General features: G+C 41.1%; 1 protein-coding gene and 2 pseudogenes across 9 annotated transcripts; 1 reads left to right on the top strand and 2 right to left on the bottom strand.

Annotated features, from left to right (window-relative positions):
- Positions 1 to 10,919: 10,919 nt before the first annotated feature.
- On the bottom strand, positions 10,920 to 234,463 carry BAZ2B (bromodomain adjacent to zinc finger domain 2B). 7 transcript variants are annotated; one of them, XM_084799793.1, is made up of 39 exons: positions 234,324 to 234,463; positions 185,142 to 185,183; positions 118,285 to 118,431; positions 114,362 to 114,412; positions 95,591 to 95,779; positions 90,123 to 90,290; positions 89,120 to 89,313; positions 81,677 to 81,877; positions 81,110 to 81,505; positions 74,426 to 75,026; positions 72,320 to 72,595; positions 70,923 to 70,983; positions 70,228 to 70,336; positions 68,882 to 68,941; positions 58,216 to 58,426; positions 55,231 to 55,323; positions 55,060 to 55,121; positions 49,282 to 49,347; positions 47,631 to 47,696; positions 45,909 to 45,953; positions 45,645 to 45,671; positions 44,306 to 44,371; positions 38,943 to 39,083; positions 36,933 to 37,187; positions 35,865 to 36,079; positions 34,442 to 34,516; positions 32,851 to 33,094; positions 30,679 to 30,741; positions 29,527 to 29,671; positions 25,333 to 25,994; positions 24,537 to 24,813; positions 24,205 to 24,360; positions 23,554 to 23,714; positions 19,502 to 19,800; positions 18,959 to 19,094; positions 15,292 to 15,438; positions 13,035 to 13,300; positions 12,799 to 12,942; positions 10,920 to 12,364 (listed from the first exon to the last, which is right to left on the bottom strand). In XM_084799793.1, exons 3-39 carry the CDS (start codon positions 118,427 to 118,429, stop codon positions 12,211 to 12,213), a joined length of 6,627 nt encoding a protein of 2,208 aa, XP_084655919.1. In that variant the 5' UTR covers positions 118,430 to 118,431; positions 185,142 to 185,183; positions 234,324 to 234,463; the 3' UTR covers positions 10,920 to 12,210. The 7 variants fall into 7 exon arrangements, with proteins under 7 accessions (XP_084655919.1, XP_084655915.1, XP_084655913.1 ...); XM_084799789.1 differs by lacking the exon at positions 72,320 to 72,595 and having other exon boundaries at positions 19,607 to 19,800; XM_084799787.1 differs by lacking the exon at positions 72,320 to 72,595.
- On the top strand, positions 125,024 to 127,824 carry LOC311607320 (large ribosomal subunit protein uL11-like; annotated as a pseudogene). Its single transcript has one exon. The product of its transcript is annotated as a large ribosomal subunit protein uL11-like (transcript).
- Positions 234,464 to 281,708: 47,245 nt separating the features above from the next.
- LOC311607321 (large ribosomal subunit protein eL15-like) lies at positions 281,709 to 282,880 on the bottom strand (annotated as a pseudogene). Its single transcript has 3 exons — positions 282,857 to 282,880; positions 282,256 to 282,622; positions 281,709 to 282,080 (listed from the first exon to the last, which is right to left on the bottom strand). The product of its transcript is annotated as a large ribosomal subunit protein eL15-like (transcript).
- Positions 282,881 to 288,358: the final 5,478 nt, after the last annotated feature.

The raw sequence follows: 288,358 nt of genomic DNA on the forward strand, positions 1-288,358 counted from the left end.
TCTCCCGTCAGCAAGGCCACACCTCCTAATACTCCCCCAAATAGCCATCAACTGAAGACTAAGTATCCAGGTGTATGGGGGTCATTCCCATCTCAGGCACCCACATATGCTAACATAGTTTCTCTTTGCTTAGAATGGGATACTTGTAACTCAACCTCCCGGTTATTAAAAATCTGAAAACTATTCTTAGAGCCTTACCATATAGTTATAGTGGGTACCCAACCATAGGAAGATGTTAAAGACTCAATGCATCAATCTAAGAATCCAAAGGAATGCATTCAGCCCGACTCTCCTGTCCATAGAAGGCCATGAGGATGTTTGTTTTCCTGACACGTGTAGGGTTGTGGAGTCTTGCCTGTGATGGCTGTGAAGCTGACATTCCGAGGACTGATGAACAGATACATTGCTTAAGTGTCTCTTGTGCAAGTGTTCTGTCTCTCGCCCACTCATATAGATGTTCATACCATGTAAGATAGGGGCAGGTGATTTCCCTGTTTGTTTGGGTCATCTCTGATATGTCTTTCCTATTACTTTGTAATTTTTATTTGTTATCTTAATTAGGTATTTTGAGACAGGGCTTCTCTGTGTAGCCCTAGCTGGCCTAGAACCTAGACCAGGCTAGCCTCAAACTCAGAGATCTGCCTGTCTCTGCCTTCCCTGAGTGCTGGGATTAAAGGCGTGTGCCACCCCCGCCGCCCAGCTGACTTCCTAATGTTTTTTAACTTATCATAAATTTAAACACCATGCAATTCACTCACACATTTAAAAGTATAAAATTTAATTGTCTTTAATATATTCACAGTGGTGCAACTGCCATTACAATCTACTTTCCTACAAGTTAATAAGTAATCCCTCAGCTCTGTCTACTCTCTGCGTCAAATGCACTCACCCACTTGCTATTCTTGTAGCCTCGTCTGTTCTGGTCACTATGTGTAAGGAGAATCATATAATGTGGCTTTTATGCCTGGCTTTTTCACCTACAATATTTTCAGTGTTCTTACATATTATAGTATGTATGTATCCCTTATTACCAAGTAATATTACACAGTCTATGTACACAGCCTTCTGATCCCTGTATCAGCTAGCAGCATTTGAGTTGCTTCACATTTTTAACTATTATGCTGCTATGAGCACAAGCTTCTGAGTGGACGTATTTTTAAGTCCCTTGAGTATGCATCTAGGAGCGGCACTTCTGGGTCATCCAATAAGTGTTCAAACTGCTTTCCAAAATGGCTGTGCTATTGTACAAAGCCACCGGCAGCACATGAGAATCCATGACAGTTGCTGCTGCCTGTCTCGGCTGTGGCCATCCTTAGTTCTGAAGTATGACCTCAGAAAGCCAGCTGTCCGTTTTTTACCCATCAAGTGGTCTTGATTCCATTTTCAAAATCCCATCTCAAACTATCGTGTAACCCTTCATCTGTCAGGAGAGGACTCTCTTGTCTGGATTTGGCTCTTCTTCCTCTCTTATACTTCACTGTGAAGTATAAGAACAGTTTATCAATATCTACAAAAGCGCTGTCTGATGTTTTGATGGGGATTGTGTTAAATATATAGACAAACTTCAGGATTTATTGTCATAACATCAAATCTTTCAATCTGTGAAAATGATATTTTTCCCCCCATCAATTAAGATTTTCTTTTCACAATGCCACACAGTCTTCTGTTGTTATTTGGTTTGGAGACTTTGTTGCTCTGGCTGTCCTGGAACTCTCTTTGTAGGCCAGGCTGGCCTTGAACTCACAGAGACTCACCTGCCTCTGCCTCCCAAGTGCTGGGATTAAAGGCGTGCGCCACCCACCCAGCAATGCTTGATACAGCATAAACCATACTCTCTTGTTCCCATCCTCTTCCTCCTTTCTGTCCTCCTCTCTCCTTTATTCCTCCATTGTCCTGTGTCTCCTGGGAATTAAACTCAGGGACTCCCCCATGAATGCCAGGCAAGGGCTCTAAGTTCATCCTCCTTTCTACTTCTGATTTTGAGACAAGGTCTCACTAAGTTGCCAAGACTGACACGGAACTTGCAATCCTCCTGCCTCAGCCTCCCAAGCAATAGAGATTATAGGCCCGTTGCTACCAGGCCTGGCTGTTGTTACATTTATTTTGAATATTTTATTCTTTTTGATGCTATTACCAATGGGATTATTATAATTTTACTCAGATTGTATTGTTGTTAGAACAGAGAGGGTGGCGGTGATGGCTCGGCGGGGGCGTGCCTGCTGTGTAAGCATAAGGACTTGCTTTGGCTCCTCAAAGCCTACCTGCTGGATGTGCTGCTATGCACCCAGAACCCTAACACTCCTGTGGCAAGAAGGGAAATGGGGACAGGAGAACCCCAAAACTTGAGAGCCAGAGAACTTGCCACACACAGTAACAAGGGACCATGTGTCAATCAAAGCAAGGGGAGGCCCGACAGCGAAGGCTGTCCTCTGGCTCCTAAATGTGTGCCACAGCTCACACACATCCAACACCCACACATGCATGTGTGCGCCCACACACAAGAACACAGAAATATAACTGAAATTTCATCTTGACTATTTTTTTTCTTAGTTTCTTCTGCAGATTCCTTAGTATTGTATTATGTCTGTATTATAAGGTCTTCATCTGAAACAGAGTTTTTTACTTCTCTCTTCCTAGTCTTGATGCCTTTCCTTTGCTAGTCCTACTAGTGTCTCTATCCACTGGGGATCGGGCATCTGTCTTTCTTGACGATGTTCTGGGAACAGCAGAATCTCCCACAGTTTAGTTTGATGATAATGTGGGTGTTTTACTAGATAAATTCACACAAATTTACAAAGGGCTAAAGGTTCCTTGGGTCAAAAGCTAGTCCCCTGCACCTTTTCTTGGTGTCTCTGTGTCTTTTAACCATTACATTTCTCTCCTGAGACTAGGGCAAAAAACATTTTAGTTTTTGCTTTCATGAGCAATGTCTGCACCATCACCTACTTGCTTCTCCAAAAGCCCAGTTTTCTACTCAAGAGTCTCTGTTGTAAATTCTACCTCTCTTTAGGGGCTATTCTTCAATGAGAGGTTTATGGGGTTTTGTTTGTTTCTTTCTTTGAAGACAGACTCTTGTTATGGATCCCTGTCTGTCCTCAAACTCAAGGTGGTCCTCCTGCCTCAGCCTCTAGAGTGCTGATGTCATAGGTGTGAGCTACAACCTCAAGCTAAGTGGTGGAACCTAGAGAAAGAAGACGTGAGACCCTACCAGAGCTTTTATTTCCTTCTAATCCAGTGCCTGCTAGCCAGCACGCTAGGGTACCCTAAGCTAGGGCGCAGGCATGTCAAACAGCACAAGCGTCTTTTCTGCTCATGCTGGACGTCCATCATGAGCTAGTAGGAACTGCGTTGATTGTAGCTGATCAGAATAAAAGAGAAGTCACATGAAGAGCAATGGTTGCTGTGCTAGAGGGAACAATTAGACCCCCTCCCCCAGCAGTGCAAATAAAACAAAAATAAAAAATAAAATACCTACCACAAATACCAATGCATGGTGACTGCATTCAAAACTCTTAGACCAGAGCTAATCTATCCATGGCTGTGTTCATCCAATGAGACGTAGGAAATACAAGCCCACCACAAACACAGGGTGATGAAAAACTGGGCTTGTTGCTTCATGGCATTAATGACTATACCAGATGGAACCTCTCTCCCCCTTTAAGAGGAATATGGCCAATGTTAGAGAGCAGAGACAAGCGATCTGGAGAGCTTTCTTAAAGTCCCACTTTGCATTAACCTATTCATTTTCAACTACAGAATTTGGTTGCTGGGAGCCTCTTATTAGAGCCCTTTACTATAGGCATGGCCCTCTTCTGCCTGTCCCTGGAAGCAGATGTATCTAATCAAACATTGCTAAGCTCTAAAATATGATTACAAAGCACAACTACTGCAGAATTCATGAAACAGAGTCCAACCTATCTATGCAAAGAAAAGCTAAACTTTTTAGCCAGGTATGGGGGCTCACACCTACAATCCCAGCACTTGGGACGCTCAGTCAGGAGGATGGCCAGGAGATCTAGCAGGCCACCTTAAGGTACCTGAGTGAGACCCTGTCTCCAATAATAATGGTGATGCCAGACTTTTCTAAGCAAATCATTTGAAAAACCAAATATTTTTCTCAATGAAGCTGAATCGAAATGAATGTAGAAGCCCAGTTTTAACACTGTTCCCAGGATGTATTCAAAGGCTGAGCACCTCCTTATAAGAAGGCCTGGCAGGCAAAGTTTCATTGGCATCTTTAATCCATCAAATGCTATATTAATAATAGGTCTAAAAAAAATATATATATATATATATGACACACTGTCTTGAGGACCACTGTATGGTAAGAGGTAGCTAGCACTCTTTCTAGTTGTGGGGAATGTGCATATTCACTTCGCTGCCCACAGAAACTTTGAAAAGACAAGCAAGCCACGCAAACTAGCATGCCTGCGTGCACACCAAAAGCATGTCAGTGAGCACGTGACTGGGGGGAGCTCTAGAATGATCCATAATGGCCTGACAGGATCTTAAAGAGGCAGCATTAGAAAATGCACTCATCAGGAAAGCTGAGGTATTTCAGCTCCTCAGTCACCTCCGGGAACCAAACAGTTTGAGGAGCAGGATGAGCTGTGAAATACGACCCATGCAAGATGGACAGGTTTCACTGCGGCTGTCTCTGGGCGGGTGGAGGGCTGGCTCACCTGCCCGTGCCAGCATCTGGATAAAAGCCTTCACCGTTTCATCACAGCCTCTTTATGTGACTTGGGAGCACAGATCATCTTTCGGGTGACTCACCCTCTTCCCAGGTATCATGACACTGAAAACCTGGGCACAGTTCCCCAGCCACTGGAAAAGAATCCTTTCCATTATGTTCGCGTTGTCAGACTCGTTTACGGTTCTGTTAGTGAAGTAGCAACCATGAGACTCGCAGACTTTTAAGCCCTGATAAAAATAATTTCCACAAGCATAATCACCTGGAAGAAAGCGCGTGAGTCTGCAGAGCCTATGCAGTTCCGCCAAGCCGCCATCTGTCCTTCACGTGGGCTTCCCTGCTCAGCAGTGGTTGTATTCAGTTGGAGCTAGCTGACTGTATGACTAAGCAAACATAAAATGCTCAGCCCAATGCTGTATACATAACAACCCTTTGCCCGTATAATTTCAACAGATGTGGGTCTGAACAAAGACACAAAGAAAATATGCTGTGCCATGTTTTTAGTATGTAGTCATTTGGTCTCAAGCTTTTAATCTTCCTGACGACCATGTCCCCTGCACTCTTACAATTTTGATGCTGGTCTGCTCGGGCCAACACTGCCATTATTGTCCTCTCTTCAGAATATGCTCACTTAGGTGCACAAAGTGCCTTCTGGTAGAAGCCTGGGTAAACAGAGGGCCAGCTTTGCTCACTGATCTTCAGAAATCGGTCTATGCTGCTTGTAGCCTGAGGAAACATTTCTTTTGGTTCACCTGCACCGTTTATAGCCCAAGGCTATAGTCTCAGCTCTTTCTTCAGGTATAAGGAGGAAAGTTGGCTTTCGTTCTTTTTTAGACTTTTCATTCTAATGTGTTTTTCTCTTACAAAGTCACCACCTTGATGCCATCCCATAATGCTATCAAGGCTCCCATAGTTTTTACAATATTTTCATGGGAAGAGGCTTTGAGATATTTGAAATAATCAGGAAAATTAATGTGAACATGTCTGAGAGATGCTATTTGCAGGCACATGGCTACAGCTGTGCATGTATGGAGGCCAGACGTCAGCACACCTGGTGGATTCCTTACTCACTCTGTATGCTTTTCTTTAGGCATCCAATGAGGAGACCATCCTACATGACTGTCAAAAGAGCAGCAGCTATCAACTCTGTCAGTGGCTCCCCAGGTTTAAATACTAAAGATAAATACTAAATACTAAAATATTTACAGGACTCCCAGAGGTCCTATAACCTGATTTAGACATCCGTCACTTAACCACACCGGATGCTACTTTTATTATTGTAACTTAGAACTCTTACACCTGTCACCTCTCAGTGCTCACCAGGAGCCTGTGCAGCCTTGCGCATGTTCTTAGCAATGGCAGCCTCATCACCTCACCAGAACTCAACCTTTACCCGAACAACACAGAACACGCTTCTGAGTGTGACGGGCCAAAAAACAGACATCAGAGGCAGCTTTCATAGTTCTAAAACCAGCTAAATTAGATGTGCTTTACAATATGGGACAGAGCCTGTGAGCGAACAAGCCGATATTGGAGTCGCTCAAATGATTAGAGAGACAGCCGTGTTTCAATATTCAAAATGTGATAGTTTATTAGTGAAAATTATCCAGATAGTAAGCATCACTTCGAAGGCAGGACTAACATTTTCTTTCACGGCTGGAAGGAGTGCACACTGGTGTTCGTGTGGCAAGGCTGTGGGACGCATACACACACCCAGCAACTTGGGGATTCTCTGAAAGGAATCAGTCTTAAAGAAACTTTTAACCAGTACTAATTATTTATTGCAAAGTAACAAACTACTTAAAGGTGAATGGTTTAGTAACAAACATGAGGGCCTTACCCAGTTGTTCATATAGCCATCCTTGAGGTCCAGCCTAGACTGGACAGCCTGTCTGTGCTCTGGCCCAGCGTGAGTGTAGGCCCAGCCTAGAGGGGACAGCCTGTGCTCTGGCCCAGCATGAATGTAGGCCCAGCCTAGAGGGGACAGCCTGTGCTCTGGCCCAGCATGAGTGTAGGCCCAGCCTAGAGGGGACAGCCTGTGCTCTGGCCCAGCATGAGTGTAGGATCAGCCTAGAGGGGACAGCCTGTGCTCTGGCCCAGCATGAGTGTAGGATCAGCCTAGAAGGGACAGCCTGTGCTCTGGCCCAGCGTGAGTGCAGGCCCAGCCTAGATGTAGACACTTTTTTCCAGCAACAGGAGACCATTACAGAGAGCCCACTGGGGAGCCCAGCCCAAATTGATAAAGGTAAAACACACTCTGGCACTCAAGGCCTAAGGACATCATGTAAGAAGGGACAGAAAGATTTCAAGACCCAGAGGACCAAGAAGTCTGCGGTGAGAATGTGCCTTCTAGCTCTAACAGGAAGCTGAGCCCACGAAATCTCAACAAGACCTAGACAGCTTCAACAGTTGACATCCCAGCGTAGATGGCGAAATGCCATGGGGCCCTCGATGAAGAGCAATTAGCGTCTGCAGAGAGAAAATCATTCTTTCCCAGGGATAAGCCACCTCATTGGTCAGCCATAAAGACATATGCATATAAGCAACACTATCTTTAATCATTTATACACACACACACACACACACACACACACACAAACACACACGTATGTAAAACTGGATAAAGAGGAGGCTAGCAACTGGAGAGGGGGTAGTTAGACATGGGAGAGGAAGAAGGGAGGAGAGAGATGCTGGGAATTGAACCCGGGTCCTTTGGAAGAGTAGTCAGTGCTCTTAACCGCTGAGCCATCTCTCCAGCCCAATACAATCATATTTTTAAAAATAAAAATAGGTACGTATACATTTTAAAAAATTCATAATAATTTATTCAGATTATATCCCGATTGTTATCCCCTCACTTGTATCTTTCTGTTCCCACCCTCCCTCCCTCTTCCGCCTTATTCCCCTCCCCTAGCCCTCTGACAGAAGAGGACCTCTTCCCCCAACCTATGACCACAGTCAATGATCAGGTCTCATCTGGATAGGCTGCTTCCCCTCCCTTTGTGTGCTGCTGGGCCTCCCCACCAAGGAGAAGTGATCAAATTAGGGGCACCAGAGTTTTTGTCAGAGGCAGTCCCCACTCCCCCCGCCAACCGTGGAGGATGAGCTGTCCATTGGCTAGATCTGGGAACCATGTAAGTCCTAATTAATACAGAACTCCATGAAGGTGTTAAGGGGGCCCAAGGTTTAAGAACCTTCACAACACTTGGACGTACCCTTAAAGAACAAGTGTGTAGGGTTGGTAGAGATCAGCTTCATCTGACAACCTGATGGTGCTCCAAATAGTTAACCAAAAAGTATTCTGAGTGTTTTTCTAAGCGTTCTTGATGTGATGAACATTTAGGTCACTGGACAAAAGTAGACAGACTCTCAAAATGTGTGTGGATGCCATTTAATCAACCCTTGCCAATCAGGCAAGATGCTTGAACAGAACAATAGGATGACCTGATCGCAATTAAGACAGAATCTCCTGCCTCAGAGCCTCCCTACAGGGACAACAGCTCCTAACTGCTTCAGTGACAAACTGCCAACCTTAGGCTATAAGCTAGGCAGAACTTGTCATCTTCCTTATACAGGAGCCAGTACCAATTAGTTGTATATGGATCCCTTCTGCTTTGCTATACACCCCAACAGAATACAGCGAGTGACTTAAAGAAAAACAAGTAAAACATTCCGTCAGTTTGTGTGTGTGATGGGTTCAAGAGTAGCTTAGTAAGAAGACCTGGCTCAGGGTCTCTCAGGATATTGGCTGGAACTTAACTTGGGCTGTGGGATAGACATCTACAGTGTCTCATAGGGCTGCCCCAGAGCAAACGATCCAGGAAGGTGGTGCTCTATATAACGCTACCTCACAGGAAGGGATTCTATATGAGCACTAAGCCAGAAGGGAAGGAATGCTTGGACTTATCTTGGAAACCAGCTTCTGTATTAGGGTCCTGTATTACAAATCACAGCTGCCTTATTTGCAAAGACAGACTTGCAGACAGTGTAGGTTTTTAACCTTAGAGGAATTTATTAGTAAAACTTGGATTACCAGTCATGGAATACCTTGCAGTGATCAAAACTAACTTTCAAGTCAGAAGTAACAGAAACAATGAAAAAGAAAGTACTCTGAGTTACAGAATGTAACTTATGGTAGAGGTTTTAAAGTATATGTAAATATATACCCATATATGGTTTCCATGATAAAATTTTCAAAATACACATAATGTTAAGTGCATAAAAAGGGCTCAAAAGACATTAAAAGTGGTTCTACGTGACAGGGGAGTCAGAGAAGAAATAAGCAGCTAAGAAAAACAAAGGGGTTTGTCAGAGCAATGTGAAAAGTAGGCCATGAAATGAGAACGAATCACCTCAGTTGAGGCTTAACACCTCCTTTTTATTGGTAGCGCTTTAATGTGTCCAAAGCATATCTAAGAGGCTGTAGGTCGGACACTTTTAGCAGGTCAAGGCCCTACTCATTTCCCTCTGCTGAGTGTTAGAGAGAAAGCCCATTGCTCAGTTTCCTTATCTCACCTCGCAAATCTCTTACCTTTCTCAAGTGGAGGTCTTTAAAACATAAATAGCTCTGAGAAAAGTAGCCTGGACACGAAGTGTACAATAATGAGCAAATGATTCACCTCAGGGTCCTGGCTGGGAGAAGCCTAAAGGGTAGCACTGTGAATTTCCTGCAAGGACGTGGGTGTGGAAAAGATGGGAAAAGAATAAAGCAGAGAGGGGCACATTAACAAAAGGAGGCTAGGTGTAGTGGTACACACTTGTGATCCCAAAACTGGGGAGGGAGGTTGAGGCAAGAGGACATGGACATCAAAATCAGGACAAAGCTTAATGTTCAATAAAATGACTGTTTGTAACTAAAATATATTGGAGTCAAAAGAAAAGGATCACAGTTTAAGGTGACCTATAAAATTCACCCACTTCGTTTTAACTGTTAGCAACTCAATGACTATTAACTTACTGTCCACATATTGTTTCACACGGAAGACATTATCTGGGTCTAATAACTGTGGATTGTCTGGTTATTCTTGGCTAGCCGCTATCTGGGTGGTCATCTGAATCTGAACTTGAAGGCAGGCTAGTTACTTAAAATGTATGGGACACTTGTACCAAGTCAGGAAAGGTTAGCAGTAGAGCCTGGTGCATCTTACTGGGATATGCCGGGAGTAGGTGTCAGCACTGAGTTAGAGTAAGAACACTGCAGATGGTTTTATAGAGAACAAGCAGTCCGCCCCCTATCTGCCCCTCCCCCCACACCAGTCCACGGTAACCTCCCTTCCCTCTCTCTCTTCTCCCTTTCCCCTTCACAGCCTCTCTCTCTGCCTCAGTACATAGATCAGGTTGGCCTCAAACTCACAGGCATCCACCTTGCTTCTGTTGAGTGTTGGGATTAAAGGTGTGTAACACCATGTCCAGCCTTTTATTACTTACTGCCTGTGTGTGTGTTTGTGTGTGTGTAACGCATGTGTCTTCTCGGGTGTACCTGCTCATCCCACCCTGTAGGAGAATCTGTGTGTGTGTGTGTGTGTGTGTGTGTGTATGTGTGTGTGTATGTGTATTGTGAATATGTCTTCTCAGGTGTGCCTGCTCATCCCTGTAGGAGGAAGGTGTCAGAGGTTGATGTTAAGTCTCTTCTCACCAAGCCTGGAGCTTGCCACATGCTGGCTGTTTGGCACGCCCCAGGACCTTTCCATCATCAACTTGCAGTTGGCGCTGTAGAAGTGTCACTGTGCTTGTGGCCTGCACCCGGGCACTGGGGGGTGAGGGGTGGATCTGAACTCACATCCTCATGCTTAAGCAGCCCACACTTTACCTCTGAGCCCCTCCCAGCCCTGCCTGTCTTGTTTACGCGTGGCTTTCCAACATTTGGCTTTGGCCCACCAAAACGTTCAACTGTGAGTCTCATGGATTAATTTCCACGATTAACTTTCTTTATGACAACTGGGTTTTGGATCTATGCAGATAGGTCTCACATGCCAAGGGAAACAAAATGAGGGCCAGAGGGACCTGCACCCCACGACACTCAAGAGACTTGACTTTCAAGAGGTGAACGCTAGTTAAATGCCTTTTAACAGAACGCATGTTCAAGTTCACTAAGAAAAACTAAACTGAACAAACCACCACCACTACCAAAACCCCAACCCATCCTTCTCAATTTGTAAGCTCTTTTATCGTATCCGTGCTTAGTGTATTAGTAGTGAAGGATAACACCCCTTAAAAATAAGAATGCTACCTTTTCCACAACATTTTATTTTAAATAAAGCTTCAAGTACTTTTACATAGGTACAAAAAAACTCTGATCTATTTGCCTCCAACAGGCCACAACACACAGTAGATAAAACACAGTGGTTACAAATGTCTTTTAAATTTATTTCTGAGGCAAGGCAGATGGGAGGGACGTGTCTCTATGAAAAAATACTGTGTGTGTAGGAAATCGTCACGATTTTATTCCACATGGATACAAATGATTATTATTTAATTTAGGCCCTGGTGGCTTAAAATTATATAACAAAATAGAAAAATGGAAAACTACTATCCCCTACACCCTGTTTCAAAGGCAGGCACTACCAAGCTTAGGGAGACGCCACAGTGTCGGTAGAGGATAAGTTCTGTACAAGCTGTAGAGCTGTAATCACCTTCAGACGCAGATTAAATGCTACAGTCCTTCTAAGGCATAAACAATAATGTCTTCAAACAATATATACACATAATACATATTAAAACAAGACTCAATATAAACAATAATGAACAATATATACATGTCAATTTTCCACTGGCTTGAAATACAATTTAACTACACAAGTGATGCGCAACATATATATATATATGTATATATATAAATGTACTTGTAACTCTACAGTAAAGTTTATTTTTGGTGCTTTCAGAGCACATCAGTGTAAACAGTTTAACTTGGCTTTGTTTTATATTTTAAAACATTCCTTGTTGTATTTTCAAGATTTAAAGCAATTTTTCTAGTTCTTCCTTTTCACAGAAAACGAAGATTCTGGATGTGGTTTAATCATAAATAATTCATAAAATTAAATACATTCACTAAAAAATAAACTACAAAGTAAAAAAATGAAAAATAGATATTTATTGAGAGGAAAGGAAAACCAATCCCCATGTTAGAGCTCTGGTGTTGGCGATTCAGTGCGGTTTGATAGAGTTTAATTGCTATTGCACTATGACACCCTTTCCTTTAAAAATTCTTTGGGTGTGCTTCCCTGTTCTACCTAAATTAGCTGATAAATCACACAAACCCGTGACCAACAGTCTTGGTTGTAGGAGTGAAGCCTCTAAAAATGATATCATTCTTCTCATCCTTTTTATTTAAATTTGTGTGTGTGTGTATATACATATATATGTGCACATACATATATGTATACACACACACACACACACGCATTTTCAGGAAAAAATTAGTATGTATGTGCCTTGCACATCTGTGTAAATGCAGTTCACATTGCTGGTCATGTTTGTCCTTGTTTAAAAGGAAAAAGAGAAAAAAAGAGATTACAACTTCAGCTCACTTTGAAGGTATCTGTCCACTTTTTTTCAAAGTATTTTCGCATACTGTGGCCAGCTCTGCCTATGTCCGAGTCATCTTCATTAAATGTTTCACAGTTGTCAAAAACAAGCCTGACATCTAGGGCAAAGGTCTCAAAGCTGGGATACCTGAAAGGAAACACATCGTTACAGACTGCTTTCAGTGCTGTGGACTTGTCAGCAGAGAGAAAGGAAGTTAAAAAGTAAAGTAAAAAGTAAAGTAAAGTAAAGTAAAAGGGTCAGAGTAATTGCACTTAGAACATGCATACGTCCTCTTACAGAAGCAACATTTGAAAACACCCAGTATGGTCTGAGCCATGCTAGATTAAAGATGTTCAGCAGAAAACGAAGTGTTCTCTCGGTCATGAAATTAGGATCTCTTCTGGCCAATCGCATCCCTTATGCACCCTAGTATTCTCAGCAGAAGGGTTAGGCTTTGGTCTAGGCAGTGGAAACATGCCTTAGGCACCATCAGACGATGCTTTCATGGTCTCTACAATACTCCACCATGTGCCACCGTGTTAGACCTTCATCACCGATACTCACAAACATCATTTACTTACTGTCCGTTATTTAGTTTTTCTCTAATGGTAGAAAAATCCATAGGCTTCTTAATAACTTTCTTATAGCCGGGTACAAGCTTTAGGTTTACAGGAAGTAGAAAAGGCCAGGCATCCTCGTGTGTTTCCATTTCAGCCAGGATCATACTAAAGAAAACAATGTTTGAAATCGGTACCTATGCCTCAGAACTGCACAAATTAAACATAGAGCATATGAAAACCGAAGGAAAGAGAAATACCTGCAAAGACTCAGGTCCTTGGAGTCGTCTCTTTTGGGTTTCTTAACTGAAGTAGCACTTTCTACTTTTAACAAGTTGATAGAAATGTTTTCGTCCATTTTCCTTTTTTTGAGATCTTTGCTTCCTCTTTTCAGTGAGCTGCTTGTGGAAGCAGAGTCTTCATCTTCAGTGTCCCCAGTGACATTTCCTTTCTTGCTTTTCTTGGGATCATTTGTCTTTTTCCCTTTGACATGAATTTTTTTTATTTTTATAGTCTGACCACTGGCCTTTAATAAAAAAAAAAAAAAAAAAAAAAAAGGAAAAAAGAAATGGGGTGTAAGAGAACGTGTGTTTCTAGATGTCTATTATTGTAAAGCATAGATGACGACAGGATCAACAAGACATATTAACTCTGCTTAGAAGATTGGTAATTCTATTCTTTTACAGAGATCTGAGGATTTCCTCTCCTATAGTGTAAGAGTTACAGCTAATAAAACATGAAAAAAAGCTATCTTCCAAGCCTGGAGGTCAGATCCACCTCTTGCAGTTAGAGCTTATCATTAGCGCTGTTGCAGTCTAGGCTGCTAACCAGTGAGCACAGGGCTCTTTTTCAGAGCTCTGTCCAACTAGGAAGTAGCGTGTCTGTAAACAAAACATGGCAGTTATTAGCAGGAACGCAGAAGAGGAAATAAAACACTTAGACCAAGCGGGAGAATGAATGCAAGAGGCACCGAGTAGAAAATTCGATTTTTAAAGTGATCAAATGTACTAAAAACTAATTATTTTCTACACAAAGAATGTAACACGTCTGCGGTGGGAAGTGTTTCACAAGTTGTGGTTCAAAGTGCTCACAAAGATGGGAAGAAAAATGTCTCCTTTTAAGGAAAAAGATGAAGTAGAAAAAAATACCATGTATCTTATATGGAAGCTGTTGTTCTCTATTTAGTAATTAAGGAGTGTCAAGTTAAAAGGTCTAAGTGGTTCTGTTTTCTCTTCTGTAACATAAGAGGAGCCCCGTATCCACTAGGTCATCCCAGGGCGACAGCTGCTCAACAAGACCTGCACATCAACCACAGGCTGCGAGCAGCACTGAGAAGAGCCGCACCTTACCTTCAGAAAGAGGGAACCGGTTCTTTTGAGAACCAAGTTATCCTACACATCATAAAAGAGATATGTAATGTTACTAGTAATATAGTTCCAAATGGTACACCCCAATGCCTTTCAGAACACTACTTCCTCGACCAGAAATCCTACACTGTAGAACCACATGACCACTCTGGCAATAACTTAGCTGGCTGCAAACATTACTTTTGGAGTGTTTTATAGCAATTTCATTGATGACATAATGATACAGTGACGGGCATGCAGCCAGTCATATCATTAAAATGTTCTAAGGAGTTAAGATTATGGCTCCCCATTGAAAGGTTGTGAGAAAAGTTAAGATATTTTAATTCAAGTCACTAAAATAAAAAAAAAAAACTGTAAAAGCAACACTTTCGCACACTTAGTGAAGAAACTAACTTTGTTGTTTCCTATTTGATTTTATTGTGCTAAGGACTGAAATCAGGGCCTTGAAAATGACACAAAAGCATTATATAGTTTGACTAAATCCTTAACCCTTCTTTTATTGAGACAGGTCCTAGTGGTGTAACTCAGTCTGGCCCTGAGTTCACCATCTTCCTGCCAATGGCTCCAGAGTGATGAGATTATAGGTGTGTGTCACCACACCCAAGTCATGTCCTCCTAGCTTATTATACTTATTATACTTAAATTACTCTTAGTTTGCTTTACAAGTTTCTACTGTTCATGTGATTGAAAAATGACAGAAAGTATAGGTGTGTATTGTCATTTGTCCTCTGGACCATGTATCAAAGAGACAGTTCTCATAAAAAACTGGTACATGAAGAGTAAGAGAGAATCATCAGGAAGAAACAGCTCAGATGCCCATCAGCTGACGGCTGACTAAACAACGTGTAGTAGGTCTACGTGAAGGAGAGCCCCTGACTACAACAAGAGGTGCTCCACTATACTACAACACGAACTTTCAAAGTATTTGGGGTAAGAAGACACATTGTACATCTGTAAAAAGGCTTTCAGTGTTATTGAGAATGTTCTGGAATTGAACAGTGGTGACGTTGCACAACTTTGCTAATGCGTTAAAAATTAACGAGACTGTTTAAAAATAAAAGGTTAATGTTATAAAATGTGATTTATATCTTTAAACAAAATGAGCCACAAAAGTCTGGTAATTTAAAAAGTGTAGTTCCCTCATTCTTACCTTAGCAATGCAAGCTGGACAAAACCAGTCCCCATCGGGAATGGTTGTAATCTTGGGCCTATGGCAGTAGGTGTGGCAGCCTTTGTCACAGCCATCACAGAGTAGAAGCAGTTCTTCGTTGTCTCCCTTCCGACAGATCTGGCAGTACTACAATACACAAAAACCACTGGAGATCAGTCCTCTGCTGTGAGTACTGGCTGCTGGGGTGTGAAACAGCCTTAACTCCTCATTTATGTTAGTCGGGAGCATTCCGCTTGCTAACAAGTATAGAACAGCCACACACATCTATGTATCTCTCGTTACACAGATATGGACCACATGACGGGGCGAGCAATCCTTTTGGGATAAATGCACATTTCAGATACACTGCATAGAACAAAGCTAGAGGTTGGATGCCTTCACACAGTTCAGAAGCATGTACACATCAGCATATGAAATCATCAACATGACATCAGAGCACACAAAGCAATGAGGAGCTTTAATACATGGGGCTTTTAACGTTTCATCTTTGCTTATCTTATCATCCTTAGGATATTCTGAGAAAGAAATAAGAGTTAGAATCGTTTTAAATAGCAAAATTCAGAAACTTGTATTAGTGTAATTACTAATAAGACGATATTCTTAGATTGTATATTATTCAACTACGCTCTATGACTGACTAAAAAATAAGTCTAAAAGAGGAAACTCTGAAAACCAACCCGAGTCAATTTGCTGCCAGAAATATAGAAAATGCATCTCATAAATTTATCTCCAAGAAAAAAAAAACTAAATAAAGGAATTTAGGTCGTGATTTGTTTTTTATAACTAAAAATGATTAATACTGTTAATTATTTTAAAGCATGAAGAGAGAAAGAGAAAGGAAAAGTTGCAGAGCATCCAAGGAGGCGGTGAGAGTGGTGTGCACTAACACCGTCTGGATTCATGCCACAGTCATAAAATATATATACTGGGGAAGGGGTTGAAACAGGGTTTCTCTGTGTAGCCCTGGCTTTCCTAGAACTTATTCTAGAAACTAAGCTAGCTTGGAACTCACAGAGATCCATCTGCCTCTGCCTCCTAAATGCTGGGATTAAAGGTTTGCACCATCATAGTCCAACAAAAATGAAAATACTTAGACTGGAATTCATTTATTCTAAAGTTAGGTATTTATAATCAAGAAAAGAATGGTTCAACAATTCAATATTTCTTCATTTAACTTCCAACACATTATATGGTAGCCTAGAAAACTCTAAATCACTCTTACATAACTCAGTATGTATATAAAGATAGTTTAAAAACATAATCAAAATGGGAGGCACATACTATTCAAGAGAACAAATATGAAAAGTACCTATTAACTACATCAGATATTTGGAATAATAAAACTGTCATGTCTGTGAGCGCAGAAGCCATAGAGTCCAATATCCTCAAGGGAGGTTTCCACTGGACGACTTTCTGAATCCCAGCCATGGACTAACTTAAGATGGCATCTTACCAAATCTACACTTATGCAGAATTAACATGTGCAAGGTTGTATTTAAGACTCTATACCAGCATTTAAAAATCAGAGTCATAAACATAATTTTTTGTTTATTAGAAAAACACTGGAAACAAAGTCTGCTTGATGTTGCATGTCCAATTTAAAAAGAAATATTTTCTTATAAGAAATATTTTCTTGTCTTTTCAGAGAAAAGGTGATAAATATATTTTTAAAAATCTACAGTAAAAGCTCACAATTATTATGTGACAGCATGTAAATTGATATTTTGGTTTTAACTCCTTTGCTACAAAAGCAAAAAAAACATGTAGGCAGCGATACCTGAAAGCAAACTGGCGGTTTCCTCTTTCCTGGTAAGCTTGCTATCTGGCTAAGCCAGTACTTTTAAGGGTACTGAGCACTTTAACATTTTGTATTTATTGAGAGGACAATTGTGACATCTATCTAGTCAAATGATACAACAGTGCATCTTAATCTATCAACAGCAAACCATACCATATATCACAACATCTCATATCATCATCCTCACTGCCTCCGCCTCCGCCGCCGCCGCCACCACCACCACCACCACCAGCAGCAGCAGCAGCAGCAGCAGCAGCAGCACAGCCCCCACCACCACCATCATTTGCAGCACTGAAGATGGAGCCCAAGACACTGTGCATGCTAGGCAAGCGCTCCACTATTGAGCTACACCCTCAGCTGCAAACAATGTTAATGAATATTTTAAAATGACTGTTATGATAAGATAATATTAAATGATGCTACATGCACATTAGTAACATGGGAAAGGTTAATGAATTTCAAAACTGAAAGGCTGTGAGGTTGCAGAAGGTGTTAGGTGTGGTGGTGCCTGGTTCTCGTTTCAGTTCTTGGGAGACAGAAGCAGAACTGTGGAGTTCAAGGATAGCCTGGGCTACACAGCGAGCCTGCCTCAACAACAGAACAATAAAAAGGAAGCAAGCACACAAACAAAAATGTTTAGTGTTTCTTTGATTAGTTTTTAATGTGACCATTATCATGACTTCAGAGGAGGGTAAAAATATTTCATTTTAATGGAAAACTCAAATGTTTTAAATCATTTTAGTCTATATTTCAAAAAATATATTTGACCATAGGATTTATTCAACTTGCACTAATACTTTTAGGAGAATTATATTTTTAATAATTTTGGGAGAAATGTATTTTTCCTGCTAAAAAACACCTTAAACTTGAACATACTGCAAAAAACTGCATATTTAGGTCCTATAGACATCTTAGGGGAAAAAAAATAAAAACAGAAGACACAAAATTTATGTGCATGAACTGCATATACAGCCTTGAGTGGTCTATGCACCAAGACAAAACTGAAGAGAGGAATGCAGGAGGGTGACTGGGGATCTGTCTTTTCTTGCGAATGACTACTTCAATAAAGGAACTTTCAACTTCAGCTCTTCATGAAAACAAATCTCAAATAATTTAATTTTAAAGCTGGTCTTTAATTAAAAAATATTAAACTAATTCATAAAACTTTATATGTAATAGGTGCAAAAATAGGTAACAGAGCACTTTGTACATGATTTAGAACAACCGTCTTTTTGAAAGTATGTGAACTGTATAGATTTTATTTTAAATATGTGACATTATGGTGACTGGCAAAAAATGAATGCTTACTATTGTAATCAACTGAGGTATAAAAAGATGAAAAATCAGCCTTAATTATCAGGAGAAAAACTGACAGTCCTGCTCTTTATAATGCGAACACGTAAGTCTGAGCTTTCCGTTTGTATTTAGTATTATGATTAGTACAGAAAAGTTAAACAATTAAGGCATAATGGAGCAGATAAAGCCAGGAAGTAGGGTGCTTAGAGGGGTGAACAGCCTTTAAAGTATTTAGATTAACAACTATTATGCTGATATAGTACATAGGAGGCATATGATTATAGGAGGCTTATGATTATAAACAAGATTCAAAAGAGACAGAAACAAAATTTGAGCAAAGAGAAGACAACATTTTGCGGATTGCTACAAAAAGCTCAAGATAAGGGAAAAGTATAGATTATATGATACTTAAGAATTAGACATTCTCCAAAGTACAGTATACATCATTGTAACAATATGGTAATATATAGTTACGAAAGATCTGGAGGTTGGGGAAAAAAAAAACAAGACATTGGAAATCAGTCATAGTATTTCTTAAATAAGAACACTTACAACTTTCATAATTGATTTTTCCCATGCTATTGACCTCTGTAACTGCTGGATGCACAGGGCTACCTGTGCGGCACTGCGAGCTTCTGCTAACGCCCTTCTCCAGACCCTGAGCCCTGCAGCAATATCCTCTTCAACTCTGCATTGAGATATAGAGAAATTGAGTAGGTCATGGCCACGCTTTATGGTCACTGAATGTGAAACAATCATCACACTGAAAGCCAAGCAATGACAAAAACATGTAACAGCCAGTAAGTATAAAGTTTAAGCAACTAAATCTGATGTAGTGCACAGACTGTGGCTACGTGCCTTGAAGCCGGGTCACAACCAGATAAATGTAAGATCACTTTGCAGGATTATCAATGCACATAACAACAACAACAAACAACAACAACAACAAAAAAGTTTTTACAAAGCACCATGCAAATAGCATGATCCACATGGATCACAGACATACAAGAAGATACATAGATAACAGGCAATAGAAAATAGGCTCCAATTAGCAAAGAAGCACAATAATTTGTCAAGTTAATCTCAATAACCTACCCGTCACCATCACCACTAATGGATGGTGCAGGAGCAGGGACAGTAACTGTGCCCACATTATCCAGTTTGATCTGAATGGTGGTACTTAAGGGGCTCTTCAGATACCTTCTCTCAATGTTCCGCTCCAAATCAGCCAGCCTGGTTACAGCTATATCTAGGGGGTTGTCACTCTTCCGGGCCAGTGCATGTGCACTGTTTTCTTCTTCTCCATCATGCTCCTTGTACAACTTAGTAAATGACTTATGTTCAAAATATACCAAGTCCTCCCTTTCTGACGCAGGCTCTGGACACATCCAACCCTATACATCAAGAAAACGATGTCATTATGGTTTCTACTGACAGCATTAGACAGGGGAGTTACCTTTACTTAAAATTCAGCAGCGAACACCAGCACATCCCAGGGATCTTTACTACAACATTTTACCTTGTGTTTCTTAATGCTATGGTAAAACAAGAGCAAAAAAGGAAAAGCAGTTGGTAAGCAAAGTGAGTGAAAAATAACATTGATTATATTAGTTGTAAAAGTCAGCAAAGGATTGTTAAGGTTTAGATAACGCATTCACTAGTGCTATGCACATACCGAAAAGGAACGTCTTGGTGGCCTGTGAAACTTTCTTTTGATTTCTGTCCTCACGTTTCCCACTGGTCCCCCAAGTAGGCACACATACCCCCACTTTCCATTTGTCTACAAGACTTGGCATATACAGTTACCCTTGCCCATAAAATGTTTCCCTGTCTTCACCAACCAAGTCCATTCACCTCGCAGCACGCATGTCATGAAAGCATTCCCTAAATTCCTGCACGGTTACGTCCTCCTGCTATCGGCTTTCCTAGGATTCTAAAGCACTCCACAGCCTTGCCATGGTTGTACCTTTACAATGGCATGGCTAACATCCTTCCCCCTAAATCTCAGGATGGCGGGAGCCACCTTAGTCTTTACTCATTTACTTCTAGCACTGAGAAGGTAAAATGATGGGTACTCAGTATATACATATTTATTGAGTAAATGAATAATCTTTCTTATAACCGAACTTGTTCACACTAATCCTTCGTCCTCAAATCAAAGGTTGCCCAGCTTTAACAATTGTTGACACTCAAGTCCTGACTCTGCTGTTCTTCTCGCATGCCATCCTGACATCCACGCTGTAGTCACATTCCGTGACTTGCTCCTCTCTAAACATGGTAAGTTTTCGGTCCCTGGCCCTCTCTGCATGCTCCCGCCTCTTAGCACACTATCTGCTTGGTTTCTGCCTGTCAAAAGCTCACTCATCACTCATCAACTCTACATGGCTTGGACTGATCTTTTCCAAATACCGAGCAGAAGCCACTCTTCAAGATTCACTCCCGACCCTGACTTGTTTATGGTTAGTGACTGAACTCTGTACCCATGTGGCCACATCTTACCTTCCTACTACATGGCAAGTTTTCTGGAAACTAGAAAGAAGCTCACTGTTTCCAATTATGTAGTGTCTGCTGTATAATACAGAATAGCTACTGAGCAAAAGTATGTTAAATAAAAAGCAATGAATTCTTTGCAAATTAACTCTCTTTGGAAATTCAGATCCTTTCCACATGTTAAAAGGGACACAAAACTGATAAATAATAGAAACCTTTAATTACGGTATATTTTGACTTTTGCAAGGTACCTGTCAACAAAAGAACTATATTAGAACTAGGAAATTAAAATTTGATGGCAGTGACCAAAGGATCTTCATTTGACTTGTTCTGTTAACACATATATGAATGATTTAGTTGATTGCTATCATCTGTAAGATTTCAAACTAGAAAGAAAATTAAATCTTTGGTTAACAGAATATGATAAAACCAGCTCTGTATGCTGAAAAGTACACTCAAATGAAGCTAACAATGATATAACAAAGATAAATGAAAAGTTTAGCTTTGAGGCTTCAGAGATGAATCAGAAACTATAATATGTGAAAGAGGTTCGGGGATTTCTGCTGTAGCTTATACTTAGTAACGTCAAGGTGTTAGCAAAGTGTGCGTGGGTGTACGTGAGTGCCACCAGTCAGTTAGGGCGCATGGAGACATAAAGTCAGATTAAGGACAGAAAAACCCCATGCGAACTGTGGTCATCTCCACATACAGTTATGGATTCAGTGTTGGAAACAGGTTGTGGCCCCTCCTGCTTTCCAGGAAACATCAGGAGCTTGGAAACCATTTCATAGACTCATGGTTGAAAGGTTAGTGGCGCTCACAAAGGAGACAGCAAGTAAGAGCCGTGAGCGCTGTCCCTAGGGGAGGGGGAGTAACAGGACTTTAGTGTACTCAACAACCAAGACTGGGTCAGATTTTCCTACAATATACAAAGAAAACATCAACATTATTAGCATTATTAAAAATGCAAACAAATACATGTAATAGGCCAACAGCATGGTTTAATGTGCCTTCATAATGGCAAGCAACTCAAACTTTAAGTTTTTTAAGTTCTTTTTAAAAAAAAAAAAATATATATATATAATTAAGTCTTCTATAGATGGGAAAACATTAGTTATTATTTTTACCATTTTTCATCACTTAAAGACAATTCAAGACTAATAAAATTATGATTCAGTTCTCAAGAATACAGCACAATCCATGACTTGCTTAATAACAGGATGCTGAGACACTCCATGTAAAGAGCAAATTCCACTCATTTCAGCTGCCAAGAACATAAGAAGAGCACAGAGCCTGCGAGGTGCCAAGACTGAGACAGTTGACAGTGTGACAGTGTGACAGTGTGACAGTTCCAGGCCATACGCTATAAACGCATGGCACGCTTTCCCAACTGGTGGCCAGCTAACACTTGCAAATCAGAATAAGCTGGAGGAAAATTAAAACCACATGAACAAACAAGTAGTGATGAGTGACCACGAGAAAGGGCAGTATCAGAGTGCCGGAAGCAGACGCAGGGTTAGAATGCGAGGGGACTCTGTTCAGCATGCAGGCAAAAGCCTTCACATTTCTAGGGAGCCACAGTCTGATAATTGGTCTTCATGCTAATAATATTGTGTCACCAAGACTATTTAAATTACACTCATTATTCTCAATTTAAGGAGGCTGTGAAATGCATAAACTAAGAGATTCAACAAACATGTTTAAAAAATTGATGGCACTAAATGGAATAATTTTCATTTCTCCAGAAAATTAACTTGTGTGGAAGGGCTCCTTTGTTGAAGATGCCACCAAGTAAATGAGGCATGTGGACAGTGCAGACTAGGAGGAGGGTATATAGAGTGTCATAGCACAATAGTTTTAGGAAGTGATAAATATTGCTTTCCAATGTTAGTAATTATATTTGTGGCAAAAACCGGGATATTATATTAGCTCTGGAAAACGGCAGTTTGGGGAGATAGATCTTCATGACTAATTATGAAGCAAAATTTAAACTACTGGGCAGGATAGGACTGTGGCATACATTTTCCTTCTGAATAGATACCAAGTGAAGTGACGAAAGAGGCCCCAGTTTTCTGCCCCCCTGTGGGTTTCTATGCTTAGTCAACACACACATATCTACTTATTAGAACAACCTTAGCACTCGCCCTCTTTCCAAACCTAAGTACTGTGGTGAGGGGGTGGTGGGGCGGGGGTCAGCTCTGACCATGCCCTGTGGCACGTCACACCCCTCAGGTAAAGATCTGTGTGCTTCTCATACATGTGCAGGGAGTGAGCGTCTGCTTATCGTTAGAACGTGAGTGCTAGTATGTCTGTATTATCTTCAAATTTAAACTGTACAAAGTAAAAGTGTGAATATAACACAGTTTTAAGGAAGCAGCAAGATGTAAAATAATAATAGTAATCACATAGACTACACGGTCAGACAAAGCTCAGTTTGCACACATTCTTTGCCACTTAAGTGATAACTGGCAGGTTATTTATATTGGGCTTGTTTCCTTAGCTATAAGACGAGAGAAATTAACTCAGGACTGTTTTGAGAATTAAATGAAATAATGTGAAAACACCTAGTCCAATAACTAGTTTATACTAGGCATATAATAAAAAATTAATTACCTTCCATTATCCTAAACCCAGACTTTATGCCGAGCCAGCTTTACCTTCACTTGCAAGCTCGCAGAGGCCACCCTGCGTTCCAGGTCCTCTACTTGCTGGAGGATGTTCAGATCCAGCTCCATCGCTTGCTCTTCTACTGACCAGTTTTCCACGATATCTCGAGTTACCTGATTGTCGTCATTTTCATTTACTTCAATGATAGCAACTGCATTTGAAAAGAAATTAGTTTTAGATTTGATTCCGTTTGTAACCCTCCCACACAATGATTTCTTCCCCCAAGGGAGCAAAATGCCAGGGATACTGCACACGTCAAACTTTGTAAGGTATCCAAATGTACCTGTGCACACGCAGGCAGTTCGTTGCTGACTAAGACACACAAAACACTATGTGTATACGTGCTAAAAGCGATGAAGTGATACAGGTGTGTGTGTGTGCTGGAGAGGTGGCTCAGTGGCAGAAAACAGGAACTGCTCATCCCAGCAAGCACACAGGTTGGCTCACACCTCCTGTAACTGCAGCTCCAGGCAGATCCGATCCCTCTGGCCTATGCATACACAGACCCACACCCAGCCACTTAATTAAAAATAATAACTTGAAAAGTAAATAAAAGTAACAAATAATCAGCACATATTAAAATGTTTTGGGGTAAAAATGACTTTTTGTCATGAGAGCGCAGCAATCTCTTGGGCACATACCATCCTTATTCCTGATGCAGGCTTGAGTGATGTAATCCAGATGTTTCTGTATTTGTTTCTGTAACGCCTTTTCCCTTATGCCTCTGAGATGCAGCACTTTGAGCAATGTCTTCAGGTCTTCCGGGTCAATAATTCTCCACCAACCAAACTGCATTTCTAGATAATAGAAATTGTCACGACAACAGGTTTACAGGGTTTGAACAGCAAACAATGGCATCAAGCAAATCTCAATACCTGTTATCTACACAGAAATCCAACAAAGACACGTCTGCAGAAGAGAAATTTGTCCCCACGAGGCACAGTAAGTGACTGCGAGCCACCAGTGTACCCACCTTCTGGAATAGGTTTTGGACTAGGAAAATCTACTGCTTTTGCTACTTCAAGAGCTGCTGGCTGAGCTGTGGAGGCCTTGTCAGGTGGAGGGACAGGAGAGTCACTTTTACTTGACGCAATACTGGAAGTCAGGAACGAACTGCCACTTCCTTCTGGCAGTCCCAGCCCTGAGCCAAGCCCTGGCAGAGGGGACGACGTGAATGGGACATTGGAAGTGAGCACACCAGCAGGCCACCCACAGAACTGAAGGCCCATCACAGACACGCCACTTTTCACCTGAAACACAAAACGTTTCAAACTCAGACTAGGGCTTAGAGGGTAACGGCTCCTGCTACAAGGTCTCATGGCCTGACTTCATCCAGTCCCTGGCAACCACAGATGGAAAGAAAGAACCTGCAAATTATCCTCTGATCACCGTATACTTAATATAATAAAAAACATAGAACAAAATACCAACTAATCTGCGGGGTTGGAGAAATGTTTAGAAGCGGAAATTATCTTTTAAATTCTAAAACAATATTCATTTGCCAGAGAAAAACTAAATACATTAGCAATAGTGCTAACTTTGATGTTATTTGTTCCCCAAGAGTAATTATATGGTAGTTACACTACAATTGTAGCAAAATGAAAAGTAAGGTCACAGTGGCAATGGAGCTTGGTGACAGAATTCTGACTGCTTCCGTTTTCAGGCCAGTGTTAGGATATTTTAACTTTGATGTGAAGATCTCCGTGAAGGTCCCCAAAGGTTCAATAAAGCACTGTCATGGGCTGTTTTGTCAGGTCAGCACTACTAACCTGAAGAGGCGATGGCGACAGAGCAAACGGATTCAGTCCCGTGGGGCTCTGAACAGAAGACGACCCAAGAAGTGGAGCTGGAGCTGGTGACGGCGACTTAGAAGGTGGCGGAGCCTGAGGAGTCACTGAAGCAGTGGACACGTCAGCATGGGTCAGGGAAGTGTCGTCACAGGGTGCTTTCGGCAAAAGACTAAACCACTGCCTGTTCTTCTCAGTCAGTGTTTTTAACAACTGGTCGTTGGGGAGAGGGCTGTAGAACTTCCCGCACGCACCGGGGCCAGAGCTAAACAGGCCGGCGGCATCAGTCTTCCCCACGCTGCTTTGTGTGGCAGCTGAGGGGACGCTCCCCAGCGAATGCTTCCCGCTGCTCTGATGAGACAGTGTGCACCCGTTGGTACTAATGTTTGCCTTTGGGGGGGTCGTAACATCTGACTCAGGAGGCATTTTGGCTACTTCCAAAAGCTTGCTTAACTTGGAGAAAGAGCCAGGTTTCTGAAGAAACAGATTTGTGTTATCTTTTTCTTTAAGGTCGTCCCTCTGCTCACAGTGGTCTGTAGTGGAACAGTTTAAACTGTCCGCAGGAGTCTGGAATACTTCCTCCTTGATCTGGAGACTTTCTGCTTTTTTAAGCTTTTCTTTTTCTTTTGCAATTTCTTCCAGGCCTATAAAAGTAAAAGATGCTATCAAAGCAAGTTATTACACATCAAACCATTACCAGAGTTAAACCTTATTATTCACCAACTCATGTGTATATGTAAACAAACTTCTCCATCATCTTATACTCCCGATATTTTCTTATTTATGGTTTTTTTCCACTCATAAGAAGCATAGTATAGAGTCACTATAAAGAATTAGAACATAGGAGCTGTGGAGATGGCTCGGTGAGCAAGAATGCTTGTTGCACAAGTATGAGGACCCGAGATCGAATCCCCAGCACCCTCCTAAGAGAGCAGCCATACATGGTCATGCACACCCGGGCGTCAAGTGATGGAGGACACAGTAGGTAGCTGCTAAGAGCCTGCAGGACAAAGAGGCTACCAGAAACAGTGAGTTCCCGGTCCAGTCCGAGCCTCTGACTCAAGGCAGCAAAACAGAGTGGAAAAGAAAGATATCCAATGTCCTCCTCATGAAAGGAAGGCACGGACACACAAACAACACACAAGCCTGCCTGCCAATCACAGACACACAAAATTCAACCAAGTTTTAAAATGTGCCATTATTAAAAACAACCTACAGAGTAAAAAAACAAAAACAAAAAAACCCTACTAGATCTACATAACATGTCAAGGAGTTCTCGAAGTACCTCTCAGCCTATATAATCTGAAAGGGGGAACTGGCTCTAGTCTACCTGTTTGAATAGAGACCATGTGAAATTTGAAATATCAGTAAACATATCACTACATTGTAGCTTCTTAACGTCTAGTGATTTTGAATGGATGACATCATGACTAACCTGCTGAGAGACACCAGTAGAGCCTAATTATCCACTGTTAACAATAAGTGATACTTATTTTCATTTTTGATACATATCTTCATTTGAGGAATTTTTTCCTCATGTATTTCCTTGGGCAAATTGCTTTAAACAAGCAACTTAAGATATATCCTTTTAAGAGTTCTTGAAGTCTACTGTCAAACTGTGCTCCAGAAAGTTTGGAGCAAATACTCTCGCATCAGAAGCACATTAGCTATTTTCCTACATTCTCAAGAAAATTGGATGCTATCAGTATTTTTTATCTTTGTCATGGCCTAGGACATAAAAGGCTAAATTAGATGACGTCCGTTCACAAGCGGACTAACCCACATCTGTTTGTGGTTCATTATTTCTATTAATGCCAAATGATTCAAAGATGGTTTTTAAGAATTCTTAAAATGATAAAGCAGCCAGGTGTGGTAGTGCACACCTGTAATCTCAGCACTGGGAGAAGCAGAGGCAGGCAGATATCTGTGGGTTCGAGGCCAGCCTTGCCTTCAAATGGAGTCCAGGACAGCCAAGGCTACACAGAGAAACCCTGTCTTAAAAAACCAAAAAAAGGACAACCCTATTACTTTATCTGAAACTATTCAGTCATGAAGAGTGCATTCTGCCCACTCCTCCCTCCCCTTCCTTCTTCTAATGCTAGTCAGGTGTGATCAGTTCTGTATCTGTGTAACTTCCTCCTAGAAACACTCCCCCACCACACACACTTCTTAGCATCTAGCTTTTGGAATTCACCATTTTTTTTTTCATATTTCCCACTTGAACAGCCTTTTTGGAGACATACCTCTTCGCGCCCTTTGTTCATAGTTTATAGTGTATGCATATGTATGTGTGTGTGTATGTTGATGCATATGTGTGTATGTTTATGCATGTATGTGTGTGTGCATGAATGTGCTACATACGGGTTGTAGAACTGCACAAAGAGAATCCTGTAAGGTCTTCTGCAACGTAGGATAAAATCCCAATTCCTTCTAAGGCCTCAGTATTCGTCAAGATCTAACAGAAGAGCCCCACAACCTCCACACCGGTGGTCTCTGGCTTTCTGCTTCTCGGTGTGTGAGGCCTTCTCTTCTGGGCCTTTGTGTTTACTGGCCTCTTGCAGGATGGTGCTCAATCTCCTGGTTCTTGGCCTTCATGTCTCAGGATAAATATCATTTTCTCAAATAGTTGTCTCTCACTCTGTGTACAACAGGTTTCTCCCATTTGTTCTGGAATCCCATTTTGTATTACTTCCTTTACAGACTTCACCACTAAACACGGTCATCTATTTTTAATCCTCTCCCTTATGTATACAATGGAAGTCAAATCAATAAGCTCCCCTTAACGTGGTGGCTGATTTAAAATGAAGGCTTAATAAATATCCCAATGATGACACTGAAGGGTGGAGTCAGAGCTCCAGTGACAGCGCCCCAGTGTGGCACACACAAGGTCCCTAAGGTCAGTCCCTAAACTGTAAGGGCATGCTTAATTTTCCCTGAAGCTCTGCCGTGAGAGCCTCCCATGGCAAAGCGCACGACTGAGCTTCCTTTGACCATATGCCTGATACATCATTTCTAGCCAGTCTCTATTAACATTTGAAAGCTCTCACTCCCTTATCTTGAATTAGCTTCTAATTGGAATTAATTCTATAGATCATACTAATTCTTCTGAGCAGCTTAGACAGTTAGGGGCTAATTAGTGAAGTAACCACAAGCAGCTTATTCGCCCAAGTCTCTGCTGGCTATGAGTCGATCTTTGAAATCGCAGGGTCTCACAGTCACAGGACCCTCAAGCCACGTCTGGGTTGGAAAGAAAATGCATAGAGAAAAGAACTCTCCTCTCTCTCTCTCTCTCTCTCTCTCTGGGTGGCTCATAAAGACAAGTACTTTGTTTATAATAATTTCTACTGTCTTCTATATGATTAATCAACTCTCTCCCCACTACAGAGGTAAATTTTTCTATAGAAAAACAGATCTCCTTCCTTCCTAAAGTTCTCGCTCCGATATAACCCAAGGCGGTCTCAAACTCTCAGCCTCTCGTGTGCTCGAATGATAGAAATGAGATATGAATTATTCTTTATATAGTTCTGTGCCTCCTGAAGTACCAATACAGCAGGAAGCCATGGGTGAAGGAAGCTTTAGTCTTAGCAGCACTACGTTGAGGAGCTATGAATAGCTGAGCTCACTCAACGAGCTTTGTTAAACAAAGAAGATTAAGATGTACCACATGGTCAATGCGATAGGATGCCTTAAAGATGGAATTTCAAAAATTAGTGGTGACACAAAATGCAGGAAAGGAAAAAGTGAAAAGAAGAAACCAAGTGTTCACAAATCTCAAATATGAACAAGTTTTAAACCGAAATGAAGATTTGGGGAAGGATCTTACAGCTAATCGGCTGTGGTTCTGTCAGGGTGATGCCTGCTGTGAAAGGCAGTGCAGGAGTCGCGGGTCTGAAAGTCTGACAGTCTGACAGTGAGAGGAAGAGAAATCTGCAGCAGATCCATGAGGGTAACACTGTGGCGATCTCTGCCCACAGTGTAAGACTCACACTGCTTGGAGGCTGAAGAAAAGCCATGGGCATGAATGAAGCACGGATCAGTGGAGGGGGCTTCAACGGAACGGGAAGCAAGCAGTCACTGCACTCCGTATAAAAGCCCTCTCCATTACGAAGGGCACAGGAAGTAGTAACAAGCTTTTACAAACCACAACATCCCCTTTAGGAGATCAGTAGTTCCTACCTTCCCCACTTTCCATGCCTTCTACAAAAATCCCTCCACACTGAGGAAGAATCCAGTATCTGCGCCGGTAACGATCCTGACCGAACATCATGGACCGTAGTGAGTGAGAAGCATCAAAGAGCTTTCGTCTGTACTGGCTCTGTTGCTGTAAAAAAAGCCATTCATAAGATTGCATCACAAACACCAGGTGCCTTAAAAGCTGACAAAGATACTTTACATTACCACACTAGCATGGTGCACAGCAAAGGGCTGAGTTACATGCCCAACACAGTTCCACTCACACCGATGACAGAAATTATTTAAGGATGATTTCTAAACAAATGAGGATAAGAAAGAACTTGGATTCAAGTAGGGTTTTAAAAGTTAAGTTTTATTTTATCAGGATCTTCATAAACATAAAAAAAAAACCCTTGATTGTATATGATGACATTGTATACATTACTAAGCCAAAGCAAATTGGCTGGTTACAGTTTATTGTCAATAATACTTCTGCATTAGCCAACCATGCCTACATGTGCTTAGCTTTCTACACATGCTTTGTCAACACATGACTAATTGCTGACAAACAGCTATGAAGTAAATACTGGTCTGATGATATACAGGCATCTCACAGTACTTAAAAACACATTTTTTTCTGCCATGAATCTGAAGGAGAGCGGAGAGGGTTCTAAGGGAGGGCTTGGAGGGAGGAAAGGGAAGAAAGAATGAGGTTATCGTATTATACTCAAGTGCCCCCAACTTTTCTTACAAAAGGTGCATTTTAAGTATATATACATAAGTATATATTGCATGCATGCATATGTAAATATAATACATAAATAGGCAGATATAAAAATGAAATGCAAGCACTCAGATTATTACTATGAAACACATAGAAATTTGAGTAATAACTTCTAAGAGATTATATCTTTACTGATACTTAAAAGTACTAAAGTCTTTTCTTCCTAGATTTGGTGAAACATGATGACCTCACAGGCTTCTAACACTAGCATTAGTTAAGCCTGTGAGCTTTATAGGAGAATGACTCCAGCCTTCTTCTGTTCAAGCACGTATAGTAAGCTGGCTTTTACTTAGCAGTCAGAAAACCCAATCACACACAACATGGATTTTAGAAACTATACATGGAAGTGAACATGATAAGGAAATGCTTACCTTGCTCAGTTTTTCTATCTGTTTTTCTAGCTCCTCAACACTTGCTGTTTGGTCACCTTCATCCTAAACATAACAAACATAACAGGATTATTTACCTGCTTGAAGTCTGATTACTTAATATCATGATGCATCACACACACGCACACACACCAAAGTAGTAAGAGAGGCACAAGGTCTCCAAGGGTCTCTTTTTTTTTTTCTTTTTCTTTCTTTCTTTTCTTTTTTTTTGATGGGGAGGGCTCTTCTTAGGATATTCTTCTTTGGTTTTCTGTTTGCCATGCTGAGGGTTGAATCCAGGGCTTTACACATGCTACGTAAGCGTTTTAACATTGAGCCAAACCCTCAGGCCCAGCCCTTTCTTAAGGATCCAGTTGAGGGCCTTGTGCAGGACACATGAGCATTCAGCCATTCACTTCCACCCTTAGCCCATCAATTAAGTTTTGATATTCCCTCTGGTAAGGTTTCTGATATTACCTTCAATAAGAAGCATTTCCCCCACCCCCAAAAGTCACACCCACTCATTCGTATACATCAGAAAAGAGACTATACCTTTATCATCGTCTATTGTTTATGCACTTCTTATCAAAGTCCGAGGACAGAGTTATTCTGGTCGTTATGTATACCATTTGAGCTAAAAGTAACATGAATTCTAACTGTGCCCAGAGAAAAGACAAGAGGCTCCAGACCCTTAAATCCTGACTCTCAAATAGACACTTAAATATTGATGTAAGGTGATCTTTTGACAAGCAGGACAAACATTTGAGAATTTACAAAAGCAAACAATCCAATCCAATCAATTGATAACCGGAACAAGGTAACTAAGTAGTAATGTGTCAGCCAAATGTAACCCCTCCACTTGTTTTGTGGTGTTGGATTGTCCCCGGGCCTGGAGAAAGCAAGAAAAGCGTCCTACAATCGCAGTACATCCTCAGCTACAGACTGTAATTTTTAAGACTTCTCTCAGGATAAGAGAGGAATGACAGTATACAAAGTCTAAGTTATGGGGGTTTTGGTCAATCACAAGACAGAAAGGTGGCAAGAGAAAGAGCATGCGTCATTATTACATCGTTATCAGAACGGGAGACAGAGGCTGCCCGTGCCATGGTTCTCCACTGTGTGTGTGTGCGCCCTCACCTGTGCTTAGTGCAACACAGCCTCAGCTACAGCAGCACCCGGGGAGGGAGGGCACAGCTCAGCTACGCCTCATCCAAGAAGGGTCATGCAGGAGTAAGAATGGGGACAAAGGAGAACGGACAAAGGGTATGAGGGCAGCATCTTCTAATTGAAGGAATCACATGATCCGTAATGAAAAAACTCCCTGTAAGTAACCCTTCTGTATAATTATTGTTCTGAAATACTAACCGGAACTTAAGCAAGAAGCCACGCTTAGTCTTAGATATCATCACTGCTGTATTACCTAGTCACCATTTAACGCATGCCTCGGGTCTTTAAGACTCCCTCAATCATTTCAAGGGGGGATAAAAGCTGTTTCTTGAAAAGATTGTTTAATATGCATATATGCATATAACAACAATCAATAAAAAAAGAGGCCAAAATGTGAGGGGGGTATATGGGAGGATTATGAAGGAGGAAAGGGGATAAAAGATGATATGATATCAAAATATAATAATAGTTAAAATGGCAAATTTAGCAAAAAAAAAAAAAAAAAAAGCAAACTGTTTGAGACAAGGCTTTAAACTGTAGGGACACATTAGGAGCAACATTCTGTTAGTGATGTCATCATTTGAGTATCACAGAGAACACTGACACAAAACAAGATGCCAGCAAAGCCATTGGGAGCTACAAGCCCAGGGAACAACTGCTGGTGGAGTAAAAGGTCTGCACCCACAAGGGAACCCAACTTTCCACGTCAGCCATGCCACTGACGGCCTCCTTAATTACCACAAATCACTTTAAAAGACAAATACAACATTACTTCAGGCTGGGAGCACAGCACGGACAAGCCGTGTGGCTGGGTGGGTGGGTGGCTGGGTGGGTGGGTTGGAAGAAAAGGAAGGAGGAGCAAGCAATTTTCTTCAGATGAAGAAATCGGACAAGTAAATGTCACAAACTGAATTCAAATTATAGCCCCATGGCCTTCAATTTCGTCCTGATTGTTGGCCGGTTACACAGCTCTTGGTAAATCTTACACGTGAACCTGAGCTCGATTACCTCATCTTCACAGATATCGGTCTTCTTTCCTTTTTTGTCATCTTTATCTTCTTCATCTTCATCATCCTCATCAGCTTGGTCATCACTGTCGTCGTCGTCGTCGTCATCATAATCGCTGTCTCCTCCCTTCCTTCTCCGCTTGCGTCCTGGAGTGGGGGTGCCCAAGGGATGCTGCTCTTCTCCGAGATCGATGCCCCCGGAAGCGTCTCTCTTGCCTGTTTTCTTAGCATGAATTATCCTAAGCCTTTAAACATTGCAAAAAAGACATAGAATAAAGGCCCCCGTCATCATTAAGATCGTACTTTCTATGAGCACTGTGCCAGGCTTTGTTTCCCCTTAGGTATCGACCACCACTAAGCAACATGGCCCCATCCATCCATTTGGCGTCTGAAGCTCACTGAGTCTTTTTTAGTAACTTGTGATCCTCCAGCTCTGCCTCCTAGCTGCTGGGATTACAGGTGTGCACCACCGCATCCACATCATAATGAGAGTCTTAAAGAGGAAAATCATGTATGTGGGTGCTAAGCAATGTTTCAATGTCAATCAAAATATCAACTAAGAAAATTTAAGACATGTTTTCACAACTTACAGAAAATATAACATTCTATGAATTATCTTTTGGTAATTAGAACATATCAGACAAAAAGGAAAAGAAAACTATGAAAGCTGAGCTAAATAATTCCAACAATGATCAAATGATAGTTCCTGATGAATATTCTGAGTGCCTGACAGAATTTCAATTAAGCTACTCCAAAGAAACTAATCTTACATTTTTTGAAAATTAAATTTATTCATTTTTACTTCATGGGTTTTACTTTCATCTATGTATGTATACCACATGAATGTTGTGTGTTCACAGAGGTGAGAAGAGGACATCAGGTCCCCTGAAACGGGACTTACAAATGGTTGTAAAACACTAAGTAGGTGCTGGGTGGGAACTGAACGCAGGTCCTCGGCAAGAGCAATGAGCATTCCCAACCACTGTACCAGCGCTCCAGGCCGGAAACTGTTGTTCTATTAGTTTGTTTTACTATGTAACTACGTTGGTCTTAAACTCTAGGTCACCCGGCCTCAACTTCCCAAATGCTGGAATTCCATGTGTCCTCATATGCTTGGAGAACTATACCTTTTTACAGAGCAGCTAACAATATGTTATTTACTTCTTGGGTGGAAGATAATTAAATTTTAATTTAAGTAATTTTTGTTAGATGTTGTAGAAGCAGATTTTAGTTTTTAAAAAGTCATTAAGAGAAAGAATAGTCTCAAATAGATATTAGTTAAGACAAAAGCAATCTGGTCGCAACAATATCAGAAACATGGTCACTTGACTTCAGAGAGAGAAAAAAAAAAGAGGAAATGCCTCTTTTATGTTTGAAGCATGAAATCAAGGAATCTAATTCTTTGGCAGGGGGGGATGCTCTGCTATAGACTCTGACCCAAAATTTTATTAATTTTAGATTCCATCATTAATTTCAGAGTCAGAAGTGATCTTTCCTGTAGAAAAAGCAAAGTTTAAATTGCATCTTCCCAGCCACATGGAGACTCGCACTGAAAGGAAGACAGCAGTTAGCTATAATACAACAAGACTTACTTGCGGAGTTTGCCTTCCACTACCCATTTATCTCTCCTCAAGTTTGACATGTACTCAATGTTCTTGTCAATCTCACTGCAAATACAAAGACATGTGAAGATAGAATCCATCTGTACATCGTCATACATTTTAGTAAAACAAAATGATACAAACAACCTCATTTCACGTCTACATGGCTTCACACACACATGGACATTTACTATAAGAAGCAAGCATTTCTTCACTGACACAAGATTACTATTAGGAAGTTTGCTTTGGTTCCTACTTTAAATCATGAAAGCTTTAATACTCTTTCACAATTGCTTATAAAAATAGCATTCTGATGTGGTTGGCATATTTAGGAGGGATCATATCCAAATTTAACTGGGAAATCAGGACACAGATAGGTATTTACGTATGTGTAAGTATGTACTCATGTACAGTGCTTGTGCTGTGCTGTGCTGTGCATGTGCATGTGTAGATGTCCAAATGGAAACTAAAAAGATGGTTTTTGCTGGTGGTAACAGAACAGTGGTGCTGTTATTCTTCTGAAACAGAAAGCATTCGTGTTCTTTGTATATTGAGTTTACATGTGTATACATATATTTTAAAGAGCCACTCAGCATTAGTATTTGTTATCATTTTATGCATAATGAAATAATTCCCTCAAAGTTTAAGTATTATTTCATTCTTGGAGATATTCCTAAAAGATACAGAAATAAACAGTAACAATCATACCCATACATAGCTAAGATATACACAGAATTTACAGAAGATTTAATATGTTTGCACAAGGTAGAAATAAATGGCACAGAATAGTCACAAATCCTTTTTCTCTAAAAAGACAAAACAGTAAAAGTAACATAGTGAAGGTTTTTAGATGATAAGAACAGGTCCAGGTGAACAGGTGACCTTGAAATGCCAGAACTCTGGCTAACTCTGTGTCAGAGCGCCAGAAGGACGGGGGATCTTAAGTGAGATTAAATACTTTTGGGGAAAAAAAGTATAAACTGATTCACTGACAAACTAGTTATCTCAGGCTGTAGCAGCATACAACCAAGTTAAGTGGCTAGATCATTCTCCAAGTTTACAACGAAAATCGGGTCCTTGAAGACAGGTTCTGGATTGCTATAATTGTTCTGAATTCCAGAACTGCAGCAAACAATAAAAATAAATAAACAAAAGGTTTCTGCTATATGAAGAATTAGCAAAATTATTAAACAACACAGGTAACAAAGATTGCAGATTGTACATATGCAGAATGAAAGTTATTTTCAATAGAATGTATAGAAATAAACTGAAATAGTATTGGTGGCCATCTCTCTAATAGACTTTTTAATTTTTATTTTCTTCTTGGTGCTAGTCTGTTACTTCCGATTTTTCTAATAAGCAATTTGCACTTGCCTGTGATTGGACACACTCAGAACAGGGAGACCTGACCTACCTCACCACACTCTTGCTGCACGCCAGCTCGTTGATGAGGAAGGCCAGCACGGAGGCTTTCTGTGCTGGGGTGTGGGCCTGAAAGGCTTTCGTCTTCAGGCTCTCGGTCAGCTCAGTGTGTCCACAGTGGGCTTCCATGAAAATCTGCAAAACCTCGGACACATTGTCTCGATTCACACCAACATTCAGCAAATGTTCTCCGAGAGCTGTTTTGGCCTATAAAATTTGGCATTTTTATCAGTGTTTATCATACTGTTAGTAATAATGATAAAATATTAGTTATATGCTCTAGATATTACTAATAAGGACTTCACTTATCACAGATTTGGAGTGGAGATAAATCAAACAAAATGATAGACAAATATTCAAGTTTTCATCCTATTCTATCTCCTTGTTAAATCCTCACTGAGTTAGGGTATGGAGAAGACCCTGAAAACTGGCAGAAAACAGAAGATTTAAGCAGTCACTCAAGTATTCTCTGTCTCCAAAGACATTTTGTAACGAGTGGCAGAGTAAGGACGATCAAAGACTGTGACTATTTTCTCCCTTTACATTTTACAGGTGAGGTCAGCAAGTAGAGAAAAAAAACACAGCATCTGGAAGCCTATCTCTCTATAGCCACCGCGACTGTTCATCTGAGTAGGAGGACAGACAATGCGAATGACCAGAGCACCCAGTGACCAACACAGAGTCAGCAGTGACCTACACGCGAGTCATCAGCAACTGACAAAAGAGACCTTCAGAATCACCATGCAAGGCCCAAGTCCTTTAAGAATTAAGAACTGTTTTGACAATGGAGTATTTCCTTGAGTAGACTTGGACTTTAGCTGCAGCTAGAGCAATAGAGAGTAACTCAGACTGGTACATACTTTTCAGGTCTACCAAGACTCTTCTACATTTATCAATAATAACAATAGTAACCTAGTATAAGTCTAAATTAACTCTAACTAACAGACATATAGAAACATAAAGACACATCTACAGAGTCTTCTGCTATCATAAAGGTTAATTAGAAATGCACGGAGAGTAGACACTTAAAACAATCGGTTATAATTTTGGTTGTTTTTACCTTGTATCCTGTTATTAGACCTGGATCACATACAGCAGCTGAGAGGAGCCTCACAAGCAAGTCTTGCACTTCACCCATGCTGTCCCCTATATTTAGCAATCCCTCTTGAAGAACACTGAGGTTTGGAACATCAATATTCACATCAAAGCCCAAAACTTTACCAAAGTTTCGTAAGAACTGCACCACCATGAGACAGTCTGAAAATGTGGTTCCAGAGAGGACAAGTCCCGGGATGCGAGGCCACTCTGGCAAGGGCTGCAAGCAAAATTAAAGCAGGATTTTACTTATGTATACAGTGATATGTATGTATTCGTGTGTATGTACACAGGCTGACCTGAGTGCCTCCCTCAGTTACTCTCTACCTTATTAAGTATTTGTTTACTGTTCTATGTGTTTGTGTTGTATGTGTGCGGGTATGGACACGCAACAGACTGTGGAGGGCAGGGAGCAACTTGCAGGAGTAGGTTCTCCTCTTCCATCATACGTGTTCTAGAGGATCAAATAGAATCTGTCAGGCTTGAAAGCACTTTACCCGTTGAGCAATCCCACCAGCCGTTCTTCTCCATGTATGTAAGTACTTCACTTTTTAAAATGGAGTCTTTACTGAAGCCAGGGCTCATCAATTTGGCCTAACTGCTTGACCAGGTAATTTCTTCCCCTTTTGTTCTGGGTTTAACTAAAAATACCTTTGATAATTCACATGACTTAAGTGAAAATAAAAGATGCAGGAAAATAGAGCCCATATAGAATTTAAAAAGCCTGCTCACTGTAAGCTTATTAAATGTGTTAACTGACTTACAGGGAAAACCCCCATGCTGCTCTAGAAACTGTAAACATTCAAACAAATGAAACGTAAGTTTACATTAATTTTTATTTTTAAAGCAGTTATGCTAAGTAAACTGAATGTTAATATAATGGAACAGCTATGGAGGCACTAAATGTTTGCATTAAGCATGTTACCAAAAGGGACTGGACAAATGAGGATGATAAAATGTAAGAGAGATGGGTATGGCAGAACCATACATACAGCTGTCATAGACCAGGCACAGTGATGTGTTATGGGCAGCTGGAGAAACTATATGCATTATTGATAGAATCTGTGACAAGCATTATGTTCTTAGCTATATGTAAAATTAAGCTTATTTCTCCAAAACAGAACATGCCATGCTGGCTCCAAGGTTATTCAGATCTTTCTGCTCTAATGCACTGTGGCAGGACAGTTTCCTAAATTTCAAGATGATAAGGAACAAGGCCTCTAACGACACACAAACTGGCCTTCATACACAGCTGCATGTCAGCTCTGTGATCAAGGCCAAGCTTCTTCCATCTCAGCTTTTCATCAATAACTGGAGACAAATAAGAGCAAGCTCCATGGGACTCTACTGAGGGCTAGATAGAAAATGGAAGTCAAGGGGCGGGCATGGTGGCACACGCCTTTAATCCCAGCACTCGGGAGGCAGAGGCATACAGAGCAAGTCCAGGACAGCCAAGGCTACATAGAGAAACCCTGTCTCGAAAAAGAAAGAAAGAAAGAAAGAAAGAAAGAAAGAAAGAAAGAAAGAAAGAGAAAGGGAAAGGAAAGGAAAGGAAAGGAAAGGAAAGGAAAGGAAAAGACATAGGTGCTCAACACGATGTCAGGAATGTAGGAAAGGCGTCCAGTGGACGTTGGCCAGCAGCTGACTTAGGAGAACTTACTGGAGACCTCACAGACAAACCACTTTACTTGTGGGAAGAGCTGTCAAGCCTTTCTGTGCCTCAGTGACTGGCCAGGCCAGTCGAAGACAGCCAAGGAAATCCATCTGTTTCTCTGACTTTTCCATATAGGCTGCCCAAGTGTATCTACAAAAACTGAAAGGGTCACAGTGACACAATGGCCACCAAGGGGATAGCTGACAGCCCAGGCAAAAGTAACCAAGGCTTGGACACTCATGGTAATTCTGGAAAAGGAATCTGGTAAGAGAACCGGAGCAGTTAATTTGTTGGTGAGATGGCTCGCGCGGCACGCATCACCTTTTGATCTGCTAAGCACATGTCTTCCTTAGGTTTCTTTAGTTCCTTCGCCATTTCTAGCTCCAGCCGCCGCTGCTCTAGTTTGCGCTCCTTGTTCAATCTTTTCTCATCCCGTTTCTCTTGTTTCAACCGTTCTTTTTCCTTAAAGAGAAAAATCATGCACATGAAGACTTAAGTCCTTACACTCTAGAGGATGTATTTATTACAAAAGTGATCAAATTAATATTATTTCAATGAACAAAATCACCTTAAGAAGCCTAGGAGTAAGTTTAGAATTACACAGAAACACGACTTACTTTGTTTTTAAGCATTTCAACTTTGGAATTTCGAACGTGTGTGTGTGTGTGTGTGTGTGTGTGTGTGAGTGTGTGTGTGTGTATGTGTGCACACGTGTGTGCACGCACGCGTGCGCACATGCAGTGCTCATTGTGGCCATAAGCTTCAAAGCCCCCAGAGCTGAGTTATGGGCTTTTATGAGCTGCCTTGATGTGGGTGCTGGGAATTGAACCTGGGTCTTCAGCAAGAGCTCTACACATTCTAAACCACTAAGCCATTTCTTCATTACTGTCAGCTACTGGATTTTAAATTAATCTTATGGCTGGTAATCATGTTATATATCTTTAATATACAATCAAACACTTTTAAATGAGGACCATATACACTTAATAGTAGATTAGATGAAGACTCCTATTATTTAAAACTTGTTTGATCCTTTGTCTTTGTACAAAAATATATGTTAATTAAGGCACATGGTCAACGAGGTATCTATAAAGATTAGATAACTGGTATCAACACAGTCATGTGTGGAGCTGTAGGATGTGACAAGGAGTTTACATTAAAAAGTGGACCTGAGGTGTGAACTTGAAGAAGTACCTCTCTCAATTACCTAGTCTCAGAGCACCTGTGATGTAAGAAATACTAGTCATATTTTCCTAATTAAAAACAAAGGACTAAGCCGGGCGTGGTGGTGCACATCTTTAATTCCAGCACTTGGGAGGCAAAGGCAGGGCGATCCCTGTGAGTTCGAGGCTAGCCAGGTCTACAAAGTGAGTCTAGAACAGCCAAGGCTACACAGAGAAACCCTGTCTTGAAAACAAAAAACAAAACAAAACAAAACGAAAAGTCTATAATATAGACCAGATTATGAAATTCACACTAATATTTTTTTTAAATGGAGATACCCAGGAAGTCAGAAAATTTTGTGAGCCCTTTTTCTTTTTTTCTTTTTTTAAATATTTATTTATTATGTATACAGTGTTTTGCCTGCATGTACACCTGCAGACCAGAAGATCTCATTTAGGTGGTTGTGATCCACCATGTGGTTGCTGGGAATTGAACTCAGGACCTTTGGAAGAGCAGCCAGTGCTCTTAACTTCACAGCCATCATTCCAGCCCAAAGATGTTTTCCTGTGTTTCTTTTTTAAAATTTTATTTATTATGTATACAATATCCTGCCTGCGTGTATGCTTGCCCACCAGAAGAAGGCACCAGATCTCATCATTATAAATGGTTATGAGCCACCATGTGGTTTGGGAACTGGACTCAGGATCTCTTGAAGAGCAGCCAGTGCTCTTAACCTCTGAGCCATCTCTCCAGCCTCTATGAGACCTTTTTCACTGAGAACAAGAATCTATTCTTACTTATAATGAAAACATGGAGCCTTAGTATGAGTTGTGTTGTGTATGACATGCAAAGTCTGTGGTTTGGTTGTAACGCCCAGATCATCAGTTTCCAGAGTCCCCTCGGCCATCAAAAATGGTTAGAATCCAAATCATAATCTAGGTTCCAGCCTCCTATTCTTGTGACATCCCAGTTACACCATGTAATATATCTGTGAGAAGACAGTACTGTCAGCTACAAGTTACTGCCTGGGTCGATGATGGTGTTGAGGGAAGGGCAGTGTTGAAGACAATAATGATGAAATTACAAACTCAGTCATTGCCTGTCTGCCCCCTAGTCCTGTAGGATCCAACACTACTGTTGTGTATGTCATGTCTGTGTCTGAAATGGTCAGCTCTTCCTCTGCTACGCAGACTTCCCACTACTTCAGATGGGTCACCACAGACCTTCCCAAGGGTCCCGCTATCTTACAGTACATGCCCCAAGGGGCAAAGAGCAAACTTCTAGAGGACCTGTCCCTTAATTACCTCTCCATTTTCAGGAGGATAAGGCACCTAATAGATCAAGAAAGTGTTTCTGATTCTTCTATCTGACTCTCAATCACTATTGTCCAATTTTCCTTTTTACTATTTCGTTGGCCTAAAGACTGTTATTAGTTCCTACTTTAAGGTATCACGTGATTCTAATGCGCAAGGTGTGACATAACACCTAGGATTACTTATAAGCACATGATTGATTTGCTACATGGTTAACTCTTCAAAAGCTTCTGTTTCTTTCTCCTGTTGCTAATACTCCCTTGTTTATAGGGATAGGTAACGAAAGCAGAAGTGTTTCATACTGTATTCCTTACACTGAGATAGAAATACTTATAAATTCTATAATATATTAATGGCTGATTAAAAAATAGTGAACAAAATAATGTGTATTAATCAGTTTTTTTAATTAACCACTTATTTATATAAAGATGAAAACATAGAAAGGAGATTTCTAAACCAATAGTATAGTAAGTTGGGTTTTGTTTTTGTAAGACCAGTATACTGTACTCAAAGAACCACAAACACTCTGTGTACAGCTCCATTAGACAGAAGGCCCTACATCCTGTCTGAGCATCATGCTTAATGCTAGATATCAACAACAGAAACAGCAGGAATTAGAGAAACTCAAGAAAACTGAACAACTCATTTGAGTTAAAAATGAGTCAAGACAGAGATCAAGAAGGAAATTAAAAACTTATTAGAATGTAATGAAAATAGAAACACATTTCCAACGTATGAGATATAGTGAAGGCAGTTCTGAAAGGTAAAAATGGAGAGCTCTCATATTAATAACTTTTGGGGTTTTTGTTTTCGAGACAGGGTTTCTCTGTGTAACAGTTATATTAGTAACTTAATGACACACCTGAATGTTCTAGAGAAACAGAAGCAATATTCCAAAAGAGTAAATGGTAAGAAATAATCAAACTTAGGGATGAAATCAATGAAACAGAAACAAACAAAAACAACACAAAGATACAATAAAATGAAAGTTTGTTCTTTGTGAAAAAAGATCAACAATGTTGGCAAATCATTATCTAATAAAAAGATAGAAGATTCAAATTAATAACATTAGAGATGAAAAGGGCAGCATAATAACAGACACTGAGAGAATTCAGAGAATCATAAGAACAATCTGCATCTCACCAAACTGGAAAACCTAAAATGAATAGATGAAGTTCTTGATACATACAACCTACCAAAATTAAACCAAGATTAAATAAGTAATCTAAATATACCATGATTCCTAGTAAAACAGAAGCAGTAATTAAAACTCTCCCAACAATTAAAAGCACAGAGCAAGTACAGAATTCTACCAGACATTCAAAGAAGAACTAAAGTCAATACTCCTGATATTATTCTACAAAGTAGAAATTGAAGAAACATATACTAATATCTGTTTATAAAGTCACTAATACCTTGATACCAAAAGCACACAAAGACCCTACAAAAAGAGAAAATTGTAGGACAATACCTCTTATGAACATATGTATAAAAAATGTCAGCAAAATACTTCAAGCTGAATTCAAGAACACATCAAAACTATTATCCAGCATGATCAAATTGGCCTCATGCCAGAGATGCAGGGAATGGTTCACTATCTACCACATAAACAGACTCAAAGACAAATACTACATAACTATCTCATTAGATTCAGACAGTGTCCTATTACTGAAGACAGTATTAGCTTGTGGTGGGCCCAACTAGAAGCTCACTCCCAGTAACCAGCATTCATCTTGCTAGATAGAAGGTACCTGCACACCGCAGCTACCAAAGGAAAAAATCATCATCAATACCACCCAGCTACAAATGCTGAGACCTTCAGTAGCAACTTGCCTGCAAGACAGACCGGTGCAAAAATGGCACAAATGTTAGGGGAATAACCAATACTTTCTTGAGTGGCTTTAAAGCCCATGATCAGGAATCCATACCTGACACTGCTAAACTGGCGCAAAAATCCTGGGTGTAGGGGAAAAGCTACTACTATTCCTCTAGTAAAGTATCATAGCAAAAAAAAAAAAAAAAAAAGAGACCACAGGATAGGCACGCCTTTAATCCCAGTACTTGGGAGGCAGAGGCAGGTGAATTGCTGTGAGTTCAAGGCCAGCTTGGTCTACAAAGCAAGTCTAGGACAGACAAGGCTACACAGAGAAAACCCTGTCTCAAAAAAAAAAAAAAAAAAAAAAAAGAAAGAAAAAGAAAAAGAAAAAAAACAGTAGAAAGAAAGAAAAAAGAAAAACAAAGAGACCACAACTTAACAATGTTCAGAGGGTAAGAGACTTTAGAGAAGTCAATCCCTAATAGAAGGTTTTCACCAAACCTCTCCCCTTCACGGTCATGGACCTTAAAATATGAAAGAAGCAGCAGAAAGATTATAAAAGCCAGAGGTGATGGATGACTCCAAGGAAATGGGGTCTTCCAGACATGAGCAGGACTGGTGTACATATGAACTCACAGAGATGATGGCAGCAGGCACTGGAAGGCGGAAGTGGACAGAAGTCCCACCCCTAACCAAGAAGCTATTTGCAAATGATACCTATTGGGAAAAGGAAAATTCACCTTCTTCAGTGGAATGTCACTGGGCGAATACTCAAGAGTAGTTGACCAGTACAAAATGAACGCTCTGCTTGGAGAGCTTTTCATCTCAATTTCTGGCAGTTTCTTTTTGTCTTACTGGCATTTTGTTTGTTTAATTTGGGGGCAGGGAAGGAGAGAGCACATGCACAGGTAAGTGATGTTAAGTTGGGTGGGTAAGAAGGATCAGGGATGAGTTTAAGGAGGGAAAAACATGATCAAATGCATTCCATGAAAAAATTAAAACAAAACTGGGTAGGGCTGGAGAGATGGTTCAGAGATGGCGAGATGGCTGACCTTCCAGAGGACCTGGGTTCAATCCCTAGCACACACGTGGCTTACATGGGAAGAGTTCTGATGGCTGGAGCTTGGGGTTGGTACGATTAGTGGTGGGTCCTGCCTATACATGCTACAACACTAGTTTTGTGACACAATGGTTACAGTAATAAGTGGCTACCGTTATCTAGAGCAACACCATCTAACACACTAAAAAGGATTATTAAAATCCCAGTCAGGTGTGGTTATGAAGCCAGAAATCAAGTCATGACAAACCTGAAGAAAATACAACAGCTACTGCTTCAGGAAAACAACCTTTAATTTCTAAGGTAATATTATTCCAAAAAACCACATACTTACTTCTGCTTTTTTACGAGCTTCCATAGCTTTCATAAGCATCATATGCTGTCGCCTTCGCTCCCGTTCCTGTTGGGCCAGAGAAAGTTAGGAGAACAACTCAATCATAGTTAACAGCTTGTCTTTCAAATGGAAAACAAAACAAAACAAAACAAAAAAAACAACAACAACAAGAACAACAACAACAACAGAAACAAAAACTCAATATAGAGCATGTTTAGCATTTATAGACAAGTCACAGGAAATACTAAATAAGACAAGAATGGCCATTCTGTGCATGTTTTAGTTCAAGTTTAGAAAGCGAATACGAGAGCAATCAACAAATCAGCAAAAAGGTGAAGCAATGAGCATGGACACAGTGTGGACAGAGCATACAGGGTTTACTTATGGTCAGCTGTGATGCTCCTTCCGAAGCTGCCACAACAAAAAGCGTAACGGTTGGCTGGGACAGGTCAGATACCTTACATCTATCTGCTATTAGAAAAGCCACAAGTACCACAGCCAATGTCACTACAGGCTACATTGTTCTTACAATGTAAGGTCAGGTAGAAAGTAATCCATAGTCAGTCGCTTTTACATTGTGGTTTTAGAATTGGTTACATTCATTTCAAGTATAATATCATTTTAAATCCATCCATAAATTAGAAAGATTTTTTTGTAAAAAAAAAAGTGTTTGTACTAATTGAAAGTTAAATTAGTCATGGTTCATACACATAAACCAATGAAATGTGATATTCCTATTTACTGATGCCTGATGCTTGATGCATTGTTTGAAGCACAAAAGCTGAACCATGGGCGAATAAGAGTAATCCAAAATGCCCAGTATGGAAATAAGGTAAGCACTTCCTTAATTTGGTAACTAATTCTAATGTAAATTTTTCATATTATTAATATTTAATCAACATTTTGGATTTACTTTATTTGGTCCCTCAAAGGGATATTTCTAAAAATTGGGCATAAAAATCAGAATATATTTCATATTCTCTTATCCAGAAAATTCAAAATTCCCATTGCGCTTAATGGCAGTTTTGCATTTACAAGGATGGGAGAATATGGGCCATAATCATATCTAAATTTATAACGAATCAACGTTACTTGTGACATCAGTAATGTACATTTTTAGACAGGAATTTTATGCGGTTCAATGAGAAGAATCTTAAAGACGTATCACACTTCTGTATAGACAGACAAGCAGATGTATGCAATGCACTGTGCTGTAAAGCCATGCAGCAGTATGTAATATGACAGCAGCCAGTGCTACACTTTATGCATTGCTATGACAACCATATCACAACCAAATCACAATGCGGTGTTAGATGGACAAAAATAAACATACCCATACCATATCTAGTCTATGCCTCTCCAACTCCTGGCAGAAAGAGTTGGCACAACATTACGAAACAGAAATCACAGAGTCATCAAACCAATTCAACCCCCCAAGGACACCAATACCAAAGCAAGGCAATAAACTGTAAGACCAAGGGGGAATTTAAGCAGGGATTACATCAGTAACTTTAAAGAACGTATTCTGAAGAGTTCCCTCCCCGCCAAATAGCTAAGCAAAATCACAAAGGACTTTCCACAGTGATGTGCTGCACATACAGACCTGGTGCTTCAGAAGAACTGCCTGCTGTCTTCTCAGCTCCTTTTCCTTAAAAATAAGAGACTTTTGAAATATGGTTGTTAGGAGAGATCTAAAATACACTAAGTGATAAAAGTTTCATTTTTTCTGGCAAACTTTTAGCCTTCTAATAGCTTTAACCACAGAAAAAGCTTCCCAGGCTTTTTTAACTTGATGTGGCCTTACCAATTAGGTAGCTAACACAAGCTGTGTAGTAGGATCAGTAGCAAGACGTTCCCTCAACTTAAAATTCAATGATTTATTCAACAATAAACTTCAATGGCAAATTCACTAAACTGAATGACATCGCAATATAAAAACCATATATATTATAACAATTATTCAATAAAGTATGATTCATGTCTTAAAATTAGCATATTAAAGTCATTTCTCATGCTCAATATAAAGTCCCAAATATACTCATATACTCTATGTATACATGGATATACGTGTGCATGCATCTCTCTCTCTCTCTCTCTCTCTCTCTCTCTCTCTCTCTCTCTCTCTCTGTGTGTGTGTGTGTGTGTGTATGTGTGTGTGTGTGTGTATGTGTATTCACCAGCAATTCACAATACCATCCCAAGGGGAGGGGGTGTATGAGGGATACAATGCAAAACAATTATATAAGATTGTTACCTATGGACTATTGTTTAGCAAAGCAATATCTAGATAAAATTCATTTTAAGGGTAAATATAAAGGAGGATAGAAGAATTAAGAATATTCTTTAGCCAGGCACGATGGCGCACTCCTATAATTCCAGGACTTGGGGGAGGCAGAAGCAGGAGGATCTCTGTGAGTCTGGTCTACAAAGTGAGTCCAGGACAGCCAAGGCTACCCAGAGAAACCGTGTCTCAACAAAACAAAACAAAGTAAACAAAAATCTAGAAAAACTTTCTTGCGGAGAAGAAAGACTGCAAACTGTAGTTAGGGTAGAGCTTAGAAGGAGAGCTTTACTTAGCTGCTTAAGCTCTGTTTCATCCTGAGCACCATACTGTGGTTTCCCGAAACAAAAACTGAACAAGTGAACAGCTAGGGCCTGCCCTGGCTCTTGTGTGGGCGAGCTGTGCTGGCACCTGGCAGCACCAGCGGGTTCATTCAACTCAGTGGGAGGGAAGAAAGAGCTACACTTCATACCTGCAGATCATAGCCAAAACACCTCCAGAATTTTGTTACAATAATATAATGGGCCTATTTTATTATTATGTAATGACAGCGGACAGTTTTATTTGGTAGGGCCTTTCTCTGGCCCTGTCCTTAACTTCTCAGCCTCCTGAGCCTTCTGGCTGACAGCAGGACAGTCTGCATCACAATGCCTAGAGGATGCTTTCTATTTTTAACAAAACACTGGACATCAACGGGAAGTTATGAAGGAACAGTCAGATTTGGGGCACAGTCAGAAGCATAAACATAAATGACACACAAACTAATCTGGGAGATCACTCTCATCAAGCAGAACTTAAATCCAGATGCCATGCAGCAGTTCGCATTTCTGAGTATGTCTTCCATTTACAAATATCAAAACGTCACATAAAACCTACATTAAGAAATAAAAACATACGAAAATATGCATACAAATGAAAGCACACATTTACACACATTTTTCAATATGAGTTTTGAGAAAAACCTGTTTTTTTCCATGATTGCTGTTATGCAAATGAAGTTTTTATTTCTGGAAATAAAAACTCTTGGTTCTCAGCTAAACTAACCTTTGTTCGTTTCTCGGCCTCCAATAATTTGGCATTTGCCGCTTCTTCCTTCTTTTTCTTTTTAGCCTGTGCATGCAAAACAGGTCTCGAGTCATGCAACAGCACTGCTAAGACTTACAGATAACCTCAGACTTGCAGCTACATGCCTCACAAGGTACAAAACAGTCATGTAACACATATGCAGACAATTACAAATATCCCAGCCACACATCACATTGTCTCCAATCTACAGATTAACACTAAAATATATAAGCACCCTTTAAAAAAAAATCACAAGATGACTATTTTTATTCTATAAACTGTAAACACCTGAAACAACAATCTATTATCTTGACATTTAAGAACAGTGATTGTCATTTACTGCATTGTGGAGGCTGCAAAATTATTTTTGGGAAAAAAATTTATAAAGAATTGATATTAATCGGTAAACAGAACTTCAAATATAAATCTGTAACACACTTAAAACACACATCTAGTTTTTTAAATTTCCTTTAACTCCTGATAGTTTGGATAAGGAAATGCACTACTTGGCTGTAAACATTGAGATGCTGTAGATGTGATGTCACTCCCGCTGTCCGCAGGGCCTTCACTCAGCATCTGCTGTCCATGAGGACACAGCCTGCACTTTGACATCAGCATCTGCCATCAGCACCTGAGGCAGCCGACAGTCTAGGAGCCCCTATCTATCTGCTAGTTAGTGTTTATTTGTCTTAAAAAAGAAATGTTTTTAATTTGAGAGTTGGAAAATTAACTTAAACTAACAGAAAGAAGCTAGGGCTCCGCAGACCTCGGGCAATACAGGATTCCATAAAGCAGCAGTGCGTGAACAGCTGAGGGTAAGGGAATTTCAAATATTAAAACATTGAAAGTTGGGGGCTGGAGGTTAAGAGCACTGACCCGAGTTCAAGTCCCAGCAACCACATGGTGGCTCACAACCATCTATAATGTGATCTGGTGCCCTCTTCTGGCCCGCAGGTGTACATGCAGGCAGACAACTATATACATAATAATAACTAAATAAATCTTTTAAAAAAATATTAAGTTTATTTTCACTACATTTGAAGGAAATAATTTTGGATTTAGGACACAAAACATAATTTGCCTTTTTCTTGATAAAGGGGTAACCGCTTTGATGATGAGGTAACTGTTTCTAGGCACTGGTTGTTATCTCACGATTTGACAGAGCGACACTTTAGGCAACAGGGTGTTGAAAACTGCTATATTCCAGTAAACAGTTTCAGACTCTTGCTGGACCCCCGTGTCCACATTTCCTCTGTCTCCTCTCGCTGATTTCTAGTTTTTATGCATTTATGCAGAGGAGGAAGGTGCCCTAGGAATCCTGATACTGTTATAATTTCTTGCACTTAAAAGTTTGCTTTATAAACATTTGTTTCTACATGGAAAGCAAATGCCCTAAGGGCTTTGCAGAGGCTGAAGTCTGCTCAAGTCGTCTTCTTTCCTGTTCGGCTGTTTTACTTCCTAGCACTTAAACCACTACTTGCTAAAAAGGCCCAGAGACTGTCTCAATCTACAACTTTCTGAAGAGCCTTTCTAGTGGATGTATTCCTTTGAATAGGGAAAGCCTGGGCATTTGAAACATTCTAGGACTTTATGAGCATGTATCTTAACTATGTTAAATTAAGAATTCTACCTCAAGAATTTGCTGAGCTCGGAGTTCTTTTTCCATTCTGATTTGCTGTATTCTCTTAATTTTTTCCTGTAGGAAAAATTATGAAAATTTGAAATAAAATAAATATCAAAGTAACAATATTTTTACTATTTTAACTGGAGTCAGATAACTTAAGACATGACTAGTAAATTATTAAATGCTACCCCTACTGGCTCCAAAATTCAGTAATTTGTAAGGTGATTGTATTTGCATGTCTTAAACTCACACATATAAGCTTAGAAATTTTCTCATAATTGTAAACTATTAGTGTTAGATGACTATACCGAAGAGAAAACAAAGCTGATTAAACTTATATATCCAGACAGTATGTACAAGTAATTGCAATTACAAATAAAACAGAAATATACAGAAAATAATACAAAAATACATAAAGAAATACACAGAGGTGCTGATTACTACTACTTCCTAAGTGAACTTGAACAAATAAAATAATTTACATGCGTACCTTTGTCAGCTTGTCATAAATTTAAGGAATGCTTTAAAATCATTACTGTGTGGCTATTACACAACTATACAGTCATTAATAAAAATAATTGTCAATTCTAAAATTCCTTTTACACGTTGACAGCATGATACGAGCAATGTTTTCAACCCATCTATAAATGATATAACATGATTTTATAATGAATTCATCGACATTTATAATCCAGGAATTTACTTACACGAGATAGCTGGTATATAAATATATAAAATTGTTACAGTTTATAATTTAATGTTCATTTAAATTTTAGTAAGAATTCACATTTTGATTTTTAAAAAACACCCTCATGTCTGGGCAATGGTATGCACACCTTTAATCACAGTACTCTGGAGGCAGAGGCAGGCGATCTCTTTGAGTTCGAGGCCAGCCTGGTCTACAGAGTGAGTCCCGGATACAGAGAAACTGTCTTGAAAAACCAAAAAGGGGGAGGGGGGAACCTTCATATGTTATAATCACATTTAGAAATTTTATTTTATAATGCTCTTTATGAATGTTTCAAGTTGGCATGGACAGAAATAAATACCTAACAACAACCAAAACCCTGACATTTCCTACTTCAAATTAGATTTGCGCGAGAATTTCTCTATCAGACACACTTTATCCGTGTCAAGCACTGCTGTGTTGCTCTCAGTCCCCAGATGTGCTGCTTGAAGCTGTACTTCACTGTAAATTTCCCTTCATTCTGTAGGTGTATAATATGATCCTGGGATCTGAGGAATCAAAGATCTAACTCAGAGGACTAATCCACTCCATGATTATGTTACTGGTGATCCTTTCTTGGTACAGAACACTAGCTACAGCTTAGCAGAAAAGAAATTCCCAAGCATGTATTTTTGTGTTATTTCTAAGTAATATTCTGCAGGATCATTATTTAAATTATCTACTTGTGTTAGAAGTTGACATCTGAGGAAACATTCTTTGGAGACAGGGTTTCTCTATGTAGCCCTGGCTGTCCTAGAACTCACTGTGTAGACCAGGCTGGCCTCGAACTTGAGATTTCCCTGCCTCTGCCTCAAGTGCTGGGATTAAATGCATGTGCCACTATCCCCAGGCATGGAGGAAATGTATTCTTGGGGAAGTTTTTATGTTCTAGTCAATCATAGATTCTTACAGAAGTATGCCCTTAAATCAGAAAAGCATTGCACCATTCTTTCATGTGCCGATATAAGTAGAGACTCTTAGAATAATCTGGGCTAAGAATATTCAGTTTAAAACGTTATCATATATATATATATGATATTTGGAGACAGATGTAGACTAACACCATCTATAAGTCTTATAAGCCTCTTATGACAGCATGCACCCATGTATTGAGATGGCTACTCCATATACAATATCTTGTTTATCAAAGAGTCTTAGCAATTGAAGCTAGAATCTTTTTAAAGTGAGAATTCTGAGAGCTACATAGCAACTGTTTCGCTATAATGCTAACGATTAGTCCACATAGTCAGATTCTACCCACGTCCCAGTGATTGGGCTCACCCTCCTTCATCGTGATGCTCCCACAATCTTGGAAAGAAGGCTTTAAGGACTCTTTGATGGGGGACACATACTCCCAAAGTGGTCAAGTGCTTATGCAGCGTGCACAAAGCCCTGGCTTCAATATCCAACACTGGCAGGGACAGAGTGGGGGTGGGGGTTTGCAAAAGGCAGTCTTCCATACTTAGCACAGTCAGGGCGGTGATGACCTCACCGGAGCTGTGGCTCCATGTCCTGTGCCTACACAAGACCGCACTGGTCAGCAGTGAGTCAGGGCAGGGAGCACAGGGCCCTTCCTGTCCCTGCTGGACTACTGGCTACTGGTGGATTATAGGAACGAGAAAGTCATTGTCATCAGCTGGGTAACCACCGAGGAATCCGATAGTTTTCAATAGATAGTTCCAAACCCATAGTCACACAGATGGCCCTGGTTAAGCTCAGGGAATGCAAGACAAAAAACACAAATAAAAACAAAAGGCAAGAATGTGGGAAATGACCTGTAGGGAAGAAACGTGGGGACACAGGGGAGGGGGGGGTTAGAGAGGGTGAGGGGTTACTATAGGAAAAACGCATGTATGAAATGGCCAAGAAAAAAATTTTCAATGAGAATTACATATTTTAAAAAACAGTAAGAGAAAATGTCCTGGTGATGTTTTTGTTTTTGTCAGTCCTTGTGTCAAAAATATCCAAAGAATGAGAAGAACAAGATTCTATTTTATTTTAGATTAGTACTTCAGGGCCACATGGCACACATCCATAAGCTCAGCTACTCTGGTGACGTGCAGGAGACCCTCGAGGCCGAGGCCTCCCTACGCAACCTAGAAACACCCAGACTCCCAAATACATTAAGATAAGAGAAAATGGCATGGTCATTATTTAACAACAACAAAAAAATCTGAGTAGGTTAGTCGCATATACGCCTGAATGAATGCTGCTGAAAGCTTAGGGGCCTAATGCTGCTTCATCAGCAATAAAGAATGTGAAGATTCAGGTCGCAGGCACTAGACTTTAAGACCACTAAGCTGGGGCTGGAGGGATGGCTCAGCGGTTGGGAGCACTGAATGTTCTTCCAGAGGACTCGGGTTCAATTCCCAGCATCCACATGGCAGCTCACAACTGTCTGTAACTCCAAAATCTGACACCCGTAGACATACAATGCACATAAAATAAAAATAAATAAATTTTAAAAAAAGAACACAAAGCTGAGTATAAAGTAGGAAGATAATATGATATGTCATTGGGCAACAGAAAAATCAAAGAAGCTACAAAAAGTGTAACAGAATGGCAGTATTGCGCCTTAAGATGGAGGATAAGCACACACTGTTCTACAAGGATGTACAGTACTTTAAAATAACTAGTGCTTTACTTAGCCTACTACAATGTTTGGTAGTCACAATAAATAAAGGAAGACATTAAGTTTACAAATTATGATTTTAAATTATGGTAAAAAGGGTATTTTATATACATGTCAAAATCAGCATTTATTTGGTGTAAAGGACTGTGGAAGGCACTGTATATTAAATCATGTTATTTAACCCTTATCTTACTTTATAAAGGAACTGGAGACATACGAGGTGGAGAAACTCCCTTAGTCACAAAATGATTAAGCGGGAGAGCCCACACTTAACTCTAGGCTGCCTGCCAACAAACTCTCCATTCTAAACTCCAACTCGACAAGAATGTGTTCTGCTCACATTTGGTTAGTTAATTCTGGAAGAAACATCAGAGATGATGTCACCAGCTCCAAGCCACGCACTGCAGTCAGCCGCTTCTCACGTAGTAACGCAGTGATCTCATTGAGAGCTAACAAGAACTGCTTCCTCTTTCCCATTCTGTAAGGATTTCTCCCTGTTTCTTTTGTTTCAGTTTTGGATGAACATGTGGAGATGGAAAATAGCTCATACACCTCATCACTTAATATTTTGCCCATTTTTAAATTACTTAGTTTTGCCAAAATTAGTTTTGAAGAAAGGAAAGCGGCAGAACGGACACAAAAGGGGACTCCAGATACGGCAAGTAGTGCTCTTAAAACCCTCCGAGGAAGTAAAGGCAAACTGCCTTCTGGAACACCTAGATTCAGTCTTCTACTAATAGGGAGGTGTATGATTAATTTAATTTTAATTAATTAATTAAATGTATTGTGTGTGCTTTACTCTAGGTGCGGGGTGCACATGTACCCTGGTGCACCGTGGTGGTCAGATGACAATTGGGGAAATTGGTTCTTTGCTTCCGCTCTGTGGCTTCCAGGGATTGAAGTGAGCAAAGGCCTGCGCAGCAAGCGCTTTTACCTGCTGAGCCATCTTGTTGCCTCTAATAGTGCACATGTTTTAAACAGACAAATTCTCTTAATGAAGCTTGGGTGTTCAAGCAATACCTTCCACCCACCTACAGAAATTCTGAAAATCATTCAGGGTACCGACTTGAATTCAAAGTCTATTAACTGCTTATAAGTGTTATTTACATAATGCCTTAGATAAAATTTCACTGCTTAAAAGCTTTAAGAAAAAGGACCTCAGGGAGGTTCTCGTAGGTCTCCTAGCCATCCCATCAACAGGCTCTTGCCTAGGCTGACAGGACTGGGCCTGAGCTCTCACTTCCTGAGTGGGTCTCCAGTGCAGTCAGAGAGCTGTTAGTTGTTAGTACTGCACCACAGGGCACCTCTCACCAGGCTGGTTGTTCCGTTACCATTTGCTAACTTGATATAGGATGCAAGTGTCTTCTACTCATCCTTAAACAAGGAAACACAGCTTTCACCCTCAAAAACGAGTTTCTATTTGCATTAGATGGAGGCTGGTACAGGGCAGCACAGCTGGTCAAACTGCAGGAAAGGGGGACTGTAGTGTGCCCAGCCCCATCGCTTAGACAATGACGTCACTCAAGGCTAGGACACATCGTGGAAGAGGGGGCCAGAGCACCAGGCGACTGCTGTGAAATAGTTTCTTTTGGAAGTCAAAGGAATATTGCAAAGGTGAACTCAACAAGATGGATGACATCCCAGCATGAGTGAGGAAAGAGCGCACAACACCTTGTCTCTAGTTAAGAGCTACAGGCAGCTAATGGCTTCGGAAAAAGGAAGAGTCCGTTTTCTTCAGGAACAAGCCCCAGGATATGTTGAGCATGCCCCACGGGTCAGTTCTACACCCATGTACATATGGACTCAGTAGGATGGAGATCATGTACATGCATGCATGCATACATACATACATGTGTGTGTGTGTGTGTGTATATATATATGTATGTATATGAATATGAATAAAAAATTTGGAGGGAAGGAAAGAGGGGTGAATTTAATGAAAATACATTTCACTCATGTATGAAATTCTAAAAAATTAAAATAAAAAAATAATAACAAGGAGTTAAGGTGGTTCAGGTAGCAGTGCTTACCTTGTAGGCATGAGAACTTATATTCCCATCCTACACATTAAAAAAAGAAAAACACGCCAGGGTGGAGCAAACACGGGCTGCTCCTGCAGAAGAAGTGGGTTCAGTTCCCAGTACCCACACAGTGGTACACCAGTTCTAAAGCATCCAACGCCCTCTTCTGGCCTCCATGGGTCCCGAGCACACACGTGGTAGAAATATATACATGCAGGCAAGCACCCAACCAATCACATCAAATAAAAATAAATCCTTTTTTTTTTTTTAAAAGGAGACAATTTAAGTCACAGAAGCTGAACAGACAGAGACAACCATGGCCATCGGCAGCTACAAATCTGGGTGGGCCCCAGCGCGTGTGTACACGGATGCCCACGGAAGGCCAGCCCAGCGCGCAAGCGTACCTGCTGCTTCATAATCTTCATCTGCTCTTTCTGCCTCCGCTTCTCTTCAGCAGCCATTATTGCTGTGGAGAGGAACCAAAGCGCGCACTGTCATCATGGACACACGGGGAGGCGAGCCTCTTCTGAGTCCCCAGCTCCCGCCCCTCGAGTCCAAGCACTTAAGTCACCCACCTTGCTGTTTTTTAGCTTCTTTGGCAACCCGAGCCTGTTCCTGCTTTTGAAGTTTTCTCAGAAGCTTTATTTGAGCTGCTTGTCTGGCTATTTCTGAAAAACAAAAGCAAATTTCAAAGGGTATTATTGACAACTTTACATTTCTACGAAATCTCAAAGAATGTGAAACTGGTGCTGTGTCACCATGAACGACCCAATGCTTAGGAAGACTGGGCAGGAGAGCAGTTTGGGAGAAAATGGCATGCCTGTTCCCCAGCATAGAACAGCCGCCAGCCGAGGGAAGTGGATACGGAAGAGTCTAATTTTATGTAGCAAACTGTAGGTGTTACTGGAGGATAAAACGAAAGCTGATACTAAGATACATTTCCACCTTATGATAACGCTCAGTATTTGGAAATCACAGGCATCACTAAAATGTTCTGAGTTACACAACAGACCCCGCATACTGTAAATACCTTAGAAGTAAAACACCTCTAAACTGGGACCCAGAAAAAGCAGCCTCTGATAACAATATGCTAGGGGCCTAGCATACTAATGAAAGATGAACACATTTCAATATTTAAATAATCACATTTTAATATTTAAGAGTTGAATGGCTTTTTTCCCCTGAACTGTGGCTTAAGGACCCAACTTGGTCATAAGTTGAAAAGTACTTGTGATTAGAAAACAGTTTCCTGGAGCCGGAGAGATGGCTCAGTGGTTTAAAAGCACTGGTTGCTCTTCCGGAGGATGTGGGTTCAATTCTCAGCACCCACATGGCAGCTCACAACTGTCTGCAACTCCAGTTCCAAGGAATCAGACACACTCACACAGACATACTTGCACCATGTATGTCTGCACACAAAACACCATGCACATAAAATAAAAATAATTTCTTTAAAAAGTCTTGAAGTTTGCTACAAACAAAAACAAAAACAAAAAACTTTGTAAAAGTTGACTTTTCACTCTAAATTAAATTCTTTCATAGAAACATGAGTTTCATAAATTCTAAAAATATTATAAGGAGGCAGATACAATAAATAAATTCTGTACAATAAACTTTATAAATTACATGTCTGAAGCCAGACATGGTGATGCATGCCTTTAATCCTAGCACTTGGGAGGCAGAGGCAGGCTGATCTTTGAGTTCGAGGCCAGCCTGGTCTACAAACAGAGTTCCAGGACAGCCAAGGCTATACAGAGAAACGTCTCAAAAACAAAACAAAACAAAACAAAAATTACACATCTGCCTTAATTTCAAAGGTAAGTACTTAGTTGTAAAATAAGCTAATTCAACATAGAATTAATGATCTCTCAGATATAAGCATTTCTTCGGCCATAATACTCTAAAGCGTTCTAGCATGACTGAATCTGAGCATGTCACACAGCACTCTTTCTTCTTAGGATTCAGGGGGGAAAGCTGTCTCCACATCCCCAGTTCTGTGACATCAGGGGAAGGTGCTATTTCCTACTGTATACAATGTAAGGTGCTAGTGTTCGCTGGTGAAAAAGGAGGCTTTATTTATATGCATTGAAAGTCATTATCATATCCAAACTCTGTAAGATCATAATCTTTATTCTCTGATGGCTTAGAGTTCTGTCAGTTTTACAATGTTTAGAACTATATTCAAAACTTGCATTTAGCATCTTAACTACTCTGTGAACTTAATCCAAAATTTAAGAACAGTTTAATCCTAGTAGGTTAATAATATAATAATATATAACAGACGCTTTTAGAATCCCCTCAAATAACTCCTTTAAACTGTTTGAAATGGTGTTAAATGATTCGTTGTTCCTTAATCTCTAAAAAAGAAAAGAAAAGAAAAGAAAAACAACAACCAAACAACTATTACAACAACAACAAAACCTCAGGCACACAAGAATTCAAATATTTGCAAATATAAACAATCTTGTTTAAATTACTTATTATTGTGTGCAGGTGTATGATGTAAGCGTGTGGGTGGGTGCCTGGGGCAGGCATGGAGAGGTCAGAGGACAGCTCTGTGGAACTATTTCACTCCTACCCTGCATGGGGATCCTAGGGACAGATGCCAGATCCCAGGCCTGTGCAGGAAGAAACATTACCTACAGAGTTTTATCTTGCCAGCCCAAATACAGTGACTATTTCATTGTTCAATATTGAATGCTCGAGGCAGGAAAAAATGCTCGGCGGATGAGGACTGTCACTAGCAAGCCTAATGACCTAAATTTGATCCTGAGAACCCACACGGTAAAAGGAAAGAACTGCTTCTGGCAAGTTGTCCTGTAACCTTCACAACGTGTGGTGACACATGTACCCTCTCCCGCCCCCCCCACCGCACACCCCTTACTACATTAAAAAATGTAAAAAAGGAAAAGAAATCAGTGAGGGTTTGTTTTCATTTAGAGAAAGAACATATGTGAACATTAAGGTCTAAGTTTCATCTTTATACAAAATAGCTCAGGCTCTGTTTTTTTAAGGCTTCCCCCTGTATCATAGGACTGAGCAGCCCCCACGGTGATAATTTAAGTACAATTCTGATCACTATGAGTAATTTGAGCTTAATAAATACACTCTCAGGTGCCCTTATGACACCTTCTAAAACACACGACCATTTGAACATTCTGACAACCCAGAGGTCAGGAGAATCCAAATTAAACCGCTGGGTAACTGGAGAGCTCTCTGACCGAAAATTTACCTCACAGATCCACATATTTTGGAATCATTTTCCAGTAACTTGATGGAATTGGGAGATGTTAAAAGAATTCCGGAAGTTAGGCTACACAATGTGAGGGCGTGCGCCAAGCAAGCGCAAGTATTAACAGGGTAAAAGCGCCCTTGTGACGGCAGCTCACAGGAGAGGACAGAGCTGAAGGTGCCCCTCCGGGTACAGCTACGCCCTCAAAGAACTCCCTACTTCCTCAATTTAAGAGAAGCCTCAATCACTCCCAAGTCAAAAATACCAGAAGGAAGGCTACTGACTTTTGTATGATCGTTAGTAACCGACAGCAGCGGGTGCTCCCTACCTTGCGCCTGGAGCTTCCGCAGTAACTTGGCATCTGTGTTATCGAGGAATTCCGCACTGCCGACATTGGGCGGGCGACCCTTCCGGCGTTTCATCCTGGATTCCTCTCTTGCTCTTGGTCTATCTGGATTGGGCGGTCTTCCTCTTCGGCCGTCCATTGCCCTGATGCGAGGAAGGACATCCTCTTCTTTCAGAAGACACCACTGCATTCCCTTTTGACGGATAAATTACAAAAATAAATATTACAAACAAAATAAAAATGAGGGATCAGCAGAATATAGAATTCTAGTTAAAATCAGTTATTTTTTTAATCGGCTATTTTTTAATTTATACAGCTGGTATAAAATTTAACTTTTTAAAAACTCAATTTAGAACAGTAATTTTTCATGTTCAATGATCTTTAATATTTTTACTCAAATTATTTACACCTTAAATACAGAGAGGCTTCTATCTATATTTATGGGCATACAGATACATAATATAATCATCATTTCTGAATATAATTACCACAGTTGGTAGATATTTAAAGTATCAGTTGTATGAAGACTTCCCTAAAGACTGTTTTTAGGGGCACTAACTCACCAAAAACATTAGTTACCCAGGTAACAGACAACCTTTCTCTTATATGTAATATATATGTGTGTGTGTGTATTATAGCTAACACATGAAAGAGAAAGTTAAAACATTAGTCTTTTGTAATCATTAATGAAGTAACAGCTGCCCTTGAGTGGGTTGGGTCGCCTTTCATCCAAAAGGAAGCAAGCAGCTAGCACCAGGCTCCTGGGGAGCAATCTGGAAAAGCAATCTTGTTTCCACCCCCAGGCAAACCTGCATTTGATCAAGAGTCTGGATTTAATCACCATAACTTTAAAGGTAAGACTGGATGAGCAGTACCTTTTTCAAATTCATGCAAAACCCAATTTGTAGGAAATCAACAGATGATTTGGCCTCTTCAACAAATAAATTACGACAAGTTTAACAAACAGTACAGGAAAGTAAGTAGATTTTAAAAGGGGTAAATTTATCAGCCTTACCTGGCAATTGATTCAAAAAGACAAACTATTGAGAAAAATTTAACAACTGAAAATTATAATAAATACCGACATTTGAAAGCATCGGAAAAAACAAACAAACAAACAAAACCCACGCATTTAAATACAATGGCTGGACCTGTTAATTACAATTATTCTTGCTAAAAAAAAAAAAAACCCAAACTAACAAAAAAGAAAATAGCTACAAATTCACATTACAAACCCAGTTTTGTTGCAGGCACTCTGAAGTCATTATACACTCTGATCTTCACAATATTTCTAAATAGCTGTGTTTACTGTTCTTATACTGTAGCTCACAAGGTGCTAGCCCAGTGACGTTAAACGTACAAAGAAAGCAAGGGAAAAAAGGTGATTCAATCTGAAAACAACCACACCTTTACAAGACATGCTCTTGACTTTGTATCTGATTTACAAAGATGTTCTTATATCTTTTGATAGCTATGTAAATATAGATTAAATAAGTTGATGAGAGACTGATTACAACGTTTAGGACTGTATCAAGGCAAACATGTGACTAAAAAATTATTGTATATATTCCACATCTATTTGCTAAAAACAGTGTATAACACTAGCTCTTCAGTGATTTGTATGTTAAAATAAATTTTATATCCATTTTGAAAAAAAAAGTCTTTAAAGATTAAAAAAGTTAGCAGAATCAATTGTGTTGACTGCATTTCAGGCTCATGGGACTTCAGCGGAAAGCCATCAGTCAGGAAGCTTGGTATTACTCTACGTTTTCACTTCCTGGTTAGGATTTTAGGCATTAAAGCAGCATGTATCATAGAGATCCAGATAAATAACTAAAGTGACATTTGTGACCAGTGACAAGAAAGCACAATGAGTCTGTAAACAATATGCATTCTCTTTTAAGAGCATCTTATGAACATGAAAACCTGTTTTAAGGCAATATTTAAGGGTCTTATATGACTATATTTTCTTTTTCAAATATAATTTTTATGTAATTACTTTTACATCCGCTCAGAAAAACCTGCTTGAGTCAAAAAAGAGAGTATGTTGGTGTATGGAATGTACCAGACAGCCGTGACTTATGGTTTACATCCGTGCCCTTGGGACTGAGGAAGCATAATGCCATTGAACTCTTGGATTTCAGAAAACAAGAATCCTTAGGAGATCTCAGGCTTATATTACCACTTTAGCTCATTAACAGTCAAGTAGCTGTGGGTCAGGACATATGGCCTGGCTCTCCAAAACCCACCTCTTTAGGAAAAGTAAATTTAATTCATAATACCTGGTTCATGTACACTGGCTCTTTCTTGTGAGTCAGAAATTATAGCTAAAATGTTAGCTTACCTGAGGTTGGCTTTGTTTACCCAGAATTAGTAGAAAACATTCATTTCTTCCCTTAATTTTTGAGGGTTAAGACAAAAAATGTTTCCTAGAAATAACCTTTCTTTATTAAGACTTAAAAGATAGAGCCGGGTATGGTGGTGCACCCCTTTCTCTGTGAGTTCAAGGCCAGCCTGGTCTACAAAGAGAGTTCCAGAACATCCAGGGCTACTATACAGAGAAGCCCTGTTTCAGTGGAAAAAAAAAATTTTTTTTAAAGATAAATATAAAAAAGACATCATGGAGATTATGTTTATTATTTTATAATCCCTCTTTTAAGAGCTATGAATTTATATTCTTTTACACTTTACTTAAGACTGACAGCATGGAAAACATAAAAAAGGAAGCGTGGTAAGCACAACTCTATCGTAAGACTGCAACAACGCGTTCTTTTGTAAAGTCAGACTCTCTAAGAATGCGCTGTGTGGCACATTACCAAAGGTGAGCTACAACTCCTGCCCTGAAAGGACAGGTACAGCGTTTCTCAGTTCTAAAATTGTCACTACTATTTCTGTGATTGGGTGTGCTCTTCAGAGACAACTTCATGGAGCCTGTTCTCTCTGTCCACCATGACATGCGTTCCTGAGTCCCTTTCCCCACTGAGTCATCTTTACAGTCCAGAAAACAGCATTTTTTTTTTTACATGCACGTATGGGTGTTTTGTCTGATGTATGTGGACGTATGTGCTCAACATATGGCGCCTGCAGAGTCCAGAAGAGGGCACTGGATGCCTTGGGGCTGGAACCACAAATGGTTGTAGCCACGCTGTGGCTGCTGAGAATCAGACACGGACTCTGGAAGAGCAGCCAGTGCTCCTACTGTTGAGCCTTCTCTCTAGCCCCAGAGCAGCAGCTTTTTATTTGGGGAGGGAGAGATTTCATGACAGGGTTTCTCTGGGTAGCCCTGGCTGTCCTGGACTCACTCTGTAGACCAGGTTGGCCTCGAACTCACAGAGCTCCGCCTGCCTCTCCTGTGCCACCGTGCCTGACTGAGCAGCAGCATGTGTAGGTCTCTCAGGCTCAGGCTCCCCTAGTGTGGATGACTCGGGACCACACCATGAGCAGCAGTGAACTGACAAGTTAGGGCTGGAAATGTCTCAACAGAGCAGGCGCACATCACCCAAGTCTCTATCTGGGAAGGCAAAGGCTTGCATCCTACAGGAGAAAGCACAAAAGCTCAAGACCCCCTGGGTATGAAAATGGAAAGCCGGACGCCAAGCAGAAAACTTAGGCAGTCGGGGGGGGGGGGGGTGCTCTCACGTCTCAGTCCTGCACCGACATGGTGTCCTGATGTCTTCTTCACTTCTTGCTCCATATTGTTTGATTTTAAATATTTGGAAACTGATTTATATCCAAGGGAAAACTGTATATAAGTCAATAGTTAATGAGTACATGAGGGTTGAATAACCTAAGTGGTCCATCTGCCCAATTTCTCAGCACTAACACGCAGACTTCAGTGTGGAGCTGTAACTCCACTCATGCCTCTAAGGGATGGTTTCCCAAGTTAACACTTGAGATGCTGTATTTTTGATGTGAATAAGAGGTTCTGATTTTTGTTGTTGTTGTTGTTGAGACAAAGTCTCACTATAGTCTTGCTTGGTCTGGTAATTGTTTTGTAGATCATGTTGGCTTCTAAAACATCCAATTGTCTCCGCTGGAGTTCAAAGTATATAGCACTGCACCTGGCACAGAGGAGCTTTACCATCTTACATCTTGGAAGTAAAATAGCTGTGGTTTTTGGTTGAAATCTAGACTAAGACATTTGTTATGACAACTTTAGAATTCTTACTCATTTAGTGAACAGATTTATCTCTAAATACTTCTTAGTAAATTTAAAAACAGCTTAAAAATAAACTTTAAAAAAAAAAAACTTCTACCCAACAGTGTACTTTTAAAATCTATTCCTAATAGCGTACATGAAATAGTGTTCAAAGTGTGGCTAAAATACAAATGAGATATATATTTTTAAAGTTTTGCTTATTTTTGTTTGATGTTTATGAATGTTTTCCTGCGTACTGCAGTATTACTGCAGGTTTGCCTGGTGCTCGCAGAGACCAGAAGATGGTGCAGGGCCCCTAAAACTGGGGTTATCTGAACCCCGGTCTTCTGCAAGAGCAGCAAGTGCTCTGAGCTGCTGAGCCATCTCTCCGATTTAGAAGAGGAGAGATGGGAAACACCTGACATCTGCAAGTGCACTTCAGGGGAGGGAGGGAAATACGGCTCGGTGCTTCCGTGTGACATGGGACACTGAACTGCATGGGCTACAAGCCTAAGAAAGCCACAGGACACGAGCGAAGCACATGTATCAAATACCATTCAAAGATTCTGACAATTTACAATTTAATAAAAGTGCTAAAACTAACATGGAGAAAGTGGGGCTGTACCGGTTGTTCCGGGGCCTGGTGTGTTGCCATTGCTTCCCACATCCCAGAGCAGTGCTGAGAGCTTGGTGTAGCTCACACCAAGGGCACCAGGCAGCCTTGGTCTCTCCCCGTGACACAGTTCATTAGTGCCACACACTATTTTGAGTAGCATTTAAGAGCTATAAAGACCAAGAATAGCTTTCTCTGGGAGACGAGGGATGTCACCCATTACACACAGTGGGGAAAGGAGTAGTTTGATACAATTATCTCCATACTGTTGATTATGCTGTCCCATGGAGCAAATAGGTGACCCCCGAGTTCACAGCTGCGGAGGACTGAGTGACTTCTGGGCTCAGTTCAGCAAACAAAGGATGTGAAAAGAAGAAATGGCTTCAAAATGACCTTCAATAACTCTACACTTGGCCTTGCTGACTTTTAGACAATAACATCCTACCTGGTAAAGCAGTGACATAACTCCCCAGACGCCTCCCCTGACCGGGCGGGTCATTCATGTTCCCAGGGCCCATATGCGGCCAGGCTAGGGTGCACAGGGGTGGCAGTTAACAGCAGAGCTGGATTAGAACTCTGGTTGTTGACTCCCAATCTTTTGTTCTTTACTTAATTTCAAATAATCACCATTACTATAATTGTGCCCAAGGCCACGTGTTGCCCGAATTATTACAAGGGCTGCTTTGACTTTTCACTAGAAAAGCACTTTCTCTATAGCTGGACGTGGCAGGAAGGGATGAAGTCTGCCCGGTAACAACTTCTTCCTAATCTGCATTTTAATTGACTATTTGGTTTCTCCATTAACATTAGTTTTTCTTCAGATTTAGGCTTTCAGCTTCATTTCTACAGTAACAGGGGTGTTTCACAATTTCCTCTTGGAACAAAAAATGTCTTTGGGGAAAATCTGGGGACGTTATTTATCATAAATATCTGTGAAGTGATTGAAAATGGTTATTTCCTGAAAGAAACATATTATGCCATTAAATAGAGTCCTTCAAAAACATTCTCAGAAAGTTTCTGAACCATGAGGACTCATTTGCTGTACATCTTTCCGTGCTGTGTCCTCCCTGTAGGAGGAACTCTGTACTGTCTTCTGTTTTGTTTCTTTCTTAGACTGAGTTAGACACTTAATGTCCTAAATGCTTCTGAACATACTTGGTGAAAATTGTGGAATCCTTTAAAAAGTGACTCTTAAATATCTCATTTATGACAATTTGCACAAATGCTTATCAGAGTGCATCACCAGACACCTCTAAACAGTCTTTGCCACCAGCTATGGCGCCTCACTGTGACTGCACCCTGTATTCTTAGGAGGCAAATGCAGGTGAGAGAAATAACTCTTCCAAACTTATCCAGCCGGCACAAACATTTTCTATTACTTTGGTAACCAAAATCAAAAAATAAAATAAAAATAATGACAAACATAAGGATCGACAAGTATTTTATGATGCAATGGAACAGAATTCTGTAAAGACAAATCTCTTGGCATCTTTCCCACAGAGAGCAGCAAGGAGGCAGGATTGCCGGAGACTGAGCTGGAGGCAGCTGGCTGGCAGAGCAGGCCTTCAGAGCTACCCTTGTTTTATGAAGTCAATTGCCCCTTAAGTCAGGGTTTTTATGGAAACTGGTAAAAGCATTTGATCTTTTTCCTGGACTCACTTTGTAGACCAGACTAGCCTCGAACTCACAGTGATCTGCCTGCCTCTGCCTCCCAAGTGCTGGGATTAAAGGCATGCCCCACCACGCCTGGCCTGGTAAATGCATTTGAAATCTAGCTAGCACAGTGTTAACCAGCCTCTGATCTTACAGAGCTCTCACCGTATGCGTGAACTCAAACAAGACTCTTATTGAATAACAGTTTGGTCTCCTTCCTTTTAAAGCCTACTTCTCTTGAATTTCGGGCATCTCTTTCAGTTGTTTGAAAGATAGCCATTATATTGTTGTTTTTCACTTAAGATTTCACATAGTTAAAATGGTTCTTACTGTTTATCTTACTGTAATATACGCAATCATTATTTTCAACAAATGTTTGCTATTGCCAAATACATCTATAATAACTAGCTTAAGCTCCTGAATACTGAACAAAACCAGTTAACTGGCAGAAATCACCTCCTAAGTTTTATCTATATGATAGAGTTTTGGAATGCTTTTAATTATTGAAATGCTGTAAATAAAATTAGAAATAACAATTGGTGTTTCCTGGGCATGCCATAAAAGAAAGAATAAAAATGTGATATAAAAAAATAGTCCCAAGGAAAGCTGCCAATTTGACAGTAGATAAATTTGTTCATAAAGCATTTATTTGTTCTTAAACACCATATATATATATATATATATATATATATATATATATATATATACATATATATATATATATGTATGTATGTATTTATCATACATGTAGCACCTAAAATCTTTATGTTCAATCTTCCTGCATTTGAAAAATAACATATTCTTAGCTTCATTGCACTATAAAGTAAGAGGTATTATTATTTGGGGAAAAATATTTTCCACATTCTATACTTAATTCAAGTAAAATTTAGGACACAGAAAACAACAAAAAAGAAAACTAAAATATCTACTCTGCCATGAGCAATTAAAGCTACTATCAATTTTGATGTGTTTGTAATTTTTCATGTTTTGGATTTTTGTTGTTGTTGCTGTGTTCTAAGACACAGACCCAATATGGCGGCCAGGAAGGCGTCACATTTGGAGTCCTCCCTCCTTCTTCACCCACTGCTGTGGCTGCAGGCACACAGGGCCACACTAGGCTCCTTTGGGTATAATGCACTTTTGATTTTAATATATGGTTAGTCATTAGGCTTTTATACACTTTGTATAAAGTTAGAAATATTACACACAAAACAACTACTACTGTGTGACAAGAGTGCATGCGAAACAGTATTTTATATCCTCCAAAGAGTTAGCTAATCAAATTTCACTCCTGCTTTGTACTTGCTGGCTGCTGGTGAACTGCAGAAGTTCTGGAAATCTGGAAATGTGGTGTTGGTCCTCCAGTGTAAAAGCTTCATCACAAAGCACACTGGTGATCACACCTCAGACCATCCCTATTGCTGTGACATGGAGGCTGGAACTGACCACAAGTTCAAAAGGTAACCTCCATGGCCAAGAAGAAAATCACCAACAAGTCAAAGAACAAGTCCTCTGTGAATGTTTCTAACCATAGGAAACCCCTGCCTGCAAGGTACTCAGTGGGAAGTCACTGGGCCAAAACTGTGGTCAACAGGAAAGTCTAGAGATCCAGGTCTGAAATGCAAGGTCAGGTGGGCAGCCTGGGTCAGGTGGGCATCCTAGGACAGGTGGCAGCCTAGGTCAGGTGAGCAGCCTAGGACAGGTGGGCAGCCTGGGTCAGGTGGGCAGCCTGGGACAGGTGGGCAGCCTAGGTCAGGTGGGCAGCCTGGGACAGGTGGGCAGCCTAGGTCAGGTGGGCAGCCTAGGTCAGGTGGGCAGCCTAGGTCAGGTGGGGAGCCTGGGTCAGGTGGCAGCCTAGATCATATCTGAGAAATGGTGTAAGAAGCTTCTAGTTTAGATAATCATTTGTTTTCATCACTACAAGAAAAATATTCTTCCACATCAGTTAGTCTGACAAAATGATAACCTGTTAATCTTCACAGAAAACTCTTACAGAATTATATAAATTTCCAATTAATCCTACACCTTAATCACATAAATACAACATATAGAAATATACAAGGCTTTGCACCTATAAAAATTCTGAAAGCAGGAACCTTTCTGACTCATTAAGGAAAACATTTCCTTGGATACCTTTAGTCCTAGCTCTCTGAAAGTACCTTAAAATGAATTTAACTTAATAAATTTTTTCTGAACTAAAAAGTGATCTGAGAATTTGCGTTATCTTCCTGTGCACTCTCTGACGTGTTGTTAGCTGAGCATGCACAGCTTCAGCAGCTTCTCTAACTCCTAACTGGGATTGATTTCAACAAGACATTGTGCATTTGGATCAACACTGATTGTGTTTGAATATCAAAGAACATCCTGCTCTATGGACTGACGCCTTATAGATTAAGTCTAATTACTATTGATAGAATACCAAAAACCCTTCATGTATTGAATATCAATTAGCATTCCTCTCAGCAAAAATCTATTCAATTAAAAAAATAAAGATGATTCTGTTATAAATAAAACAAAGACCTGATACATAAACCAAAGATTAAAAATAAACACTTCTAAAAGTTACTTTCCAAAATATTGTGGCTAAAAAAAACAAAGCTAGTGTGTAACAAGTATATTTAAAACACTGGGACTTACTAAGATTAAAAAAGAAAAAAATCTGATGACTAACTGAGTTGAAATGAATTTTAATTTTAAAAAATAAATCAAGAGCTGAGCATGGTGGCACATGCCTTTAATCCCAGTACTTGGGAGGCTGAGGCTGGTGGATGGATCTCTGTGAGTTTGAGGCCAGCCTAAACTACAAAGTGAGTTTCAGGACAGCCAGGGATACACAGAGAAACCCTGTCTTAAAAAAACAAAAAACAAGCAAATGACAACAAAAATGAAAATAAGAAACCCTGTATCTTTATGCAGAAGTTTCTAAAACTCAAGATTTGTATCGTAAAGCCAGCAGTATGAAGACAGAGCAGAAGACAGCACAGTGCTCTCAGGGACAGTGAGAGATGGGTTCTGTTGATATGTGTACAGAACATACTTCCAGCATACTTTTAGCTCCAGCATGCTTGCTCACACGAGCACTCACAGCTCTGCCTTACTGAGGCAATGTGACCTGGGATTTGCTTCATCTTCTGAGAACTCTAACTTCCTACACTGAAGTCTACATCAAGATGGAAATGCCCACCTTTTCTTGTGCGGCGCGCGCACACACACACACACACACACACACACGCACACACACACAAAATGTTAGTTCCAGAGAGAGAGAGAGAGAGAGAGAGAGAGAGAGAGAGAGAAAGGATATTGAGGACTACATAGAGAAACTCTGTCTCAAAAATCCAATACCAGCCAGGCTGAAGATTCTGGCACAGGGGAAGCAGAGTCAAGCAGCTCTGTAAGTTCAAAGTCAGCCTGGTCTACAAAGTGAGTCTAGGACAGCCAGGGCTACACAGAGGAGAAGCCCTGTCTTAAAAAACCAAAAAGAAAACAAAAACAAAAACATTTCTGTGCCTTACAATTGGCCCAAAGAAGAAGAGCTTCAATCAAGAAAACAACTATGAGCAGGGCTCGGTGCACACACCTGTAATCCCAGTACTCAGGGAAGCAGAGGCAGGCAGATCTCTGTGAGTTCGAGGTCAGCCTGGTCTACAAAGTGAGTCCAGGCACCCAAGGCTACACAGAGAAACCTTGTCAAAACAAAACAAAACAAAACAAAACAAGTGTCGAATTAGCATTTGAAACATTTTATAGCATATTATCTCATTTTAACTTTGCCGTAATTTCATAAGGCAAATAAGATATATTATTGTTATAATTGTCTATATGATAAATAAAGGAAATGATGAAAATGGTCATTATTTTGTTTGGCATGACAAGACTATGCATGTGTAGCAACAATCTAGGCTTCATCATTCCTTGAATTATAGATTTTTTCAATGGTGCTGGTAAAGGTAACAAGATTTTAATAAGCATTACAGGTAAATATAAGAAAGGAGCAACAACCCAGCACTCGGGAGGCAGATGCAGAGGCAGGTGGATCGCTGTGAGTTCGAGGCCAGCCTGGTCTACAAAGTGAGTCTAGAACAGCCAAGGCTACACAGAGAGACCCTGCCTTGAAAAAGAAAAAAGAAAAAAGAAAAAAAAAAGAGAAAGGAGCAACAGGATAATCGCCAAGGAGACATCACAGAGATGAGGCCTCTGGGAAGCTGTTTTTGGAGAGTCAGTGTAAGGTATATTTAACTTACAAGTTCAGCGGGACCTGTGGTGGTATGTTCAGAAGGTGTAGTTAATTTAAAGTCACATTCCTGTAAAACATTAGAAATTCCACTCACCTAATACCAAGGATCTCTTTGTGCCAAGTTAATAAAAAAATAGCAACAGCGGATCACAGACGGACCAGATCCTGCCCCGAAACCATGAGGTTTTTGAAGCCCTCTTTGTAGTGTCCTATGAATTGTCTATCCAGACTGGCTTCTTAAAACTGTTTTACCTATCTGGGGTAAAACTTTACGCTAATAATGCAGATTTTTGTTATACTTTATAAAGTACAAAATTGTTGATTCAACTAATAAGCAAGAAAGAACTTACTTAAATATGAAAAACACGTACTACATCAAAGCTCTCTGTTGCTAAAACTGCACTGGCTGAAGCCTCAGTGAGGTCATCAGAACGATGTGTTAAGAAATGCAGTGAGAGCCTGGTCTACAAAGGGAGTCCAGGATAGCCAAGGCTACACAGAAAAATCTTGCCTTGAAAAACCAAAACAAACAAACAAAAATAAAAAACAAACAAAGAAATGCAGTGAGAGGGGCTGGAGAGATGGCTCAGAGGTTAAGAGCACTGACTGTTCTCCCAGAGGTCCTGAGTTCAATTCCCAGCAACCAAACCGTGGCTCACAACCATCTATAGTGTGATCTGATGCCCTGTGCTGGCCTTAAGGTGTACATGCAGGCAGAGCGCTGTTAACTTTTTGGTTCAAAGACTTCTTTAAAAGGCAGATCCTGTCCCTTTCTCCTCACTGGGCTGCCTTGTCAGGCCTCAGTGGAAGAGGATGCACTTGGCCCTGCTGCAACCTGAGGGGCCAGGGTGGACTGGCTGGCTTCCCTTGGAGGCCTCCCCTTCTCTGAGAAGAACAGGGGGGTGGAGGGTGAGCAGAGGGGATGTAAGGGTAAGACACATGTACATGTGTGTGTGTGTGTGCTTGTGTGTGAGTGTGTGTGTGAGAGAGAAAAAGAGAGAGAGAGAGAGAGAGAGAGAGAGAGAGAGAGAGGAGAGAGATCAGGCAGATTCTGTGTCCATCTCTGGCTTCATATAAGTCACCCACTCTTATCTTTATGCTGAAGCTGAAATGGCCCTTTGTGACATACACTATTCTATTTCTGCTGAGATACTGAAAAAAGAAATCGCATTTTTTTTTAACCTTACGTCTTTATAAGCCAGCTTTGATGTGCAGCTAGCTTTCAAGACATCAATGTTTGCATATGCTACGAAGAGGCAATTTAGGTTAAGTACATTAGACCCAGACAAGAGACTGCATTTCCCCTTGGCTTAATCAGAAGTCAATGTAGGGAGCATGGAGAAGCGTACTTACCTTTATCACTTCAGGATACTGCCTAAGCTTCTTTCCACACGGAGCGTAGTAGGCCAGCTCTCCTTGAAGGCGCCCACCGAGGTTTCTCACCCTTGGCTCTCTCTGCCAGCTACAGACAACAAAAATGAGCATCATAAGAAACTTGAATTTCATTACGCTTTTAGAAAGTACATGTGCTTTTCAGAAAACACTAAAAAAATGAAAACCAAAAATAAACATACAGTCATGTGACTCAAGTACATTCATTTTAAAATGATTTAGAGTTTTAGCTAATTCGTCTATAAAATTAAAGACTTGAAAACAAGAAACTGTTAAATTTTATAGAAATCTGGAAATTACTTCAAGCTCTTCGACACTTGTGTAAGATGTCAGTGCACATGAATTGTGCAACAGCAGAGAGCTCCAAGTGTGAAGAGCACACACTGGCTTTTATTTCTGTCTTGGTAGCCTTCTGACACATCCCTCCTATCCTTTTGACATGTGACCAGCTGCTGGTCCCTTCCGGTCACACGAGCCCTTCCTAACCCTGCAATACCCGCATAGGACACGGGGTGTGCTTCCAGCTTTCTGGTAAACTAGTTTCTCGCCCTGTTATGGCTCTTCTTCTCTCTAATCACTAATGTCGAGGCCAGCACAGGAAACCAAGCATACACACGACATGCGCACACGACGGGAGCCAAGCCCTTGTCGCATACCCGTACTCCACGGGGACCCGCAGCTCCTGCTCCTCCGTCACTCTCCGTCTTTTGCTTGTACCTTTAAGAAAAGTCAACCAGGGCATGAAATACTCAAACGGACAGAGGATAGAGTTCTGATAGTTCAGAAATTGCTCTTCTTACATGTTTTAATAACAGATTATTTGTACATTTATGAAAAGTGTATTACTTCTAGATGGTTTTCAACAAAGCATACTACGTAAGACAGAAGTTACTTCCCCTTCAGGCCTGATGACAGACACTGGGCTTTCTCCACGACAGTAAAACTGGGTAGCTCCTCTCTTACTTATCAAGGGTAGAGAAGACAATATGGAGGGAAACCGCTGGCAGAGGTTTCATTGTCCTCTTTGGAAGTCTATAAACTGCTACAAATTTTAAAAGTTGGCTCAAATATTTCTATGTGCATATATATCGATGGCCCAAAACAGTACCGGGACTTTAATTAATCAAAACCACACAGGAAGAGGATTGTGGCTAGATGTATATCTTTAAAGGAAAATCGGGGCTGGAGAGATGGCTCAGTGGTTAAGAGCACTGTCTGTTCTTTCAGAGGTCCCGAGTTCAATTCCCAGCAACCACATGGTGGCTCACAACCATCTATAATGTGATCTGATGCCCTCTTCTAGTCTGCAGGTGTACATACAGGTGGAGTGCTGTATATATAATAAATAAATAAATAAATAAATAAATAAATAAATAAAAATTTAAAAAAGGAAAAATGTATGTTTTACAAATACAAATAAGTATTAAATGAGTAGGACATCATGACTGATTGTTGAAAATAAAAGCAAAAATTCAAAAGTGCTGAGAGTAAAATAAGTATAAAACAGTACAAAAATACTTTACTATACGAACCCATATTTTTTTAGTCATTGAGTAAGAATATAGATTGGATTGTTAAATGTAGGAACTTTTAATGAAAATTCCTAGAAGTTTATAATAAACCAAATATGTAAAAATATAGTATGTTATAGACTTAGAATATTACTCACTAAAAACAGAAAAGAAAAGAAAAAAAGACTTAGGTTATATAGTGAGTGGGAAGGCATTTAGTTGCCCAAGTGATCATTTCATATAAAACACAAAAAAATCCAAGTCTGAATTGAATTCTGCACTAAACGAAAGGATGAACATAAAACAAGAAAGTATTCAAAAGTCAAGAGGGATCATCAATTATATTCTTAAAATAGAAACCACAGGGAAAAATTAAAATATCAGGCAATGGATTAAATCTTTTCAAAATATGTTGTTTAAGTCAATTTAAAATCCAGATTCAATATATGATTACAACGAGATCATCTCCAGAAAACTGCAGACAGCAATTGGTGCTGCAGTCTGACTTTCACTTTACATTCATAAAAATAAAGTGTAGGTACCAGAGTGTGGGCTTGCAGTGAGTGTGGAAGAAGAGGTGCCAAGGAAAGCAGGCGCCTGAGGCTCAGAGCACAGGGCAGCGGGAGCCGAGCCTGGGGGGCCTCCTATGTGGAGGCTGTGAGGTGTCGAGGGAGCTGTGAGGCTTTTGGCAGCCGAGGTTGTCTGATTCAGGCTTGCAGCAGCTTTCTCTCCTTCAGTGTCACTATCTGATTCCTCCTGGTCTTTCTCATCGTCGTCTTCTGAGCCCTCTGAATCTGATTCTGAATTACTATCTGATTCTGGGAAGTAGAGAAGCACTTGTATATTACAACTGGGTCATAACCAACAACCTAAGGGAGCATTTCAGAGCCAGTATTTGCAATGGAAGCTTTAAGCAAGCCATTTCCCAAGAGAAAGTGCAAATATTAAAATTACTTTTTTTTTTTTTGAGACAGGGTCTCTCTGTGTAGCCTTGGCTGTCCTGGACTCGCTTTGTAGACCAGGTTAGCCTCGAACTCACAGAGATCTGTCTGCCTCTGCCTCCCGAGTGCTGGGATTAAAGGCATGTGCCACCATGCCCGGCCTTTAAAATTACTATCTTATAAGCAAGCTATTTGAGTAAAGTTTATGTTGACTACAGTTCTTCAAATCTCTCTTAAAACAGTTTTATCTAACATTTGAATCATAAAACAGTTCCCACATGATATTATTCACACTTCAGTTCTGCTTAATGCTTTCAAAATTAATTTCAATTTAACAGAGAAAACATAGGTAAGTTAAGGAAAGCTGGCGAGTCCTGGGTATGCTGCGTCTCCTGAGCTCAGCCCCATGTCCTGGAGCCCCGTCAGCCTTCTATCTGCATTAACAAAACAATTCTCTAGGGAGTGCTTTTGGCTCCAGGTTTTGTTGGTTTAGCTGTAGTTTTACTATTTGGGTGAAAACTCCACCATGCTTCTTGAGAGTCACAAACTGTGCTCAGAAATAACTCACAAGCAGAGATAACTCGTAGGAAAAAAGACAGCTAAAGGAGGTAGGTCTCCTGGCTGTGAAGTCTGCTATGTTTACACATATGTTAGCACATACTCCTGTAGACAAGTGACATACAAGACCAGATTAAGCTCTAGATAAACACAGGACTGTACCAAAAAGGTGCCCAGAACAGCGTCCAGGTGGTACTGTTTGCTCTGGTGTTGTTGCCTGCACCGGAGTTAATAAAAACTAGCTTTCAAAAGCTATGGATACTGATGGTGCCTTTCAGGATTTTACATTATTAGGACATAAAATTGCATAATGACTATTTTCCTATTCATAGTAGTTACTAAAAATATTTATGGCTGACTAGTAACAAATCCACACACAAACATAAATACATACATAGTTATATAATTACTATATATAAATTGTAAGTTGTCTTCCATTTTGTGCGTTAAAAGCAAGTTCTATATTTAAAAAAACTAAAGAGTAAATGAAATCAAGGCATAAGTTCATGACTCTCTGTTACTAATAAATTCTGATATCAAAAAGGACTTAAAGTTTTGGGCTTTTTTAAAATGACCATGGTGAAAATTTTTCCATGTTAAAGATATCCAGTAATGTTTTAATGAGTAGCAAAAGAGGGTAAAATTTATCTAATATGAGGGGAGAGAAAGGGACAGGGTGACTTGTCCAAAAATATTGAATGAAATTCTAAAAGAACTAATAACCCTCCTACACCTGGCTGTCCCAGAACTCGCTCTGTAGACTAGGCTGGCCTCAAACTCAGAGATCCACCTGCTTCTGCCTCCCAAGAGCTGGGATTAAAGGCATGCACCACGACCACATGGCTCAAAATTATTTTTGAGAAGAATAACAATTGTACCATGGATAAGTGGTCCTGAATAAAATTATGATTCAGGAAAGAGATAAAACTGATTCCTGCATCACCATACCCAATTTACAGTTAGTCATTTCATGCCAGGTGACTGACCATCTAAGATTTAACTTAGAATTGCGGTATCAGTTACTTTCCTGTTTTATCAGCTACAAGAAACAGGCAATGATTTCAAGTCAAGTAAATTAAGATTTTTTGTTTTGACATCTTGATTCATACACTTAAAAGTAAGCTTCAAATTTGAAAAACAGAAAACAACCTGATTGACTGTCATCAGACTCATCCTCTTCATCATCTTCTTCATCTTCCTCCTCATCATCTTCATCTTCCTCCTCATTTGAATCTTCTGAGTCTTTACTACTGGGAATGTCTGAATCCGTTCCTCTAAACTGCTCCACCAAAGACTTTGCAGGATGGGAGTGATGCTGCGCTTTGCCTGGGGCTGCGGTACTGCTGGCCACCTTCTCCTTGCCCTGACTGTGCAGGATGGGAGAGGCAGAGGGCAGCACCGGGGTCTGCGGGCCAGGAGTTCTTCTCCCACTTGTGCTCAGATTGACAGGTGAGGAAAAGGGGGTGCTGCTTGCCACGTTTTCGTTGATCTTACTCTGGATTTTAGTTTTGGTGGTGAGCGCTAAAGGAGCTTCTTGAATGACGCTTTGAATAACTCCGTTTGGTTGGTGGTTACCTAAAAGTGCGTTGGTCAGGAATGGGTTGGGGTGGTTGTTTTCTAGCGGTTGTTTTGGATGTGCTGGTGAAGTAGAGGTTGCTTTTGTGGTTGACAAAGCTGCAATAACCTTCTTCAGGCTCTTCGCCGACTCCTGTTTCTTTACTTGTGATGGGAATGCCTGCTTGTATTGTTCCTGGTGAAACAGACATTAAAAACAACATGAGACAGGCCAGGAAACAATCGCACTAGAGCTGCACAGAGAAACAGGGACAGGGCAGGGCAAGGAGTGGCAGCCATGACAGCTCACACTAGAGCTGCTCAGGGAAACAGGGACGGGCACGGAGTGTCAGCCATGACAGCTGGCTGGCTGTCGAGCCTCGGCTAGACTCAGTAGAATCACACTTGTGTTTATTTTGACCACTCAAAAGGCATGGACTTCTTGACTGTCCACTCTCTTGACTGCTGCTCCATTTTCATAATAATCCAATGCTGAAATCCTAAAAATTGCCTTCCAACCCAACTGTCTATTACCCTGTCTTTAGATTCTTTCATTAAATATTGCTCAAATTTAGGCCATGCTGTTAATTCTTCCTGCTCAACTTCCAATAAATACTATATAAGAATGCAAATTTATATTACATTGGTTTTCTTTGATTAGCTTCTGGGAGCACTGCCAGCCTTCCAAAGTCAGTAATGTGCAAATTATTTCATAAGCAGTCCTAGCTGACCTTTCCACCTGGTCTGGGCTGCTGCTAAGGCCAGCAGCATGTCGCACTTTTCCTGCTCCACATCTCACTAAAGTCGTTTGCAATGATGAAGTATTTCAGACAGATGAATAAGGTCCACACTTCAAGCCCTAACGTGGCAGTCTCCTGAATTCATCTTAGTCAGAAACATTCTGTACCTGACCCCTATGGTGCTCCCAAGTGTCATTCACATAGCTAGGCTGACCTTGAACTCCTGAATTTCCCTGCCTCTAAATCCCAAATTTTAGGAGTAAAGCAAGTGCCCTGAAAGACTTCCTTCTTTAATTTTTCTTAGTTTAGATAGGTCTTTAGGTATAATGCTTTAAGGAGTTATTTCCATTTTTTGATACATTTCTGAAGCAGATGCTGGCATTTACGGTCTTCCTGAAACATTATTTACAGCCCGGAACCGGAAACTCGCTTGAAACTAACACTAGACTACCAAATGACTTCTGGAGCTAGGAACTCTTCTGTTTATTATTGCCTGGGCTCATCGCTACCCAAAGTGCCCTCCAACCCACTGTAACTCTCTTGCGTCAGCCTCCGCTGGCATTACAGACACAGGCCATCATAGTCAGCTACACAATATTTTCAATGCAAAATTTTACGATACTGGGAGGCCAATGAGGAACTAGGTGCTAGGCTTAGTAGCTGGGTACTTGCCCAGCATATGCAAGGCCCTGGGTTCAATACCCTGCATGAGAGCAGAATAAGTAAACTTTCAAAAGAATGACAATTATCAAGAAAATTTTGTAGACAGTCAAATCATAAAATTTACTTCTCTAAATAAAATAAAAGTTATATATGAAAAGCCTGAAGTAATTACTTTGGGAGAGAGTGCTGGCTGCACTTCCAGAGGCCCTGCGTTCAATTGCCAGCACCCACATGGCCGCTCACACTGTCTGCCAGCACCCACATGGGAGCTCACACTGTATGCCAGCACCCACATGGCAGCTCACACTGTCTGCAGATCAAGGACAGGGGTTTTCCCATAACCTCTTCTAGCCTGCCTGGGTACCAGGCACACATGTAGCACACAGACATATATGTAAACAAAACACCCATACATATAAATAAGAGAATAATTCAATCTTTATAAAGGAACTACCCCCCAAAACATTTTAATGTAAAATTTACTGTTATGATTAAGATAATGTAGAATGATTTAGAATTATTAAAATATAATTTTAATTCATTTTGTTTTGTTTTTCTTTTCAGGGGCCAGGGTTTCTGTCTTCCCCTGGCAGTCCTGTAAGACTGTGTAGACCAGGCTAGCCTTAAAGTCACAGAGGTCCAACTGCCTCTGCCTCCCGAGTGCGGGGATTGAAGGTGTGCACCACCACTGCCGGGTTTATTTTGTTAATTTCTAAAATTAGGGGCTGGAGAGATAGCTCAGTGGTTAGAGCACTTGTTGCTCCTGCAGGGGACAAGAGTGCATGGTGGCTCATGACCACCTATCACTTGAGTTCGAGGATCTGCCCCTCTCTTCTGATGCCTCGGGGACCAAGCACCCATGTGCTACACAAGCCGTATCAACACAGGCAAACAGTCACACAGAAGAAAATGACAGCAGTCAAGTAACGCATTGTAAACAAATGCTACTAAATATAACTAAATACTAAATATAAATCCTCACAAAGCTTTTAATTAGTAGTTATTTATCCAGTATGTCCCTTTCCTGTTTGTACTATGATTTTCAGATAAAATACTTTTATAAATCTAAGATATAATTTTCTGGCAGAAAAAAAATCCCATGTGTTTCATTTCTTAGAATGTAGTTGTCATATAACAAACCATTTACTAATATATGTTTTCTTGTAACACGGGGCCAAATGGTTCTAGGAAAGGAAAGTTTACACTATTCATTCATATTTTCATTTTCAGCAACTGCTCCTTCCTATAATTCTAAAGGCTTTCATACCATTAGTTTATACCAACAGGGTTTCAGGAATAAACAAAGATTGTTGCATTATATTTCAAGGCTACTGTCAGTTAATCTTAAGAGTACATATTTTAACCCCTTTGATATTAGAAAAAGTATCTTAAAAATAGTGACGACAATTGCTGTCTTAAAGCATCAACTACCCACGTGCAGTGTATGGAAGAGACAGGCTTGGAGGGTTTTTCTACATCTAAGGTCTTACTTTATTATCCCTTATCTTATTTCCAGCAAATGCAAAATAAATCCTTATTATATGTAATAATCACACTTATTAATATGAATCACGTGTTCACCATGTAGATACTGAAGGAATCAATGATAAGAAATAAGCCAACATCAAGACTAATGATAAGGGCAATGAATTAATAGCAAATTGGATAATAGGATGGAACAAGAGACTGTCATTAAAAATAAACAAAATTAAGTATGTTATAGTGTTCTATAAAGAAATTATTTCCAAAAAAAAATTGATAAAATATTCTGCAACACAGACAAGCATGCTGGCACATGCCTTTCACCCCAGTGCTCAGGGAGGCAGAGGCAGGTGGATCGCTATGAGTGCAAGGCCAGCCTGGTCTACAAAGTGAGTTAAGGACAGCCAAGGCTAACACAGAGAAAACCTGTCTCAAAACAAAACAAAACAAAACAAGATGCTCAGTGGTTACGAGCACCTGCAGTTCTTGCAGAGGATGCAGATTTGGTTCCGAGCATGCACATGCAACTCCAGCTCCAGGAGCCTGGAGCCCCCTGAGAGCATGAGGTATGCACACACATATGTGCAGCATACACACACACACACACACACACACACACACACACACACACACACACACGCGTGTGCACCCACACACGGCATCCATACACATTAAAGAAAAAAGATGTCTGGTCACATAAAATATTTACAATTAATCATCATCTCAGTAGCTTGTGTAACTTCTAGAATGACCTCTAGAGAGTAAGGACGTGGATTTTAATGAGACCGCTTGCCTGAAGTCCTTTTACCCTCAAGTTTCATTAGTTATAGCAATAGAAAAAGACTAACTTAAGCCATACAGAGTTTCTTTACATAATTTAGTATAGAAACAGGGCTGCATGTGTACAGGTACCATCTTTACTGCCTTTAGTAAGTAAATATGCAACCCATTTAATAAATAGCTATTCAGTAACTGCGTTGTTATTTGTATGTGTGATGTGCATGTGTGCATGTGCACATTAGTGTGCTGTTGCATGTACGAGGGCCGAGGAGGATACTGTGTGGCTTCCTCTGTTGTTGTATGCTTTGAGCCAGGATCTCTTGTTGAATCTGGAGGTCGGCTAGCAGCTGGCAAGCCCAAGCAATCCTCCCGTCTCCAGTCCCCACAGTGGGAGGAGGGCCACAGCCACACATGGACCAGGTCTGGCCTCTTAGGCAGGTGCCAAGAATCCAGACCCTCACACCTGCACACCAAACGGTTCCTATCCAGACAACCATCTCCCCAGATGGGAATTCTTTCATAGAATTATTTAAAGCAACATTTAGGAAACCACAAACATGTAATTATTTGGAATAAAAGTAACTCTTAATATAGCTCTGTGGATACATTAATGAAAAGTTTAAAGTTGAAAGCCAAACAGCCTGATTTTCTCATTGAGTTTGCGACTAGAAAGTAAACCGTGGGCTGCTGATAACACTTTCTTGTGTTTGAGGGGCATGGTACAAATGATGCTCTGGTACCATTGGTCATTCTACTTAGATTGGCGGTTATGAATCTGGCTACACATATTTCAATTACCTAGGAGGCCCTTTAAAAGTCACACACATTAGTTAAACCACAACGCAGTCTGATTTAATGACTTTGAAAAATAATTTCCTTAAACTTTCCCAGATGATCTGATTCATAATTTGGCTTCAGACCTGAAAATTTAATCGAAGTCATTTGCTTCTTTGACCCAGTTCAGAACAGCATCAGAAGGGCTGATGAAAGGCACATGGTGAATTTTTCTTCTCTGTTTTTAAACAGAGGCAGCTCGCTATATGGTTAAGTGGTGATCTAGGGCTGGTTAGACGGCTCAGCCTTTAGCAGGGCCGCCCAGTAAGCCTGACGGCCTGACTCAACATGACAGAAGGAAGGAACTCATTTCCACCTGTTGTGGGGCTTGTGAACACACACACACACACACACATGTACCTACACACAAAATCAATAAAAATGTCAACAAGCAAATGAACAAAGGGGACTAGGGATTCTATCACCAAATAACCTATATTCAGAGTCTAACTATACCACTAATGAGCAGCGTGGTCCTAGGAGGGTTGTTATACAAAACTGAATTACTAAAGTAATTGAGTTGTATAAGATTAGTTCTATAAATCTCAAGTTTATCACTTGAAAGTGGAGCTAAGAGCATTAGTAACAGTTATAGATGATATTAGCTAACGAGTAAACACGGACTGGCACTAAAAGATCAATAGCCAGTACTGGGGAGATGGCTCGGTGGTAAGGTCGCTTGCTGTGCAAGCATGAGGACCCGAGTTCAAATCTCTAGAAGCCACATAAAGTTGGCTGTGTTCACCTATCCCTGTGATGTCAAAATGATACCTCTAGTAGGACGAGGGAAAAGGCTGGGGATCACTGAGCTAACTGGCTGTCAACCTAGTTCTTGGTTCTAAGTGAGACCCTACCTAAAATGAAAGAAGTGGAGGTTGATGGAGGAGCCGCATATCTTAACATCCTCTCTGGCCTCCACACGCCTGCACAGACATCTGCAACCTGCACAGCAAACACGCGCACCACAGACGTACAAAATTTTTAAAAATCAAACCAAGCCAGGTGTGGTGGTGCACACCTATGATCCCAGCACTTGGAGATGCAGAGGCAGGCGGATCTCTATGAGTTCGAGGCCAGCCTGGTCAAAAAGCCAGTCCAGGACAGTCAAGGCTACATAAGAAACCCTGTCTGGAAAAACAAAACAAAACAAAAACAAAAAACCAAGGGTGTTTAAAAAAAAAAAAAATCAAACCAACCAAGCAATGGCTGCCTCAGGCTTTAGAGCAGGCAGAGATACAGGCACACAGCGCTGTAGCACCACTGGGAAAGGGTCTTTAAAAGAGACTCTTAAAAACCTGTCAATTCTAGGAGTAAAGGTCAATTATATAAGAGTTTATTTCTTCAACACAGAACATATTAATACTAAAATAAAGAGGCATAATTTTAAACAAAATAACTATAAAAACACACCTCATTCAACTATCATGTACTCTACCTGGCAGGGGATGGAGGGTGATGGGATGGCACAAGAGTGTTTTCAGAAGTATGTGGGCAGATATCTATATGTAAATATATAGATATAGGTATCTGCCTCACATATATAATCAGAAAAGACATTTTTGGGATATGTAGGGGCCTTTCTCTACCACTGAGAAAGATTCCCGGGTCTTTCTCTACCACTGAGCTACATCCACAACATAAAATCTTTTTTTCCTCTCCCAGAGTTGAGATTCAAGCCCAGTGCTGGGCTCCACGTTTGAGCGTGACTACATTGAGCTATAACCTAGCCCCCACTTGTTTTCTAGCGATAAAACTCTGGTACATGGAATAGTTAGCTTACCCGTTTGGATCGCAATTCACTGGTCAAAGAACTAGATTCTTCAGAGGTATTTTTATTCCCTGCTGTGAGGACATCGGGAGAAGGGCCTGGGGGTTTCCTGTAAGTTTCCTTTTTGGCTTGATTTACCAAGGACAAAGGCTTCACATTGGACACCAGTCCCGTCGACTGTATCACACTGGTGTGTTTGTTCACAGATCCCTCCTTTGCCTGAGAGCTTTGGAAAACGAATGGAAGCTGCTGTGACAAAACCTGAGGCTGCTTCTGCTGGGGCTGGAATGGTGACTGGGTCTGGGATTCAGACACAAGAGGTAATGGCTGGTGTATTCTTTTTTCCTGGGCTTTTTCAGTTGCTTTCTGTCCATCTGCTTTCGGGTCTGAGATACCGTGTAATAGCACCTGGAAATAAAATTTAAAACAGTTGACGAAGTTTCACTAATCATGCGTGGCAAAGACATGGCAAATACCCGTAAACGCAGCGTTCTGTCTGAGAAGCTGACCAGGCTGTGAGCTGACACGAAGCCTCTAAGCCCTCACTGGGGATGAGCCCTGCGCACCGTAGTACAATACCTGGTTGCTACTTTTGTGTTGTGCTTCAGTCTCGGAGTCAGAATCGTCCTCTTCACTCTCCTCAAGGCTTTGATCTTCTTCCTCTTCCTCTTCCAGGTCGTCTGAGTCACTACTGCTAATGCCTTCACTTGAGGTGTCTGACGATGTGCCTGAATCACTATCACTGTTGCTAGAACTTTCCATAGCCTTCTTCCTTGGTTTCTGGAGAAAGAGCCGTTATTTGGCAAGACTATCCTTTTTTAAAAATTCAGGTTTCAGGAAAAGGCATTATATTTTACTTTTCAAATGATATCTTCAATATTAAAACACCATCTTAAGAAAGAGAAATCATTTGTCATAAGGGTTATTATCAGCTAACTTATCTGACAGGACATCATCAGTAGAAAGTGGAAGGAAGTCCTGAAATGGCTAGTTACTGAATGTTTTTGTCCCATTAATATGGTTAGGAAAAAAATAAATAATTTTTTAAAAATTGTTATGGGATGGGGAGGGGTTTTGTAACCTGAAAATGTATATTTTTTTATTTAAGACTATATCAAATAATTCTATTGTGATACTTAATGTACTAACTTTATTCCTATGCATAAAGCATAAAGTATGGCTTTAACAGTAGATATTGTCACATATAGAAAAATTAAATATAAATATTGTACATAGATAGATTTACCTACATAGCAGCTATGATTCAAATACTGCAACTTTCAAAAACACAGTCCACAAAATAATTACCTTGATTTAGTGTCAGCCGCCTTCATCTATACAGTTATGCAGACAAGCCTTGACCTTTTAAAGTACCTACTATAATATAACTGTGTGCATGCAGTACACTAAGTCTAATGGTGGACAGAGGGAAGGAGAGTCTTAATATAGACGCAAGCACGTGCACCCAGGACTGAGGGACACATGGAAGACAAGGTGGACAGAAAAAGACTTATGAAGCTGTACCAAGGAATATAATCTTTTATAAGAATATGTCAATCAACTTAGAACTCAGGAGGCAGAGGCAGAGGCAGAGGCAGAGACAGGAATATCTCTATTAATTTCAGACTATCCTGATCTACATAGGGAATCCAGGCCAGCCAGGGCTACATAGTGAAACCTTCTTAGGAAGGAAGAATTCATATGGTTTATGTGTGTGTGTGGGGGGGAGATAATTTCTAGGATATTTAGAGGAAAATTATTAAAAGCCAACAGAAAGGAATAATATAATTCATATTTTTTTTTAAAAAAATCTTAGCCAGGTGGTGGTGGTGCACGCCTTTAATCCCAGCACTCCGGAGACAGAGGCAGGCAGATCTCTATGAGTTCAGGCCAGCCTAGTCTACAAAGCGTGTCTAGGAAGGCCAGAGCTATTATACAGAGAAACCCTGTCTCGAAAAACAAACAAACCAATGAACGAGTCTTGTGTTTAAGAAACAGTCAGAAGGGGTAGATACCTGTAATGAAACTGTATTTTGAGGACATGTGACTGTTCGTATAGGACCTGCAGAAGAGCAAGCCGGCCACAGTCCCAGGAAGGATGGGGAAATGACTGTAGTTTCACCTATACCTGAGAACCTCCTGGCAACTGATGGCCACTGGGTAAGGCCAACACACTTTTCTTAGCGATGCGGTCAGTGAGGGGTGGTTCAGGCTCCAGTACACGATCCTACGCTGGTGTACACACAGGCAGCACTAAATGGATTCTGTGGGTAACGTGGAGGACAGGGAGAGAGAGGGGAGGAAAAGGGAGACGAGGGAAGAGCACATACAAGCAAGAGCAAGGTAAGCAAGCACCTGAAGTTGGGAGGGGGATATGGAAGAAATTGGATCCAAACAGGAATTTACGAATACTAAATATTTAATAAAAAGGAATGAGTACTGGATAAAAAGATAAATCACGAGAAGAGCTATAAAAGTATATAGTATGTAACAATAATAAAAGCTGATTGCTACAATGGGACACCAAAGCGAAGCTGTAGTTTCAGCTTCCACAGACACAGCCTCCAACAGGGGTCTGGCCACTTCATCACTCCCTGTGGGCGGCAACCTCCTTCCCTCAGACGCTATGGAAACTATGGAAACTGGATCTGGGTGGTGTGGGAACAGCACAGTGAGAAAGACCACAGCATGAAGGCCAAAGGGAAAGAACAGTGTTAATGTTAGATCTACCATTTGGCAGAGGATCAGCTCCTTTGCAGTCAGTGTCTACAGTCATGGTTTCTAAGCACACACAGCAAGTTGTGCGTCTAAGCTGAAATGACCACTTCTGGCTTAATACAGGCTAGAAAGCTAGGGAGTATGGAGTCAGCAATAATTGGCGGAGAAAAAAACATGTCAATGCTTTCATTACATGCATGCGTGTCTGTGTGTGTGTGTGTGTATGTATGTATGTATGTATGTGTGTGTGTGTGAGAGAGAGAGAAAGAGAGAGAGAGAGAGAGAGAGAGAGACAGAGACAGAGACAGAGACAGAGACAGAGACAGAGACAGAGAGACAGAGACAGAGTGTGTGTGTTTTTGTTTCTCTGTGTAACTCTGGCTGAGCTGGAGACCAGGCTGGCCTCAAACTCAAGGATCCACCTGTGTCTACCTCCTAACTGCTGGGATTAAAGGTATGGGCTACCACATACACACGCCTCCAAGTATACACCTGCTGGTGAAGGGTAGATAAGAGTCCATTCAAGAACAAGGACACAAGAGCATCATTCACAAACAGTCTGTGAGTCTGACGGAGGCGGCCACTGCAGAGCAAGTATTGACAATGTAGGGCGGATCACAAAGCCCTGGGGACGCTGGGAGACAAGTATCACAGCTATGGCGGCGCTCAAGGAAGTGGGCAGAAGTAGGTTTGAATAGCAACAATTTCACTTCCAACGTTCCTGGGAATGTGGTGTGTGTTATATTTGCAAATTAGTTAGGTAAAGTCTCTTTACTTTCCCAAAAACTTCTTTAAAACTCATATTAAGTTCATGAAATGATCAAAGGGCAGATGACTAATTTTATTCCATCTGATCTCAGAGAATTTCTTAGAACTCTCTTGAACTTTCATTTCGCTGTATATACCTTTTTTTCAGTAACAAAACAAGACATGTTCAAGGCTATTATCTGCTTAAATCTTGCGGGGATTCGGGATATGAGAAAATTTGCTAATGAGAACAGGAGACATGAATCAACATATGACATATACATTTGTTGTGAGTGGTAAATAACATCTATAAAAGAGAAGCATGTGGCGACAACACGTGCTGGAGGGTGTCAGCGGGACTTTGCCGCTGTCATCAGGCACCTTTGCACTGAGGCCCAAGGGAGGACAAGCACCCTTATGCAGACGTAAGATAGGAACCCTGCAGGACAGGAGGGACAGCCATAGAGAGAGGCATTAGCTGGAAACACACTGGGCGTATCCAAAAGAGGAAGTCAGTGGGCTGGTTAGAGCATAGTGAAGGAAGAAAGCGTGGCAGGAGACAAGGAAGGGTGGGCCAGCAGAGCGCTCCGAATAAGAGCAAAGGGCAAATGCGTTTCATCCCCTGTGGAGCAGACACAGCACAAAGGAGTGATAATACAGGGCGGCCTCCTTAAAGTCCACAGAAAACCTGCACTTTTAATTTTAAAATTTAAGCATGTTTAAGGTGTACAGCTCAGTACTATTAAGTCTATTCGTACTGGCACATAATTATCAGATTATATCTTCAGACACAGAAACACTAATCCAATTAAATACCCAATCCTGACAATACACATGGTGGAAAGAGAGAAGCAACTCTCTGAATTGTGCTGACCTCCACACATGCTATGAAATGGGTGCGAGCACACGTGCACATACACAAGAGTCTATTTTAGAAGGAAGCATCCATTTTTAGGTACCAGGAGTAATTAACCTAGACATTCATACATTTGAGACTCTTTGTTCAAATCTTTGGGGCACACAGCTACAAATAAATTGGCTGGGTCATATTATAAGTCTATAATTTATGCTCAAATTTTGGGGTTCACTGCATACTTTGTTCACAGAAAGCATCATTTCATATTCCCTATAATTTCCTTCAAGATTTTTAAAAAATCTTATTATTCTAAAGATTGCATTAGCTATAGAGGACAGAAATTCATATAGTGGCAAGAGTAGAAGAAGGTATTCCACTTTAGTTTTCTCTTCAGGCAGGCTGTCTTAGATACTCTAGTCTGAGCAAATGTGTTCTAAAGATCTAGGCAAATTTCATAAGGGGTCAGCTTATCAGCGACCCTAGTGAGGAGGCCTTCAAGGAATGACATACAAATCAGCTGAAGAAACTTTCATACTACACATGAAAGGGCTAATGAGGCCATTTTAATACAGCTTTTAATCTTGACAAACAATGAGTAAAATTACAGTACTTTATTTATTTATTTTTATTTACTTATTATATTTACAGTGTTCTGCCTGCATGTACACCTGCAGACCCAGAAGAGGGAACCAGATCTCATTCTAAATGGTTGTGAGCTACCATGTGGTTGCTAGGATTTGAACTCGGGACCTTTGGAAGAGCAGCCAGTGCTCTTAACTTCTGAGCCATCTCTCCAGCCCAAAAATACAATATTTTATGTTCAGCTTATGTAAACAACGTTATAACACATGCTGGCATGTGTATTACTCGAAAGTGCCTAAGAATATCAGAAATCATAAATTTTACATTATGATTAAATTCTAACAATAATTCAAACTTTGCTTAACCACCAATCTCTGTATACTGTAGAGTTTATGGAGCTGTTTACATGTGCCAATATGGCACATGGGATCTGTATGTACAGTTGGAGAAAAGGGAGTGTGTATAGGTCAGTCTCAGTATGTGTTCCTGATGAGAGGTTTTAGTGAGAAGTTCTAATTCTGTTTAAGACTATCACTGCAGATTCCTCAATAAGTTAGGAAAGTTAGGGCTGTTTCACACTCATGCCTTCCAAGTTTTTCTGCAATGCCTCGAGCCTGTGAGACACTTTAGGTTTCACATTTCACTAGATTTTAAAACTTCTTCCATGAGGTTGGATGATGCAAAGTTTAAAAGTATGGACAGTTGGCCTTTAGAAATATTTAGACATATATCCGATGGCACAAGGTATGAGATTTGCTTCATAAAGTATAGGAGGAAGGAGCAGGCGGTGTGTCCCTCAGTGTGTCACATGCACAGAAGCCAGCAGAGGCTCAGAAACAGGACCGTGTTGCTTATGGTGACAGGACTGCCATTGGAAACACATCCTAGGGGAGGCCTACGAGCACCGGAAGAGCAGCAGGTGGGAGGCAGGGAGAGAGGATCTTTCATCAGGCTGGCCCAAGGGCTCAGTGCTATTTGAAGCAGAGAGAAACTATTTGTTTGGGACCCTGTAAAGGACTACTGAGATCCATCCAATAAGCTTTCCCCAAGCTCTTGTCTGGGTGGGTTATCTGTTTTCTACCTGGAAAGCAGAGATCAGGAAAAGAGGGGTGGTAAACCGCAGCTGAAGGTGTCTTGGACAAACAAAATCTGAACTTAACGATGGGCCACAGTTTATGAAGCTGGGATGTCAGTTTCCCTTGCATTGTGTGAAAAACAGAAGCCATAGGCTTAGAGTGATTAGACTCTGGAATGCCAGATGTGCAAATTATACACTAGTGCTACATCTGGAACCAACTCTATGGCAAAAAATGATGTAGTCAGAAGGCAGGACCTACATCAGCAATCTGAACAGGAACGGGTAACAAAGAGTTCCTAGTGGCCAGGCTGGACTGACACACACCAGAGACCTCAGCAATAGGCAGCAAGGCAGGAGGAGTTGAAGCCCTAGGCTGACCTGGCCTACAGAGAAAGACCTTGCCTCAAAACAAAACCAAACAAACCAGAAAACCGAGCTCTAAGACTTACTGCCTTTTACAAGAAAGTAATAGACGCCCCCCCCCTAACTAATACAGAAATCATAGATATAGACATTTTTCTGTAGGACTAAGGAGGACTTCTTTCTCATGACCCCCTATTCACCTAAGGCTAAGCTTCAGATTTGTTGAAAAGAGTGGCTCTTTCCCAAATGGGCCAAGGCGCCGGCACACAGAAAGCACTGCCTACTCTAGTGCCAGGGAAATGAGTTTGTAATACTCTCAGCTTGGGTACCAGAAAAATTACCTAGAAAGGCATCCATTAACTTCTCAGCAAAGCGTGCTTATAGACTGTTTCCAGTGACGCCAATGCAGTTCACTAGACGGTGTGCACCATTTGGGCTCCCTGTACAATACTGCGTGTGTCTGGATACCACCAGCCAAGAGGCCATCAGTTGCCAAGGAAGTAACCCACTGAAAAAATAGCCTAAAAGAAACACTAAATGTGAGGCTGATGGCTCAGTAGTTAGGAGCATAGGTTGCTCTTCAAAAATTCAGGTTGAATCCCCAGCACTCAACAAGGCAACTCACAGCTGTGTACAGCTCCGGTCCCGGGGAACACAACTCTCTCCTACTGGCCTCCATGGGTATTGGATATATGAAGACAAAATCAGAAGCACAAACGACTGATATACATAGAACTTAAAGAGAGACAGACACAGAGAGAAAGAGAGAGAAATACTAAGCGAGCAGCACAAACTCCCTCCTCTCATAGGACACTCCCCAGGGTCTTGGGTTTTGGCTATTGCTCTGTTTTTTGACAAGGTCTTTCTAGTAGCCTGGAGTTTGCTATGTAGATCAGGCTGGCCTAGACCATAGCCTGGCTGTGCTACCACACCAAACCCAGGACCCTCTCTTAAGAAGGCCTAATCTTGTGACAAAAAGCAAAGGGGGGTTGGGGATGGGAGGAGAATGTAGTTAGGGCTCAGAGACAGTAAACTGACAGCCTGCATACAGAGACAGAACTGGATCGAAGTGGAAACAGTTCAATCTGCATGATGGGTGTACAGGAACAATATTGGTCTACTGAGATCATCTGAAATTTCCCATAATAAAAGATTCCTTAATGTTGCTTCTCCTAAACTACAGAGTTAACATGTTTGGCTTCATTTCTGACTGAGTCACTCACTGGATAATTATTTTGGTGTTATCTTCCAATTTGTACTAACAGCCACAAATGTAGGGCAAAGGGAAAAAATTGAAATTGATGTGTAAAGCAATTACAGTTGAGCTGGCATTCAGTATGTCCCCACCGAGCTCTCTCGGAGCTGGGAGCCTCGCTCATCCCTCACAAGTGTCACATGTGGGAAGCCCTAGCTTCAGCTCGCACCACTGAAAAACTAAAAGAAACAAAAAGCTGAGCCAGTAACTATTACTACCAAAAATATTGTTTGTACAGGCAATCTGGGTTTTAATTGTCCACGCTATCTAATCTAATGCCTGCATGATACTATAAAAGTATATCTCTACAAAAACAGGAGTTGGTAATAAGAAATTAATCCACACATTCTGATGGGTTGACTTTTAAAATATTTACCTTATATGCTGATCCTCTCTGTACATGTTCTTGAAGAAACAGCTTACCTTATCTTTGATTTTGTCGGCTCTGGCATCCAAAGGCTGGCTTTTGTTTTGTTCCGGATGGCATTTGAGGGTACCTCCGCCTGGGCCTGAGGTTTGACTCTGTCCCATGCAACTTGCAGCAGGAGTGGAGAGCACAGACGTGTTGACACCAAGGACAGAAGATGCACTGTTTCCATTGACAGACCCGTTTATACCTTGAAAATAAACATGTGGGGAATAGAGTTATTTGTGGATATATAATGTAATGAAGCTCACAAACACTGTAAATGAAAAATCCAGACCCCGGAAGTCACGAGATTCCTTTCCATGACAGATTCATAGCGATACTGTAGAGACAAGGTGCAAACTAGTAGTTATAAGCACAGGCCAGGGAGGATGAGTACTTAGAGGCGGTAGAATTTTTAGAGATAAAATTTTAGAGTGTGTTAGAGGATGGCCTCTGTGAGGCCTATGAACATCTCAAATTCAACTTACTCACTAGCATTAAACTGAGTGAATATCACTTAAGTTAAACAAACATGTTTAGAAAATAAAGCACATGTAAGCACTGTCCTTTCAGAAATACTCAATGTGAGAGACCAATGGGCTAGCTACAACACTGTAAAATTCTAAATACTATCATAACAATATTAGAAACTATAGAAACACTGATCATTAAGAAGAAAAGCACAGCAGGAAGGTACTAGTTTGGATGAACTAATACGTAACTTGGGGAGAACCGGACTTCTAGCCTGAGTTCTGTACAAGGACATAACGCACACAGACCAAAGGGCAGTAGAGCTGGCTTCAGATCCTGACTAAGCCACATCAGTATATGAGCACTATTTCCTAACACAAGTATTTAATCTTGGCTGCAAGATCGGGAAGATTTGTAATATGAAAGGATTGTTACGAAGATCACGCAATATGATACAGAAGCATCTAGCACAGGCGGTAAAAATGTTCTTAAACCCAAACTGCCGCCCAGAGGTGTCAGGCCAGTTCTTCACACAGACGCGAGTACCTTTTTCAGGACCGTTTCGGTTATTACTCTTCCCAGAAGTCCTTGAATGAAATGATGACTCGTGATTCTGGGCTGGAGGCGCAAACAGTGGTGGGATTCCCAGGAGTGGTGGAAAGAAGGGAGCTCCTGCGCGAGTATGAACATCTGTGGCTCGCCACCATTCTGCACCTCAAAACCAAACAGGCCAACAGAAAGAAACTGAATGAACTTTCTAATTCATGCTGTGACTATGTTCTTCCAGAAACAAGGTTTCAAGCTTCTCCTTAGCTAGGCCTGCTCAAATCACATGGCTCTCACCACCTCTTCACTACACCAGTAGCTTGAATTTGTTGAAGCCTCTCTATCAGGAGGCCATTACATTTTCCCGTAACAGTTTTCTAGATTCACACTAAAAATCAACACATTTTTCACAACGTGAAAACCAAGAATATAAAAAGAACAATTTGACTTGGTAACCTACACCATCTATTTACTAAATTAATAAGGGAAAGAATTGTCTGTATTAATCTACGACCTCAGGTCTGATGCTCACATCTGCGGCCTCCAGGCACAGACAGGTATGAATCTGGCTTTGACAAATGAGGAAGGTAAGTAATACTATCGGATGAGCCTAGCGCATCTCAAACGCATTTATGGATGAAGTAATTCTGTGGTGAAATAAAACCAAAATATAGAAAATTTGATAAGAAATGAGTTCTCAAAGAAAATTTCCAAAACACATAATTTTTATTTCAAAGTTTAGGCTTATAAAGCTCCTAGCTTTAAAATGTATAAAGATAGCTTGCATTTACCTTACACATCTCATGAAGTACAGATGACAGTGATTTTTGTTTAGACTTACAAAATAATTAAATTGGAAAAATCATGGAATGCAATGTAAATATTCAGACAGTAGTTCTTAATTAAAACTTAAGAGGGGGAAAAAAAACCCCAATTTTTATAAAATACATTTTTCAAGGAAGAGTGGAGATTTAAAAAAAAGATCTGGACTTGTCGATGGTGGCACATGATTTTAATCCCAGAGGAAGTAGATCTCTGTGAGTTCGAGGCCAGCCTGGTCTACAAAGCAAGTCCAGGACAGCTAGGGCTACACAGAGAAACCTTATATCAAAAAACAAACGGGGGGGGGGGAAGAGGGAGGAAGGGAGGGAGAGAGAAAGAGAGAAGGGGGAGAAAGGAGGAGGGGAAGGGGGGAGAGAAGAGGAGAGAGATTTGGAAATTGACCAAAAAATAGTTTATGTATGTATGTATGTATGTATGCATACATGCATGTATGTGTACATATATGTATATTGCCTCATATCACATCATAGAAACAACCTTTAACTGGCTACTCCACTAAATTTCAAAGTGAGTTCTCTTTCATACCAGTATTCTAAACAATGTGACATTATTTCTTTGACTGGAATAGACATAAGAACATTAGAGGAAAACACCCACATAGTATCAAGAGACTGTACTACAAGAGCTTTAAAAAGTTCCAGGAACATGCCTTTATCATGTAATGGTGAAACCCCTTATTTTAAAAGTGAAAGGGTCAAGGTCACTGCCATTCTTAGAGGTGTCATCAACAGTGCAGGCAAATCACTGCAAAGGCCACTGTTGCAAGTGCAAGACGGGGCAGCTGGTGAAGGGGAGTAGCTGGTGAAGGGGAGTAGCTGGTGAAGGGGAGTAGCTGGTGAAGGGGAGTAGCTGGTGAGTGGTGCCCTTAATGCTGGGACTTGAACCAAAAGAACTGTGTGAAAACTCTTAGTCACTCAACCTCTGTCTAGATGCATGCAGATGAGCAAAGGAAGGTGTGTCTTGGGAGGGTAGTATCTGCATAGTCCATTCCTACCCACAGGCAACTTGTTTGCAATTAGTAGATTAAAACTGATATATGGCTTACACCTCTGATCCAAGTCTTAAAGCTGTAAATAAAGCTGTGGGAATCGCTAGTGTAGACAAAGCAAAAGAGTCTAAACGCAACAGGTATAATGAAACTCAGAAAAACACATGCAGAATGTTAAAAGTAAGTATACAGCAGGCATTAGAGAAAAATAATAGGTAAAATGTATGCAAATGTAAGGACAGCCCAGAGACAAACGTAAGATCAGTTACAGAAAAAAAAAAAAAAAAAAGGAAAGAAAGAAAGAAAAAATGGCGATTTCTGAAGATAAATGTTTGGTATTATTTCACAGAAAATTACAACTTTTCAGTGAAAGGTTAACACAGCTTTCAAATTGAGGAAAATCAGAAACAAATGTAGTTATAAATTAATTTACTTATCAAATGGAAGCTATTACAAAAAAAACCATAAATAGGTGGAAAATGAACTTCTAAGCAAATTCAAAATCCCTAAGAAACACTATAGCAGCCACAGCAAAGATTTCCAGTGAGCAATGCTAACATTTTAGAGTATACACTGACTCTCACCTCGACCATACAGGACAAGTCTCTGTAAGTTTTTGTTTGTTTGCTTGTTTGTTTGTTCATTTTGTTTTGTTTTTTGGCACCAGAGTTTCACTATTTAGCCCAGGCTGGCACAAACCTTGTTACCTTCTGCCTTCCAAGGTCGAGATTTACAATCACCTGCCTGCATACCTGGCTCTGATATGGCAGAATTTTAAATCACTGGTGTATAAAGAATCCTGACACATGCCAAAACTTCACCAAATTATAGCACTGAAACGTAAACACCAAGAATTTTAAATATTGTGGCTGGAGAGATGGCTCAGACGTTATAGGTACTGATTGTTCTAGAAGTCCTCCTGAGTTCAATCCCCAGCAACCACACTGTGGCTCACAACCATCTACAGTGTGATCTGATACCCTCTTCTGGCTGCAGGTGTACATGCAGGCAGAGCACTGTATACATAATAATAAAGAAAGAAATCTTTAAAAAATGTTTAAATATTTTAAAATGAATTTCAAAAGATTATTTCAATATAAAATGAAAATTTGATTATATTAATATCTATTATGCAAGTTTACATTTGTTGTTTAAAATAAATAGTTTAGATGTATATAAACTTCATAAAAAACTCTACCATACTTAAAATTGCTAATAGTATCTTTTTATGACTGCTTTGTATTTACTGTGAGACATTTTTTTAAAAGCAGCCATTTGGTTACCTTTCTGAATATAATTTATAGATTTAAGTTATTGTACTAAAGTGTAATTTAAAGAAAGTGAGTTCTCAAAAATCAGCCATAATCTGTGCTCATTTTGCAAAGAAGTGCACACATGTGCAATATTTTATCACTGACACATCTGCATTAGTTATCTCTCCTTTAGTCACAAAGCACAGTGTTATCGCATTTCTCCATAATCACACTCAGGCACAGAACACAGCTGGTGATAGGTGAGTACCCAATGTAGGCTCAAGAAGTATGCTACTTGCTTATGTGGGGTATTCTTACGTATTTTTCATTTATTTGGTGGGTGGGTGGGGCGCATGCAGGTCAGAGAGCAACCACAGGGAATAGATTCTCTTCCTGTATCATGTGGGTCTTAGGAATTGAACTCAGGTCGTACGGCTTGGCTCCAAGTGCCTTTCCCACTGAATTGTCTTGTTGGCCCTACCTAGGCTAGTTTTTATATATTAGAAGTACCATCCTATATAAGCTATTTTTTAAAACTCATAGGCCATCTTTTCAGTATTTGATTTTTAATATAGCATTTATAATATAGTTTTAAAATGTTCAAAAGCAGTACAATAATGAACTACCACAAAATAATAAAAGTACGGTAACTTTTATCAGTAGCTACATAATTATTATTAGCTATTTAGATATCTTCCATTTTAATACATGTTGATATTTGATACTAAATAACCCTGTTCAAAACAGAATGTGCCGGGCATGGTGGTGCTTAAGAGGCAGAGGCAAGTCTCTGTAAGTTTGAGACCAACGTGGTCTACACAGAAGAGTTCCAAGAGAGCCAGGGCTACATAGTGAGACTCTGTCTAAAAATTTTAGTTCCTGTTAATATATTAAAGGAAATATTGAGACTTGGTCAGGACTGTCTACTCACAAAAAATTTCCACCATCCCCTCTCCAAGACAATGAGATTAAAGAAATAATGTGACTGAAGAGAGTACTTCAAATATACATGTAACCACGTCTGTACTCCCTGTGTAATTTCAAAAGATACTTGGATTCTTCTTAAAGAAGTAGAAGATACACTGTCAGCCGTTAAAACAGGCAGGAAAAAAATTCGGATAGTTAGGTATTCTGGACTAACTGTGTGCCAGACACGGCAGAGAGTACTAGACATGCCTGTTCCTCGGATCTTCACTCAGCCTAGAAAGCAGCAAATGTTCCTGTTGTCAGCTTACAGGTTTGAAAACCCAAGGCTGAGAAGTCAGTAATGTGTCCAGGGCCAGATTTAAATACACGTTAATTTCTAGCTAGAACTAAGCTCTACTGCTTTAAACAGTGCCCCAGTGAAACACGCTTCCTTACTGAATCATAACATTAATCACTGAATCTGGGTGTTTGAGAAAATGTGTGAGTTCAGCTACCTGTGTGTCCATAGTCTACAGAATCCCATCTCACACTGGCAGTGGCCACGTACATGAGCCAAGTGCATAACTGTTGTGGAAATGGATTTGAAATATGATTTGGAACAACTTTTTAAATGGGGGAAAAGTATAGAAATTTAAGAGTCAGTCTCAACTTCATAACATAGTAAAATAAATAAATAAATAAAAACCTAAAATAGATGTCTAAATATTTGTATGAAGAGTTAGCCTCTAGGTTCAGACTATGGGGCAAGCACGCTACTGCACACTGCAAAGCCATGTGAAATGCCTGACTTAAATACCAGGGGACGGGGGAGACAGTGGAGTTGGCAAAGTGCTTGCCACAAGAGCACAAGGACCAGAGGTGAAGCCCATGAAGAAAGTGTAAAAAGTCATGCACACACCCGGGGACAGTCTAGCAAACCAGGGAGCTCCAGATTAGGGGAAAACCCTATGCAAAAACAAACAAATAAATAAACAAACAAACAAATAAATAAGGAGTAGAGTGACTGAGGAAGGCACCCGACTTCTATTTCTGGCCTTCCACAAGTACGTTCCCACATGTGTACCTATGAGCACATAGCACATACATACATATGAGAGACACATGAACATGTATACATGAACATACAATGTAAGCATACACACACACGCATCCCCAAAGAAAATCAAAGCTAAGAAAAATGAAAACTGTACACTTAGGATACACTGTCTACATCCAATACTTCGGCAAAACGAACCAGCTATACTCGCCTTAATTATTCCTTTCTGACACCTGAACACCTGATTAACTGCTGCCTCCCCTAGCACACATAGTGAGCTTTATTTTGCTGCATGTGATAAAACTGAGCCAATTCTCGCCCCGAATTTAACCCACTCCGCTTTGCCGGTCAATTTAATAAACAAACGACCTTTTTTTTTCAGGCTCTCCTCCTTTCCTTGAGCACTGTAGGAGATGTTTACCTGGAAAAGGTGTTAGTTGGGGATGTGCGGCTAAGGCTGTGGGTGTACCAAGTGTCCCCAAACCACCAAATTCTGAATGCCCTGAGCTGGCTGAGTGTAGACCAAAGACTGGGTGGCTGAGCATTGGGAAGGCACTCGACACTGTGGACAGGGTAAACGGCTGATCCCCGGCTGCTCTGAATAAATGTCCTGGGAGGGAAAAAAACACACTTCAAGTTGTTTAGGTAAAACAGATGAGAGTTACCTGATTTCAGCATTCATGAAGTCGACAACAATATCTTAGCTACTAAATTCTTATTTTATATTTTCTTCTTTAATTATTATTCTTCAAACCCTACGAAATGTTTGTAGAAACACAAAAGCACTGTAGGCTTAATAAAAATGGCTAGACGACCCTTAGTAGCTTGAATTTCGGACTTTAGAACAGATGCTAAGTAAACAATTTTTGCATCAGTTCTCTGTCAATAATGCACACTGATGTGTCATCATCTTTGTCTGTTCTTGGGAACAATAAAAGCATCCTACACACCAAACCGTGAAAACCCAATTCTGTTACCACATCATCAAATGATCAGGCTCGATGCAGAGAGATGTTATTTTCATGTGCAAAATCAAAGCTCTGTTCCTGCTCTAACATTTTGTTGAGAAGAGCATCCTGATTCCCAAAAGGCAGCATATAGCAGTGTAACCAAAATAGTGGCCAAGACAGCAGAATTAATACACTTACAAGGCATTTCTAAATGGATTCGTAAATCCATCTGTAGTCAGCTGCAGAACAAGAAAAAAAAATCGTTCCTTTACTTACAAGAAATAATCAGGACACTTTGGCTTCTTACTATGAAAGTAGAATATTAAACCCAGCGTTCTAGGCTCTTTCAAGACTTTACTTTGAATAGTGAGGTGTGCTACCACGCCTTTAATCCTAGCACTTTGGGAGGCAGAGGCAGGAAGATCTCCATGAGCGAAGACCATGAACTGTATAGGGAGTTCCAGGCCAGCCAGGACTACTTAATGAGACTTGGCCTGAAAATACAAATAAATAAAATAAAATAAAATGGTTTCCTTTAAATATGAAGATGGTGATACACATATGTAACCTGTGCTCAGAAGGTTAAGACAGGAAGATTCAAAGCTCTAGGCCAGCCTGGGTGCATAAAGAGTTCAAGCCTACCCTGTGCTAATTAGTGAAACTCTGACTCAAAAAAACAAAGACAAAACAAACAAGGAGTGGGGATGTAGATGCAGCCTAGTGGTACTCAGGGTCTTGCTCATCCTACGTTGGGACTACCAACGTACTTAGAGTCTGAACAGAGCAAGACTCCCATATTATCCTTAAGTCACAGGTCTCTGTCAACTGTGACTATGGAGGGCAATTTTGTTAACTTTACTATCCCTGACGTAAATGAAAAAGTTATAAATGAGATTACTTTTGCGTAACACTTAGCTGTCTATCAAATGTTAACTCCGCTTTTCTAGCTCTTAAGAAAACAGGAGGCCAGGCGTGGTGGCACATGACTTTAATCCCAGCACTTAGGAGACAGAGGCAGGCAGACCTCTGTGAGTTCAAGGCCAGCCTGATCTACAGGCTAAACCAGGACAGCCAAGGCTACACAGAGAGACCCTGTCTTGAAAAATAAGAGGGGTTAGGGGTGGAAAGGAAAGAAAGAAAACAAAAGAAACACCTAAAGACTCTCATAGACTGATTATTATGTTGTTAAATGAAATAACATTTTATTAAAATAAAAATATTCAAATGGGTTGCATCAAGCATGTCTTGAAGCAGTAACTCCCCTCATCGGAGGCCCCAGCGGTTTACACGGAAGGGGAACATGTCTGTGAGACAAGGGAACAAGGAAAGAACACAAAAGGGTTGGATTTGGGGGTGGCGTGGGCGGTAGGGGTAGTTTTGGTTTTTGGCTTAGCTGGTTGAATAGTTTGTTTTGTTCTGTTGGGATAGGGTTTCCCTGTGTAGCCCTGACTTGATATGTAGAGCAGGCTGGCCTCCAGTCTACAGAGATCTGCTTGCCTCTGTTCCTAAGTGCTGGGGTTAAAGGTGTGAGCTCCACACCAGGCAAAGGACACAATCTTGTGTGTATATTCTTGTCAGTCTGGTTTTGTTCTTTAGAGCCAGAACAGAAAATTAGTGAAAATTTCAAAATCTGAATGTCCTTTTGAGTTATTGGGGTCCTGAACATTAGCTATGAAGCCAAGTTCAGATAGAGCAGGGCAGGCACAGTCTGCTAAGCTACCAGTGCGTCGGCTTCTCATCAGCTCAACCAGCTGCTTGATCCGGCTATGCTAATCAAACATTTTATTTACACGCACAATATATACTTTCTTCTCTACCTGTGTTTCTGACAAATGAGGTGAACTCAAAATTCCACTTGTGTCGACTTCGTAGTCATCTATTCCTTATATGTAAGTAACCATGTGGCATGTGTGTACCTGAGATACCACGTGGACGCTAGAAAACAACCTTAGTGTCATTCTCTTTCCCTGGGAGACAGAACTCTCTTTGGTCTGCAACACACTGAATAGACAGGCTGGCCGGCCAGCAAGCCCCTGCCTCCGCTACCTTGGGGCTAGAATTACACAGGTACACACACTAAGGTTTTGCTTTTAGAATTTTCCTTTTCTGTGTGAGTTCTGGAATTTAAACTCGGGTCCTTATGTTTACAAGCACTTTACTGATAGAGCCATCTCCCAACCCCATCTCATGTATACTTATAAGTACTATTCAATTGTACTTGGCAACTATATGAAGCCATGGTTTAATTAAAAAAGAAAACTGTGGGGCAACTTTAAACCTCCAAAATTACATGAAATCTTATGAGAATTTGGAATCACTGAAATTAGTGATGGTTGAAACTGACAGAAACAATTCTGTAAGAACTAATGAATTAGCAGTAAAAATATGCAGAAATATAATTAAGCATTAATTTCACTATTTTTAAGAAGTAAAAGATAAATATTAGTTTCATGTGCATAAAACAAGTGCTTACTGCTCTTGTAGCAACAATTAAAATCAGCAAGCAATCTGATCACTATAAAGGTCATTTTAACTGTTAAAAAGTGATATATAAAGAGGACCTGAATACGTGATATCTTTATTGGGTCTTCTTTTCCTTCCTACAAAGGTTAAGCATTCCTAAAGATTTTGTCCAGCCTGTTCCCTGTTCCTATCTCCCTATTACCACTGTCTTAACATCTCAGTGCAAGTAGATTTTATTCCAGGACCTTGGTTCCATGAGAGCAGAAACCGAATCTCACCGTATGTCTGTACCACCCCCCATGTTCCTGTATCATCTGAGCACAACAGGAACTTGACAAATGCTTCCCACTGTTGTATTTTGTCTTTCGTCCACTTCAGAACCTCCAAGCCAACACACACTTCTCTGTGACTTCCGTTCTGTGTCATCCAATCTGTTCTTTACTATCATACAATGTGCTGCTCCCTGTCAGGGAAAACTCCTTTCTTAATTTTTCCTCTGTACAAAATACTCAACAAAGATCTCAGTGTCTACTGTAGGCAATATTAAACATTTTCAAATAGGTTGTCTTTTAAAAGGCTAGACTATTCAACTATTCAAGAGTCATTGTTTAAATGATTAAAAAATATGACATCTTTTCAACCCCTATTCCTGTAAGCATTTATCATCTTTTTCTCTATTCTAACTGTGAAAGACATTCGCTAAGGTTCATTGAGTCATTACAGAAGCAAACTCAAACTCTATACTGTAGCTCCTCTTCTGACAAGCATGAGCAGGGTTAGGACTGCACCGCTGCTTCCACGGCCAGAGGAAGCCGTTCGCTGTAGCCATCTTAAAAGCTGAAGCAACTGCTCACAAGCATATTCTTAGGTGTGTGGGATGTGTGCGTTTTGTGTATGTGTTCACATGTGTGGCTGGGTACACATGCGCAGGTGTGTGCTAAACATTGAATGTTTTTCTCCATAATTTTCCAACATAATTTTTGAGAAAAGTTTTCTTATTGAGCCTAGAACTCTATGATTTGCATGGTGTCAAATGGACTCTATAGAGAGGCACTTGACTTGGGCTCCCCAGCACTGAGATAACAGGCGTGTGTTACCATGCTGACTTGGGCTCCCCAGCACTGAGATTACAGATGTGTGTTACCATGCTGACTTGGGCTCCCCAGCACTGAGATTACAGGTGCATGTTACCATGCCTGTTTTTGTTAAATGTGTGCTGGAGATCCCAACTAAGGGTCTCATGCTAATGAGCCATCTCCCCAGCTCCACATGGGGACTTTAAATTGATCATACACTTGGGTCCTATTATCAGACAATACAATTAAAAAATATAAATCATATTGCAAATAAAGCTTATCCTGTATTACCAAAAGAATAGAACATGAAACACGATGTAACATCAATAAGATCTATTAACTTCCTAAATATAAAACAAGATTACTTGAACACTAGAAAGTTCTCCTTTTGGAACGATAATTTTTTTCTACACTGATAAACTGCATGCCAATTATATGCTTCCAAATAAATTATCTTGATAAAAATAAGTTTCCTTAAGGAAAATATCTACAAACTTAGATGACTAAGACATTACTACTCCCTTTAACTAAAGATGTTCAGTTTGCATTCTGTGAATGCAAATTTTGTTTTATTTTAGTTTTAATTTAACAACTAATGAGGAACCATAGCTAACTTAGATAATAATAATTTATGTACATTGGCAAGGTTAAAATTCTCAAATGATAAGCTAGATAGTTTTTAGCATAACTTTTCAAAGTCTACCAGTTGACACACATAAATTTATTAAAAGCAAGAGGCAAACGCCAATGAGTCAGTGGTGAGGAAAGGTAATTTGAAGCACCTTTGTTGCTATCAGTGAACAGTAAGAAGGTTCCACCTCACAGCAAGCAAATAACAATGCAGGGTGAACTAATGCCCTGACCCTAGAATAATGAGAGCCAAAATAAACATAGTCAATGTAAGGACCCAATATGGGAAACATCTAATCTTTAATAACAGAAACAATAAAATCAAACCAAAGATATGGCTCACTAAACAGGCTGTTTTTCTGTGTGCCAAAAATATTCTGACTCTTTCGATGCTACACAAATTGGCTGCACCGTGTCTTCAGTTCTTTAATACTGCCAAGATGATTTTACATCATTGTAGAATCAGTCTCTGGTTTGTAATCTTGTAAATCATGGCTAACCATAAAAACTGGTAGTTCAGTCAAATTCAGACCCCATGAGTCTTTAAGTCAGTAATAATGGAATGTATCAATAAAAAAAACATAACTAAGTTGTAAATTGAGTAATAATTATCAGTTAATACATTAAATTTTTAACCATATCAATGTTTAAGTATTTGAATTCCAAAGTGAATAAGATATAAATATGACCTTTTATAGTTAATGGAGATAGATGACTTCTCCTCAAATAATCTTCATGTTACTCTTGTATTATCTTATTTGGAGCCATTAAGCTTTATAGTTGAATACTTAGAAAGATGTATGGAATGCAAACAAATTTAGTCATCATTTATTTTCTTTTGCTTGAGACAGAGATTCACACAACCAAGGCTCAGGTTTTTCTGTTTCAGTGTCTCAGTGCTGGGATTACAGGCATGCACAATCAATTTAGCTTTTTTTAATTTTATTTTTCAAGTACTTATTTTGAGGTTATTTTATATTCATAAACAAGAACTTCCTATAGATGTTTCCCTAGCCCCTCCTATGCCAATATCTTACACAACTATAGATTAATCTTCAAAGCTAAGAACGTAACCTTAATTAGGGAAAAAAAATTATAGCTTTAACAGATTTCCCACTGACATCATTCTTTGTCCCAAGATCCCAGTATCCTATATTACACTGAATTTAACTTTCTTCACTCTGTTACAACTTTTGACTTGTGCTTCATGACGGGTAAACTGAAGAGACATGAGTTTGTCTAATGCTTTGCTGATCAGGAGAAGCTCTACATCACTGAGAATGCTACTCCTGGACCCTTCTCAGAACCAGATACCCAAGGCCCAGGATGCTTCCATATGCACTGGTGGTGTCAGTTCTGATCACTTGGTTAAACTGGTGCCTGCCAGGATTCTACTGTGACATTAACTGTTTTTCTTCAAACAGTGCTTTTATGAGAAAAACCAGTCATTAAAAGCATCAGCTGCTTTAGGAACAAAAAGCTATTAATTTGTATCACTCCAATCTTAAAAGGTTAGAATAATTCCTTCTTTGTAACAAACATTTTTGCTAACTCTGCTGAAAGGACTTAGAGTTCACAGTTAAAGTGCTAAAGAACAGACAACACTTGATTCACATTCAAAAAACATTCAAATATTGCTGTATTACTAGAGGGAAAAATAACTAGGAACCATTTTCAAGTATGATTTTTTGCAATAAGCAGGCAAATATGTTTCCCCATAATAAATAGAAACTTTTATAATCAGTTTTAAAACACACAGAGTACATATTACCTTGCTAGGGCTATCATAATAGCTTAGCACAGCTAGGCAGCTTAGAACAGAAACCACTGCTAAGGTCTAAGGTCAGGGTGATAGCAGTACCATGCACTGGGGCTACCTCTGTGCACTAGGGAAGGATCTGGTCCTTCTGGTTCTCTGGTTCTGGTATTCTCTGTTGTCCTTGCTGTGGACACATCGATGAGGACACAGCCACAGGGCCTGTTTGCTGACTTCATTTTACCTGGAGGACTTCTGTAACAGTCCATCTACAAGTAAGACCACACTCTAAAGCACTGTCTGACACATCTTTTTTCTTTGTGATGAGAAGATACACTCTAGCCTCTAATATTGGCTTAGTAATCAGTATAACTTAATTGACTTGGACATACTTTTTCTTCAATAACTTACTACAAAAAGGATCAAACTAAAACTACAAAGTACTAGTAAAAGGTCAAATTATTTTTCAAAAATGTTTAGATCCTTGAGTTTAACTTTGCAGTAACTATACCTCACTTAGGAAGAGTTCAACAGGGCCTAAGAATATGGTTTGGCGAGGGAAAGTGCTGGGGGCCAGGCCTGATGAGCTGAGTTGAGTAAGTAAAACCCATGAAGAAGATGGCCGTGACCGGTGTGGAATCCCAGCAGCCTCCTAGCCGGAACTGCCCTGCGCTGCAGCAGAAGCAAGTGTGGAAGGCGAGAACTCACCACAGCATTAGTCCACTGACTTCCACAAAGATGTATGAGCACACACAATAAAGAAATGAATGAAGTTTTAAGAGAGACAACGGAAAGCTGACATTGAAGACTCACAGAAACCTGTGACGTCAGCAAAGTAACTGCAGAGAAAAGCAGTGATACAATAACTCTCAGTGTGAGGTGGGTGCTGACACCCCGTTGTTATCTACCTAACTTCTAGAGACTTCTCACATCCCTAACCACCCTCTACTGACTGTAAACTTCAAACCTGCTGTCTTTTAAATACCTACTGAATTTCTGTGCTTTAAGTGTTGCCTCTTCAGTATAGTCAAATGATTTTTCTTAGTTACAAAAAGCCATTTTATTCATACGTACTAAATAGTACTAAACAAACAAGCTACTGTCCACTTGGGTACAGCCGCTGTTTCACTGGGGGGCAGGCCATAGCAGCTGACACTCTGTCTGATGTGACATGAATGCACTGGCCCCCAACGCTGACACATTCTCCAATGGGCAGCACCCGATAGGTTGCTTCAGCTATGTGCGCCTTGCACTGTCAGGTGAAACAGATGCATGAGCTGGAGAGTCTAAGTCAGCTGCTCGAAGCCCCTGAGATTAAGCCTTGCAAACACAGTCTTGCCTAATTAGAAATCAGAAAGAATAAAGGGCCAAGTGACAGGATATAGGAATTCTAAATAAAAAAACATTAATAGATGCTCATTTTCACTATCTAAAAGTTGATAGTATAAATACTTCTAGTAATTCCAAGCGTATATTCTTCACATAAATAATGTTAAATATTAATAGATTTAGATTTTAAAAGTCAAGTAATGCTGACAGGATAACTTATTTATATGCTCTTTGACTGCGAAATAGCACTGGCCCTCTCCTGTTTCTTTGAAATAAGCCATAGCAACAGATTGCTCATTCTTTTGATGAGGTCACTCATGAATTTGCACCAGACTTGGGGTTATTTACAGGAATCTGGTTCAGCCTCATGAGAGCTGTTCAGTTCGCCAGTGCTGCTTGTGAGCCAGCAGGACTCCTGCAATGGTGCCCGTGCTCTGATATACGAGATAGCACTGGTTCAAGACGTCAGAGAATTTGAAGGAGATGATCTGACACTGAATTATTTATTCAGTCATTTGCTTGCTTGCTTGCTTGCTTGCTTGCTTGCTTATTTATTTATTTATTTATTTATTTATTTACTTACTTACTTACTTACCTACTTATTTATGGTCATCTCCTTTCCACTTCTTTGAAATATCTGAGAAGAGGAGGCCTCTTTCTGCTACATCTGGGATATTTGCATCAAAATATCCATTTACATATTCTATTTCATTAAAGAATATGGGCTGAGCCGGGTGGTGGTGGTGCATGCTTTTAATCCCAGCACTTGGGAGGCAGAGGCAGATGGATTGCTATGAGTTCGAGGCCAGCCTGACCTACAAAGCGAGTCCAGGACAGCCAGGGCTACACACAGAAACCCTGTCTTAAAAAACAAACAAACAAAAAAAGAATATGGGCTGGAGAAAAAAAACCCAAACTGATGCAGACTTGAAAAGCCAAGACGTAGCTTGGAGGATTCATTGTCTTAGTTGGAGTGAAGGTGCTGAAATCAACAGCTACTGCATTAAATAGACCAGGCCCACAGGACTCAGCCAGCAGCTCAGCGTGACCTGAAACCGGACTGACTGCCCCACAACATATTGCTTCTCCTCACACGGAGGTACGTGTGAGGCAAGCCACAGCTGGCTTGCTGTGTGGCATCCCACTGCGGCAGCTAGAGCATCTCCTAGCCTCTTGGCCTCTGAGGAGGTGAGATCCACTGTGCCCACGGGTAGCACAGTTACAGGAGCCTCTCTCTAGAAGCACGCCACCCGGACCAGGAGCTGAAAATATTTCTGTACCTCCTCTTTCGCCTTTGTAAAATGTCACATCCTCATCCACAGGGCCCACTGAGCATTTGTTTCTGATTGGTAACAAATGAGAAAGGAGATTCTAGAGTGCCTTTACAAATAAGGGAAGGAGAGGAATGAAAATATATATACAAATATATATACATACATACATACATATATATATATATGTATACATATATATACATATATATATATGGTCAACTGATTTCTCTAGAACTCCTTACACTGTAGCTAGCTCCTGGTGCTTAGTGTCCAACTGAGATTTGTATAGTCATCTGAAAATACCAAAAGAGTACATTAGTACAGACTAGAAAATGTGTAGATTCCTCTCCCCCAATGCCCGAAGCATTTTCTTTACCAGAGGCTCCCGTGATGTCTTGCGAAAATTTCCCTGGCCCATAATCCTAGCTGAGATGGTCAGCATAATGAAACCAGAGTGAGAAAACATATTGTTCTGGTACTTTCTTAGATGTTTTGTGCTGCACATGAAATCTGGAGCTGTCACTCCACAGTTAACCTGCCTGTGGGATTCAGAACAGCACTGCCAGCTCTGTGATCCCTCGTGACTCCATTTAGCAATGTAACAAGCTTTGTGCGCACAGAGGCCTGAGGATGAGTGTGAAGCGGCCTAGCAGGAACCTGGCACTAAGTGTCTTTTAGGCATCCCTGACGCTTGAGGGCATCAACCATGTATCATTATACTGGCTTGTTAAAGATGGTGGAAAGAGCCAGAAAATTATTAATCATCTAACTTTCAAGTCCTAGCCCCACAAAGTTTAATCCTCCTTCTCTTTCTTCTACTAAATGGTTTCTTACACATTCTGTGCCAGGTATTAACTGAACACATACTGCAGAAGAAACACAGATATAGCCCTTGCCCTTTAGACACAGGGAAAGGATGAACAAAACAACATCAAATGTATAATTACATATTGTGAAGAGTGCTATGGAGGAAATTAATAGGTACAGGGGTAGATAATAGTAGAGCAATTACCTAGACACTATGATCAGTGGAGTCATCTATAATTAAGGTCAGTATTAGTCAAGATTCTTTGGAGACATGGAACCTGTAGGAACCACTGATTTATTATGAAGAGTTGGCAAATAAAATCATGGTGGCACATCAAGGAAGCTGGTGACACAGATGCTAATGATGGAGAGCTGATGGAGTCTAAGTCTGAGTCTGGGAGAAGTTTGATGTCCCAGATCAAGCAGGCAAGCAGAGAAAAATCAATTTTCTCTTCTGTCTTTGCATTCTGTTCAGACCTCAGGGATTTGAATGATGCCCACCACACTAGGGAGGGCACTATTCTGTACTCAATCCATAGATTCAAATGCTAATCTCATCAAGAATACCTTAAAGACGCATTCAGAAACAATGCTTAACTCCAAGCATCCTGTATCCCCAGCAAAGTGGACACAAAATTAACCACCACGCTATGTCTGGATAACCCATGACAACACATGAGAAATAAACAGATTTTGGAAGATTTTTTTTTTCCAGACAAGATGGGGGCATACTTGAGACACGGATCTAGAAAGGAGCTTTATACTTGGTGACGTAAGATCAGGAGGCTGAACTATAACAGATCAGAACGAGAAGAGCCCCACACCAACACAAGGAGACAGGGAAGGTCAGGTGAAGGACAGCGCTCCACCTTACGTGCTAGACAGGTGGAAATACACAAAATATCTCACTCAGCATGGCTATGAGAAAAGATTAATTTGATGACTCTCATACCTCAAAGGCTCTTGGGAAAGATTCACTTAAGATGAAGAAACTGTGTTTAAAGACTAATACACAGCTTCTTTCCAACTTTTGGCTCTAGTCCCTCTGATATCTTAGTGCCAACAAAAGTTCTTACTGAAATCTTCTTAGATTTGAATATCCCTTATTCCATAAGGGACTACATGCTTATCTGAGAAATACAATGCTTACATTGCTTATGCCACATGGAGTGTGGGGCCTCGAGTTAAAAGAAAAATTTTAAAAATTCTTATTTTTGAGATAACAAGTTCTAATATTGGAAGAGGATTGAAACAGCCACAATAAACCTACCCAAGATGGTAATTGTTTCTAATTTATAAAAAAAGAAAAAAACAAATAAAACTGGCCAGGCCTAGCAGTGTACTCTGCTAACCCCAGCACTTGGGCAATCCTGAGTTCAAGGCCAACCTCTACTACACAGCAGGTTTCAAGGCCAGCCTGGACCATTTAAGAACCCATTCCATAAAACAACATCAGGGCTGGGGATGCAGCTCAGGCTAAAGTGCACATAGATTCCCAGTGGCAATGTAAAAAGCTAGTGCGGTGCTGTGTGTGCAACCCCATGCTGGGAAGGGAGAACTGAGACCAGCCAACAGAGCCAGCAAAGCAAGCCCCAGGCCCTAGAGGTAGCACCCTGCCTCAAAAGACAAAAGAGCTGGCCTCTGAGGAATGTCACCTGGGGTGACTTCCAGCTGTCACTTGTAAGCTTCACACACACAGAGAGAGAGAGACAGAGACAGAGACAGAGAGACAGAGACAGATACACAGACACAGAGTTACAGACAGACAGACACATACACTCAAAACCAATCTAAAGATATTGGAGAGCATCCAAAAGGAGAGAAAAGCCAAAGTTGAGTATCTGAAAAAAAAAGGAGTAAGAAGTGTGACTGGTGGCTTCCCATGCAACAATGCCTCATCAGTCTACCAACGGTTACGAAAATCAGTGGAACTGAACAGCAAGGCTAGCTAGAAGTAGAAGATAGAATTCAGAGCGAAATAAACAGCTAGAAATCTGAAAGGGTAAAAATACTAGTGGCGAGTAACCACAAACAGAGCAAAACCCAACCAAATTCAGAGTCTGAAGTACACAAACGCCTGGCTGAGCGAATGGAGGATGCCTAGCTCCGGGGGAAGGGAGCAGGAGCTGGCAGGGACCGTCCTGAAATCTGCTTGGCTCAGAAAGCAGAGTCTGACATGCCATACTAGAGTCCAAAACAAGCGGAGCAGCTGAAGTGCGGGTAATCACAGAGGCACAGAAACCACAAACAGGAGGCTCATTTCTGCTTCAACATTTTACTGATCCAAGCAGTTTCAAAAGCACAGAGATCAATAGGGAGCTTGTCTAAAACTATCTGGTAGAGACCAGAAAAGTATGATAGCATCAATATTTTCCAATCACAATAAAGCCAAAGAGAGTAACAAAAACTTAAATATTAATTATATATTCCAATACTATATTCCAGTATTAATACTAATAAATTAATAAGTCCAATAATATAATGTCTATATATATACACATACATATATATGCACACACACACACGTGTGTGTGTGTGTGTGTGTGTGTGTGTGTGTGTGTGTGTGCGTGCATTCGCAAGCATGCATATTCTACTGGAATAAGACCATGACAATATTATAAAATGTACAGGTTGCAGCTATAGCCATACTATGAAAGAAAATGCATAGCATTAAGTGCGTATTTAAAAGAACAAAGGTCCCAAAAAAATGATTAATTTTTTACTTTAAAAAACAGGAGGAAAGCTGGGTGGTGACAGCGCATGTCTTTAATCCCAGCACTCAGAAGGCAGAGACAGATGGATCTCTGTGAGTTCGAGGCCAGCCTGGTCTACAAAGAGAGTCCAGGACAGCCAAGGCTACACAGAGAAACCCTGTCTCGAAAAAAACAAAAACAAAAACAGGAAGAAAAGCCAGGCAGTGGTGGCACTCACCTTTAATTCCAGCACTAAGGAGGCAGAGGCAGGAAGATCGCTAAGTCTGAAGCCAATCTAGTCTACAGAGCGAGCTTAAGGACCCAGGCTATATGAGAAACCTTGTCTTGTTGAAGTTATTTTTATAAAACTCATAAAAGCTTATTTCTTAGCCCAGCTATCACACAAATAAGAGACTCTTTTATAATGCAAGGCTTCACCACACAATCTGAGCAGTTAAGTCTGTTCTTAAGCCTCCATGCTGTTTTGCCTTAGCAATACTTCACTTGGTAGCTTTGCACAGCTCCAGCCCCTTCATCTCTCTCAGACATCTACCCATGGCTCAATCCCCTGCTCAATTCCTTACTTCCTCTCCTAACTCCTCCTGGCTGGAAGGAAGTCCAGCCTGTTCTCTCCTCTACTCATCCACTGGCTATAAGCTGCTTTACTAACCCCAAACTGGACAGGAGGGATAATTGGGGAGTAAGATTTATGCAACATTTAGACCGGAAATCAGAATTTAAGCTACATAATAACCTTATGCCTACACTATCTCAAAAACAGAAACAAACCAGGAAGAAAAAAAAAATCATACTAATAAAAAGAAAGACTGATAATAAAAATAAGGCATAGATAACTGAAACAGAAAAACAAAGGCCAGAAAACACATAGTGACTCACAACCATAAGATTTGATGCCCTCTTCTGGTGTGCAGGCATACATGTAGTCAAAACACTGTATACCTAGTAAATAAATCTTTTAAAAAAGAAGGAAAAAAGAGCCGGGTGGTGGTGATGCATGCCTTTAATCCCAGCACTTGGGAGGCAGAGGCAGGTGGATCTCTATGGGTTCGCGGCCAGCCTGGTCTACAAAGCAAGTCCAGGACAGTCATGACTCCAGAGAAACCCTGTCTTAAAAGCATAAAACAAACAAAACAAAAATCAATGAAATCAGTTTATCTCTACTAAGTGAGAAAAGGCACATATTATGAACATTAACAATGAAAGAGAAAACACTACATCTTGGGCTCATAAATTTGTCAACAGATAAATTCCTTCAAAGACACCAATCAAATCTCACTTAAATAAACAGATAGCCTGTGGCATTTGCATATGTGGTACTAGGGACCAAAATCAGGGCATCATGAATGCAGGAAAACCACCAACCAGCAGCTTGTCCTCCAGCAACAACTGTTCTTCAAAGGTAAAGTATGTCTTAGTATCTTATAATAACAAAAGTTTAAACAGACACACACAGAGACACGTGTTCTCTCTCTCTCTCTCTCTCTTTCTCTCTCTCTCTCTCTCTCTCTCTCTCTCTCTCTCAAAGCTCAGATGACTTCATTGCTGAGTTCCGTCAAACATTTAGAAAAGTAAAAGTAATGATATACTCTTCCAAAACACAGTAAGAATGGGACTGTCCCAAATACTTTCCAACGGAGAATGACAGGAAAAGAAAAATGGACCAATAATCCTGGTGAGCACTTCTGCAGTTTGCCTAGTAGAATTTCAACAAGGTTTTAATAGACCAATACAGCATGATTAATTGGAATTTGATCCCTAAATGCTACAATAGCTTATCATACTTTTAAAAAATAGTCAATTACTTCACCTTATTAGCAAGTTAGAAATCAAAGTCTGTGTCAGCATTTCAATAGATGCAATCATGTGACCAAATCAATACTAAATTAAATTAAAAACTCAAAGTCCATGACGTCTGTTATTATCCGTTCTATTCAATGTTGTATAAAACAGCAAAGGAAGAACAACAAACAAACAAACAAACAAACAAACAAAAAAGCAGAGATTGGCAAGAAAGATAGCTCCTGCAGCGCATGAGCAAAATATCTGGATAGATGTATTATGAAAGTATATGAATGGCAAGTAGGAACATGCAAATTTGTTCAATACCATCAATCTTCAGAGATATACATAAAGACAACACCAAGTGACCAGTCCTAAAATCGTAACATATATGTAACAAGGAAATACCAACCATGAATCTGATAGTGAGCAAGGTGTAAGGTGACGCATGGAAAGATTGGAGGGAGAAAAGAGAAGAGAAAAATAATGTAATATGTTCAATTAAAAAAAATTTAAAGAACAAAGCCAGATAGACGTCATAATACAGAACTGTGAGGTTTAAAATGTTAAGGCCACAATGAACACAGTAGCTACTTAGTATTGTTACACGCTGCTTGTAGAGGATAAATGCTACAACTACTTTAGAAAGACCCTTGCCAAATTTCATCAATAGTCTTTAGCAATCCCAGTGCTAGGTGTTTGTCCAAGGGAAATAAAAACATGTGTAAACACAAGGCCTTGTAACTTGAACTTGTAACTGACTCAAATTGAGCACTGCAGTGCCTGTCAGGTGGATGATTATGCAACCCGCCCTCGGCGTGGTTATAAAACAAAATGGGATTAGTAAAATAAAAGAACGACACAATGACACAAATGTTTAAAAAGAATCATGAAAGATCCACGCCACAAAACCATACATGACTTCATTTACATAAAAATCCACAGCAGTAAAGAGTGGCAGGAAGCAGGGCCATGACTGGCAGGGTTGAGATAAAGTATGTCACACCGCAGGGGTGGGCATAACCTGTGGGCGCCGGGAACACGTGTTTTCTCCTTACTCTTATTTACACGTTTGTTCATTTCAAAGCCCACACATGAGCTGCAGCTGGACACTGACTCCAGTGGACACACAGTCCAGTGCTAATAGACTGAATGCTCTCAGAATTCTGTAAGTTTTTTCAACACAGTGAGTAAACTTAATGCAGAACAAGGGTTTACTTTCCCAAAATGTCTAAATCAACTCAAAACAGACAGAAGTCCTTGTACGCTTTTATAGAAATTAATTCTTTAGAGTTTTGTACAGTGTGCTTTGGTGATATTAAATTACCCGCCAGCAATTCAACCCAGATCCACCCCTCAGTTCTCTACCAGGCCACACAGGAGTTTGTTTTTCTTTTCTTTTCTTTCTTTCTTTTTTTTTTTTTTTAATTTCGTTTTCGAGACAGGGTTTCTCTGTGTAGCTTTGACTGTCCTGGTCTTGCTTTGTGAACCAGGCTGGCCTTGAACCGCCTGCCTCTTGCCTCCTAAGTGCTGGGATAAAGGCGTGCGCCACCACTCCCCGCTTCCATCCACACAGCTTTAAAGAACAATTGTAAGCAAATACTTGAGAGATTATTCCTGTACATAAATTATACCTAAGGAAAACACCAAAAGTGAGAAGCTTTGTTTAGTTGCCTCTACTGCTTTATGAGAGGAATGAATTAAACATGAGGAAACAAGAAAACAGAACTACAATGACGCTAGTGGAAGGGTTTGGCGCCACCTACTTAGGGGACATTGTGGCAGAAAGAAGATACCAGCTGAAGCTTTATTTTGAAAGCAGAACTGTTGGGATTAATATGTGTACGTGAAAGAGCAAAAAAACAAAATCATGGTTGAAATCACTAGACTTCCAGAACTTGGCTCTAATAATGAATAAGGATGAATGTAAGAAAAATTGATTTTAGCAGAAGCAAAAGCTTTTGGTCTGGTTTTGTTCAGTTTGGTAAGGTTGAGATGTCTATAAAACATTTATTAAAAATGTGTACAATTAGAATCTGAGAAAGATCAGTTTTCATTCAGGAACTCTTAAAAAGCCAAGATATAAAAGACCTCAGAATCTAGGAAAATTCACATTTATGAGTAAAGGAATCAGGAAGGAAACGAAATCCAAATCAAAGGAAAAAACAAACAAACAAACAAATGAATAAATATCTAAGAAGCAGGAACTGGGGACATAGGAAAACTAAGTGGTTGAACAAAACCCAAGAAGAAAGCTTAAGACTGGCAGCAAGCTTGAGATTGGAAAGCACTGTGCTGTGAGCTGGAGTATGCACCAAAGGCAAAGGGACAGCGGACACGCGGTGCTGTCTCTTTGAGAAAGCAGTTTTCCAAAACTTTAGCAGAAAACTAGAGCAAGAGTGAAGGAGTGTTTGGGTAAAGGAAGGGTTTCAGAAGGTAGTTTTTATGTAGGTTAGGTGACGGAGGGGCACCTTTTCATCTTCACACACAAAAGCAGGTACAGAAAGAAAACTGAATACTACATAGAAAGAATGAAATTTTTGAAAAGCCCTTAATAATCTTTATAAAGGAAACCAGAAAAGTTAAAAGCCGTATGTCTTTGAGTTGAACACTGATACTTATTTTCTTACATGAAGAATATAAAGGGAAATTACTAAAAAGTATACAGAAGATTACTTCTCTTCCCCGACTTCTCATTTGCCTTCCCTTCTTTTCCTCTTTTCTCATATTTCAGTACTGGGATCAAGCCTCAAATTCTTGCCTTTTCTAAGCACACAATCTACCCATGAAATACACTAGTGGCTCTTTTGAATGTTTACAGTTGCCAGGCTGTCTGGGCTGTCTTCTTTGAGTTCACTATGTATCCCAGGCAGGCCTCTACTTTGTAATCTTCCCATCTCAAACTCCAGGCCCAGGAGTTTGAAAAGGGCTGAAGGGAAGTCTGGCAGCTACTAGATTGCAGATAAGGTGGTGTAAGAGCTGTGAGAGCTGTTTTAATTGAACCACAGGTAACTTTCTTAACAAGTCAATTAGGTAGTGATTTTCTGAAGTCAGTCGTGGGATCGAGGAGCCCTTTATTCAATAGTTTCCTAAGTGCTTATTAGTTTGATTAAATCTCATTCTACTTAAAATACTTTTAGCGGACCATATTATGTTTAACTGATCTGACACATAACATAAGCCCAACAAGTGAGAATTCCAAAACCCAAAGCCTGAATCAGTCTGTCACACTGGCCTAACAATCAATGTACTTTTCTAGGTAGTAGAAATCAAAGTGTTGGTGTTCCCTCAAAATTCATATTTTAAAACCACAATGAGACAGTACTGTGAGGTAGGGAGGGCCCTTGGGAACTAAGCTGGGTGAGCTGCATCCTCACCAATAGACTAGTACTCTTATAAAAAAAGGTTAAAATAAGTAAGATCTATAGCTATTGCCTCCTGGAGGAATGATGGACACTCACAACACTGAATAAGCAAAGGAACTTTACAGGGCTCAGGGGTCTCCTAAAACTTACAGGATTCATAAACTTCCTCTGGAAGATAATAGAAGCAGTAAAGAGCATTTGGGAGAATGGACTCTCCAGCACGCAGAGCTGCCCACAAGCACAGGGCTCAAAGGTGCAGCTTTCAAGAGCTGTCATCCATGCTAGTGTGGGGCTTTAGTGAGGCGGTGCTACTGAGTCACCCATGCTTGTATAATTAAAAGCTTCACCAACACTCCTACAAGTAACCCACATATGCTCCATCAAGTTAGAGTTGGGCAGAACTGCTTCTTTGGTTTGCAGCTGCTGCCCTATCTGGGGTGAATAAATGCTTGCTTATTCTTCCCCAGGAAAAGTTATACACTACCACCTTCTTTCTTTTCCACTTTTACAGTGATTTCTTGAAGGCCTGAGCCTTATTCCAGTGAAAAAGCTATGCAACAAACTGTCTTGCTCCTTGTTCTACCATGCAAGAGAGGTGTAATCTCTAAGGAAAAAGCTTTCAGTGCTGGGGATTGGATCCAGTTTGTCCCCCAAAAACTCATATGCTAAAAGTTGAGTCTTCGCTATGTTAAAAGGAGGTGGATCTTTAAGCTAAGGAAGCTAATGGAGGGCTGCTGGGCGCAGGGTGCTGCCTTCAGAAGTAGTCAACATAGTTCTCCAAAACAGGCTAGCTCTCATGTCCAGCAGACTGTCACAAGGCAATGCCACACTGTGTGCTTGGTCCCTTCTCCGAAGGACAATTTCCCTTTCTGCTTCCCTGCCATGTTTGTTGTAAGCCAGTGTGCATTCATCACATATTACACAGAATGTTTAGAATTATTATCATCAGAATGAAATACCACATCAATCTCTTTTCATATAAAGCACTTGATAAATTATTGATCCAGGGCTCCGCAACAGCAACACTACAGCCGATGTAAGACACTTACCAGACACTGAGTCGGGCGATGCCTTGATCTTGGACTTCCCAGCTTCAAGAACTGTGAATAACAAATGTTTAACACGTATAAATGACCAACTCTGTGGTATTTTGTTATAGTAGCCAGAGGTAAGTAAAATCTTAAATATATATGCTTAACCTCGGAGGCAAAGCAAGACTTCTTTGGTAGGAAACAAAAGCAACAAGAAGTAAAGACATTAAAGCTGGCTCCATCAGAGTTGGGAGTTTTATTATTAAAAGACAATGTACAATGAACAAATGCATATCCACATCCGGCTGTGAAAAGTTCTCTCCACACATATAATTGGAAGGCAGCTCATATCTAAAATAATTCATAAGTATTCAAGGAAAAAAATGTGACTCATTAGAAAAATGATCCAAAGGCCTAAACAGGCATTTTAAAAAGAAACCCAGAAGAAGACTGACTCTTACAAAAAGCGGAAAAGGCACCTCAGTGAACTGACCAAAACTACCTCACACGCTGACAGCGCCAGGTGTTGGGCATCAAGACTGTAAAGCATGTCTGGCAGGAAAAGTGATACCATGGGTACCAGAAGTATATGCATGGATGTGTCAGCATCTATATAGAAGGATCTCCCTAACAGCCTTATTTACCACTGAGGAAAACTAGGTGTATGGACAAACACCTACAATGATAACACAGACAAATATACACATGTGCCACTTGCATATAACAGAAAGATAACTTAGTCCTGCGTCCTTACAAATACACCATCTCTTCACATGTCTCACTATGTTGCCCTTCAGTGAACACATCAAGTCACCTCATGCTGCTTTTCCTTCTTTCTATGCCTTCTTGCACAAATGCAGTCTTTGCATCCCAGGTGACTCTATTACCAATGTCTCAGGAACCTCGTTTCGTACCCCATCTCCACTACTCCTTAATCTGGGCCCTCACCATTTCTCATCTGAATACATGTAAGCACCTAACTATAAACATTAATATAAATGTAAGGTCTTCTTCGCCTCTAGTTACATTGTTCTTGCGAACTAATGCTACATACCCTGCCAGATGTGCCATCTGAGAGCACTGCTGCTATGCTAAACCATTTTTATTGGACAAGTGAGAGAAAAAAAATAATGGTTACAATTTACAAGGCATCAACTGTATTTCAGTCATTACTTCATTTATCATAATGCTGAAAGCAGCTGCTACTCCTGTCTTACAAATGAGGCAACTGAACCTTAAGAAAAGGTAACTCATAGAGGTAATAAATGGGCAAGCCATGGTTTGATCTCATGGTGTTTGACTGCAAATTCCTTGCTTTTAATCATCACATTATTCTGCATAAACTCTCACGCATGTCATAGTTAGGTCTAAATGTTCTGCCATGGCCTACTCTCCACCCTGGCCTCCTTCCTGTCTCTCTTCCTCTATAAAGCCCCAGCACAAATGACCAAGCCAGCTTTCCTTCCTTCCTAATAGAACTCCCATTTTATTCAGGGCCGTAATACGGCCTGTTAAAACCCTTACTTCCTGTCCTTCCTTGAAGCCAAGGCTATCACTCACACAATTCTGGAGAAAGAGATTAAGTGAAAATCTCTAGGTGGGGCTTATGGGAAAAGCATCCGCGCTGTTGGCATGCAGTCCTGGCTTAACTCATCCCCCTGGCCTCCTCTGCAGAGGTCTTCTAATGCAAAGGCCCTCGTGAAGCTGTGAGGTACACATGTGAGAATAAGAGCCTCACAGTTCAGGAGGCAGATTTAACATTAGGAGCCTTGGGATTTCTCACACACACACACACTCACACACACACACACACACACACACACACACTCAATCTGCATGGTGTGTTCCCCATCTTTCCTCATCAGAGTTAATCATATACTCTAACAGCACTAAGGCCTTTGTCACCTGGCAATCTCCTTAGTGTACCCTGTCTTGGCTCACATTTGTAAGGAGCAGCGATAACGATGTGAAGGTTCATTTTAGAGATAAGCATGCCGACTATAGCCTTACCCACAGCAGTCTTAGTTTATCGATATCACAGGTTCTGCTTGTGACTTAGCATTTGTGTGATGGGATTCACCTTAAAATGGACACACACACACAGCAGTAGACTATGGTACAGATGAACTATTATGTTTCTTAAAGTTCTATCTTTGTATTAGGTCAAACAGCCAAAATCTCAAATAAATATACTCTGTAAGGTTGATATATTCAACTACATTGAGTGTTATTCTCTTTGCTTTTAGTTGGAGCTGATATGTAGGAGGCACCTGACCATCTGTGAGCCCGGCTATGGCATGCACTAATTGCTGGTCTATATAAAGCTCCAGTGTCATGCACCTGCCTTGCATAGGGCAGAGAGAAGGTAATTTAGGTTTGTTTTCTTTTATCTTGTTTTGTTTTTCAAGACAGGGTTTCTCTGTAGTCTTGGCTTCCCTAGACTTGCTTTGTAGTCCAGGCTGGCCTCACATTCACAGCAATCCTGCTGCCTCTGCCTCCAAAGTGCTGGGATTAAAGCTATGCGCCATCACGTCTAGCTCTAGGTTTGTTTTCTATTCCTGACACACAAATATATCAGACTGGGATGAGTTCTCCTATTGGCTTGCCTCTTATTCGTTACGGTTTTTGTTCTGCCGTATCCACGCCTTGTTAGATGCGATGCTCATGCCAGGAACCCCAGCACTGATGCCAAGGGAAGGAGTCTAGGCCACATCATTACCATCATCAGATACTGTTTAAGAAAATTTGTGTCTTCTTTCAGTGAAGAGCTTCTTATTTTTTAGAGTCTATCTTTTAATACATTACTTAACTGTTTCTCTCTCTCTCTCTTTTTTTTTCTTTTTTGCTACTTAACATATTATTTTGCTGGAAAAGAGACATCTTCTTAAAGAGGAGGCCTGTTTCGTTCATGATAAAAGTGGTGTTCTCAAGCAGAGAACCCTAGAGTTGGTGTAGATTAGAGACAGCGGGAACCTGTGGCACATGATGCTCGTGTCGTTTATTGTGCCTTTGATGCAGAGGCCTCCCTGTTCTATCAGTATCCTTAATAGCAACAACCTAAGTCAGGGGTGAGTATAATTTCAGACCTAGGCATTGATTGATTGGACAGAAAATAGATGATTGTTTAAGGTCTGAAAGCAAACTCAATTTATATTCGTTAGAGTTTAAAGGAATTTCTATAGGCACGGCCACTGATGGAAATGGTGAACAATTAAACCTTAGAATGACGTTTTAAACAGCAGAATGATCTCAAAGAGCTCAGGAAAGATTTCTGGAAGTTTTTTGCTAGTTTAAAGATGAAGGTTCTGTTTTATTGTTCTCTATAGACCAAAACCATTGAGATCAACCTGTTTAAGATACAGGGTTAAAGCCCTGTCATGCCATGATTTTCTTTTTAAATAAAAAGAATTATCAGATAACACATAGGCCAAAGCAGTGAACCAGAGCTAAGACAAGAAAACAGACTAGCCTCAATTTGTAGTGCCTTCTCAGGCATCTTTGTGTTGGAAGACAACAGAAAGTCGTTCTGCCCACACATGGAGACACCTGCATTTTGCTATGCTGTAGTTGAACCAAAGGCCTCCACACTAAGCATGGGGTTTACCACTGAGCTATAGCCCCCAACCCAAAACACTTCATTTAAAATGGAAATACTGTGTTAAAACAAAGAATTATTAGCACTAAGGACTTCACTCTTTCTTCCCTCTTTCATGGGTCTGGAATTCTGTACTTACAAACATATTCATAACCATGGTTTATTGTGAAACTAAGTAAGGAACAATCGGTGCTTTTCCCAGACTAAAATCTAGACAAAGCAAGAAGACCATTCATTTAACCCAACAATTATCCAACAGGTCAAGAGAACAACACGTTATCCAAAGCTCAGTGTTCTAAACTCTGAAGAATAGCATTCTAAAGTCAGGGTTTAAAAGGATATTCACCACATGGGTTGGCTGTAGAGCTCAGTGAAGCAGCTCCCGTGGAAAGGCCGCTTTTTGAAACTGCTGAGGCCACAGGCGGAGCAGAAGACGACGTTGGTGCAGTAGAGGAGGCTGGTGAGGGTGGCAACCGTTCTCCAGACTCCATATCTACGACAGAAGGAAAACCCTACATTAGGCAAAATTACTCAAAAAGACTTAGACATGTTTATGCATTGTGCTTATATTTTAAAGTATGGTATAGCTTGAAGATAGTGTCCCTTGCCCAACTCATTTCCAGGTTTTCAATCCTCACCTCAGTGTGAGAGTGGGAGGAAGGGCTAGAAGGCCCTAAGTCCTCCATGCCTCGGACAGGGCAGGAGGGAGGGGCTTCTCGTTCTTATAGAAATACGTTCATTTTTTTTGTGGAGTAGGCAGCTGCACATGGAGGCCACCGCACACGGCCAGCTGTTCAGATTGCCTGTTCCTCAGGTTGCAGAATGCTCAGCTTATAAGTCAGTCCATGCCAGACATCGTTGCAGCAATAAGGTGAACATTCATGAAACAACTTCAATTTTATTTTTGAGCCAGAGCTGTGCCTGAGGTGGTTTTGAACTTGTAATTCAAATATTCCCCACCGCAGTCTTACAGGTGGGACTACCGGCATGTGTCCCTGCAACTCAGCCTGAGACAAACTGAATTCTAGGTGCACCATATCCTTTAATGAATCACACAGTTTGTACATCTAAAAATGCCTAGTTTTATGCAAGTGTGTGAGGCCAACAACTTGGAGAAAATTAATTTTATATCCTTATTCTTCTCAAAATTCTTCATCATCTCAACCCCAACTTAATTCTGTATTATTTTAAAGCAGTGGTTTTCAATCTGTGTGTCCTGAACCGTTTTTTTTTTTTTTTTTTGAAGTGGGGGGCATATCAGATAGCCTGCATATAATGATTCCTAACAGTAGCAAAATTACAGCTATGAAGTAGCAACAAAACCAATTTATGGTTGGGGTTCACCCAACCATACAGAAATGTGGGGAACAAGGAACCGTGTTAAAGGGCCGCAGCAGCAGGAAGGCTGCGAAGCGCTGTGCTGACGGGTAAAGAGGGCATTACAGGCCGGGTGTGGGTGCACATGCTCATAATCTCAGCCACTCGGGAACTCGGGGACAAAGGTTCTTCAGCTGAGAGCAAATGTGAGCAGCACAGGGAAATCCCTTTCTAAAATGAAGGAAGGAGAGGAGGAGGAGAAAACAGGAAGGGGGAAGCAAGAAAATGAAAACACCCATTTGAACAAACTGTATCCTCATCTTTTAAATCTAGACAGAAGTCTCCTTATATGTCTTAGGTGACCGGGGCAACTCAGTCATTTCCAGTGCAGTGAAATTTCTCTACTGCCTTGCAGACTCAGACAGATAGACAGACAGACAGACAGACACACAAACAGAAACAAAGAGACAGAAAGAAAAACAGAGAGTGAGTGAGAGACAGAAATAAACAAGACAGATCCTGTTTAAAGTTTTCTTAGAGCCAAGTTTCCACTCTGATTTCAAAACAGCCTTAGTATAAGCTATTTATAATGACCAAATCACCCTCTGAACATCCTTATTTCGCTGCCGTAGGTTCACTCTTACATTTTCATTGAAATGGGGAAATTCAAACTTGAGCTAACAGACCATAGTCATTTTAATGTATGTACTGATACCACAATTAAGCAAAGAAATCACCAGGTTTACACTTTAAGAAGTACAAGCTATAGAAAGAGAAAAAAAAAAAAGAGTGCTCATTTATTAGTGGATTTATGATGCATCACATGTAAGCTCTCACCATTTCAATAATCTTGTTACCAAAAAGAATCTGCATTATATTCTGTCGTGAATTCACACAGATTCATATTTCATTTTAAAAATTGTTCAATTACATCCTAACATTTAAAGCTGGGCACAGTGAAAAACACCTATAATCTCAGCACTCAGGGAGCCAGAGGCAGGCAGAGCTCTGTAAGTTCGAGGCTAGCCTGGTCTACAAAGCGAGTCCAGGACAGCCAGGGCTACAAGAGAAACCCTGTCTCAAAAAATACAACAAAATAAAATAACATAAAAATTGACTACTTATAACAATATAACATTAACTTTGAAGTGTCATAAAGTACACATACATTTTCCTGAGAGAAGAAATCACACAGGGGATGGGTAATCTTGTGACACACTAAGCATTTTCAGTGAAATCACTTCAAAAAGCTCCCTATGCAATTCAGTAGCCACTCTTAATGTCGCAGTATTGCTTCACTCACCTCCTTACTATGGTAAGGATGCCATGTTATTATAGAATCTTTGTCTAGGGAAAGAACAGAATTGGCTGCTGGTGGCTAAATAGACTAATGTTTAAGGGCTATTTGGGACAGGTACAGAAACAAATGACCTTTAAGACATATGGCCAAGGCCTGTGGCTGACACCTTGCTCAGAAATTACTTTCACCAATTCTCATTTTAAAAATAATTTATCTTCATTTGATATTGTGCCTGCATGTGTGCTATGTAAGGGTTTCAGATCTTGGAATTACAGACAGCTATGAGCTGCCATGTGGGTACTGGGAATTGAACCCGGGTCCCACTGAAAGAGCTCTTAACTGCTGAGCCATCTCTCCAGCCCATCAGCTCTCATTTTAAAAAGACAAAAAGACAAACATGAGTTGTTTCACTAGACAGACTTCTTAGTAATGAAACAGATGATTCTGGACCAGTGAGATATTTTTAAAAAATAATTGTTATCAGTGTGCAAAAGAATGCCTTGGAGTTCCTTAGTTGTGATGCTGAGAAAAATCATAGTGTCTCTGAATTACTGTCTTACAAGTAACACAAAGATGAAGTTGAGGAGATCAAAGGAGGAGATAGACGTAAAGTGCCCAGGGCTTAACAGTAAACCACAGTTAACTAGGTTGGGGGGGGGGGGTTGTTTGTTTGTTTGTTTGTCTGTTTGCTTGTTTTCTTTTCTTCTTTAGATAATGTCTCACAATGGAGACCAGCCTACCTTGAACTCATAGCAATCTTCCCACTGCCGTCTCCCAAGGGCTGGGATGAGGGTGTGAACCACCATGCCCAGCCTAGCATGTCTAACTAAGCAAATATTTGTTTATATAATTAACAATGGATATAGGTGGTAGTAAAAGAAACCAAAAGGATATTTAGAGTATTTGTGTTAAAATGCATATTGGTATTTACAGATTACTCAGTGCTTGTCATTCTTTGGTGTTGTTTAACCAGACAGACCCTGTGTTCCCCGCCCCCGCCCCTGCCCTCGCCCCCAGTGAGGTAGCCTGCTCAGCCTCTTTCCATGGCTGCAGAGGAGCCTGTTGAGCTTTTCTGTAATAACTTCACCTTTTCTTCCAAATAAACAGTCCATAACTATCTTTGTATACAGGATTTCACTGTAAAACTTTTCAAATAAGTTATAATACAAATATGGATGATAAAATAGTCTGTTGTCATACATATTCACTATTCAAATACAGCATTTAAGAATCAGTAAAATTAGCTGGTCGTGGTGGCACACGCTTGTAATCCTAAGCACTTGGGAGGCAGAGGCAGGCAGATCACTGTAAGTTTGAGGCCAGCCTGGTCTACAAAGCAAGTCCAGGACAGCCAGGGCTGTTACACAGAGAAACCCTGTCTCAAAAAAACAAAAAACAAACAAACAATAATCAGAAAAATCAACTCATTCAAATAGTTAAAGCAAAACTTGTTAGGACAAAAACATTCAGGTGTGTAGGAACTGCCTACTTTCAGATTTTTACAAGGGACAGAGAGCGTCCATCAGACTCTGCTCTTTGAATGGCCTTCCATTCTGACTCTGCACTTAAGAATGTCCTTTTTGGTAGGCGTAGTGGTACAGGCTTTAATCCCAGCAATCAGGAGGCAGAGGCAGGCGGATCGCTTTGAGTTCAAGGCCAGCCTGGTCTAGACAGTGAGTGCAGGATAGCTAAGGCTATATACAGAGACCATGTCTCCAAAAACAAAAAACAACACCAACAAAAAAGAATGTCCTTTTCCTTAGGATCCTAACTATCCCCAACCAACAGATTTTTTGTGTCTTAAGAACTAGCCTATATAATCACAAGATTAAAACGAATACACTATGAGAACACAATTTGCCTTACATAGCATTTTCTCGTTTGGTGGATTATAAAAATACATATAAGTACATCTTTTAATTTGATGCGAGACATAAGATTATATACTTTCTAGCCAGGTGGTGGTAGTTCACACCTTTACTCCCAGCATTCAAGAGACAGAGCAGGCACTCTATCACTCTGTGAGTTCGAGGCCACCCTGGTCTACATACAGAGCAAGTTACAGGACAGCCAGAGCTACACAGAAAATCCCTGTCTCAAACAAACAAACAAACAAACAAACAAAATAAAAGATTCGTTTCTAGGACTTAATCAGTTCCCAGGTCCAGTGATGTATTTACAGTCTCACCTGCCTGGAAGGTGTGCTCAGAAGGTTAAGACCCAGAAGTTCAAATCCAGCATAGGCCACATACCCAGATGGAAGGATAGATGGGAGGGAGGGAGGGAGGGAGGGAGGGAGGGAGGGAGGGGGGAGGGAGTTAGAGTAAAAACTACTACAACTGAAAACTTAACATACAATATTGTAGTACAGAATTTGGGGCTGAAGAGATGACTCAGTTGTTAAGTGCACGCTCCACTCTTCTGGAGGACCTGAGCCCAGTTCCCAGCACCCACATCAGGCGGCTCTAAACAACTATAACAGTACAATGACTCAAGCTGATTGTCATAAGCCTAAGCCAATGCAATAAATGGAGAAATTATATTCGGTATATTCAGTGAAAATACTTCTTAGAACCTAATATTTTACAATTTTTCCAAATTGTGTAAAACTGAAATAAGTGGCACGCAACTGGCATTTGTCATAATACTCTTACTAGAAAAGATAAAGTTACTTCATTTTACTAAAATGATTTTTATTTGTAACAATCCTGAGGGCATACTAAAATCAGAATTTGTGAGAAAAAAAAATGAAAGGCCACAAAAAGCTTCTTACCTGCATGATGGTTTTATAAGAAAGAAAGAAAGAAAGAAAGAAAGAAAGAAAGAAAGAAAGAAAAGAAAAGAAAGAATAAGAAGACATCAATGTTCAGATAGTATTGTTCACATTCATGTACAGCAATATTGTGTTGTGTAACCACAGGGTTTATGAATACTGACATCTGGTAGGCACCAACCTGAACAGGTGCAATAGGGAAGAACGAATGTTGATTGAGAGCACAAACACTGTCAGCTAGCTTCCTTGTTTCATATGCACAAATATTTTACTATTAAAAACGTAACTGTTTGGTTTGGGGTATCACCCAGAGGCATGGGAGGCCCAGGGCTTCACCTCCCCCACTGGAGTATGAGGAACTAAAGCGCAAATTGTTGCAGCAAGTACCCACAAACTTAGCTTTAAGAACAACTCACTTGATGCCAGGAGTCCCAGGCTGCTGTGGGCAGGACTAGTCAAACATCCACCTACAAAGGGATAGGCTTTGGTAGCTCCCTAAGGAAACACTGAAAACTGTGTTAACACCCCAGGAGTTCTCTGTGGGAATCCAAAGTACCAAAGCAAATTCAGTGAACCCTTCCATTTTCAGACGTTTTATTTGGTTGGTTGGGTTGGGTTTTTGAGATAGGGTTCACGGCAGCTGTCCTGCTTTGAACTCACGTGTCCCCACGATCACGGCCCCTTCCTTTTATAATATTATGCCAATTAGGAAGACTGTCAGGAGACAGTCACTACCTGCTTCTTTTACCTTAGCAGATCCACTATCCACTAACCACGGCGTGCTGTAAATTCATTATTTCCTACAAGTTGTGAAAATGCTTTCATTCCAGGATTTCTACAGGCAGCATGGTGGCTCAGCAGGTAAAGGCAGTTGCTTCATGATCCCTGAAGCCCACATAAGGTGGAACAGAACTGCCTCCAGAACACTGCCCTTTGACTTGCATTTGTGAGGACACACACAACAACAACAATAATACAATTTTTAAAATTTTAAGTCAATTAAACAATTGGATATATAAAACTCCAAGATATGAGGTAGCAAGTGGAGACAATGGTGAAATGGCAAATAAGATGTTTCTATCATAAGACTTTGGGAACAGTGGCCAACATTATTTGTGAATATAATATATACACGGACAAATAATTTTATTAAGAGACAGTTAGCTCCCAGGCATGGTGGTATACACCTTTAATCCCAGCACTCGGGAGGCAGAGTCAAGTGGAGCTCTATGAGTTCGAGGCCAGCCTGGTCTACAAAGAGTTTCAGGGCAGAGAAGGCTATTACACAGAAAAGCCCTGTCTCCAAAAACAAAAAAGAAACAAGAAACATTCAGCAGCCAGGGAGCTGGCCTTTAATCAACGCTTGGCATCTAAAGTCAGATCCTCACACATGCACGGCAAGCACTTTGCCAACTGAGCTTTCTCCATGGCCCCATGTTGCCTTTTTGTCTATTTCTGAATGTTTGTCATGCTAAATTACAAGTTTCTTTCCCCCCACCCAAGACAGGGTTTTAGCCTTGGCTGTCTTGGAACTCACTCTGTAGACCAGACTGGCCTTCAACTCAGAGATCCATCTGCCTCTGCCTCCCAAGTGCTGGCTACAAGTTTCTGTTAAATCTTTTTAAAATTTACTCTTGAGATTTCAAGAGACCTAAAAATGAGAAAATAATCCTAAAGCAAAGCATTGGTTTTCACATTACTCAGTAAATAATCTATTCAGCGAATATCCCTTTGTATCCACAAGATTAAGCATTCCTTGAAACCAAGTACTTGTAGGGAAGAGGTCATCCTAGACAAACAGACATCTGAGAATAGTAACAGAGGACCTGAACATGTGTGTAGACCAACTAAACCACAGGTATAATCTACGGCTTGAAAACTGACTACGCTTACAGATTTCTTTCTTTTTCTTTTCTTTCTTTCTTTTTCTTTTAAAGCTTAGAGATTTCGAACAAGGATACAAGGATTTGAAAGATAAAGACAAACAATGTCTGATTAACTAATCCAAACACAAGACAGTCCAAAGAACAAACAAAAGCTTGGCTCAATTACAAAAGACAACTAAAATTTTAACAGAAATAGTGATGGCTGTTGTGGAAAACAGCAGAAACCAATGAATGGAAAAAATAAAGCATGGTATCAAGTAGAAGTTGTTTTACACTATATAAAATATATATTCAGTTTAAGAAATGAACTATAAAATAAATACTTCACTCCTCTCAGGAAAAAGAAGCAGGATATATGTAACAAAGGAAAAAAAAGAAGTGTTCCAAAGAACAAACAGCTAAAAATAATGAACAGCTTGTTTAAAATCTGGCTTTGTCTTGGTCACCCCAATATCAGGTTTGTTTTTCTAATACCACAACTTCCCTGCCCAAAAGTCTTCAAAGGCACTTACATTAGAACTGTCCATACAGAAGTGGGTAACAGAGGCTGGTCATTTGCACATTGCCACTGCAGAAGAATAAACCACACAGGGCCATCACGAAGGAGCCCTTCAAATTTGGACCAATTACAGCCTTTTAAAAGAAAGAGGTGGGTCTATGTTAGCTAATGTGTTCAGTGAAAAGGATGAGATCCAGTCCACAAGATCTCATGTGTGCTCAGGGTACAAAGATGGAGGCAGAGTGTAATGCATGCACGTTGGCAGAGTATTTCCAGGTTGAGGGAATTAGCTTTCACTGTACATGTTTTTATGCCATTTTAATGTTTTGCCGTGTTCTTGTATTGATGACAGTTAAATCATTAAAGGAGAATGATTTCTTATTGCAGGAAATTACCCTTCAAAATATTCCATTGTAGATCCAGAGTAACATCTACATTTGTTTCTGTGATGTGTGACTGCCTGACTTTAAGGGGATCACAGTCAGTATTGAAATGAAAATTAAGCAAATTATGGTCGAATGAACCAGTGGCTTGGACAAAATGAGTGCAGAATTCAACCAGGAGGCCTAAAGAACTGTTGGTACAAGATGGCACAAATATGAACAGGACAGGGGTGGGTGGGGGTGGCAGTTTGCTATTACAAGTCAGCTGGAAGTTTTTCTATAATAGCATCTTCAACCACGAAACTGACCCACATGTAAGCCACGCCTCTGGTGCTCCTATAGATGGACATGTCCATCATTCTGGCCTGTCAGACCCAATTCTCACCTCAATTTTACGTCTACTATGAATTTGAAACTTACCATTTTTCTCCATCACCACAGCTACCACACTGATCTATGCTGCTAAGAGCAAAGATCCAGCAAACAACAGTCTACAGGCAGAGTCTGTTTTTGTCTAGAAAGGTACTGATTCTTTTACTAGTGGTGATTGCTTCCACATAGCCACAAAGTAGCTGGGACAGACTATGACATCAAGAAAGCTTAGAGCATTATCTGACCCTGATGAGATTCTTCACTTTGTTTACAAGTGTGCCTGCATCTTTCCTTCTAAAACCCATTTTTCACAGAGCAACCATTATTAAAAATATATACCCAAGCTAAACAATGACACATTGCACCTTAAATCCCATAATAGCACTGCAGTTACACATATAAGACAAAAATATAAAATCACTGATACGGTCCGCAAAGCTCTCCATTCGCACCCATAGCATTACTTACAGACAGACAGACAGACAGCATTATTATTAACTCGGTGTTCTAGGCAGCCAAGCAAGCCTGGGTATTACATGTAATTGGGCTACAGTCACCCTTGCCATGGTAAACACTGTTACTGTTTTCTTGAGCAATCTTTCTATAAGCTTTAAAAACAATTGCCAGGCATGGGGGTGCATGCCTTTAATCCCAGCACTCGGAAGGCAGAGGCAGGTAGATTGCTGTGAGTTCGAGGCCAGCCTGGTCTACAAAATGAGTCCAGGACAGTCAAGGCTACCCAGAGAAACCCTGTCTTGAAAAACCAAAAAATTAAAAATAAAAACAACCAAGTGGCTTTTTCAGCTTTCAGTTTGGAGGAAGCTATACTGCCTTTTTCCAGTTGTCCCGAATCCGGATTCATCTGACATCAGCAGCTTCCACCATGCTGCCCAAGTTTGACCCCAACGAGATCAAAGTCATGTCTCTAAGGTGCACCAGAGGCGAGGTCGGTGCCCCATCCACCTTAGCCCCAAAGATCAGTCCTCTGGGTCTGTCTCCAAAAAAGGTTAGTGATAACATTGCCAAGGCTACTGGAGACTGAAAAGGCCTGAGGAGTACAGTGAAACTGAGCATCCAGACAGGCCCAGATTGAGGCAGTGCCCTCTGCCTCTGCCCTGATCATCAGAGCCCTCAGGGAGCCACCAAGAGACAACTAAACACAGTGGAAACATCACTTTTGATGAGATTGTCAACACTGCCAGGCAGATGCGGCACTGATCTTTAGCCAGAGAGTTTTCTGGAACTATTAAGGAGATCCTGGGCACTGCAGTCTATGGGCTGCAGTGCAATGGCCGCCACCCTCATGACATCATAGATGACATCAACAGTGGTGCCATAGAATGCCCAGCTAATTAAGAATCAATGAGAAAAGATTTCAATAAAAGACCATCTGACAACCCAAACAAAACAAAACTAAGTGAAAAATTGGTTTTATTGCCAGGTGCAGCATGCCTATAATCCCAGCACCCAGGGAGGCAGATGCAGGCAGATCTCTCTTAGTTCGAGGCCAGCCTGGTCTTCAACGCGAGTCTAGGACAGCCAAGACTACACAGAGAAACCCTGTCTCAAAAAAACCAACCAAACAAACAAACCTTGGTTTTATTCTGTTTTGTGGTTTGGAGCATATAGCACAGGGAGGGCCTCCTCCAGAACAGGCCAGCACTCTACCTCAGACCCTCATTTCTGGAACCTAAGAGCCAGTATGCAGGCTAAAATGTGTGGGATGGTTGTTTGCCCTTAAAATTTTCCATTTACACATATTTTTAATAATCTGAAAAGAATTAAAATGAACTCACCATTATTTTAGGTGAAAGTTTGTTGAATATTTATATACATTTAAAACAATGATTCAACAACAAAATAAGTTGGTATAAACAGTACTAAAAATATAACAAATACAAGACTGGAAAAATCATCGAAAAGAATTTTTAAAAAATCACATATGTACATACATTTGCAATAAATGTGGGGTAGTGGCAGATGAACTTAATATAATATCACAGTGGAAAGCTTTTGGAATGTAGCAGTTAGCACTGCCAGTGTCAACACTGTTTAACCCTTCCTATCACAGTCACAGCATTGTTTGTTGAATGTGTTTGCACCAGGCACTACGCTAAGTAATTGATTTCATTATTTTAATTAAGGCAAGTAAAATACGAGTGTAATTATTATTTTCATAATTATTAATTTTCACAATAGACATAAAAAGCTTAAGTAACTTGACATACTTAAGTGTCAGAGACAAAATTTCTCTGTGACTGCTATAGTACAAACTTACAGGCCATAATATCTGAAATTAAGGGCAATCTAGGCTGCATAGCCAAACTGGGGGGAGGGGCAGCTAAGCAATGCCTACCTCTTAGTGCCAGCACCTTCTTTGACAAGAAACCATCTGGTTTCTCTGTGCTAGCATACAATTAGAATGCCACGTTCACTCTCAACACTGGATTTCTTTGCTTGGTTTTGTTTGTCTTAAGCATATAAAAAAGGAAGCAATGGACCAGACACTACAAGTAAGTAATATAATGGCAGAAAGTCAATTGAGAATAGAAAGATAACTGTGGTGGGATGGTGCTTCAGTCACCACAGATCTTAACGCAGCTTGTGCAAAACTCTAGGTCCCTTTCCAAGCAGCTGAATAAATAAAAACAATATGCTGAAAGCATACAGAAGTCTCTGATACAGCCTTTTCTTCTAGAATACTTATAATGGTCCAGAAAGGAAAACCTATTTAAAAAAAGAAGAAAGAAAGAAAGAAAAGAAAAGACAAGAAAAAAAGCTGTTAGCAAATCCTGAAAATAGTAGAAAAATTTCTGTAAGGCAAGCACCCCCGCCTCCTGTCCCTCCCACAGATTCTTTTTGTTTGTTTGGTTGGTTGGTTTTGTTTTTTGTTTTTTGAGACAGGGTTTCTCTGTGTAGCCTTGACTATCCTGGACTCGCTTTCTAGACCAGGCTGGTCTCAAACTCACAGCAATCCGCCTGCCTCTGCCTCCCAAGTGCTAGGATTAAAGGCGTGCGCCCCCACGCCCGGCTCCTCCTACAGATTTTTAATTCTCAAGAAATAATATAAATTATCATGAACATTTAAAATGGCATAGTTAAGACACACACACATGCGCACAGACATGTAACTTGTACACATACACATAGTCCCACTGGGTTAACTCAATAGCATAAGTGAACTTGAAGGGACATGAGTAGATTACCCAATCTTGAAAACTGAGAGAATAAACATTCATAAACAAAGACTTAACGACATGTGATAGAACCTTAGAGGTCGAGGACGGAGGGGATAGTGCTGAGCACTGTCAGACACACTGGCTGCACATCTTACATCTTGATGAGACACACAAGCTTGGTGATATGAGAAGCTGAGGAAACTTCAGACTGAATAAACCCACAGAAAAGTTGAACTCTGGACAGAAAGAAGGAATTCTCAATTAAATGTCTCACTTTTACCAAATGGGTTCAGCTTTACCACTTAGGAAAAGTTAATACTTTGGGGAAAAAACCAGAGAAATGCCTGGTTTTTTCCAGAAAGTAAAGAAATTGCTTGAGTCAAACTGCATCATTTTCTCCTTGTTTTTCTTTTTAGTGCATGTCAGAGAGTAATTCTTAACTTTTCCATAAGTTTGACAAACGCTAGGGTTTAATATATAGCAAAATATGTGTTTTAATTCTTTTGTGAATATTAAATTTACTTATAGCTAAGACCTATAGCTGTAAAAAGTAGAATAAAACAGATAAATCTATAAAAATGAAGCATAGTCAAACCTCTCCCCTGTCATACTTTCTAACTTAAGCCTTAGAGTAATTGGACTTTTTCACGTACGTTTATACTACAGCAGTCCAAAAACAGCATGGTCAGACAGTGGGGAAGAGGACGCCCACCCCATCTCCCGCCCCCATCACAGGTCTAGGGGAGGGGAATGGGGTGAAAGACGGAGGGAGGGTGGGAACAGGAAGATACAAACAAGGGGATAACAATCAGGATGTGAAATGAATACACTATAATAAATAAATAAACAAACAAAAAATAGTGGTGGAATCTATCCACATACTAAAGTTTATTAGTATGGATGTGATGCATCTAACCATAAGCAAATTTTACCAAAATGAAATAAAAATTTCTAGTATGCACTACTAGTATCATTTCTGTTCTTGCCTGACTAGTCAGAATGTCCTTATTCCTCTCCGGAGTAACTAGAGGACCGCAGATGTCCTCGGCTGGGACTCACCGCTGACCTTGCAACACTGCTGGCTTCTCTTTCCTTTCCCTTCCACATTGCTACACTGAGCCCAGAGCCCTGCGTGTGTTAACCGTGCTGCTCTTCTCTCGGCCCTTCAGAACTTGGTCTTCTCCGAGCATGCTAAAATGGTAGCCGTAATCATCTACCTGGTTCATTCACTCAATCCCCAAAGCTTTACCTTATTCCTGGTGCACTGGTATCTAATGTTCTCTGGCCCTGCCTTACATCCACACACCACACTGTCCCTGTCCTTCAAGACTCAGTGCTCATTGACTACAAACAGGAAGGGGTCAGCATTTCCCAGAAGTCACTGCGCTTACCATAGCTTATTCTGATTATAATTATGAACTTTAATAAGCATGTCTAAAAATCTGGAAGCTTGCATGAGTAGAAGTCAAATTTGTAATGAGCCTTAGTTAGCATTTCTGTTGCTATGATAAAACACCGTGTACTAAAATCAACTTGAGGAGTCAAGTGTTGGTTCTTTTTGCACTTCTAGCTAACAGTCAGAGCAGGAAGTCAAGGCAGGAACTGAGGCAGAGGCCATGGAGGAATGCTGTCTCCTGGCTTGTGCCTCGTGACTGCTCAGCCTGCTCTTACACCATCTAAAACAACGGCCCCAGGGGTAGCACAGCCCCATGGGAAACAGGCCCACTCACATCAACCGTTACAGCTGTATCCACAGTCAATCTGGTAGGAGCGTTTTCTGAACTGTGGTCAATCTGATGGGGGCGGTTCTCTAACTGAGGCTCCCTCTGCATTAAAACTAACCAGTACATGTCTTATATTCTTGGGAATATTCTGACACAAAATGAGTCTTAATATTGTATTTGAGTAGATCAAGAGAATGGGCTGATTGTGAGAAGCCATGATTCTCTCCTTCCCAACCACAGGGACACTGCCTCAGCTCCTTCCACGGCGCCTCCCCAATATCACCGGCCTTTCTCCTTTCTCTCTTAAGTGACTTTTGTCAAGGTATTTTACATGGGGGGGGGGGGAGGCAGCTAAGATACACAGTAACACCTTATGCTGCTGTTATTGTCAGGATGTAAAATCCTGACAGGGAAAAAAAATCCATGTTAGAATGACCACACACACACACACACACACACACACACACACACACACACACACACCACACAAAATCATTCAATGAAAGTCACTGTATCATTTTTAATAACACCACACCAACACTATCAATTCTAATTCATAACCACAAACTTCTATTTTATCAATTTTATATTTACAGTCCTCATTTTTAATCTCCCAAAATCCCTATAGCCACAACTCACTAATTCCAGGTCACAGCTCCCCAGCCTCTAATTGCAGAGGGCTTTAACAGCAACCCAGAAAGCAGCTAATTACTCTGACTTACTGCTGTTCCTGAACTCACTGTGTTATACGGCACAAGGTAGTATGTCTCTTGAGCCTTAGGTTCTGAGTCAATAAAATGGGTTGACTATACTTCAACAAGCAATCGTAAGAGAGGGAGGGCCTAGCACACTGACAGCCACACAGCTCTTAGTCCTAACATAGTAGAAAACTGCTCTGATTTGCCAAAGCAAAGACAGGAAAACAGGAAAGCTTAGTAAGTCAGCACCACCACGTCTCCAAAATTTATATTTGAGCAAAGGTAACTGAAATGTGCAGAGGACTTACCCTACAACAGCAAGCACCTTTCTCTTACATGCAAACACAAGCTGACCACTAGAATACCCACGCCTGGCAATTGCACCCTCCTAAAAGAACAGTCTTTGTGTGAACTTTGGATAACAGCAAGATTTTAGTTTGTTCCTTAGTAACTGTATTGCTTTCCCCATGTTTATTCTTTTTTGTTTGGTTGGTTTGGTTTGGTTTGGCTTGGTTTCATTTCATTTTGTTTTTTGAGACAGGGTTTCTCTGTGTAGCCTTGGCTGTCCTGGACTCCTTTATAGACCAGGCTGGCCTTAAACTCACAGAGATCCACCTGCCTATGCTTCCCCGAGTCCTGAGATTACAGGCATGCGCCACCATGCCTGACTTCCATGTTTATTCTTAATTTTGTGGCTTCATTATTCAAAAATAAATTTTGTTCAAACTGCAGTTTTCCTTTTTTCAGTAATTTAAGGACCAAGTTTTTTGCTTTAAGACATGGATAATTTTCACATTAACTCTACATTTTAATTAATATCTATTAACTTATCCTTTCAAATATGATATTTCTCTTGCTTTTTATTATCTTCTAAATTTCATACAATTGCCCCAACTGATATTCCCAAGTATTATCATGCCATTAGATTGTATTTGGAAGGATCATAAACCTGTGTAACAACAGAGAGATGATGTGGGATCCTAGGGTGCTTGCCTAGCTGCCCAAAGCCTTGAGTTCAGTCTTGAGTGTCACAGCAAAACAACATACTTTGTATGCACATCCCAAATCTGTCTTAGTAAGACCTGCAATAAATCCATCTTAATAAAACCTGTATGGGCCAGGTATGGTGGCGCACACCTGTAGTCCCAGCAGTCAGATCTCTGTGAGTTCAAGGCCAGCCTTGTTTTACAAAGTGAGTCCAGGACGGGCAAGGGTACACAGAGACAGACCCTGTCTCCAAAACCAAAAACCAAAACCATAACCAAACAAAAGACCTATACAGACCATCATTAGACTGAAAAACTGCAGGGCTAAATGGTATAACTGTGAGTATTTTTTATATTCCAGTAAAATAAAACTAAGTACTAAGCACCAGGAAAACATTCTAAGAGTGAGCTTGTGTCATACTGGAGACAATTCCGAAAGAGGCCTTCAGAAACTTTGTGTGAAGTTAATGTGGTGTGGTGATTGAACCAGACAGTACACCTACTCACTACAAAGCTGTTGCTACTTAAAATGTTCACAAAGGCTCCACTTCAAATCTTCAAAGGCTAATTTATATTTGGGCTCCTCAGAAGGCTACATATAAACAACTCCATATGACGCAGCAACTCTATTCTTACATGTCAATCTACTGCTAATAGGAACTGACTGTTTCCCTTTACAAGCACTGGATGCCTTTGTTAATACCCACTTTTTGTGAACTCCAAAAGTAAAAATAATGCAAACGACCACAAATGAATAAATGAATGTGGTAGGGTACAAAATGAAATATTACTCACCAATAAAAGGGAATAAAGTACTATGCGTGCTATAACATGGAATAACTCTGAAGCTGAGTAAACAAAAGAGGCCTATCAAGAATGATTCCTTTGAGGCTGGAGAGATGGCTCAGGAGTTAACAGCGCTGTCTGCTCTTCCAGAGGTCCTGAGTTCAATTCCCAGCAACCACGGGGTGGCTCACAACCATCTATAATGTGATCTGATGCCCTCTTCTGGCCTACAGGTGTACATGCAGGCAAAGCACTGTATACTTAATAACAAATAAATAAATCTTTAAAACAAAAAAAAAAAAGGAACGATCACTTCAGGACTCCCTTCTCCTCTAACAACCATCAAATTGAGACAGTCTCTATGCAAATATATTCCCAATCTATCTGATTATGTGGGGGGAAAAACAACCCCACCTAAATTGTTGGGGTACATAGAATTAAGATGAAAATGTCTTCCAGTAAACTTTTAGGGGTAATTCCCTGTAAAGGTTAACTTTTATTCTCCTGGCTCGGTTGTAGGTCTAGTGTTGGAAGCTTCTAGACACTGTACAATCTAATCTAGGCCTAGAAGATTTTAGCCTCTGAGACTAATGATGAATAAACTTATCCTTTTCTTGTTCTTTCTGAGCTCTGGGCTGGCTGGTTCAACTCAGCTGTTCTGGCTCAAACTCTTCTCCCAGCTGACTTGTTTAATCTGGCCCAGAACTGCTCTGCTTGGCCTCAAACTAAACTCAGCAATCTGCTCTAATCTTCTGGCTTCTTCTCACTCTCTGGCTCATTCTTGTCTTCACCTGAGTTCTCTCTCTCTCTCTCTGCAACCATCTCTCTATTACTGTCCTGGCAAAAGTGCCTCTTAAGTAGCTTCCCTTTTCCTCTCTCTTCTCGTGAGAGTTGGGCATGTCCTATTCTGTCAAACATTCTCTGATTCGTCACCTTTTCTGCCACTCAATTAGACATCACTTTCAAACATGGGTGCTTCCTTCTACAAACTAACTTTACCTTTGTTTGGGAATAAAGGAATGTACCACCATGCCTGAACTCAGATCAGCTTGCCTCCGGGATTAAAGGCATGTTTGTATTCCAGCTGGATCACACAGACCTAGAAGGTCTTTGGATGTGATCTCTTGCCAGAACAGCCATGTTGCGAATTAACATTCCTCTACAATTCCAAAATCATCATCTATATGTTCCTGGGCATGCATATAATTAAGATCATCCAGATTCTCCTGCCTCCGCAGAGCTGCAGTTACAGGAATGTGCCACCAGTGCTGCCCAGCTTCGTTTTCACCCTTTTGTGCTGCTTTCTTGCTTACTGTGTAGGCTAGGCTGGCCTGGCACTTGTTATCCAGCCCAAGCTGACCACCAACTCCCAATCTTCCTGCTGTCACTCCCATGTGCTGGAGTTAGAGGCATCCAGCTGATTTTGTATGATTCTTTTTAACTTGGAAATAGGATGCTGAAATGAGGGTGGTCATTAGATATAGAATTATTACATTTATCCATGTCTTACTGATAGTGTGTAGAATTACCTAGAAGAAACTGGCTGCTTCAGGAGGGTAGGAAACCATCAGCAATAATGAAACTGCTATTTCTGAAAACAACAACAAAGACCAAAAAGAATCAAATGGCATGAGCTAAAGGACAGCAGCCGTCACTTCAGCGTAAGGTTACAACACGCTTTTTGTTTGTTTGTGGTTTGCTGCTACCGTTACTGTGGTTGGGTTAGCAAAGGAGAGAGTTGGAATGCAGGGTTTCAGCTGCTTAGTAGTAGCTTTAACAAGGATGTGAAGGCCTTGAGCAAAGCAGCCGGAAGCACTGAAATTAGTGAAATCAAAAGACCATTAAGGGGCCAGGCATGGTGGCAGTGTGGTGGCGCACACCATAAATCCCCAGCACTTGGGAGGCAGAGGCAGGCGGATCTCTCTGAGTTCGAAGCCATCCTGATATACAAAAGGAGTCTGGACAGTCAGGGGTACATGGAGAAACCTTGTCTCAGAAAAAGAAAAAAAAAACCCTATTAAGGGAAGCAAGAGCCTTATACAAATAAAAAATGAAATCATCAAAGAGGAAAAATGAGAAAGAAGCCAGCCTGGTGGCTCACGTGTGCACCCCAGTACTTGGTAGGCTGAATCAGGAGTACAGTGAGTTCAAGACTACCCTGGGCTGAACAGTGGGGTCCCATCTCAAAACAAAAACACCAAAAATGTTTTTTTAAAGAGAAAATAAGAATGCAAAGTTAATGGAAATGACAAGAGATTAGAATAGAATGGATATAGGAAGCTTTGCCCAAGATCTGCATCACGGGCTGGAGAGATGGCTCAGAAGTTACGGGCACTGACTGCTCTTCCAGAGGTCCTGAGTTCAATTCCCAGCAACCACGTGGTGGCTCACAACCATCTATAATGTGATCTGATGCCCTCTTCTGGCCTGCAGGTATACATGCAGCCAGAGCACTGTAGACATAATAAATAAATCTTTTAAAAAATTTTGCATCACGATGGACAAGCACACACATAACTCTCTCTTTCTGGCCCCTTAATGTTTCCGGTCGGGCTTTGAGTGACAGAGCAGGTGAACTGTGTAGACCTAGATGATGCACATTCTTTCGCCTAAGCTGTGTTTTAATGGCTTAACATCCGGTGGCAGACATTTGGTCAAGTTGTTACTGATTTTAAACAGTAACAAAACGGGCATAGATTAGAACAGCTCAGACAGGGACGGAACCTTCTCCTCCCCCGGCTTTAGGTTTTGTCATCATCTCTCAGCCCTTTACTACTAAACCTGAAGGCCATTTAGGACAAGAGGTTTGATGGGGAGTAATGTGATGGTGTCCGGGATCAGGCTCACTGCCAGACGCCACACCCTTCTAGTTCACTGTTGGGGCAACAGCAGTCACAGCCACTGTCTCATATCAGAAACAGTGCAACAACTCAAAGGAGAAGCTGTGTACAGACAGGCGTACGTGGGGCGCCATAGCAACCATGTTATCGCCCTAGATTTCAACAACTCAGAATCATTGCAGTTTACACCTGTAGTCCCAGCATCCAGGAGGCTGATGCAGGAGGATCGCCAGAAACTTCAAGCCAGCCTTGTCTACCTACGCGGCAAAATCTTTGGGAGGCAGGGCTACATAGTGAGACCAGGAACAAAAAAGATAAAAATAATTTAGAATTGCTTTCCAGCTCCCTCCCAAAACGGCAGTTAGCCTTCTCTTTAAGCTGAACAAATCTGCAAATGAAGGGAGCTGTAAGTCCAATTACGGGAGTGGATGCCACATTGACCTGGTTCAGAATAATCGCTGGGCCGAGTCGACAGTTACTGCAATATTGCTATCATGAAAGAAACTAAGAACTCCCCATCTGAAAACTAGAATAACACCACCTGATCTACCTACCTCCCGGTCTGCTGTTAGGGTGACGTGAGAATATATGTGCATATGTTTCAAATTGCACTTTTACTGCTTGCCCTGCATTTTCGTTCAGGCCTTCAATTTAGATTATAGCAGCTCGAGGCTCTGAGGAGGACAACAGTGCCTACTTCTCAAGGACACACAGCATGGTAGAAAGCCACAGAGCTGAACACTGCCACGTGGCTTAATTAGAATTTAATTAGAAATATGCAAGAGTAAGAAGGGAGGGACCATGTTTGTGTGGAGTCAGAAGGCTTCTCCTGTTGGAGGTTGCCGCGTGGAATGTGAAGACAGCTCAGCAAGGACTGTAAGGGCTCTGCAGGCTTGTGAGTGCCACCTAACACACGATGTGGGTGTCAGAAATGGGTGACTGCTCATCTGCTTGGGAGCAGGAAAAAACTTAATCTTCTAATATCAGAGTGAGAGCAAGAGAGCTTTCTATTCTTTGAAAGTACCTGGAATTTGTATATTTATATTACAGAAAGGGACAGAGACACTGTAAGATCTTAAATAAAAGGGTGGCAGAATCTGTTTTCTATCAAGGATTACTGACTGGCACACACCCAGCACTTGGGAGGCAGGGGCAGGTGGATCTCTGTGAGTTCAAGGCCAGCTTGGTCAACAATGAGAGAGAGTCTAGGACAGCCAGGGCTACACAGAGAAACCTTGTCTTGAAAAAAACTTAAAGTCAGGACTACGAATGACTAAATGGAAGAGGAAAAAGAGGTGGAAGCTGGAGAGACCCCGAGGTGATTCCAGCGCTTATAGGAAATGTTGAGTGGCGCTGCAGGCAGCCAGAAGTGAGAATCCACAGCGCTGTCAGCAGCCCGCGTGCTTTAGAAGCTGGGTTGAAGCTCCCTTTTATAACCGCATGGCCAGTCATGTGACTGTTGGAATGAGGTTGTGAAACAAGTCTCCCAGGTGCTTGCTTCAAACCGGCTAGCTCCTAAACTGAGCACATGTGGCTGTAGCTTTGTTGTTTGATAGCATACAACATAGTGGTGAAAGATTAATTATGAGAGTGGCCTGGACACCCCCTCTATTATCTCCCTAGGTCACATGTGACTATGGGCGCTCTACAGTCAGTCTTGAACAGAGGCCGGAACCAGTAGTTAATCAAGTCAACATAACATTGTACAAGAGAACCAAAGTTTGTTTTCAACAGCTTTGTGGAAAATCTGATTTACATATTGTAATGATTAAAAGTAAGATGCCAGGCAACAGATATGATATGGGGACATTTTATTATATGATGGGGGAGAGCAGGGAAGTGAGAGGGGTACCCCAGAAAGACAGAGAGACCCAGAGACAGAGAGGTAGGGGTATAGAGCAACCAAGAGATGAAGAAGAGAATGAGATAAGAACAAAAAAAGTAAGGTAAGTGGGTCTGTCCTTTTATAATCGTGGGTAGGGCCATGCCTAGTGACAGGTAGGCAATGACATCACAGGTTGCTAGGCAGACTAGGGCAGAATCCTAACATATATCATACAAATTTTCAAATATTTAGTTTTTAGTGTGTTCACAGATTGGTGCAGCCATCAGCACAATCAATTAAAATACTTTATCATCACCAAGAGAAACCCAGTTCTTCCTTTTCTCCCATCCTACACAGAGTTCTGAGGCACTGCTACTGTGCTCTGACCGGGGCTGGGGGTTTGTAGCTTCTTGGCCTCTTATTCAAAGAATGGGGAGTAAAGGCTCACACAGATGTGGGCAAGACAACTTTAAAGTAAAGGGCTAGTGCACATTAGGAAACGGTGCAGTGTCAAGGCTGACAGTGGGTCACAGGAGTGAGGCCTCGCAAACCTGATTGTTTGGAGCTTCCTTTTATGGGGTACAAGAGAGGACTTTGGTTCTTAAGGAGTATGGCAGGAGCAGAACTCTGTTTTGGTTGATGAAGTTGGAGAGGCCAACCTGGATGACATGAGACCCAGGCTCCCTTTTGAAAGAGCATGATGCTTCTGATCCCTCAGCTGAGAAGACAGAAGAGGAGGCTCTGTGAGGCTCACTGCCCAGCTAGTGTAACCTAATTGGTTGGCTCTGGGTCAGTGAGAGACTCTGTCTTGGTAGGAAATGGGTGGCATTCCTGCTGCTGATGCTCAAGGTTGTCTGTCACCTAACTTGTGTGGGGGGTGTGGTGTGTGTGTGTGTGTGTGTGTGTGTGTGTGTGTGTGTGTGTGTGTTACTGTTTGTACTTTGGGGATGCTATCTATCCCTCTTAGAGAAATTTACTGTTAGAGCAAAAGGCTTCTTCTTGTTTCCCATTTCTGAAAATACTTAATACTGATATCAAGCAACAAAACATAAGAAATCTTCAAAACAGGCAGAAACACACTAAGTCAAGAATTTCCTATAGAAGCATCAGTGCATATACTTTTTAACAAGTTCCTAGAAATTGCATACAATCGGAATGTTTCATTTTTTGGTAGCTTCGCCCTAAGCCAACAACAGCTCTTGATACACAAACAGCATATTTGGTTGCTCTTCTTCTCTCTCTCTCTCTCTCTCTTTTTTGTTTTTCCCAAAGAAAATACCTGATATGCTGAAACCTATAATCAGTCAGCCTAATCTTTTCCATAATTTGCATTTTTAAATTTTTACTGTATTACTCATTTGTGCTTACACGTGTGTACATGTTCATGTCGGTGTCAAGAGACACCAAAATGGGGTGTCATCTGCCCTGGAGCTGGAGTGCCAGGTAGCTGGTGTGAGCCCCCTGACCTGGGTATGAGGGTGGAACACTGGTCCTCTGCGAGAGTGGAAACACCTGTCGAGCATGTCCGTGGATCGACATGCTTCCTATTCAAAGCTACGTATAGAAGGTTAATATTTTTTTCAATTGCTACTAGAGCATTTGACAATTCTCAAAAAGCTAAGCATAAAATTACCATATAAAGTGCAGGTAGAGACTTGTAAAGATTCTATTCACTAGGCTAGGCGCAGTGGTGCACGTACCCCTGTGATCCCAGCACTCAGGGAGGCAGAGGCAGGCAGATCGCTTTGAGTTTGAGGCTAGCCTAGTCTACAAAAAGGAGTCCAAAACAGCCAGGGCTACACACAGAAGCCCTGTCTCCAAAAACTAACCCGCCCCCCCCCAAATCCTATCCATTAACAGATAAATGGATGATAAACCGGTATAGATCATGTTTCTTTTATTTTAACTTACATAATTGAATCAGGTAAAGCAATGAGGTTCTGAAGATGCTACAAGACGGATAATTCTTGAAAACCCTGTGCTAAGTAAAGTAAACTAAAGTAAAGTAAAGTGGCTCAACAAAACCATAAATTTTGAGAGATTTATAGAACAAAACAGATTAAAGTTGGCAAGAGCTGGGGTGATCACAGAATTTGTTTGGCTGTTGAATGATAGTTGCACACACTGTGACTATAACTAATGCCACTGAATTATATATATTCAAGTGGTCAAGAAGTCAGGCATCATAGCATGGCCTTTATCCAAAGCACTTGGGAGGCAGAGGCACACAGATCTCTGTGAGTTCTACGGTAGCCTGGTCTACACAGTAAATTCCAGGCCTGTCAGGGCATTATATTGAGATTGTCTCCAAAGAAAAGAAAAAGAATGATCAAAATTGAGAAAAGGGATATAGGTCAATGGTAAAGCACACCCAGAAGCAAGAAAATAAAAACAACAACCCCCTCCCCCCCCCAAAAAAAACCAGTCCAAATGGCAAGCTTTATGGTATTTTTTTTCCAGAATGGCATAAAACAAAAGTACTCAATTGTGTGCTGTCATGGCGATTTGATAGACACTGAATCCCATCTCTGAAATGCTATGTCTTTGCTTTGTTTCTTTCTTTTTTTTTTTTAAGATTTATTTATTTATTATTATGTATACAGTGCTCTGCCTGCATGTATGCTGCCCACCAGAGGAGATCATTAGATCACATTATAGATGGTTGTGAGCCACCATGTGGTTGCTGGGAATTGAACTCAGGACCTCTGAAAGAGCAGGCAGTGCCCTTAACCTCTGAGCCATCTCTCCAGCCCTGAAATGCTATGTCTTAACCTAGACTTTGAAGCTTGTTCTGATGCTTAGGGATCTCACTCCGGTCTGTTTCCCACAAGTCTCCTCTGCCAATCTACTTACTTCCCAGCTTCTCCCTGCTGTGAACTTAAAGCTTCTATTTATGTGCCTCACTCATTTAGCACTTCATCTTGTGCCCCTTTTGACGCGTCTAATGTTTAAAAATTACAGTAACACATTTAATACTTGGCTATGCATTGCTTATAACACCAAGCAAATTGTTTAAATTATCAAATCAATACTCATACGTAATATTTGTTTGGATTTTATTTGCCAAAGTATGTTTGTAGTGGCTCGGGCTGTCAAAACAGGATCTAAAAATACACATGTAAAGCAACATGAATTTCAGTCCTACAGTTGCACAAGCACATTAAGTGAAATTTTCTATAACAAATGGTAAGTGAAAACATTCCAGGAAAATGCATAAGATTTCTGGACATCTCAATCAACCAAGGATATACTTAATTCAATAAACTTATTTAGTATTTTTAAAAAATCTCTGTCTCTCCTCATATAGTAGCTGAGACAAATTTTACCCCAGGCTGACCTCAGACTCTAAGGCAACCCTTCTAAAAAAAAAACCTCACTGTTGGGATATTAGGCATAAACAACCACTTGGTCTATTGTCCCTGACTGAATAAAAAACAAGATGCTCTCAGGCATGGTGGACACACCTTTAATCCCACTGCTGGGGAGGCAGAGGCAAGTGGATCTCTGGTTTATACAGAGAATTCCAGGACAACCAGAGTTCCATTACACAGAGAAACACTATCCCAAGAAACAAAAACAAACAGAAAAAAAGATTCTATCCAAATAAATACCTTCCACACACCCCCCCCCCGCCCCAAGACAGGGTTTCTCTGGATAGCCTTGCCTGTCCTGAACTCAATTTGTAGACCAGGATGGCCTTAAACGCTCAGAGATCCACCTGCCTCTGTCTCCTGAGTGCTGGGATCAAAGGTGTCACTACTTCCTGGCTACAAAGAAATACTTTAAAAATGAGTAACACACTGACATTTAATGTGTATGCTATCATTTTCTGTGCCTAAATAGTCAACATATATGATTGCCTAAATAGAAAGAGTCAATATATATTCTAATTCTTAGCAGTGTAATTTAAATTACAGATTGTTTAACTACAATTCCTTTAAGAAGATATTTTTGGAGGCTAACCAAATCATTTAAATACCTTATTTAATGATTATGATGACATTAAGATAAATTATACTTAACATTAACTTTTAGAATATAAAAAGAAAGCTGAAGACTTTAAAGAAAGGTGTAAGAAGTTTGAACGAACTGTTTCTATTCCTTTGAAAAATCAGCATACAATGTTAAGCACTGAATGAAAAAACTAAAGATAAAGGCATGTACCTATAAAAATACAAAAAGCTCAAAGCAAACCTGCTTCAAAGGCTAGGCTAGCCATAGCACCAATCTCTACTGAATTTCAACAATGGCAGCGCATTTGTACATTGAAACATCCATTAGCGTCTTGGAGATTAGTTTTCCAGTCAAGGAAAAGCACTTGTCCCCACAGAAGCCAAAACGGGGAGGAAAACAAAAATGTTCTCGAAGACGACAGAACACAAGCTAAAACTCATTCTTTATTAGTTATAAAGTCCTTGCACCCTCAACCTCTGAGATTTTATACTTGCACAGGACTGAATTATGATTTCTACGATTTCATGAATCTCTGTAACAGAGGAGGATGGGGAACTGTATAGAAGTTTAATGTTTTGCCACTGTATAGAAGTATAGAATGTTTAAAAGACCAAAAGACGACCGAGAAGAGACTTGATACCCTATGAGCACATACAGGGGGAGGTAATCCCCCTCAGTCACAGTCATAGGGGAGGGGAATAAGGGGAAAATGGGAGGGAGGGAAGAATGGGAGGATACAAGGGATGGGATAACCATTGAGATGTAACAAGAATAAATTAATAAAGGAGGAAAAAAAAAAAGACCAACAGACGGCTTTACTCCATCTGTTCCAGTCATCGGGTCTCCCTCTCATCTGTAAGCATCATCAAGAAATCTTGAGTTTTCCCTTTCAAAACATCCAGAGTTAAAATTCTACCAAGCTGCTCCCCCCTTCTGTTATATGACCCTACAAACTCTACCTATGTTCCATGACTATAGCCTAGTCTCAACATACCAATAAAACAATCCTTTAAAAACACAAACTGGACCTATACAAAAGCCTGCGTTTCACTAGGTCCCAGAAGGGTCTGAAGGGTCTCATGTAAGCAGACAGACTCTCCACTCCTCACTTCTCAACTGTCCCTTTCTACTGTCCCCTCTCTTCACTCTACCCCAGTCACGACGGCCTCTGTTTATTCCCAAGTCATAACAGGCATGCTCCTAAATGCTTTCTTTCTGCCTGGAAGGTTATGCACATTGGTTATTTTGGTCGTTGCTCAATCACCACCTTTGTTGAGTCCTGAGACCAGAACAGACACAGACACACATACACAGCCTTTTTCTTTAGTTTCTTTTTCATTCCTTTCTTGTTTCTTTTTTAGTAACATTTACAGTCTAATGTGCTATGTGTTTTACTAATCATTCCTTATAGTTTAATCTCTACTCAAACTACAGGTACCTAGAATAGTCCAGAAGACATGCAAATTCAATATGTAAATGAAGTAGGCTGAACTAGCTCAGGGGTGGAGTGCCCGCCTAGCATTCTCTAAGGCCCTGTTTTCACAATGTCAATAATAACAGCCTTCAATGAGAACAGTACACTGGCTATCACCTTGTGCAGTCTGTAGCACTGTGTGCTCACCTGTACTGCGTCAGTTACCACACTGTATCAGGTATCAGCTGTTAGAACCTGGTTATTTGTTTTGTTTTGTTTTTTGCATCTTCTAGTAAAACAGTAGTAGACTTTTGAAACAAGAATTTTGTTTGGCTTCCTGCTGTTAGCAATTGTTCTTTTTAGTGTGTCTGACACTTTGGAGGATAAATAAATCCGTTTAACCCAAAGGTGTGAGTACCTTTATAATCTCCAAAATACAAACAGTGCCTTAAAAATTTGACTGTGGGTTCAGTTAGGGTTTCTTACTCTGACACTGGCAAAAAAGACCTAAGTCACATTATTTAAATACTTTACAATTATTTTTTCATCAGTGAAAGTGGAAGCAGTGACACCATGCCTAATGTGAGTATCAAGCATATAAGATGATAAATCAGGTCACAGATTTCTGTGTAACAATCAATGGCATATATTACTTATTGTTACAAAAGAAAACACTGTAAATTTTATCTTGATAACTTGACATTAAGCATAATATTTAGAACCTTCTTGGGATAAAACAATGACATATTAAAAACTATGAAGCCAAATAAAAAGAATTCAAAAAGCATTCTGAAAAGAAAGGACCTTAATTCTCAACACAAGTAGATTATTTATATTTTCCCAGAAAACATTTAAATGATTTTTGATTTTAGATTCTACAGCCTTCTTCAGAATCTGCATTTAATTTTTAATAATTTTAAATACTATCTCTTACATGAACAAAATACCTACTACTGGGGCTTAAATATTAAAGAAGATAATATGTACATAACCTACACTTGCCAGTGTATAATATGTACTCAGTCTTCTCTAGTCTGTGAAGAAGCTTGCATTTAGAAAACTCAGAGGCATGCATGTGACTCCTCACTAATTACCTATCAGCTTTCTACCTCTGTTAGTCAGATATCCAACAATATTCATAATTCCTGGATAATCCTGACGAAAAACAGAGTTTTGTTTAAATTAGATAATTACTTTCATTGTAAAGCCACGAATCCCCTGCTTTTCTATGCACAATAACACAATGCTCCCCACCTTCGAAGTCAGTTCTCTAATTTTATAAAATGCTTTTAAAGCATGTTTCCTTTCCATTTTGTACTTCAATAAACAAACACATTTCCCTTAAGCACCTGGATAGCAGACAGGAGGAGGAGGTAAGCAGTTTAAAAGGCTGTCCCAAGGCCACAGATGGGGCAGCCGCCAGCTCCAGGATTAAAGCTAAGCAGCCCTTGATTCCTGCTTATGCTTTCAGTACTAACATTCATCTTTCTGCCACAGCGCCCTCGTAATTAACGTAAGAAAACCATTTAATATAACAATTAAAACAATTGTCAATACATTACGACAGCATGCAAATAGAAATTTCTTACAGTAAAGATAAGTTAGAATTTATCTCACAGAGTCTGAAAACAATCTGATTTCCTACATGCTATTTCGGGATTTTGCTTAAGAGCACCGTGCAAGTGGCAGCTTATTATAATTTATCCTGCTACTGTTTTTAAGCTTGTTTCTTTAACAAAAATCTACAGTCAGTAAATGAGATGGACCTAAGCTACAAAACAGAAATACTATCGAATTCTTAAAAATCCTCCAAACTTAAAAACAGTAGTTTCTACTCTAAATGTAACTTCAAGCTCAGGAAATACTTCTAAGAGACTCATCAGTGAAAACACAGTGAAACACAATAAAGAAACCGGCAAACGCTCTCCTGAGCAGGAGAAAGACATTCCGCCCAACACTCGCAGCTTACTGTGGAGAGGGTTTAATCAGGAAGTAGCCATTCTCCTTTCGATTCAGAGCAGAGGCAGCACTCCACAGCAAGCCCCGATATTTTCAGTTGAAAGCCTTGAAAGAATACTTACTATTGTATCCTAGCTCTGCTGACCCCAGAGGTCGCAGTGTGTCTTTTATCAAGCGCTATAATGAAAACACAATCCAAGTAAGCATTTACAATGCCCTGTTTGTTGAAACACCTACAATCTACCTAGCACAACCTCTCTCTCACAAAACATGGCTGTCTTATTCAGAGATTAGCAATTATTGTAATGAGATACTGTCGGAGAGGGTCAAATAGTACTTCCTGCAGTTTACACATCTTGATTTCCTGGTAAACAAACTGAGAGGCAGGTGGAGCACTTAGCTCTCCGGTAACCAGAGAGTGCTCACGTGACGAACCTAAGCCAGGTAAGGGGCCGGCTCAGGTAATTGTGCTTTCTTGATTTTGTTAAGGTCAAAACCTACAATAAAAAGAATCCTCTCCCTTCCTAAGGAAGGATTTATTTCTGACACGCATGTACTCAGATTACAAAAGAAAATGCTCAACAAGCCTTAAGCAGGTTTCAAATTTGATTTTTGCAAACAAATTGTAAGAATAAAGCAATGCTAACACGATTTTTTGTGAAAGAAACTAATTGTTCAAGTGCTTTAAAAATCATCTTTAAATTTCATCTGCCTTAAGAAAGCAGTTACAAGAAACTTCTGAGTTAGAATAAAATATTAAAATTAAAATTTTTAGTCAAAGCATGAGTCTATTTGTATTAAACTACTTTATATATACAGCAATCTTTGAAAAATCTGTATGTTTCAAAAAGTTTACAAAGGTAAAGTACTGCCTACATTTTAAATTCCTTTTTCAAAATTATAATAATATTTAAATATTCACTTTAGGATTTTAAAAAATTGCCAATTTGAAAGTGCATTTCTTTCTTCTTAGTTTTCCTCCAAATTTGCCTTTTTCCCTTTTCATTGAAACCCGTAATACAGTTGGATGGAGGTTGACTTAAATTATCACTACAAAATTCAAAATCCTTAGCTTCAGCAAAATGAAAAAGGAGTTACTATTTTCAAAGTATCTAGGTGATTTTTTTAAAAATCTGCAAAACTTGTACTTAGAAATCTTATACTTATTAAATATATTGCTAATATGTTTGTACTCATGAATATAATATTCAATAACTTTATGCAAGACTGATTAAAGGCCATTTTGTAATGTAAGAACATTAAACATTAAGATCATGTTGATTAAATTAAGCTTATATTAATTCATGTTGGAAACTAAATTTTTATGTACTGAACCAGAAAAGAAAAAAAAAAGAATGACAGCTAAATCAACAAAGGAAACTCATAGCCAAAGGACCAGATAATTCTAGTCAGACTAACAGACTCTCAAAAGTTGTGTTGTTTCTAAGGAGTATTGAATCACATTAGCACAGTTGTTAATATTGCTAGTGCTTTTAATACAATGAAATTGTGAATTTTCAGGATATTATATCTAAGGAGTTATAATATCTTTATATATTTTCACATAGCATGCAAACATGGTCTTTATTCCAGAGAAAATTGAAAATGTAATTCTGACCACACAGGTAGCTCTGGCCATGTATTCATATGTCCAGACAAAACAAGGTCTTAAGTTATAATTGTTATTTCAACTATTTCAAAGGTCCGTGACTGTGTTAGGTTCCACAACAGTTCATATTTAGAAAATGATAGAGAAAACTATGGAAAGGAACAGGAAATCTGTGTGATACCCAGTTTACTTGAATTAGCTCTGTGCGTGAGCTTTACTACTAACAGCTCAGAGTTCTGGGAGCAGGAGACACTTGGTAGGCAAAGGCCCGAGTCTGAACCCCAGGACCAACATGGTAGGAGGACACAATTAGTTCTGACAAGTTGTTCTCTGAACACGCACGCGCGCGCACACACCACACCAAACACCAATAAATAAATAAATGTAATTCTGAACAGGGTTTATAGTTCAGTCAAAAGGAACAGGTGATAGGTAGGCATGGCACTCTGACTTAGAAAAACTCCTCTTAGACTACAAAGGCTCTGTCCCCCTTCTCAGGTGCATTTCATGCCGTCCATCTGTTCACCTAGACACTTGTATTGGGTGCATTTAAGACAACTAACTATAATTGGTGGTGGGGGTGGGGGAAGCTGGAGACAAAGGCCTCAGAAAGACTCCTGCTCCCTGACAAGCCTAACACACTAGAGAGATTTCACAGAGGCATGAGAGGGTCAGTGGGGATGGCTCAGTGGATAAAAAAGTTTGAACCCAAAAACCAATGGCCTCAGTTTGATCCCTGAAACTCATGGCAGCAGGAAAACCCATTTTTATTTGTTCTCTCACCTTCACAAGCACACCATGGAAGGTCAAGGCCTGCACTCACACACACCCACACACCTCACACCCACACCTTACACACATTCAGCATACTCACACACCACACACTCCACACACAGCACACTCACATACAGCCCCCTCCCCCCTCTCTCTCACACACATATCTCACACAGTAGTAAATAAGATGAATATTGTTCTGTAATAAACATTACTTATATCCGACTTTATACCAGAAGAATTTGAAGTGACTTACAAGTAGTAGAAAAGTATCTTTAAATATGTTTATATAAATAAAAATAAAATATGCCCAGACATAGAGACACACAGCTGCAACCCTAACTCCCAGGAAGCTACAGGAGGGATCAAGAGTTGTGCCCAACAACAACAAAAAAAATCCAGGTGTGGTGGCACACACCTTTAATCCCAGCAGGCTGGGAGGCAGAGGCAGGCTGATCACTGTGAGTTCAAGGCCAGCCTGGTTTACAAAGTGAGTCCAGGACAGCCAAAGCTACATAGAGAAACCCTGTCTCAAAAAACAAAAAACAAACCAACAAAAACAAGAGTTGTGTCCACCTGGCTCATATAGACACCGTCCCAAAAATTTTAAAGTAAGAACAGCACAGTCCAAAGTGCAGCTGAACACAAATGCTGTTGTTATGTTAACCCACAAAGGAAGTAGTCAGTTTCCAAACTCCTTGCCTCCCTAAATGCGATTTCCCAAACAAGCTCAATTACCCAGTTCCCACAATTAACACAAATTCCTTTTATGGTTTCAGTAAAATAGTTTTCTCAGTGTATTTATAGAAATTAAAACAATGAATTTCCTATGCAGCCTTCTTTTATCATTTCTCAGTATAAGCGACAATCACAGCATAATAAAGGACAACTAAAATAATAAGTTATGTGGCCAAGAACCCTAGCTTATCTAATCTAAATCCTTATATATCCTTGTTAAATTCACAGCTTCATATTCCAAATTAAGTCTCTTTTCTAAATGCAGTTTCTCCTGCAGGCTGAGTACATTAAGCATTTAAGGAAAGGAATAGTTTCAGAAAGGCAGTAAGATTTTAGGATGTAAACGCAGGTACTTCACAAGGGACTCTGGCTCCTCTTTCATGAGCTTGCTCCAGTCATCTGCCTGCGAGTGAACCTATGATGGCTTTTATTCCTAGGCAGTGCAGCATTCCTAACTCTGAGAGACAAACCCAGGTCCATATTGAGCTTGACCAACTTCCATTTGTGTTTGCACATACAGAACTCACTTTGTGTGATACTAGTCAGGGGAAAGACAGCAAAACTAAGAGTAAGAACACTCCATATGTCCCACTGCATCACTAAAAAAAGAAAGCCCTCAAATATTACTCTGGAGTATGTCAACTATTGTCTACCTAGATTGAGTACAACTGAAATTTAACAACGCTACACTCAGATATTCATGTGCGGTAAATAGGTAATAGCAGATCAAACTGTCCCAATGGGCTGGGTCTCTCTCTCTACCATGTAACGATGTGAACGTTACATCCTATGACTATCAAGATTATTCTTTTCTTTCCCAGAGCTTCTCTCCATTCATTATCAGTTCATCAAACCCAGGGTGACCCCCCTCTTTGGAGTCTTGCTAATTAGACCAACAACCTTTCCCTCACTAACTCTAGAATATCTTGGAAATTTTTCGTTTAAATTGCTGCTGATGACTAAAACTCAATATGCAGTATCCTTAGTACAGATTAACTTCACATGATGCATCAACAGATCCTGCTTACTTAGTGTAGCCGAGATATTGTCAGGATTACATTAAGTAAACCAAAAGGTCAGTCACTGCACATATATTCTTTCATGCTATAAAACTAATTTGTACTTATACAAACCCAGGTTCTTATATGGGGACAATTTTTGACGACACTACTCCAAACCAACAGACTTCACAAAGTGTTGTTGAGCCGCAAAATGACTAAAATGACAATTGTGTCCACTCTAGTTTGAGAGATGTTTCATCCACTGCCTGAAGTCACTCAGCCTGTCTGCATTGCTGTTCAGTGTTCACCTCAAACGAAAACCTCTGAAATAGTTAACTTCAGAATCTTTTCATGAAAACTCAAACTGTAGTGATTTCCATATACAATTTTTGCTGTTGCAAAAAGTAGCATCTTTCACAGTATTTTTTTAATTAAAAATGTTAGAAAACACTGGGCAGCGATGGCATACATCCTTTAATCCCAGCACTTGGGAGGCAGAGGCAGGCAGATCTCTCTGAGTTCAAGGCTAGCTAGAGCTGTTACAGAGAAACCCTGTCTCAAGAAACCAAAAAGAAAAGAAAAGAAAAGAAAGAAAACACATGTTTATATAGCTAATAAAATTGCAAGCCTAAATCAGTCAAGTTTATATGCTATTCACCTAAAAACTATATAATTAACATGTTTACATTATTAACCATCTTGTAATTGTTCACAGAGGACAAAAATTGAAAACATCTAGAACACAAATTTAAAGACCTTTTAAAAACCAATTTAGCAAAAAAATAATATAATCCAATTTTCCTTCTTTTCTTTAAAAATATGGTAAAGTAAAGCAAAGATAGGCGTGTATTCCGGTAACTGCAGCATGAGACACACACACAGAGCCTGTGAGGACAACATTCATTTTGCTGCAGAAGAACAGACGTTGCATAACAATGAGATCTGCTAATGAAAGCAACCATCAACCTGAAATCCATCTGAATTAAACTGGGACCTCGGTGTCACTTTCTTTTTGCATCATTTGTTCCTACTTTGGCCTTTCCCCCCCTGACCTGTTCAGTATTTTTGTCCTTTAGACTGAAGAACTTACTGGGAAAGGAAAATCAAGACTCTACCATCATACAGCATTGCTTTTTATTGCCCACATTTATTTTTAATGCAGACTGTAACTGCACTGCTTCATCAGCACTGTTAATGTACCTTTAAAAAGAAAATCAATGAGTGCACCCAGAAGAAACAAAGAAGGGCTACTCCTAGAGACTAGTGTTAGATCTGGCCTGAAAACCTATAAACATTTGCTGTAAGCCCCATATGCACACTTTCAGTGCAGTGTGAATGATGGGTAAGAACTAGGAAAATAAGTCACTTTTTTTTTCCTCCTTTATTAATTTATTCTTGTTACATCTCAATGGTTATCCCATCCCTTGTATTCTCCCATTCTTCCCTCCCTCCCAATTTCCCCTTATTCCCCTCCCCTATGACTGTTCCTGAGGGGGACCTCCTCCCCCTCTATATGATCATAGGGTATCAAGTCTCTTCTTGGTAACCTGCTGTCCTTCCTCTGAGTGCCACCAGGTCTCCCCGTCCAGGGGACATGGTCAAAGGTGAGGCACCAGAGTATGTGAGAAAGTAATATCCCACTCTCCACTAAACTGTGGAGAGTGTTCTGTCCATTGGCTAGATCTGGGTAGGGGCTTAAGGTTTACCACCTGTATTGTCCTTGGCTGGTGCCTTAGTTTGAGCGGGACCCCTGTGCCCAAATCTGCCTATCATAATGTTCTACTTGTAGGCTTCTAGGACCCTCTGGGTCCTTCTACTTTGCCTTTCTCCCATGATTCTCTCATCTAGAGTCCCACTAGAATGTCCTCTCCTCTGTCGCAGTTTCCTGGTAAGTGAAGGCTTTCGTGGGAAATAAGTCACTTTTAATAAATCCTTTACAACAGTCTACTACTGACAATTATTAACTGCAATAATACAGGACTATATATTAACTATCAACATGAAAATTATTCTAATGCTTTTAAATAAAAATCATGTTTCTCCCCAAAATGTTTCACTTTGGGACCTACATATGCTCATTACTAATTCCCATTTGTCAAAAATAAGTAATTCTGAACATTTTTTCAGAGATTTATGATTTTGTTATGAGTGTGAGGGTATTTGGTATTATTAATCTTGAAGTATGACCGCCCCAATCAATTTGTACCCTTTGAAGTACAAGCTATTTAAGCGCAGAGCCATCCATCCCCTTGGCTGTTGTTCAGACGTACTGGCCCCTCTGTTCTCTCTGGTGCAGACAAGGCTGGCTGGCTACCAGGCCTTGGTGTATGATTTCCACTAACTGACAGTACCTTTCAGCAGGGGAAAGGCAGTGCCCACAGCCACAAACAGCCAAAGTTAAACGGAAAACTGTTTCCTGTTCTCGCTTTAATATCACGCTAACGTCAGAAGGGCAGTGGTGGCACGCATACCGTTAGTCCCAGGACTTGGACAGGAAGTTCTCTGAGTTCCAGACCAGCCTGGTCAAGCCTGGTCAACCAGAGAAACCCTGTCTCAAAAAAACAAAGCAAAACAAACAAACAAACAAAACCCCATACATTAATGTCTAAATTACAAAGATATATTAAAAATAACAAAGAGCAATTATGAATTCTAGTTCTACCAGAAAAACTAGTGAAATAATTAGTTATTACTTGTTAAGCTCAACTTTCTGCGCCTGATTTTCTCACAGCTCTGAAGCCATCCTACAGTCTGGGGGCTAACAGGTCCGTCAGCAGCCAGACATTCATCTGACACACCAGAAGTCCAAAGTTCAATCGACAGGGATCAAACAAAATACTGACGACAATAATAATATCAAAGGATGGTTTTAAACAGACGGCCTCGTAACCTCAGTCAACGTTTACTAAAAACAACAACAACAAAACATAAATTTCCATTAGGACAGCAAAATATTAATCAAACTGTATAAAATTAAACAAAAGTAGTGTCTGTAGCTTTCATCTGAAGTGAGGGGAGTAACCCTACATGTGCGCACTCAAGAGTTCACCGAGCTCCTGGCCAATCCAGCAAAGACCACAGCCCTTGAAAGGACTTTTATGATGCAAAATCCCGGACTCAGCCCACACTTACAAATCAGAATCTTCAAGGCATTAAAAATAAAGAAACTAATCAATGGTCAGGTAGTGGTGGCTCGTGCCTTTAATCCCAGCACTCAGGGGCCGGGCTTAACAGGTGGACTCAGTTCAAGGCCAGCCTGGTCTACAGAGGGAGTTCAAGGACAACCAGGCCTATGCAGAGAAACCCTGTCTCAAGAAAGAAAGAAAGAAAGAAAGAAAGAAAGAAAGAAAGAAAGAAAGAAAGAAAGAAAGAAAGAAAGAAAGAGAAAATACATAAATATACTCAACAACCTACACACCACTTCCAGTTATTTTTGATACTCCAACAGCTCCTCATTGAGTCCATACTGAAACACAGAATCTTCAATGAATAAACCGTTTGTAGTACGCTAAAGTCTCACTCACATGGATTTCTCTTTTGAAATGTGTAGTCACACAAGGAGTAAGGGAGAGACTACTAACCATTCTGTAATAGATTGGAAAATGTTTAGTAGCTAAAACAACAGCAAGAGTCCTTTTTTATTTTTATTTATTTATTATTTTGGTTTTTTGAGACAGCGTCTCTCTGTGTAGCCTTGGCTGTCCTGGACTCACTTTGTAGACCAGGCTGGCCTTGAACTCACAGTGATCTGCCTGCCTCTGCCTCCCGAGTGCTGAGATTAAAGGTGTGTGCCACCATGCCCGGCAAGCGTCCTTTTTAAAAATAAAATGCAGAAAGACCAGTGCGGTTAGAGGAAAAATAAAATAAACAAATAGATTTTGGAGGTGTGGTTTGATTTTAGAATGGGGAATGGATGAAAACCTAAAAACAAGGCCCAGCCACATAGCCAATGGATAAAGATGCTGCTACTACACCTGACAATCTGTTAGATCCCCAGAAACACACAGAGCAAGAAGAGGAGGGGGCCAACCGTCCTCTGATCTCTGCACACAGGCCACGGCATATGCACCCATACATATATATGTGTATATATGTATACACATGCAAAAAATACAGACTTCATAGTTTTAAGTAGGACAAACTGGAACAGGAATGAATTTCTTCTGAGAAGTATGTTATGATATTTTGTCTACTGAGATAATTTAAGCAAGAATAGAATTCTGTAATTAAAGTCTTGAAAAGAAAAACTAAAACCAAGAGGTATTATCAGGGTTGTAGAGATGGCTCAATGGTTAAGAGCACTGGCAGCACTTCCAGAAGACCCAGGTTTAATTCCTAGCATCCATATGGTAGCTCACAACTGTCTGTAAACTCCAGTTCTGGGGGATCGGAGACCTTCACAGGTACAGGCAAAACAAAACAAACAAACAAAATGAAAACAAAACAAAACCCCAAAGAGACGAATATCAAAGCTACAAAAATAAAGAATGCATTTTTAATATTTTGATTGAGTCAAAAAAGTAAATATATGTATAGTATATAAAATATAATATATAGTATATAGCATGTATTATATATAAAAATAGAAATAAAATCTCACATCTAATATTAAGTAATGAGACTGCTTATCTTCCAATATTGGATGAGACTAGACAAGTTCAGTCATATGGCCACAGACACCCTGATGTTAAACTATGTTAGACTTCTAGCCTAGCACAGTGGTGCAACACTTTGAATCCCAGCACTCGGGAGGCAGAAACAGTGGATCTCTGAGTTCGAGGCCAGCCTGGTCTACAAAGCGAGTCCAGGACACTCAAGGCTGCTATGCAGAGAAACCCTGTCTCCAAAAACAAAAACAAAAGCAAAAATAAGAACAAAAAAATCTGTGAGGCTTCGTATCAGGTTCTAGACAGGTACTGAGAAAGCAAGAGCTAAGCGAACAGCTAACATGCAGAGCCAGCATTGACACATGTGGTATAAACAGATAAAATGAATGCAGAAGCCTTTCAGACAACACAAAGCTGTAACATTAAAACCTGCATGAAACCTGTAACATGGTAATTCCACTTACAGATACCTAAATAAGGAAAGTTCTGGAATGTGGACATAAAGAATCATATGGAAGAAATTAAACTGCAGGCTGAACATAGAGTGGAAAGGCTGGAAATACTGGGAAAGGAATAAATCAAAAGCATCGTGGCATGTTTTTATTATGAAATAGCACAGAGCAGTTAAAAAGAATGAGACTGTATTTTTTTCTATGTCAACTCAATTTGAGGGATGTCAGGGCTGGATGGAATAACTTGTACTTCTATTTATCATCTTGGGACATGGCAAGTCTACAGCTGACAACAAACACAAAATCCTCGGGAGGGAAACAGTGGGTGTGTGCTACGTGTATCAATGAAGAAAATATGTGGAGGAGTAGAAAGCTATACAAATCATAAAGTATGAATGAAGACTTAGCTTGAATGAAAAGTAAAATTCTTTTGTTCTCAGAGATGAACAGGAAGTAGGAAGAACTGACCCAGACTGGCTGGGTAGACTGGCAGGACAACACAGTGACAGCAAGGCCAGACTGGGTGACAGCAAGGCCAGACTGGGCAATTTAGAGACTCTAACAAAATAAAAAGTTAAAAGAAGGCTGGAGGACAGATCCGTAGTAGGCTTCTTGCCTAGCATTTTTGAGACCCTAGGTTCAAGTCACAGTACAGGAAAATTTAAAAGCATTTTCTTTTTAAATAACCATGTTTTCAGGAAAATGAAAGAATGTTGACATCCCACGTATCGGTCACTGTTTCCCTATAACATGCATGTGGTGTCTGCACTTCAAAACCAAGAAGCCAGGTACAAATGTGTTCCCAACTGTCATTTCTATACGTCCTGTACATTCAAGCCCCCTTCCTCGGCCATCTCTAACCTCTAAGAACCACAATTTTTTTCTGGCTTATATATTAGTATAGTATCGCCCTTTTGAGACATCAGAAATGGACTCGTACAATAACCCTCTTTTCTCCTTGCTTTTTTGGTATTTTGAGACAGGGTTTCTCTGCATAGTCTGGCACTCTGGCACTTGCTCTGAAGACCAGGTTGGCCTTGAACACAGAGATCTACCTACCTCTGCCTTCTGGGTGATGGGGTTACAGGTTGCACTGACAATGCCCAGTTTACAATTGCCGTTTATGACTGGCGTATTTCCTTTAATCAAATGGATCAACACTGTTGTGTGCATAAATACTTAATGGCTGTTTATTGCTTAGTAGTATTCCATGGTAGGGATGTATGACATTTTGCTTATCCATGCCTTGTAAACTCTTTTGGTTGTTTCTAATTTGGCTGTATTATAAATAAAGTTACTATGGGCATGTTCAGGCTACTATGTGTGCATAAACTGTTGTATTTTGGGGGATTAATGTACAAAACTGTGACTGCTAGGTGTATGAGTGTGGGGGTAGGGAGAAAGGGAGAGGGAGAGGGAGAACAGACCCGAGAAACAGAGATAGAGATAAACTGTCAAATCTGTTTTTCAGATTCTCAATCTTGTGAAAATGTGTGTGGTATTGTCACTAAAATAAAACCTTTCTTTTGATTTGCATGTGTGGTATGCCTGTGCAGTGTATACGCGTGTATGTGAGCACAGCAAATGCTCTTACTCACTGAGCCATCTTCCCATTTTAACTGTTCTCATTAGTGAAGAAAGAAATGTCATCTTGGGGTTTTTCTGGTGAAACTAATCATTCCTTCCTAAAGCTCAGAAAGCATCTACACAGTAATAATGTTTTTATGTCTTTTGTTCATCTTTAATTAGACAGTTAGCATTCTCAGTATTGGTTTTTTTGGTTGGGTTTGGTTTTTTGTTTTTCAAAACAGGGTTTCTCTGTGTAGCCTTGGTTGGTCTAGACTCTCTTTGTAGACTAGGCTGGCCTCGAACTCACAGAGACCTGCCTGCCTCTATCTCCGGAGAGCTGGGATTAAAGGCGTGGGCCACCACACTAGGCCTGATTTGTGTGCTTTTTTATACCTTAGATATTCTCAGATATGTAGCATTCAAATAGTTCCTCACAGTATCCTTTTATCATCTTTTTAAAAAATTCTTATTTTTTTAGCACACTGAATCCATTTCATGCTATGCACGCTAAAGCATCATGGGCTGGGGCACAGGGAGCCTATCCTGAAGAAAACAGACTCCTCTTTCCAGTGTGGCCATCAACTGTCAACAACCCTCAGCGAGGAATGGGAACTTAGGGGCTCCCCCTCCCCGACTCCATGTTGGACCTTTTAGTATCGTGATAGGATCTTCCGCAAAATAAATACGTTTAACTTTGGCGATACCCACTTTACGGAGTGTTTCTCTCTACAGATAACATTTTTGTGTATCATAGATGAGAATTCATTCCCAAGTTTAAGGTCATAAATTTTCCAGTTTGCTTTTTAAGGCTTCACCTGCTGTACATTTTAATCTGTAGCCCAAACAGTGTTGTGAGTAGGGGAAGTGAACTTGATAGGTTTTTCCATCAGAATTGCCTTCCACTAGTTAGCTACTCAGCTCTACAGCAGCTGCTTACGGGTTTGTAAAGTACAGTGCACGAGGAGTAGAGAAAACACAGATTTGAATTTTATTCACTGTGCTCAGTGTTCTGGTAAGATTTGCCCGTGAGGACCTGATTTACCCAGGAAGCTCTTGAATGTTCTGTAGATGACATGACATCTACTCTAAACTTTTTGTTGCTGTTTGGTTTTTTGAGACAGGGTTTCTCTGTGAAGCCACATCTAAACTTAAAAATAAAAAATTAGCCTGTTGCAGTGGTATACACTTTAATGCCAAGCACTCAGGAGTCAGAGGAAGGCGGATCTCTGTGAGTTCGAAGCTACCCTGGTCTACATAGAGAGTTCCAAGACAGCCAGAGCTACTTAGTGAGACCTGTCTCAAAAAACAAAGGCGAGGGGAATTAAAAATTAGGCTACCCACAGAAGGGCGTATCACACAACACTGAATAAAAGGGAAAAAATAAAAATAAAAAACCAACTGCCCACACATCACCTGCTTTAATGCAGTTAAATGGCTTTAAATGTAGGAAGCAGTGAGTACAAGAATCCGAGATATAACTACAGATGAAAGGATCCATTTATGACTGATTTCATGAGCCTCTGAGTAGCAGGCTCTCCACGGCAACTGCAAGTCAGTGCAGGGTTCTAGGTAGATGAAGGATGTAGTTCGATCTGTGCTATCAACTAAACCATCACTAAGAGAGAAGGAACAGGGCTCAGCAAGAGGCACCAGCTACTCTTGTTACTGCTGCGGGCTGAATGAGACTCCATGCAAACCTGCACGAGCCTCTCAGGTATCCAGGGTGGGTGCTCATGCCTACAACCTCAGCACTTGAGGGATTGAAGCAGGAAGATTGCCCTGAGTTTGAAGCCAGTCTGGGCTACATAATAAGACCATCTACAGACCTACACACACACACCTACACACACACACACACACACACACACACACACACACACACACACACAACACAAGGGGGCATGTGAGGGGCTTTAAATATCATAAATAGAAGAATATATTTGAGAAATATCTGGAAAGAAAAGGAAGGCAAGACTTAAAGAGGTTATGTCTCAATACATGAACAGACAGGAAGGACTGCCAAGGGAAAGCAAAGGCACTGTACAAAAACAATTTTTGGAAAATATTTTACTAACCTGTAGCTCACCTTTAGCACCGCATAGTATGCATTTACCGCAGCATGAACGATGCATTTTCATAAGATATTCTTTAAAGGGTCAAAAAGGTTATAGATTCTCAAACACATTAGTGTCTTAAAAGATGCCCAGAAACAGCTGCTAAACAAAGCCCGTTTAACAATTTCATATTTCATTTTTCCCTCCCTCCATCTCTTGTTTCTTTTGAGACAGGATTTTAGCCTCGAACTTACAATCTTCCTGTCAGAGCTTTGTAAACTGCAATTACCAAAATATGCCACGTGTGCCTGGTGTAAGGTTAATCTTACATCTCCCAATTTTACTTAACCATGGAACCTTCTTTTTTTTTTTTGTGGTGCTCCATACAACCAAGTTTACCAACATTACTTGGGAAAACACTGCTTTGACAACAAGAATCAGGTATGGCAGGCTCATGCCTGTAACCACAGCATTCAAGAGGCAGGATGGCCGTCAAGAATTCCAGGCCAGCCTAGACTACACAGTGAGTTCACCACAGCTTAAACAACAATGTGAAAAAAATGTCTCAAAATCAAAACAAAACAAAAAAAAAGACCCAAATAGTATAAATCCCCTTTTTACTCTGTCTCCAGAATCCCAACCACACTGGTTCACGTGTCCTTCTTGGAATGCACCAAACACCCTCACCTCTTGGCTGATTCTTCATGTAGCTCAACCGCTTTCTGAGAAGAAATGCCCTTGATAAGCACTCTATAACCAATGCTAATTTACGCCCTACACTTACGGGCCTTGATTCATTTTATTTTTCTACAGCGCTGATTGTCACATAGCAAATTCAACTGTGTCTTGACTTTCACCCACTGGATAAATCACATGAGCAAGAGTTGCTGTGTTGCCCAGGCATTAGCCTTACCACTTTTTATACGTAGCTACTCATTAATCAGCTGCTGACTAACTAACTCAGTGAATATCATTTAACCTCTGTCTGCATACAAAGCGTTCATATGAAACAGCTAACAGGTGAAATAGCTACTTATAAACATATTGGCAAGGAGTGGTTACCTCACTTAGGATCTCTGGGTCCTGTTTCTCATATCTATGTTCTGTATAAAACACAGGACTGGGTTTTATTGTTTTAAAAGCCATTTCAGGATTTCAGCCATGCTTAGCTCAAACTTTTCTAATTTTCTCTTATGTGAAACAATTATAAGACTTTATGATTTTTATCTTTATAAAATAGCATGTTAGTGTATCTGCGGCTAACTCCTACAGACACTAGATGGCAAGTCTGTATCTGAAGTTCCAGCATGCACCGTCTAACGCTAGGGCCTTTTTCTTCACTGATACCCATGGCTCCTTTCTCTAATTCTAGAAACTGCTCAGTGGAGTAGTTGATAATAGGTGTGTGGTGCTTCCATTTTTAATTCTACCATTGCTCTCCAATATAGGTTAGTTGTTCAACAGAACATACTCTATATAAAAATATACTCTCATTGGTACTTACACTCCACTAAAAACTCAAAAGAAATCCTCATAGACACATACAAGATTTTTTCAAAATATCTCAGAATACAATCTACAAATCTCTTAAGGATTTTAACATCAAATGCAGTATTTCTAAAACTCAAATTGGCCAACACAATACAAAATAAATCTACTCTATTAGTAGTCAGGTTAAATCCCAATAAATGCTGTGGAAGGTAGAAATGTTATGAGTGGAAATATACTTTATAGTCTTGCTGATGAAATCAAAAGTTAGCAACACAGTTAGCCTCGTGCCTTCACAGCTGACAGACCTGTATCTTCCCACTAGTCCAGTGCAAGACCAAAATTCAAACTTCAAAGTACAGGAACTGTTGAATGCACCGTGTTTCCACAGCATTACAAAGCCAAAAGTTGTAAGATGAACCATCATTCTAGCTTTGAGACTTGTCTGAAACCTTCATTGGTTACGATACAAACAAGTATTTACTAGGAGATAACAAAGCTTACTGATGACGCTACATCTCTTCATGTTCCATGTAAAACAACTACAAAACTGGCATTCACTCCAGTGATCAGACTAGGATAAGCAGGAACTCTTACTAATAAAAATACCTGCAACTGAATAATAAATAAAAGACTTAGCAGCTGCTTTTGTTATACAACTATTATGAGTAAGTGTGTGCCTTTTATGGTATTTTTACTTTACTTAAAGTAGTATTTCCAAAATTAAAAATAACTTGAAAAGTACAACAAATCATAATCTAACAATCTGTAAGTCATGAATGAATAAAAAAAAAAAAGAAGTTAAAAAAGGAGGATATGACTGTTCCTGGGTGAGATGGAGGAGAAAGTGTTTTGTCAATATGAGGGAGAGCATAGCCAGAGGCAGAGACATCTGGGAGAGCTGAGAGCGGCCATGACCCTGAGCTGGGCCAGGTGAGGAGAGAGAAAGGGCCAGGTCGACTTTGATATCAGCCACTTGTGCTGGCCTGAGACCTAAAAGTGAGCTGGCAAAACAGGTCCTGGATCCCTCAGCCTGAGTCTTGGTCTCTTTACCTGTAAACGAAGTGTGTTTGTCTAGGGATTTCTAGCATACTTTCAAGTTGTAAAGTTCTTTTATCCTAAAACAAAGATTTTAAAACTCTATTAGGTACTTTGAATCTTGCAAATCAACTGAGAAACTCAGGGATTCTGATGACAAATGCAAATTCCCTTAAAAGCCTACTTCCTTAAAGAGTAGACAATAAAACATGTTTATGTATCTTCGTAATGAAACACCTCAATTTGTACTCAAATGTAATGACTACTATTTATCTACTTTTGGTGAATAAAAGCCGAGGACAATTTATTAGCGCCTAGGAAAGTCCCTGAATACGAAAAGGTCATAGCCTGTGTGCTGAGTTGCGAGCAAAGCATCTATGTGCTAGAAAGCTGCCATTTTTCTTCCTTGACAAAGACTCCATCTGCCACTGAGCCATTTACAGCCTCCAAGTTAGAATATCAATGATTTCCGACCATTCTGCAAGCCTGCTTTCACCTTGGTGTCACCTCTGTACTCCACGTACAGCAGATGATGAATCTCCTCAAATACAGGCATGCAGCCCGCCCATGCTTTACTCACCCACGCAGCATGTAGGTTGCCCTCTAACGCCCCATTTTTATTCATGCTGGGTTGCAAAAGAATTATAAAGTGCATATACTTCCTACGATTCTGGTTGCTTTACTTACATACTTTAAATCAGGCATATTCATAAAATGTTAAAACCCAAAAGACTGCATAAGGCAGCTCCCAATAGTGGCTTATGGGCCAAAAAAGCAGAATGGTCCCCTTCTCCTTGTCGGCTGGTGAGGCCGCTCAGTGGCCAGGGCTCTTGCTACCAAGCCATCTGAGTTTGGTCCCCTGGACTCACATGGTGGAAGGAGAAAACCTATTTCCACAAGTTGTCCTCTGACTTCCACACACAGCATGACATGAACATGTCCACATAAAAACACACACATATATGCACACAAAATAATAACTTAAATAATTATGTCTATTTAATAAAATCTACTACCTTTTGGGGGACAGTGTGATGGAACAAATGCCTTCTTGGCTCATACTATACAAATATTCCTGCAAGAAATCCTTATCCAGTCAAAACTATTAGGTTTTTTGTGTTTGTTCTTTTTTTTCCAAAACAGGGTTTCTCTGTTACACATAGCCCTGGCTGTCCTGGACACTCTTTGCAGAGCAGTCTGGCCTCAAACTCACAGAGCTCCACCTGCCTCTGCCTTTCAAGTGCTCAAATTAAAGGCATGCACTGCCACACCCAGGCCTGGGTTTTTCATTTTGTTTTGGTTTTGGTTTTGGTTTTGATTTTTAGTTTTTGGGGACAGGGCCTTTCCGTTTAATAGCCTTGGCTGTCCTGGGCTCTAGGCCAGGCTGGCCTCAAACTCACAGCGATCTGTCTGCCTCTGCCTCCAGAGTGCTGGGATTAAAGGCACACGCCACCATGGCCAGTGCAGATCTGGTTTTTATTTTATTTCATTTCATTTTTTAAATAAAATACCTCATCTCCTTATAAATTAACATTACAACAATGATGTAATGTCTAGTTTTGTGCTTAAGTCGGTGCTGTTAACAGTGTAAACAAGCCAAGTCCAAAAGAAAATGGAAAAAGTTTCCAATTAGACTTTGTTATTTCCCACTATTCTGCTCTAGGAACAGACGGTTACTATCAAGACTATTAAAAAGACTTCTGAGGGGGACTGGAGAGATGGCTCAGAGGTTAAGAGCACTGGCTGCTCATCCAAAGGTCCTGAGATCAATTCCCATCAACCACATGGTGGCTCACAGCCACCTGTAACAGAATCTGATGCCCTCTTCTGGCCTGCAGGCTTACATGTATTAGAGTGCTTACATATAAATAAATCTTAAAAACAAAAAACTTCCGAGACAGGGCATGTTAGCCCAATTGATGAAGCACTTTTCTAGTGTGTGTGTGTGTGTGTGTGTGTGTGTGTATTAGTTCCTCCACCCCTTTTAATCAAACATCCCATAATATTTGGCCATTAATCTTTACAAATGGACATACACTGTTGTTTAAAATATTACTCTATGTTATGTATTTATTTTGAGACAAAGTCTCACTAAACAACCTAGGCTGGTTTCTTGTCCCATGTTCCCAAGAGCTAAGATAACAAGTCTATACAACTATGTCAGATTTAAAACACTACTCTTCCCCGAAAGTAAGCATTCTCTACAAAACAAAGGAAGAATTAAAATCTGCTGACCTACACACTATGATGCGGAATTTTAAAACAGGGTTCTTTCTTGGTCTCAAGCTAAGCAAACCATAAATTCTCTCATTAAAAAGGCGTCTAAAATGCCAGGGCTCTTCACAGTGAGAGGAAGTGTAACACAAAGGGGGAGCATCCTGGAAGTGAGGTCGGGAGAGTGGCGTCTTTATACCTCTGGCCTGAACACTCCAGGCACTTTTAAGTCCAGGAAAGTCACTTACTCAACAGAAAGTAAAGCAACTGGAAGAAATGGCCTCTGCAGCCTTCCTGCCCCAGCATTCCTTGATAAGAAAACACCATGTGTCCAGGCATCGGGCGATAAAGGAGCCACTTGACTCCAGATTTTGCAATTCACACTCCCTTTCGGCCAGAACCCAAAAGGAAATGAGATCTGAGTTGGGTACTCCAGGGTGTGCAACATTTGACTAACATAGATGTGGGAAAGGATTTTCCGCAAAAATAAGAATAGCATAAACGAATGTGAGAAAATGAAATCATGACTTCAGATATGTTAATGTGGCAGTGTTACCCCCAGTGTGAGGAGAGGAGACGTTGTCTTGGAAACCAGAGAGTACTAAGTGAACTGGGACAGAGGGGTCTAAGCATGAGGCGCCATGGTGGGGATGAGGGAAAAACAACCACATAAGCAGTACAGGAGCTGCAGCCCGTCTCCTAAGGTCAGACTGCCTGGACTGAAGCGAAGGACGGAAACTGCTGACTTCACTCACAGAAGCAGGCCTGAAACAGAAGCATTCTCTTTTTTTGTTGTTGTTGAGGGTTTGTTTGTTTGTTTGTTTGTGGGTTTTGGTTTCTCAAGATGAAGTAGCCCTGGTTGTCGTGGAACTAGCTCTGTAGACCAGGCTGGCTTTAAACTCACAGAGATTCTCCTGCCTCTGCCTCCCAAGTGCTGGGATTACAGGCGTGCACCACCACTGCCCTGCAGATCTTTCTTAAAACAACATGAGAGAGAATGAGAATACAGCAAAAAAAAGAAGAAAGTCACCTAATATTAAAAGAATACTAGATACAGAATTAAGATATCAGTGTCACAGCCTGTGCCATCATACCTGTGTGTCACACAATGTCCCTCTAAGGTTTCTTTTCTCCAAAGTGTAGCCACTGGACTTAGAATGCATTCTTGGTTTTGTTGTTTTTGTTTTGTTTGGTTGGTTGGTTGGTTTGGTTTGGTTTGGTTTGGTTTTTCGAGACAGGGTTTCTCTGTGTAGCCTTGGCTGTCCTGAACTCACTTTGTAGACCAGGCTGGCTCAAACTCACAACGATCCACCTGTCTCTGCCTCTGCTTCCCAAGTGCTGGGATTAAAGGCAAACACCGGCACTTACGGTGCATTTTAAGACCATCCGGCTCTATGTGTAAGGCATCACGCTCTTTCTTCTACAGATTTCAAGTTGTGGGCGTGGTCAATCAGTAAAAGACTCTAATTCTGACAGATTTAACACTCAAGACAAAGCATTATAACAAAACAAACAAACAAAGGAAAACTAGGGGAGATTTTTCTCCAGCAGTTACACCACTGCCCAAACTCCAAAGGCCAAGTGAGCACTTTGAAAATGAGCCTAGCTTGGCTGATTCTGTCAGCCAGGAATGGCGTTCAGTATGTGCCCCTTGGTAGAAAGGATAAAGGAAAAGCCAACAGAGATCTGTCTTTGTGTTTAACCATCCCTCCACAGGCAGGAGTTAAGGGAGGAGGAGGGGAGGGGAAAGGAAGAGGCCTGTGGAGTAGGAAAAGCTGCTTTTTTAAAATATATTGCAATGCCCAGGAAGCTGTCACTTAATATCATTTCCAAGGAGAGGCTGAGATCAGAAAAATGGTCACATGAAAACTTGTCAATAAAAAATCAGCAGAGTGCTTCATTTAACAAGGGTTGAATTAAAATTTAACAGTTAAAGTTGTTATTATTGTAATAATAATATTGTATTATTCCTTTGCATGAGGATTCCTCATGATTTCAAACAAAAACTTCATATTTGGCTCAGCAGTTAAAACCACTTGTTCTTGCGGAGGAGCCGGGCTCACTTCTGAGCACTCACATGGTGACCCAACAACCTCTTCTGACCGAGGTAGGCATGCATGTGGTGCACTGATGTGTGTGCAAAGCAGAATGCCCAGGACGTAAAGTAAAAGCTTAAAGGACTTCATATTTGTTTCCATGATATGATGTTTATTTGTGGACATAAGTATAAAGCAAATGAAACAAATCACTTTTATTATAAGTGAAGTTAGAATTTAAATATTCTGAAATGATTTTTAATTCCAAATGTAATATTAATTAGTGGTTTTAATTTTGATAGTTATTTCATTTAAAAAGTATGATAATAAATTATTAAAATCTTATTCCAGAGCTTTTTAATTCCTCAATACTTATTTGCCATTAATATGATACTCAATCAAGACATACTTAGATTGGCAAGTGCTACACCACTAGCGGCATGATAAATTCTTATTCTCTGGGGGATTCATCCTTCTGTTCAAAGTCTTTTACCTCTCAAATCATTTCCTTCTGACTGATATACACCAAACAGTTACAGTAGTTCTAGATAACTTCTTTTTTTTTTTTTTTAAGATTTATTTATTATTATGTATACAGTGTTCTGCCTCCATGGCCACCTACCCACCAGAAGAGGGCACCAGATATCATTATAGATGGTTGTGAGCCACCATGCGGTTGCTGGGAATTGAACTCAGGACCTTCGGAAGAGTAGGCAATGCTCTTAAACTCTGAGCCATCTCTCCAGCCCCTAGATAACTTCTTCATGTGGGGCTTGTATGAAGGTTAAAGTAAAGAGAATGTTAAAGTTGTCATCTAAAGCTAACACTCTGTATTCTTTTTTTTTTTTTTTTAATTTTAGTGTTTTGCCTGCATGGACACCTGCATGCCAGAAGAAGACACCAGAGCTCACAATAGACGACTGTGAGCCACCATGTGGTTGCTGGGAATTGAACTCAGGATCTTTGGAAGAACAGACAGTGCTCTTAACCTTTGAGCCATCTCTCCAGCCACCACACTCTGTATTCTTAGCTAGTTTTGTCTTAGCTACCGTTCTGTGACCATTTTTACAAATGGAATACTGACTTACTTAGTAAAATGAAATTTATTAGTTGTATGGGTTAATTTGGCATTGGCATGACCAAAATCCTCAACAGAACAAACACAACGGAGGAAGGGCTTACAGTTTCTATCTGGTAGGAAAGGTGTGGTAGAGTTTGTGACAACAGGAGGGTCTGACAGACTCCTGATGTGGGTGCAGACACCGGTGACAGAGCCTGAGTAGAACTGGGGCACTTACAACCTGCAGTCCTTACCTTTGTAGCTCCTCCCCACCTGGTGTGTACCACCTTGCAAAGACTCCACAGCCCCAACACTGTCGGCAGGCACTGAGCTTCATACTATATCTTGAAATGTTCATATTTTTGAATAATAGTGCTTACGTTTCCACTTGAGTAATAAGTAATAGGATATCTACCATAAACGCACATGATGGCAGTCAGATTAAACATACAATCTCTGCCACAGTTGGACACTGATTCAGGTGATATGGTGGTTTGACATTTCTAAAGTTCCAGAGTGTTAAAGAATCCAAGCATGAAGGGCAGTGGTGTAGAAATGCATCCCAGCACTGGGATTACAAGCATGCACCATAAAATTCAGACAATATTGTTTGTTTAATAGCGCTGAGCTGCCTTATTGGTCCTTCACTTCCTTTTTATAACCAGAATCCCGTTTTCAAAGAACAAATTGGCAAACTTTGCTTAAATACCTCCTTTTACATTATTGTTTATACTGTTTGTGATACCTTGTGTGTGACAAGGAAATGCTCTACCACTGCCCAATACCCCAGCCCCACCATCAAAATGAACGACTACCTTCTTCTTACCTCATGTAAACTTCAAAGTATGGATCGTGAAAAGAAAAAGAAACATAAGGAGGAGGGGTAATACAGACACTCAGCATCCTACAAAGTCAAAAAGACATACTGCATACACACAAGCCATAGAATATCATAGCTTAGCAGTGTGCCACACTGCAGAACACGGGTGTTTACCTGTAAACTCATGGCTGATGAGCCACTTGCTGCCACTACCCAGAACCATAGGAATATCACCAAGCCAGGAAAAGATCACAATTCAAATTGTAAAGTTCTGTTTCTACTGAGTGCATGCTACTTTTGCAACATCTTGAAAAACTATAATGGAACCATCCTGGGTGAGATACTGTCTACAACAGAGTGACACTGCTTGTCTACCTTTATTTTGAAAAGCAATCCAACTTCTGCATATAAAGTAAGTGGTAATATATATGTGTAGAAACGTTACATCTAGAAATCACACTCTTTCAAAAGACAGTTTACAATATCAGCATCCATGGTTCAAACAGCGCTAATTTAACTCTGTTACTCTCTTTCAAAAAGTATACACATGGACACATACATATGGAGGCCCAAGGCTGATACTGGAATCACCCTTGGTCACTCTTCTGCCTTCCCAGAGTGGAGCTACAGGTAGCAGCCATGCCCATCAGCTTTTACATGAGTTTCTGCATATTTGAACCCTCATTCTCATGCTTGAGCACTTAACCATGGAGACACATCCCCTCAACCCATCTTTTAATGTTCATAAGTCATATTATACACTTTTCCCGTGGTGGATAGCAAACCTGCTGCAATCATTTTATATGCTTCTTTTTCTACTAGACTATAAAACTGTGAAACAATAGAACACTGTGTTATATACTTTAATAAGTTTAACAACTTAAAAAGAATACAATGTTTTTTTGAATCAAGATAATAGGCTTTTCTTAAATAACAAGTGTATAACTTAGGGGCAAAAATCACAAAATACTGACAAAAATATAAATTCATACAAAGCCTGAGGATTTATAATAATGATTTAATATCACTAATGAATTAAACATAGTTGCTTCCTCTAAAGCATCTAATATGAAAAATGTTGAGTATAAAACAATCTCATTAAACATTAACCCGGGGGGCAGGGACAAATCTAATGAACGGGAGCCTTCCGGTGGTTTTATTCCACATTTGAAGTACGTGGCACTGGGGCTGAACCTAAGGCTTCACACATGCTAGGCAGATGCTCTACTACTGAGCTACCCTGCAGTCCCATACGACCTCTGGTGGCATCTGCACCTCTATTCTCCCTGCTTGTAGTATCCCTGCCTTATTGCTCCGGTAGCCCCTGTGCCCTAGGGTCTTCGTGTTGAATGGACCCTCCTGGGAATTCATTTAACACAACATCACTCCACCAAGGGGGCCACCCAACTTTTAGATTATACTGCCCCAGGTTCAACCCCACTGCCTGTAAATAGGACCACTTCTTCCCTCATCCCTGAAGTACTTATCAATATTTGAGAATATTTGTTTTTCTCTTCTCCCACACTCTAAGGTGAACATAATGACAAAAGAACTTTGTCTTACTGACCACAGCATCCCCTTACATGGACAAGGAAGACAGACATCACTCTGTAAATATTTGTACAATGAATAAATGCACGAATGAGTGACTGAATGTGAGCAAACACAGCATTGATTAAATTAATGAATGGTTCATAATTCTTACCTGGGGAATATTTGAAAGCAAGCCATTTTCCATTTGGCATCTTGGCATCTAGCTTTACATCTATTCCTTTACTACCTGTAGTATGACTGAACTACATAAAAACATAACTAAGAGATTAGTAGAGTGTAAACTGGTTTAGTTATTATGTGACTCAAAATTACCTCATGGGCCACACAATATCGTAATCTGTTGCTTCTGATCAAAAGAGTGAGGCAACTGTGAACAAGCCTACTTGATTTACAGTTCTGAAGGCCGGAAGTACAAGACAGTAGAGTCCTGTCTGACTCTTTCTTGACACATCACATGGAAGAAGACATATGCAGGACAGATGAAAGTGTGGATGGGGAGAGAAGAGATCAAAATGTCCCCACCCACACATTGTAATTAAATTATCATGTTAAAGGCCTTGACCAAGAGGGTGGTACCCTGTAACCTAATCCCTTCTTACAATCTGCACATCTTAACACTGTCACAATGGCAATTAATCTGTAAGGTGAATTTTGGAGGTGAAAGTTAAACCATGGCAAAGTAGCTTATCTACAATTATTTACTTCTATAATATTGTCATTTAAAGACCTAGAAAATATTTATTGAGCATTATGATTTATTTTCCTAATACATATAACTAAAGCCTTTAAAAGACAAATTAGTTTTACATTGAGTGCATTATGATAGACACATCACTACTGTCTTTGGTTAAAAATTATGAATGAAAAACCTTGGCTATAATCCTTCCTAAGTGTGTCAAGTTGGAATTGTTACTTTATATTAGTAAGTGTAACAAAGTAACGCATGGGGACTGTCTGACACATAACTTGTCACCATAATTTATGCCCCCCCCCCAAGAACCGAAAGGTAGAGAAAATCAGATGTCTTTGTTATAATAGAAGTTGTTGAGAACTTTGAGTTCTTCTGTTTTCTTAGATGCAAGAGATCTAAAACAGGCTTTAAATTATGACTGTCAGGGCGGCTGCACTTGCCAAGGGGAAGATGATAGCACGCAAGCAGGGTAGGCATTCAGTAATTACCTGTTGAAATAATAAGGCACAGGACAATTTCGTGTTTCAGGAACTTCAAGCTTTTAATTGGTTTAGTTTGGGGACCTTGTTTGTTTGTTTTGAAAAAGAGTTTCTATAGGTTGCTTAGGACAAGCAGAAAGCCATTCACCTCCTTCTTCGGCCTCTGAGTATCTGGGATCACAGGTAGGTGCTACCATTTAAATGTTTCTTACACAGCCGGGCATGGTGGTGCTCGCCTGTAATCCCAGCACTCTGGGAGGCAGAGGCAGTCTCTGTGAGTTGTAAGACAGCCTGGTCTACAGAGTAAGTTCCAAGACAGCTAAGGTTACACAGAGAAACCCTGTCTCAAAAAACAAAACAAACAAAAAAGGCCAGCAGGCTGAGCAAGGCATGAGGAACAAGCCAGTAACAGCACCCTCCACAGCCTCTGCTCCTGCCTCCAGCTTCTTGCCCTGTTTGACTTCCTTCGGAACAGTGATGTGGAGGCATAAGCCACGTAAACCCTTTCCTCGCCAAGTTGTTTTTTATCATGGTGTTTTATTATAGCAACAGTAGCCCTAAGACACTACACCCCAAAATGAGGTGAATGGGAGCTACAGAAGAGAGTTTATAAGGGATCCATCTCCAAATGTGTGTGTGTGTGTGTGTGTGTGTGTGTGTGAGAGAGAGAGAGAGAGAGAGAGAGAGAGAGAGAGAGAGAGAGAGTGTGTGTTACTGACAAGAGGTAGGTATAGAGACAGGGAGACCATGGTAGGGACTTGTCCATTTCACTGACCAGCCAGTACACCTTAGATGTAATCCCCAAGTTCAGTAAGAGTCCCTGTCTCAAAAACTAAAGTGGAGAATGACAGAAAAAGACACCTGGGAACAGATGCAGGTAGATCTCTGTAAGTTCAAGGCCAGCCTGGTCTACAAAGTGAGTCCAGGATAGCTAAAGCTACACAGAGAAACTTTTGTCTCAAAAAAACCAAAAAATACCTGATGTTAACCTCTGGACTCCACATGTGTATACAGGCAGGCCCACCAATGTATACATTTACACACAAAAGCATGTATCACACAAGACTATTACTATGCACTATTACTATGCAGTATTAGTATGCACTAATACTAGTTACCCAGTGAACTGCAAAATAAGGTCAGTGTTACTTTCATGCTTGTCAATACATCCACCACTCTGTAATCTATGATAGAGTAGTAATTTAAACTTTCAAGCATCACGATGAGCTATACCTGGCATAGATCATTACTTTTGTAATTAATATTGTTATCATTTTATTTTATGTATAAAGTTACAGATGGTTGTGAGCAGCCATGTAGGTAGTGAGATAAAACCCAGGTCCTCTGGAAGCTCAGCCATGCTTTTCTAACTGCTAAGCCATCTCTCTAGTCCCAGATAATAAATTTTTAGCAAAATAAATGGAAAACCTATAAAGGAGCAGGGCACGGTGGCACATGCCTACAATCCCAGCATTCGCCAGGCTGAGAAAGGAAGATCATAAGTTCGGGGCCATCCTGGCCTATTTAAGCCAAAACCGGTCTCAAAAAAGGAAAACTACCTTGAAATATTGCCCATTTTATATACCACTAAGATATCCATGGCTCATGGGAAGAAGTCAAAAGATCAGCAATTCCAAGAGAGGAACTGATTACAACTGTCAGGGGTGACTTTAAGGTTTTGAGCTTTCAAGGAAGGAACAAACAAAGGTATCGGTTAAACTCCCGAAGGAGGTTTAAGTAAAACATGAAGAATGTGACTCCAATGCCACAATCTTGCCATAAAACAGGGTGAAGAACTAGTTCTTATGAATGAGCAAAACACAGAAAGTGAGATTTGATTCCCTCCTGGTAAAAATACAGCCAACAATGCTAAAATGTCGAGGAAGATTCAGAATATATGACAGAAAGTTAATGATAGAGCAGCGCAGGGTTGAGACAACTATAATTTTCAAAGTTCTGCTACAGGCAAAATGGTATCAAACAGCGCCAGATGCCACAGAGAAATCTTCTGTTTTAAACTTCATTACCTTAGCTGAAGAAGCTATCACAGCGCAGTCACAGCCAGCATACATTAGGTTTTGTCAGGATAGGACCCTCCAACAGCAGAAAGATGAGGACACCCTGAGGACTAGGTGCATTTTTTTTTAAGGACTAAAATGGCATAAACATTTTTTGGTATAGATAATGCTATTGCATGGCTAACAGACCACATAATAGTATAAATATAACTTATAAGCACTAAAAAAAAAAAATTTGGTCACTTGCTTCATTGTAATATTTGCATTACTAGGGTGGTTTGGAACAAAATCACACAAAAAAAGATAAGTGCAGCTTAAATGAAGACAGCACTATACTTGTAAGTGATCAAACCCTACCAGATATTTAACTTTGTACCCCCCTACCATGTGCAAGCCCAGAGTTCAATCTCTACAGCAAACCCAATATTCCTGCCTTCTCTTCTTCCCCTTCCCCAGCTTATTGTCTTCTATACATTTAAATGCAACAGGTTATCTACACACTAAGAAAGCGAAAGGCCTATAAATTTGTTCTACATCACACTTAGCACAGGCCACTTTGCTGTACAAATATTAGCTGGATTATTACTAGGTACAAGATACTATTACACACTCTAATGGAGCTCTGAGAATGAATAAAATACACTGTATGCCTTCACTAGATCAAAAGGCGTCTACAATTTAATACAGGAAATAGCTGAACACACAGCTCATCATGCAAGGCATCTAAGATGACAATAATAATGTTATAAAACTTTAGTTGTACATACACCCCTTTTGAAGACAGAAAATCTTACAAATGGATGCCCTGGAGGGCCTTAATTAGATCCTTACAGTAATGAAACGTAGAAAGATGAAGCTGTGAATGAGATGAACTCTTTCTTAGGCTTGAGGATCTTATCTAAATATAATACCAAAACAAATGAGCAGATGCCAAAAAAGAAAGCCACCAGATTCCAACTTGGTGTCACATCACACAGGCAACTTAACAGAGAAAGGGCTTATGTCGCGCACAGTTCCAAGTTCACAAAAATGGTCAGCTTGCTTTAAACACTTATTCAGCCCAGCTCCCACAATTCCTACACTGATTAAGAAAGGTCAAGGCAGTATCTCACAGGCCTGATCGTGTGTGCACCTCCTATGTGATTTTAGAGAATTAGTAATAACTATCACAGTTCCACAACCTTGTCAAATTGACACCCTAACACATCAGTTTTACACCCAAACACCCCGTGTCCTGTCCTGTCCGCACAGGCTTGTCACATTATACCGTGAAGTATATTCAGTCCAACTCTGAAAGTCTCCACTATCCTTTTTACGTTTCTAACATTTTAAAAGGCCAAAGTCTTTTAACTGTGAGATGCTGTAAAATAAAAAACAAGTAAGCAGGGTGGTGGTGGTGGCTCACGCCTTTGATCCCAGCACTTGGGAGGCAGAGGCTGGTAGATCTCTGTGAGTTAAGGCCTGGTCTACAAGGATATTTCCAAGGCAGCCAGTATTGATACAGAGAGACCCTTTCCCAAAAGAACAAAAGCCCTGAAACCAACCAAGCAACCAAACAACCAACCAAACAAAAAAGCCAAGTTATAAATTTCCAACATATAACAGTACAAAATAAACATTCCCATTTCAAAATGGAAGAACAAGGGCATAACATGAAACACTAGGACAAAACCAAAATCCAACAAGTCAAACACCAAATCCTGCAGTTCCACTTGTGGCATGTGGGGCTCATGATGTCGTGTTCCAGGCTCTAAATGGCAGCTGACAGAGCTCTGGTCCTCCAGCTCTTCCATCTGTAGCATACAATCAGTTCTCACCTAGGCTGGCTCCACTCCATGCTCACAACTCTCCTTGGTGGGTATCTCATACCCTGGACATTGTCAATGACCTGGTATCTCCATGGCAACCAAGACTTCACATCCACAACTTCACACAGTGGCCTCCAGACTCTCTATAGGAACTCTAACCCTCTCACACAGTGCCTAGTCTCAGCAGTTTTCCATTGACCCTTCCATCTTGCATTTGCTGTGCCTCTAAGACAGCACCACCTGGACCATGTTTCCAAGGCCTTTCAGCTCAAGATGTAAGTTGCACCCCCACCCTCCCGGACTGCTAATCCTGAGGAAACACTTTTCTTGGCAGTTGCTTTCAGGGATCAGGGAAGCTCCTTAGCTCAGGCTTTCTTCCCTTAGATGAACTTGGATCTTCACAAAAATGAAGCCTTGGGTAGATGGAGCTTTGCTCTCAAGACACCGTTATTACCCGTATCACAGTAGGTTTATTGTCCGTGGTGTTGACCTCCTTAGCAATCACAGCTGATTTCACATCACCAGGCTGAATGTCCTGTCCTGAAATTTCCTCTACCAAACGACTCCACCATGTCAGGATTAACTTCATGTAGGTTGGCAGGACCTTTGCTAAATTAAGCCAGATTATTGGCCAGAGTATCACCCAAGTGCCCCTGGCCCAGTGCTACTTGTTCAGCTCTGAACCCTCAGAAGCCAGGCCACAGCTGTCTCCATTCTCTTCGGCATTCCTAGCCGCTAAGCTGCAAGAACGGCCCATTAAGCCAAGCATCATGGCGCACACCTTTAGTGCCAGCACTCAGAGGCAGAGGAAGGTGGATCTCTGTGAGGTCGAGGCCACCCTGCTCTTACATATTACATAGCAAGTTCCAGAACAACCAGGGCTACACAGAGAGACCATGTCTCCAACAAACAAAACGAGGGCTGGTTATGCTGATTCTAGAAATCATTGGTTTTTCTAGCACAACATTCCAAACTCTTTCACATTCTTCCCACAAAATAGCTCCAAAGTCATGCTTATCAGCAGCAGGCCTCATTCTCAGTAATAATGTCTGCCCTGGTCTTTTCTTGTTGCTATGACAAAACCCTCTGACCTGCAGAAGAGAAGGTTCTATGAAGCACACAAGCCCAGTTTACAGTCCTCACATCCATAGAGAGTTAGCAGGTAATGGATGCATGTTAAGTGCTCAGTTCACCTTTCCCACTTTTGCAACCCTGGCCCCACCAAAAAGTAAGATGGGCCTGCCAGAAACAACTAACAACACAAGGCAATCTCTCTCAGGCTTGAGCAAAAGTCCAGCTCCAACACTAACCATTAAATTGTCTAACTAAGTTTGAATTTGTCCGTTACTACTGTGGTATGTCTGAATGACTTAAGAATTTGTTAAATGGTGTGTGTGTGTGTGTGTGTGTGTGTGTGTGTGTGTGTGTGTGTAGATATAGATATAGATATAGATATAGATATAGATATAGATAAAGTTTTATTTTTCGAAACAGAGTTTCTCTGTGTAGCCTTGACTGTCCCAGACTCGCTTTGTAGACCAAGCTGGTCTCAAACTCACAGCAATCCACCTGCCTCTGCCTCCTGAGTGCTGGGATTAAAGGTGTGCACTACCACGCCAGGCTTTGGTATGGGTATTTTTTAAAGTCTAACACAGGGAATGGAGCGATGGCTCAGAGGTCAAGAGCACTGTCTGCTCTTCCAGAGGTCTGAGTTCAATTCCCAGCAACCACATGGTGACTCATAACCATCTATAATGAGATCTGTTGCCCTCTTCTGGCAGGCAGGCACACATGCAGGCAGAACATTGTATACATAATAAACAAATCTTTTTTTAAATGACATTTTTTTTTAAAGTCTAACACAAAAATTGCTGATATTTCTCTAAAATACCACATCCACAGGTATATTTCCATGGCAATGTAAGAGAGTATGTTTAAACTTTACAACACTCAGAGAATGCTATGTCTAATGATTTCAGTCATGTTCCCTGTTTTTTAAACGACCAAGTGGATCTTGGTGTCCTACAAAATGTGAGAAAAGAATAATATACTAGCCAAATTAAGCTCCAAATAGCCTTGATTAAAAATAACAATGTGGTTTAGTTCCTAGTCTTTGCACTATCATAAGAAAATTGTGTTATTTTTTAAAAGAAATTTAAGAACTTCCTCTCATAAAATATAATAGTTTAGCTTACTATAGTATCATCAAGTTTTAATGGCACAAGTAAATCATTTTCATATCAAGTTTATTTTGAGAGTAAAGTTTCATTAGACCAATATAAATATAGTAACAATCCTAAAACATCTGGCAGATACCGGTTCTACAATGGACATCTTAGATGATCTAGGAATATATATATACATATTTCTTCTAGAACAGACATAGAAGAGAAAGTGCATACAGGCCTAAAATCCCCATACAACAAATACATGGATGAGAGATCAGTTATGTGTGTGTGTGCACACCCACACGCATGTGTTACGCATGTGTCTTATAAATGTCTGTGTGTATATTATACATATATACATTTATGTGTGAACGTGTATATACACACAGATACTACTGAGAAACACACACCTTATTCTTTTCTCTAAAAGTCCAGGATCACCTCAAACCCAAGAGAAGAGAGAGTGCAAGCAGGCCCAAAACTCCCAGTGCAGAAGAATACTCTTAAAACAAAACAACATAAGCCAGAAACATGAAGGACAGATCAGTTCTAACTCTGAGGATAGGATGTTCTACGAAGAAAGTGAAATTTGAAATACAATACAGCATTAAATTTAGCGCCAGGTGTATGTTTCCCAATGTATCCTCTTCACAAAGCTGACACAGATAACATGGAGCCATTAGAACAAAACACACACAGGAATACAAGGAGTAAGGAAGGAACAAAAATTATGAATTTTATTATCAAATGTTCAGGGGTCTTTTGAGCATGGGAGGAAAAAAAACCAAGGAATATGACTGAAATCATTAGACATAGTATTCCTTGTGTGTTACAAAGTTTAAACATATTTCCTTACATTGCCATGGAAATATATACCTGTGGATGTGGTGTTTTTAAAGAAATATTAGCAATATTTGTGCTAAGACTTTTAAAAACATCCATATCATGTTAACTTAGATGGTGGCTGTACAAGGAAAAGTCTTTTTTCCATTTTTCTCAACTTGTTTTCTTTACCACAGATTATAGATATAGATTAGATATATATAACTCAGTGTGCAACACTCACTTTCTCATCCTACAACATTCTGATGTTATTTCCATGTATTGCCTTTCCATGTACTCCTTGACTAACATGTCTGTACAGACACACCTTGTAGTACAAGTGGACCTTGGTGTCCTACAAAATGTAAGAAGAGAATGAAACTCCAACGGCCTTGATTTTAAAATATTTGTGTGCTCTAGTTCCTAGTCTCTGCACTATCTTAACAAGGAAAAATAAACAAACAAAAACCTTCCTTCTATATTCTCTAATGCTTCCTAGATCTTTTGATTTTCTTTCTCCTTTTCAGGCAGACAGATTAAATGAGAGGGTATCCTTAACTTTGTCCACTGTCAAGTGTTCAAACACCAATGACAAGATGTGGTGGTACACATTTGCAGTCTCAGCTTCAGGGAAGCTGTGGCAAGAGGACCATGGGTTTGTTTTTTGTTTGCTTGTTTTTATTTTTTGCATTATAATTTTTATTAAATCATTCATATTACATCTCAATTGTTATCCCATCCCATGTATCCTCTCATTCCTCCCTCCCCTCCCGCTTTTACACTATTTCCCTCCCCTATGACTGTGACTGAGGGGGACCTCCTCCCCCTGAATATGATAATAGGGTATCAAGTCTCTTCTTGGTAACCTGCTGTCATTCCTCTGAGTGCCATCAGGCCTCCCCATCCAGGGGACGTGGTCAAATATGGGGCACCAGAGTTCGTGTGAAAGTCAGTCCCCACTCTCCACTCAACTGTGGAGAATAGGATCATGGGTTTGAGGTGAGCCTGAACTGCTTTCGAGAGATTCTGTTTTTTAAAAAAAAAAAAAAAATCAAGGGCATAACTTGAGTCTGTGAAACACGGCAGCATTTACGCACACAGTTGTTCAACTGCTTTCCATGTCCACTAACTGTAAACTGATATAATAGTGCAAAACTTTAAAAGATGTAGCAAGGAGCCAGGGGCAGTGGTGCACACCTTTAATCCCAACACTCGGGAGGCAGAGGCAGGTGGATTGCTATGAGTTTGAGGCCAGCCTGGTCTACCAAGTGAGTCTAGTTCAGCCAGGGCTACAAAGAGCAACCCTGTCTCGAAAAACCAAAAAAAAAAAAAAAAAAGAGAAAGAAAAAGGGTATATATTAAGCAATTTTAGTGGTTGCTATATAGTAAGTTTGAAGCTCTTTCTCTTTTTTTTAAGCTCTTTTCAACATACTCAGATTCAACATTTCTAAGACTTTATAGCTTTACTATATACTATAGATTGTATTATATTCTATTTAATGTCATTTTATATTACTGACATTTTAGCATGTTACGTGTATTGATTTACATAAAGGCTGGACACTAACTGTGTAGACTTACTAAACTCTGACTACTCTAGGGGGAAATAGTGACACCAGAAAACAGACTTGTGGAAATGGTTGGTTACAGATAATGATGTAACAAGAATCATTAACCACTAGGCTACACTGGGACCATCTCAGTTTATCCATTTGTAAAATGTAATATCATGTCATCTAAATTGCTAAGGTATTAAGGGTCTAAATAGAATAAGCCTTGATGCTTAATATTTACTTAAAATATTTAACAGAAGAACAGTAAATAGTATTTTTTTAAGATTTATTTATTTTATGTATGAGTGTTCTATCTGTCTGTACACTTGCATGCCAGAAAAGAGCATCAGGGTGCAGGACAGATGGTTGTGAGCCACCATGTGGTTGCTGGGAATTGAACTCAGGATCTCTGGAAGATCAGGTAGTATTATTAACCATTGAGCCATCTCTCCAGTCCTAAACAGTATTATTTATTGCATCAAATTATATAAATGATCAATATTAAGAGAGCCCATCACTAGATAACTATCTCCTTCCTATTTATAAAAGATCTGACATTTTAAGCTCACTAACACGAGCTTTATATTTCAACAATACTGGAATAAAATACCTGCACCTGTAAATCTCAACCTCTCTTACCCAACATGGAACCAAAGATGTCCCAGGTGCTCACTAAGTCCTCTAACACTGAGGTACATGCATGACCCTATGTACTCTTTTATTCTGAGAGAGATCACAAAATGCCCAGGCTGGCCTTGAACTTGACACATCTTCACCCCAGCCTCCTGAGTAGCTGGGATTACAGGGCTAAACTTCCAGGAATGAATGGCTTCATTCGGCTCTTAGAGACAGTGACTCATTATGGTTTCTCTAATCACATACAACTCAAAATAACTCTGTTACATGAGAACAAGAAGTGTAGATGTGGGCCGGGCGTGGTGGCGCACGCCTTTAATCTCAGCACTTAAGAGGCAGAGGCAGGCAGATCGCTGTGAGTTCGAGGCCAGCCTGGACTACAAAGCGAACAAAGCGAATCTAGGACAGCCAGGGCTACACAGAGAAACACTGTCTAGAAAAACAAAAACAAAAAAAAAAAAAAAAAAAGTGTAGATGTGAAAAGCCAGAGCAAGCCAGATGGCATCTTGAAGTTTTGGAGACTTTCTATCTCTGGTTGCCCCTTCTCTGGCAACAGTTCAATGACCACAGCTACATTTCAATAAGAAAGAGGAAGAGGCTGCGCCCACCTCTTCCTGGAAGGATACCTTTACTCAGTTGAACAGACAGTGTCTATCATCCCAGGTCTCAGAAGACAAACAGGAGGACAACTCTAAATCTGAGTCCATGGTGAGTTCCAGGCCAGCTAAAGTTACACACAGATTCCTCCTGTCTCAAACAACAGAAACACAAGCAGGATTCACTGTGTGCAGATACTATTGTTGCTTACTCTTTACATTTAGCTGCAAGGAGCCTGGAATGTTTTTATGCCAGGTTGTTTGTTTGTTTACTTCTTGATGGGGTTTTTGTTGTTGTTGTTGTGGTGGTGGTGGTGGTGGTGTTATTTGTTGGTTTTTCAAGACAGAGTTTCTCTGTGCACACTCAGCTATCCTGGACCAGGCTGGCCTTGAACTCATAGAGATCTATCTACCCACCTCTGCCTCCAAAATGCTGGGATTAAAGGCATGCAGCAGCAGCAGCACCACCACCCCAGCAAATGATTTTTTATTTTTTTTTATTTTTATTTTTTTTAGTTTTATGTGCATTAGTGTTTCACCTGCATGTATGTCTGTGTGAAGGTATTGGATCCCCTGGCACTGGAGGTACAGACAGTTGTGACCTGTCATGTGGGTGCTGAAAATTGAACCATGGGGCCTCTGGAAGAGCAGCCATTGCTCTTAACTACTGAGCCATCTCTCCAGCCCCATTATTTTACTTATTTAAGGTTGTTTATAGCATATGTTAAGTATGTAGCAAAATATTAAATAATATTATTTAAAATACAAGTAACACTACAGCAAGCCATTGTAATAAAATTCAACGCACACAAAATTGGATGGATGGATGGATGGAGAGAGAGAGAGAGAGAGAGAGAGAGAGAGAGAGAGATACCCTCTTAGAGTAAAAGATTAGGGATATGAAAAGAAATAGAATTCTTCTAATCTAGTGAGATGGCTCAATAGGTAAAGGAACTCACAGAGATCTGCCTGCCTCTTTCTCCTAGAGTGCTGGAATTACAGATGTGTGCCGCTGCGTCCAGCTGTTCTTTCCCCCTTAATGGAATTATTCTATTATGCTTTGTATATATCCTATACATAGACTTTTAATCAATTTAAGGGGTAATCATAAAACAATAATACAAGCAGGATGTGGTGGCACATGCCTGTAATCCCAGCACTTGGGAGGCAGAGGCAGGTGGATGGTTGTGAGTTTGAAGCCAGCCTGGTCTACAAAGTGAGTCTAGGACAGCCAGGGCTACACAGAGAAACTCTGTCTTGAAAAAATGAAAACAAAACTAAAATCAAAACCTATAGTACAAATTATATCAAAACAAGGCAAAACTAGATAATTGATGTGTTAGGCAATATAACTAGGGATAACATATGAGAGTCAAAACAAATTAGTATGTGCTTTCCTCTGTGCCAAGTGCTTTGTGAAAACTATTTCTTCTAATATTCACAACACTCCTGAGACCTTCGTAGTATTTCTAGGAAAGAAACCTGTATTTCTCTCTGTGTTAGCCTTGGCTGTCCTGGACTCGCTTTGTAGACCAGGCTAGCCTTGACGCACAGTCATCTGCCTACCTCTGCCTCCCAAAGAAACGTGAATCTTTAAGTATTAGCACAGACTGCAACCATTACAAAACCCACAGAGGGAGACTGTAACCATTGCTGACCCAAGTCTACGTTCTTAAATACTGGACACATTACCACCAGACTCTATCTATGTCCCAATGTCCAGTCAGAACAGTTCTAAAATTCATTCTGGCCTTTTAAGGTTAGCATTCCAGTCAAGTGGGACTTCTGTCTCCCACACAGAAGGACATGACATAAGTAGCTTTAACTGAATGCCTCTCTGCTAGAAATTAAAGAATCAGGAAGCTTGAGGTGTGTGTGACTATGATAAACACACATGTGTTATACACACATATGAAGGCTGGAGAGCTAAGACTACTTGGTAAAGAGCTTGCCATTCAAGCATGAGGACCTGAGTTCGGGGTAGGTGTGGGCCACGCCTAACCCCAGTGCTGATGGGGTAGGGACAAACAGACCCTGGACTTACTGTCCAGCCAGCCTAACCTAACCTAAGACGGGCCCTGTTGAAAAGCAAGGGCAATGACTCCTGAGGTTGCCCTCCGGCTTCTATACACGTACCTGAACACACTGTGCACATACACATACAGGAACATGCAAAACACAGAGAGATGAAGATGAAAGTCTATGGAAACAAATGTGCAAGGGCTACACTGAGTGGGAATATCATACATTTTGAGGCTCAGGAAGTCTGTATGGTTGATTGCATGCCCCTCAGAAATATACAAAGGAGGAAGCCAAAGTTAACACAAGTAACAGGCAAGAAAGGTAAGACGTTCTATTTAAATATTAGTACAATCCTTAAATAGACACAATGCATCTCTTCATAGTTGACCAAGGCATAAAGTTACAAACTAGCACACACTGACCTCATTACCTGCAGTCTACATCTATCTAAAACTGATTGTCCTTCCCATCCGCCCTGCACCATAATGTTCAATTACACATGCTAAAATCCTCATTTTATTTTAATGTAGGAAAACTAAAGATACTAAATAACTAGCACTTTCGGTGTGTTTAGGACTACCAACAACCACTTGCTGAGTACATTGGAAAGCTTTATGTATTCAGAATCAGTCCAAAATATAAGTTGGCCAGGTGTGGTGGCACATGCTTTTAATCCCAGAACTCGGGAAGCAGAGGCAGGTGGATTGCTGTGAGTTCCAGGCCAGTCTGGTCTACAAAGCAAATCCAGGACAGCCAAGGCTACAAAGAGAAATGCTGCCTCAAAACAAACAAACAAACAAACAAACAAACAGACAGATAGACAAACAAAACCAAAACCAAAAACCAAAGGCAAAACATAAGTCAATGAATGATCAGTAAAACAAAACTGATAAAAATTATTACCAAACTATTAGGGATAGAGAATCATTTTCAATTAGGATGATTAGGGAAGACTTCAGAGAGATGACTGACTAGATGGAACAGCAGAAGGAAGATGTCTTTTCATCATTTTTTTTTTTTTTTGAGACAGGGTTTCTCTGTGTAGCCTTGACTTGACTATCCTAGACTCACTTTGTAGACCAGGCTGGCCTCAAATTCACAACGATCCGCCTGTCTCTGCCTCCCAAATGCTGGGATTAAAGGCGTGCGCCACCACCGCGGACCCAGATTAATTTTTTTTAAAGATTGAAAAGATAGAAAATATATTCTATGTAAAAACAATGATATGGCTAGAAGAATAACATAATACAGATTTAATGTAACATATAGTTTGTATGGAATACAATATTATTATTCTTGAATACTATAATGTATACAGGAGCCAATGCGAGGATAAAGTATAGATCTGAACTAGTAAGAAGCAGGAAGTCACCAAATGTCTAATAGGGAAATACTTTAACTAGACTAAACTGAGGATCAGGCACAAATTTTGATAGAATTGACAATGCTACCCCCCTCCAAAAAAAAAAACCAAACTAAACCAAACAAACAAACAAAAACAGTGGGACAGTTTTGTTATTTGTCTAGATTGTAGTATAGAGGGAAAGAATAATAATTATAGATTTCTTTGTTTTCTAAATCTTGCTAAAACGTTTTAAGGAAAAATATATCTGTATATTATAGAACATAGAAATGTTGCCTCAGGTTGGGCATTGTGGCCCACGCCTTTAACCCCAGCACTGGGAAGCAAGGCAGGTGGAGCTCTGTGAGGTCAAGGCCAGCCAAGGCTACACAGAGAAACCCTGTCTCGAAAAACAAACAAACAAAAAAACAAAAGTAGAAGAAAAAAAGACATGTTGCCTGTAGCTTTAGCTTTGATTTTGTTCTGTTTTGTTTTGTGGGGGTTTTTTTGGTTGTTGTTGTTGTTTTGTTTTGTTTTGTTTTTCCCCAAGACAGGGTTTCTCTATGTTATCTTGACTGTCCTGGACTCACTTTGTAGACCAGGCTGGCCTCGAACTCACAGTGATCCGCCTGCCTCTGCCTCCCGTGTGCTGGGATTAAAGGTGAGAGCCACCACCACCCGGCAGCTTTAGCTTCAAAACAGCTGTTTACAACTTTAATCACTGTGTCATCTCATGATATCAGCTGACTAGGTCCTTGGCTCCCACTGCCTTGCAATTACTAACTAAGCCTTCCTCAGGCCCAGGCTTGAGTGAGAACCACCCTTCACTAGCAGCCCCATGAATCAGCGCTGTGACCCAGCCTCCCTTGACTGGAAGGTGTGAAGAAAGGCTCACAACCCTGCCATCATCACAGGTGAAGTTTCTGCCCATAGTCACTTAATCTCAAAGGAGCACTTCCCGTCTTTGTTTAGTACCTGACACCACTGAACATCGTCTCTTCCTGAAATTCTTGGCTGTGGGACAACTGCAACTAGCTACTTAACTAACGATTCTAAAGCAGGACACGCCACGCAGAAGGCTACCACAGAAATGCTTTAGTATGTTGTTGGAAAATATTCAGATATGTCAACAAAATTCTGATTATTAAAAACACCAAGAAGCTTTATACATAACTCAGTGATAGAGCACCTGCCTAGTGCACAAGGCCAGGACTCCATCCCTACCACAAAAGCAGAAGAGGAAAGGGGAGAGGAAGAGAAGAGGAAAGGGGAGAGGAAGAGAAGAGAAAAGGGGAGAGGAAGAGAAGAGGAAAGAGAGACGGCAGGGAAGAGGAAAGGGGACACTTAAGAGGAAGCAAGGCTGCTTCCATAACCATCCGTGAGACAAAATGATCAGAAAGCCTTTAGAGAAACACAAACTCTCTACTCAGTACAATCCAGCAAACTTAAAACAATTTCTGAAAGGAATTCTGAACATAATTACAAAGATGGTCTCCACATGGCCCTCTACCTTTCACATAGCTTTACGGCTTCTGTTGCCTACGGCCTGCGAGCTTAGTTAGCAAAGCGTGCGGAAAGTAGGCTCAATAAACAATTTACCCAAAGCTCATTTCTTTGTTACTTATGAAGACACATTTTTTTTCTTTTCGTTTGGCTTTTTTTGTTTTGTTTTGTTTTTGAGAAAAACAAAATGAAAAGATGACAGTATGATTCACAGCAAAATACACATGCAATAACCTGTTATAAATTAAAAATTCATCTTAAACGATTTTAAAGTACCTTAAAGGTATTTTACAAGTATTTAAATAACTAGAAGTATTAAACTTGAGTTGCTGAAAATGTACACATTCAACTGGCTCGTGGGAGAAAACTGTAAGAGTTTTATTGATAGATATCCCTTACTTCTTTTTTAAAAGATTTACTTATTTTATTTGATGTACACGAGTGCTCTCTCTGCATGTACACCTGCATGCCAGAAGAGGACATCAGATCACATTATAGATGGTTGTGAGCCACCATGTAGTTGCTGGGAATTGAACTCAGAACCTCTGGAAGAACAGACAATGCTCTTAACTGCTGAGATATCTTTCTAGTCTCTTAACTCAATTCTTATTCTCAGAGAAAACAAATCATCCTTAGAAAAATGACTTTGGTCTTACTGTGTCAACGTGGTCAATCTTGTGACATCACTGTTGAGAAACCTGCAACAGGAAAGCAGAATTAGCAATCAGCTGAATCACACTTGAGTAAGTAATTTCAGAAACCATTTCTTTAGAGCTCTGCCTTTATTCTACATACATTAACCTAAAGTGAAGGAAATACAAAATTAGCAAGACACAAAATGTCTGGTACTTTATTATTGTGTGGCAGGGTGGGCTTTGTTCAGAGTCAGCAATACTATTTACTTAAAAATAAACTATAGGACACTGGGGCTGCAGGTCTTGTTTATTTCCAGATATTTATAAAAAACAAAACAAAACAAAACAAAAAAAAAAACCGCTGTGTCTTAGATATCTCACAAAGTGGGACTGATTATAAATACTTCCTCTAAGATTAGCAGTCCAACCTATAGTCAAAATGTCATTTATTGAAAACAGGAGAAATTGCTTCACACTAATCCTTATCAAAGATTAAAAGTATCACTGGGATGGATCCAATATAAGCCTCGAACCCAAGGGAAACTGTACATTAAGCCACTTCCTAAGCTATTAATGACTTGCAGTTTATCCCTGAGAAATCTGACCTTCTAGAAACTTCTTCATTAACAAGGCTTTATTTAAGACCTCTCTTAAATGCTTTAGTATTAAAAGAATAACACACTTGTCAGTGTTTTAAGTCTAATAGCTTTCATGTGTTGTTCTAACAAATCCTCCTATCAACCCCCGCAAAGAAACAGGAGGTGAGTAATCATCAGTACACACTCAGGGAGGAGCTTGCACCACGGTGGAGAGTAGGCCCAAACAGAAGGAGCTGTCACGGCCTTTGTAGACACCAGGCACACAGATGGTGCACTGGCATCCATGCAGGCAAAACACTTGTGAACATAAAACAAAACAACAAAATACAAAACAGATGCCGCCTTGATATCCCAGTCCACACCACTAGCTCTAAGTTCCCTGAGGAAAGGTCGCAGGAGCCCTGCTGTTACAGCTGGGACCTAGCAGCTAGTCAGATGCTGAGTAAATGAGTGAACAAGTAGCTGCATCTAGTATGATACAATCATCTGTAGAGAGATGCAAATGTACCTAAAACACAATTACTATTGCCTATTTAAGTAAAATAAGCCATAGCAACCTGATGAACATTTTTAAAAAGCCACTGCAGGAAACATTTAAAATTCTTACAGTTAAGTAAACAAATAAAACAAGGTGGTGAGTGATGGAAAACTGGGGGTTGTGGATTACAGTAGGGTCTGGATCATTAAGACTTAACACTTGTGGAAGTAATTGAAAACCCAAGATGTTTTTTGTTTGTTTGTTTGGGGTTTTTTTTGTTGTTGTTGTTGGGTTTTTTTTTTTTTGTTTTTTTTTTTTTGGTTAAAAACTTATGCATGCTTATACGCCCATATGTGTGATCTACAGTGATGGTAAAGGTCAGGAGACCTCAAATGTCTAAGGATTCTCCGACCCCCTCCTCCCATCACACTGTAGACGCTCTGGGCCTGGGAATAGCATAGCACCTGGCTTTATGTGGGGTCTGTGGACCAGACACTGTTCTTTATGTTTACAGAGCAAAGCGTCTTCCACTGAACCATCTCCCAGGGCAGGATACGAGAGGACTGCATGTTAAATTAACGATGATACCAAAGACCATTCAGTATTCTAAGTGACACGGTAAAATAAACATGTAGAGCAGGGTGACTTTTATTTTGAACAGCCAGTAAAGTCCATGTTACTATCACTCATTCAAGTGGAGGTGTTCCCACAAGCAGGTAAAATTTAAAATAGTACTGAAAATGTAAAACTAATAAGATGCTTCATAGCTTCCATTTCATCAAGTTATCTAGACTTTTAGTCTGGTTAATTTTGGAGTTTGGTTTTTTTTTTTTTTAAATATCCAACATCTTTTTTTACAATAAAGTTTATTTTAAATTTTTAAAATAAAATAATGCAAGATTTGAAAATAAATCATATAAGAGTATAGTTCAAATCAAGAGTGCAGGTAAATGGAGAAAGAACAGAATGCCCAGCAGCACTGGAGGGATTCGTATAGAGAAGGCTCCTGAGAAACAAAGGGGCATCACAAGGCTTGCTGACTTGAAGCAGAAAAATGGAAGATAGCAAAGACAAGTGAAGAGCATCTCTGCAGAGCAGCTGTACTGAGGAGCTTCAAATAATAGGGAGGAGTCAGGGAAGATGAGCCTGCGAACATTTCCCTCTCAACTACCTCACACCATCAAGGCAAACCACAAGAGGCTACATCGACTGTATTCTCTGGGTCCAAAGGACTGCCTTCAAGGAACGCCATGCCTTTCAAACAGAAAAGCAGTGACTACTATTTGATACGATTTAAGCTGCAAACATTTGTTTCCATATTGAACTGGGTGATGAATAAAACAAGCAGGTGTTAGTTCTTTCTTTCTGTCCGTCCAGGCTGTTATGTAGATAAGGATATCCTCCCTCTGTACCCATGGAAACACTATGCTCTCCTTTTAATCTTACAGTAAATGGTAAAAGAGTTAGTTCAAGTATAACTACACTTTCTATAAAGCTGCAGTGTTGAAGAGGTAATAAAATTTATGTAAATAGGTGAAAAGAATATTCATATACTAGATAAAAAAAATAAAAGTAAATGCTCTGTTTTTATTTTGAAAAAGTACAAGATTATGTTAAATATACATATACTTTACTTAAAATATATATGCTTTACTGAAAGCCTAAGTTCACAGTATTAAATGAGTTTGGACTTTGCTTTTTTGTCACAGCACATTTTACACATGACTTAGCAGGTACGAGCAGAGGGAGAAAAACTGTGTGGAGCTAAAATGACTCCAGAGAATAAAGCCAGACAAAATAAAACTTGTCATAAAATTCTCAAGTGGCTTTTATAAGGAAGAGATAACTCTTTAAAATAATGTTAAAACTAGGAAATGTAGTCAAATTACACATATAAAAAGTAATGTTTTATTTTATGAAAATATAATTCAACTAATATATTGGTTATGTACCATTTCTCTACAAGTCACTGTTACATTATACAGAGAGTCTGCAGCTGTATGGAGCCTCAGAAACCAATGTTTCCCACCTACAGATGTGACAGAACCATTTTAGTCATTTTTTAATGAATATTTTTCAAGAAATTAGCATGTACTGCTTTCATCTTTACTCTTACTCTGCTCCAAAGCAGAAGGATGTTCTTTTTTTTAAAAGTTTTTTACATTACTTATTATTGTTTTTGTTGTTGCTGTTGTTATTATTATTGTTGTATGTGCATGTGTGTGTGCGTGTGCCATGTGTGTTTTCATATGTACCACAGGTGAAGTCAGAAAACAACTTTTGGGCATCAGCTCTCTCCTTCCAGGGACTGAAGTTAGGTCATTAGGCTTGGCAGCATGCTCACTTACCTGAACCACCTCACCAGGCTAGCCTTTTTTTTTACTTAATGAATTTTAGCATACAATCTTACCCTGTACTTGACAATATTCTGTAACTGAAGTATTTATATCTGCTGAAAGGAATGAAAGAAATGATACCTCCTTATTTTGTTCAGCCAGCTCAACATGGAAAGAAATGTTGATGACACCTGTAGTCATTAAAAGCAATAGTTACTCAAAGTTTGTTTTATTTGTTTCCAAGACAGAGTTTTTCTGTATAGCCTTGACTGTCCTGGAACTTGCTCTATAGACCAGATTGGTCTTAACTCAGAGATCCACCTGCCTTTGCCGCCTGAGTGTTGGGATTAAACCCTAACCCGCCACCACCCAGCTTGAAGATTTTTTTTTCTCTGTGTTGTTTAAGAGGTAGTTACATTAAAACAAACAAAACAAAAACACGCCTGAAGATATAACTCTGTGGTAATATGTTTGTTTGACATGTATAAAGTTTAGGTTTGAATCCCAGAGCAGATAAAAATAAATAATCATTTCCCAAGATGAAGATAAGAAAAATAATTTCGGGCCAGCGAGATGGCTCAGTGGTGAAGAGCACTGGCTGCTCTTCCAGAGGTCCTGAGTTCAATTCCCACCAAACACATGGTGGCTCAAAACCATCTGTAATAAGCTCTGGTGCCCTCTTCTGGCCTGCAAATATACATGCAGGCAGAACACTGTATACATAATAATAAATAAATAAATCTAATAATAATAATAATAATAATTTCACAAATCGCATGCGTTTAATGTGTTTCAAGCATTGCAAACTTAGATTATGAACATAAGGCAAATTTTTTTTTAAATCATAGACTTCTTTTTCCCTTATTATTTAATCCTAAGGACAGATCCCACAGTCTGAACTAGACCCCCAGGATCACAGGCAATTCCTATTTAGAGCAGAGAAGACGGCATTTATAAAGAGAAACCTGAGGGCTGGCGATGGCTCGGTAGTTAAGAGGGGGCTGCTCTTACAGAGGACACAGGTTTTGGGTCCCAGCACCCACCATTTCCTCTAACCCCAGTCCAGCAGAGCTGACACTCCCTTCTGACTGAATGACGAAAAGAAGCAAAAGGGAAGGACATGGCTGTTTGTAGGCCTGGGGGAAGAGAAGGTTTATTGTAGATAAAAGGGAGACCATAACCAGAGGCGGGGACATCCAGGAGAATCCAGTGTTCACGGCCCTGAGCCATGGAGGGAAAAGAAGAGAGGGAAACTGGGTGAAGCAGCCCAGGGGGCAAAAGATAAGAAGGAATATGTAACCAAAATGGCTGCGTTACACAGGAAAGAACCTCTGGGGGAGGGGCAGCCCAGCCCTGGGCTGGAGATTTTGGGGGGGGGGGCGGGGGGGGGAGGGGCGCACTAATATCGGGAGGTACGCCAGCCATACCCTGTAAGGACTGAGGGACACTTGAAAAACCTGGTGGCAAGGTCTGGTGTTTTTTGTTTTCTGGGGTTGTTTGGGGTTTTTTTTTTCGGGGGGGGGGGGGGGTTGGGGGAGGGTGAGGTATGTGATATGTTAAAAAAGGTACCTCTACCCCTTTGTCCTGGAGTTTGAGACTTAACCCCTCTGAGATTACTGCATGCAAGTGGTGTACAGGCAAACAAGAAGGCATACACACAAATATGAGTAAATAATTTTTTTAAATGGAGACCCAGTACTGAGCAAACTATTGGTGACGGGATTTCTGTGCAAGGGAGCTTTATGCAGACTTTAAATATTTAATTATTTTACCTTTAAATAGTTTCTTGCTATATGTCAAACAGTACAACTGGGTACTCTTTTCCCCCCAGTGGTGCTAGGGATAAAACACAGGGTCTTGTGCACTCCAAGTGAAAGCTCTGTGACTGAGCTATGACCATGGCCTCTTGATTATGCATTTTCAAATCTATTAAAACCATACCAATACCAAATTAATATTTAAAGTTTTATTTGCTCTGGGAGCTGTGGGCAACTCTCAATATATGCTTAAGAAACACAAGGTGCTGAGTTCGGTCCCCAGAACTAATAAATTTCTCTCCCTCTCTTGACTTTTAGAAACAGGCTTTCTCTATAGATCTGGCTGGCCTCAGACTCACAAAGATCCACTTATCTCTGCCCCCAAAATCCTGGGATTAAAGGTGTACACCACCATCAACCAGCAAGTTTCTCTGTTTTTAACAAAGCAGGAGGAAAGAAGCATTCTCAGTTCTGTGGGGTAGGATATGTTCTTCAGCAAAAAGGTCTCAAATTTGGAGAAAATGAGTTATCTTTTATTCTCGATTTTTATTCATGTACATGTGTTATGTGCCTTCACTATGATGTGAATATACCATAAGCATGCCTGCTGCCCACGGAGGTCAGAGCGGGACTCTGGGCAGTTGTGAACTACGACACTGAGTAATGAGAACTGAGCCTAGATCCTCTGCAAGAGAAGCAAGTACACTTAAACTTTGAGCCATCTCTCCAGCCCCCCAGAAGGAACTATCAAACAATTCTCAAGTTAACCTTTGGGGGAAAAGAAAAATGTTTCTTTTACAAAGGAATCCATAAGGTAAAACAGTGCTTATAAAGGAAAGTATTCTTTTTTTTTTTAATATTTTTTGTTTAATTTTAATTTATGTGCATTGGTGTGAGAGTGTCAGATCTTGGAGTTACAGACAGTTGTGAGCTGCCATGTGGGTGCTGGGAATTGAACCTGGGTCCTTTGGAAGAGCAGGCAATGCTCTTAACAGCTGAGCCATTTCTCTAGCCCAGGAAAGTATTCTTTATTCTTCGGATTTGGAGAACTGAGGCTCTTTTGTTGTGGGATTCTTGTTTGTTTGCTTGCTTGCTTGCTTTGTTTTGTTTTTAACTCTGAGAATGGTATCTCACTGGTGCCAAGCTGGGAAGAGCCTAGGCTCAAGTGACTCTCCTGAGTAGCTGGGACCGCTGAAGGATGCTGCTACACTCCGTGAAGTGAGCTTTAAAGTTATCCAGGTTGCTGCACTGCTGCTCACCTACACATTCCCATTTGCTTTACTGCGCCCAGCGAGGCGTCCCTGCTGGAATCCTTCTGCTTCTCTATACAACGCTAAGGACGAAAATCTCAATGGAACATAAAGACAATAACGTGCAGTTTATTAACAATTTTAATAATCTTGGCCATTGGCAAGCTCATTTGCTAGAAATTGTTTCTGTTTCCTGTATAGTACGGGGAAGGGGAAGTAGGCACCTTTCCAACCAAAGCAAAGTATGATCTTTTTTATTAGAGTTTTGTGTTTTTGATTAGAGACAGAGTTCCCTATATAACACAGGTTAGCCGTGAACCCAGCCACCCTCTTGCCTCAGCCTGCCACCTCGGTTTAAAAGAGGCATAACTGAAGATATTGGGGCTACAGTATCAGTGCACGTTAATGGTAGGCTTACTTATGAGGCAACACCTTGTTCAGTTCCAGCACCAAACATAAAATAAAAACAGAATATTTTACACAGCGTTAATAAAAGCCATGTGAACAGTGTAGCAATAAGTGTTGTTTTGTTAAACTGGCACCAACTTTTAAAAATGCAATGCAGCATAAACAAGACACCGTGGTACACACCTGTAATCTCAGCACTCGTGAGGCAGAGGCAGGTGGATTGTTGCGAGTTCGAGGCCAGCCTGCTCTACAAAGCAAGTCCAGGACAGCCAAGGCCACACAGAGAGACCCTGTCTGGGGGGGGGAGGGGGATGTAATACAGCCAACAAACAGTAGTAGACCATTTCCTGAGCTGTGCAGACACTATGCTGGCACCCAGGCCAAACATTATTTCCTAATCTCTGCAGAGAAGACATCGGTTTTTTAAAAATAGGAGGAAGACTTAACTTTAGCCACAATAAGTGGGTTTACATGAACAAGGAGTAATTCATGAATCAAGCTGTATTCAGAACCAAAGGTTCTGATGGCTCTGCAGCAGTGACAGGAGTCAAAAGTGGCAAGCCAAAAATGAAAAGAAGACAGAAAATACAGATATATAGATATAGATGTCGATTTGATTGGTTGAGCTGGTCCAGAGTTAAACAGTATTCTGCAGTCTGACTGGAAAGCCACTGGTTTCTGGTGTCTACTTTTTAATATTGAACATCTGCTGGGGGCGGGGGCAGTGAGCTTATTTAAAGTACCTTCCTAATTTACAAAACAAACAAGACCATTAACACATCCAAAATAGAAAAAGAAGGGAAATAGCCAGATTGCATGAGTATGGTTCCAGTTCTAAGCCTGAGCAAAGTACAAGACTGCGCTGGATGGCCGGGTGTGGTGGTGTACTCGGGAGGCAGAGGCAGGTGGATCATTGTGAGTTACAGGCCAGCCTGGTCTACAAAGTGAGTCCAGGACAGCCAAGGCTACACAGAGAAATCCTGTCTCGAAAAACTAAAAAAAAAAAAAAGAATGTACCAGATACTTCTTGACTTCAGTCTGAACTGCAGGTCAAGGAAGGGCAGAAGTAAAATGTGCTTTCTTCATAAGGTTCAAAGGGGCTATGAGGGCAACACTTCCAACGATTCCTGCTGATGCACAAGAATCCGTGCTAGGCTACAGTGAGACCTTAACACTGGTAATAACTGACTTCGTAAATTAGAGGTCTGTTCACTGTAGTGATGAAAGAAACTGAGTCTTACAGGCTTGCCAACACAAAGCTATCAATTTTTCAAAAATAGCATGGGTGTTTTGCCTGCCTGTGTCTGTGTGCCACGTGTGTGCCTCATGTGCAAGGAGGCCAAAAGAGAGTGTCAGATCCCCTACAAATGGAGTTATAAATGGTTGTGAGTCACCTTGTGTGCTAGGAACAGAAGGCCGGTTCCCTGCTTACCTGCTGAGCTATCTCCAGCCCTAAGCATCAGTTTTTATTCTGACAGTTGGCAATTCCTTATCAACAAAAGCAAAAACATAAATGTCATAGCTCTGTCCTTTAGGTACTCTCTGGCTTTGGTGGCCTCAGTGGAGGTTTGTAACAATGTAAGTAGCCCTCTAATTTAGTATCCACCCCTGGGAAATCACTAGAAGTCCATCAAGTGAGCTGCTCCTAAAGCTGGAGGGTGGTTCTATCTCCTCCTATGAAAAGTCTAGAAATAAACCAAATGTTAATTATTTTATCAAATCATAGCCTACAAGACAGTAAAGGTTCTTAAGAATATTTTTTTTGTAAGAAAATTCCCTTCATGGTGCACACCTTTAATCCCAGCACTCAGGAGGCAGAGGCAGGAGGATCTCTGTGAGTTCAAGGCCTACAAAGATTGTCCAGGACAGCCATGGCTCTATGTAACAGAGAAACCCTGTCTTGAAAACCAAAAAGACAGGAAGGGAAGGGGGAAGAGAGGGAGGAAGGAAGAAAGGAAGGAGAAAAAGAAAATCCTCTTCTGTAGAAAATAAAACCAAAGGTGAAAAATGAAGCACAAATATAATCTCTTTAGAAACATTAAAAAAAAAAAATGCACTACCAAGATTCCACACTTTTAATCCCAGCACTCAGGGAGGCAGAGGCAGGCGGATCTCTTTGAGTTCGAGGCCAGCCTGGTGTATAGAGTGAGTCCAGGACATCCAGAACTACACAGGAGAAACCTTGTTTTGGAAGAGGAAAAAAAAAAAAATCCAACTCCCACCAATAGGATGAAAAATACACTTGCTATTCATCCCCATTCTTAGCACAGAGATCTCAAAGTTCTTAAATTTTCCAGTCTTTGCTGGCTGATAACAAATCTCTGTTGCTCATACTTGAGCTTATGCTAAGCTAACTAGGGGCAGAGCCGCTAGACAGCCTCAGGATAAGGACAGTCACTAAGAGTGAGAACTTAGGGGGATCTGGTTACCGGGGTTACGTGCGACAGTGTTGCTGCACATGCTCTCTCTCCATGCTCACCCTACTCCACAGAGGAAGAAGCTCAGACCCTGTTGTATGTGCAGCTTCATCTGGCTTTCTATCTGCAGCTTCAGTAATCTTTACAAAAACTGCCAAACACACTGGCGAGGTGCCTCAGAGGCTGAGTACTTGCCAGAGTTCCAGTCCCAGCACCATATAGGGTGGCTCACAGCCACATGTATGTAACGCCAGCTCCAGGGCATCCCATACTCTCTTCTGGACTCTGCCAGCATCCTCCCTCCCCAAACATACACATATACACACACAGGCACATGTGTATATACATATTCTTCTCAAAACTGGTAAACGCAAGTGAACTGTTTGTGAGTGCTGTGAGTCCTTCCAACAAATCACTGAGCCATACATAGGGAAGCCCCTAATTCACCCCTTACTAGTAAGAATTTGGCATCTGAAGAGGGTGCACTATCGTGGCCCTGAGTCCTCACACCTGGTGGGATCTGAAGCTAATTCCAAGCATGAGACCAAACTGAATTAAGCTGCAATGCATGGAGCTGATGTCCAGAGTTAGAGATGGCTTAGTGTGGGAAACACACACTCCTACAAGAGAAGTATACGCAAAGGTGGTTTTTCTCGGCCGGTACTTCAAAGTAAGAAACTTGGGGGGTTTTTTGGGGTTTTTTTGTTTTTAGGTTTTTCGAGACAGGGTTTCTCTGTGTAACAGTTCTGGCGGTCCTGAACTTGCTTTTGTAGACCACGCTGGCCTCAAACTCACCTGCCTCTGGCTCCCAAGTGCTGGGATTAAAGGCGTGTACCACCATGCCCAGCTAAGAAACTTGTCTTAAGTAGAATTATAGGTCTTTATGTTGGTTCTTTCCTCAAATTGCTAAATTGTATCAAATAGTCCACCTCACTATCCTTTCTGGAAACACACACACACACACACACACACACACACACACACACACACACACTGCATGCACTCTGTCAAAATACATCAGCATCTTCAAATATTTGCTTTTACCTACCACTGCATGTGACTAAAATTCTGAAGGAGTACAGTTCTCCTGGGTTGAGGTACAACACTTTTGGCTAGATTCCCAAAAGACAGCTTCGTTTGGTTGTTCATAAAACCATACAAAACAAAACTGTCTACTATACTTGTAACCTTTTTTTTTTCAAAGTTGCATACACACTGCCTATCTCCCCCAAACTTTCCCACTCTATTCTTTCAACACAAATTAACACTTCTCAAAAACCTTAACTCACTTGTTCACAGTTCCACTTCTGAGCCACAGATGGACTTCCTTAGAGGAAGGTGGTGGCAGCACTGCCAATTGCTGCTGAAACACTCTAGAAGTTACATCAAAATGAGGCCCAACGACTCGGGTGAAGTAACAGATATTTCACTTGAGAATAAGTGAATGTTGCTTCCTCTACCTTTACCTCTATAACAACAGCTTCTCCAGGGAATTCAAACTGCAGCAACGCAGGAGCTCTATAGCTCTAAAACCACTTGAAATTAAAGCACATTATCTGAACATGAAAAATTGGTTCATTCCTATCAATTCAAGTCTGTTGTCATCCCAAGCCCTATGAACAAATGTCAGGTCTACAGGTTATTTCTCCACTCATAAGAAACCACCCCCCCCCAAGCTGTACGGTGAGGCCAGGAGAGGAGTATGTGCCTCCCTGCACAAGGCCTTCAGAACTCAAAAACTTAGCACTAACAATAACAGCATGCCCTGATCTGAAGAAGCCAGCAACAAGTCAAACATACGCTCACAGGTTTTACAAAGCTTTATATGCGGTAACTAAGAAAATGAAGCAATGCTATTTCAACCTGAACAAACTCCATGGCAGAGGACGATGAAGAAGGTGGGCGGGGAAATACATACACAGGCCAAAGAAATATGTACTGAACACGAAGCTTGACTAGACTGCAGGTAATTTAGATACTTTTCCATTAAAATAATTTTGCTATGACTAATTAGGAATATTAAACAATTATTACTTCTGTATTATTATTATTGTTTTTTCTGTAGTAGTATTATTATTTCTTCCCTACTTAGGACTTTTAGAATGGTGTTGTGGTACATCAGAAGTCTGGCTTAGTGCTTCTGGTTAACAAGGAACTATGTGACTCTGGTCCTCACTTTTGACACGTTCACGATGTACTTAGGTCATTTATCTGGACTTCAGTCTACTATACTATAATTACTAGCTTCATAGGAAAATTGTGAAATTTAGTTAATTAGACTTATAAAATATTTTGAGGCACACAGATAAAAGAGAAAGGTGTGGGACATAAATACAATTAATTGCTATGTACTTGATGAAACATGTTACTTAAAAACAACCAAAAGTGAAGATATAGGTGAGTTTTAATAACATTATGATCAATGGAGTAAGCCAGTCACACAAAAGATACACGTATCATTACAGTCAAGTTCATAGATATGGAAAATAGACAGCTGGGTATGTTTAATGCACACAGTTTCAGCTGGAACTATGAAAAATGTCCAGGGAGGAAGAAGGTGGTACGTCTCCCATAGCTATATAGGACTATGCCAAATGCCACTTAATATACATTTAAATGGCTAAAGTAACAAATTTAATGTATATTTTGCCACAAAAAAATTTTACTAAGTGTGAAAATCAGGATATAAACAACAAGCCAATCTTAAAAACATTGTGCTGGTTAGTTTCTTGTCAACTTTACACAAACTAGTCTCGAACACAGAACATCAGCTGAGGCGCTGGTTATAGACAAGTCAGTGGGGCATATTCGGGTGGACTGAGCCCGCTGTGGGCAGTGCCACTCAAAGGCAGGTGCTCTTCGGTTGTTTTAGGAAGCAAACTGAGCAAGGCCCGGGAAGTAGGGCAGTAAGCAGCACTCCTCGGTAGTTCTGCTTCACGTCCTGCCTCTGTAGCCACGCCCTGAGGTCCTCCCCTGCCTCTGTAGCCACGCCCTGAAGTCCTCCCCTGCCTCTGTAGCCACGCCTTGAGGTCCTCCCCTGCCTCTGTAGCCACGCCTTGAGGTCCTCCCCTGCCTCTGTAGCCACGCCTTGAGGTCCTCCCCCGCCTCTGTAGCCACGCCTTGAGGTCCTCCCCTGCCTCTGTAGCCACGCCTTGAGGTCCTCCCCTGCCTCTGTAGCCACGCCTTGAGGTCCTCCCCCGCCTCTGTAGCCACGCCTTGAGGTCCTCCCCCGCCTCTGTAGCCACGCCTTGAGATCCTCCCCTGCCTCCGTAGCCACGCCTTTAGGTCCTCCCCTGCCTCTGTAGCCACGCCTTGAGGTCCTCCCCTGCCTCTATAGCCACGCCTTGAGGTCCTCCCCCCGCCTTCCCTCGGCGATGAGCTGTTACCTGTAACTGTAACATGAAATATCCCTTCCCTCCCCAAGTTACTCTTGGCCGTGGAGTACATCACAGCAATGGAGAGCAAACTAGGACAGACATTAGTACCAGGACTGCGGCAGTGCTGGGACACACCTGACTATATTGTCTAGGGGAGGATTCGCGGAAGTGTTGAAACTTGCAGCTGGAAAAGCCATTCAATGCTCCAAGCTTAATGGGCTACTCTGCAGGAACTTAAAAGATAAAAAGTGTTCAAAGAAGTAGAGATGAAGAAGACCTGGCTTGCCGGGCACGGTGGTGCACACCTTTAATCCAAGCACTTGGGAGGTAGAAGCAGGCAGATAGCTGTGAGTTCGAGGCCAGCCTGGTCTACAAAGCCAAGACTACACAGAGAAATCCTGACTCAAAAAACGAAGAAGAGGAAAACGAGGAAGAAGAGGAAGAAGAAGAGGAAGAGGAAGAAGAAGAAGAAGAAGAAGAAGAAGAAGAAGAAGAAGAAGACGGCGATGAATGACCTAGCTTGGGAAGTCTCAGAGGGAAGCAGACTGCATGAGGGGTTCGAGAAATGTATTGGAATTAGGAATATTGAGTTTCTGGTTAACTGAGGCTGTGGTTGACACGCACATCAAAGGGACACCTTTGCTTTATTGGGGCAATAGATGGTGGTTAGCTGGAGCTAAAAAGCCAGCTGTGATCACTAAGAGGTTAGGATCTGAATCTCAAGGACATAGCCAGGCTTGGGACTGTGTAAGAATCTCCCAGGCTGTGCTGGATTTGATGGTATCTTGGAGAGAAGCTGAGGCTTGGCACATTGACACAGGCCAGAAGAGGCCATTGGTGAAAGAGCAGCCTCAGTTGCCATGGAGACTCCAGCATCTTGAAGATGCTAGGGCATCAAGGACAGCAGCAGATCTGGAGGGAGCCAGCCTAAGCACACTAGATAAGTTGCATGGGCTATGGGTGGCAGAAATGGAGAGGTGGGCGTGACCTCTTGGGATCAAACACATACAAAAAGGTCTTTTGTTTTTGTTTTTTTGTCCACTTGACACAAACTAGTTATATGGCGAGAAGGACCATCAATAAGGAGTGGCCTCAAACAGACTGGCCTGGAGGCAGCAAGTCTGTGGGGGCACTTTCTTGATTAATGATGGATGTGGGAGGAACTGGCCTGCCTTCCCACCCCTAAGCAGGTGGTTCTAGCTATAAAAGAAAGCCAACTGACAAGCCATGGGAAGCAAGGCATGGCTCTGCTTCGGTGCCTGCCCCGTGTACTTCAGTAAAGCGCTGTTCCCTGGAAGTGTAACATAAACTCTTTCTTCCTCAGGTCGCTTGCTTTTGGTCCTGTTAATCACAGCAACTGAAAGGAAACTAAGACAACTTTCTGAACCATTTAATCAAATAATTCTTTTTCTTACCTGTAGTAAATATTTCTGGGTGTTTGTTTTTGTTTTGAGGCAAAGATTTGCAAAGTAAAGGTCAAAACTCACAATCCTTCGGAGTGCTGAGATTACAGGCATGCTCCATCATGCATGACTTTATGAAGTACTTTCTGTGTGACATGGTGCTAGGCCTGGAGCTATAGCAATGTACAAGAGAGGTCTCTGTCTGCGGAATTCACAGTGTTAAGTGTGATACTGAAGAGCAAGGACAGAGTAACAGCAATGAAGGCATTGCTCCACACCAGAGGGAATACTTCAAATGAGGAGACTAGCAAGTGTTAAGGCTTCAAAGGGCGGGATGGGGGAGGCTTGGTGTCTAAACACCAGAAGGCTTGGGGTTGGGATGCTGTAAGTAGAAACTGAGGGTAAGAAAAGAAAGAAGGCCTGGGAAGCAACAGTACACAGACTGGATGGAATCCCATGGACACAGAAAGCCACCTGCTAAGTGTTGACTTGGAGTGGGGGGGAGGTCTGACTTTATTTTTCTTTCAGAATCACTCTAAACACTGTTAAGAATAACCTTGGAGCTGGGCATGGGGGAGGAAAATCAAAACACAGACTAAGTTAGGGATTCAGGAAAATGTCTCTTGCAGAACTCTCACTGGTGTTGACAAACGGTCGGGATCTGGTCTCTGAGAGACAAAATGCAAGGCTCATAGTGAAGATAACGTAAGCATGTATGAGGCTCGGGGCTCAACGGGAATAGGGTGGAAAGGGGCAAGAACGGAGTAGATGGGCCCAGCAATGAGATGCTGACACTGGAGAAGTATCACAGCACTGGAGGCGACGTTAGTGGGGACAGCGGTAAGGAAGTAAGAGTTTAGTGACCACAGAGCCAAATAACGAAGTGGAGAGTTACAGGAGAGGAAGCCATGTAAGCTTGCAAACAAACCGCTGCTGGGAAAACACTAGTGGGATGAATTTAGCAAGGCAAATGTAATGGCCCCAATGTTTTCCTGGAATCACAAGGACAAAGGCGTGGGCAAGGTAACAAAGCAGAAGAGGTGAGCGTGCAGCAGCACACGCCAACCTCTGAAAGAGATGTTCCCAAGAAAGGCAGCACAGGTGGGACACAGGGAGGGACGCTGCAGTTAGCAGACCAGGACAGCACATCTGTCTGCTGAGGAAAATGATGATGCAAAAGCTACAGAAGCGTGATTAATTATTAATCAGCACCTAATAAATGCACGAAATTGTCCTGCCTGCTGGAAAATAAATGAACATAGGATGTGGCTACTTTAAGGGCTATTTGAGAACTATTGAGACTCTGGGGAGAATATACCACATATAGACAACTAAATTAATATTTCTTTAGAAACATAATTTTATAATAGAGGCTGTCATGTTGAAAATATTATGTAATGATACATCTCGTGATATGGCAACAATGCCCTTCTAAATGACACGCAATGCAGCTGTGGAGAATAAAAATGCCATGCACTGTTTATATTTGATTATATACAGTGGGATTTAAATAGGACCCACACTAGACAAAGAGTGATGCCAGCAATTAAGAATGAAGAGCATCTCCGTGCTCCTTTCCCTTTGTCCTCCTCATATTGACCCATTTTTACTTTTCGATTTTCCTTCTCCCTTTATTCTGTAATTCAGCAAAGTCAAAGAGCAAGGCAGTCATCCATCAACCATCCGCACGAGTCTTCATCATCTTCTGAGCTCCTTTTCCTCTACATAGGAGTCCCACCATATCCTCTTGCCTCCAAAACCAGTAAGAATTTGGAAGTCTTTAAAACTATCAACTAATTGCATTTTAATTTAGATACACTACTCAAATTCACATTTACAAACTTTTGCCTTGTAATTAGAAGGTCCTCTTGCATTCGGTTTATCTTTATTCTTTACTCCGGCCTATCAGATGGGAGGCGATTTACTAAGGTACGTAATATATAAAATGAAAAAAGAACTGGAGAGGCTGAGAGAAAATAAGATGAGGCCAAAGCAATTTTGGTATCAAAGACAATGTCACAATAAGCTATGACCTGGAGAGTAGCATACACGCTTATATTTACCATAATCAATGCAAAGAAGAAACACCCATCAGAGCAGCTCTCACTTTAATGCTGTTTACAAAGCTGATGAGGACAAGATACAGCCGTGCGTTTAAGACAACTAACTTCTGCCAGGAGTCAGTGGTCCAGAGCTTGAGCACTTTAGCAGCGAGAATGACGTGTTTCAGCTATGGTGCCCATCGCTGTAAGTCAAGGATGAGGTCTGAAATATCCAGTATGCTATGTGCTTTAATTTTTAAAGTTGCAATGCCTTTTAGTGAGACAAAGACTCATTTTTTAATCAGTTCAAAGTGTGCTTCAGTTGTGAATCACACTGAGGTGTAACCATCACAGCTAATTCCAGAACACTGTGTCACTGCTCCCCACCACCGCTGAAGACGGCAGTCCCTGACCCTGGCACATTCTCTTCCCCTCACACATGAGATACACCGCCCTGTTAATGATCAAGTGCTATGTATAAAGAGGCAACAAAAACTGTCAGAAAGAAATAGCTATTAAAACAGTCTGCATCACGTGAGAAACTATCAAAATCAATAGATTACAGATCTCAATCTGTAATGATAACCATAGCATATCATTTATTCGTCACTTAACGAAGGCAGACAACAAAATTACCTCCAAGATACACTAAATACTGAAACTCAATTTTGTTACATAAAGGTAACTGTAAGTTGGCTAAGCAAATTAAACTCTTGTGGATGAGGAAGAGTTCTTCACACAGGCTGCCGAGTGTAAAAGTTCCTTGATTCTACGGATTCCTGAGATTTAAACTGGTATGATTCGATTGGCTGACATTTTTTGGTCAGATGAATAGCTAACTGTTAGTGGATGTCATTTTAGATTTACTGCCATCATAATAAATAAGCAAGTGAGTTCTCTAGTCCCACTTAAAATGTTTTCTTACATGTTGTTGGGGACGGGCTACATGGCCAATGTTCAGCAATCTTGTCAGAACCTAGGTTCCTATTTCTCCAGAAGTCTGCTATTCACCAGGAACTAGCTGACCTTGTCGTAGGTCGGCAGTTAGACACCTGTTGTGGTTTATTGTGGGGGCTGGTCACTCTAGACCCCCGAGCTACTCCTTTTCTGGTGGGACTACTGATAAAATCACATTAAAGGCCAGCTGCCTGTGAGAAGCAGTTCCGGGAGCTTTTTCCTGACTAACCAGATCCTTCACGACTTTCATGGAATTTCTCTCCTGGAATTAGCAGCTGTAAAGGTAGATACCTACCTGCTGGAGCATCCCAGAGTTAGGTATCCATAGCAACCCTTGCTTACGCAAATACCTATGCCTCTGTGCCTATATAAACTCTGTAAAAATTCTCAAAACGGGGTTTGATCAGAATGCAGACTTGCCCCCTTCTTTATGTCTAGTGTTCTGTTTCCATACAGGAAAATTTTCCTCCCGGAGTGTTAGTCGGACCCCAATGGGCCGGGGCAACATGTGTGTTTCCATGGTGTGCCCAGAATTCTGGGTCTAGTTTACCAATAGAAGCATAAGCAGCATTAATTTGCTCAGTAACACTAATGTCATCTCCATAACAAGCTAATCTTTGTGGAAACAGGGTCTGGCTATTAGCCTCCATAACAAGCTAATCTTTGTGGAAACAGGGTCTGGCTATGTAGCCCAGGCTGGAGACAGGCTGGCCTCCAACTCAGTCTTCCTGCCTCAACTTCCCAAGTGCTGTAATTACAGTCAAGGGATATCATACCTAACTAACAATTATGTCTTTTTCTTTTTGTTGTTGTTGTTTTTCAAGATAGGGTTTCTCTATATTATCTTGGGCATCCTGGACTCGCTTTGTAGACCAGGCTGGCCTCGAACTGACAGCGATATGCCTGCCTCTTCCTCTAGAGTGCCTGCATATACGCCTACAAGCCAGAAGAGGGCACCAGATCTCACTATAGATGGTTGTGAGCCACCATGTAGTTGCTGGGAATTGAACTCAGAAGCTCTGGAAGAGCAGACAGCGCTCTTAACCGCTGAGCCATCTCTCCAGCCCTTGGTTTGGTTTTTCAAGACAGGGTTTTTCTGTGTAACAGCCTTGGCTATCCTAGACCAGGTTGGCCTCGAACTCAACAGAGATCCACCTGCCTCTGCCTCCAGAGTGCTGGGATTAAAAGCAAGCAGAAGGTTTGTTTGTTTGGTTGGTTGGTTGGTTGGTTTTTCGAGACAGGGTTTCTCTCTGTAGCCTTGGCTTTCCTGGACTCACTTTGTAGACCAGGCTGGCCTGGAACCCACAGCGATCCACCTGACTCTGCCTCCCAAGTGTTGGAACTAAAGGCGTGCGCCACCAATGCTCGGCACGAGCAGAAGTCTTAATGCTCTGAGCCACTGAGCCAGCTCTCCATACACAGCCCCCATTAGGTCTTGACCACTAATTTCGGTGTGTATTTGTTATATCATCTATGATACAGAAACACTACATGCTTACACCCTATAACCGCGTTCCCAATCTATAAAGAAAGTGAAATAAGTGAAAAGAAGGCTACTACTATTGTCTTCAAACTGCTAGCAAATTAAATGAACACAAAAGCTGGGATTTTTTCAGAAAGAATGTTTATCTTCAGTTTCTAAAATAATTGAGACGGGATTTATTAAAAATGAAACTGGTTGTTCCTCAAGAGTTCAAGGAACAGCAACACCCCATCACATGTACAGAGTGTGTTCCAGTTTCCTATTGTACACTAAGACACTACAAACACAGTTTGCAAAAGTACAGAAAGGCTTAACTTCTAATAATTATCCAGCTCACCAACCAGCAAATACTATGCCACTGAACAGAAATAGCACAAGATGCCAATGTAACATTTCCTATTTTACTTTGTTTTTCCTTGTGATGACAATGTCCCCTATGTAGTCCAGGCTAGCTTGTAATCATTATGTAGCCAAGCTCGATCTCGGTCTCAAACTCAAACTCATGATCCCCCTGCCTCAGCACACCAAGAGTTATGATTATAAGTTCATGCCACCACACAAAAGAAATTGAAAAGGTTGGGCTGGAGAGATGGCTCTCAGATGCTCTACCAAGGTCCTGAGTTCAATTCCCAGGAACCCCACAGCGGCTCACAACCATCTCTAATGAGATTTGGTGCCCTCTTCTGGTGTGAATGTGTATATGCAGGCAGAGCATGGTAGACATAATAAATAAATAATTCTTTAAAAAAAAAAAAAAGAGCTAGACATGGTGGCGCACACCTTTAATCCCATCACTCAGGAGGCAAAAGTAGGTGGATCACTGTGCGTTTGAGACCAGCCTGGTCTACAAAAGCAAGTACAGGACAGCCAAGGCTACAGAGAGACCATGTCTCCAAAAAACAAAAAAACAACCTACAAAGAAAGAAAAAAAGGAATTCAAAAATTTAGGATTTAATAAAAATTAAAAATGTTTATAAAAATGTATTTCTTGGCTTCAAATTTTAAAAATGATTTAACTTTTCCAAATGCTTTACTGTCATATTTTTAATGCATACACATAAAAAGTGGCCATAATTAACAGTCAATCCACCTTAACTGAAATGTTAGCTCAATACACTATAACACCACAGAACGTCTACGATTATATATGACTATATACCTGTTCATGGTATCTAGCACACAGGATATTGCCAATACCTTCTTCTGTGGTGTAACAAAATGTGTGGGCAATGCACACATTCTTGGTTTAAAACTTAAAATCCTCTTACTTAGTCAGGCCTGGTAGCACATACCTTTAATCCCAGCACTCGAGAGGCAGAGGCAGGTAGGTCTCTGTGAGTTCAAGGCCAGCCTGGTCTACAAAGAAAATTCCAGGACAGCCAGGGCTATTACACAGAGAAACCCTTTCTTGAAAAACAAAAATAAGGGGTATGACTTTCACGTGTACTCTGGTGCCTCATATTTGACCACGTCCCCTGGATGGGGAGACCTGGTGGCACTCAGAGGAAGGATAGCAGGCTATCAAGAAGAGACTTAATACCCTATGAGCATATAAAGGGGAGGAGGTCCCCCTCAGTCACAGTCATAGGGGAGGAGAGTAAGGGGAAAATGGGAGGGAGGGAGGAATGGGAGGATACAAGGGACGGGATAACCATTGAGATGTAATAAGAATAAATTAATAAAATTAAATTTAAAAAAAGAAAAACAAAAATAAACAAAACAAAACTGACAGTTTTATTCCTTTTGGGGGGTGGGGGTTGGTTTGCTTCTTGTTTTGTTTTTTGTTTGTTTGTTTGTTCTGTTTGGTATTTTTTGGGGGGGTAGTTTTGTTTTTGTTTTTGTTTTTTAGACAGGTTTCTTTGTGTAGCACTGGACTCACTTTGTAGACCAGGCTGGTCTCAAACTTACAGAGATCTGCCTGCCTCTGCCTCTCGAGTGCTGGGATTACAGGTGTACACTACCACGCCTTGGTTCATTCTAATATTTTATATAAGATTTCACTACATAGAAAATGATAAGAGGGAAAAAAAAGAAAGAAAGAAAATGGTAAGAGATTTTTTTTAAAAGTAGAATGCATTCTACCTGAAAATCTACTGTAGCCATCACTGGGTGAGAGGCCCCGCCCGACCTTTACTGACGTTTCCCCCCCCATTTATAGCCCAGAACACTGTGTTTTCCTCCCCCTGCCCCCACCCCTCTTCTCCCTTTATGAAACCCTTAAACCTCTGCCCTGTGCCCTGCGCCAGTTACACTTGGCTGCATCTGCTGTGTGCCGGCTGAAGCAGCACCACCTTACTTCCTGTTAAGATGCTTGCTGTGCATGTTTCAGTCACTGGTCACTAATTTGTGCTGTCAGGACTTTTTAGCAGTTTCTTTTTTCATTTTTGAGACAGGGTCTTAGTGTGTAGAACTGGCTTGGCCCAAACTCTTCCTGCCTCCCACTACTAAATGTTGGAATTACAAGGCTTCATCACCAAGGCCAGCTAGAATATTCTTTTTATCAATCAGCTTATGTTTTCTTTATTTAAGTGGTAGGGTGCTTCTGCGCCCGAGGCTTGGATTCCATGCTCAGCATCAAAGCAAGCAAACAAAACAAATCTACTCAGGGCAAAGCAGGTTCGTCCCCTTTCATTAGACTCCCTGGCTCCTTAGCGGTGAGAGTTAGGCTGCTGTGGATGGCGTTCAGAGCCTGCTATGAAACAACGAGCCCTGGCACACTCAGTCCTTTAGGCTGCAGGGCTCTGGAAGAGCAGGACGCACAGCAAGTTTACCCACAGAAGTCTTTGGCCTCTGTTTTGTTTCTAATCCATATCTCACAAAATCCCTAAAAATCTATCTTCTTTTGCAATCTTGAGATGCTGAGTCTTTTTCTTTCTTTCTTTCTTTCTTTTCTTTCTTTTGAGACAGCATTTCTCTGTGTAGCCCTGGCTGTATTGGAAGTCACTCTATAGAGCAGTTGGCCACCAACTCTCGGAGCTCCACCTGCCTCTGTGCTGGGATTACAGGTGTGTGGCAGCACCAACCACCTCGTCTTCCCGGTGAGATACTGGTAGAGGTAGCTTAGCAGTGTGCTCAGTCCCTAGGAAGACTAACAGCAGGAGAAGGAAGGGGGCTGGAACGGGAGATCATAATTTAACCACTCATTTAAAAACCAAAAGAAGGTGGGACACCGCGACTCAATGGGAGCCAGAGGCGCCCCCCACGGGACCCTTGTGGATTGTGGCTTTCATCTAGGTTGTTCGTTCCGATCTGTTGAAATAAGTGGCAATAATAACTATAGCACTTTCCAAATCCAGCATGCCAGTCTACCAAACAACAGAAAAGGAAGAGGGTCTGTGACCCTGCAACCGTTGTCATTCAGGGTCAAACGCAAATGGCAATGGAGGCCCTTCTGTGCGGCCACCTGGGAAAGAGCAGTCTAAGCCCCAACCTTGGATGCTGTTGGAAATGATTTACCTTGCCGGACACCAAATTGGTATTACAGAACTAGAGAATTTGTTGAGGGGAGGAGAACTCTAGCAATACTCATTATAATTATTTTGTATAAGTCAATATATGAATGAAGAGTAAACAGATAAAACTCAGTGGTGTTCATTTGATTAACATGTCCAGCCTTGCTAGTTTCACTTTCCTTTCAGTGCTGGGAACTGAACCCTTGTGCGTGAGTGCATGCAAAGCTCCCCGGTCACACCTCCTGCCCCAGCTTATTTAGTGGTTATTCATTTAATAAGGATTTAAATCCTGAAATAATTTTGCTTATTTATATTTTTCTTAGAAATTATCCATTTTATGTTAGGCTTCGAATTTACTAAGACAGATGATCAGTTCATGTCCCTTTTTAGGTACATGTGTTATTTCTTGAAATTGTCTGAGAATACTCACTTATCATTAATCCCTATCTCCTCTTGTAATATTCTGATATCTACTTTGTCTGAAACTAGCTTAGCCACTCCAGTTTCCTGTTACCAATATTTGTTTTATAGTGCATATCTTTAAGTCCTTTTACTTTAATCTACTTATATTTTATATTTTTAATGGGCTTCTCTTGACAGCATAAAGTTATGTCTTGTATTTCATCCAATATGACAATCAATTTCCCCCTAATTGGTAAACATAGGACATTTATATTCTACTTAACGGCTGACACAGTTAGATTTACTCTACCATTTTTCTAGTTATTTTCTGTTTCATGTGTTCTTTGTTCCTTTCTCTTTGATTCTTTTAGAATTATTTCTCACGAAAAGAGGAACGGCAAAGCAAAAAGACATAAAGCTAGAGCAATTTCAAAGCAAAATCAATTTCAGCTACAAAACCCAACGGTTCTGATAAGTCAAGCCCATCAAAATATTCAAACGCTATCATCACTGTCTTAGAACTGGGTAAGTTCTACTGGAAGAATACAAGGGCAAGCCTATTTTCAAAATACCATAAATACTGGTCACATTAAGGAATGAACATGAGAAAACTATATTCTCCCCTCAAAAGTGAAAAGATTCAATTCTAAGTCATGCTTAAAGACTCTAATCTAATTCAGGTTAACAGAGAAGAGGCGAATAGGGTTAGAAATAAGAAACTCAACGTGACATTGGCAGCCATGAGTGATGAATTTAAGGAGCTTTCCCATTCTGTGCAAGGAAACAGACTCTGTTCTCATCAGCTCTCTTCAGCATGGCCTCTGACTGACTGCTCAGTATGGACAAGGATGTAGGGCTTCTGGCTGGGAGCCAGCTGAAGTCTACTCACAACCACCATCAACCACATGGCCCAACTGTCAAATCCGCCATCTGAGCTCTGCACAACACACACACGACAGCCTGGAGAGCCGCCTCTGAATCCCTGCTGCATAGGAACCAGGAGATACAATAAAATCAGGGTTTCACACCATTAAGCTTTTGGCTACTCAGGGCCAGGTGTGGTGGTGCACACCTTTAATCCCAACACTCGGGGGACAGAGGTAGGCGGATGTTTGTGAGTTTGAGGCCAGCTTGCTCTACAAATCGAGTCCACGACAGCCAAGGCTATACAGAGAAACCCTGTCTAGAAAAATCAAAACAAACAAACAAATAAGAAGGCATAGTGTGTGAAGCCCCCAACTATCTTTCTACCCTCAGTACTCAAATCATTAGGACTGTGTGGCCAGTGCTTTTAGCCACTAAGTCTTCTCACTGGCCCAAAGGATTAATTTTAAAGCTAACATAAAGCAAAAACAGTTTAATCAAAGTAAAAGAACAAGATAGGAAAAACATCTCCAAAGAATATTCTACAATATATATGGGAAACAAACCAAATTTTAATTTAAGAAACAATGGTTCAAGAGACTGTGAGCAAAGAGTTGGCAAATAAAAGATACTCAACTAGGCGATCAGAGAAATAGAAATACTCAGTTACCAGTTTGTAATCAGTCAAATTAGAATCTGAATGCTGATAACATCAAATTCACTTAGAACTTTAAGAAAATAAAACTTGTATGCACTTTTAATAGACTTTTAACTCTTCAACTGTCAAAGAAATGAAATTTTCAACAGCAAATCATTGGAGGGTACAAACCGAATTTGAAATACATGCCCTTTGGTAACTGCAGAAACCAAGATCAGTAATTTGTTTCTGGACAGAACAGGTCTGATGCACTTATAAACACAGAGACTATGGCAATACATATAAGACTGGCACGGGTTTGAGCCAGATATGATCCTAACACTGAAGTGGGGAAGTGGACATGGGCTCCACTGCTAACCACGAAGCTCTCTGCAATTGATACCCACTGGTAAAAGGAAAACCGATTTCCTCCAACAGAGAATTTTTTTAAAATATCCCTTTTCACCATGTCATGGTTTGAGTGAGAATGGCCTCCATAGGGTGATATATTTGAATACGTAGTCACCAGGAACTGGAATTGTTTGAAAGGATTAGAAGGTCTAGGAGGTGTGGCCTTGTAGGAGGAAGTGTGTCCCTGGCTTTGAAGCTTCAGAAGACCCTGTCTCCTTTCCTCTCCTCCTCTCTCTCTCCTCCTCTCCCTCCCCTCCCCTCCCCTCCCTCATTCTGCTTGTAGATCAGGATGTTGCTCTCAAATTACTTCTCCAGCACCACGTCCGCCTCCTGCCATGCTCTCTGCCGTGATAGTAATGGACTAAGCCCTGAAACTGTAAGCCAGCCCCAATTAGATGAGAGTTGCTTTGCTCATGGAGTCTCTTCACAGGAATAAACAGTGACTAAGACACATTATAATAGTGAAAAATCACAAACACAATACACTGTATAAATATGGAAACCAAACATTACAAAAAAGGCAAGGTGGAGATAGTGTAGACAGTCAAATGCAGATTAAGCATCCTGATCTCAAGATCTAAAATCTGAAATGCTTCCAATTCCAAAACTTTTGAACATCAATGTGAATATGCAAATTGTTAATCCCATGCCTGGCTGGAGTCAAACTGCAGGTGTATGAGAAAAACAAAAAAAACAAAAAAAACCAACCATATGCAATACTTTTGTCAGGTTATGTAATTAAGGCATAGCAGAGATATAAATGCGTTCCATGTTTAGAGCTGGGTCTTTACCCTAAGACAATTCATGGTACATATCCAGATACTCTAAAACTTAAAAGAAAAAAAATAAAATATCTTTAATGCTGTGCATTTTATGTAAGAGATATTCACCTTGCACAGCTTTATCACATGGCAAGCAGCCCTGCAGATCACATACTCACATAGTATAGAAATGTAGAAATGTTTGCATAGAAGCAGGAAACTGGGGTGGTGATACCTAAAGTTGCAAGTCCATCTGTTATTTATTTTTAAAAAGAAGATGAAATGGATCTGGAGAGGTGGCTGAGAGTATTTGATGTTCTTACAAAGAACCCCTGTTCAGTTGATAGCACCCACACTGAAGCTCACAATCATTTGCCCATCCAGTTCCAGGGAATCTGATGCCCCCTGAAGGCACAGACATGCATGCAATCAAAACACTCATACACATAAAATAAATTAAAACAATAATGATACAGTAATTTAAATGCAGTTTCTGACAAGCAATATTTGAGTGGAAAAATGCTTTGATTTTATTAACTAGCTAAGGAAAATCTATAAAAATTTTCTTAGATTTTCCTTACAACTTATAAGTTTAATCTTTCAGAGTGGCTCAGTGGTTAAGAACAGTAGCTGCACAAAGTGAGTCCAGGATAGCCAAGGCTAACACAGAGAGACCCTGCCTTGAAAAACCAAAAAAAAAAAAAAAAAGAACAGTAGCTGCTCTTCCAGGAAGACCCGGGTTCAATTCCCAGCACTCACATGGCAGCTCACAACTGTATGTAACTCCAGTCCCAGAGAATCTGGCGCCCTCATAAAGACATACATGCAGACAAAACATCAATGCAAATAAAAATTAAAATATAAATCTATAAATAAATAAATTTAATCTTATTTCCCACTGTTATTTTCATTCTTATTTGTCGTTGTTTAGTTCTAATAAGAAAGAACAGACTGGGCGTGGTGGCGCAAGCCAGAAATCCCAGCACTCGGGAGGCAGAGGCAGGTGGATGCCATGAGTTCGAGGCCAGCCTGGTGTACAAATAGCCAGTGCTACACAGAGAAACCTGTCTTGAAAAACCAAAAGAGAAAAAAGGAAAAAAGAGAAAAGAAAAAAAGAACAGAAGTACAGCTGACAGGACACATGATAGTAAGATAATAGGTTGAAATTTGTTTTCTATCTACTATTCCTAGGTTTCTACAAAATCTGAGCCTTAGTAAACTCAACTTTATATGGCTAGTCTAAAATGTATTCCCAATATATCAACGTACTCGTACAAATACCATGGTTAGACTGTCCATGGGCAATAACTTAAAACTTAGCAATGATACACACCTGTGCATAGGCTTAGATGAGCAAGGGTGTATGCGTGAAGTGCTTAATGCCTCATTTCATGGTAGGAGGAGTGTCAGGAGTTAAGAATCATCTGGCAAAATTCCATGGCGCTCTCTGAGATTATAATATCCTACCTCAAATCTATGTACCTATGAATGAGATTTTATAATTTGTGAACATATATTTTATATTAGTTCTTAATTTCTCAGTGAAGAACAAAGAGCAAATATTGTAGAAGAGGAAACTGAGGCTCAGAGATTAAATGACCTGAGTAACACGGTAAAAAGTAGAGAGAACTCCAGTGCACCTTAAAGCGACACAACTGAAGGACTTTGATCATGTGACGTGAAAAAAATGACAAAAATATGGAAATGGCCATGCAAGTTGTGTGTGACTGTGTGACTATCCTATGAGATCTTAATCAATAAAATTACTTCTGCAACATTGTCTAGACACCTCACAGCACCACAGATGCTTTACAGCTGTATTTTGCACCATTCTGCAAGAAATACATGATTTGCTTGCAAAATTGTACTGGTAGGAAAGTTTGGAATTAAGTAGTGTTCTGACAAGCAAGCATGCTGTTTGTGGGCACACGTGTGAAAGCCAATAGGAAGATGAGCAGTAAGTCCTGCCTAACATACATCAGCTGAGTCTTCTAGAAAGGTCTTCACTGACGAATTTTAGCTTGCATCCTTATAATTATAATGGAGCCAAAAAAGACTAGCCTACCAGTCTTTCCTTTGCCATGGATCCAAAACATTCACTGCTGCAAAAAGCTTGGCTGGAGGAAAATTAACATGGCAGTTTCTTCGCATTCATCTCTGCCTTTACTCTGAGAGATTATGGCTTGTTGATTGCTGCTCCTGCTAAGGGCCGGGGCCAGTTCCCAGCCCCCAGACAACAGGCTTACAGCCAGCTGCAAGTCCAGCTTCAAGGGCTCTAATGTTCTTTTCTGGCCTCCAAAAGCACCCACACTCATGCGTAAACACACACACACACACACACACACACACACACACACAGACATACACACAAACAAATAAATTTCAAGGGATCTAATGTCCTTTTCTGGCCTCCAAAAGCACCCACACTCATGTGTACAGACACACACACACAAACACATAACTTTATAATGAAAAATAAATCTAAACAATTAAAACTTTAAAATACTTATGAAGAAACAACTATATCTCAATCTTCTAAGGGGTTATTTTCACAACTATGGAGTTATACCAAAGATGGTTGTAGATAAATGAGGAAAAGCTGAAAAGAATTCACAAGTTGTCCTCTGACCTCCCACCACATGTACACATGTACATATACACATGCACATGTTCCCATACATATCATGTGTGCATGTGTGTATACAGACACATACACAGACAATAATAAAGTAAATGAAATTTAAAAGCATGAAAAGACAATGAAGACATAAGAAAAAAATCTTTTTTTGTTTTTGTTTTTTGAAGAAGAGTTTCTCTGTGTAACAGCCTTGGCTACCCTGGACACACTTTGTAGACCAGGCTGGCCTTGAACTCAGAGCTCCACCTGCCTCCCAGAGTGCTGGGATTACAAGCGTGCGCCACCACAGCCAGCTGACATAAGAAACTTTTGTTGTAACCAATTAAATGAGACAGTAGTACAAAGCTAAATTTGTAAATTCAACCCACTCCTGATCAAAACTCAGATACATTCTGCAGCCTGGCAAACTTATCAAAATATGCAAACAAATGAACAGAAAAAGTGTTGAATTAAGTGTGGAAAGACGGCAGACGATCTAAGCAAAGTCAAAACGCACAGACTTAGCAATGCAAAATGTGGTAGTGAGGATCAGTAACAGCACAGACAAACAATTTAGAAGCCAGTGCAGTGGCGCACGCCTGTAAGCCCAGCACTCAGGGAGGCAGAGGCAGGCCTGGTCTACACAGTGAGTAGAGGACAGCCAAGGCTACACAGAGAAACCCTGTCTCATAGAACAAGAGAGAAAGAGACAGAGAGAGACAAAGACAGAGAGAGAGAGAATTTAGAAGCCACCATGAATGAAGAGGAGTCTGTGAAGCTGCTCAGTATTCTTTAAAAGGTGGAACTCCTGGGCTGGGGACAGATAGAGTGTAGATGCACAGGGCCTAGGTCCAGTCAACGGGTCACAAAGAGAACACTAAAGAAATACAAGTAAAAACAGTGTATGTATGAATTTCATATTTGTCTCTAGCAGTTCTAGAGACTAAGCCCACTACCATTTAGCTACAGTCCCCATTCCTGTAGCATAGTGGGAAAGTCAGAGGGAGGAGTCATTTCCTTCATAAACAATAATGCAAAGTCAAGGCGTCAATATATGTCAACGTCTGCAAAGAAAGCACACATGAGAATTGAACATTTCTCACACAATTAGCAACAAGTATGCGTCAATGGCTTTCCTAAAGAACTGTCTAAGAGAGCAAAGGTGTTCAAGACAGGCTGCGGTAGAATTCCCAGTGCCTGCAGAGTAGCTCCGCCCCTAAGCCTGTCTGAGCCAACACACTGTATTATAGCAATGGGCATAATTTCAAGAGTCATCAAGACTCCCACCAATAACTAGAGTTTAACCCTACAAATCTTTCGCATCTGTCCCAGAGTCCCTACAGTACTTTGTGTGTCCATATAATTATTATGAAAACAAGTTCTACTTATCTCAAAAATAATACGCTCCTGGTATTGCTCCTTTTTAGTTTTTATTCAATCATGAATGTATATATTTCTGTGTGTGCATATGTGAACATTTATGTGTGTGTACATGTGCATATGGAAAACAAAGGACCACTTCCAGTATCAGCCTAAGAACACCATCCAACTCCTATGAGGAAAAAGTCCTTCACTGGCCTGGAGCCCACCAGTTAGGTGGCAGTCATGTCCCAGGTAGACCCCCTGTTGCAGCCTCCCTTAGTCCTGGGATTACAGGGGCACACACCACACTTGCCATTTTTATGTGAGTCACAATACAACTCATTTTTTTGTTTTTTGTTTTTTTAAGACAGAGTTTCTCTGTGTAGCCTCGGCTGTCCTGGAGTCGCTTTGTAGACCAGGCTGGCCTGTAACTCACAGCGATCTGCCTGCCTCTGCCTCCTGAGTGCTGGGATTAAAGGTGTGCGCCACCATGCCTGGCTTACAATACAACTCTTTACTGGTAGCTATTTCTCTAGCTCAGCATTGCCAGCATTTCTATAATCCACCATGTTATCTGGGTCTTGCTATCAAACACAGTTATTCATTTCAATCTCTCTCTTCCCTCTTTCCCTCCATACCTTCCTTCATCCTCCTTCCCTCCCTCACCACTTCCCCTTCAATGCTGGGGACAGAACTCAGAGCCCCAAGCGCTTTTGGCTTGCATGTGCCCTACAATTGAGCTATACTCCCAGCCCACGAGATTATTTGGCACAATGTCTTGGATATAATGCAGGCACGTAGATAGATAGCTACCTGTCACTTTGGATTTACTTACAAATATTCTAAGTAACCATGATAAATCTCAGTGCTTCTAAAAACTGAGAAATGAATGTAGAAATTGAACATCAAAATATCTAAACAGGGAAGGCTATGTCTCCCCATGGACATCACTTTCTACTCCAAGATAATCTGCACAGAGATCATCTATTTCTAGGGTTGAGTTTGAGTATTTCGGTGTTTTGATTATCCTTAGAACCTTAATCAATAGCATGCATGACTTGGCAATGAAGTAAAAAAATTAACCACAAATGAATATTGACTGGCATGTGGCTTAGCGACGCTGGCCCCCATCTACTCTTCAACATTCAGAATAAACTTCAGAAACGTAATAAACAATAAACAAACTATAGAACAGAATAAATAAGTAAAACAGTCATCTAATTTGATTTTATTATGTTTTATACCAATATTGTTGTACAAAGTAACCAAACCATCAATATAGATCTCTATAAAAACTTAGAGTGTTACTATATTTCCAATTAAGAATTACAGCCAGAAGCCCGGGTGGTGGCACACGCCTTTAATCCCAGCACTCAGGAGGCAGGGGCAGGTGGATCTCTGTGAGTTCGAGGCCAGCCTGGTCTACAAAGCGAGTCCAGGACAGCCAAGGCTACAGAGAGAAACCCTGTCTCAAAAAACAAAACAAAAAATAAATAAATAAACAAAAACAAAAAAAGAATCACAAATAGCCTTGCTTTTTCAGACTGGACTAAATCAGTGGTATTTTCAAAAGTTTCCTTCAGCTATAAGCTATATAGTTTTTGAATTAATATTAAAACATGTGGATCTTCTAAGTCATGTTAAAACATGAAAGCTTTAAGTAGTAACATTAGAGGTAATTACTGCCAGCCACTGTTCTCTTTCCAAGGGGTCAAAACCCAGTCAGTCACTCTCAGTCTCTCTCCCCACTCCCTTTCCCTTTCCCTCTCCCTCTCTCCCTATCCAGTAAGTAAATAAATATAATAAAGGTTTAAAAAGAGCAGCACAGCCGGGCGTGGTGGCCCACAAAGCCAGTGGTCTACAAAGCGAGTCCAAGACAGCCAGGACTGCAAGAAAAACCCTGTCTCAAAAAACCGAAGGGGGAAAAAAAGGGGGCAGCACAAGAAAGAGTCAGGATGCCAGGACTGTAGCTCCAATCTTCCACTTGGTCTTAGTCCAGTATAATTAAATTTGTTGCTGAGAGTTTCAAATACTTCTAAAGGTAAATCAATGGTATGATCTGTTTGTTCTTTGTAAAGATTACACAATCCATTAAAAGGGGGGGGGGGCGTGGTGGCACACGCCTTCGGAAGGCAGAGGCAGGCAGGTGGCTGTGAGTTCCAGGACAGCCAAGGCTAGCATACAGAGACCCTGTCTAGGTGGGGAGGGGGGCAGCGGGCTTGGTGGCACAGGACAGCCAGGGCTATTACACAGAGAAACCGGGCAATAGTGGCACATGCCTTTAATCCCAGCACTCAGGAGGCAGAGGCAGGTGGATCCCTGTGAGTTCAAGGCCAGCCTGGTCTACAAAGTGAGTGCAGGACAGCCAGGGATACACAGAGAAACCCTGTCTCCAAACACAAAAACAACAAAAACAAAAAAGCGCTTATGTGCTACTGTGTACTTTGTGAGGAAACTGTATATTTACTGACATTTTGTAACACAAGCAGAAAAAAACTTACAAATTAATACATAAATTAGAAAACAATTAAATATATCATAAAGTCTAAAAGGGCCTACAGGAAACTTGTCTGTGTGTACATGCCCGTGAGCATGTGTGCAGGCCAGCTGCGAAGGTCAGGTGCCTTCCTCTGTCTTCCTCATCCCATTATTTGAGACAAGGTCTTTTAATGAGCCTGGAGCTCAGGCACTGGCTAGGCTGGAAGGCCTGTGAGCCCATGAGAGCCTCATGTCGCACCTCCCTGCACTGGGAATCCAGACATAGGCACCAACATACAGGTTTGACATGGGTGCTGGGAACCAAAACCCACACCCTCCTTGTACAGCAAGCGCACTACCTGCTGAGCCATGCCCAGCCTAGCAAACTGTTGAAAACAGCTCTGGAACAGCAACCGACAAGGACAAGGGGGAGTTAAGTTTACTTCATAAATATGTATATTTGAGTATTTTCAATAAAAATAACTTTTGTAATAGAAACAAGTAATGAAGAAAATATAGAACCACTGTAAACATTCACTTTTCTTTCTTCACTGAAGTTCTGGGGATCAAAACCAAGGTGAGTTCCAGGGCAGCCAGAGAAATCCTGTCTCCAACCCGCCCCTGGGGGGGGGGGGGGGCGGGAGACAAAACCAAAGTCTATCTGTACATGGTAGGCAAGAATTCTACCAGAGCCACACACTAGTCTAATATCTATTCCTTATGACTACATTTACGAATAACTGCATAAAGGGTTTCTTTTCTATTGTTTTTAGAGACAGGTTTCTCTGTGTAGCCCTGGCTGTCTTGGAACTTGCTCTGTAGACCAGGCTGGTCTGGAACTCACAAGAAATCCAGAGCACTGGGATTAAATGCATGTCCCACCACTACCTGGCTTTCTTGTTGTTGTTTAGTTCTCTGTGTAGGCTTGGCTGTCCTAGACTCGTCTTGTAGACCAGGCTGGCCTCGAACTCACATTGATCCTCCAGTCTCTGCCTCCCCAAATGTTGGGATTAAAGGTAACACCACACCCAGCCTCATTTTCAAACCCAACAGTTCACTTGCTTTGTTGTGTTTCTTATTTGCTTAATAGACATAATTAAATTGGCCAATTCCATATATTTAAAAACTTGCTACCCAAAGTATTTTCTGGCCAGGTGGTGGTGGCACACGCCTTTAATCCCAGCACTTGGGAGGCAGAGGCAGGCAGATTCCTGTGAGTGTGCCAGCTTGGTCTACAAAGCCAGTCCAGGACAGTCAAGCCTACACAGAGAAACCCTGCCTCAAAAAACAATCAAAATTATTATTCACTAATCTTTGCTTAAGACAGCTTATCAAAAGTCAGGTACATTGGTTTTTGTTTTTGTTTTTGTTTTTATTTTTGTTTTCAAGACAGTGTCTCTCTGTGTAGCCTTGACGGTCCTGGGCTCGCTTTGTAGACCAGGCTTGCCTCGAACTCACAATGATTTCCCTGCCTCTGCCTCCCGAGCATGCACCACCACCGCCGGGCTTGTTTTGTTTTCTGTTTGTTTTTGTTTTACTGAAAATAATTAAGCAAGAATTTCAATGCTATGCTGTACCTAAACATTATACTTCTATAAATAAGAGGTCATTTTGAACATTTATAAAATCGAGTATCACTAAAGAATTATTAAAAATATTTTAAAAGCCAGGCTGGGTAATTCATGACCTTTTTTTGGTTGTTTTTTTTGTTTGTTTGTTTGGTTGGTTGGTTTGGTTTGGTTTTTTGAGACAGAGTTTCTCTGTGTAGTCTTGGCTGTCCTGGACTCACCTTGTAGATCAGGCTGGCCTGGAACTCAAGAGTTCACCTGCCTAAGCCTCCCTGAGTGCTGGGATTACAGTGCACCTGGCTGGCTCATGCCTTTAATCCCAGTACTCAAGAGGCAAAGGCAGGTAGATCTTGAATATGCTTAAAATATGCTTAGGTTTACATCATACCAACTGTAAAACCAAAATTTTATAATGTGGATTTAAGTTTTTCATTACCATTTGTTTGTTTGTAGTATGCATATGGGTATGGTTTCCATGTGTATGCATGCTCACACTCACAGAGAAGGCAAGGGAGAAGGTGAGCATCCTCTGCCAAGCACCGCTTTGCCCCGTTGAGGCAGGTCTCTCGCTGAACCTCGGGTTAGCCCAGCCAACAAGCCCTCCAGACCCTCCTGCTCCAGCCAGCACAGCAGCACAGCACTAGTGTTAAAAGGCAGTGTGACCATGCCAGATTTTTTATGTAGGTTCTGAGGACTTGAACTCAAGCCCTTATACCTGCACAGCAAGTACTCTTACTGGCTGACCTATCTTGCCAACGTTCGCCTAAAACCGTACACAGCTGAAGTTCACTACTAAGAAATGGTTGTTTCGCGCGGTGGCTCATGTCTTTAATCTCAGCCCTTGGGAGGCAGAGGCAGGCGGATCACTGTGAGTTCGAGGCCAGCCTGTTCTACAAAGTGAGTCCAGGACAGCCAAGGCTATACAGAGAAACCCTGTGGGGGGGGGGGGAGGAAGAGACAAAGGGGATACAAATAGGAAAAGATGAAATCAGGTTACCTTTAATTGCTTATGAAGTTTTCCACACTAAAAAAGTCGGGCATGGTGGCATATACTTGTAATCCCAGCAGAGGCAGAGGCAGGCAAATCTCTGTGAGCTCAAGGCCAGCCTGTTCTACAAAGTGAGTCCAGGACAGCCAAGGCTACACAGAGATACCTTGTCTCAAAAAACCAAAAAATTAAAAATAAAAAGTGTCTGGGGACTCCATCAGAAAACACTTGGATTTGAGAAATAACTTTCATCAAGGTAGCAGAATACAAGGTTAACATACAAAACCCAATGCCATCCTGTATACCAATACTGACCTAGAAACAAATATAACCAAGCAGATAAAGACACTGGCAATGGCGTTGTGGAGCACTCCTTTAATACCAGCACTCTGTAAGCAGAGGCAAGTGGATAACTGTGAGTTCGAGGCCAGCCTGGTCTACAAAGCGACTCCAGGCCAGTCAAGGCTACATAGAGAAACCCTGTCTCAAAAATTGAAAAGAAAAAAAGCCACTGACAATGAAAACTCTGAAACAAGCCTGTAATCCCAGCACTCAGAGAGGCAAAGGCAGGTGGATCACTGTAAATTCAAGGCCAGCCAAGCTCTAAGTGGTGCATGCTTTTAATCCCAGTATTTAGGGAGGCAGATCAAGGCCAGCCTTGAGTCCTAGACAGCCACACTACACAGAGGAAACCTTGACTTGAAAAATGAGAGAGAGAGAGAGAGAGAGAGAGAGAGAGAGAGAGAGAGAGAGAGAGAGAAGAAAGAGACAAAAATCCCAAAGAACACAGAAAGAAAATGAAGTCACTAACATAATCATGTATCCGCAGAATTAATATTGTAAAAAGGCCATATTACTAAAAGTAATCTACAGAAACAATGCACTTCCCATCAAAACACCACTGACATCTCTTGCAGAAATAGAAAAGGGTCATAATACTCATAAAGAAGTAGAGAAGGTTCCAAATAGCCAAATTAATTCTGAACATAAAGAATATATGACAATGTTCAACATATTTAGCCATTAAAGAAATGCAAATAAAACTGCAGTGAGATTTCTACCTCATCCCATTCAGAATAGGTTCCACCACACAAACAAAAACAAAGGCAGGCAGGGATGCAGGAAAAGAATTTTTACACTGTTGGTAAGGATGTAAATTAGTAATCACTATGGAAATTACTATGGAGGCTCCTTAAAAACCTAAGAGAAAACATACCATGAGATCCACCTATACCATGGCCAGGTAGCCCCTCAAAGGAATCAATGCCAGCATATAATAGCCAGAGCTTGAACTTAAAATATCTGTTATAGAGTTAGTTTATATACTCATAAGCTAAATGAGTGAAGAAAATGTGGTATATAAATAAAATGATGTATTACTTAGTTATAGGCTGGGGCATGGTGGCGTACACCTTTAATCCTGCACTCAGAAGGCAGAGGCAGGTGGATCAATGTGAGTTCCAGGCCAGCTTGGTCTACAAAGTAAGTCCGTGACAGCCAGAGCTACACAGAGAAACCCTATCTTGAAAAACCAAAAGCAAAACAAAAGAACAAAATCATGTAACTTACAGGAAAGTGGGTATACTCAGAAGAATCATCACATTTTATTTAACTTATACAGAATCTAGATTTGAAACAAAACATGAGACACTGAGAATCTGAGGATGGGATGGCCTACACAGTGAGTTCCAGGCACTGAGAATAAAGGCTGGGCAAAAAGATAAAGCTGATTGCTGAATGCCAAACCCAGCACTTGGAAGGAAGCAGGCAGATTTCTGAGTTCAAGGCCAACCTAGTCTACAAAATGAGTGCCAGGGGACAGCCAGATCTACACAGAGAAATGTACCTAAACAACAACCACCAGCACCACCAGCACCACCAGCACCACCACCACCTCCCACACCCCACGACACACACACACAAAAATAAGGCATGGAAGTAGAAGGGGGAAAGGCCCAGCTGGATGGTTAGGAGAACGAGGGCAATACAGATGATGACATGATCAAGAAGTATCATATAATTGTATGAAGTTATCATTAAACTCATGTGGGTTTTTTTTTTTTTTGGTGATTTTTAAAAAATTTATTTATTATTATGTATACAGGGCCCTGGTGTACATACACCTACAGGCCAGAAGACAGCATCAGATCACATTATAGATGGTTGTGAGCCACTATATGGTTGCTGCGAATTTAACTCAGGACCTCTGAAGGAGCAGTCAGTGGCATTAACCTCTTTATATAATTTATATTAATAAAAATTCTAAGTGAAAAATAACCCTGATAATTCTGATATGGTTTTTCTTATAGGTATACTTCATTACCTGTCTATTATATTTGTTTAATGTGTGTCTGAGAATTTTCTCAGTAGATTCATAAGCATATGAGAAATTAAGTCAGAGGTTGGAGAGATGGTTCAGCGGTTAAGACCACTGTCTGCTTTTCAGCGGTCCTGAGTTCAATTCCCAGCAACCACATGGTGGCTCACAACCATCTATAATGTGGTCTGATGCCCTCTTCTGGCCTGCAGGTGTACACACAGATAGAGCACTCATACATAAAATAAATAGATAATTTAAAAAAAAATAAAGTTTGAGTATCCAGTATCATGACTGCAATAGCTTTTGTGTGTGTGTGTGTGTGTGTGTGTGTGTGTGTGTGTGTGTGTGTGTGTGTGTGTTAGTGGTGGCAGTGGTGGTGGGTTTTGGGATTTTTTTTGGTTGGGTTTTTTGTTTTTTCGAGACAGGGTCTCTCTGTGTAGTCTTGGCTGTCCTGGACTCCCTTTGTAGATCAAGCTGGTCTTGAACTCACAGCAATCCATCTGCCTCTGCCTCCCAAGTGCTAGAATTAAAGGTGTGCACTACCACGCCCAGCTTTAATATGGGTTTTTTTGTTGTTTTGTTTTGTTGGTTCTTCGAGATAGGATTTCTCAGTGTAGCTCTGGCTATCCTGGAACTCACTCTGTAGACCAGGCTGGCCTTGAATTCAGAGATCTGCCTGCCTCTGATGGAATTAAAGGCACGTGTGTGGATGCATTCAAATACACTGAAAAATTTTAGGATGCTCAGAAATTATTTCACAATGGATTTTCAGGCTAAAATGAAAAACTCAAATCAAGGTACTGGAGTCATTAGATACTTCATTGGAAAAAAAAAAGTAAATAGACTGGTGAGGCTGGGAGAAGGCCAAGATTAGTGTGGACTACCAACCCTTACAGTGTGAGGCTCTAGTCACCGCCTTTGGGCCGGTCTCCCTCCCTTCCCACGAGCTCGCAAACACCCCTGAAGTTTTGTAGTTTTGGCAAAGCCTACTGAGAGGCTTTTTGGAGGGCCCAGTAAAGAGAGCTGTCACCCCAAGTTCCCTCTTCTTTCTCCACCAACTGATGAAGAGTCTACATCGGCCTTTTTGTACCTTTGTGTTTGACTATCTAATTACTTTCTGTTTTCAATGCCATTTCCTTTTGTGGTTTTTTTTTTTTTGGTTTTTTGTTTTGGTTTGGTTTGGGTTTTTTGTTGTTGTTGTTTTGAGACAGGGTCTCTCTGTGTAGCCTTGGCTGTCCTAGACTTGTTCTGTAGGCCAGGCTGGCTCGAACTCACAGCAAACCTCCTCCCTCCTTCTCCTGAGTGCTGGGATTAAGGGTGTGCGCCACCAGGCCTGGCTATTCCTAATTTCTTATTACATGTTTCTTCTTCTATTTTGTATACATGTATTATGTGTATGTATGGACGTGGGTAGAGTTCAAAGGAAAACTTACCGGAGTCAGTTCTGGGGACCAAACTCAGGTCATCAGACTTAGTGACAGGAACCTTTAGCTACTGAGTCATCTCGCTGGCCCTCAACTTCTCTATCTGTGATGACAGTTCTGGTTTTACTGAAACTCTGTGGTGATGCTACTGAAAGCGAGGACTATGCTTTGTTGCCTTTTGTCCTTATGGGTAGCTATCAGGAGCTGCTCAGATGGTCTGCCTAAAAGAGCAATGTTTCTCAGCTTAGCGCCATCCAATTCCCTTGGAATGAGCATTGGCTTGTCACCACCAAGGGGAGAAATGCGTCGGTGTCACCATTCTTCACTGTACTTACTATTTGTACCAGGTAACAGCAGTAGGTTAAAAAAGAAAAAAACTGACAAAAGCAGAGAATGAAAGAAAAGGAGGGAACTCTGTTAATCATTAAAAGACCAAAATGCCTCTGAGCAGAAAAGGATGCCGCCGCTGCTGGGCAGCTTCTAACCTGGCCTGTACAGTCAAGCCAATCCCTGAATAGCTTGACTCATTAACCCACTTTCTTCAGAGAAAGCCAGTCAACTTTGAAAGCAATGGAGGAAAGGGCAGTCCCTGTGCTATCATCTTCTTAGTGGAAAAGGTTTAAGTTGAGATGATCTCAAAACAAGCTGCCGAACTACCCCAGGGTTCCCAGTGGGGCCGCTGTGGTGGGTTTACTCAACAGAGGCTCTGCTCCTGTGTCGCCCTTTCTGACCCTACTGAGCGAGCGGCCACGGTTCAGTCATTTCTCTCGACCAATTCTGTGCTACCTAAGCCACAGAAACCTTTAAAAGGATTCCAACTAGAAGCTGTTTGTCTCCTATTCTGATCTTTCAAAGACTTACGGTGTGTAAACTGGGTGGTGGCGGTACACTCCTTTAATCCTAGCACTGTGGAGGCAGAAATAGACACATCTCTCTGAGCTTGAGGCCAGCCTATAGAGTGAGTTCTAGGACAGCAGGGCTACACAGAAAAGCGCTGTCTCCAAAAAAACAAACAAAAAGATTTTTTTCTCAAAAAGATTTATTGTGCTTATGAATGCAGTCACATGTGTGTCACAGCATCTGGGAGGAAGGTTAGAAGGCAACTTGGAGGAGTGGGTACCCTTCTTAACCCCTGTTTTTAAAGCAAGGTCTCTCTTGTCTGTCACAGTGTTGTGTACCCTATCTGGCCAGTTTGCTAGTCTCTATCTCCCATCTTGCTGTAGGAATACTGGGATTTCTTTTCTTTTCTTTTCTTTTTTTAAAAGATATTTATTTACTTATTTAATGTATATGAATGCTATATCTTCATATATAGCTGTATGCCAGAAGAGGGCATCATAAATAACCATGTGGTTCCTGGGAATTGAACTGAGCCCCACCCCACTTTTGTTTTGTTTTGTTTGTTTTTGAGACAGGGCTTCTCTGTGTAGCCTTGGCTATCTTGAACTTGCTCCGTAGACCAGGCTGGCCTCAAACTCATAGATCAGCTTCTGCCTCTGCTGGGATCACAGGCAAGCACCACCATGCCTAGCTTTCCCCCACCCACTTTTATTTAAAGATTTGTATTGGCATACTGGGATTTCATATCCACTGTGGCATGGTTTTTACATGGGATAGATCAGAGTTCAGTCCCCACTCAGACTGCACAGCAAACACTCCCACTCCCTTAGACATCTCCTTGCCTTCTATTCTGAACTTATCTTAAGCTTTTATCCATACCCCTCCAAATGCATGCTTAAGAAATAGCATTCAGGGCCAGGCTTGATGGTGCACACACACCTATAATCCCAGCACTTGAGAAGCAGAGGCAGGTGGACCTCTGTGAGTCTGAGGCCAGTCTGGTCTTGAGTCCAGGATGGCTTAGGGCTACACAGAGAAACTAGGTCTCAGAATAACAAAACAAAACTGAAAGGCAAAATTCCAAACCTTCATTTCCATGAAAAACTCAGGAAAACTGTCTGGATCTTAAGAAGAAAGCCAGGCTTACTAGCCTTCACTGGCCCTGGGTCCAATCCCAGGGCAAAACAAAACAACAACAAAATCCCTTTGTTTATTCATTGATGAGACTCTATGGAGCCATTAAATATCTGAAAGGGACAACTGTCCAAAGAGAAAGAAAGAACACAGAATAGTTCACAAAATGACTAGTCTAAATAATGGCAAATTTAAATTACATAAAGTTAAGATTCTATGCAACCAAAATGTAATGCCTTGCCCTTTAATAGCCTTTGAATTTATTATTTAAAAAAGGGGGGGGGAACAACCCACTATCAGATAGAATAACCCTGGCCATATATTCTGCTATAGTGCTAACACATCCAGTCGTTTGTAAAGCCGAGAAAAAGTAAACTACACTCTTTTTTCTTTCTTTCTTTCTTTTTTTTTTAGTTTTTCGAGACAGGGTTTCTCTGTGTAGCCTTGGCTATCCTGGACTCACTTTGTAGACCAGGCTGGCCTCGAACTCACAGCGATCCGCCTGCCTCTGCCTCCCGAGTGCTGGGATTAAAGGCGTGCGCCACCACGCCCGGCTGTAAACTACACTCTTAGGACTGTTTCTCAACCTTGAAGTGTGGGAGCTTCTCCATCGTCCGGCATGGGGACAAGTGCACACAAGCACAAGGGTGAAGACGCTACCATGCTGTGCTCAGGAACACAGCATCATGAATCCCTCAAGTGTGCACATATTTAACATACACAGAGCAATGCACTCCTCCCTGTCATTTCTAAAAGGGTATATATAAAATAGCATCTGATGCAGGTCCCTTCCGCTCTGTTGGCAGCTTGGGATGCTGAGGTTGTATTCTTTGCTCTGCTTATAGCTAAGCGTGACAACGCCAGGAGAGTGATACCGTTTAAAATGTGTAAGAGGCCCTCCAAGCAGAGAAGACTTATTAGCCCTCCCAAAAAACAGCGTAGCTGTATGGCTTTCACCTTATTCTAACCCTGTTACAACGTCCTGTCAACTGTCTTGTCTTGCTTTTATACTACTCATAAGCTAAAAGTAGTACCTCCCTCGGACACAAGAAGACAGTAACAAAGTAATTAATATCCACCTATTGTTTCTGAAACTATTTGTAATAGTAAACAATGAAATTCTCAAGTAAAATCAAGTCACTTATATATCTGGACAAAATTATAAAATCCTATTGTCCAATATATTAATAGGTACATAATTTAGGTTTTTTAAGTGGCTGGCGGGGTTTTTAGTCAAGATTAAATATGTTTGCGGATAAGATACAACCTTTTATAGTTGTTTCATTTTAAAGTCTTTCATTTTATTCAGAATCCAACTTGGATTATTGAAATTGAAGCTGTTGTGTGTTGCAAACACAGCTAAAATGAAGAGCTTCTTTCTATAGCAGCAGTGACTAGATTTTAAATGCAGGTAGATCAATAAAAAAAAAATCACCAAGCACAGGCTTCATGTGAGTGGAATGGTTTATAATAGCTTGCAAATGACTATGTGCTTGCTGTAACCAGCTGTTCTTAAATTATGAATATGCAACCAATTCGTGCTGAAGCCGAATCCCAGCACCATTTCTACAGAGGATTCCCAGCAGCTTTGCTTGTTCCCCACGTCCGCTCTGTTAAGGATACAAATGGCAGTAAGCTTCCGAACAAACAGGACCAAGCTATTGGCATTTCAGGCACTAGGTCCATTATCACAGCAGGGAATGTCAATCATTGGTTCAGGCCTATAACAGCTCACGCAATATGACAATGATCTTGCAGGGGAGAAAAATCAAAGTCTCTGCAGCAGACTCAAAAGTCTTTCTGACAACCTAATGCCGCCCTCACACAGCCAATCAGACAGGCAGACCGGATCCACTAGAAGACTTGCACTAAGCTTGAAACATTTAAAAACATCAATCATAAAAACAAAGACAGGACATTGAATTATACAGTATTAACCTCCAGGGTTTGCATACAAAGACCTCAGATTTATTTATGTCCCAGTGAGTTAAGAGCTTCAGGACACCGCTCCTTACACCAAGCTGACTGCCAATTTGATGAACCTCTCTGCCCTCAGCAGGGGTGCAAGGGCTTTGATTAATGAGTGCACGTTTGTAGAAAAGTGTTAAGAGGAGAAAACAGAAAGTGGGAGAAAAAGAAAATAAAACACACACACACACAATTACGTAGACATGTAAGTGAAGTACCAGAAAGCACCAGGCCAGAAACAATCTTCAAACCATGTGCATCTCTTTCTTACATTAGGAACACACAAACACAATTGTAAGGTTCGTATCTCTACATTCCTTCATGGTTATATCCTCACTGCTCAGCATTTTTATGAATGAAAATCATTCAAAGGCCAAATTACGTGCCAAAGCTTTATATAAGAATTATTTTGTAAAACAATTTACTCTTTAAAATACATATAATAAGGGGCTGGAGAGATGGCTCAGTGGTTAAGAGCACTGCCTGTTCTTCCAAAGGACCTGGGTTCAATTCCCAGCCACCACATGGCAATTCACAACTGTCTGTAATTCCAGTTCCAATGGCTCTGACACCCTCACGCAAAAATAAAATTAAGTAAGTGTGTGGGATAAAACAATTTCATCTCGTACTCATAAATTCAGATTAATTTTAAAAATTAAGTAAGTGTGTGGGATAAAACAATTTCATCTCGTACTCATAAATTCAGATTAATTTTAAAAATTAGTTGTGTACCTTATATTAGAACTTCACAGTGATCAGAAAAACACAAAACAATCAAACAAAAAACTTCATAATGAATAGCAAGTTGTAAATTTAAATTATCTCAACCATTAAGTATTTTACATCTCAACTCTTGAGCTGTCACAAATCAAACAACACTCAGGGCAGATTTAAAAAATCATAACAGCCAGGCAGTGGTGGCGCATGCCTTTAATCCCAGCACTTGGGAGGCAGAGGCAGGTGGATCACTCACTGTAAGTTAAAGGCCAACCTGGTCTACAAAGCGAGTCCAGGACAGTCAAGGTTACACAGAGAAATCCTTCCTCGAAAAACCAAAAAATAATAAAATAAAATATAAAATATAAATAAAAATCATATAATTTAGGCAGGGCATGGTGGTGCACGCCTTTAATCCCAGCACTCAGGAGGTAGAGACAGTCCATTCACTGTGAGTTTGAGGCTAGCCTGGTCTACAAAGTGAGTCTAGGACAGCCAAGGCTACATAGAGAAACCCTGTCTCAAAAAACTAACAAACAAACACCATAAATTGCCAGGTGGTGGCCCACACCTGTAATCTCAGCACTCAGGAGACAAAGGCAGGGGGATCTCTGTGAGTTCGAGGCCAGCCTGGTCTTTCCTTTTTTTTTGAGGTGGGGTGGGGTGGGGTGGGCATTGCAGGGTTTTTGAGACAGGGTTTCTGTGTAGCCCTGGCTTTCTGTCCTGGAACATTCTGTAGACAGCTGACCTCAAATTCAGAGCTCTGCCTTCCTCTGTCTCCCAAATGCTAAGATTAAAAAGGTGTGCAAATCACACCCAGCTGGCCATAGTTTCGAAGTAACATGTGAATTTAAGTTTAAACTGATACAAACTTGTCCAGGATTATCCTCCCTTAACAAGATGATGCTGAGCAGCACTGAAAGAGCAGGGTACGTGCTGGAACTGCGGCACTACCTCTCACACTGAGCTAAAACCTCATTTATTATGTATTCCTGCATGTACGCCTGCCCACCAGAAGAGGGCACCAGATCTCGTTATAGGTGGTTGTGAGCACCACATGGTTGCTGGGAATTGAACTCAGGACTTTTGGAAGAGCAGACAGTGCTCTTCACCTCTGAGCCATCTCTCCAGCCTTAAATAAATCTTTGAGACAGGGTTTCTCTGTTTAGCCTTGGCTGTCTTGGAACTCACTCTGTTGACCAGTGCTGGTATTAAAGGCGTGAGCCACCACACCCAGCACCTAAATAATTAATAAATAACTCAATTGACCATAATTTGATTTGTGTGGATATTTGTGTCTTGACACAAATACATGTTAAGTAAATATGTTCCTTCAAAAGCAAGTCACATCTGGGCGTGGTAGCACACACCTTTAATCCCAGCTCTTCAGAGGCAGAGGCAGTTGGATCTCTGTGAATTCAAGGCCAGCCTGGTCTATAAAATGAGTCCAAGACAGCCAAGGCTACACAGCGAAACTCTGCCTTGAAAAACAAAAACAAACAAAAACAAGTCAGAGAGAGCTAGAGACCTGGCTCACCAATTCAAAGGACCTGAGTTTGGTTCCCAGTACCCACATTAGGAGGCTCACAAAAAGCCAGGCCTGGTGGCACATGCCTTTAATCCCAGCACTTGGGAGGTAGAGGCAGGCGGATCGCTGTGAGTTCGAGGCCAGCCTGGTCTACAAATCGAGTCCAGAACAGCCAAAGCTAACCCAGAGAGACCCTGTCTCACAGACACACAGACACACACACACACACACACACACACACACACACACACACACACACACACACACGAAGAGACAAAAGAAAAAAGGAGGCTCACAAAAGCCTGTAACTCCAGCTCCAGGAAATCGGACTCCTCTGCCCTCTGGGTGCATCTGCACTCACCTAAACAAAATTCCTAAGCAAAATTCCCTCTCCCCCCCAATCCCCCACTTAAGTAAAACTAATGCAAATAAATCTTTTCCTAAAATGAATTTCACATAGCTTAATGCAGTAGTATGATTTTCTTTTTAAGGAACTTTACGGCTACAATACAAAAAGGCTTGAATGTTGTATTCCCTCAATATAAACTCTAGCTTTAGTGAAGTAATGTATGACTTCCCTAAAAGTCATAACCTTATGACTTCAGGAAATAACCCTAGAACCATCAGAGGTGTATCAGACAAGTTGAAAATGTGTTCATACTATATAGGAAGTCTGTTGTTGTTGTTGTTGTTGTTGTTGTTGTTGTTGTTTTGTTTGAGACAGGGTTTCTCTGTGTAGCCCTGACTGTCCTGGAACTCCCTCTGTAGACCAGGCTGGCCTCGAACTCACAGACATCGCCTACCTCTGCCTCCAAGAACGGGGATTACAGGCGTGCACCACCACGTCCGGCTAGACAATCTTTTTAATAGGACTTACTTCAGCAAATTATGTCTTCCAATGATCAATTTTACATTTTACGTATTTGGGGTTTTTTTCTAAGTAAGTTATGTTCTTTGCAGAATTGTTAAATCTGTATTCTACTTTAAGATCTAAAACTTTGAAAACAAAATGTATAAGCACTGAGACTAAAAAAAGGTCTCAAAAAAAATGACAAAATTCATTACATTCTAGTATTGTACCATCCTAAGGTTTTTTCCCAGCTTTCTAACAACAACCCTCTCTGTCTGTTGAGACTATCAGTCTTTATTCTTACCCTTTGCTTCTTATTTCTCCTCCTACCAATCCTCTGCAAGTAATTAGAAAAAGTACACAGCTCAGGCAGCATCAGGACAGTGAGGTGGTTGTAATACTGAGTTACAGGGGAGCTGAAGCTACAGGTATAAGTGATGCCAGCCCGTGACGCCAGCCTGTGATGCCAGCCCGTGACGCCAGCCTGTGACGCCAGCCCTCAGGAGGCCAGGGAAAGACCCTGGTGGAAGCCACAAGACCTACAGGCAAACCCTGCCTCTCCGAACAAACAGTGCTATTTCTAGAACAAAAACATGACTTTAGTTTGGGAAAAACCATTAAATAGCTACTAAGAGAATAATTTAGAAGACAGTCTTATGAATTTTTAAACAGCATTTTGGCCTCATTAGAAAATTACAAACAAAATGGTCTATTCTCCAATAATTATGTCTTTTCTGATCATTTCCCACAGTAAAAGTTTAAGGAAACATTAAGCCAAATGAGCCAATATTTATTAAATAAACCACAATATTAAGACTTTATTAGTCAAAATATTTAATTTTATGTAATTAAAAAACCTCCTAAAATACTTACTAGACAATTTGATTAATCCCTCAGGAAATTAAGTATATTAAAAAATCACTGACCCCTGATTACATAATTTCTTACAGGGGTCAATACAACCTTCTGACTTTGTTTGCACTGTGCCATTTTTTTTCTTTTTAGTAGTTTTCTAAGAAAGACTAGTTCAAACACTCTGAAACAACAATTTCAACCCCTTCCTTATGAAATCGTTATAAGCCACCGAGGTCCAGTGCACTGCCTTCTACTAGTTCAGGGAGATAAGGCAGGAAGCTTGAACTCCGGTGCAACTGTGCTACCCACCTCGTGTATAGCAACACAAAAGTAGCAACAAAGACATTAACAATTGCAGTTCAAGCTGGGAGTGACTGTTCTGTTTCAATTCAATGACACCACTAATGGCTTCTTAGCAGCTCCATGAAATCAACCAGCTGTCAAGTTGATGCATCAGAAGGAGCAGCTATGCACTCCCATAAGAAAAAGCAACACATCAGGATGTTTGGCAAAACATCTGCTCCTTTACCCTGCAATTCTATAATAAACATGCAAACAAAGAAATGAGAGAAAGGGCAACACATTCAGAACCCCGAGCTTCTCTTACAGCTTATATGCATTTTAAATGGGTGGCTTATGTAAACTGAAAGCAAATTTCTGCAAAGTCCAATACTTTTTAAGACAGTCTATTTTTTGAGAAAGCTAAATGCACTCAGATTCTTCCAGAAAGACCAGAATTACACAAAATATTTATATTTATAAGTGAATAGTAAACTATATTCATCATGTCGTATCATAGTGCTATATACAAAACTCTAATATTAAAACTAAAATATACCCTTTCACTTCACACTATCCAGTAAATGAGGCCAACAGTATTATAATCAATGCATGTCCCAAGACTGAGCTGCTGAGATTCCATTTTCACTAGTATAAAGAGTGGATGTGTTAGGTTAACATAGTCAGTGCATTAGTTTAACCGACAACAGAACAGATACCATTAGCTAGATTTTAAAGTAGGTTCCTGGTCCTGTTTCTCTGAAAACCATTACATGAACATACTAAGTTCTAATAAATAACTTCCTGTTTTAAAAGCATACAATGTGATTTCCTTTAAAAAAAATATTTTGTCACTGTAGCTTAAATAAATTCTACATTCAACATTTGCTTCAAATATTTGTAAAATCTTACTTTTCTACTAAGACACGCAAATGTAATGTCATCTAAATTATTGATTTGCAGCAGTGTTTACAATAGGTGTGAGACATCAGCGTACTTAACTACCATTTTCTTAAACTGCTTATCCTCTGTTGCTTCCATTTATAATCTGCCAAATCTTCTAGTCCTTTGTTGCATGTATAATTTAGAGCCATCTGTTCTATGTGCTTTTAACTATTTAAACATTTTTCACCTACCTACAGTTCACTAAATAGCAGACATTCAGTTCAGTCAAGATTTCTATGTAGCATTTTTACATACAGCAAATTTCTGTAAATACCAGAAACCAGCAAAGAATATTGCTACAAAAATGTAAAACATACCACTTACAATGTAAGTTTGTATATATTAGACAATCTTCTTAATGGGTTTGGGATTTTTCTATTAGCTTTTTTAAAAAGTTCATTGTAGTCAATGTTTTTCCCCAACCCAGAAGACAAAGGGAATGCAAATTAAATACAGACAGTTTCATGTCCTTGTTAGAAGAGATGTAAATATGCTAACTGAAAATGACTACTGGAGACAGAATTACACTTTCCCATTCAATTTACTGTGCCTATTTATATACTCCTCAGTGAGTGTATCATTAAGCATGGTCATGTGACCATGCCCAACTTTTTTTTTTGTAAAATGAAAAACTATTTTGGACAAAAAAAAAATTTAAATGGTAGGTTTTTTATAATTTTTATGATGGTTAATAAAATTTACAGCAAAAGATTATAAATTATCTATTAAAGTTTATTCTACCTTTTATATCCTAAGCAACATTTTTGACCAACCCTTTGACTTTAATATTCACTACTACACTACTAAGAGGAAGAAAAAGTATCAAGTTAAGTGATATTATGAATAGTCCTTTTAACATGTAAAAAAACACGAAAGAGGAGAACACAATTACAAAGGGGGAGGTACATAACCCAACCGATGTATATGTAAATATAACTAAGTTAAATTTGTTAAATCTGTGGAACCAAGAAAGATAGGAAATATGCTGCTAAAACACATTTGAAAATTTAAAAAAGAAAAACTTCATACATAAAACTAGGTGAATACTAAGTAGCACAATAAAAGTTTCGATCAGTTTTTTTTTAAAAATAATCTCTCACTTGTTACCAAACATTAAATTGCGGGTTTTGCGATCGGTTTTGAATGCAAAATACAAAAATAAACTACACAACTTATCACTAGGCTCTAAGTTATACGATTCCATAAAACGAAAAAATTTTAAGGAAAAAAAAAACACTTTGGGGAAATTTTCTTGATAAAGTTTACACGACGTCACATGGCCCCTTGAACCGTTCCTAAACTTTGAGCCTTATCCAGACACACTTTTTGTATTTCTATGGCTTCTTTCCCTTCCTTAAAAATTAGGAGAGAGAGACAGACTTGGGAATAAAAATTGCCCAAGATGGCGAAACGCTTGTTGTTTAGAGGGCAGGGGGAAAAATGGAGGATATTGTAATATACACAAAGGGATAAATTTCAACAACTCGGCCCCGGACTGCAGCTGCTTCTCTCTTTACAAGGAAACAACACACAAAAGATAAATACCGAGGAGAGGGGAAGAGGAGCCAGCCCCCACCCCGCAGGGCCGGCTCCGAGTCTCGGCACACTTCCTTGCCTTTCCAGATCCCAATTCTGGGGTTCGCGGAACTACTTTAGGGGAGGGGAGCGGGGCGTCGCGGGGGGAGGGCGCGGAGACCGAGGACGGGGAGCCCAGCCCGGCGCGGCGGGAGGGACCTGCTGGCCAGGCCGCCGCGGCCCCGGGACGCCGGTACCCGGCTCGACCCCGACTTGCCAGGTGCCCGCCGCCCGGGGCCGCAGCCCCACCCCCACCCGGCTCGGGAGACCCGGCGGCCTGGCGAGGCTCGGCGGGCGCCGGGCTGAGGAGCCGGGGGGCGAAGGCGGCCAGGGCCCGGGGCCTCGCGCGAGCTGCCCCGCGGGGCGCCGCAGCGGGCCGGGCAAGAGGACGCCGCGAGGGCCGGCAGCTTAGGGCGGCCGGCACAATGGAGGGACGAGGCCCGGCCGCCCGGTCCCGCGCCCGCACTCCCAGCAAAGTTTCCGTTCCGCGGAGCCCGCACCCCCACCCCGCCCGGGACCCGGGTCCCCGCGCCCTCCGCCCGGAACTCTCCACTCGGGACCCCAGAGCCACCGCGGCGTCGCAGCCCGCACAACAAAGAGACACACCGGGCGGCGCGGGTAAACAGCGGCGGGCGCCTCGGGAGGGCTCCTGCCCGCAGCCACCGCTCTCCGCCCGGAACCCACCTCTCCCGCACCCTCGCGCCCCGGCTCTCAAACTCACCTTCACTTTCGAACTGAGTTGCGGGGGGAAGGGGGTTTCGCCCTTCCCGGGTGCAGGTTAAAAGCTGCTCGGGATCCCCACCGCCTCCTTATTTCTCTTAGAATTTCTGCAAGAAAGTCTAGGGAGTTGGAGCGGAGGTGAGATCCGTGATCGCGAAAGCCCTGGCTGCCTCCGTCCCCGTCTTCCGCCGCGCTCTCTCTGATTAGTTCCTATCCAGCAGCAGATTGAAGCAGGAGATGATTCTTCTCAAGGTTTGTTCAGCAGCTTCACTTCTAGGCGAAGGCTTCATGAACCAAGTGACGTCAACCAACAAGGCTTCTCTCTCTCTCCTCTCTCTAACAATGAAAGTTGCTGTTAACAAGGGGAAAAAGAGCGAGAGAATTGTTTATACCATTTCAGTTCCAATAATAAATGACCTATCAGCTCTAAAAGGAGCCAAGGGAGGGGGCTGCTTCTTCATTCCAGGAATACTGTATCTTTGAGTTTGCACCGCTCCTCGTCCCAGGAAAAAGTTAAGAAACTTAAATGTTTTGTTTTGCTTTTCAGAGGGGGGCAAAAGAGAACTGAATAGTTATTTCTTTAAAAAAACAAAAACAAAACGAAAACGGACTGTTAGGGAACACAGATTAGGCATCTCTACCAACTTTTGTGTTTGTAAACTAGGAATTGTGTTGGAGCCTACAAGCTAAATTAATATGTCAAGAATGTGTGCATGCTAGGACTCAAAAAGCAGGGCGCGAGGCGATCTCAAGGTAAACGACTGCTTTTCCATGGAATCTTCATGATATGAGTCAAAATAAGATTCAAATGAAAGACGTTTAAAACATTAAGTCCTTTTACGGTTATTTGTGTAAATTGTACGCCGTAATCTCATTTTTTTTCCCTCTAGTTTCGGTTGGGGGGAGGGGGCTAGTTTAACTGTAAGAACTAAACACTTTAAAAGACCAGTAGCCCATTACCAACTAAACACGCTATACACTCTCTGATCCCCAGAATGTCAGGCAGCTGAATCAGTTTTTAACCTTCCACTCCCCAATTCCCTTCAACCAATCAAGTTAAAATAAAGGTAAAGTACGCTCCATTCCCTCCAGCAGTATACCCGCACCCTCCTAAAAAACGATTTAAGAAGAAAAATTCTTAACCTTGGTATACCTTATTACCCATGAAGAAAGGTAATTGTTAAGAAACATTCGTTAAGGTGTTTTTTTTTCCCCTTAGGAACACAATAACGTCTTGAAGTTTATATAATTACAAATTAGATAATTTAGTTTTCAGGATGAAGACCAAGTAAAAATTTAGTCATTGGAGAATAATTTGACCATATATTATTTTATGCTTACATAGGTGGCTAGATGTATCTTAAAAGATGCTATTGTTTTATGTTTCCTCCTCAACCACTGGCTGTGATTTTAATTGTGCTGGAGGATCTTCATTAGTATTAACACATGGGGAGATTTCACAAAGCTGCTTCATTAGGAAGAAAAAAAAGCTGGCAGACTAGGTCTTTTTGCATGCACTGAGAATGTCAGCCTTACCTCGGTCATTTGTAACATAATAAGTGCCAGTACAATGATTGCAAGGCAGGAGCATGGGGGAAGGGCAGGAATACTGCCTGTCTAACAGGGGCGTCTGAAAAGACGGCTGCTCATTACATAGTAATGTATGCTAAAAATTAGTGAAGATGATGTCTCGGGAGACTGATGCTAAATAAATTAATGTGCTGATATGTTTTTAATTATTATTTTTGTAGTAGTTTATTTCAATCTTAGGATTCACATTGAGCAGCAAAGCTGTGCTAGCACTTATTGATTTTTTTTTTCCCTGCCACATTCCCGGAATACAGATTTTAATCATTTCACTACACCACACTCAGTAATTTCATTAAAAACTGGAATCTTCCATCCCCAGAAAAGCATTTAATTTCAGTGACATACAATTTCTCTTTTAGCAGCAAACTGTCTCTATAGTAAAAGCTGGCCTAAGGTTCAAATGCATAATTTAATCCTGAGTTTTCCATGCTCTGCATTCCTTTCAAACTATAATTTCAGTAACTACCTAATAACTGTAATAAAGACAATAATTCCCTTACAATATATTATTAACTCATATTTAATTAACTCAGAGGCCAAGCTCTACACATGTATGACTAGGTCAACAATTTCACCATCTCAAAATTTACTAATAATGTCCAGATGAAAAATAGATTAAAATGTAAACATGAATAGTAGCATGTAAACTATAATCCTAAGTCACTTACCAAAAAAGTTATTGTATTATTCTTTGATGGTGAGGATTGCCCAGATGGAATTTATGGATGCTCCTGTATGTAAAGCTGAATGTTGGTACTTTAATATTTGTTATTCACACTTTGCCTAGGTAACACTGCTTTAGGAGACTAAGGAAAAGGGGATGATTTCAAGTTGTGTTGATTTCTGAGTTCACTTGAGATGCAATTCTCCTTATATTAAGATAACTGAAGTTGGGCGTGGTGGTGCACACCTTCAATCCCAGCACTCAGGAGGCAAAGGCAGGTGGATCAGTATGAGTTCGAGGGCAGCATGGTCTACAAAGCAAGTCCAGGACAGCCAAGGCTACACAGAGAAACTCTGTCTCAAGAAAGAAAAAAACAAAACAACAACAACAAAAAAAAGACAACTGATGCAACAAAACTTGTACAACCCAGAATGTTTTTCTGCTTAAACTTGTCATGCAAACACCCTCCAAAGGTATATTCTTACAATATTTTGAAGTAAAATTTGGTCTACAGGTGCTAAGTTGTTTCCCAAATGAGGAGTTTCATAAGGATATGTAATTTACATTCCTTGGCTTTTAGGGGAAAAATATAATATGTAATATATTATAACATATATAATACATATATATAACACATAATAATCAATTAGCTGGGCATAGTGGCACATGCCTTAATCCCAGCACTTGGGAGGCAGAGGCAGGTGCATCTCTGTGAATTAGAAGCCAGTCTGGTCTACAGAAAGAGTCCAGGACCCCATGGCTATAACACAGAGAAACCCTGTCTGAAAAAACCAAACAAATGAAAAAAAAATCAATTAGTTACTATAAAAGAGTATCATTCTTTTGAATGATTATAGAACCAGAGTTCAAAATGTTTCAAAAGTATGTAAATGAAATTTAAGTTGAAGCCAGCAACAACAAAAAGTTGTCTTTTTCTGGTTGTCACTTACAGGAAAATGAGCCTTCGACTATTGAAAAGGTTTGAACACCTTGGAAAAGTGATTATAGTGGAGAATTTTATATTAATATCTCTTCAGAACGTTTGGGAAATTATCAAAAGTTTTGGTTTGTTTTTTTTTTTTTTTTCCAGAGCTGAGGACCAAACCCAGGGCCTTGAACTTGCTAGGCAAGCCCTCTACAACTAAGCTAAATCCCCAACCCAAAGAGTTTCTTGCATAATCAGGGAGATACTTTTGTGGCAGTCTCAAACACAAAATAAAGTTTGATGCAAATCAATAATTGATACCCCAAATTCTAAACCAGTTTCTATATTTTCCTATCAATAGTAAAACTTTCATTTCTAGGCCAGGTGTGGTGGCACATGCCTTTAATCCCACAGAGAAACACTGTCTTGAAAAACGAAACAAAAACAACAACAACAAAAATTTCATTTCTATATTAAAATATAGCTTTGGGCCTTTTCATGTTATTTGGTTATTGAAATATAGCTATGGGTGTCCTAGAACTCACCCATGTATGCCAGGCTAACCTGGGACTCAGAGAGATCTGCTTGCATCTGCCTCCTGAGTGCTAGGATTAAAGGTGTGCATCACAGTCACCTGAACAATTTAGCCTACAAAATTTTTTTGGTGGTTGTTGTTGTGTTTTGTTTGTTTTTTCCAAACAGGGTTTCTCTATGTAGCCTTGGCTGTCTTGGACTTGCTTTGTGGACCTGGCTGGCCTCGAACTCACAGTGATGTGCCTGCTTCTGCCTCTTTGAGTGAGTGCTGGGATTACAGGCATATACCACTATGCCCAGCTTTAGCCTACACTTTTAAACTGATAAAGTAATGGTAAACTGTATTACTCCAAGTACTTGACACCCCTTTTCCCCCCCCCTTTGGTTTTTCAAGACAGGGTTTCTCTGTGTAGCCTTGGCTGTCCTGGACTCGCTTTGTAGATCAGGAACTCACAGAGATCCCCCTGTCTCTGCAAGTGTGTGCACCACCACCCCCGGCTTACTGGATACCTTCTTACAAAGCTGTGCTTCTGTTTCTTGTTGAGATCATGTCATCCCTGTTTCATGTTCTCACATTTGACCGTTCCACTGATTAGCTCACAGAGTTAAGAAAAATCAGATAAAATAATTACTATAGTTATAAAAAAAAAAATGGGCTTCTACAGCACATTGGTACCTGAGATCACCTCAGCACGTAACCGTGTGCCCAGTTGTGAGAGGGTTTAATGGTGGCCCACCTGCCCTGCAGGCTAAATATGGCACCACTATGAACTAACGTATTATACTTGTTCCCCTAACATTTGTTGTTAGGACCAAGGTAGACAGAAATGGAGAGAGATCCAACGTAGTACTACAAATACTGCCAGTAGTTTGTTCCAAAAAGAGTACGGATTCTGTCTGAACAACAAAACATCACAAAGGTATTGTCTCTGTACTTTCAACCTGTGGGCCAAGACCCCATTGGAAATCAAATAGCTAATATTTTCATTATAATTTGTAACAATAGCAAAATTACAACTATGAAGTAGCAACCAAGAAAAAAAAGAAGTAGCAACAAAATAATTTTATGGTTGGGGGTTACTACAACATGAGGAGCATTGAGGACCACGGCTCTATAGTATACTGAACTGTCTGGGTCAGATGTCGTTTCTGTTTCAATCACTAATGAAACTTCATTTGTTTCCACACACTGAACATTTGAGTGCTTGCTCATGCTATGCACTGTGCTAGAAGCTGGGGAAAAAAAAAAAAGAAAAAGAAAAAGAAAGAACTCACTTTCTGTTTTATGTTGAAAGTGTGAAATTCCTAAGAGACAACCCACTTTATAAAGACAAATAATAAAGTTTTGAGAGAGTAAAAACTGGAGTTACACAGTTCTGACTAGGAGACTTAAAAGGCTTTATCAAGGGCTCCATCGGAACCGGATCTCATACTAAGAGCTAACCCGACAAAAGAGCTCAGGGGTTGAGGGAAGAGGGGCATTCTAAGCTCAAGAATCATTATTTACACACAGATACTTAGTTCATCCACTGCTAAGAAATGCAATCAACCTTTTTTGTTTGTTTTTTGTTTTTTCGAGACAGGGTTTCTCTGTGTAGCCTTGGCTGTCCTGGGCTAGTTTTTGTGGACCAGGCTGGCCTCGAACTCTCAGCGATCCGCCTGCCTCTGCCTCCCAAGTGCTGGGAGGAAAGGCGTGAGCCACTACCACCAGGCTGCAATCAACCTTTAATCCCAGCATTTAGGAGGCAGAGGCTGGCAGATGGCTGTGAGTTCAAGGCCAGCCTGGTCTATAAAGTGAGTCCAGGATGACCAAGGTTACACAGAGAGACCCTGTCTCAAAAACCAAAAATGAAAGAAAGAAAGAAAGAATAAAAGAATTGGAATCAAGAAGGGCTTTGATGGATAAACCTTTAATCCCAATACCTGGAAGGCAGAGGCAGGTTAATCTCTGAGGTCAGCGATCTACAGAGTCAGTTCCAAGCCAGCCAGGACTACACGGAGAAACCCTGTCCTGAAAAACCAGAATAAAATAAATGTGCCGGGCGTGATAGCACACGCCTTTAATCCCAGCACTCGGGAGGCAGAGGCAGGCGGATCACTGTGAGTTCGAGGCCAGCCTCGTCTACAAATCGAGTCCAGGACAGTCAAGGCTAACATAGAGAGACCTTGTCTCGGAAAAATAAAAATAAAAATAAAAAAAATAAAGAAATGCAATTGAATTCATTGTGAAGGATGAGGAAGTGACAGATGGCATAAGGATGAAGCCTTAAGAGGAGGCTGGATCTAATAATGGAGGCCAAGGGTTTTATGGTAAGGTGGGTGAGTTTATCCTGAGAGCCAACAAATGTTAGTACAGGATTACCATGCTGACCTGGGCTTAAAGGAATAATGGCTGCACAGGCAGTGCAAATGATAGGCTGTAGTGCAAAGGGTTGTTTATACAGTTTAGAGTGGTAGTGCAGGCCTGCCATCCCAGCCGAAGTTGGGAGGCTGCGGGAGAAAGAGTTCTCCAAGTCTAAGGCTGGCATGGGTTGCACAGTAAGACTCTACTCCAAAATAAATAGAATGAAATCAACAATTCAATTCACAAGAGACATAGTGAAAGGTAGTGACAGTGGAGGCCTAAACTCAGATAATCTGGGGCAAATTGTCAATGTAATTAAAGGTCAACAGAATTAAGGTGGAGAATGAGTAAGGGAGGGCTAGAGGGATTACTAGCTTAGGGAACTGGGTCAACGCTGGAGTCATTAACCACAGGCCACAATGTGTAGGAAAATGGAAGTCACAAGACTGTCTGCAATCATGACGTGATAGTGTTCTATAGGCTTCCCAGCCCCCCACCCCCTCATCCTCCCCACCCCCCACCCCCCCACCCCCACCCCCAACCCGTGCCAACAGGGTTCTTTTGTGTTATCTTGGCTGTCCTGGACTTGCTTTAGACAGGCTGGCCTTGAACTCATAGTGATCCACCTGCCTCTGCTAAGATTAAAGATGTGTGCCGCCACGCCCGGCTCCAGGCTTTTAATTTCAATGATATTCACTAAAATAAGTGTAAAGCTTTTTCAAAATGTATATATTAAACTTTAGAACAAAGATTGCCTAGTGATCTGGAATTTGTTATCTCTCCTCCTATGTAGTTTCTACTTTTCCTCTTTCTTCCTTCCCCCTCCCCTTTATTTCCTCCCTAAAAGTGTTTGTGTTGTCTGGGGGTGGTGGCCTGCACCTCCAATCCCAGCACTTGGGAGGCAAAGGCAGGCAGATCTCTGTGAATTCAAGGCCAGCCTGGTCTACAAGGAGAGTTCCAGGACAGTAAGCAGCTGTTACACAGAAAAACCCTGTCTTGAAAAACCAAAAACAATAAATAATAAAAATAAAAGTGTTTGTGGTAAATACTACCATAAGCAGAAACTGATAACAGCATTCATTGGAAAAATAAAGCTTTAAAAAGGAGTGGGAAGCTGTGCACGGTGGGGCACGCCTGTGATCCCAGCACTCAGGAGGCAGGGGCAGGCAGATTGTTGTGAGTTCAAGGCCAGCCTGGGCTACAAAGAGATTCCAGGAGTGCCAAGGCCACACAGAGAGACCCTGTCTCAAAAAACAAAACAAAATAAATAAATAAAATAAAAAGGAATGGGGCAATCATATTAGGTATTGAATTATTATAAAACATTTATGATTTAACTCTTGATAAGTAACAAGAATGAGAAACTGAGCCCAGCAGTGGTGGCACACACCTTTTCTTCCAGCACTTTCGAGGCAAAGCCAAGGCTGCAAAGAGAAACCCTGCTTTGAAAAAACAAAAACGACCTTTACATCCTAGCACTTGGGAGGCAGCGACAGGCAGATTGCTGTGAGTTCGAGGCCAGCTCTATAAAGCAAGTCCAGGATAGCCAAGGCTAACACAGAAAGACCTTGTCTCGAAAAACTAAGAAAGAAAGAAAGAAAGAAAGAAAGAAAGAAAGACAAAAAAGAAAAAACAACAAACAAACAAAATATGTAACATAGATAAAAGTTGTGAGAAATAAATGGACTTTTAACCAGTGTTTATATAACTGTTTCCGTACAGAAAAAGATAAACTTCAATCTTTCTAAGAATAATTGTCCAAAGAGATCAGATGTTTATATATAAAATAAGCACCTAGTGTAGAACTATAGGGGAATTCCTTAAAGACAAGAACCTTCCTAGCCATATCAAAACCATATACAATAAAGTGAAAGGTTGCTAACTTCATCACATCAAATGAACTTTATGGAAAAGGAGGTAACCCCTCAAGAGCAAAGTACAAACATAAATGATAAACTGTGAAAAGCACGTTTCCATATACACCTAACCTGATATAAAAAGACTGCTTATGAACCGGGCATGGTGGCACACGCCTTTAATCCTAGCACTCCGGAGGCAGAGGCTAGTGTATCTCTGTGAGTTCGAGGCCAGCCTGGTCTACAAAGAGAGTTCTAGGACAGCCAGGGCTACACAGAGAAACTCTGTCTTGGAAAAAACAACAACAAGCAAACAAACAAAAAAGTCTTTATAGACAGAAGAGGAAAACAACTGGACAGCAAAATGCAAGAGATAGAAGTAGATTTTACAGGCTGGAGAGATGGCTTGCCTCAGCAGGTAAGAGCACTGACTGCTCTTCCAAAGATCCTAAATTCAAGTCCCAGCAACCACATGGTGGTTCACAAATATCTATAATGAGATCTAATACCCTCTTCTAGCCTGCATATGCAGACAGAACACTGTATACATAGTAATAAATAAATAAATCTTTAAAAAAAGAAATAGATTTTACATGAAAAATGCAAATGTTTCTTTTATTTTTTTATGTTTTTTTTACATTTTAGCTTATTTGAGTACAAAAATTGTAAACAATTCCAACACTGGAGAAAATTACAGCTTCTAACACAGTTACATACGTATGTGCTTTTGGAATAGCAAATCTCAGTATCAAAACTCTGGCTTACAAAGATGAAAATAGATGTACAGAAAACTATTCGGTGAAGCATTGCTCACTATAGGAAAAGCTCAGCAATACACTGGGTGTCTGCTGGAGAATAAAGGATGAATGACTCGTGCACACCCACACAGCAGAGTACTATGGACATACTAAGAAATGACAACGGGTTGGGTGGGTGGTAGTGATGCATGCCTTTAATCCCAGCACGCAAGGCCAGCCTGGTCTACAAAGCAAGTCCAGGACAGCCAAGGAAGTACCTGTCAATTTAAGAAAATACTGCATCAAAAAAGGTTAGAGGTGGTTAAGAGTACTGGTTGGCTGGGCATGGTGGCGCACGCCTTTAATACCAGCACTCTGGAGGCAGAGGTAGGTGGATCCCTGTGAGTTCCAGGCCAGACTGGTCTACAAAGGGAGTCCAGGACAGCCAGGGATAGACACAGAGAAACCTCATCTCAAAAAACCAAAAATTAAGTTTAAAAAAAAAGTTAGAGGGAAAATATGTATGTTATCTATATTTTATACTTAGGGTTTTCCTTTTTTTTTTTTTTTTTTTTTTTTGGTCTTTTGACAGCCAGGGCTCTATGTAACAGAGAAAACCTGTCTCAAAAAAACAAAAAGAAAGCCAGGCGTGGTGGTGCACGCCTTTAATCCCAGCACTCGGGAGGCAGGCGGATCGCTGTTCCAGGCCAGCCTCGTCTACAGAGTGAGTCCAGGACAGCCAAGGCTATACAGAGAAACCCTGTCTCAAAAACTAAAAACTAAAAAATTAATTTTTTTTATTTTAAAAGAGGAAGTGGAGGCGGGGGTGGGGGGGGGTGGGGGGGGTGGGGGGGTGGGGGGGTGGGGTGGTTGTCAGGAGCTCCACAAGGAGACTATCAAGGTTGGCGGATCTGGACCCAGGGGGGCCTGCACAAACTGAGGCACCAACCAAGGACATGGCAAACAGAGGACCTAGACCCCCTGATCAAATGTAGCCAATGAACAGCTCATTCTCCACATGGGGGGAGGGGAGTCGGGACCGCCTCTGACAAGAACTCTACTGCTCTAGATTTGATCACTGCCCCTTAGGGGAGAAGCCTTATAAGAACACAGAGGAAGGGAAGCAGCTGTCCAGATGAGACCTGATAGGCTGTGGACACACAGTGGGTGAGGGGGGCCCCACCTGTCAGAGGTCAAAGGGAGGGGAATAGAACAGAAAAGGGAGGGACCGGAACAGGAAGATATGAGTGAGGGGATTACAATTGGGAGATGTAATATGAATAAATGATAATGATAATAATGATGATAAAATAAAAAGAAAAGCAACAAAAGCATTCTGTGACAATTAACTGGCTATATGAATTTTATAGTACCTAATGCATATTTTACTATTTGTAGAGCATATTGCTGTTCTTTTGTATGAGGAAATTTACAGTATATATTTGTGTGTGTGTGTGTATATATATACTTTGGGGGGGGTGTTTTTTTGCTTTTTTTCCCCCAAGACAAGGTTTCTCTGTGTAATAGCCCTCGCTGCCCTGGACTTACTTTGTAGACAAGGCTGGCCTCGAACTCACAGAGATCCACCTGCCTCTGCCTCCCAAGTGCTGGGATTACAAGTGTGCGCCACCATGCCCAGCTTTTGAATAGCAATATTAAAAATAATGAAAAGTGGCTCAGCAGTTATGAACATGGCTTGTTCTAGCAGAGAACCAGAGAACCCGAGTTCGATTCCCAGTAGCTCCTCACAAGGATCTGTAAGCCCGGTTTCAGTGGATGCAATCTCTCAGAAATACAGGAAAAAAAAATACCAGTGAACAGAAAAGGAATAACAACAACAAAAGTAATGAAAAGTAATGAATGCATATTAGAAGAGGCTTTTTTTTTTTTTCTGGTAGAGATGAGGTAAGGAAAATGGCTAGGGCTTGTTACAGAATCCATCTCACTGCTATTAAGCATTGTTTGGCTCCTAATTTGTGTACACACACACACACACACACACACACACACACACACACACACACACACACACACGGGGGGGGGGGGGGGCACAGGGGGCAGGGGGGTGAGTAACACTGTGGCAAAACAAGACTACAAGTCAGACCACAGAGAAGTTCCTCAAACATCCAGACAAAGGAGGAAGGGAACTTGGGCCCAGGTGGCAGTTGCTATGGTCTTGAGGTTCATGTCTCCCAAATTCATATGTTGAAATTCTTTTTTTGTTTTGTTTTGTTTTGTTTTGTTTCAAGGCAGGGTTGCTCTGTGTAGCCTTGGCTGTCCTGGACTCACTTGCTTTGTAGACCAGGCTGGCCTCGAACTCACAGAGATCCACCTGTCTCTGCCTCCCCAGTGCTGGGATTAAAGGCGTGCGCCACCACACCCAGCTCATAGGTTGAAATTCTAACTCCCAAAATAATGGTATTAAGAAATGGAGCACAAAAAACTAATTAATTAATTAATTAAAAAAGAAATGGAGCACAGCTGGGTATGGTGATGCACACCTTTAATCCCAGTACCCAGGAGGCAGAGGCAGGTGGATCTCCGTGAGTTCGAGGCCAGCCTGGTCTACAAATCCAGTCTAGAACAGGCAGGGCTGTTACACAGAGAAACTACTTCATGGAGGGCTGCAGACAGCTTTACTATCCCAGGAAAATAAAATGGAACAGAATCAATTCATTCCCAAAACATAATAGTTTGGGTCTTATAAGAAGTTAGCCAGCTCTCTACTCCCTCTTACTCTACTCTCTCTCTCTTCTTAACTCTTCCTGTCTCTGTCTCTCTCTGGGGTACCCCTCCCCCATTTTCTTCTATCCCCGTGCTGATTTAATAAACCTCATAGAGCATTAAAAGAAAAGTTATCCAAATAAATAGAAGAATGACAGACCCTAGATGAAAAACTACTGCCAACTGGAGAAATAAAGTCCGTGAGCCAAGACATGTCCCACACCTGTAATCCCAGAATAGGCAGGCAGATCTCTGTGAGTTCGAAGCCAGCTAGAGCTGTTACACAGAGAAACTCTGTCTCGAAAACCTAGGGGGGGAAGGCCTGATTCTTCCCCCAGGAATGCTATGAGTGACCCTCGGTTCTCACATTATCAGAAAGGAGTCTTTCACACACTTAGGGGGCTAACCATTTTGTTACCTTAGCTATCCTAGGGGAGGACTAAAACTGGGTTTTAACTCAGGCCAAAGGAGGTGTAGCTACTTGGGGGAGAAGTGACAAACAGACCCACTCAGATCACTATGGCAAGGCTATAAACACACCTCACTGGCACCTTCGCCTGGTGGTTGAGGAGATCTGTAGGAGAACCAAAAAGGTACATGGGGTATCTAAGGTGTTACCTACAGTGCTACACAATCTTCCTTCCCAGCAAAACAATGCGGCAGTCTCCACTGCACTTGGTATCATTTATTGGCTTAAGGCAGCATGGGAAAACCAATCCTCTAGAAACCAATCCTTCTAGGTTGAAAAGGCTAATCATATCCTCAAGAAGACCTTGTCAGTAAACTTCTAGTCCTGGCTAAAATTGCTACCCACAGCCCTTCCCAGAATAAGAATAGCACCTAAAGATACCTTAGAACTTAACTGTTTTGATAGGCTACGTAGAGGCCCTTACTGACTGTTTACTTTTTGACTCAGAGAACCAAGAGATTATCAATTATCCAGACAATCTAGGCTAGATGCAAGGAGCTATAATATAACACAGAAGGAAGGTCCCAGCTGGGCATAGTGGCACACACCTCTAATCCTAACACTCAGCAGTCAAAAATAGTAAAATAGTACCCAGGCCAGCCTGTGCATACTGAGTGCCAGGCCAACCAGGGTTACATAGCAAGACCTTGTGTCACATGAAAAGGAAGGAAGGAAAAAAAATAATTTTAAAGAATTAAATTTTTTTAAAAAAAGAAAGAAAAGAAGGAAGGACGGAGGGAAGGGAGAGAGGGAGAGGAAGAAAAAAAGAAAGAAAATCTTGGTGCTGGACAGATGATTCGGGGGTTAAGAGCACTGGCTGCTCTTCCGAGGACCCTGGGTTCAATTGCCAGCAACTACATGGCAGCTCAAAAGTCCTGTAACTCCAAATGCAGGAGCTCTGGTTTGGTTTGGTTTGTTTTTGTTTTTTCAAGACAGGGTTTCTCTGTTGACCCCTGGCTGTCCTGGACTCATTTTGTAGATAGACCAGTAGATAGATCGAATTCACAGTGATCCGCCTGCCTCTTCCTCCCAAGTGCTGGGAATAAAGGTGTGCTCCACCACCGCCCACCTACAATAAAAGGCTTAACAGCCACCTCCCCCAAAGGAATTTATGATTTAAATGGTCCCAGAGAGAAGAGACACACCCTCTGATAACCCTAAAGTAAAAAGGCCCATGCGACTTTCTTTTTTTTTGTTTTGTTTTTCAAGACAGGGATTCTTTTGTGTAGCCTTGGCTGTTCTCAACTGACTTTTATAGAACAGGCTGGCCTGCAATTTACAGAGATCCTCCTGCCTCTGCCTCCCCAGTGCTGAGATTAAAGGCCCGTGTCACCACACCGGGCTCATACCAGGTTCTTTTAAATACACCCTGCGCTGCCAAGCTAAGTGGCACAGCACTTGGATTCACCCTTCTAAAATAAAACCTACCTCGGGGAACAGAAAATAGGTCTGGCCAGAGCTATAACCTCATGGAAGATCCGAGCCTTGGCTTCACGAGGAACCAGAAAAGTACACATTCAGAATGTAGACGCCATCAGCCGCTTCTAGTTGGAAGTCCTTGGATCATCGTTGTCGATGATTTGCCTGTTTTTGCAAACTCCCCTGTGCTCCCAGAGGGCTTTAATTGATTTCCTGTTGCCCACCTAGTCTAGCTATACTCCTAGCTATTTGTGATAAAGCTTCCTGTTGTGCCATTCTGTATCAAAACATACTAGGCTGCCACTGCATCTAACAGGCAGCCCAACTGGACCAAGACCTTGCGAGGGGAGTCAGGCCACACCCTCCGCAGCCCATTCCTGGATTCCTCCTTATCCTCTCTCTAATGCCCACCTGACCTCCAAATGAAACTTGGTTCTATAAAGCCGGGCGTGGTGGCACACGCCTGTAATCCCAGCACTCGGGAGGCAGAGGCAGGTGGATCGCTGTGAGTTCGAGGCCAGCCTGGTCTACAAAGTGAGTCCAGGACAGCCAAGGCTAACACAGAGAGACCTTGTCTCAAAAAAACAAAAAAAAAAAAAAAGAAACTTGGTTCTAGGCTTGGCTTCCTTTTTGTTGAATGACCTTGACGTTTCTTAACAATTCGAGGCCTTAAAGTTAAAATATATAAAGTGTAGATGGTAGCCGGGCACGGTGTCCCACGCCTGTAATCCCAGCACTCGGGAGGCAGAGGCAGGCGGATCTCTGTGAGTTCGAGGCAAGCACGGTCTACAAAGCAAGTCTAGGGCAGCCAAAGGTACACAGACAAACCCTATCTCGAAAAACAAAAACAAAAAACAAACCAACAATCACAAAAGAAAAACAAAAAAAAAAGTATTTAAAAAATAAATATAAAGTGTAGGTGGGAATCAAGTGGCCCTCTGAAATGAACTATAATTATTTATGAGCCCTTGTCACCATTACTACTCTCCCATCTCGCAAAAAATCACAGAATTGTAATACATACCATGGCACTGAGTGGAGCAACTGGGAAAACAGTATACAATGCTGAGCCATAAACGGTCACAGTATCAGCTGGGCTTGGTGGCACACGCCTGTAATCCCAGCACTCCAGAAGCAGAGACAAGATCTCTCTGAGTTTGAGACCAGCCTGGTCTACAAAGCAAGTCCAGGATAGCCAAGGCTACACAGAGAAACCCTGTCTTCAAAAACCAAACCAAACAAACAAACAAAAAACTGTCACAGTGTCCAAGGCATAATTATTTGAAACTTCAGGTAATGACTTGAAAGTACTTCAGACCATTAGATTGATTCTTTGGTTCATATTGACTGCCGACAATTGATTTTTCCCAGATTATTTGCTGAGAAAGGCAGATTATATGCCCTTGCTTTGTTTGTTTGAGACAAGGTTTCTCTGTGTAGCCTTGGCTGTCCTGGATTCACTTTGGGGTTTTTTTTTTTCTTTTCTTTCTTTTTTTTTGTTTTTGTTTTTGTTTTGTTTTTTTGAGACAAGGTCTCTCTGTGTTAGCCTTGCCTGTCCTGGAGTCACTTTGTAGACCAGGCTGGCCTCGAACTCACAGCAATCCGCCTGCCTCTGCCTCCCAAGTGCTTGTTTTTGTTTTTCAAGACAGGGTTTCTCTGTTATCTTCACTGTCCTAGGCTTGATTTATAGACCAACTGGCTTTGAACTCACAGTTCAAAAAACCAAAACAATAAAACAATAAAAATAAAAATAAAATAAATAAAAAGCCAATGGACTGTTCAATTTGAGCCTGGACTCTTTGTAGACCAGGCTGGCCTCGAACTCACCTGCCTCTTGCCTCCCCAGCGTGCCGCCATCGCCCAGCTAATTTGAGCAACTCTTTTTTTATTTTGGTTTTTCAAGACAGGGTTTCTTTGTGTAGCCTTGGCCATCCTGGACTCACTTTGTAGGCCAGGCTGGCCTCGAACTCACAGTGATCCATCCGCCTGCCTCTGCCTCCCGAGTGCTGGGACTAAAGGCATGCGCCACCACGCCCGGCTTTGAGCAACTCTTAAGCCAGCTTTCTCCTTCCTAACTAATCTACCCCAGTCCCCCTCCCCCAGAGACAGCGTTTCTCTATGTAGCCTTGGCTGGCCTGGAACTCTGCTCTGGAGAACTCACGGAGATCTATCTGCCTCTGCCAGGGAGAAACTTCTTTTCTTCTCTGACAATAGAAAAGAATTTAAAGAATTGAATTTTAATCAGCTTCTTGCCGTGACACACCCTAACTGACTCTCTTGCTCCAAGGACAAAGGAAAACCAGACAATGAGTAGGGCCCAATCTTGCAGGAAGGAAATTTTATCTCGGGTCTCATTAACACTGACCATACAGACTGTAGGCACAACGCCACATCGACCCTCAGATTTAAAAAGAAAATTCACTTAATTGGCTACTTAGTGCTCTGCCAGTGGAGATCCCAAGGCTCACCCCAGAACCCCCCATTATCTAGTAGTATAACTTGAACCAAATAAGATAGGAGAGGCTTCTGACCTGCACTTGGAAGGTTTCTGTTAATGTGTTAATGGCTCTCTCTGTCTCTGTCTCTGCCTCTGTCACCTGATAGTCATGTGTCCTGCCTCAATTCTAAAGGCTGACTTACCATCTGCACACCTCTTAGGCCAAATGCCCCTCCCTGCTAGCAGCAACCCTGAAGAGTCTCCTACAGAGACCCTTCTTACTGGCCCAGGAAATTTTAAAGAATAATTTTATCCTGATATAATTAGAAAATGTGAGCATAAGGCACCAGAGTTCTGATCTCAGATGGCATGCCAGTAAGCCAGCAGGACAAGGCCAGAAGCGGTTCCAAGCCTGGGGCCCCCATGAGGTATCCAAAGACAAAGGAGAAGGCCCTCTTGTGGTTAAAAATGAGGGGAGGTCAGGGGACGCAGAAATGTTTTCTCTGTTGCTATTTTACAGATGAACAACCCAGAGTCCTTCTTTGTAGTATATCCTTAAGAATACTCAAGTTTGGCCCCAGGCACCCCACGCCTACCCCTTAATGCTTTTCTGACATCAAGTTTGGCCTGCCTATCAGTTGGCAGATGGAGAAAGGGGGACCCCAGAGAGAAGCGTAAGCATCATATTATTTTACACTGGTTTTGCTGGAAGGAAGGACCAAGGTCTGAGGGTCCTTATGTGCAAGCTTTCTCTGCTTTGAGAGATAAACCTGTTTTGCAGCAAAAAACACCATGTGGGTTCACAAACACAAGCTATGATTACAGCTTACCTCAGAAACATTAACTACATCCACTGGGCAGGGAAATTGTCCAAAAGACAAAGAAAAGCCTCCACCTAGGAAGAAAATACTTTTTCTTTCTTTCTTTCTGCCCCCCCCACCCCCGCCCCGAGGCAGGAGACAGGGTTTCTCTGTGTAGCCTTGGCTGTCCTAGACTCATTTTGTAGATCAGGCTGGCCTCGAACTCACAGTGATCCGCCTGCCTCTGCCTCCCAAGTGCTGGGATTAAAGGCGTGCGCCACCAGGCCTGGCAAGAAAATACTTTCAATGTCTCCTTGCAACTCCAGACTCCCTATCCCCAACTCTTCTAGCCTAGAGATGGATACCTGGTTCCATGATCCCTTTTTCTTCTAAGATTTAAGACATTAAAAACTAACCCAGCACTCGGGAGGCAGAGGCAGAAGGAGAGTTGTAAGTTCCAGGCCAGCATGATCTACGAAGCCAAGCCAGGACAGCCAGGACAATGAAAGAAATCCTTTCTTGAAAAAACACCAAAAACCTATCCTTGGGTAGCTAGACATAGTGGTACATACCTGTATTCCCAGCACTCAGGGCAGTGGCAGTCGGATCTCTGTGAATTTGAGGCATCCAGGACAGCCAAGGCTACACAGAGAAACCCTACATCAGAAAAAAACAAAACAAAACAAACAAACAAACAAAAAAGCCCCTGGGAAGCCGGGCGTGGTGGCACATGCCTTTAGTCCCAGCACTCGGGAGGCAGAGGCAGGCGGATCGCTGTGAGTTCAAGGCCAGCCTGGTCTACAAAGTGAGTCCAGGATGGCCAAGGCTACACAGAGAGACCCTGTCTCGAAAACCAAAAAAAAAAAAAAAAAAAAAAAAAAGCCCCTGGGTACATCCTCAGAAAACCCTAATAAGTACATAGAAGTTTTCTATGGTTTAGCCTAATCCCTTAATTTGACACAAAAAGATAACATGCTAATTCTTTTTTTTTAAATTATACCTTAGGGCTGGAGAGATGGCTCAGAGGGAAAGAGCACAGACTGCTGTTCCAAAAGTCCTAAGTTCAATTCCCAGCAACCACATGGTGGCTTATAACCATCTATAATAAGATGTGGTGCCCTCTTCTGGCCTGCAGGTGTATGTGTACACAGAACATTATATACATAATTTTTTTTTCTTTTTTGGTTTTTAGAGACAGGGTTTCTCTGTTTAGCCTTGGCTGTCCTGGACCCGCTTTGTAGACCAGGCTGGCCGGGAACTCACAGCAATTCACCTACCTCTGCCTTCCGAGTGCTGGGATTATAGCCGTGTGCCACCACGCCCGGCTATAAATAAATCTTTTTTTTTTTTTAATCATATCTTAATGTTTTTGTTGTTTGGTTTGTTTTTCTTTTTTCTTTTTGGTTTTCTGAGACAGGGTCTCTCTGTTAATCTTGGCTGTCCTGGACTCGCTTTGCAGACCAGGCTGGCCTCGAACTCACAGCGATCCACTGCCTCTGTCTCCCAAGTGCTGAAATTAAAGGCGTGCACTATCATCCTCTGGCTAAGTCCTCCTTTCTTTATGGCACCACAGAAGATACCCAAGAAAGAACTCAGACCCTCCTCCATTGCTTGGTGATAGGAGATACAATGTATTCAAGAACACGCTAAATTGTACCAACAATCAGTACTTAGTTTCAGTTACTTTTCTTTCCTTTAGATGTAACCAGTTCTAAATATTGACTATTGACACTAGTTCCCCACGTTCTTGCTGCTACAGCACAGGGCTGGCCAGCAGCCTCCGCCTTGGAGTTGCACTTGCTCTATTGATCATGGCAAACAATTTAATTGTACCACTTCCACACAACATGGCTAACTGCTTAGAGGGCTCCTAAAAAGCTTTACTCTTGGAAGGTCCAGCTCAGTTTGAATAAAACCCTGCCCCTCCTTTGTCATCAGTCAGACGACAGCAAAGATGACAAGTTCTAAATGTGACAAAACAACAACTCTACAAACATATGCCCGAGAGAAGAAACTGCCCTGAAAAATCCCGACTGGGCTCTCCTTATAGACAGCAGCTCCTTCATGAGGCATGGACTGAGTTAATACCATGCTGTAGTAACCCTGCCCGACAACTCAGAAAGTAAAGCGCCCCCCACCCCCAACTCCCCTTGGGAAAACAGTGTGCAGTTGGCTGAAAGAAGAGCCTAACCAAGTCACAACAAGACGGTCACTGTCTACACTGATTTTTAAGAATGTTTCTAGTATTTCATGTCCATACAGACATGAAAGGAAAGAAACTTCCTTCCTGCTTCGGGCCCCACTATTAAATATCAACAACAAGCAGGCAGCTTTCTGCCATATTTCATCGTGGATGTCCTGCGATGACTAGGGAAATAAGTGGGCTGACAGTGCCCCAGAAGAAGACCCTATTGTTGGAGAACCCTTCTCAAGGGAGACCAATGTTCTGTCCCCAGGAATTAACAGAACACAAAGGAATGTATTAGTGAAAGTCCTCCAGGGAATGGCACTGTGCTGCTTAATAACCTCCTTCTAAAAAGCATTTGTTTCATGTATTCTTTTTCATTTCAGTTCTTTTCAGATATAAAGTTAACTTTTATTTATTATTATTATTGTTGTTATTATTATTATTAGGTTTTTTGTTTTGTTTTGTTTTGTTTTTTATTTGAGACAGAGTTTCTCTGTGTTAGCTTTGGCTGTCCTGGACTTGCTTTGTAGACCAGGCGGGCCTTGAACTCACATCAATCTGCCTGCCTCTGCCTCCCAAGTGCTGGGATTAAAGGCGTGCGCCACCACGCCTGGCCATTTGTGTTGTTTTCAGCGGTGTGGTCATAGGGCTTGAAACCAGACTTGAAGCTTTGCATGTGCCCTACCACTGAGCTCTGTCTATAGCTCAAACTTAGTTCACCAAGTTCCTAGGAACAGAAGACATAAGGAGTCCGCAGAACACCTGGCATGGTGGCACATGCTTTTAATCCTAGCATTTGGGAGGCAGAGGTGGGTGGATCTCTGTGAGTTCAAGGCCAACCTGGTCTACAAGAGAAACCCTGTCTTGAAAAACAAGGGCTGGAGAGATGGCTCAGAAACTAAGAGCACTGGCGGTCCTAAGTTCAATTGCCAGCAACCACAGGGTGGCTCATAACCATCTATAATGAGATTTGGTGCCCTCTTCTGGCCTGCAGGCACACATGCACGCAGAATACTATATACATAATAATCTTTAAAAAAGAAACTCGAAACAAACAAACAAACAAACAAACAAAAACAGTCTCCCAACATAATTGTATCAAACTATACTTGTTTTTAAGGAATAATAAGTTTCTTAGTGTTTTGCTTTGCTGTGGAGTGGAATGGCATACTGCTCCTAAGTAAGCCAACTATAATGATTTTACGTATTATTTCTTTGGGGTTTTTTTGCTGTTGTTGTTTTTTGTTTTTTGAGACAAGGTTTCTCTGTGTATCCTTGGCTGTCCTGGACTCGATCTGTAGACCAAGCTGGTCTCAAATTCACAGAGATCTGCCTGCCTCTGCCTCCCAAATGCTGGGATTACAGGCATGCACCACCATGCCCAGCTCTGTATATTACTCTTGATAAATAAAAATACACCATTTAGGGGCTGGAGAGATGGCTCAGAGTTTAAGAGCACTGTCTGTTTTTCCAAAGGTCCTGAGTTCAATTCTAGTACCCACATGCTGGCTCACAGCTATTTATAATGAGATCTGGTGCCCTCTTCTGGCATTCGGACAGAATACTGTATACATAATAATAAATAATTAAATCTTTACCAAAAAAAAAAAAAAGACACAACTTAACAATTTCTAACTGCACACTTCACTGGCACTAAGCACTCCCAACACTATACAACACTTTTGATTTCCAAAGTGATTTCATCATCTCAAATAGAAGCTCTATACGTAATAAGTAATAACTCCACTCTAACTATGCTCTACTCTCTGCCCTAAGAATTGATTGATACTAAGTATCCCACAGGTACAATCATGTGTCATTTGTTCTTTTATGTCTGGCTTATTTCATTTACCAGTATTTTGTAAAATCAATTTGGCCATTCCTTAAAAGGCTAGCCATAGTGTTACCATGTAACCCATCAAATTTACACTTAAATGTATAGTTTAAAAAATGGAATTTACGGGCTGGAGAGATGGCTCAATGGTTAAGAGCACTGTCTTCTCTTTCAGAGGTCCTGAGTTCAATTCCCAGCAACCACATGGTGGCTCACAACCATCTGTAAAGTAAGCTAATACCCTCTTTTGTTGTGCAGGTGTACATGCAGATAGAGCACTCCTAGACATAAAATAAATACATAGTTTTTTTTAAAAAACTGGGTGGTGGTGTATGCCTTAATCATCCCAGCAATAAGGAGGCATAGACAGGTGGATCTTTGTGAGTTTAAGGCCAGCCTGTTCTACAAAGTGAGTCCAGGACAGCCAAGGCTACACAGAGAAACCCTGTCTTGAAAAAAAAAAAGATATGTTTTTATTTTAAAATATGTGTACGTGTGTGTGTGTGTGTGTGTGTGTGTTTGTGTGTGAGTGTGTGTTGGTGCATGCACAAGTGAGTACAGTGTTCTTAGAGTCCTCTAGGGCTGGTTGTGAACTGTTCAACATGGGTGCTCAGAACCAAACTCATATGTACTTTTATCTACAGAGACATCTCCCCAGCTATGTAAGAGTTTTCTTCCTCTTTTTATTTTTTGCTTTTGGGGTTTTTTTTGTTTTGTTTTGTTTTGTTTTGTTTTTTCGAGACAGGGTTTCTCTGTGTAGCCTTGGCAGTCCTGGACTCACTGTGTAGACCAGGATGGCCTCGAACTCACAGCGATCCTCCTGCCTCTGCCTCCCAAGTGCTGGGATTAAAGGCGTGCGCCACCACGCCCAGCTCCTTACTCTTTTTGTAACTCTTCTTTTTTTCACTATTTCCCCACTTTGACCTCAGACAAGTAATTAAAGTAATTATCTACAACACTAAGAATTATTCTGTTTTATTTGCTTGTTTGTTTTTGTTTTTGTTTGAGACAGGGTTCCACTCTGTAGCCCTGTCTGTCCTGGAACTGGTTCTGTGGCCCAGGCGGGATTCAAACTCACAGAGATCTCTGAAAGGCATGACACACAACTGCCTGGCTATCCTCTACATTTATTTATTTATTCATTCATTCACTCATTCATTTATTTAGTCTTTTTTTTTTTTTTTCGAGACAGGGTTTGTCTGTGTAGCCTTGACTGTCCTGGACTCACTTTGTAGACCAGGCTGGCCTCGAACTCACAGCGATGCGCCTGCCTCTGCCTCCCAAGTGCTGGGATTAAAGGTGTGTGTCACCACGCCTGGCCCCTTATTTAGTCTTTTTGAGACAGAGTTTCTAGTCCTGAGACTTGCTCTGTAGATCAGGCTGGCCTAGAACTCACAGAGATCCACCTGCCTCTGTGTCCCCAAGTGCTGGGATTACAGGTATGTGCCACCATATCTTCTATTTTCTATTTTTTAAAAGAGATTTATTAATATAATATGTATACAGTACTCTGCCTGCTTGTACCCCTGCAGGCCAGAAGAGGGCATCAGATCACATTGTAGATGGTTGTGAACCACCATGTGGTTGCTGGGAATTGAACTCAGGACCTTTGGAAGAACAGACAGTGCTCTTAGCCTCTGAGCCATCTCTCCAGCCCCTATTCTCTATTTTTAAAGAGTGTTTACTTAGTTTATTAGTCTGCAGCATGCTTACAGAGCTGGAATTATAGGCATGAAACCTGGCTTTTAATACTTTAGGAATGAAATCATATCATGAAAATAGATGGACTTCTCAATGTAGCACAATTCTTTATGCTTCAACTTTATTGTGTCAAATTTATATTGCATGGGTTTGTCTATAATTTCTTATCATGTAACTAATACTGAACAGTTAGTTTCCAATTTAAGAAGGTAAAAGTAAAGCTTCTATGTAAATAATTGTATCAAAATACAAGAATATGCATAAACAAATACATTTTATTCTTTTTCTTTCTTTCTTTCATTTTTTTTTGTTGTTGTTGTTTTGAGACAGGGTTTTCTCTGTGTATCTCTGCCTGTCCTGGAACTCAGTTTGTACACCAGGCTGGCCTTGAATTTACAGTGATCCGCCTGCCTCTGCCTCCTGAGTGCTAGGATTAAAGGTGTGTGCCACCACGCCTGGATTTTTTCCTTTTTCTTTTACTTCTTTTCTTTTTCTTTTTCTTTTTTGAGACAGGGTTTCTCTGTGTAGCCTTGACTATCCTGGACTCACTTTGTAGACCAGGCTGGCCTCATACTCACAGCGATATGCCTGCCTCTGCCTCCCAGTGTTGGGATTACAGGCGTGCACCACTGCACCTGACTATACTCTTTATTCTTGGGGAAATTCCTAAGAGAAGAATGGCTGGGACCCTGTTGTATGTAAGTCTGGGCTGTGTGTGTGCATCTGTATGTGCGGTGCATGTGCATGTATGTGCACTTACATGTGGAGGTCAGAGGTTGCTGACACATGTTTTCCTCAACTATTCTTCACCTTATTCTTTGGGACAATGTCTCACACTGAACCTGGGCTCACTGATTAGTTAGCCAGCCACAAGAATCCCTCTGTATCTGTGGAAGTCTACCCCTCCCTCCCACCCTCCCTGGAAATAAAGATGCACTGTGTGTTTTTATTGTTGTTAGGTGGTTGTTGTTGTGCGTGTGTGTTGTTTGTTTTTAAACATAAATCATGGTTGTGTGGCAAACACATTTCTGACTTAAACATCTCCTCAGGCCTATGTCCAATTTTTTATGTCACTGACAAGCTGTTTTCCAGGGTGATTTTAGAATTTTATTTTTTCATCCACAGCAAATAAGCATTCCAGTTCCTCTACAAGGGTAACAGGATGCAATACTGAATTGGACTTCTAAATTGTATCTAGTTCATTTGCTGGGCAAAAGCATTTTGTAATGTGCTCTCCCTGGATGTATTTTTAAGGTGGTAATTCACAAAATATAAAATTATCCATGTGAGGCTTAGGAGTACAGCTCAGTGGTAAAACACATTTCAGCATGCACAACACAAGGCTCTGTGTTTGGACATGCAGAGTCATACCCAAGCACACATGTACACACACAGGTAAAAATCAAATAAACCATTTTAAAGGGAACATGAATGGGGTCTAGTATATTTATAATGTTATGCAACCACAGTCCTAATCACAAAGTATTTTTATTATGTTATACTTAAATCTCATAACTTTGAGAAAGATGTGTTATTCATTCTTCTCCTAAGGACTGGAAATCACCAATCTATTTTGTACTTATTCTGTATATTTCATATAGATGGAACCAACAAATATGGCATTTTATGCCTGGCTTCTTTCACTTAGCGCAATGTTATCAAGGCTCATCTATGTTGTAGCACTTACCAGCATCTCAACCCTTTCTGTCAGATGAATAATATTCTACCTTATGAGTATAGCAGCATTTATTTGTACACTCACTTACTGAAGGGAAAGTAGGTTATTTCTGTCTGTGGCTATTGTGTAGAGTTCAGTTATAAACATTTATGTATCAGACTTTGCATACCTGTTTTCTGTATTTGTTACATTTTGATAGGAAATATCTCCCAACAGGATTTTTTATTTCTTTTTTTTTTTTTTTTGGTTTTTCACGACAGGGTTTCTCTGTATCACCCTGGCTGTCCTGGACTCAATTTGTAGGTCAGACTGGCCTCGAACTCACAGAGATCTGCCTACCTCTGCTTCCCAGAGTGCTGGGATTACAGGCGTGTGCCAATCCACCTGACCTCCAATAGGCTTCTATATTCTAAAAAGTTGGTCTTGGCTTCAGACAAAAGAGCAAGCAAATAACTTGTACTGCTGATCTCACTACATGGGAACAGCTCTGAGACTGGCTGAGCCATGAATTTCTATGTACAAGCCAATAAATCTTATCGACTACAGAATCCCCATGACGTATTATTACATACCATCCTTTCATAGGGCATGAATGGAGATTTACAGATGTCTTGTCTTTCTTCTGCTAAAAAAAATAAAAATAAAAAGCAGAAAACCATCCTGTAAAAGTAACTTTTAGCCAGGTGTGGTGTCACACACCTTTAACCCCAGCACTTGGGAGGCAGAGGCAGGCAGATTGCTGTGAATTAGAGGCCAGCCTGGTCTACAAAGTGAGTCTAGGACAGCCAAGGTTACACGGAGAAACCCTGTCTCAAAAAACCAAAAAAAAAAAACAAACCAAACCAAACCAAAACCAAAACCAAAACAAATAACCAACCAACCAAACAAAAAACCACCTTTATTCTTCTGGCTCAGTTGCTGTCTGGGAGGCTCACTGCCTTCTTCTGCTAACCTAGGCCTCGTCCTGGAAGCTTCTAGCCTCTGTACAATCTAACCTAGGCCTAGAATGTTTTCAGCCTCTAAGGTTTACTGCTTCATAAGCTCACCTTTACTTGTTCTCTATGAGCTCTGCGCTGGCTGGTTCAGCTCAGCTGTTCTAGTTCAAACTCTTCTCCCAGCTGATTTATTTAATCTGGCTTCGCTCTTGGCCCAGAATTACTCTCCTTAGCCTCAAAACTCAGCAATCTGCTCTAATCTTCTGGCTTCTTTTCATTTTCTGGCTCGTTCTGTCTTCATCTGAGTTCTCTGTCTGCAACCCATCTCTCTATTATTGTTCCAGTAAAACTGCCTCCTCCCTCTGTAAAACTGCCTCTTCAGTAGCTTCCCTTTCCTCTCTCTTCTCGTGACAGTTGAGCATAGCCTGTTCTGTCAAATCTTCTCTGATTCATCACCTTTTCTGCCACTCAATTAGATACAACTTTATTTTTTATTTTTTGGTTTTTCAAGACAGGGTTTCTCTGTGTAGCCTTGGCTGTCCTAGATTCGCTTGTAGACCAGGCTGGCCTCGAACTCACAGTGATCCACCTGCCTCTGCCTCCCGAATGCTGGGATTAAAGGCATGTGCCCAGCTAGATCACTTTCAAACATGGGTGCTTCCTTCTACAAATTAACTTTATCTTCATTTGGGATTAAAGGCATGTACCACCATTCCTGGACCTAAGCTTTTCTTTACCTGATGATACTTGCTTTATACCAGGCTGGCCTTGAGCTCAGATCTGTTTGCCTTACTCTCCTGGATTAAAGGTGTGTTTGTATTCCAGCCAGATCACACAGCCCTAGAAGTTCTTTGCATGTGATCTCCTGCCAGAACAGCCATGTTCTGAACTAACATTCCTCTACACCATCCCTAATTTATCTGTGCATACAGCGCATCTCATATATTCATAATTTTAGGACTGTATAATATATATGTATTATATGTTTTCAGAGCAAAAGAACCAGTGACAGTCGATCAGATCTGACAGGATTCATCCTGGGGGACGCTGAAACACAGACACAAGATAATCCACCCTCGGCTGCATCAGATGCTGGTCCTCAAAGTTTGCTTCCAGGATAGCTTAAAAAACAAAGCAAAACAAACAACAAAACAAAACAAAACAAAAAAAACCCTTGCTGATTTCAATTGGTCCAGCCTTTTAGACTGTTCCAAATAGGACTTCAATTAAGCCTGAAAAATTTCAACATTTAGAGACTGGACAACAAATGTTATTGCGAGATTACTTAACCATTTTTCGCAATTTCTTTTTAGGCCCCCCAAAAGTTATTCTACACCCCCAAACTAGCAGGAAGCAACACAAGAGAGTACCATTCCATTGCATTAAGGTGGGGTGGGCAAATTTGGTTGTTCTAATGGGCTATGGATGTTTGTTGTCATTTAGGGGAGTTAGTTACAACAAATTATTAGTAGTCTTATCAGAAAAAAAAACCCACCAAGGTATAAAAACTTAGACTCAGAGAATTCTCTTCTTTTCTCTATCTTTCTTTTTTCCTTAGGTAAGGAGAAAGGAGTTGAAAAGAAAGGGGGGAGTATAAAAATATGCTTTCTAGGTCAAACATCATCAATGATTAATAACAAGCCATGTTGCCTGTTGGGTGACTGTCCAGGCAGCAGACCGGCTGGCCTCAAACACAAAGATCTGCCTGCCTCTGCCTCCTGAGTGTTGGGACTAAAGGTGAGATGGTGTTTTCTTCACGGTTGCCAAATACATGTATAGAAGTCTTACCTAGTGGTTTTTGTAATTGTTTCATAAGTGTTCTTATTGCATATAGGTTTTTTTTTTTTTTGGTTTTTCTTTTTTTTTTTTTTAGAGATTTATTTATTTATTATGTATACAGTGTTCTGCCTGCATGTATACTGGCAGGCCAGAAGAGGGCACCAGATCTCATTACAGATAGTTGTGAGCCACCATGTAGATGCTGGGAATTGAACTCAGGACCTTTGGAAGAGCAGGTAGAGCTCTGAGCCATCTCTCCAGCCCCCTCTCCCTTTTTATTGTTTTTTTTGGGGGGGGGGTTGTTTTTGTTTTTGTTTTTTGTTTTTTGTTTTGTTTTGTTTTTCGAAACAGAGTTTCTCTATGTAGTCTTGGCTGTCCTGGAACTCACTGTGTAGACCAGGCTGTCCTCTGCCTCCTGAGTGCTGGGATTAAAGGCGTGCACACCACGCCTGGTACTAGTTTTTTGTTCTTTGTTTTGTTGGGTTTTTTTTTTTTTTTGGTTGTTGGTTTTGTTTTAAATATCCTTTTTAATTAGACAGAAAAGGGAAGTGTTACAGCATGGTCTGGTGCTTTGTATTTGATTGTTAATTATTTTGTTCCCAGAGGTTGGGTTGCTGTCTCTTACAAGCAGACTATCTTGTATACAAAAATGATACTGTATAGCCTTGCCTCCAAATTATCTCTGATTGGCTGAATAAATGCCTACACCTCAGCAAGGCAGAAGTGAGGTAAGTGTGGCCAATGATCTTGGGCTTGGAGGACAGGAGGATCATGGGAGAGAGAAGAGACAGGTAGAGAAGAGGAGAAGAGGTGGCAGAGCCACTATGGGTTAGAACGAACAAATAGCACGTCATAGCCGGGACGGCTCTGAGGATCAGTGTGGAAAGAAACAGCTCAGATGAGAAGCATGCACAAGTATTTATGGAATATTGGATGGGAAGTAACCTAGGTAGGAATTATTAAAACAACCGGCATGGGATGTGGGGTTGGGAGGTGAAAGATAGCTTGGGGGTGGGGGTGGTAGTGGAGGAGTGGTTTCTGCCCAGCCCCAGAGCTTAAGGCATATTAAAAACCTAACAGGAGGCCGGGCGTGGTGGCGCACGCCTTTAATCCCAGCACTCGGGAGGCAGAGGCAAGCAGATTGTAGTGAGTTTGAGACCAGCCCGGTCTACAAACTGATTCTAGGACAGCCACGGCTACACAGAGAAACCCTGTCTCAAAAAACAAAAAGCAAACAAACAAACAAAAAAACAAAAAGAAAAAAAAGAAAAGAAAAAGAAAAACAGTATATACCTAAGAGTGAAACTGCTGAATTACATGGTAATTTCATGTTTAACTTAGTAGGAACTGTCAAACTATTCTTCACAATAGATGACCCATTTCACATTCCCACCAACAACACAGAAAAGGTCCAGTTTCTCACACTCTCAGCAGCACTTGCTCGTCTCCTTTAAAAATAGTCATTCTTCATTTAGAAACCCTGTCTCAAAAAACAAACAAACAAAAGCAAAACAGGCATTCTGGAGGTTTGGCTTGTAACGCATTGCTTGCAGAGCATGCCTGAGGCACTGAGTTCAATTCTAGTATCACAAATTAAATAAACAAACAAATGACTGTAGAGTGAGTGTAAAGTGGTATTTGTTACTTTGATTTGTATTCATCTGACAGGTAAGAACATTGCGCATCCTCTTGTGTGCTGTGGCTTATAGCAGAATTTCTTCCTCCTCTTCCTCCTCTTCCTCCTCCTCCTCCTCCTTCTTCTTCTTCTTGTTTTTCAAGACAAGATTTCTCTGTGTAGCCCTGGCTGTCCTGGACTCATTTTGTAGACCAGGCTGGTCTCGAACTCACAGAGATCCACTTGCCTCTGCCTCCTGAGTGCTGGGACTAAAGGTGTACGCCACCACACCAAGCTTCTTCTTTTTAAAAAGATTTTATTTATTTATGACATATACAGTGCTCTGCTTGCACGTACACCTACACACCAGAAGAGGGCCTCAGATCTCATTAGAGATGGTTGTGAGGCACCATGTGGTTGCTGGGAATTGAACTAAAGACCTCTGGAAGAGCAGGGGGCACTTTTAACAGATGAGCTATCTCTCCAGTAATACTTAAAAAAAAAAGGATTTATTTATTTAGTAAACTTAATAAAACTAGGATTGATTGATTGGTCTTTCTTTCTTTCTTTCTTTCTTTTTTTTTTTTTTTTTTTTTTTTTTTGGTTTTTGGAGACAAGGTTTCTCTGTGTAGCCTTGGCCATCCTGGACTCACTTTGTAGACCACCTGCCTCTGCCTCCCAAGTGCTGGGATTAAAGGCGTGCGCCACCATGCCTGGCTCTTTCTTTCTTTTTTTATTTTTATTTTTTATTTTTTGGTTTTTCAAGACAGGGTTTCACTATGTAGTCTTGGCTGTCTTAGACTCACTTTGTAGACCAGGCTGGTCTCAAACTCACAGCGATCCAGCAATCTGCCTGCCTGTGTCTCCGGAGCACTGAGATTAAAGGCATGCGCCACCATGCCCGGCGATTGATTGGTTTTTCGAGACTAGGCTTTTTTGTACAGCTCTGTCTGTCCCTAAACTTGCTCTGTAGACCAGGCTGGCCCCAAACTCATTGAAATCCACTTGCCTCTGCCTCCCAAGTGCAGGGATTGAAGGTGTATGCCACCACACCCCAGCTTTCTGCCCCCAACCCCAACCCCCCCCCCCCTTTTTTTTTTTTTGGTTTTTTGAGACAGAGTTTCTCTGCATAGCCCTGGCTGTCCTGGACTTGCTCTAGACCAGGCCTTGAACTCACAGAGATCCACCTGCCTCTGCCTCCTAAGTGCTGGGATTATAGGCATGTGTCACCACACCCAGCAATTTCTTTGTATCATTTATTAGTTTCTCTAAGACTATAATATTCAACTCAGTCTTTTTACAAAATATATTGACTTATTTATTTTGTGTGCACGATGCATATATGTAGAAGCAAGCACCACATGCATGACTGGTGTACATGGAAGTCAGAAGAGGGTGTCGAATCCCCTGGAACTGACGTTGCAGGTAGCTATGAGTCAGTAAGTGGGTGATGGGAACTGAGTCCTCTGGAAGAGCAAGTGTTCTTAACCACTGAGCCATCTCTCCAGCCCCTCCAACTCAGCCTTTCAGAGTTCATCTAGAACACCGTTCTTTTCATGTAAAATATAGACAGATACTGTAAAAGCATACAGACCCCTCTCCTTACTTCTTCTCATATATTTTCTTGTAGTTAAAAAAAATATTGTATGAGTGCTCTATCTGCATGTACACCTGCAAGCGAGATGCGGACATCAGATCCCAGTATAGATGGTTGTGAGCCACCATGTGGTTGCTGAGAATTGAACTCAGGACCTTTGGAAGAGCAGACAGTGCTCTTATCTTCTAAACCATCTCTCCAGTCCCATGATTTTTTTTTCTTGTTTGTTTGTTTTCTGTTTGAGACAGTTTTTTCTGTGTGTAGCTCTAGCCTGTCCTGGAATCACTCTGTAGAGTAGGCTGGCTTTGAATTCACAGAGATCTGCCTAGCTTTGGCTCCCAAGTGCTGGGAGTAAAGGCATGCAATACTACCACCTGGTATTTTCTTGTAATTTTATGGCAGGTTGTGTGGTGTGTGTGTGTGTGTGTGTGTGTGTGTGTGATTTTTGGTTTTGGTGGTTTTTTGTTTGTTTGTTTTTGTTTTGTGGTACTCTCTCTGTGTGTAGTTCTGGCTGTCCTGGAACTCAATATGTAGACCACGATGTCCTTGAAATCATGAAGAACCTCCTGTTGTTGACTCCTTAGTGCTGGCATTAGAATCATGCATTCACAATATCCTGCTTTTTACTAACAGTTTTATGTATTAGGGGTATTTATATATATGCAATAACTATTTTGAAAACTCTAGGAGCCTTTTTTTTTTCAAGACAGGGTTTCTCTGTTTTAGTCCTAACTGTCCTGGAACTCACAGAGATCCTCCTGCCTCTGCCTCCAGAGTGCTGGGATTAAAGATGTGTACCACCACCACTCAGCTTCTAGGAGACTATTTTACTTTAACTGTGCATACATCTTTTAAAAGAACTTAGAAAGATAAAACTGTTTTATTTTGAGCAATATTTACCATGTCTGCTGTCTTTCCTTTGTTCCTGAGGATCCAAGCCTTCTGTCAGTGTCCGTTCCTCTTCACAGGAGGAGCTTCCATTTTCATTTCTGGCAGCACAGGTCTGCTGAAGACAAACGTCTCTTAGTTTTCCATTTGTAACGTTGTCTTAATTCTGTCATTACTTCTGAAGGACACTTTCACTAGACCTGGAATCCAAGTCTAACTTAGTTACTGTGGCAGCTTCTAAGATGATGCTCTGTTGTTTTCTGGCAGCCACATTTTTCTGAGAAAAACAAATTGTTGGCATTTCAAGTGTTAGCCTTTTGTATGAGAAGTACTGCCTTATCTGGTTTCCAGATTGTCTTTGTGTTAAGTTTCAGACTGTAGCTGGGCAGTGGTGGCACATGCCTTTAATCGCAACACTTGGGAGGGCTGGCCTCAAACTCACAGGGATCCACCTACCTTTGTCTCCCGAGTGCTGGGATTAAAGGCATGTGCCACCACACCTGGATTGAAGTTTTTTTTTTTTTCCTTCAAATATTTATTTATTATTTGTACAGTAATTCTACCCATATGTGTGCCTGCACTCCAGAAGAGGGCACCAGATCTCATTGTATATTGTTGTGAGGCATCATGTGGTTGCTGGGAATTGAGCTCAGGACCTCTGGAAGAGCAGGCCATCTCTCTTAACCTCTCAGCCATCTCTCCAGCCCCTATATATCTCTTTAAAACAGTTTCAGATACTAGGAAAGTACATGTCTTCTTGTTCTCTATATCTATCACTAGCCTCACAGGATTATCTGAAGTAAATCATACATACATATTATTATTTCACTTCCTGTCAGAGTGTGCTTCTGGGAATCCTGCAAACAGGGCAAGCATTCTATGAAGTGTCCTATATCCCTAGTCCCACAATACTTTTTTTGTTCATTTGCTTTTCAGGACAGGGTTTCTCTGTGTAGCCCTTGCTGTTCTGGAACTCATTCTGGAGACAAGGCTAGCCTGGAGCTCAAGAGATCTACCTGCCTCTGTCCACCGATCATTAGGGAAACCAGGAATGTTAATCAGGCATGTGTGTCTCCTCAAAGGAGGAAGTGCCTGTTTTTTCATTCAGAAGGCTGTGACTTGGAAGTGACTAAAAGCCTAGTGATCTGCTTTATCTGCTGAGTCAGGCCATATCAAGCTTCCCCAACCGTGACTGAGGGTGGCTAGTATTCCAAACGACCCTTACGTTATCTGGATAGCCAGGGGCATCCCCAGGTTCCTACAACCTGGAATGTGGGTGGCTAACATTGCAAATGACCTTTACACTGTCTGTGTGACAGGGAGCAAGCCTGCTACTTCCTTAGGCTTTTGAGCGAGTTCAGGTAGCCTATCTCCAGTGAAAAAACAAAACAAAACAAAAAACAGAAGCCGGGCGTGGAGGTGTACACCTTTAATCCCAGCACTGGGGAGGCAGAGGCAGGCGGATCTCACTGAGTCTACAAAGTAAGTCCAGGACAGCTAAGGCTACACAGAGAAACCCTGTCTAGAAAAACAAAACAAAGCAAAGCAAAACAAAACAAAAAAGTGTTGAGACAGAACGTGGGCCTAGAGACAATGCTCAGTACCTTAGAGTGTTAGTGCTCTTGCAGAGGGCCAGATTTCAGTTGATAGCACCCATTTCCAATGACACACAGCTGCCTGTAACTATAGCTCCAGCAGGACCCAGCACCTGAGGCCTCTGTGGGCACCTGCACTCATGTGCACATACCCACATACATACACATAATGAAAAACAATAAAAATTAAAAATTTTTTTGTTTTTTTTTGGGGGGGGACATGGTTTCTCTGTGTAGCTTTGGCTATCCTGGACTTGCTTTGTAGACCAGGCAGGCCTGGAACTCACAGCGATCCGCCTGCCTCTGCCTCCCAAGTGCAGGATTAAAGGCACGCGCCACCACTCCTGGTTCTTTTCTATTTTCTTTTTTTTTTACCCTCTTTTATTAATTTATTCTTGTTACATCTCAATGGTTATCTTTTCTATTTTCTAAAAGAAGTCTTGAAGATCCTGTTCCTTCTTCCTGAGAAGTAGCGGAATAATCAGAATGTGACCAGGCTGTTTAATCATTGTTAGTAACAGAGAGAGAAATCAACTGTTTATCTGTAGGCTGAATTTATCCAGGCTACACAGAGAAACCCTGTCTTGAAAAAAAATTACTCACTGAGAAGACCTCCAAATAAAACCAAGGGATGTCCATGTCAATATGCCTTTCATCTCATCATTTGGGAGGCAGAGGCAGGCAGATCTCTGTAAGTGTGAGGCCAGCCTGGCAACTGGTCGCAACAAACAGGGGAGGAGCTTATGCCAATCTCACAGAGTTCTCTGATTTATCACGCCACGCCTTGGCTGGGGCTGCTTAGTCATACATACCCTTGTCCTCTTACATCTAAGCCTGAGCTGGCAAGCTGGCTCCGTGAAGCACTGCCACCCAAGCATGAGGGCCTAAGTCCAGTCCCTCAGAACCCATGCAAAGCAAAATAAAACCTAGGTGTGTGGCATGCTCCTAGCCGCCCAGCGTCAGTGCAGATGGGAGGACTCCTGAAGCGTGCTGAATAGCCTGCTTAGGCAGCTCAGGAGCTCATGCTTCAGTGAGAGGCTTCATCTCAAAGAATAAAGTGGAGAGCAATTGAGAAAGACGCTCAACAACAAGCATCTTCTGCATTCCAAATGCACATGGACAAGTGGACACACACACACACACACACACACACAGGCACACACACACATGATAAACAAAAACTCAAGTTCAGGAAGCAGAAGATGGACTTGAGGGCGTGGTAGTGGGGGGTGTCACTATACCTTTGTTTCTCTTCCCATATACAGTGGCTACATAGAATAAACTTCCTCTTTCCCCTCTTCCCTATGCTGTGTATGAATGTTTTAATTGTCCTCTGGATGGCGGGTGGCTGAACTAAGGTGGGACCAGGTGAGACACTAGCAACTTTGGGAAGAAGCCTCGTCAAGAAGCGTGTGTCTATGAGACCTCATTCACTTTCGACGCGTCCCTTTCATTGCACACCAGGAGTTGGTTCTGGTCACACTTAGCTTTGTGGTCCAGTAGGTTCTTACTTCCCCATAGAAACATCCGTGTTTATGCAGCCTGGGTTGGCTAAGGTCCCAGACCCCAAAAAAAAAAAAAAAAAAAAAATGTCTTCTGAAGGGTATCAGAAAAGCAAACGGCAGAGTCTTGCACTGAGCGGGAGAACTGGGGAACTCAGACCCTGTCTGGCAGCGTTACAGCTTTCCCGTCCCACCCAGCAGTAAATCACTCCACGTAAGAAGGAGGCTGAGGTAAAACCAGCTAGGCAGAGAAAATTATAGAGACATGCAAAGAAAACAGAGAGGAGCCCCTAACTCAGAAATCACGTTGAAGCCTCTTTCTCTCAGAGACACAACACATTGCATCACAATTAACAGCTGCTTAGAGCCTTTCTCCCTTCAGAGCTATAAACCTGCAAGTTTCTAGGACTCTTGCCTGAAAGCCATTTGTAGGGAAAGGCCGTGTCCTAAACCCCTCGTGTAGCCCTCATGGCTCCAGAATTTACCTTATGAGATTACAATTTCATCCAAGTTATCTTTGAATCACTTTATAATCTCATTTGTTGAGAGAGAGAGAGAGAGAAAAGAAGAAGAAGAAGAAGAAGAAGAAGAAGAAGAAGAAGAAGAAGAAGAAGAAGAAGAAGAAAGAAAAATAACAAAACAAAAGGTTTCTTTATAGTCTTTAAGATGTAATTTGAGAGCCCGGTGGGGTGGCCCACGCCTTTAATCCCAGCACTTGGGGAGGCAGAAGCAGGTAGATTTCTGTGAGTTCAAAGCCAGCCTGGTCTACAAAGCAAGTCCAGGACAGCCAAGGCTACACAGAGAAACCCTGTCTCGAAAAACAAAAACAAAAACAAAAACAAAAAACCAAAAAACAAAAAAGCCAAAAACAAAACAAAACAAAAAACAAAAAAACCAAACCAAAACAACAACAACAAAAACTTTAATAGAAGTCTTGGCCTCATACTAGCTAGTCCTGAAATTCTTTTCTGTATCAAAACCACAAATTGCAGTTTGGCCTGAGTTGCGGTCATTAGAAGATTCTGGAACTCCTTAGGCTGTGCAGGTCAGCCCAGGAGAGCAGCCTAAGCACCCACTGTTTACACAGCAACCTGGGACTCCACTTGGCGAGAGTTATCCACGCCCTTCGCCCCTCTTTTCTAGTAGTGGTCTCGGGGACCATCTCCTCACCCCATGTACTGTGCACACGAACCCCTCTACAAACAGTGCGGCCGGCAGCCCTGAGCCCCCACCTGCACCAGGCTGCACCTTCACCGCTCTCGGCACCACGGTGTGTTTCTCTTCCCCTAACAACAACCAAGCACAGACAACTTCCTTTCAAATATAGTCCCAGTGTAGTGTGACTGAAAAGGCCAATCCAGCCTGAACTGGTTTCAGGTGCTTGTGCATTAATGCAAAACGGTGTCCTCAAATGAACTTTTAGAGAGAAACTCTAAATACACATGATTGAGTATATTAATATTAAAATCCGCTACAGTATGGAGACTAGAAAAATGATTATATGATCCAATCTATTAACCAAAACAGAGAACCTTCGTAATTACATAAACTCCATGAAAGGAAGTCCCGAACAGTACCCAGGCCCTCACTCCTGTGACCCACTGTCACTCTGGACATGCATCCTTTTCTAATCTGTATTGCTGCTTCATCCTGAACATAGCTCGTCACTTTTGGAAATCTGTGTGAGGTTTTATTTTTAATTCTTTGGATAAAAGGCCAAGAACCTGGAATCGGTGATGCATGCTTTAAGTCCGGGCACTTGAGAGGCAGAGGCAAAGGCCGAGAGAGCAGGGAGTTCCAGGCTAGCCGGGGCTACATAAGGAAACCCCCGTCTCCAGCAAGCCACAGCAACAAGAACCTCGATGGGACCACCCACTGTGGACCAGCTGGCCCCTCCCCCAGGCGGCCTCATCCCCCACCCACTCAGTCCACAGATGCTACCGTTCCTTGTCTCCAGAAGCAGTCACTCAACAATGGACCCTTTCAACAAGGCACCTAGCTACAGCCCTTCGAGATTGGTAGAGCAACAAAATGGATTTCTTCTCTAGTGTTGGCCTGTCCTTCAGGAGGGATTCCTCAAATTCCTCAAGTGGCCTTAGAGCTGTGGAAAGCTGTAGTCAGCCCTGTGGGCAGGACTGCCCCCTCCGCTTTTCACCAGGGCTGCCTCACTTAGCCCTGGCTTCAGCTTCCTCTTCCCCTCAGGGAGTTACAGCTGGAGCCTCGCTCTGCTTTTCCCAGGTTAACCTTTCTGCTTGTGCTTTTCAGTTGTTCTAAGAAGGGGATGACATTAGAAAGAGGGTAGGAAACACGGCTGGTCCACCTAGTGATGTATGCAAAGAATCTCAAGCCGATGGCCACAGAACCTTCCACCCTGACGGAGCGGGCGGGCGCTATAAGCCCCAGCCCTGTGCCTCAAAAACTTTGCTGCTGACCACTATCTGCATGACAGAGATTGCAGAAATGGAAAGTAGGCGCGGGGAGGCTCATGCTAGCCTCTCAGGAGTGTGCACCAGCCAATCTGGATAGTCCCCAGGAAGCCATGTACGAAGAAACTCCCCATTCACTCTAACTGTAATTGTGTGTGTGTGTGTGTGTGTGTGTGTGTGTGTGAGTTTATGCATGTAAGTGCATGAAGGGCAGAAACAGGAAGCAGACCCTGGAGCTGGAGCGACAACCATTGGCTGGGAGCCATTGGCTCTGTAATCCTGGTTTGGTGGAACCTGAGCGTTTGAGGCCTGCCTGGGCTGCACAGAGAGCTACATGGTGGACTACCGGCCAGGCTGTTTGTGAGCCACCATCTCAGAAGAGCAAGGGCTGGAGATACAGTTAAGTTGTAGAGCACTTGTTACCATGCATAATGCCCTGGGTTTGTGTGTATGTGTGTGTGTGTGTGTGTGTGTGTGTGTGTGTGTGTTTCCCCCGAGACAAAGTTTTTCTGTGTAACAGCTCTAGCTGTCCTGGAACTCTCTCTATAGACCAGGCTGGCCTCGAACTCACAGAGATCTGCCTGTCTCTGCCTCCCTAGTGCTGGGATTAAAGGCGTATGCCACTACTGCCCAGCACCCTGGGTTTTTGTTTGTTTTGTTTTGTTTAGGGATGTGTGTGTGTGTGTGTGTGTGTGTGTGTGTGTGTGTGTTGTATTAAGATAAAAGCCAGTTTAAACAGTAATAAGAAAGGTAAGGTAGCCGGGCGTGGTGGCGCACGCCTTTAATCCCAGCACTCGGGAGGCAGAGGCGGGTGGATCGCTGTGAGTTCGAGGCCAGCCTGGTCTACAAAGTGAGTCTAGGACAACCAAGGCTAACACTGTCTCGAAAAACAAAAACAAAAACAAAAAACAAACAAAAAAAGAAAGGTAAGGTAAGGCTAGGAATACAGGTCGGTGCTAGTGTCTGCCTAGTGTTGTGCATCTCTGGGTTCTAGCCTCAAAACAACACAAGACAAATTACTTAGGTAAAACAAAGTAAAAATAAATAAAAGTGCTTTATAAGAGAAACCTTATCTCGAAAAAACAAACAAACAAAAAAAGTGTTCTATTGCTGAACCAAAACCTCAGCCTCGTCAACTTCTTTTCAATTTAGGTGAAAATGTTATAAATGGACCTCAAAAACCAAATACAGTAAAATATTGATAAACACTATAAACTGAAATGAAAATTTTGCACAGCATTCACACCATAAACTGGACATTGTGACACATACCTATAATCCCAGAGTATAATAATACTCAGAAGGTCACAAGTTTAAATGCAGCCTAGGATTATGAAAGACCCAGTCTCAAAGCAAACCACAACAAAGATTACCTTAATCCACAGGCAAGCCGGGCGGTGGTGGCGCACGCCTTTAATCCCAGCACTCGGGAGGCAGAGGCTGGTGGATCACTGTGAGTTCGAGGCCTGCCTGGTCTACAAAGTGAGTCCAGGACAGCCAAGGCTACACAGAGAGACCCTGTCTCGAAAAACCAAAACCAAACCAAACCAAACCAAAACAAACAAACAAACAAAAAAACCCACAGGCAAATCACAGAAAGTAACCGTAGCATGAACCACAGGTAAGAGGCTAAAGGAGGAAATATTACTATATTACTAATATATCTATCTTTTAAATCATCAAGGACTAAAATGGCCTCAAAAGACATATACAGATGATTCAGAAAAATAACATAAAATGCCTCTTTGTTAAACACATGAAGGTCTATTAAGCTTCACTGTAAAAGGTAAATTAACATGATACAATTTCTTTCTTTCTTTTTCTTTTCCTTTTTTTTTCTTGTTTTTTTTTTTTTGTTTGTTTTTTGTTTTTTGAGACTCGGTTTCTCTGTGTAACAAGAGCCCTGGCTGGACACAGGTGGCTTCTAATTTACTGCCAGCTCCTGCCTCCCTGAGTGCTAGGATTAAAGGCATATACACCACGCCCGCCCAACAGGAGGGTTTTTTTTTTTTAGGGCATTATTTCTCATCTCATAGATCAATAAAAATTCAAAGGTTGACAATAAACTCTGTGACTTAAGGGAAAAAAATTTACTCCCTGCATCTAGGAATATAAAAATCTCATATTGTCTACAGAGAAAAATTTAGCAATGTTAAATAAAGGATCTATGTAGTTATCTCTACCTAACAATCCACCCTGTGGGTGCTAATAACTGAACCTAGGACCTCTGGAACAGCAGCCAGTGTTCTTAATTGCTGAGCTGTGAAGATATACTTTCTTTCTTTCTTTTTTTTTTTTTTGGTTTTTTGAAACAGGGTTTCTCTGTGTAGCCTTGGCTGTCCTGCACTCACTTTGTAGACCAGGCTGGCCTTGAACTCACAGCTATCCGCCTGCCTCTGCCTCCCAAGTGCTGGGATCAAAGGCGTGTGCCACCACACCAGCTGAAGACATGCTTTCATAAGTATAAAAATGCATAGGAGCAAAGTCATGAATTACATTACTTGTAATTCCAGAACTAGAAAAACAGAATTCCTCATATGTTGGTAGGTTGAAACACAGAATAGTCACACACACTGGCATACAATAAATTATGTAGCTATAAAACTAATGCTGAAGATTTCTTGACTTGGTGAGACATAGTAGGTAAAATCCAAGTAGATCATAAGTATAAAAACATATGTACTTGGGGGCTAAAGAATGGCTTAGCAATTAGGCGTGCTTTCTTGTTCTTCCAAAGGACCCAAGCTTGGTTTCCAGCACCAATATCACAAGCATCTGTAACTGCAGCACGGAGGATTCAACACTTTCTTCTGGACTCAAAAGATACTAGCATACAAATGACAAACATTTCCATGGACACAATCATAAATAAACATAAATCTTTTTTAAAAAGGATTCATTGCAGAAAAGATGGCACACTTTGTAGACCAGGCGGGCCTAGAACTCACAAAGATCTGCCTGCCTCTGCCTCCCAAGTGCTGGGATTAAAGGCGTGCGCCACCACGCCTGGCTCCCAGTAATACTTTTTTTTTTTTTTTTTTTTTTTTTGGTTTTTCAAGACAGGGTTTCTCTGTGTAGCCTTGACTGTCCTGGACTCACTTTGTAGACCAGGCTGGCCTTGAACTCACAGCGATCCGCCTGCCTCTGCCTCCCGAGTGCTGGGATTAAAGGCATGCGCCACCATGCCCGGCCCCAGTAATACTTTTAAAAAGAGAATTTCTTTATTTTAGTAAACTTACTTAAACTATGACTTATTTATTTATTTATTTTGGTTTTTTGAGACAGGGTTTCTCTGTGCAGCTTTGGCTGTCCTGGACTCCCTTTGTAGACCAGGCTGGCCTTGAACTCACAACTATCCTCCTGCCTCTGCATCCCGAGTGCTGGGATTACAGGTGTGCACCACCATGCCCGGCTTGAATCTTCTTGTTTCATTAATTAGTTTTATGTATATGGGTGCCTGCAAGCATGTCTGTGCAGGAGAACAGACACATTGCATGGGACTACAGTTATAGACGATTATGAGTCACCCTGTGGGTGCTAATAACTGAACCTAGGACCTCTGGAACAGCAGCCAGTGTTTTTAATTGCTGAGCTATCTCTCTAGTCCCTTATAATATACTTTTAAAAGGTATTTCCTTTTAGTTAGGGATCAGTGTAGATGATGCAGACCTGTGATAGCAGCATTCCAAAGGCCAAAGCAGAGGATTGCTAGCTAGAGATCAGCCTGTGCTACATAGCAAGAGCCCATCTAAAAAAGAAAAATGTGTTAGAGATGGACCAGGCTTTTATTATTTCTGTTGTTGCTGTTCTTTAGGTGGTTAGTTTTTCTTTTTCTTTTTTTGGTTTTTTGAGACAGGGTTTCTCTGTGTAGCCTTGGCTGTCCTGGACCCGCTTTGTAAACCAGGCTGGCCTCGAACTCACAGCGATCCGCCTGCCTCTGCCTCCCGAGTGCTAGGATTAAAGGCGTGCACCACCACGCCTGGCTGGTTAGTTTTTCTTTATCTCTAGAACGAAAGTTCTATGAAGTTACCCTCACTATTTTGTGTGTTTGTTTGTAGTGCTGGCTAGCCTGAAATTTGTGTGTAGAGCAGGTTGGCCTTTTAAACTAACATATATTCTCCTGCTTGTCTCCCAGGTGCTGAGATTAAAGACATGTGCTACAATGACAGCTATGCTTTGTTTGTTTTATTTTTTCTTTTAGATTTTATTTTTTAATATATTTTATTAATTTATTCATATTACATCTCAATTGTTATCCCATCCCTTGTATCCTCCCATTCCCCCCTCCCTCCCATTTTCCCCTTACTTCCCTCCCCTATATGCTCATAGGGTATCAAGTCTCATCTTGGTAGCCTGCTATCCTTCCTCTGAGTGCCACCAGGCTTCCCCCACATAGGACATGGTCAAATATGGGGCACTAGAGTTCATGTGAAAGTCAGTCCCCACTCTCCACTCAACTGTGGAGAATGTCCTGTCCATTGGCTAGATCTGGGTAGGGGTTTGAAGTTTACTGCACATATTGTCGTTGGCTGGTGCCATAGTTTGAACAGGACCTCTGGGCCCAGATCCACCCATCATAATAATCTTCTTAGAGGTTTCTAGGCCCCTCTGGATCCTTCTATTTCCCCATTCTCTCATGCTTCTCTCACCTAGAGTCCCAATAGGATGTCCTCCCCTCTGTCCCACTTTCCTGATAAGTGAAGACTTTCATGGGACATGCCCTTTGGGCTAGTGTCCAGTTATAAGTGAGTATATACCATTTGACTCTTTCTGCTTCTGGGTTAACTCACTCATTATGATCATTTCTAGCTCAATCCATTTGTCCACAAATTTCGGGAATTCCTTGTTTTTAATAGCTGAATAGTATTCCATAGTGTAAATGTTCCACAGTTTCTTTATCCATTCTTCTACTGAGGGACACTTAGGCTGTTTCCATGTTCTGGCTATTATGAATAAGGCTGCTATGAACATGGTTGAGCAAATTTTCTTGTTGTGTGCTGGAGCATCTTCTGGGTATATTCCAAGGAGTGGAATAGCTGGGTCTTGAGGAAGCCTTATTCCCAGTTTTCTGAGATAGTGCCAGATAGATTTCCAAAGTGGCTGTACTAGTTTGCATTCCCACCAGCAATGAAGGAGTGTTCCTCTCTCTCCACATCCTCGCTAGCATGTGGTGTCGCTTGAATTTTTGATCTTAGCCATTCTGATGAGTGTAAGATAGAATCTCAGAGTTGTTTTGATTTGCATTTCCCTGATGACTAAGGAGGATGAGCATTTCTTTAAGTGTTTCTCAGCCATTCGATATTCCTCTGTTGAGAATTCTCTGTTTAGTTCTGCGCCCCATTTCTCAATTGGGTTATTTGGTTTGGTGGTGTTTAATTTCTTGAATTCTTTATATATTTTGGATATTAGACCTTTGTCAGATGTAGGGTTGGTGAAGATCTTTTCCCAGTCTGTTGGCTGTCGCCTTGTTCTCTTGACAGTGTCTCCTGCCTTACAGAAGCTTCTCAGCCTCATGAGGTCCCATTTATTAATTGTTGACCTTAAGGCCTGGGCTGTTGGTGTTCTGTTCAGGAAGTTGTCTCCTGTGCCAATGTGTTCCAGGCTCTTCCCCTCTTTTTCTTCTGATTTAGTGTCTCTGGTTTTATGTTGAGGTCTTTGATCCACTTGGACTTGAATTTTGTGCCTGGTGACAAATACAGGTCCAATTGTATTTTTTTACATGTAGGCATCCAGTTAGACCAGCACCATTTGTTGAAGATGCTGGGTTTTTTTGTTTTGTTTTGTTTTGTTTTTTTTGAGACAGGGTTTCTGTGTGTAGTCTTGGCTGTCACGGACTCTCTTTGTAGACCAGGCTGGCCTTGAACTCACAGAAATCAGCCTGTCTCTGCCTCCTGAGTGCTGAAATTACAGCTCTACACCATTGTTTTGCTTTTGTTTTTTAAATCCACTATGTGTAGAAGATTAAAAAGGACTAATAAAGCCATAAAAATAGCATACTTTTGTAACTATTAATTAAACTGCGTAGCTGAGTGGTGGTGGTCCAGGCCTGTAATCCCAGCACTAGGGAGGCAGAGGCAGGTGGAGCTCTGTGAGGTCAAGACCAGTCTGGGCTACAAAGTGAGCCTAGGATAGCCAAGCTTACGCTCCCAAGTGCTGGGATTAAAGGTGTGCGCCACCACGCCTGGCAAAAACCAAAAAACATCAACAACAACAAAAATCAAAAACCAAACAACTTAAACACAAACAATCAAACAAATTAAAAGAGGTGACCATTCTCTTTAAGTTTTAGAGTATAACAAATGGGAAAGGGAGGCTAGCAGTTAAGAACACTGGTTGCTCTTCCTAAGGACTCAACTTCCAGCACCTATGGCAGCTCCCCAACTGTTTGAAATTCTAATCTGTGAAGATCTAATGCCCTTTTCTGGTCTCTGCAGGCACCAGCACACACATGGTGCACATACATGCAGACAAAACACCCCTACACATAAAATCATTTTTAAAAATTTGTCAAATTAAAAATTTACAATGTATTTTTCTTTTAAAAATGTGTGTGTGTGTGTGTGTGTGTGTGTGCAAACGTGCACATGCGCACACCATATATGTGCAGGTGCCCAAGGCATTGGATGTCTTGGCACTGGAGTTGCAGGCTGTTGTGAGCTGCCTGATATGTGTTCTGGGAAGAGAACTCAGGTCCTTGTAAAAGTAGAAAGTGCAGCAGGGCGCGGTGGAGAACGCCTGTAATCTTAGCACTTAAGGTAGCAGAGGCAGGCAACCCCCTAATTGGGTCTCTAGCACTTATATATCCTTTGAAAAGCCCCCAGAATTCCAAATGTCACTCAATCACAGAAACTATCTGCAAGTGGCAAAAATCACAACTCTGCTAGAGCATGAGACAAATCATAGTCACCTGCTGCAAAGCAGTCCTCTACACCCACACCTGGGATTAAAATGAAAATATATTTCTTATATTTCTTATTTATTTATTTATTTTTAAATTTTATTATTCAGATTACATCCCAATTGTTATCCCCTCACTTGTATCTTCCCATCCCCCCTCCCTCCCTCTTTCACCGTCTTCCCCTCCCCTAGACCTGTGACAGAAGGGGACCTCCTCCCTGACCATATGATCACAGCCTATCAGGTCTCATCTGGATAGCCTGCTTCCCCTTCCTCTGAGTGCTACCAGGCCTCCCCACCAAGGAGAAGTACAAAAACATATTCTTAAAATATTTCTGTGGGGTTTTTGCTTTTGTTTGGGACAGGGTTTCCCTGTAGCGCCTTGAACTCACAGAGATCCACCTGCCTCTGCCTCCTCTAGTGCTGGGATTACAGGTGTGTGCCACTACACCTGGCTATTTCTCTGTGTGTGTGTTTTTAAAAAAGATTTATTTATTTATTATGTATACAATGTTTCACCTTCATATGTGCCTGGACCCCAGAAGAGGGCACCAGATCTCAGTATAGATGGCTGTGAGCCATCATGTGGTTGATGGGAATTAAACTCAGGACCTTTGGAAGAGCAGCCAGTGCTCTTAACCTCTGAGCCATCTCTCCAGCTTTTTTTTTTTGTTTGTTTTTTGAGACAAGGTTTCTCTGTATAGCCTAGGCTGTCCTGGACTTGTTTTGTAGAGGAAGATGGCCTTGAACTCTCTGCCTCTGTTTCCCTTAGTCCCTAGTGCTGGGATTACAGGGGTGTGCCACCACTCCTGGCTATTTTTGTGGGCTTGTTTTTTGTTTTTTGAGACAGGATTTCTCTGTGTAGCCTTGGCTGTCCTGGACTCACTTTGTAGATAAGCCTGACCTTGAATTCATAGTGATCCTCTTGCCTCTGCCTCCTGAGAGCTGGAATTAAAGGCAAGTGCCATCACACCTAGCTTATTTCTGTGTTTTTTAAAGAAATGAAAATTACAAAATTCTCATAACAATACTGTTCCTAGAATAGTTTCTATTTCATGTGCCTGTGAAGTTCGCTCTTGCTTAATGTGCCTCTAGTTCGTTCCTTTTATTGCTGTCATTATCCTATAGTACACTGTACATTACCCAAGAGTTTGTAACATAGTGTGAAGTGCAAAGTCACAGCTTGCTGATACATTCAGCCACCGAAGAACATTTGGGGGTGTTTAAAGTTCATGATGGCTATAATTAGAGTGACCATAAACATTATGCCTAGGTTCTTTTCTAATTTTTTAATGTATATAGTTTACTATTATATGTATTTCCTGGTGCTGATGTTTACACAGAATGTTCATAGAAATTAAACTTTCATAAGAAAAATGATTGAAATATAATTTTTTTCCTTGTGGTGGTACTGAGGGCTTAATTAAATGCAGGGCCTGATGCATTCCATCACTAATCTATACCTGCAGTCCTAATAAATATTTAAGTGCCTAAATTACTTCATGATTGTTCAGAAATTAAGATGAAGACAATTATTTGTAGTTGTATGGAGAAGACCAAAATGATTGAATAATCATACTTCCTTCAAACACAGACATATGTCATAACTTACTTAGAAACATAAAGGGAAATGACAATGCGCCATCATTCCCACTTCCTCTCCGTACAGTACACACTCCTAACTGTTTAAGGCCTCCAGTGTGGCCTAAGAATGCTCAAGGCACAAATCAACTACATAATAAGGATTGAGTCTCCTGTTTGATGAACTTTTCATCTCTGGTTTAAGAAAAAATACTTGCAACAATCATTTCAATAAAATTACTCTAGCTTTACATCAGAACACACACACACACACACACACACACACACACACACACACACACACACAGAGAGAGAGAGAGAGAGAACCCAAAAAGCACAGTGCTCAATGCCATTCTGAAATCTTGGGTCTGTTGTTAGGCGTTTTCTCGACTGAGCACTGATAGGCTGCACAGCCACTCATCCACAGTGTCCAGGAGGAAAGAAGGAAAATGAGGAGGAGAAGCTGACGTTGTGCTGAGACATTGTAAGCTAAGGAAGAAAGGAAAACAACAACAACAAAGCTGGCAGGGTGGGATGAAGGGGGAAAACTGGAGAAGAAACCTATGATACTGTTATTCTTCCAGCTTATGCCCTATACCCCATACTACCAGGATTAGATTCTGTTCTTTATGTGCGAACTTGAACTGCCTTTCTTTGTAAACTGACAGATGTGGACGGTCACAGCTGTGAGCATGTGGGCTGGCACGATGACTGGCACACTGAGATATGCCCATGGTGCACTAGCGCACAGATGTTACGGGAATAACCACTTTCTGACTGGCTTTAAGGCCACGAGACAGAGCTTGGGTCTGATACTGTCAACAGGCCTAAGAACCTAAGCCTGGGTAGGACACAGGCCCCCAGCTGAGAACCTCTTGAGAATCACTCTGCTAAATGGACAAAACATTACAACAACTCCTAAAGACTCACTGTTAGAGCCATAGAACAGTGAATCTCACAACCTTCACCACAGAAACGTCTCTTCACCGTAGATGTGGATTAACACAGAGACCTTCCTTCGGTCAACAAGCAGAGAATAAGATATTGTAGAGTACAGAGCCCTAAATGAGACATCTACACCACGCCCCTTTCTTCCACAGCTCCGTAAATCACCAGGAAGAGGAGGCAAGGCAGAAAGATTCCAAGAGTCAGAGGTAATGGATGAATACAGCAAAACAGTGTCTTCAGGACACATATGACTTCACAGTGGCTGTGATTATTTGCACAGGACCTGCACAAGATCAAGCCAAAGTCCCAGAATACACGGATGTGTTTATCAGGAATGTCCACCCTTTTATCAGGAGCTATGGCAATTGATGCCTTCCAGAAGGAGAGTCAATTTTCTTCCTTCCTTCCTTCCTTTCTTGGTTTTTCAAGACAGAGTTTCTCTGTGTAGCTTGGCTGTCATGGACTCATTTTGTAGACCAGGCTGGCCTCGAACTCACAGTGATTCGCCTGCTTCTGCCTTCTGAGGGCTAGGATTACAGACGTGCCACATGCCTTTAATTCCAGCACTCCGGAGGCAGAGGCAGGCAGATCTCTGTATATATATATATATATATATATATATATATATATATATATATGTGTGTGTGTGTGTGTGTGTGTGTGTGTGTGTGTGTGTGTGTGTATACATACATACATACATATATATTGCATGCCTTAAGAAGAAAGACCTGACCAGTTGACCTTTTGTAAGTAGAGACAGGTGCAGTGCAATCTTACGGATATACTGCCTGTTACTCCTCCTCCAAGAGAACAAAATGTGTTGTTAGTAGGCAGGCCCAGGCTTTAGTTCTATAGAAAGGTGTGGCCCCAAGAACAGGAAAAACAGCCTTGTGACCACATGCTGGTGTTGCGATGGGCAATGTCCTCCTGTAATGTTGCAGTAAAAAAGCCTGAGACAGCCTGAAAACTGCTAGGGAGGGAAGAAAGAGTGCAGAGGAAGAACAAGAGGAAGAAGAGAAAGGCAAGACCAGCACAGCATCGACTTATATTGATCCTGCTAGGTCACCAAAGTAAGAACCTATGAGGAAATCTTATGCTGAAAGAGTCAGCTACTGGAGCCGAGCGTGGTGGCGCACGCCTTTAATCCCAGCACTCGTGAGGCAGAGGCAGGTGGATCGCTGTGAGTTCGAGGCCAGCCTGGACTACAAAGTGAGTCCAGGACAGCCAAGGCTACACACAGAAACCCTGTCTCGAAAAATCAAAAAAAAAAAAAAAAAAAAAAAAAAAAAGAGTCAGCTACTGACATTGATCAGAACACTAATTTACTTTAATATTATTTTAATTATTATTTGTTTGTTTGTTGTTGTTGTTGAGTCATGGTAATAATCTATGTATCCCAGGCTGGTCTTAAACTCATTATGTAGCCCAGGTTGATGTCAAACTTGCAGCAACCCTCCTACCCAGTCTCCTGCCTTATTTATGCCCGCTCCCACCCCCAGCATCTACATATGTAAGCACCTCTCTCAAGAAAGAGGCACACTAAGAGAAAAAACGAGAATCAAAGTACCTGATGAGAGTGTTTTTGGTTTTTTGTTTTGTTTTGTTTTGTCTTGGCTGTCCTGGACTCGCTTTGTAGACCAGGCTGGCCTCGAACTCACAGTGCTGGGATTAAAGGCGTGAGCCGCCAAGCCCGGCCACTGAGTTAAGAACTCACTAAGCCTTTGGACAGGATGCGCTGAGCCAGGAACTGGCCCATGGGTTTCTCAGATGTAATGGCAGATATCCCACTAAGCTTTTGTTGTCGTCTTCTTCCTCTTCCTCTTCTATTGTCCTAAATTGTTTATTGGGCATGAATTTTACAAGCATTACGTGTATTAGTGGTAACAGTGGAGCTGGAGAGTATTGGGTCTTCTCCAGGTTGCAGGCGAGAGCTACCAATAGTGTGGTGGAACTTGTGGCCCTTTCCGAGGCCACGGCTCTTGTGGCCAGCAGATGTCAGGCCACGCATCTCTTTGTGTTTGTGGACTGGTTTGGTGATCCACTGGGTGTCAGGATTTCTTCTGATAGCTTTACAGAATGGATCAATAAGAATAACCTCAAAGCCGGGCGTGGTGGCGCATGCCTTTAATCCCAGCACTCGGGAGGCAGAGGCAGGCGGATCGCTGTGAGTTCGAGGCCAGCCTGGTCTACAAAGTGAGTCCAGGATGGCCAAGGCTACATAGAGAAACCCTGTCTCGAAAAACCAAAAAAAAAAAAAAAAAAAGAATAACCTCAAAAAATTTATGTGGAATCTTCACCAACCCAGTAAGAATTCAGGACTCTCTAAGCCCCACAATAGCGTCCAGCTCTCTCCTCAGCAACAGACTGAAGGCCTCCTGCAAATTTTAGCTGGTTAACACCGTGGCGGACAGGCTTGCCTTAGGAACTGGGCGTTTGTGGCCACCACAGCAAGACACGAATTCTGTAAATGGCATAACCTTGCTTGGCTTTGTATCCCATGCTTCGGGCCTCTAGGGCGGGAGCCCTGTGCCGCGCGGAGAGCTGTCAGCATTGCCAGCAGCGAACCCTCAGAAGGAAGTGCATCACATCGGGCTGCTTCTTCCTCTGTAGCTCCTGGATGTATTTGTACGCACCCTCCTTGGCTCACCTGATGGCCGCTGCCAGAGGAAAGGAAGAAGCCTCTCTCCCACAATCCCTTTTGTTTATGTTGTCTTCTTTACTTTTACTTTTACAACACAAATTTTAAAAAATCGATGAAAATTTTATTACTTGGATAAATGTTCATTTCTTCCCCCCCCCCCCCCGCCCGTATCCCCAGACAGGGTTTCTCTGTGTAGCCTTGGCTGTCCTGGACTCACTTTGTAGACTAACCTGACCTGACCCAGAAATCCACATCTGGTCTGTCTCCTGAGTTCTGGGATTACAGATATGTACTACCATGCCCAGCTTTTTTTTTTTTTTTTAAATGAGACAGGGTTTCTTTGTGTAACAGTCCTGGCTATATGGAACTCGTTTTTGCAGACCAGGCTAGCCTCGAAGATCACTGAGATTCACCTGCCTCTGCCTCCAGAGTACAGGGATTAAAGGTGTGTACCACCACCACCCAGCAAAGAGAAAGATCTTTCTTTTGTTTGTTCGTTTGTTTTCGAGACAGGGCTTCTCTGTGTAGCACTGGCTGTTCTGGACTCGATTTGTAGACCAGACTGGCCTGGAACTCACAACGATCCACCAGCCTCTGCCTCCCAAGTGCTGGGATTAAAGGTGTACGGTGCAATGCCCAGCCCAAAGAGAAAGATTTTATAAGTTAGCAACAAGAAAAGAAAAAAGTTAGCAACAAGAACAGAGGAGAATTAAGATTGACAGGAGAGAACCAGGCATGGTGTTGCACGCCTTTAATCCCAGCACTTGGGAGGCAGAGGCAGGCAGATTGATGTGAGTTCGAAGCCAGCCTGGTCTACAAAGCAAGTCCAGGATAGCCAAAGCTTCACAGAGAAACCCTGTCTCGAAAAACAAACAAACAAACAAACAACAACAACAAAAAAGATTGATAGGAGATATTTCACCTGCAGCAAGAAAAGCCAGACGATAACACTATAAAGAGCCTGCAACTTTCTTTGTTAGGAACACTGAAGGCAGATGCACTCTAGATTCAGACTTTGGACACCAGGCAGGATGGTGGAGATTCATATACTGAGGCACATCTATGCTGCTCCCGAGAGTAAAGCTAATAGAGCAAGGGGAGGGGAGGGGAGGGGAGCTGACGGCAGGCTCTGGAAGCTTCCACAGCTACTGGAACAAGCAGACTATGAAAAGAAATGTGGGACAGCTCCACACTTCTGCAGTGGTAAACTGGATCCCCAGGGTTTCATAGATCCCGTCAATGAGGATCTCTGAACCATTTGTTCAAAAGAACATAGAGAACTTAGTTTTAAGACCTTTCCCCTCATGGCTGCTTCCTGGCCAAATCCATCTCCTTTGTCCAAAGGGCCATACTTCAATGGTCTTCCATTCCCGTGCCAGAATTTTCAAATATGCTACTCTCTCTCTCCTGTTCCTTCTTCCCTGCATCCCTTCTTCTGTCTCTGTCTCTCTGTTTCTCTTGTGATTAAACCCAGGGCCTTAAACATAGTAGGCAAATACTCTACCACTGACCTATGACCTCAGTCTTCAAATATCCTTATTTTCCAACTCTGATAAATACAATAATTAACTTTTGTTCCCAATTTCTATCACAGTGCCTTCAGGATTCTTGGAACTTCCTGGACTTCTCAGAATAAAATTAAGTTAAGGGGCATTGCTTTGTTATTCATAAATAAACTCTGATTTTATGTAATAGTGTGAATAGCCTAATAATGGAAGCTGGTTGAGCATGTGATTTGATAGTAGAGACTTTTGGTCCTACCTCTAGACCTCTGAGGAGGGGAGAAGAGCAGAAGGGTGAGCCATTCACCAATGGTCAGTATTTAATTAATCCTGCCTATATACTAGATCCTTTATTAAACCCATAAGTGAAGAGGTTCAGAAAAGACCTTTCTGGTTGTGCGCATGTGTATTGGAGGAGGGAAGATGTGCCTCAGATTCCACAGAGACTCAAGTTCCTGTGCTAAGGACACAGATGGTCCTCCCTTAGTTCTGTATGCTCTTTTACCAATGGTCATGGGAACCCCAAATTTGCATAGGAGGCATGGGGTCTGTAATAGTGGCTGAAGGGAAGGAATCAATCTTGTGGGACCTGTGCGGTTTAGGGATAACTCTAGCTAGATACCATGAAGTTAAGCTGCCAGAAACATTAGTTGGTGTCAGGAGTGTTGAAAGTATAGAGAGCAGCTTTCTTTTTCTAACCAAACAGAATGCAGAGGACTCCAAGGAAAGTGTATCTAGACACAACAGGACTGATGCACATATGAACTCACAGAGACTATGGTGGTACACACAGGGCCTGCACTGGGCCAAGAGAGAGGGTCCCAAAGCCGAGGAAGGGAAGTGGACACTGGCTTCCATCCCTAATCAAGAAGCCATCTGCCACTGATGTCCGCTTGCAAAGGAAAAACTAGACTTTTCCAATTGAGCCTCATTTAATGTGATAGCCACACTTCAGAGTAGCCCTCATACCCAGGAGTAGCTGGCCAACACAAAATGAACTCAACAGAATTTTTGTAGACTTTATGTCTCATATAGCTTTGTTTGTTTGTTTGTTTGGTCTGTTGCTTATATATTTTGGTTTCAGATTTTGTATTTTTGTGGTTGTTGTTGTGTGTGTCTGAGTTTGGGTAGGTAAAAGAGGGGCTGTATCTGGGGGGAGTTGGAAGAGGAAAATGGAAACTCTATCTGAAAAACCAAAAACCAAACCAAACCAAACCAACAGAAAACAAAAAACAAAACCCCGCCCCCCCAAAAAAAAGAAAAAGTGTTTTTTTTTCTTTTTGTTCTTTTCTTTTTCTCTTTTTTTGTAAAAAAGATGTATTTATTTATTAATTATACAGTGTTTTGCCTGCATGTACATCTGCCACCATGCCCAGCTAGCATGTGATTTTTTAAATTGGTACTATGAAATATCGCTCAATTTGTGTGTGACTAATGTTTTTTGATTTTTACCTTTTTTTTTTTTTTTTTTGGTTTTTCGAGACAAGGTTTCTCTGTGTAGCCTTGGCTGTCCTGGACTAACTTTGTAGACCAGGCTGGCCTCGAACTCACAGCGATCCACCTGCCTCTGCCTCCCAAGTGCTGGGACCAAAGGTGTGCACCACCACACCCGGCTGGGGAGAGCTCTTTTTAGTGGTGCTATAGGGACGCATGTCTCTTTGTTGCACTGCTGATAGCAATGACCACTTGGTAAAGATGTGTGCACACTCTGAAGTTGCTTTTGTGTGTGTATGTGTGTGTGTGTGTATGTGTGTGTGTGTGTATGTGTGTGTGTGATTAGTTAGTATTCTATGGGGAAAAATTCCAAGTCTGAAAATACTTTTGTCATCAACTTTTCATGCATTATTAAATGATTCATGTATGCATGAAACATTTCCTGGTAATCTTACATATTTTTAAAAATCAGAATTCTGGCCAGGCATGTTGGTGCATGCCTTTAATCCCAGCACTCTGGAGACAGAGGCAGGTGGATCACTGTGAGTTTGAGGCCAGCCTGGTCTATAAAGTGATTCCAAGATAGTCAAGGCTACACAGAGAAACCCAGTCTCAAAAACCAAAACAAGCAAATAAACAAAATCAGAATTCTGCATCAACTGGCTTATTGCCATAAAAATGTCATGGTGATGGCGTGGAGAGATGTGTGTCTGGTTCCAGCATACACATGGCTGTTTACAACCACCTGTAACTCCAGTGAGGGGATCTGATGGCCTCCTCTGGCTTCTGCAGGGCATGTATAACATATGTATATATACATGCAGCCAAAACACTCACACATACAAATCATGGAGGTATTTTATACAGGTAATATTACTATTATAAATTGGAACTATCTTTTTATTAGTTCAACTATAATTTTATACGTTTTAAAGTTTTCTACAATAAAATTTTTATTCTTTGATTTTTTTTTTTTTTTGAGACAGGGTTTCTCTGTGTAGCCTTGGCTGCCCTGGACTCACTTTGTAGACCAGGCTGGCCTCGAACTCACAGCGATCCGCCTGCCTCTGCCTCCCGAGTGCTGGGATTAAAGGCTCTTTGATATTTTTATTCTTTAGTATTTTACTTCCTTTGTTGCTAATTGAGGTTTTCTTGATTTAGCTTGGAGATTATCTTTCGTACCTGGTCTTCATATTATTTGACAGAAGAATTATGGTTTTTGTGTGTTTGTTTTTCAATGTTGAGTCTAACCGAGGAGTGTCTGCATGTTTAGGCAAACACTCTAGTCCTATCTTCCACCCAAGTCTCATACCTTACACCTGAGATATAATTCATATACCAAAACATTAATCTTTTAACATCATGCTTTAGAGTAGAGTGCCTAACCATGTCTCAGCTCCACACACATGTGTGGAAGTCCTAACATTCGGTACCTCAGAACATGAATGAATTGGGGAAAAGGCCTTTAAAGAAAGTGCCTAAGGGGGCTGCAGAGATGGCTCAGTGGTTAAGAGCCACTGTCTGTTCTTCCAAAGGACCTGGGTTTAATTCCCAGAACCCACATGGCAGCTCACAACTGTCTGTAATTCCAATTCCAAGAGATCTGACACCCTCACACCAATAAAATAGAAATTAAATATTATTTTAAAAAGGAACATTAAAAAAAAAAAAAGAAAGTGGCTAAGATAAAAGGACTTTGTATGGGTGGTCCTTAATCTATTATGAGAGCTTTCCTTTTAAGAGTCTGTTAAGACTCAAGCAAGATACAGACTGAAGGGTACCTACACAACCACACAGCAAGATGGCCACCTACAAGGAAATTAACTCAGAAAGAGATCAGTTATTATTACATGCACAGTTCCTTTCTTGGCATTTTCTTTTGTTTTGATTTTTGTTTTTTCGAGACAGGGTTTCTCTGTGTAGCTTTGACTATCCTGGACTCGTTTTGTAGACCAGGCTGGCCTCGAACTCACAGTGATCCGCCTATCTCTGCCTCCCTAGTTCTGGGATTAAAGGTGTGCGCCACCATGCTCGGCTTTTCTTTGTTGTCATTTTTGATGAAAACAATTCAGTTAATTAAATGTTTAATACATAAAATAAATAAAAATGTTTATTTCTGTATTTTTTATTTTTTTATTTCCTGGGTCTGTAAGCCTTTCTTCTTCTTCTTCTTCTTCTTCTTCTTCTTCTTCTTCTTCTTCTTCTTCTTCTTCTTCTTCTTTCTTTTTGGTTTTCGAGACAGATTCTCTCTGTGTTAGCCTTGGCAGCTGTCCTGGACTCACTTTGTGGATCAGGCTGGCTTGGAACTCACATCCATCTACCAGCCTCTTCCTCCCAGTGCTGGGATTAAAGGTGTGTGTGATCACGCTGGGCTGTAAGTCCATCTTTATGCCTGTTTTTTGTTTTTCTTTGTATCGCTGAAGATGCTGTTGGCCCTATTTTCTTTGGTCAAGACTGACTTGGGGAAGTTTACCAGTTCATCTTCGCTTCTATGTAGACAGTTCTGCAAATACACTGAGTGTTCCTAAAGCCCTCAGGGCTTTCTGAAAGGAATCGCACCCAACAGCCTGACAAAGAAAGAGACCAAAAAAGGCAAGGCTTCTTTGTATACTCACAAAAGCCGTAGCAGCAGAATGGGTATCATTTTCGAACTCAGCTCATTTTCTGGGAAAAGGTTAAAACTACAAAGTTCAAGGTGTAGCCTGACTATGTTGAGATCAACTGCAAATCTAAGAGAATTCTGGCTGTGAAGTGCAAACACTTTGAATTAGGAGGAAAACAAAGAGAGGATATGTG

This window comes from Acomys minous (genome assembly GCF_964271855.1).
Source record: "Acomys minous genome assembly, chromosome: 10".
Classification (NCBI taxonomy): domain Eukaryota; kingdom Metazoa; phylum Chordata; class Mammalia; order Rodentia; family Muridae; genus Acomys; species Acomys minous.

Coding starts and splice junctions, on each gene's coding strand:
- BAZ2B (XM_084799793.1), bottom strand. CDS start 118,429: ATGGAGTCTGGAGAACGGTTGCCACCCTCACCAGCCTCCTCTACTGCA. Junction 81,506..81,676: donor AACACAAAAGTAGCAACCAG/GTATTGTACTAC, acceptor TTTTATTTCCAG/GTGCTATTACACGGTATCTC. Junction 19,801..23,553: donor CTGCGAGCTTGCAAGTGAAG/GTAAAGCTGGCT, acceptor CTTGATGTATAG/GGTTGGATGTGTCCAGAGCC.